Genomic DNA, 277938 nt, shown 5'->3' on the forward strand with positions numbered 1-277938 from the left:
AAATGGTATGGCATTTCTGTCCTTTTGGCTGGACTTATGTCCGTTCAATAGGGTAGCAGAGATTATCTGATACCAGAATATTTAATTGACAAAGCATTATTATTTAAGTGCAACTCGATGGAACAAACCTTTCTAAAGTTAGGTCCACAAAGAGAAACGTGGGTGTTGGTAGGTGGTTGTTGATGATGATGTTGGAAAGAACCAGCAGCGCAGCAGGCTGGGATTCCGAAAGCCAGGGCTGAGACCTTGCTTGGAAAGGCTTTGGATCAAATCACTTAAGACATCTTTGAACACAGTTTCCTCAGGAGAGAAATGAGGGCACAGCTGAAATAGTTTCTCAGGCCTCATCGGTCCCTGATCTTCTGAGAACACTAAGTATGGAAGAGTTTAAAAATTGGAACCAGTTTTTCAGTCTGGATACATTTATTTCCATAGGTAAGTAAAATTCATTTAACAAACAGGATTATACCTTTAAAAAGGAGCAGATTGAAGAAAAATACTATAACTCAAGTTTACATCCCATTTTGTACTCAACATCTGAAGTAAAACTACTTGGATTAATCTAACCTTCTCAGCTCCTTTACAAATAGCTGAAAAAAACAAGTTATGTTTGTTGTGTGCCTATTTTGGGGTCATTTAATTTTCAAATAATAGCAACAATGAGAAGAATGCATTTTTATGATTAAAACATCAAATTTTAAAATTTTTATTTAACAGTTATTAGATGAGGAGAAGGGCTGCAGGAAAGCCTCAAGGAAAGGAGGAAAAGAACTGTTTTTATAAGGAGAGAACAGAGGCCACATTGATGCTCACGAAACTGAGATGTCACCTGGCATAGTGGCGCACACCTGTAATCCCAGCATTTTGGGAGACCAAGGAGGGTGGATCACTTGTGGTCAGGAATTCGAGACCAGCCTGGCCAACATGATGAAACTCCATCTCCACTAAAAATACAAAAGTTAGCCAGGAGTGGTAGCTCACGCCTGTAATACCAGCTACTCAGGAGGCTGAGGCAAGACAATCGCTTGAACCTGGGAGGTGGAGGTTGCAGTGAGCTGAGATCACACCACCGCACTCCAGCCTGGGTGACAGAGACAGTAAAAAAAAAAAAAAAAAAGAAAGAAAGAAAAAGAAAAAAGAAACTGAGATGTCATCAGGGAAGAATCTCTGATGGCTGTCCTGTTTTGCAGTACTCGCCAGGTATTCTTTCTCCAAATCAGCCTGCTCTAAAGGGAGGGTAAAGGAGACATTAAGATGCAAAGTCACTCAAAAGTATACAAATGTGGAATTGCTATCTTGAAAAGAGAATATTGGAAGAGGCCCACGAATGAAGCTGTAGGCACTGAATTATATCTGCTAAGTTTAGAAAATAAGAGGAATAAATTATGTAAGAGAATATGTGTCTAACTAGGGTGAGGGGATGGCTCCGATGAGCGTGGCTTATTTCTGCCCTTTGTTGGTATCCTAACTCCTCATTATCCCCTCTCCCCAGCCCCTGGCAACCACCATTCTTTCTGTTTCTATGAAATTGACTAGGTACCTCATATAAGAGGAATCATACTGCATTTGTCCATTTGTGACTGTTTATTTCACTTAGTATAATGTCCTCAAGGCCCATCCATACTGTAGCATATGTCAGAATTTCATTCGCTTTTCAAATTGAATAATATTCCATTGTATATATACATCGCATATGTTTACCCATTCATTATCCATTCATCTGTCAATGAACACTGAGTTGCTTCTACCTTTTAGCTATTGTGGACAATACTACTATGAACATGGATGTGCAAATACATTGGAGTCCCTGCTTTCAATTCTTTCGTGTGTATACCCAGAAGTAGAATTGCTGGAGCATACGGTGATTCTATTTTTAATTGTTTGAGGAATCACTATACTGTTTTACACAGGGGCTGCCCATTACATTCCCATCAGCAATTCACAAGGGTTCCAATTGCTCCACATGCTTGCCAATACTCTTTGTTTTTGTTTTTTATCGTAGTCATCAAATCGGTGTGAGGTGGTATCTCATTGTGGTTTTCATTTGCATTTCCCTAGTGATTAGAAATCTTGAACATCTTTTCATGTGTTTATTGGCCATTTTTATATCTTCTTTGCAGAAATGTCTCTCCAGTTCCTTTGCCCATTTCTAATCAGGTTGTTTGTTGTTGTCACTGCTGCTGTTTCTAAGTAACACCTTTTTTTTTTTTTTTTTTTTTTTTTGAGATGAAGTTTCGCTCTGTTGCCCAGGCTGGAGTGTAGTGGCATGATCTCAACTCACTGCAACCTCCGCCTCCTAGGTTCAAGCGATTCCCCTGCCTCAGCTTCCTGAGTAGCTGGGATTACAGGCATGCACCAACACGCCCAGCTAATTTTTGTGTTTTTAGTAGAGATGGAATTTCGCCATGTTGGCCAGGCTGATCTCGAACCCCTGACCTCAGGTAATCCACCTGCCGCGATCTCCCAAAGTGCTAGGAATACAGGCATGAGCCACCGCACCCGGCCTAAGCAACATGTCTAACAACAGATTTGATTTTGGTAAGGACTGCTGAGAAAGTTCTTGGAGAGAACCATGCTAAGTAGAAAACACTACAAAGAGCCTGTGAAAAGTGGGCCCGATGCAGGACATGGGCAGGGTTTGGGCTGTTATCTTTCAGCACTGCTGTCTTTCATCTGGTCAAAGATGACTCCTGGTCGTGTGCAGTGGCTCACGCCTGTAATCCCAGCACTTTGGGAGGCTGAGGTGGGCAGATCACTTGAGGTTGGGAGTTCGAGACCAGCCTGGCCAACATGGCCAATCCCTGTCTCTACTAAAAATACAAAAATTAGCTGGGCCTGGTGTGCGCCTGTAGTCCCAGCTACTTGGGAAGATGAGGCATGAGAATCGTTTGAACCCCGAAGGCAGAGGTTGCAGTGAGCTGAGATTGTGCCACTGCTCTTCAGCCTGGGCAACAGAGTGAGACTCTGATGCTCAAAAAACAAAAAAAAAAAACAAAACAAACAAACAAAAGAAAATGAAGATGACTCCTGTACATTACTTTACACTTCCTCAAAGCAGCAAGAGGAGGCGGGCACACAGGGCACAGGAAATGAACAGCCTTTATTCAAAGAGGGCTGCAGGGAAATACTGCCTCTCAGAGGAGGCAAGTTAAGACTGGGAGGTGGAAGGGAAGTCCTGTGCAGAGATGAGGTGGTGAGTGCTCCTTTGGAGTGGGTTTCCAGAGAGCTGGAGAGAGGACTGGAACAGAGTAGAGTAGTGAAAGCATGAGTCTGAGAGGGACAGAGCATCCTTGGACATGCAAAGCTGTTAATCTGGAACTTTTTAAAAAAGCTATGCTAGTTTAATTAGTTTAATATTATATTTCTTTAATATTTAGAGGTATTACTGAGCACTATAGCAAGGGCAGGGGAGGCCAATAAATATGTACAATGCACTTTGCCAAACCAGCTCAGTGGTTTGAACTTTCAATAAAAGTTCAAGGACTTTGGATAAAAGTAAAAGGACTTTGAATAAAAGGCAATTCCTTGAACATGTTATTTTACAAGCATGTTCCTGAGGACATCTTGTCTCTCTTCCCCCACCCTCAGCCCTTTATGAAAGTATTCTTTCCAACCACCCACTGAGACTTTTTCTAAGAGGAATTCTGGTGAATCTAGTTTTTCCATCTCCTTACATTTCAGTGTTGTCTTGGCCCCTCCTATGAACTGGAACCCTGGAAACTGCCCACCTGGCCCATCTCTTAACCTGAGTTTTTGTGACAAAGGCAAATAAATTCCCAACTGATTTTTTATTTCATTCTCTTCTCTCAAGGAAAATTATTGCCAGCTTCAGGGATAGAATATAACCATAGTTAAGAAAAAATAAAAATCCAAAAACTATAAAAGTAGTCATGTGTTTTGAAAAAAATTTACCCAAGGAATAATTATGGAAATATGTATAGATTTGATTACAAGGACATTCATGGCAAAGTTGTGATATGAAAAATTAGGAAAAAAATAAAAATGTCTGCCAAACAGGTCATTGAGTAATCTTATTACACAGAATATCATAAAACCATTAAAATATTTTATAATAGCAGAGGCTTATCGCCTTAGACTTTAGCAGAAAGCCAGAAGGGGGTAGCTGGCAAAAGCAAGCAGAATTTCACTCTTTTCTCTCCAACACACACACACACACACACACACACGCATATACGTATATATAATGTATATATATAATTTTCATATAGATATGTATGTGTGTAGTGTATGTGTGTGTGTGTGTGTATATATATATATTTTTTTCCATATATTTATTCCATGAAACAATGCATTGGGGGGAAAAAAATTCCACTTCATGCATTGGGGGAAAAAATTCCACTTCATAAAAAAAGCTTGAAGAATGTTGAAGAATATTGACATAAAGACCCAGAAAGAGGTCCATAGAGCTTAAGTGGAAAAGGTGTGTTGTAAAGCAGTGGTCAGTATGAATCTCATTTTTTGTTATTATTGAATACTGGGCATGGTGGCTCACGCCTGTAATCCCAACACATTGGAAGGCTGAGGCGGGCAGATCACTTGAGGTCAGGAGTTCGAGACCACCCTGGCCAACATGGTGAAACCCTGTCTCTGCTAAAAATACAAAAATTAGCCAGGTGTGGTGACACATGCCTGTAATCCCAGCTACTCAGGAGGCTGAGGCAGGAGAATTGCTTGAACCTGGAAGGCGGAGGTCACAGTGAGCCGAGATCGTGCCACTGCACTCCAGCCCGGGCGACAGAGTGAGACTCCATCTCAAAAAAAGTAATAATAAATAATAAATAAATTACTCTTGAATAAATGGGTTCAAGTCGGCCTCTGTGTATTGACACCCATGGTGTTTACTTCTGTACCACACCCCAGGATCATTAACTCAAGCCTGCCGGCACCAAACTCAAATTCTTGCACATCCAATTGCTGTAAATAGAGCCCAATTTTTTTTTTTTACCCTTTTAGAACCCACCTGCTTTGCATAACCTGTGAAACTACACCCAACACCTTCTTGCCATATATAAGACAAACTGTGGGGCTATGAAAGACCCCAGATGGCTGCTGTCCCTTAAGGATCTATGACCACGAGGCTCCTCACTATGCTGCTAAGTGAGATCCTCAAACCTGCAAACCCCTCTCTGATCCTCCTCTCCCCAGGGAGGTTGCTTGTCCTTTTTCCCTTATGGTGGTGGCCCTGCTGCTGTATCTGGAAGGTCTCCTGATGTGAGGACTTTCCCCTTCCATGCAATCTGTCCAAGCCTCATCCAAATAAAGCTCTTGTGTGCTACTGTCATCTCACGGGCTGGTCTTTTTCTTGATCAACCCCCAACATTCAAACTCACTACAACTGTATACAGACTTTGCCACTGAAATACACTGGAGGACATACAGCAAATTATTCACAGTGGTTTCTGGATAGTGAGGTGTTTCAGGTTTTTTTTTTTTTTTTCCCTCTTTTGGCTTACCTATATTTTCTAAATTTTCATAAAACATCTGTCATTTTTTAAAGAAGATGAATAAATGCTTTTATTTTTAAAAACAGAATAGCATATAAGGTTATTTTCATTGCCATTCTGAGTTATTTTATGACTCCTAGCTGCAAAAATAACATTCAAAGGCACTAGAACAGCTCAGAGTATGAAATTTCTTAATTTTTTAAATTGTAGAAACTAAGAGAATTCCTTCACCTCACCTTTCTAATATATTACCTCCCCCGCCCCCCAGTAGTTCACATTTGTCAGGTACTCAAAAGGGTCTTTTAGATGGAGTGGAATGATCTGGAACTATATGGAAGTTATTGCTTAGCATAGTATAATATATCATAGATGAAACTTTGGCTACATAGGCGAACGGCAATATTAGCTTGAGAAAAATGTATACATTTACATAACTTCAAATGTCCTTGAAGTGAGAGCACCTCAATCTCTGACACCAGCTTGTCAATGTCAGCCTCTCGAAATGCTCTTAAAAAGAGGATCTGGTACATCAACCTGGCCCACCCCAAGTGGCATTTTAAGTGGCTGCGATGAGCCAGGCTGTGTACTAGGAGCTGTCGTGCAATGTGTTATTGCTCTGGTTTGCTTAGTGCCAATTATTGTGTATTTGTTTCAGAATTCTCCTGGCTCACCAGATGTTACAGGAGGTCCTGTGTTGATTTTGTGGCTTTCTTCTTTATGAGTCTCAAGTCCCACTAATGTGTTTGTAAAATAAATACTTCTGGCAAACTTCAGGAAAAAAAAAGTGTGAAATTTCTGAATTGCTGTAAGTGTACTTTGAGAAACTGAGCAAAACAGAAGAGGCACCAGACACTACCAAAACAGGTAAACATCAAAGATCTAGAAAGATCTCTGAGTGGCTTAGGAACTAAGTACTGAGGAAGGAAAATGAAAGGTAATTATTAGCAATTGGCATGGATTCATTAAGAACTGCATTATACCATATAACCTTTCCCCTCCTCCTTCTCCTCTTTCCTCTTGTTGTTATTATTATTAAATGTAATGGAAAGTATGCCTAGATTTCAGCTATATATCTGGAAAAATCAAAATGGGGAAGAGCAAGTTGAATGATCATAGATTTAGTAAGACTTGTAACTGGCTGAATGAAATAAATGCAGATCAGGAAACTGTCCACACGCTTGTGTTTCACGCCCCTCCCAATGGAGGATGGAGGTGGAGGGATGGGAGTGGGGAACAGGGGTTTCCTTTGGGACTTCTTTGGTTTTCTTTGTGCTCTTGTGCCTGCTCTTGGCAATATTTAGGGCAGGCTGGCCTTGTCTTTGTTACTCCTGAAGCAGCAGTAGCATGACCAGTTTGAAGAGACAGCTTAATTTAGAGCCAGCATCCTAAGAGCTCTTTCAATCTATATTTTGATTCCTGGACATTTATTATCAATTAATCTAGACATAAAGAATAATAATCTATATAAATTACTGTTGGGGTTGAAAAAATTTTCCACTGTGGGTACAGGAATATCAAACTTCAGAGTGCCTCATGTTGAATAATTTAATTAATGATGGCATAAAGAAAAAATATTAACTCAATGTAACTCAGATTCTACTTTAATAAAATTAGCATTTTAGGAATGTATAAAGAATTCCAGTTAGATTTGTTTATATGTAAAAAGGTATGAGTTAGACATTATAAACATGTAAGAAAATTTGATTTATCATAAACATTAAGGAGGAGGGGTTTTGTTGTTTTACTTGCTTTACTACTTTGACGGCCCCACCTATGTTAAAATACAACTTACTTAGAGATAAACTAAGACTAAAACTAAGAAATGCCAGCTTTTTTCAAAGTAAAAAGTTACAGTAATACAAAGTAAAAAGTAATACTTTTTCAAAGTCTTTGATTTTCAAAGTAAATATCACTAATTTTTTGAATTACTTTTTCCTTAGAAAAATAAAGATCAAGATTGAAGTATCATTTCCCCACACCTTGTCTGTATTTCAAATGTATTAGCACCAAACCACTGAGTATAGCAGCAATTATTAGGAAATGTTACAGAACATGTCTATTTGCAATGATCATACAGTAGAGCTTTTGTTAAGTAGATAGAAATTTTAAAAATATTGATGACTTTTAAAAGATGATGTTTCTTATATGTAACACTCCATATCTACATATGGGTTTTTGTACTTATTGCCATACTATACTGTGTCCTAACAGCCTTGTAAAACAGGCTGTAATTTTTTAAAGGGGTATTTTTTTCCAGATAATTCACTTTCATCACATATCCTTCTCTTTCACAAACCTCTTGCTTTATACTCATGAAAATGTATTGTGGTGTTCTATTACACATACAGAAAATGCAGGCTGGATGCAATGGCTCACACCTGTAATCCCAGCACTTTGGGAGGCCAAGGCAAGCAGATCACAAGGTCAGGAGATCGAGACCATCCTGGCTAACATGGTGAAACCCTATCTCTACTAATAATACAAAAATTAGCCAGTTGTGGTAGTATGTGCCTGTAGTCCCATCTACTCGGGAGGCTGAGGCAGGAAAATAGCTTGAACCCGGGAGGCAGTAGTTGCAGTGAGCTGAGATCACGCCACTGCACTCCAGCCTGCACGACAGAGTGAGACTCCACCTCAAAAAACAAAACAAAACAAAACAAAAAAAAGAAAATGCAAATGCTATTACGAACCAATATGGTGAATGAAAAAAATTAACTTTTAACCATTCTGGCTTTTAAAAAAGTTCTAAGCGTTATGTAGACAAGTTTCTACATAAATGCAAAAATCTAATTTTTAGCAATAAATAATACAGTTATAATATTAATTTAGAGAATGGAAAATATTAAATTTAATACTCCCCAAATAAATAATTTATTTTTAATGTTTCCAAACCCATAGATAAAGGATATATGATTTTCACATTTGAAAACATTTATAAATTTTCTTGGTGTTCCCCCAAGTACCTATCATTGGATCATGACTATATATTCTTTATTTCAGTTACTGATCATGTCCTGAATCTACAACCATCATATCTTTATTGAGAACATCCAAATCTGCCTTTAGATCCAGCTTCCAGTTTATAGGACATTTCATTCAGAGTCCATCACCTTAGCCTGCCATATAAGTTGTTGCACTGAGCTGCAACCTATTTATTTGTTAAATAGAGGGGTAAAGCTTGATTATCTGCATGCTATGATTTAAAAATTCTAAGCCTGAAAGCAAATATTATTTTTACTTCTAAACTAGGCAACTCATGATTCTTTGATCCTTTTGCTTTTAACTTATTTGTGTCTATATTAAAAGTGGGTTTATTGTAGGCGGCATATAGTTGGTCTTGATTTTTTAATCAAATCTGCCAAGTACAGCCTTTGCATTGGGGCTTTTACACCATTTACATTTAATGTAATTTTGACATGATTGGGTTTAAGACTGCCATTTGTTGTTTGTTTTCTATTTTATCATCTATTCTTTTGTTTCCTTTGTTTCTTTTTCTGCTTTTCTTCCCCAATGCCTTCCTTTGGATTGTGTGTTTTTTTTTTTTTTTTCTGGTTCAAGTAAAACATTTTTTAACTGATAAGTTAAAATTATTATATTTGTGTTGTACGACATGTTTTTGTTTTTATTTTTGTTTTTGAGACAGGGACTCACTCTGTCACCCAGGCTGGAGTGCAGTGACATGACCTGAGCTCACTGCAGCCTCAACTCCCCAGGCCAAAGCGATCCTCCCACCTCCATCTCCCAAGTAGCTGGGACTACAGGCACACACCACCATGCCTGGGTAAACTTTTTCTATTTTTTGTAGAGACAGGGTCTCACTCTTGGTCCAGGATGGTCTTGAACTCCTGGGCTCAAGCGATTCTCCTGCCTTGACCTCCCAAAGTGCTGGGATTACAGGTGTGAGCCACTGCACCCAGCCAACATGATGTTTTTATATATGTATACATTGTGGAATGGCTAAATCAAGCTATTTAACATAGGTATTACCTCACATACATATCATATTTTGTGTGAGAACACTTAAAAATCTTCTGTCTTAGCAATTTTCAAGTATAAAACATACTATCTACAGTCACTGTGATATACAATAGATCTCTTGAATTTATTCCTTCTGTCTAATTTTGTATCCTTTGACCAATATCTCCCCAATTATCCTTTCTCCTCCGGCTTCTGGTAACTACTATTTTACTCTGCTTCTATGAGTTTGAAGATTCCACCTGTAAGTGAGATCATAGAGTATTTGTCTTTCTGTGTCTAGCTTACTGCACTTAACATAATGTCCTGCAGGTATCATTCATATCACAATTGACAGGATTTCCTTCCTTTGTTAAGGCTGAATAGTATTCCATTATGTATATATGCCACATTTTCTTTATCCATTCATCTGTTTATGGACATTTAGGTTGGCACCATATCTTGGCTATTGTTAATAATGCTGCGGTGAACACGGCAGTGCAGATTATCTCTTCAACTCGCAGATTTCATCTCCTCTGGATGTATACCCAGTAGTGGGATTGCTGTATCATGTGGTAGTTCTATTTTTAATTTTTTGAGGAACTTCTGTACTATTTTCCATAATGGCTGTACTAATTTACATTCCCACCAACAGTGTACAAAAGTTCCCTTTTCTCTACATCCCTGCCAGCATTTATTAATCATTCAGCAATTTCAGCAATTTATAACAGTCATTCTAACAGGTGTGAGGTGATATCTCATTGTGGTTTTAATTTACACTTCCCTGATGACTAGAGCTATTGAGCATTCTCCCTTCTTATGACTGTTGGCCATTAGAATGTCTTCCTTTGAGAAATATCTATTCAGGTCCTTTCCCCGTTTTTCAATCAGGTTATTTGTTTTCTTATTATTGAGTTGAGTTCATTTATATATTTTGGATATTAGCTCCTTTTCAGATGAACAGTTTGCAGATATAGTCTCCCATTCCATAAGTTGTCTTTTCACTCTTTTGATTGTTTCCTTTGTTGGGCAGAAGCTTTTCAGTTTGATGTAATTCAAAGAAAATTTTTTAAAATTCCATTTTGTCTTCTTTGCTGGCTCATTAGTTATAATTCTGTTTTGTATTTTTAGTGGTTGCTGCAAGGTTTACAGTACACATCTTTAACATACTCCATCTCCACTACATACATGCTATAAGAGCTTTGCAAAAAACCTTCAGGCCTTGGTACTATGTTGTCATAACTTTTACTTTTACATGTTATACATCTTACAATGCATTGTTAATATTTTTACTCTCAACATAGTTGTTATTTTTGGTGCTTTTTATTCCTTTTTGTAGACTCCCATCTGGTATATATTTTCTTCTGCTTGAAGAGCTTTATTTAACATTTCTTTCCCTGGCCTCTCAGCTCTAATCCAAGTCTGCCAGTGATAAATTATTCCAGCTTTTATGTGTCTGAACATCTTTATTTCACCTTTGTTTTAGAAAGATCATTTTATCTGGGTATAGAATTCTAATTTGATAGTTTATGTTTTTCCCAATACTTCTCTGGCTTGCCTCATTTCTGCAAGAAGTCAGTTGTTGTTCTTATTTTTGTTCCTTTTTCTTCCTTATGTAATATGTCTGGTTTTTTTGTGGCTGATTTTACTGTTTTTTCCCCCCTTGCTGGTTTTAAGCAACTTGTCATATGAACATTTAGTATAGTTTTCTTGATTGATATTTATGAAACATTTTAGGTCTGTTTATGGTTTCCTGAAAATTTGGAAAAATTCTGGTCATTACATCTTCAAACATTTTTTCTCTCCCCACCTCCTCCTCTTTGTTGGGACTCTACACATATACTAGATTGCTTCACGTTGTCCTACAGCTCTCTAATCTTTTTTCAGCTGCTTTTTGTTTCATTTTGGATTTCTATTGTGATATGTTCAAGTCCACTATCTTTCCTTCTGCAATGCCCAATCTACTAATTCCATTTGTGTGTTCTCCTCAGAAATCTTAACTTTTTTTTTTTTTTTGAGATGGAGTCTCGCTCTGTTCCCCAGGCTGGAGCGCAGTGGCGTGATCTCAGCTCACTGCAACCTCTGGCTCCCGGGTTCATGCCATTGTCCTGCCTCAGCCTCCCGAGTAGCTGGGACAACAGGCGCCTGCTACCACGCCTGGCTATTATTTATTTTATTTTTTTGTATTTTTAGTAGAGACAGGGTTTCACCATGTTAGCCAGGATGGTCTTGATATCCTGACCTCGTTATCTGCCCGCCTCGGCCTCCCAAAAAGCTGAGATTACAGGCGTGAGCCACTGCGCCTGGCCCCAGAAATCTTAATTTTCATTTCTAGATGTTTGAATAGTGTTTTTTTTTAATGTGAAATGTCTCTACTTAACGTAACTTTTTTCTAACTTTCTGAACATATATAGTTATAATAATTGTTTTAATGTCTTTGTCTATCAATTTGATCATCTCTGCCATTTCTGGTTCAGTGTCAATTGATATTTCTCATTATGTGTTGTATTTTCCCGCATATTTGCAGGCAGGATAACCTTGAATTAATGCGAGCTATGATGACTATTACCTTGTTAGAGTGATGCACATTTTCTGTTTTCTTTTTCTTTTTTTTTTTTTTGAGATGGTGTTTTGCTCTTTTTGCCCAGGCTGGAGTGCAATGGCGCGATCTCGTCTCACTGCAACCTTCGCCTCCTGGGTTCAAGCAATTCTCCTGCCTCAACCTCCCAAGTAGCTGGGATTACAGGCATGCACCACTATACCCAGCTAATTTTTTTCTTTTTCTTTTTTTTTTTTTGAGACAGAGTCTCACTCTGTCAGCCAGGCTGGAGTGCAGTGGCACAATCTTGGCTCACTGCAACCTCCGTCTCCCAGGTTCAAGCAATTCTCCTGCCTCAGCCTCCCCAGTAGCTGGGATTACAGGTGTGTGCCACAACACCTGGCTTATTTTTGTATTTTTAGTAGAGATGGGGTTTCACTATGTTGGCCAGGCTGGTCTCGAACTCCTGACCTCAGGCGATCCACCCACCTCAGCCTTCCAAAGTGCTGGGATTACAGGCGTAAGCCACCGTGCCTGGCACATTTTCTATTACTATATTCTTGAGCTTTGTTCTGGGACATAGTTGTTACTCAGAAACCCTTATCCTTCTGGATATGGCTTGTGTTAAGCAGTACCAAGGCAGTATTTAGAGCTAAGTAGTTCCTGCTACTGAGGCAAAACTCTTCTGAGTACTATGCCCACTGCTCCATGAATTGTTTTCTACAAATGACTGGGTGGAACAGGCATTACCCTTGCATGAGGTTCGATGAATTATTCCCTCTAATACTTTCAGGTGGTTCTTTCACTGGCCTCATTTAGTTTTCTTACATTCATGTGCTGATTTCTGCAGATCTCCAGAGCTGTTTCTTTGGTATCCCCCCACCCCGCTCTTCCCTACAGACTCTAGCTGTCTTGGCCTCCCTGGCCTCTCAGTTCTGACTTCTTAACCAGAGAATGCCAAGCTCCAACTTGAGTTTCCTCTCCCTGTGCCACACAAGCTGGGCCAATCATAGAGGTCATTTTGTTTGTTTTCCTCTCAAGGATCATTGTTCTTCATTGACTAATAGCCAATGTATCAAAAATTGTTTTTATTCTGATGAAAACATTGTGTGAATTTATTATTTCATATAGCTCATCTTGTTTCTTCATTGTCTTAGGTGGGAGAGTAAATCTGGTACTTGTTACTCCATGTTAAGTGAAAGTGGAAGTCTTAAAATGCAAGCTGAAAACTTGAATCCTATGCCAGGAAGCTCTGCTCCCACCCAATCATCTTTCTTACAGTCTGTGAATCCGATTCATGACACCTTGTTTTTCTGGAGAGGGAGGGGGAACAGGGACCACTCTGTCACCCAGGCTGGAGTGCAGTGGCATGATCTCAGCTCACTGCAACCTCTGCCTCCTAGGCTCAAGCGATCCTCCCACCTCAGCCTCCCAAGTAGCTGGGACTATAGGTGCATGCCACCATGCCCGGCTAATTTTTGTATTTTTTGTAGAGACAGGGTTTCACCATGTTGCCCAGGCTGTTCTTGAACTCCTGAGTTCAAGTGATCCACCCACCTCGGCCTCCCAAAGTGCTGGGATTACAAGCATGAGCCATTGCACTTGGCCCATGATACCTTGTTGATACATTTTTTGAAATGTCTCTTTCCTTTTACCTTTTTCCACCCTGTGTTAACCACCCCACATCTATGCTATCTCATTCATGCTTTATTGTTTTAACCTCTGAAAAGATCTTCCTGCCTCTAGTCTTTAATCGAGTTCATACATTTCTATGATACATTTTTTTTACTGCTGTTTCCTAGAACCTAGACTCTAATGTACCCTGGCACTCAACAAACTTGCTGAATTAATAAGCCATTCTTTAACAACCAGTTAGGTACTTCTTTGGCTTAAAAAACCTCCTAATTTCTCCCCTCTATCCATAGATGAAGTCCAAGCTGAGACTGCCAATTGATGCTTTACATAATCAGCTATTAATCAAGCTATGTGAACCCTGCCACTTCCTAGAATATGTGGCTTATTTTTTAACATGACTTAGAGCTATTACTAACTTGTAGCTTTTTTTCCATCTGTAGGATCTTTTCTATTGTCTCTTAAATTTTACCCACTCTTCAAATCCCTTAAAAGACCTGCCTTTCCAATGTCCATACAGAATTCACTCTTTTCTGAATTTCTATAGCATCTATTATCTGTGCTTGTTTGAGTGCTTTCAGTTTCCTCTGTGTGTGTGTGTGTGTGTGTATCTTTTAGTTGTGCATATATTTACATTTATTTTTTCAAATGGACCAAAATCTCAGAGAGGTAGGAACCATCTTTTATAGTTTTTTTTTATGTATCTTAAGACACAGTAGGTATTTCAACAGGTATTTCGAAAATGAAGGCAGAGGTCATCTTGATTAATTTGCACAGGCTAATGGAATCACTAGTTTACAGTAAATTGGTGCCTTGCTGCTCACCGTATGCTTTTTTTCCCCCTATGGTGCGAAATGACACTGTTGGTGAAAATCACCTCAAAATAAGAGCTTTTAGGTTTTAAATCAAATTCTATCTTAGAGAATATTATTGGATCAAGGTTCTGGAGTATATTTCATCTTATTCTTTTCATTTAACAAATAAAATGCTGTGCCCCAGTTTCTACAAAATAATTAATTTAATATAAGGGATGTCATATCAAATAATATTTCAACAGAAGCCAAGGAAATCCTGGTATCACATAGCCAGTGAACATAAACTGGTATTTATTTATGCAAACATATTGCAAAATTCCTCTAAATCTTTGAAAAATATTTATGTTGTCATGAACACATAAAATGAAAAATCTAAAGTGAGTATCAAGATTTCATTTTTAGTTCATAAAAGATATTGAAGTCAAATTCCTTTCTACAAACACAGAAGAGTTGGCCACAGTGAGAAAATGTAAAAAAACATCAGTTTCTACCGTGGAAAACACATGAATCTATTTTTTTAAAAAAGTATTTCAGTGACAGGAATTCCTATAAAAAGATTAAACTTTCTTGTCATAATGACAAGAAACCTTCATAGTTTCAATAATCTTGAAAACCTTCACAGCTTCACCCTTTGCCAACTAAATTTAGAACACATACAATAAACTCCTCATACAGAATACTTTTGTACCGGAAAACAGGTAATTCACATTCTGATAAAGAGCAAAAGACAAGTGCTTTATTATGAGAACTGTTCAAGTAAAATTTCAGTGTGCACCAGTGAAAGTGAATGAAGATTTGCATCAATTTTTTTTTTGAATGAACACTAGGTTAAAAAGGGGCTACACATTTTTTTTTCAAACACCACCCTTTGCTAAGGCAAAAAAAAAAAAACTCACTTAATTTTAGAACATAACTGTTACAGAAGAAAGCTACATCACAGTACAGTACAGAACGTAAAATTCACCCTAGTCTGGAAGCCATTATGGAATGGCACATCACCTACACTTAGACCTTCTAATGTAGGTTGGAATTACAGTATTTATCACAGCTTTATTTTCTTTAAACTGATAAAATTTGAATACACTTTCTATTTTTCTGGAGTGTGCAGATGGGGCCCATATGTTGGTATTACAGTAATTACAACAGTAAATAACATTGCACAGTCAACCTCCAAGGCTAATTCAGTATAAAATAACAAGTATTAAAATGTACCTTTACTAGTGGTTTTACATCGCATATATCACTAATTATGAAAGAAAAGTAGGCAAATGCCCAATCACAAAGCGGCACATTATAGGCATAATGATGTGGAATAAATACAAATCTGGCAAAATATTTAAAACAAACGAGTTACATGGGAACAAACTGAACAACCACATAAGCATAAATCAATAATATACTGTTATAAATAGTATGTTTTGCTCACAAGTCTCTTAAGTACTTATAGATATTACAGTGGCAGGGGTGAATGAAGAGGATAGCAGGAGAATGAGGCAAATGTTCCCAATGCCAGTTAATTCCTGAGGTGGCATTACTTCTTAACTGATGCATTGATCAACACTGTAAAGATGAGTTTGTGCTGTGAAACAGTCCCAATATTATTATATTCCCGCAATTAAATTGCGGTATTCTGAAGGCAGCAAACCTATGTGACAGTTTATGTTATAACAGCCAGATAAAGTATGGTTTTTTTCTTTTAAATTTTGTTGCTACAATTAGCAGTGGGTCAGAAAACACTTCAAAGTTCAAAAGAAACTTGATGTAGATTTAACTTTTTTCCCAGTACTTCTTAGTTAGCTCAAGGCAATGCTATTATTGAATTTCATGTACTTGAATTTAAAAACTCTAAGTGCCAACACTGTAAACATTTTGTATCTTCTCAACTAAACCTTGTGGGATAACAAGGAAAAGAGCAAAGATAAGCAGTAATAATTTTGTGTATAATGAAGCTGATCTATTTTTCAGCTTCTGGTTTAAATTTAAATAAGATTTTAAAACAATTTTTAAAGGTCCATGCTACAATTGTAAGACTATTTCTATGCACTTTTAATTCTGGACACAATTTTCAAAATTGCATGATGGAGGTAAGAATTTTAAAAACTCACCAGAATGTAAATAACAGGGAAGAACATTTTCAAATCAAAGCATCAAACATACATTCATGTGCAGAAATCTAGACAACTATACAAGTTTTTAAGCAATCATGTTTTATTATACAACTCTATGAACAGAAAATGAACAGAAATACACAATATACTTACCTGTACATGTGAACCTACTTTTTAAGCTACAGATATTTATTATAGTTCATACTGACTTTAATTTTACAGTTCATAACTATGTATAACCTTATTGCATTAAGGGCAAATTCTACATGGGGAGATTCACAGGCAGACCACATTAGGCATTACCAGTACATTCAAAAACTGTACCTCATATATTTATGTATCTTCCCTGAACCTGTAAATCTGGACTTCTTTACAGCTTAAGCTCATTTGCTATTTTTGATGCAATGTTTTTAAAGGCAATAGATGTCCCAGATATTCGCTTGAAGCGAACCCCATTAAGTGACAGTCGTGGCAACTTGCAGACTTCCATCTCCCACTGCACGAGGCTATCCTGTCTAGCATCTCCATGGACACAGAAAAGCAAAAATCTCTCTTTTTGCTCATAATCACAGTTATTTGCATCTAACACTTTTCGGATTTCTCTCATCATGTCATTAGGGTCCATTGAACTAGTGGTCTTCATACTCCATGTGAACCGCAAAGAACGCGGCTTAGAATCTTTACCCTCTTCCTTGTCTCTTTCTTTTGGTTCCCCTGATGTACTTCTGGAAGAAGAGGGCAAAGGGAAAGAATGAAAACAAATATTTCATTCAGCAAAGAGATCAAAATACACATAAAATCTAAGTGGTCATAATCCAGTGCCTAATAAAACTACCTAATGTGCAGACTACCCTCAGATGGACGCAAAGATTTATGTTATCTTGCTGTTACAGAAACACACCCCAAGATGCCATCTGTTTTGACTTTTAATATTGTCAATCTAAAATAGCATTTTTCTTAAATATAAGTGGTTTGAGGGAAACAAGTCTGCAAATGAAAGTGAAGAACTTAATACCTTCTTCAGTTCCATATTTCTCTGTTCAAGCACACACACAAAATAGGGACCACTAATATTCTATTTGTAAATATACATTTTTGAAATATAAAAAATTTCTTTTTTCTGCCTTTTTGCATAGGAGGAATGTAGTAACTTCAGAGGGAAAGATAATTCGTTTACCTGGTAAGGTTGAGAAAGAATGTTGTACTGCAATTAGGTAAAGACGTTAGATTATACCAAACATCTCAATGTCCTCCAGTGACTTCTCATTTCACTAAAGACATCCTTAAAACAGTCTACAACGTTCCCCATGACTTGCACTCCAACTCCTACTACCCCCAATCCCATTTCCTAGAATTTTTCTCCTTCCTCACTCCTATCAGAACACAATGGCCTCCATGCTGTTCCTTGAACACACGGGTTATGTTCTTGCCACAAGGCTGTTGCACAGACTGTTCCCTCTGTCATGAATGCTTCTCCCCAGATGGCTGCGACGCTAACTCCTTTACTTTTTTCAAATCTTTGCTCATATTGTACCCTAACTCCTATCCTAGCATGGCCAAGCCCCCTTAGCCTGCTTTATTTTTCTCTATAGCACTTACACATTCTAACATATTATTTAACCCATTTGTTAGGGTGTTGTCTGAATCTACCATTAGATTGTAAACTCCAGGAGGGCAAGGAATTTTGTCTGTTTCATTCACTGATATATCTCGGGCATCTAGAACTGTGCTGGGTACATAGTAATAATTAACATATTTGTTAAATGACTAAATCTCACTGAATTTTACTTATTGCAGGCATCCACCAAGTAATATGGAAACAAAAAACCCATTTCAAACAGTCATAGAAAGAAACCTTCATAGCTTCATCAAAGTTAATAGATTATTCGTGATACAGAAAATCCTGTAATTAAATTTCTTGAACAATTATCCAAATAGAGATGTTACAATTGCAACTTGTTAACCCATCTCACTTATGTGATTTAAAAAAAAAAAAAGTACCTTGAAAGGAGTTTATAATCTACTGCATACATCTTTTAAATTAATATATATACATTTTATATCAATAGTATGATATATATTCATGTATAATTTTATATATATTATCTACTTCATTTCCAGGTGTCTGAGCCTAGGTATCTGAGTCCCCAAAGCTCTTCAAACTATGCAATCTTGAGAAAATAAGGAAAGGAATACGTAGAGAAAATAAATTTCCAAAGTCTATTAATAAGTATGGAAAGTGTTTACTTCATCGTGTTCTCTATTTTTCTCTTTTTGCCCACTGAATCTAAGCCATTGCATCACAGGCCTCTTAGGGCTTGCAAGCCAACCAGAGTCATTTACCAAGGTCACATGTATAATTCTGGTGGAATCGGCATGCTGGAAGGGACCTGAGAGATCAGCTGACTGAGCACTCATTTTAAAGACGGAACTGATGGCTGGAAAACTTAAAATTAGTTTTCTGTGGCTCACACCTGTGACCTCAGCACTTTGGGAGGCCAAGGTGGGAGGACCACGAGCTCAGGAATTTGAGACCAGCCTGGCCAACATGGTGAAACCTCGTCTCTACCAAAAATACAAAAATTAGCCCGGTGTGGTGGCACGCGCCTGTAATCCCAGCTACTTGGGAGGCTGAGGCAGGAGAACTGCTTGAACCCGGGAGGCGGAGGTTGCAGTGAGCTGAGATCATGCCACTGCACTCCAGCCTAGGCAACAGAGCAAAACTTCGTCTCAGAAAAAAAAAAAAAAAAAAAAAAAATTAGTTTTCTGAAGTTATAGAGCTAATGAGTTGAAAAGTGAAGACTAGAATTCAGGGGTATTATTCTAAGTCTAGTTTCCTTGTATTCTACCTTAAGATGAACTTAAGACAATAAAATATTTTTCTGCACGGTCTCACAGACATTGCCACTGATAAGTCAATTGTAGAAAGCTCCTGGAAATGTGGATATTAATATAATAACAGCTAACATTTATTGAGTACTTACTAGGTGCAGGAATTGTCCTAAGTGCCTAAAATGTATTAATTACTCATTTACCCCTCAGAACAACCCTAGGAGGCAGTTAGAGTGAGGAAATGGAGGCACGCAGAGTTGAAGTAACTTCCCCAAAGCCACAGAGTAAGGTAAGTGGTAGAACATAGCTGAAACCCATGCACTCCGGCTGAGAACCTATACTTCTAAGCACGGTATCACCTCATTTCCCTGAAATGACAGAACCTTATTATAACTGGCTTGATCCCACCTATGTTCCTTGCTGGTTTTTTTCATCTGTAAAATAGGCATTTTCACCTAGTTGTTGTGAAAATTAAATGATCAGAAAGTACTTTATAGTTAGTATTCAATAAGTCAGTTCAAAAGCAAAAACAGAACCAAACCCAACAACAACCAAACAAAAGGGAATGTGAAAAGTATTGCGTAAACATTTATAAAAGATCAGTTACTAATCAGTTACATTATTACATAATGTAATAAAATTACGTAGTTATATTAAAAGGACAAAAATGCAACTATTAATGGCCACTTGCAATGCCACACACTACTAAATGTCTCAGACGGAAATTTAGTGGAAATATAGGATGAAATGCAAGGAGGGGCTCAAAAGTGAAGACTAAGTGAGGGAGAAGCTAAGAACAAGTCCTCCATGTTTCTATAAAAGGCAGAAGAAAGTGAAGAATATTTGTCTCGCTCCCCTGTGGCTCCCTATCATGGTGACTCAGGTACCTAACTCTATGAAGAAACATTTCAGCTATTATTACTAAATATAAATATAGCACAGTTTGTTAAAAAGACTACATGGGACTGCTATAGTTTTCCAAAGTTAATTATGTTTTATATTTTAAGTAACTTGAAAAGTAGAAATCAAATTGGAGGCTTGTGTTCAGCTGGTCACAATCGTTCCTGAATGAAGCCAGAGCCTTTCATACTGTGGAATACTTGTTGGTTGTAAAATTTACATTGCATCCCTTAAGGCTTGGGTACACTCAAAATAAATTAATGCCTTCATTTCTTAAATTTCCCATTTGGAAAATGTGAACAGAAGTACTAACATGTCCATAATGTGGTCCCTAGAACAGCAGCATAAGCATCTCCTTGGGGACTTGTTAGAAATGCAAATGCACAGGCACCTGCCTCGGCCCCTGAATCAGAAACCCTGGGTGTGGGGTCCAGCAATCTTTTTATCAAGTCTTGCCTGTAATTCTGATTGTGCTCAAGTATGAAACCCATTGCCAGAATGAATATACAACTAGCATGGAATGTCAAAAAAAGAAATCCCCAAAAGTATGCCTGGATAGAATTTTTAAATGTGGTCAAACACTGAATTACCACCTAAAATATATTACTAATATCAAATCTTCCTACATGTAATTATCTCCCTGTTCTGTGTTATTTGTGCTATTTGACTCAGACTAATTTTAATTACATTAGTGAGAAAAATATCAGTATATTTAATCTATTAATTCTTCAGCTTGACATACTTTATAGAACAGAAAGCCTATTTCTATACCAAGTACACAATTCAAATGCATGTTTGGAAAACAAACTTAAAGTTGACTGACTTGAATGCTAGGTAACATTATGAAAACCCACCCCAATATAAAAATCTAAAATATGCATGCTATCTAGTTATTAGATCTATTCATGATCATTAAGTGCTGTAAGTATTTCAAAAGTACGTTTTCATACACAGGGACCTAGCAGCGAAGTATTAATAGTGGCTCCTCACCTTGAGGTGTCGGTTCTGCCACTGGCTTCGCCTTCACTTGGATCCCTCAAAACAAAGTGAAGGTTGAGATTTAATGATAAAAGTAAAAAATATATCAAGAAAACCTATATCTAAAATTATTTTAAAATCAGCTTGTTGAGCAAACTTCTATCATGACAGTTTTCTATTACTAGTCAGTCTGAGACTATTTCTCATGTTTTTCATCATAACCACATGTAATTTATCATTTATTGAGCGTCTACTCATTTTTGTCAAGAGGCAATATGAGGTGAAAGTTTGAAATTTTTTTTTCATAATCTTCCAATTCCCAGCCATGATTCATTTGAAGTCATAATTTACCTTTTGGTTTAATTTAATCTAAAGTTAAAACTATTTAATAATTATCAATAGCAAGATTCAACTTCAAATTTGTAATTATGTATAATTCTAGTAGTCGCTCAATTTAGAAAATATATACATTAACCTTGTAGTTAACAAATAAATACCAATTTCTAAATAAGCAATTTCTTTTAGAAGTTATGCTAACAATTCATGCACATGATAAAATATCACAGCAAATTAACAGCCTACCCATGTAGGCGAGTCTAAAAACACGGATTCAATCTTAAATAAAAACACTGACCTTACCTGGATATCCACCTGCGAAATAAAACCAGGAAAACACTACTAATTGTTCTGTGTTGCATGTAATTAATATTTTTGAAGTCTACCAGAATTTTAATGCTTTGTTATTTTTAAAGGTAATTAAATATCTTGTGATAAAGGGTAAAATACTATTAAATAGTGGGAAAAATCACCAACTTGAATCCTTAAGTCAATACTGTCTTAATGTTTTAGCCATTCCAGAAACATTTCTATTATTTATGTAAAACGAATGCAATAAGAATAAAATCAGTGGTACTCTCCCATCCCCCAAATTCATAAAACACACCCACATACCAAGCCCTAAAATTTTAAATTGTTCTTAAGAATATGAATGCCTTATGCCTCTCAGGGTCTTTAACTAATACACGCCTTTCTTAACAAACATATTATGAAAAAAAAAATTTTTCTATCTGAATTTAAAAGAATACTAAAATGTATTCTCATATTCAAATGTAATTTCTTAAATTTCTATTTTTAATAACTGGCATTTTCATTGGGAAGTATAATAAAAATTCAATGCCATCTATACAAATCCATTTTTATTATAGCACATTGAAATAAATAAAACATTTTTGAGCAGGCTCAAAGTGAAATGTACATTTTCAGTTACATGTAGATGAACTGATATACACAGATGGGCAGTGTACCAATTTGGCAAGCAAGACAGTAATGCTGTTGACTCCCACTGCTAAGACAAAATTCCTTTAGGAAGGGACAAAAATCTCACTGGACTTTTCTGTCCTATTTATATTATGCTTTATTATTCACTATTAGCAAACACCTATTCCACAGCTGCCAAACTTAAAGCATTAGGAGTGAAATGTCCCTTAGACCCTATCTCCTCTGCTATAATTGACTGAAATAGCAATTGACCCATACCCTGTTCCTGCCTACCTGGATGCCAGTAGGAACATTGCGAGAATTTCTGCTACTTGGCAATTGTTTCAAAGAGCCCAGGAAGTCTGCTTTAAGTAGCTATGGTGGGACGCAGATGGAGCTACAGAAGGTGCAGCTGGCTCTAACAGCATATGCAGCACAGCATGCTCTCCAACACTTAACACTTAAAAAACAATTACCTACACATGGCAATATATACTCAACTGAACAAATTGGGTTATTCCCTATATAAGAATGAGCGATGGTTAGAAAATCATAAGGTTTGGTGTAGAAGTGAGCCATGCAGGTATTTAGGGCAGAGAATTCCAGGCAGAAGGAACAGCAGGTACACAATGCCAAAGCAGTGCTTAATGTACTTGAGGACAGGCTGGTGCCTGTGTGGCTGGTGTGGAAGCAGCAAGGGGAAGAGTGGGAGAAGAGGTCAGAGCAGAAATGGATGGCCAGGTTACACAAGGCCCCACAGGCCACAGTGAGGGCACAGAATTGTATTCTGAGCAAGGTGAAAGCTAATCAGGGGCTTTAAATTTAAGAGTGACATGATCAGACTTGACATGACACTGCTGAAACAGAAGAGGAGGACAAGGACAGAAACTAGGAGACCTATGAGGAAGTGAAAGATGAATAGTGGTTCAGAGTATGAAGGCAGTGGCGGGAGTGATGGAAGCAGTTAAATCCTGGAAATGCTGTGAAGGTAAAGCCAACACAAATTGCCAATGGATCTGATGTGGTATGAGGAAAAGAAGTGCCAAGGATAACTCCAAGGCTTATGGTCTGAGCACCTGTAAGGACAAGGCTGCCAATTTCTAACACGGTGAAGAATGAGGGAGGGATAGGTTTGGGAAGAGGAACGAGAGTTTACTTTTGAACATGTTCTGTTTCAGAGTCTATAACGTATCTAAGTGGAGAGGCTGAGCAGCAGTTGGATGTAAGAGTCTGCAGTTCAGGAGAGAGATGTGGGCTAGAGATATAGTTGGGAGTTGTTCATACAGGATGGAATCTAATGTCATGAGCCCAACTGAGATCACCAAGAGTGTAAGGAAAATCAGAGAAAAAAATGTGTCCAAAGACTGAGCTCTGGGGCATTCTAATATTTAGAGGTTGGGGGAAAGGCAAGGGAATCTGAAAAAAGCCAGCAAAGGAGCCTGAGAAGGGATAGCTAGTCTGTGAGGTAGGAGAAAACCAGAGCCAAGCAAGGGAAATGCTTTAACTGTGTGGAATGTTTCAAGATAGTAAGTTGCTCACAGGAAGGCAGGAGCCCCATCAGTCTCACTCACTGCCGTAGCAATAGCTCCTACAAAAGGGCCTTGCGTGTAGTAGGTTTCCACATATGTGTTCAAAGACTATATGGCAATCTTTATCAGAACCTCCCAACAGACCAGCTCTAAGGCACTTTCTTGCTTTGGCATTCTGTCTTCTGACTTCCTTTCCACAGTACTCTGTTTCCCCTAGAGTCTAAATTTTTGTTGCAGTTAAGAGAAATATTTTGCACAATGCTTAATGCAAAATTAGTAATCAAGCACTAAACTACAAACCTATTTTTCTTCACTTTAAAATTAATTCTGGCTTAACCATGAGAAAGTCCTGGCTTTTTGAAATAGACAAATTCCAAAAGCAGAAACTACTGATAATCTGACTAGTACCCTGCAGATGGCTGGCTAACACTATGCTCTAACTTCCATGCTGACTCTGTTGGTGAACTTTTAGTTCTTTCTCTAGCAAGTTGTCATGCTGCATAGTAATTGCCCCAATGGTACAAAGTCACTGACTGATATGGTTAGAAATTTATGTTACATTTGAGGCTTTAAAGTTTTTAATTCAGCTATGTGATACTGGGCAAATCGATGTATGAACCAAGTCTATAAACAGCTCCATGACAAGGCAAGGAAGACTGAAGCTGCTTCTTCTCTTTTCCACATCCACTCTTTGAAATCCTAGAAACACTAATAACACTGGAAACTAAGTATTTAATTAGTATTTCTTAAAGCAAGTATAATTATTTCTTACCCATCATTGAAGGCTCAGCTGAAATGATTATATGATAGGGCGCCTTCACTGTCTCCCTAGATAGAAACAATTGTGTCTTCCTCTGGAATCCAGCATGTTGCACACACTTTTTAGCACATGTTCTGCTTTATATCATGGCTAGTTGTTTGTCTGCTTCTTACAAGACTATAAGAATCTGGAGGGCACAGACGTCATCTTACCTATCTTTAGATTCTGTTCTGCACCTAACACAGTGCTTTGTCTGTCGCAGGGCTTAAGTAGGCATTTAGTGGGACACAGGAATAGATCAAATCCACATCAGCCTGCATTGTAGTAGCAACTTGTATCATCAATGTGCAATGTACATGTATGCATAGTAAGCATAGTAAGTATGCTTACTTTTTAGAAAGTGTAATTGTATTGTTTAAGTAGATTAGACCTTTACTATACATGTATTCATTTTGTGTTTACTATGTTTTGATGATAAGGTTTTATGATGTAAAATTGCATAAGTGATCTGTGACTCTGGTGTGTAGGCTTTTTATGCAAGAAGAAAAAAATGTAAATTATATATTATTAGTAAGCAATTTAAAAGTATTGTCAAGATAAATTTGAAGGAAACATGTAAACTCATTTCTTTTCCTCAATCAAGGCTTTTAAATATAAAATAATCTTTTGTTAAAACACACATTTTTGAAGTCAAGTTTTTGTTCTTTCCATTTTATTTTACAGATTTTTAAAATCTCATTTTGTCCATTTTTTCCTTTCTCTCTCTTAAGGAAAAATACTTTGTCTTCCTAGATTTTTTTCTTCCAACTCTGTAAAAGAGCAGCTCTAATGAAATGTTATGAAACCATTTTAGAAAATTATTATAAAGATTTTTTTAAAAAGTCTAGTTTCCTTTGTAATTTCTAGAGGAAACAAACACGACAGTACATTGGTACTGACCTGCGAACAAATTTGGATGTGATTTTGCTTATTATACCAGTTGACGTTCCCCTTCTGGCATGTGCAAATGCACCCGTTTCATGGGATGGTGAAGCAGGTGGCCCATTATAAGCAGCGCTGCGTCGCTCCCGGAGCTGTTCACCATGGAAAGTGCTTCGGCTTGAGCTCCCTCGGGGAAAACGGGTCCGGTCTGGAGTCGCAGTACTAATACTGTGAGCAGATGGGGAAGCAGCAGGCACTCTCTGGGTTGTACTGCTGGGACAAATTAAGATATATCATTTAGAATAATGACAAGAAAACCTTTCACTCAAGCTAAAAACTTGAAACAAATAGCTATGGCTACTTCTTTTGGCCCTACTTTATTTGTTAACATTAGAGATGTGAGACATGGGTTTGGAGTAAAATTTCAGTTTGAAACTAGGTACCTTTTGTTTGGTCACTAAAAATTAAGAAATGACTGAAACAGGGACACAAAGATAAATACTTTTCAGTATCAGGAATGCCAAACCAGGAGTACTGCAGATATTTTTTTAATATTCTCCTGAAACCACTTAGCAATGTTGAACACAAATTTTATTGTTTATTAAAAAGGCTTTGAATAAAATAATTTCCTATTTCTAATTTAGGCCTCAGTGATGGTACAATACCACATGGCACCACCAATACGCCTAACAAATCTAACAGAGGGTTAAAATGTTCAGATGTACTGAATTTGGGAAATCTTAAAATAGAAAAATACTAGAAAAACAACTATACAATTTTATATCTGAACAGGCTCTTTTGAGTTCATCAGTTTCATTGACAGGAAAACTGAAGCCCAGTTTTATTAAGAACAAGGAATTGAGCCTGATCATTATCTGCGGGTCTCAACTCCCAGTCTAGTGTTTGTTTGCAGGGTTTAAATAATAAAAAAATCAATTTACCTAAATGACAAATTAAACAGCAATTCTTAACTTTATAGACGGATGTAAAATCAAATCCTTAAAAAAATTCCTCTAGAAAATGATTTAAGTTATATGCAACATTTCCAATAACAGCCAAAGTACATAGAAAGTTTATGTTGCAATTCAATTTTTCCTCTATTACAAACACTGAATCTTATTAGAAAGGTCTTAATGTGATGGTGACTATCATGTATTTTCACACGGTGCTATATTTTTAGAAACTCTTAACGAACAAAATGAGATGTAACCAGCACATTACCCAGGCCGGTAAGCTTCAGAGCCGTCTTTAATGGTTGGCAGTGTGACTTTAATAGGATGACCAGAAGTGGACATGGACTTCTGGTGGCGGGGTCGTGCTGAGGGGACAGCAGAGGCCACCGAAGAGCCTGCAGAAGATATGCTACTCACAGACATCTCCGTAAGGCTTTCGCCATAAAGCAGTTGAGAAGACCATGGAAATGTAAAAAAGAAGAAAAACTGTGGTTTACTAAAATTTAAGAACTATATTTTAAAAAATCTAAACTGACTAACACCTTTCATGACTGAAATATTTGAAAGAAACTAACATTAGTGGCATTATTAATGACTAACAAAACAATTAATATTCTTATGAAAAGTACACAGGGTGAATTTATCACTATCGTCTATGAAAAAAATCTCACACACACTATGTATGTAAATGTGAGAAAGTACAAAATTATTTTTGTGGATATACAATAGTTTCAGATAAAATTATTATGACTGGAGCCATTTTTTACTTCCCCAAAGTCACAGTTTGGTGTGATATGTTGCTGTAGTTCATTGTCCATTATTCATACAATCAGAATTGATAATTATACCAAAAATATTATCTCTGGATTCATCAAAACACTTTTAGATCATATTATGAGTCAATAAGTTAACTGTTGCAGATTAAAGGAGCTGCAGCTTAAAATTTAGTATAGGAAAAATCATAAGTCTGAAATCAATTTCCAATTATCTTATGTACAAAGAAGATACATTTTTCTTTGTATGCCTTACAATAGCACTTACTTTACATTCTTATTAAGTGAGAAGAAACAAATGTGAGAATGGTTTGTACACACTACTGAAATGACTGAAGGTGGTACTAAGAAAATAATTTCATTAGAATAGGCTCCATGTCTTTGTACTATATTGATGAGTAGTCCTTGTGACTCATGATAGAAAGAAGATATGTCTTTTAAGTAATGAAAATAATATGATTTATTATTATTTGAAATAAAACACTAATAAAGCCTTTATTGAGATACAGTAATGACTTGATGGGAGGTGAAAGGGAAGGAGGCAGCAGGTGCATAAGAGAATAAGATTCAAATTATGAAGATGAAATTAGGATGGTATGATCTGCTTTGTTATAGAAAAATATTTACTATCAAATTTTACTCAGAAACTGGCAGGTAAAGAGATTTATTTCTTTTTTTCTCTAAATGTTTTCCCATCCTTCTATCCTGGTACAGGAGAGATGTCTTAGTAAGAACGGTTGGTTGCAATCTTACTATTTCATGTAATAACTCCTTTTCTCCTGACCCATTCGGCTGCAGGCATTTCAGCAAGGGCACTAACACAGAACAATAGCAAAGGTATTACTACTTGGCACTGTGGCATTTACCTGCTGTCTTTTCCATTCTGCAATGCTGCGTATCGATCTGTGGTCCTTTCACAGACATATGTATTCCTTCTTGCCATGCTACCTCCAGAATACACATTGTTCTTCAAGAGTAAAAAAAAGGCAATTAAAAAATTATAAATATATTTGTGGAAAGCCAAAGCAATGTATTTAAGCTGACTTTGAGAAAAATCCACAGAATTTTAATTGATCAGAATCTTATATTAACAAGATTATCCCCTGCCTCTCTCTCATTTAGACTTCAGAAGTAAAAGACAAAGCATCAAAAATGAACTCATTACAGTTTTAGCTTATCCTCCTACAACAGCAGCCAGCAGTTTGGAAGCAATAGGAGAGCTGGGTTTCTATTCACTCCCTCGTTTGTGAGCTGGTGGTAGAGAAAGGGCAGGAGCAGGGGTGTGAGCAGCTCTAAGTAACTAGGAGTGCAAGCCAACTCCATACTAAGTATCATCACCAACAGGAGCCTGGGGCAGTGAAGATGGCATGCCCACTCAGAAGCCTGTGGGCTGCCTTTCTTCACATGCTTGGGAAACTCTCTCAACCACTGGGAATATTAAGCAGACTAAATGCCCCAGGATCAAAGGCATGTCCAGCTGAGGCCACCAACAGTGGTGTGTGCAGTGCCAGCCTGAAGATATTTCCTCGAGTCTCAGGTTTGAGCTAGAAGGCAGGCCAAGTCTGAGGAGCCTTGGAGAGAAGAGAGAAAATAAGCAAAAAGGGATAGGCAGGTAATTCTCCTTACCACGCACACAACCTTTGACCTGTAACCCACTGTTGTGCCTGCCAAATCCTTGACTACTCACCAGTAATAAAATATACAGAAATGATTTTCAATGTGGATATAATACTCTTCTGTTTAATCCTTACTCCAACAGAACAAAAAAATTTGCTACTTTTGACTAACCCAGCATTTAAAATATATAAGCAACCTAAACACTGTTGAACCATGAGGGCTACAAACTTAATAGATATTTGCTTGAATTCACTTTGAAGAAGGGAAAAAACTCATATAAACAAAACTGAATACAGATTTAACATTTTTCAGTAGTGCAGGTTCCTAGATAGAAGGAATTTTGTCACCAGTTATATAAAAAGCATATGCTAAAAACTATAAAAGTATGGTAGCAAAACAGGCTAAGATTATTAAAATGTTTAGGTAAGACTTGGAACATGTAGGCCAATTGTGATGGCTCATGCCTGTAATCCCAACACTTTGGGAGGCCTAGGAGGGCAGATCGTTTGAGGCTAGGAGTTCAAGACCAGCCTAGGCAACATGGCGAAACCCCATCTCCACAAAAAATACAAAAAAATTAGCTGGGTGTGATGGCACACACCTGTAGTCCCAGCTACTTGAGAGGCTTAAGTGGGAGGATCACCTGAGCCCAAGAAGTTGAGAAGAATACAGTGAGCTGTGATTGCACCACTGCACTCTAGCCTGGGCAACAGAGCGAAACCCTGTCCCAAAAAAAGAAAAAAAAAGACTTGGTCCATGTTATTAAGTCAAACAAAAATTGATTCGATTATGCAGACGCATTATGAAACTAATTTACACAAAAGTTCTCAAAAAACTAGAAATGTCATCCGTATTTCATAGTTTGAAAGAAATTGTTTCATTACCTGCTTTCCCACTTAACATGTCATTAACATCTATCCACATCAAGTGATACTAAAGTTTTATGGCTGTAGCCTATGCAACTGTACAGACATACCATATTTTATTTTAATCAATAAATTCCTAATTTTTGAACACTTAAATTATTTCCTACTTTACTCTTAGAAGCTACTAATATTTAATTCCCTAGAAATTAACTGGAAATTTGAAATCTAGAGGACAAATCTTAGAAATACGTAATAGGAAATAGGAAAAACACCTTGGGCAATTATTAAAACTGCACAGTATTACTGAAAAGCTGTAAAATCACCCCATGGGCACCAAATGTACCAATATAAAAATATTTGCTTTTGATAATCTCATAATTTTGGCCAAATTGTCATACGAATAACTTAATTTCTTGTCAAATCATGCTACCATACATCTTCTAGAAGCCTCTAAAATGTTTCTGGCTATTCTCAATGACATTTCTTTCCTTTTCAAAGGCTGATGGTGAATGGGATCTCTCCTTCCAAGCTGTGCCTCTGAATTCGTGCTCCTCCCACCCTACCTCCCTTGCTTTGAGCCTTCAATGCCAGTGACATTCAGTTATGGGAACCATCAGTTGTATTCCCCCAAGGAAATTTAAGATACAATTATGCAAAAGTTATGGAAACACAGTGTCACTGCTTCCATTTGTCATACATTCATATAAAACTAACTTTTATAGCTGACCTTCCTAGTTCAAATAAAAAAGATCTAGTGATCACTAAGCAGGTAAGGTTCTTTCTGCTGAGGATTTGGGAACTAGGTGGAAAACTACCCTTGCGGACTCTTGAACTGCAGTTTGGTAACTTCCCCAGTGTGGAAACCAACCATGTAAACAACTTTTTGGGGGTTCTTTCACAGTAAAGTGATTATATTTTATGTAATTATACCATAAGTTTATATACAGTATTTTATACTTACTATAGCATTCTTAATCTTTTTGAGTCTTCCTAAAAGAAATCTCTTCTTCCCCTTATTTTTTAAAATGCTGTTTCTTTTTTTTTTTTAATTTTTTAATCTTATTTTATAAGTTCCAGGGTACATGTGCAGGATGTGCAGGTTTGTTACACAGGTAAATGTGTGCCATGGTGGTTTGCTGCACCTATCAACCCGTCACCTAGGTATTAAGCCCAGCACGCAATAGCTATTTTTCCTAATGCTCTCCCCCGACCTCTGCCCTCCTCTGAAAGGCCCCAGTGTGTGTTGTTCCCCTCTCTGTGTCCATGTGTTCTCATTATTCGGCTCCCACTTATAAGTGAGAACATGTGGTGTTTGGTTTTCTGTTCCTGCATTAGTTTGCTGAGGATAATGGCTTCTGGCTTCATCCATGTTCCTGCAAAGGACATGAACTCATTCCTTTTTATGGCTGCATGGTAGTCTGTGGTGTATATGTACCACATTTTCTTTACCCAGTCTATCACTGATGGGCATTTGGGTTGATTCCATGTCTTTGCTATTGTTAATAGTGCTGCAATGAACTTAAGTGTGCATGAACCTTTATAACAGAATGATTTACATTCCTTTCGGTATATACCTAGTAATGGGATTGCTGGGTCAAATGATATTTCCAGTTCTAAATCTTTGAGGAATCACCACCCTTTCTTCCACAATGGTTGAACTAATTTACATTCCCACCAACAGTGTAAAAGTGTTTCTCTGCAACCTCGCCAGCATCTGTTGTTTCTTGACTTTTTAATAATCACCATTCTGACTGGCATGAGATGGTATCTCATTATGGTTTTGATTTGCATTTCTCTAATGATTAGTGATGTTGAGCTTTTTTTCTTGTTTGTTGGCCATGTGTATGTCTTCTTTTGAGAAATGTCTGTTTATGTCCTTTGCCCACTTTTTAATGGGGTTCTTTTTTTCTTGTAAATTTGCTTAAGTTCCTTGTAGATTCTCGATGTTAGACCTTTGTCAGATGGGTAGATTGCAAAAATTTTCTTCCATTCTGTAGGTTGTCTGTTCACTCTGATGACAGTTTATTTTGCTATGCAGAGGGTCTTTAGTTTAATTAGATCCCATTTGTCAATTTTTGCTTTTGTTGCAATTCCTTTTGGCAATTTCATCATACAATCTTTGCCCATGCCTGTGTCCTGAGTGGTATTGCCTAGATTTTCTTTTAGGGTTTTTATAGTTTTGGATTTTACATTCAAGTCTTTACTCCATTTTGAGTTAATTTTTGTATAAGGTATAAGGAAAGGGTCCAGTTTCAATTTTCTGCACATGGCTAGCTAGTTCTCCCAGCACCATTTGTTAAAATAGGGATTCCTTTCCCCATTGCTTGTTTTTGTAAAGTTTGTTGAAGATGAGATGGTTGTAGACGCAAGTTTTATTTCTGAGTTCTCTATTCTGTTCCATTGGTCTACGTGCCTGTTTTTGTACCAATACCATACTGTTTTGGTTACCGTAGCCTTGTAGTACAGTTTTATGTCAGATAGCGTGATGCCTCTGGCTTTGTTCTTTTTGCTTAGGATTATCTTGGCTATACAAGCCCTTTTTTGGTTCCATATGAATTTTAAAATAGTTTTTTTCTAATTCTGTGAAGAATGTCAATGGTGGTTTAACGGGAATAGCATTGAATTTATAAGTTGCTTTGGCAGTATGGTCATTTTGACAATATTGATTCTTCCTATACATGAACACGGAATGTTTTTCCATCTTCTTTGGTCCTCTGATTTTCTTGAGCAGTGGTTGTAGTTCTCCTTGAAGAGGTTCCTCACTTCCCTTGCTAGCTGTATTCCTAGGTATTTTATTTTCTTCGTGGCAATTGTAAATGGGAGTTCATTCATGATTTGGCTCTCTGCTTGCCTGTTGTTGGTATAAAGGAATGCTTGCGATTTCTGCACATTGATTTCGTATCCTGAGACTTTGCTATAGTTGCTTATCAGCTTAAGAAGCTTTTGGGTTGAGATGATAGGGTTTTCTAGATACAGGATCATGTCATTTGCAAACAAAGACAATTTGACTTCCTCTCTTCCTATCTAAATGCCCTTTCTTTCTTTTTCTTGCCTGACTGCCCTGGCCAGAACTTCCAATACTATGTTGTATAAGAGTGGTGAGGGAAGGCATCCTTGTCTTGTGCCAGTTTTCAAGGGGGAATGCTTCCAGCTTGTGCCCATTCAGTATGATATTGGCTGTGGGTTTGTCATATATGCCTCTTACTATTTTTAAGAACTCAAAATATGTTCCTTCAATACCTAGTTTATTGAGAATTTTTAACATGAAGGGATGTTGTATTTTATCAAAGCCTTTTTCTGTGTCTATTGAGATAATCATGTGGTTTTTGTCTTTAGTTCTGTTTATGTGACTGATTACATTTATTGATTCATGTATGTTGAACCAGCCTTGCATCCTTGGGATGAAGCCAATTTGATCGCGGTGGATAAGCTTTTTGATGTGCTGCTGGATTCAGTTTGCCAGTATTTTATTGAGGATTTTTGCATCAATGTTCATCAGGGACGTTGACCTGAAGTTTTCTTTTTTTGTTGTATCTCTGCTAGATTTTGGTATCAGGATGATGTTGGCCTCATAGAATGAGTCAGGGAGGAGTCCGTCCTTTTCAATTGTTTGGAATAGTTTCAGAAGAAATGGTTTCAGCTCCTCTTTGTATCTCTATTAGAATTCAGCTGTAAATCCATCTGGTCCTGGGCCATTTTTGGTTGGTAGACAATTTATTACTGCCTCAATTTAAGAACTTGTTATTGGTCTATTCAGGTATTCAAGCTATTCCTTTCAGTCTTGGGAGGGTGTATGTGTCCAGAAATTTATCCATTTTTTCTACATTTTCCAGTTTATTTGCATAGAGGTGTTTTTAGTATTCTCTGATGGTTGTTTGTACTTCTGTGGGGTCAGTGGTGGCATCCTCCTTATCATTTGATTGTGTTTATTTAAATCTTCTCTCTTTTCTTCTTTATTAGTCTACCTAGTGGTCTGTTTTATTTATATTTTCAAAAACCAGCTTCTGGATTATTGATTTTTTGAAGAGTTTTTCATGTCTCTATCTCCTTCAGTTCTGCTCTGAGCTTGGTTATTTCTTGTCTGCTAGCTCAAGGGTTTGTTTGCTCTTGGTTCTCTAGTTCTTTTAGTTGTGATGTTAGGGTGTTGATTTGAAATCTTTCTAGCTTTTTGATGCGGTATTTAGTGCTATAAATTTTCCTCTTACCACTACTTTAGCTGTGTCCCAGAAATTCTGGTACGTTGCCTTTTTGGTCTCATTAGTTTCAAATAATTTCTTGATTTCTGCCTTAATTTCATTATTTACCCAGAAGTCATTCAGGAGCAGGTCGTTCAATTTCCATGTAATTATGTGGTTTTGAGTGTGTTTCTTAATCTTGAGTTCTAATTTGATTGTGCTGTGGTCTGGGAGACTGTTATGATTTCAGTTCTTTTGCCTTTGCTGAGGAGTGTTTTACTTCCAATTATGTGATCAATTTTAGAGTAAATGCCACGTGGCACCAAGAAAAATGTATATTCTGTTGTTCTGGGGTAGAGAGTTCTGCAGATATCTATCAGGTCCACTTGGTCCAGAGCTGAGTTCAAGTCCTGAGTATCTTGTTAATTTTCTGTCTCGATGATCTGTCTAATACTGACAGTGGGGTATTAAGGTCTTCCACTATTACTGTGTGTGGGGGGGTCTAAGCCTCTTTGTAGGTCTTTAATAACTTGTTTTATGAATCTGGGTCCTCCTATATTGGGTGCATGTATATTTAGGATAGTTAGCTCTTCATGTTGAATTGAACCTTTTACCATTATGTAATGCCCTTCTTGGTCTTTCTTGACCTTTGTTGGTTTAAAGCCTATTTTGTCAGAAACTAGGATTGCAACCCCTGCTTTTTTCTGCTTTCCATTTGCTTGGTAAAGTTTCCTCCATCCTTTTATTTTGAGCCTAAGTGCGTCTCTGCACGTGAGATGTGTCTCTTGAATACAGCACACTGATGGATCTTGTCTTTACCCAGCTTGCCATTCTGTGTCTTTTAATTGGGGTATTCAGCCCACTTACATTTAAGGTTAATATTGTTATGTGTTAATTTGATCCTGTCATCATAATGCTGGGTGGCCAATTTTGCAGACTTGTTAACATAGTTGCTTCATAGTGTCATTGGTCTGGGTACTTCAGTGTTGTTTTTTTGTAATGGCTGGTAACAAATTTTCCTATCCATGTTTAGTACTTCCTTCAGGAGCTCTTGCAAGGCAGGTCTGGTGGTGGCAAAATCCCTCAGCATTTGCTTGTCTGAAAAGGATTTTACTTCTTCATTTTTGAAGCTTAGTTTGACCGGATATGAAATTCTGGGTTGAAAATTCTTTTCTTTAAGAATGTAGAATATTGGCCCCCAATCTCTTTTGGCTTGCAGGGTTTACACTGAGAGGTCCACTGTTAGTCTAATGGACTTCCCTTTGTAGGTGACCTGGCCTTTCTCTCTGGTTGCCCTTAACATTTTTTCCTTCATTTTGACCTTGGAGAATCTGATGATTATGTGTCTTGGGGTTGATCTTGTGGAGTATCTTATTGGGGTTCTCCGTATTTTCTGAATCTGAATGTTGGCCTGCCTTGCTAGATTGGGGAAGTTCTCCTGGATGATATCCTGAAGTGTGTTTTCCAACTTGGTTCCATTCTCCCTGTCTCTTTTAAGTACTCCAATCAGTCCTTTTACATAGTCCCACCTTTCTTGGAGGTTTTGTTCATTCATTTTCATCCTTTTTTCTCTAATCTTGACTGCCTGCCTCATTTCACCAAGATAGTCTTCAAACTGATAGTCTCTCTTCCACTTGGTCTATTCGGCTATTGCTACTTGTGTTTGCATCGTGCTGTGTTTTTCGGCTCCATCAGGTCATTAAGTTCCTCTCTAAACTGGTTATTCTAGTTAACAACTCCTGTAATCTTTCGTCACGGTTCTTAGCTTCTTTGCATTGGGTTTGAACATAATCTTTTAGCTCAGCAAAGTTCATTATTACCAAGCCTACTTCTGTCAGTTCATCCATCTCAGCTTCAGCCAGTTCTGTTCCCTTGCTGGAGAGGTGTTGCAATTATTTGGAGGAGAAGAGGCATTCTTCTTTTGGGATTTTCAGCATTTTCGAGTTGGTTTTTCCTCATCTCCGTGGATTTATGTACCTTTGATCTTTGAGGCTGTTGACCTTTGGATGGGGTTTTTGTGGGGTCTTTTTTGATGTACTTGTCGTTGCTTTCTGTTTGTTTTTCTTCTAACACTCAGGCCCCTCTTCCGCAGGTCTGCTGCAGTTTTCCGGGGGTCCACTCCAGACCCTGTTTGCCTGGGTATCACCAGTGGAGGCTGCAGAACAGCAGATTGCTGTCTGCTCTTTCCTCTGGAAGCTTCGTCCCAGAGGGGCGGCAACCTGATGCCAGCTGGGACTCTCCCGTATGAGTTGTCTGCTAAACCCACTTGGGAGGTCTCACCCAGACAAAAAGCACAGTATCATGGACTTCCTTAAGGAAGCAGTCTGGCTGCCCCTTGGTGGAGCTGGTGCTCTGTGCTCGGGGAATCCCCCTCATTCTGAATGCCCAGACTCTTCAGAGTCAGCAGGTAGGACTGCTTAACCTGAGACCACAGCTGTCCCTCCCCGCAGGTGCTCTGTCTCAGGGAGATGAGAGTTCTGTCTGTAAGACCCTGGCTGGAGTTGCTGGGATTCCTGCAGGGAGGCCCTGCCTGGTGACAAGGGATGGATCCAGGTCCCACCTAAAGAAGCAGTCTGGCTATGATCTGCCACAGCTGCTATGCTGTGCTGTGGGGAATACAGCCCAGTCCAAACCATGCATCCTCCCTAACACTAGCAGGGGAAAATCACTGACTAGAGCTGCAGTTATGGCGGTTGCCCCCCACGCTGGGAACTTGGTCATCTTAGGCAGACTTCAGGCTGCTGTGCTGGCCAGCAGGGATTCCAAGTCAGTGGCTCTTAGCTTGTGGGGATCCATGGGAGTGGGACCCACTGAGTGAGGCTGCTTGGCTCCCTGGCTTCAGCCCCCTTTCCACGGGAGTGGACGGATCTCTTGCCTTTCTGGAGTTTCAGGAGCCACCAGATTATGTAAAAACTCCTGCAGCTCAGTGCCTGTCCAAACGGCTGCTGACAGGCGCAGCTGCCATGGGTCTGCCCAGTTTTGTGCTTGGGACCCAGGGCCCTGGTGGTGTAGACTCATAGGGAATCTCCCAATCCATGAGTTGCAAAAATCCATGGGAAAAGCGTAGTGCCCCAGGCAGGCAGCACACTCCCTCACTGCCTCTCTTGGCTCGGGTAGGGAGGTCCCTTTGCCCATTGCAGCTCCTGGGTGAACCGCCCGCCCCCATCCCTGCTGCTTTTCTTTGCTTTTCTTGGGTTACACCAACCACCTAGTCAGTTCTAATGAAAGAACCTGGGTACTTCAGTTGGAAGGGCAGAAATCACTCGCCTTTTGCGTTCCTCTCAGTGGGAGCTGCAGACAGGCATTGTTTCTACTCAGCCATCTTTGGCCCTTCCTCCTTCCCCTTATTTTGTAAAAAAATTGATTAATACTTTTCTTAGCGTTCATGTCTTAGTCTATTTGGGCTGCTATAAAAAAATCATAAACTGGCTGGCTTATAAACAACAGAAATTTATTTCTCACAGTTCTAGAGGCTGTGAGATCAAGATCAAGGTGCAGAGATACTCGGCATGTGAAGGCCCGCTTCCTAGATGGCCACCTTTTTGTTGTGATTTCACATGGTAGAAGGGTAGAACAAGCTCCCTGGGGCCTCTTTTGTAAGGGCACTAATCCCATTCGTGAGGGCCCTCATGACCTAATCACCTCCTAAAGGCCCTGCCTTCTAATACTACCACCTTTAGGGTTAGAATTTTAACACATGAATTTTGGCAGAGGGTGCGGGGGGCACTAAGATTCATACCACAGTGGTTTACAACATTTTATATTTTGTACTGCTTACACATGTGACAGATAATATGGAAAATACCTTTACAAGTTTTATTGTTTTCTTGATTCAAAAACAGCACAACATATTTGTGTCTTCAAAACTCAACACTTAGCTCCCAAGTTTCTAGGCTAGTCAAGGGTTTTCCCTGAACTCCCACATATAATTTTTGGATGGGAATTTCTAGAAGGAAAATATTAAGTTTATTTTTCCTGCACCTTACTTACAAATAGTAATACTCTGCTACAGTTTGAATGTGTCTCCTGAAGTTCCTGTGTTAGAAGCTTGATCCCCAATGCAAAAGTGTTGGGAGGTGTGGCTGATAAGAGGTGATTAGGCTCTGGTCTCACAAAGGAATTCTTGTGAAAGTGCGTTAGTTATCTGAGAGTGGCTTTGTTATAAAAAGCATTTTTGGCCCCCTCTTGTCTTCTTGCATGTGCCCTCTTGACCTCACTTTATGCCATGGGATGATGCAGCAAGAATGCCCTCACCAGAAGTTGGCATCTTGATATTGAACTACCCAGCCTCCAGAGCTGTGAGAAATAAATTTCTTTTCTTTATGAAGTATCCATTATGTGGTATTCTGTTACAGCAACACAAAATGAACTAAGAAAGACTCCTTTCATTTCTAGTCTGTGATGGTTGTGGGTAATGAACAAAACAGATGACTCAGATAACTAACCAAAACATTTATCCAACCATTATTCTATTTAACTATTTAACTCAAAACTCCCCCCATGCTGTCTATCAACTGGCCAGTTTTAAAGATCATCTGCCAGTATCATCCTTCAGTCAAGATACTAAACTAATATTAAATAATACTGTCAATAGAATCATACTTATAAGCAAGAGCTTTTACTATTGACTAAGACAATTCTGATTTTATAAACGTTAAATGTACTATCACCTATTAATTACCTATGGATGTTATGGGCATTATTTCTTTTTCCATCAGAAAGGAAGGGAACATTTCATGCCATTTGAATGGATTTAATGTTTTCCATTATATTCTACTGACACTGGTAGAAATGTTCATTTGTTCAGGCAATATTTTACACTATTACAGGGCTTGAATTGTAAATGCTCAAGTACTTTCTAAAAATTACCTCAAAGAAAAGGTATTAAAGCTGTGTATTTTGGCTTTAAAGCAGTGATTAGCAAACTTTTTCTGTAAAGAGTCATAGAGTCAACATTTTAGGTTTTGTGGGCCACACCATCAATGTCACCAATAGACAAGAAAATGCAAATTGAAAACAAATGGATGCCTTTTTTTTTCTTTTTGCCCTTCAGATTGGCAAAAATGTTAAAGATTGATAATATCCTGTTGATGAGTTTGTGGAGAAATAACTACTCTCTAAATTATCCCAACCATTTGGAAAATTACTTTGGTAGCATTTATTAAAAATTTAAATGTATATATTCCAAGGATATACACATAGTCAAGTATACCAAGACACATCAGAGCTGAGGTTTTAGGTGAGGTGAGTGCGAGTGGGGATGGGGCTGCACAGACCAAGGGTGACTGTGTCATGGACTGAGGAGCATGAGGAGCCTGCCTCTTTGCGGCTGAGGTTAAAAAGAAGTGTTGCCACATAGACCCAGAGATGGAACTTTAAAGAATGCTTCTAATAGAAGTATACCAATAACATAAATGTATAAGGATGTGCACTCTGGAGAATGAAAAACTGAACACTTCACCAGAAGAAAGGTTGAATAAATTATGATATATCTGTCAATATCAATGAAATAATATGCATCTATTAAAAAGATCTTGATGTTCTGATCTAGAAGGACCCCCAAACTATTATAAGTGAAAAAAATTAAAATGTTACATAGTATGATCTCATTTTTATAAAAAAGTAAAATAAAATAATGCTCTGTGTACATATACATTCACTTATTTATTTTTATTTTTATTTTTTTGACAGGGTCTCTCACTCTGTCACCCAGGCTGGAGCACAGTGGTACAACCATAGCTCATAGCTCACTGCAGCCTCAAACTCCAGGGCTCAAGTCATCCTCCCTCCTCAGCCTTCCAGGTAGCTGGAACTACAGGCATGCACTACTACACCAGGCTAATTTTAAAATATTTTGTAGAAATCAAGTCGCACTAGGTTGCCCAGGCTGGTCTCAAACTCCTGGCCTCAAGCAAGCCTTCCTCCATGGCCTGCCAAAGTGCTGGGATTACAGTCATGAGCCACTGCACCCGGCCTATGTTTTCTTTAATGAAGGAAAACCTATAGAAGAATTCATCCTAAATGATTAGCACTAGTTATATTAGGAGTTCATACTAAAAGGAAATGGATAGGGAAGAAGAGATGATTAATTTTACTTTAGAAACTCCTATAGTGCTAAAATTAAACAAAATATATTACTTTGGTTTCTCAAACTACCAAAATTAAAACAGTAAATAACAATATATTATAGTATTATGTGGCTAAGAACAGAATTTCTCTATCAAAATCTTTTCGCTTATGTTGTTTTAAAAAAATGATAAGTGTGGCATAATTAATTTGAATTTAAACTAATTCCTTAATTTTTATGCCTTCTTTAATAAATATGCTTCGAATACACACTATATGCTTCAGCACTAATGACTCTGAGAAAGCTACTGTGTCAATATACAACAGATTATAAATTTGGGGAGATAAGGTTTACATGGGAAAACAACAGTGAATGAAACAAGACAGCTTATAAACAGCTAAGAGCTAAATGACAGGATAAGCAATTGAAAAAGCTGATGGGTTTTGGAGTATTCGGCCGTAAAAGATTCTGTCCAGGAGACAAGACTTGAAATGATCTATGGAAATGGAATTTTCATAATGTAAGGGGAATGTTTAGGCAAGGGCACTACATAAAGACAGGCATGGAGATAGACAAAGCTGAGTATGTTCATGGGAAAATAAGACTCAGTTCAGTCAAATGACAGGTTAATATTAAATGGTAGAAAGTACAGGACCAATTATTTCTTTCTGCTATGTGGGGTGATTACACTGGAAACTGTCCTCTAAGGCAAATAGTGGCTTCTCTAGCAAAAAAAAAAAAAAAAATTTTAAGCCCCGTTATAGTTCAATCATTTCTAAACAGATCAAGTAGAAGCTAAGTGGTTTTATCCATCAATTCTTGAAGTGGTTATGCACATCTGTTCCACAGACTAAAAGGTGATAATCTAATCATATCATACATGCATATTCAAATATACATAACCATATTCAAAAGAGGTAAGGCTCCAGTGGACTACATAAAATAATGGATATTAGGGAGTTGAAGCCACTTGGAATTTTGCACATTTTGGTATCTTATCTTGCATTTGCTATTTAAAGTAATTTTTTTCTCTCCTGTCCACAGGCTAAGGTTTTTTTTTCTTCCTTCTGTTGGTTTAAAGGTTTTAATTCTTTGTTCTTACATTGTTCACCCTTAAGTTCCTGAACTCATGTTTGCTGCTTACTGCTAATGATTTCTTTCTTTCTTTTTTTTTTTTTTTTGAGATGGAGTTTCACTCTTGTTGCCCAGGCTGCAGTGCAATGGCGTGATCTTGGCTCACTGCAACCTCTGCCTCCCAGGTTCCAGAGATTCTCCTGCCTCAGCCTCCCAAGTAGCTGGGATTACAGGTGTGCACCACCATGCCCAGCTAATTTTATATTTTTAGTAGAGACAGGGTTTTATCATGTTAGCCAGGCTGGTCTCAAACCCCTGACCTCAAGTGACCCAGTCACCTCGTCCTCCCAAAGTGCTGGGATTACAGGTGTGAGCCACTGCACCTGGCCTCTTAACTGCTAATGATTTCTTAAACTTACTCCTATCATCTGCCTAACACGGCATGTGTTTGTTTATATTTCTTTAATCTCCACCTCTATCCTTATGCCCTGGATACTATTCAGAGTTTTGATTCTGAATTTTCATTATTTTCCTCTTTTTGCTTATGTTACTACACACAATACTTTAGTAAGTTGATTACTTTCAACTCCTATATATTTTACAGCAACATTCTAGATTCATTTCTTTTCCTGTAAGAATACTTCCTCCAACTAAGGTGTTTTCAAATGGTCACCGTGTAGTCAAATAGTTGAGACATTTTATGCCAAAGAACGTGGTTTTTGTACCTTCATATTTAAATGACAACATGGCTAGATAAAATTTCTGGGCTCAATAAGCTTTTCTTTCAATACTTTAAAAATATTTTTCCCTTTATCTTACTGTATCCATGTTGCTATTGATAAACCTAAGGTCAATCTGAATCTTGTTCCTCTTTTTTTTTTTTGAAACGGAATCTCGCTCTGTTGCCCAGGCTGGAGTGCAGTGGTGCGATCTTGGTTCACTGCAAGCTCCACCTCCTGGGTTCAAGCTATTCTCCTGCCTCAGCCTCCCGAGTACCTGGGACTACAGAATCTTGTTCCTTTTAAGGTCGTCTGCGCTCTGACTCTGGAATCTTTAAAATATTCTTCATCTTTTTTTTGGTATCTATAAATTCTATTTTAAGAGTCCAGGAATAGGTTTTCTTTCTGGCTTCTATTTGCCACTCTGGGTCTTTTCAAAATGAAATCTTCCCTCTTTATTTTTTGTTATTATTTCTTTAACTATTTCTTCTCCTTCATTTTGCTCCCTTTCCTTTCAAAACACCTATTATCTGAATGTTACCAGCTCTATTTCTACATTTCATATATCTTAGTTTTCTTTTGTATTTTCTTATCTCTATTCTTTCCTGCTGCCTTATGGGAGAGCATCTCAAACCCTCTTCTAGTTCCCATTATATAGTTTCTATAGTTTGCTGTTTTAAGTGAATAATGTGAGGCAACTTTATAACTTAATTATTTAACTGAGTCTGCCTTCATTAAACAGCTTATTTGTAAATAAAAATGAAATGTGCCAATGTAATATTAAATAAACATTATAAAAAGGAAAATGAAGCTGGAAAGTTTAATGTACCATTTTGTGTTGAGGTTAAGTGTTACACATGCAAAAAAGAATTCTTTTTTGTTGTTTTTAACTTGCATTTATGAGAAGTGTGGTCCCTTTTGCATGTTCTTTAAATTATAATTCCCTTTAAAATTTTCAATCATTTAAAAAAAGAAAGATAAAAATTTTACACATAACTCTAAAACAAGTTATTACAATAAATTGCAATATACCAGAGTATTTACTCACACTTGGAATAGTTGAAGATTTTTTCCTCTCTGGCCCTACAAGAGGGCTTGCAGTCATCTCGCTTTTTGATCCAACTGTTGTGCTGCCAAGTTTTCGAGCCACATCTTTGTCCCACTCCTCTTTCTGTTCACTTTCCACGCTGTTAGCCTGAGGTCTTTTGGTATATGATACAGCAGGAGGAATGGATGGACCAGCTATAATTTTTTTAAAAATAGCATAATGAGCTGAAAAACAACTGATCTATTTTCTGCTCACAAACAAAAACTCTGTATTAAAATTATCCATATTTGCATGCTTTAAACTCTGAACAAAGATTAAATTTCGATTTCAAAAATCAGGTCAGTCCCTGCAAAAGGGATTACATTTATAATTCAGTAATATAAGTCTGTGAGAACTAGATAACACAAGCACATAGAGACGTGAATGTACAATGCTTTAAGACCACAAGTTTGGGAAGAACCCGTGTGTTGTTTCACTTATTTGACTTTTTCTCCTACCATGATCACTGAAACGCCGCTGCTTCTGATTTGCTGAGATACTTCTCTGGACCTTCAGGTGAGCAGGGGACTGAAGAGTGCTGTTATTTAAGTCACTACTGGGCCGGGACCTCTGACACAAGTTTCCACTGGATAACGATTCACCACCTTCAAACTATAAGAAGAAAAACCACAAGGATTTTAAAGCAAAAAAAAAAAAAAAAAAAAAGTTTGCACAAACACTGCACTCTTGATTTTCTAAATGACTTAAAGCTATACAAGAAGTAATCCAAAATGAAAAAACAGTGTAGTATTGGGCCTAGAACTTTAGGTTGGCAAGCAGGAAAAGGGGTGAACTGGATAGAATATGCTTTACTGACTACTCATAATCTTCTATTATCTTGTACAAATCCTTAGTTTAGTCAAAATACCAAATAACAGCTACCAATTATTGAATGGGTTATTATAGACTAGGCACTGTGCTAAATAAGCTCTTTCTATATGTTACTTTATTTAATCATCACAACAAACCTATGATGTATTAACCTATACTTTATAGATGGAAAAACTGAGGTTAAAAAAGTTAAGGGACATCATTGAAATTCAAACTTACAATAAAATCTAAAATTTTAAATATACACAAATGTATATACACATACGTATGCATATAAACATACATATAGATTTGTTTGGTTTTCTCCACATTTGCAAAAAAAATCTGGTTTACTGTTTCTGATCAGGAAATTATATCTATTTAGAACTCAGCATGGTAAACTGCGGGTTGACACACTATCCCTCTCTCTGTAACATACAAGTTGTTTGCTGTCAGCAAACTTTTGTTGGAATCACTGGCATCCCAATAGGAAATCTAAATTCATACATAGATAATACTAATGATAAACCATAGAGCAATACTGATGATAATAAACAGCTAATGCAGAGCACATAATAATCCACTAGAAACTGTTCCGAGTTTATAAGTACTCATTCAACACTTTCAATGATCCTAAAAGATAAGCACATTATTGCCCTCATTTTATAGATAAGAAAACTGAGGCACAGAAAATTAATTGCCTTAGTTGCATAGTTAGTGGTTGTGCTGGGGTAGGGCAGGGGTGGGGGTGCTTAGATCCAGTGAAGCTGGCTCCAAAGTTCAGGCTCTTACTACTTACCAGTAGCCTCATTCATTTATATTTGATACAATTCATACTTCATTTAAATTCATGCGTGGTATGGTTATATACTTATAAAATTAGTGCTTCTTTTATATTTAAATTAACAGGAAAATTAAAGACTTCAGGAGTATACTTTAAAATCTAAGTGGAAACAGTTCAAAGCCTTTAGAAATAACCATTTGTACTATTTCCCACTTAAAATTCTCTTGACTTGGCTTCTTTGATACCACATCTCTAGCTATTAATGTCTCCACTAAAGATTCTCTTCCATTATAATAGTACCTACCTGGTAGGTTCACTGGGAGGATTAGATTAATTAATATTTGTAAAGTCCTTAGAACAGTTCCTGGCACACAACTGTGTGCAATGTGTTCCCCTCTAATGAAGACTCCAAATCTATTAATTGTTCAAATCTCTCCCTCCAATTCAGATCTTTATATCCAAATGCCTAATAGACAGCTCCATCCAACAGGAATCTCAAATTCAACCATCTCAAATTGAACTTCCCCTCTTCCCCGTGAAATCTGTACCTTTCCTATCTTGGCAAATGTGCTTACACAGTCATCCATATTGGAAATCTCATGGGCTCTGATCTCTTATTTCCAACTGGTCCCCAAGTACTACTGTTAATTCTACTTCTTACATGTCACACAGACCTGCCTTGGTGGGTCTGACCTTAGCCTGTTGTAGGTACATGTCCACCTATATGCTCCGAGAGTATGCTGTGCATCCCCCAAATCAGAACACATACTGTACCATACTATTAACTGCTCACCTCGCCTCTAGACTAAGGGCTCCTTGAGAGCAGAGACTTTCTCGTCCTTCTATTCACAGTACCCAGCATCGTTTCTGGTACAATAAAGGTTCAAAATATGTCAGCTGGAATGCACTGCTCCATTAACAGTTACTACGGAATTATAAATAATTTCAGCTTTTTGTCTCTAAAATACCTCCCACAGATGTCTAACTTCCAATAAATTGTTAATGCTCTATGATCTGTTCTTGACTCTCGATGTATAGCCTTTATATTTGTTTTCCTAAAGAATCATTTGCTTTTATGCTTCATGATATGGTTTGGATGCTCTGTCCCCTCCAAATCTCATGTTGAAGTGTGACCTCCAATGTTGGAGTGGGCCTAGAGGGAGGTATTTGAGTCATGAAGGTGGACCCTTCATGAATGGCCTGGTGCTGTCCTCATGGTAACAAGTTCTCCCTCTACGGGTTCACACTAGATCTGGTTATTTAAAAGAGCGTGGCACCTCCCCCACCTCTCACCTGTTCCCTTTTGCCATGTGACATGCTGGCTCCCCCTCACCTTCCATCATGTCTGTAAGCTTCCTGAGGCCCTTACCAGAAGCAGATGCCAACACTATGGCTTTGTATGCAGCCTGCAGTACTGTGAGTCAAATAAACTTCTTTATAAATTACCCAGTCGCAGGTACTTCTTTATAGCAATGCAAAACTGACTGACATGGTTCACCATTTGTATACAGTTATTTCCTGAATCTATCTTCTTATTATAGTTCTCCTGGCCTTGAGAATTCCCAATTGAAAGCATCAGTCACTTGACACTTTATAAGGCGAAATATCATCAAATAACCTTTCCTGGAGTTACCTCTTTTAAAAATCCTTTAAGACATACATTTTATTTTAAATGCTATCACTTCCTCATGTTTCACTCACTGTCTTTTCTGCACACCTGGAATAACCATATTACCTTTGGTGGGACTGTTACATTTGGATGCACAAGCTGTGGGGGCCATTCTCAAAGGCCAGGCTGTGAATGGTGGCTCTTGGAGCTAAGAAAGACAGTAGACCTATTCTTTCATAAAATCTCTCTTGGTACCCAGAAATAAAACCAGTTCATAATTTAACATCTTGATTTTTGAATTCCAATAAATAAGAATGTTAGGGTAGGATGTTTACATTATTTTTGATTCCACAAGAATATATTTACTAATATATTAGCTCAAGAAATAATTCGCAGTAATTTGAAAAGGTGAAAAACTTACTTCAGGTGGTTTTCTACCTAGAAGAATATAAGTAGCCATAACTTCATCATACTTCTGATTTATTAAGGCATCATTTATTTCATCTCGTGCAAAGCCCATGGTGACCATAATGTCTAGAAATTTAAAAAAGAGAAATTTTCTGAAAATGGTTTTATTTTCATAAACAAATCAACAAAAACGGGCAAGTTTGCCAACTTTGAATACGAAAACTTAGTCATGAAAATTTAAAGTGTAGTTTTAAAAACTTCTGGACTATTCACCTACGGATACCATATGTTCACAGATATTGTACAATGATAATTTTACATGCAGAAATTACCTACATCATTGTTAATATATTAATGGGCCCACTTAATTTCTCATTGCCTAATACATTCCTGAGCTAACTTTCTTTGTCCAGTCTAAGACATGTCAGTCTTTGTTACACACAAAATTCTCTGTCTTTCTCTCATCCTCAGCTACTAGTGAAGTGGTTTCTTTCATCTCTTAACAATTTCTGCTCTCTGATTTGCAGTAGGTTGACTCTTCTTTGGGAGATCTGAATTTCCATGGTTTTTCTGATCAGGTTCCTAACACCCTAAAATGCTCTCCCCTGCCACTCTGCCCTCAAGCCAGATAGGAACACAGCTGAGATGACTCAGTTGAGACTAAATGATGGCTTTGGGAAGGGATTGTGAAATGAAGAGAACAAGTTAGGAGAGCTCTGGCTGGGTATGGGCAGTAGCAGGACGAGTGAGGAGGGAGAATAAACATTGCTAAGACAATGGAAAAAGAAAGGGAGAGCCAAAGTGTTCAACTCTTAATTCGGTGCCTCTACATCTTTGGTTAAAATACATGCTATGTTCACTGATACTTATCAGTCTGATCAGTGCTGATAGTTACATCAGCGATTCCTCCTGCTGGGCACCACTGAAAGGAAAGAATTCGATTTATTTACATTAAGTTTTATATCACTGTTGTCAAACATTGAATGAGACCATAATATATATGAGAACAAATTAGGGAACTTGAAATATATAATTTTCAGTGTATTATCATAAAATGATAATGCAAGTATTTTTCAAATAAAAATTGCTTCCTATTTATACCCTTAAACACTATTTTGGCACACTAAAGGACTCTTACTTGTTGCCTAGGGACAGCACTTCTTACCATGTTTAAATACTTACCTATTCTTTTTGTGTCATTGAAATCTGGATCAGGCTCAGTATATGGCTTTAGTTCTTCTTCTTCATGACCAACATTCATCCATCGATCTTTCATTATTTGCTAGGAAATAAACTCTACATTATGTGTGGTCAATCAGAACATTCAGCCACTTATTATAGCTCTATTTTAGCAAATGTAAAATTATTAGTTCACTCAAGAAGTTTCACGTGACATTTCTAGTTTGATTAGTGGGCCAAAAAGAGGTGTAAGACTTTGGGACACACACACAACAACTATGACTATCTTCCTACACACTCACCAAATGCATTGATTCAAAATAGCATGCCTCTCTTATTCCTTCAAAGGGAATATTTTCAAATTTGGATATTTTAACATAAGAACTTAACTTCTTATAAAGCAGATTTTAACTTCTGCTTTAGATTTTTACATTTAAGATTAATACAGAGATTATAATTTTTTCCTGGTTTATGCCAAATGTATGTCTTATTTTAAAATCATCATTTACTAAAATATTAGTAAAGAAGAGGTCATGGGGAATGAAAATCAGGGTTAGCAGTAAAGCTATCAATAAAGATAGCTAAGATAATGTGGGAAGGGAAGGCAGTCAAAATTTAAAATCTAGAGTTAGGAATTAGGTAAGAATCAAGCTGGGGTTGATGTGAATTACCAGAGTCAGATTAAGCTAAGGCTGTGAAATAACAGACAGTTCTGGGCTGTTAAAAGGCAACCTTGTGGGGGCCAGCTACAGAATGGGAAAAATATTTGCAAAACATATACTGGATAAGGAGTAAATATTCAGAATATGTAAAGAATGCCTGCAATTCAATAACATCAAAACAAATAACCTGAATAAAAAATGGGCAAAGTAATTAATAGATATTTCTCCGAAAAAGATACGTAAGTGGCCAACAAGCAGGCTTGCTGTGTGAAAAGATGCTCAACATCACTAGTCATCAGGGAACTCAAAACCATAGTGAGCTATCACCTTATACTCATTAGGATGGCCACTATACTCATTAGGATGGCCACTCATTAGGATGGCCACTATCAAAAAACAGGAAACAAGTGTTGGTGAGCATGTGGAGAAATTGAAACCCCTGTGAACTGCTGGCAGGAATCTAAAATGGTGCAGCTGCTATGGAAAACAGTACAGAGGTTCCTCAAAAAATTAAAAATAGAACTACCATATGATCCAGTAATCCCACTTCTGGGTATTTATCCAAAAAAACTGAAAGCAGAATATCAAAGAGATATTCAGAAACTTATATTCACTGCAGCATTAGTCACAAAAGCCAAGATGTGGAAGGAACCTAAATGTCCATTGACAAATGAATTGATAAAGAAAATGTGGTACATAAATACAAATAAATATTATTCAGCCTTAAAAGAAATCCTGTTATATGTTACAACATGGATGAACCTTGCGGACATTATGCTAAGTGAAATAAGCCAATCACAGAAAGACAAATACTGCATGATTCTACCTATACAGATTATCTAAAGTAGTTAAACTCACAGGAACATAAAGTATAATAGAATGGTGATTGCTGGGGCTGATGAGGGGGAAATGGGGATTTGTTCAATGAGTACAGAGTGTTAGTCACACAAGATGAATGGTGATTGCTGGGGCTGATGAGGGAGAAATGAGGATTTGTTCAATGAGTACAGAGTTTTAGTCACACAAGATGAAAAAGTTCTGGAGATCTGTTGTACAACAATGTACACATAGTTAACGACACTGTGATACACACTTAGAAGTTGTTGAGGGTAAATATATGTTATGTGTTTTTTACCACCACCACCAAAAAAAAAAGGCAATCTAGTAGAGAATTTACTATACTCATGGTCAGGCAATGGGAAACTGGAAGAAACTTATTTGAATAATTCTGTATTAATTTAGAAAGATTGTTCACTTTTTATTACTACAGAATTTTAGGTTTTCATTTTAGGTGCTGATATATTAATTGCTTTTTCCAGGTCCTGTAAAGTACATTCTCCATCTTCAAACTTTACTTGCTAATATTCCACTAATTAGAAAAATAACTTCCCATATATATATCTTTTGAAGGCTAATTTCTTGACTGCCCAGGTACCTTCCCCTCATTTATTAATATCTACCTAAAGCTAATCACCAGAAAATAAGAAATCCAGGGCAGATCTCTAACAACTGGAATCTCTTAAGAATACTGCTGTGCTGGATTGGAGGCTTTTCCAGAGGTCATCGTCACATGATTTTTTTTTTTTTTTTTTTTAAAGACAGGGTCTCACTATGTTGCCCAGGCTGGAACTCTTGGGTTCAAGCGATCTGCTTGCCTCGGCTTCCCAAAGTGCTGGGATTATAGGCATGAGTCACCATGTCCGGCCACATGATACATTTTTAAATTAAACTTTCTAGAGAATTCATATTCTCTTGGAAGGCTAGGGATTGAGACTCAGGAATCCTTAGCCTACAGAGGATGCTGTACAAAAGTTGTGGGCTGGGTGGGATTCTCCAGGAAGAATGAATAGTGTAAGAATGAATAGAAGAGGGCTCAGAGTACAGCCTCAAGGAACACTAGTATTTCGAGGTTAGAAAGAAAAGAAATCCAAAAAGAAAAACCCACACAGCATGACATGGAAGGCAAGGAAAGAGTTCTTCGAAGAGGAGAGAGTGCTGTCCTGTCAAATATAGCCAAATGGTCAAATAAGGTGACGCCTAAATAAGTAGCCCCTTGTGTTTAGCAACAGAGATGGGGGACTTTGCTGGGGGAAGTTTCAGTGGAGTGGTGGCATTAGGAACCAGAAAGTAAATGGATTGATGAGGAATGGGTGATGGTTTAAGTGTCGATACTCTTCAAAAGGGCTCACTACAAAGGAGGAGCAAGATGGCAGCACTGAAAGGGGATTGCCGGGTTGAAGGATGCCTTTTTTAGTGGAAGAGATTCACGTATGTATAAAAGCTGAGGAAAAGGAGTCGATAGAGACAAGGTTCAGTTGGTTACAGAAAAGAGAGCCTTTTTGAAGGGGTGAGACACTGAGAAGGAAGGTAGATAGTCACCAAATCCAGCAAACAGATGAGTGAGTGATGTCTTCCAAAAAAGACATCTTTCCACTGTGACAAGCCGTGGGGAGAGATGGGGTCTGAACAGTTAATTTAATTTTTTTTTGTATAGAAATGTACCATTTTATTACAAAGAGTCTCAAAAATGAAAACGGTATCTCAAAAAGGAAACTAGACCACCAACCTCCACCTGCAGAATTAGGGGAAGACAAAGGGCAGGCAGTGTGAGTTTCTTGGCTCACCTGAGGCCACTGGGAAGGTATGAGAACAGAGCCAATCTAAAAATGGCTGATGTTACATTAGGAGCCTGAAAAGAACAGGAGACCCTTGAAGACCTGGCCACCCCTTCTAGAATGTTCAATAAGGGTACCTTTCCAAAGCTACTAAACAGGCATTTGGCATTTCAGGATTTTGTCTTATGGTTGCATGAAAGTATCCCTTTCACCCAAACCTGGTACTCTTTATGGTTCAAAGTTAAGAACTGGGGAAGGATGGAAGGATGGGTGGCAAGGCAGCTCCTAGAAGAGTTCACCCAGCATAGCTGCCCTGGGCTCAGGGCCTTGGTTTCTGTCTAGTCCCTGGGGATATTTATATTTAATAAACTTTCCTATAAATACACAGAGAAATACAAAGTATAAAATCTGAGGTGTTGGTGGAGAAAGGCAGGGGACTTGGCAAGAAGCCAGAGCTGGAGAGGTCTGCTCAGGCCAACCTGACCTCCTCCTTGACCCTTTTGGCTTCTGGCTTCTCCTCCTTGGTTTTCTCCTCTTCTGTGACTTCGCTCTTCTCATCTAGGTCCTTCTCTTTTCCATCCTGTTTTGACTCTCTTGGCTTTTTTGAAGTTGGAAGAGTTCTTGCGGCCACCCTCTCTCACCTCATCAGAGTCAGAGAACTCTTCCTCATAGGCAATTCGTTTGTCAGAGGAACAGATCGAGATCCATTTGTCAGGGTCTTCTTCGCTCTCATCGCCACTCTCCTCAGGGACGGATCCTCTGGAATCACCTGCATTTGGGCCCAGGTGTGTGGGGCAGCATTCTCAGGTTCTCAAACAGTCGCTGTTTATCTTCTCCAAGTACTATTCGTGTACTGGTTAGTCATACTGGAAGGACTGATGCGGAGCTTGAAATCTGGTCCAAACTATTCCAAGTAGTCGCCGTATGGAAGCTCATTAGGGATCTCTGTATCCAGGGCCACACCTGTCTCATATGTCCAGCACTAGGCAACATTACAAATGATGGAACCACTTCCTCCCAGCATTAGCATAGGCAGGTTAAAGCTCTTGACAAATTCCATACACTTGGCATACGCCCCCCCACCCCTTTTTTTTTTGAGATGGAGTCTCACTCAATTCTCCAGGCTGGAGTGCCCTGGTGCAATCAGCTCACTGCAACCTCCGCCTCTAGGGTGCAAGCGATTCTCATGACTCAGCCTCCCGAATAGCTGGGATTACAGAAGTGCACCACCACGTCTGACTAATTTTTGTATTTTTAGTAGATGCAGGGTTCCACCATGTTTGCCAGGCTGGTGTCAAACTTCTGACCTCAAGTGATCCTCCTGCCTGGGCCTCCCAAAATGCTGAGAACAGGCAAGAGCCACCACAACAGGCCGGCATGTGCTTTGATGATCAGATTGAAGCAACCTAACCAGTCCCCAGACAAGGAGTCTGAGCCACACTGTAAGAGCACTGCACTAGGCTGGAACATCTCTATTACTTTGAATGTGACCAGCTTGAAAATGGCCTCATAGGACTTGTCGTCAATCCCATCTCAGAGCAGGTAGTTAATAGCATAATACTTGCCTTTGCCAGCCCCAGTATCCTGTAGGTCCCTAGTTCCTGAAAAGTTCTCTCCATACTTAGGAGAAGATATAGTCATGACCCAGTCTGTGGTATAGAAGGCCTCCTCCATCCCATCGCCGTGGTGAATATCAATGTCAATATACAGCACCCTCTGGTGATAGGTTAGCAGTTCCAGGATGGCCAAGACAATGTCATTGATGTAATAGAAGCCAGATGTCATTGATGTAATAGAAGCCAGAGGCTTCTTGGCATGGTTCAGGCCCCCAGCCCAATTCACAGCGATGTCTATCTGCTGCTTATTAAGTTTCACAGCACTTGCCACAGAGCCACCAGTAGACAACTGTAAGAATTCAAACAGGCCAACTAATACTGGACAGTCCTTGCCGACGCTGAATCTGCATCTGCTTGCTGTGCTCGAACATGTAATCTGAACGGATGGAGCGCAAGAATTTAATGTAGTCATCCCTGTGGTACTTGGTCATCTCCTCAGTACTGGGTTTGTGAGGGTGACAGATTTCTATTTTTCAGTGGAGACCATAGCTGGGCAGCAAATTGTGAGTAGTAGATTTGGTGAGGCTTCATTGGATGGTCTTGTCTATAATAGTAATTTCCAACATCCCTGTCGTAATAGTAACAGACTTTCCTCCTGGTGCCCTGTGTCTGCGTCATCTTACTTGCCTCCCATCCCTCCCATCAGCTGGTCTCAACAGTAATGTTTAAGGTATGGGAATGGGAAGTGAAGAGTACTCATGACTTTTGGTTTCTATTTTCTCAGTGGAATAAAAGACAAGGATATTTGCCTAGAATGTTTTCCCCTATCTTCCCACCTAAGTTCCTTTTTATTTCAAAATGACCACATAAAGTCTGGGACCTTTCTGTTACTCTCTCCGTTACTCTCTTTCATGGCACCCTGATCTTTGCCTACAATTGAATGTAGCTTGTTGTTATGTAATATTTTGGTTTACCTGTTAATCATGTATCTCCACCACTGGACCATAAACCCAATCAAAGAATGATCCATGTCTGGTTTGTTCAATATTGCATATCCAGCACCTAAAAGTACCCAGCACTAAATGGTCAGTACATATTTGTAAATTGAATGAATAAAACCTCGTCTTAATCACTCATCTGTCCTTCTCCTGTGTTCCCATGGAACTCTGCTTATATCCTAGTGTTACTGTTATTAAACTCTACCTTTGATTACAGTTAGTTATGTAGAGGTTTATCTCCTTCATGTTATTTAAAGTCCTTGAGGACAAAGGCTGTGCCTTATATGCTGTTTTTCTCACTACAGATGCCTGTTTTTGAACAAGGTAGTGTTTTAAAATAATGTTGCTACAAGATCCCTGGATAAGACAGAATCCAGAGATTAGCAACAAGAAGACACCTTACGAAGTTGTTATAATGTCCAGGAAAGAGAACAGAGGATTGAACTAGACATGAGGAAATGGAAGAAAGAAACCAGAAATAGAATCTATTGCACTTGATGACAAGATTCATTTTGGTTCTGAGGGAATGGATGGAATACAAGAGAGTTCTGAGAATTTTAAACCAGGTGCCTGGTAGAATATGGTTTCTACAAATTAAGCAAGAAATATAGGAGCAACAGCAGATTTGATAGCTGAGAGATAAGCAATTAGAAGGAAAATGAAAATAACTTTCTGATGTTTCTCAGTTAAGTTGTATTTATTTGGTGCTCACTTCATATCCACATGTTCCTGTCAGAAAAAATATATACATGGATCAAACCCCTAAGTGATTTGTTTGTTATCTGGGGAAATGAGATTTACTTATGAAATCTAAAACTTTTTAAATTTTTTTTTTTGAGACAGAGTTTTGCTCTGTCACCCAGGCTGGAGTGCAGTGGCACAATCTCGCCTCACTGCTACCTCCGCCCTCCCAGGTTCAAGCGATTCTCCTGCCTCAGCCTCCGGAGTAGCTGGGATTACAGGCATGGGGACCATGCCTGGTTGATTTTGTATCTTTAATAGATATGGGGTTTCTCCATGTTGGTCAGGCTCTCGAACTCCCGACCTCAGGTGATCCACCCACCTTGGCCTCCCAAAGTGCTGGGATTACAGGCGTGAGCCACCGTGCCCAACCTATTTTTTTTTTTTTTTTTGAGATGGAATCTCATTCTGTTTCCCAGGCTGGAGTGCAGTGGCGCGATCTCAGTTCACTGCAACCTCCACTTCCCAGGTTCAAGTGATTCTCCTGCCTCAGCCTCCCGAGTAGCTGGGATTACAGGCGCTCACCACCATGGCCAGCTAATTTTTGTATTTTTAGTAGAGACAGGGTTTCATCATGTTGGCCAGGCTGGTCTTAAACTCCTGACCTCAGGTGATCTGCCCGCTTGGGCCTCCCAAAGTGCTAGGATTACAGGTGTCAGCCAAAACTATTTGAATACACAACAGAATTAACTATTTAAAGTTGTGCTATTAGCAGTGAGTTTTAATAAAGACCAAAAGAACAACTCGAAGTGTGGGCTGGGATTTTCAGGGAAGGAACTGTAAGGGGGCAGGATGTAAACTGATTTGAAATACAAGCAGTATTTGGAATGGTGCAAAGTCATGGCAGAAGGATGTGAGGAACAGTGAGGAGGCACCCTTCTTTTACTAAGCACACAGACTGTATACAATGAAAGAATACATTTTATACATTTTATAATTGGCATGGGAAAAAAAACAATAGCTGGACGCAGAAGGACTGACTGCTAATCCTCACGTAAAACTAGATTTGAGGCTAGGCTGAGTCAGAAAAAGTAGAAAATGCAGTGATAAGGAAAGAGAATTGGGCAGCAATGAGAGAATCAACAGAATTGGGCAGCAATGAGAGAATCAACAGTTTTGTTTCCCTTTATTATTATTATTCTAGTCACTGGAAATCACCAAGAGTCTACTTAGCAGTTTGTCTCACAACAACAGTTGTATTTCAAAGCAGAATAAAAGTAATCTTCTCAGAATGGAAGATAAAGGTTGGAAAGAAGATCTCCTTAAGAAAGGGAAGATGTGGGGGTTTAACTCTGTTAACTCAAAATCTGAGGGTCTTTTTCCAAAAGTAAAGCATAGAAAGCAACAAAGTATGGATACATGAAAGGGAAGAGAGATATGGACTACCTGCCCTTAGTTGTGTGAACCTCATGGGTATGTAAAATTCTTTCATGGTAACCAAAAGAGTTAACATTAAAAGTTGAGGGAGAAACGTTCCCAGAAAATGGAGGTACTGGGTGACAGGAGAGAGCTCATGTAACCCGAGTCTGGGTGGTTTCAGGCATGGTATAAAGAATTAGGCCAACAAACTGCACTAGACATAGGAACTAGCTGAATAAACTCATCCACTCCGATTTCATTTCAGGTATCTCATGAGAAACTAGAGGACAAAAACAATTCCAAAATTAACAAAACAAAGTTTACTCTAGCCATCAGTGCCAATGAACATAAATGACTGCCTGAGAGTTATATTAACAAAATAATTGATTAGACGAATTAAAGAATTAAACTAGCTATGGGAAATATACACTCTATACTTAGGTGTACATTTATTTTATCTTATTTGGAGACAGGGTCTTGTTCTGTCATCCTGGCTGCAGTCCAGTGGCGCAATCATGGCTTACAGCATCCTCAACCTCCTGGGCTCAAGCAATCCTCGTGCTTCAGCCTCCCGAGTAGCTAGGACTACAGATGTGTGACACCACACCCGGCTAATGTAGAGACAGGGTTTTTCCATGTTGCCCAGGTTGGTCTCGATCTCCTGGACTTGGGTGATCTGCCCGCCTTGGCCTCCCAAAGTATTTGGATTACAGTCATGAGCCATCAAGCCTGGCCTGAGGTGCACATTTTAAAAATATGGAATTTAGAACGGCCAGACAGAAATAATTTTACTTAAATGATTTCAACCTTTGTAAAATATACTATATGCTTCTGAATTTGTACACAGAAATCTTTCATTAAAAAATTATGAATTTTTTTTTTTGCTTTACTGTCATTTGGCAGACATAAACAAGACTAAAGATTATTTTAGTTAACAGCTGAAAAATTAAGTATCAAAAGTCAAAATAAACACTTTTATGGGAGGACCAACAATGACAAAGAGAGGGCAATAAGAGGAGCTTTGCTTCAGGCTCAAATTTTGCATTGTTTTGAAAGGTAATATAGTCCATCTTGGTTAAAGACTGGAAAAATGAACGAACACATACAAAACAGGGAAAGCAGAAAAGTTTTTCAGTTTCTTTCTAATAAAAAAATCTAGACATACTAATATTCCAATAAATGGGTTAAAAAAACCCTAGTGTACAACATAAAGCACAAATCCTTTTAAAATCATAATGTCTTCATTATGAGAGAACAGTATAACACATGGAAGTTCCAGACTAGTACAATTAGAAAGAGCTGACAGCATTCACATATATAACCTGAAAAAATTATATAACTGCTTGCTTATGCCTAGAAACAAACTATAGGCCTAGTAGAATGTGAAACTAATTTCATTAATTTTTATTTTCACAGATGATAAATAAGGCATTTAACTTATGAATCTTTAAGAAACACTTTGATAAAATATACAGTTATGTCTGGTAGCAACAGAAAGGTAAGTTAAATAAGTTTGAAACAATATGCAACCATGTAAAATTCTCTAAGTCAAATTTCAATATTAGCAAAATATATAGTGAAGAAAGACTAGAGGATACTCTAATCAATAATTCATGACACTAAAGTAACACTGAAAAAACATTCATGATGTTCCATTTTTTTTAAATGTGGAAATTAGCAGAAAAATATTTTATATTAAAATATGCAAAGTTGGTACAAATCTATGAGGCTTATTAACCAGACTCCTTAAGACAAGTAGTTAAAAGACACTGAGAGCTTATACATGAAGAAGCACAAACTATTCATTAAAAATATTCCATTTTGTTGCTAATAAAAGAAATACAAATTAAAGCAAGGCATCAAATACTAGAATTTGTAACCATTATTGAATCAGGCTATGGAGAATAGGTACATTCAAAATCCTTGGGTCACACACATCTTTTGGCAATGATAAAAAGAGCTATCCAATCACTTACACCCTTTGACCCAGTAATTCCACTCTGAAGAATTTATCTAAGCATATATCCCAAAGGGGAAAAATGTATACCACATTGTTTATTATCAAAAACAATGGAAACAACTCAGATGTGCAATAAGCAGGGAATAGTGAAATAAATTCTGATATGTAACCCAAGGAGAATAACATAGCTATTAAAAAGGAAGGAGTGCATTCTTATGACAAAGCAAGAAGTGCATATCAAAAGCTTCTAAGGTTAAAAAAAGGAATGGAACATAATATAAAACATTACTAACACATAAAATGTTATGTTTACATAATAAAGATGAGTATTTTGAAAATACCTTTAAAAAAGTTTACAGATTTTTTACTGTAAAGCTAATAAAATTGGTATAAAAAATAAAAGTGAAGACTAACAATTTTTGAAGTCACCAATATTTCTAGGAGAGTTTCTTAAGTTATGGTATAAGAAATACTTCTTTTTTAAAAAATGGTGTCAAGTTTCCCTGGAAAGTCATTTCTGGGAACTGTGAAGCAAATCAGCCTTTGTATAGTAATATCTATAATATTATGATAATATTTCCAGTGGGGACTCATGGTTTCATAGCTGAAAAACTTTGTTTTGGTAAGCTGGAACAGAAAGTTGCAGACTTTACTGAAATATATTAGAGTGGGCTTCTGATGATCAAATATTTTAGTAATAAAAATTTGGCTTTTAAATTCAACTCAAAGCACTCTAATATTTTAATCCTCAACATGTTACTAATGATAAAAGACTAAAGTGTTTGGCTACTATAAATTAATCATCTTTAAGACATAAGCACATCTTACCTACTGTCCACAGAGATCTGTAATATCTATTCCCCCAAAATAATTTTTGTATGTTCTTTATGCTCTGCTCATTAGCTAAGCTGCTGCTTCAACTCTGGGCATTTTATTGTGTCACTCAGGTAAAGTGGGGTTCTTATGATAAAAGTTAGTCACAAAACAGGATTACAAAACATGTTTTCTAAAGTTCATTATTTTAGAACTGATATGAGAGTCAACAATTTTAGCTTTTTAAATATTTCACCTAATTTTTTTATGAATAATGATGGAAAGCTTTCAAAATAAGTGATATAAAAGTGGGCATTATATAGTACATGTTCTCTATTAAAGCATTACCTCATATTTTTTTACCCCAAAAAGGGGGGAAAAGCCCACAAAACTCATAAGCTATAACTAATCACATTTAAACAAATAATTCAGTAAAAAAACATGATCATTAATGAACTGACACAAAGCATTTAAAATAATTTCCCAATGGAAGTCGCCATCCCTTAACTTCCAACAAAACATGCTGTATCTTCTACTGAAAAATATTTGTGGAAATAAAATTACAAAGCCCACACTAACCTGAGAGCTCTGTACACAGGGATGGCTCACTATAAGGCTGCCTCCTAAGCAGCATGAAGTCCGTGCCAGAAAGCCCCATTGCTACACTAAAAAAGTACAGTTTATATGAGGTTAATTCTCTGAATTCTCTACCCTTTCTATTAAGGCAAATAAAAGAAGACAGAAAGTACTAGTGAATAATGCATGCTGAATCTCTGAAATTATCTTAGTAAAGGCTAAAATATCATTCTTAAAAACAGATGGGCAAAATACTTAAGAAATAAATTATTCTAATTGCAGTGCCAGAAGAAAAAAAATAGTAGACATTTTGGCTATGTGAACTTGCCTGGCTGTAACATACTTAGTCCATTTATAATAGTGTCTATTATTATAAATAACCTCACATATGGAATGTATGTAGGCAACACAACAGTGTGTTAAGAAATGAAATGCCCGTTTCCAATATGTTGTACTTAAATATTTGTAAATTTTCTTTACTAAAGTTGAGAGGTTTCTATTACATTTTTATTTTATTTTATTTTATTTTTTTGTGATAGAGTCTCGCCCTGTCGCCCAGGCTGGAGTGCAGTGGTGCGATCTTGGCTCACTGCAAGCTCCGCCTCCCAGGTTCACGCCATTCTCCTGCCTCAGCCACCCCAGTAGCTGGGACTACAGGCGTGCGCCACCTCGTCTGGCTAATTTTTTGTATTTTTAGTACAGACGGGGGTTCACCATGTTAGCCAGGATGGTCTCGATCTCCTGACCTCGTAGTCTGCCGACCTCGGCCTCCCAAAGTGCTGGGATTACAGGCGTGAGCCACCGCACCCGGCCCTACATTTTTAAATGCTAGATATCAATGTCAGATATAGCTGTGAAATATTCACTAGATTAGAATTTTCACTATTTTCTTTTATCCTTGAAATATTTATTGAGTACTTACTAAAAACAAGGTTTCTGTTTTCGACAAAGCAATTTCTGACAGCGGCTACGTCTTCCTCCTTCTCTAACTAAAAGTCAACTTAACCTCTATTTTTGTGTTGTTTTTATTTAATATGGCACTGCAGAACAAAGAGGAAATAATAGTTTTTAGAGACAGCTACTGTGGCAACTTTTGAAAGTGAAAAAAATAGTGAAAAAAAGTCATGTAATTTTCCCTACCTATAAACAAAAGGCAGATTAGATAATTTGGCAATTTTCCTAAGAAAACATAGGAGAAAAATGCTTTTCAGTTCCTGGAATATTTTAATTGTTAAAATTTAAATTTGGAGTACAAAAATTTACTTACTTCCAAGCTGCCTCTCTTTATTGGATTCAGGACTAATAATTTCTTCAGAAGATTTTCACAGTCTGTGGACATATAGAAGGGAATACGGTACTTCCCTCGTAAAACTCGCTCTCGCAGTTCCTTAATAAAAGTGAAAGAAAGCACTTATAACTGGTTTTTGAAATAATCATACTTGGGGATAAAACATTAATAAAGAATTTAGCTGATACCTTTAAATTCTGGCCATCGAAAGGCAAGGAGCCACTGACTAATGTATAGAGAATGACGCCCAGACTCCACACATCCACTTCAGGCCCGTCATACTTCTTTCCTTGGAAAAGCTCGGGAGCAGCATAGGGTGGGCTTCCACAAAATGTGTCCAATTTGTTCCCAACTGTAAATTCATTACTAAAACCAAAGTCAGCAATTTTAATATTCATATCACCATCAAGGAGAAGGTTTTCAGCCTAAGAGGAAAATAATAAAAAGAACAATGTAAAAAGCCTACATAAAATAAAAATATTCGTAAAAGTGTTTTAGCTTCCGAACTTACATATCTCTTGCCTCTCATTTCTAAATGTAATATCAAATTTAGAAGCCCAGTATGGTACTTCAATGCATAACTGTTCTGAATTACATCTATATAAGACTAAATTTTAACACTACATAAGGAAAGCTCTCTTTATATGCATATATGCAACTACTTAAGAAAGGTTATTTAAAACCCATTTTCTTTCATAGGTTATTTTAAACTCATTTTTTTCCTCACAGTCAGAAACATCCTGGAAGCGTACCTTAATATGACCTACGCTAAAGAACATAATACTAATCCATCTTGGACTTAAACCAACATGATTACCCAAAGGAGCTCTATTTTAATAGAGTATTGTTGGTTAATGCAAGGCTCAAAGGTATATCTATAGTAACTGCCTGTCAGGGGTTCTGTGACTACTAATTCATTCCTTTGTCCTCTCTTATAGAATGTTCCCTCAACAAAGTACTGTTTCAGTAAAACATGACCAAAAAATACAGCCTCCATTATATCTTGTCTGTTTTAAGCTTCGTTTTGCTGTTCTAAAACTAGATTCTCTTCTTGAGGTATATTTTACATAGAAAACAATGACTTTTCCACGTTTTGAGATGGTTTTCCAAAATTCTAAAGCAGAATCACTCAAAGACAATATTTTACATGTCCGTATTGTAAACAGAAGCAACTCAATAAAGGACTTGCTTTTGTACATGTTTTATTTTAAACTTTATTACAACGGATGGATAGACTAACAAAGTTATAGGTTACTTTGTAGATGTGTTTTATCAGGTTCCAAAAAGAAATAAAATTTGACTAAAACAAAAATCAGATTTCTCTATATTACTGGAAGGTCCAACAATTATAAGAGTCAAGCACTCTGCCCATCATATATCTCTTCCCTCCCTACCCACCACAACCTTTCTTTTCTTCTTTTTTGTGGTATACTAGCTTGGGATATTTGTTTTCATTTTATTTTGGAAAATGCAGATACACCTAGAACCCAAAATATACAATAAAAACAGGGTATCATTTATTACATAAATACTATAAAAGCACATATATTTGGAAAAATTTATATTAAATTGTAACATTTTTGAACTGTGACAAAACCAGGTTATTTTTATGTTCTGATGTAAGGGCCTGGTCATTGTAAATTTCTGCAGCTGTTTGTGAGCAAGCTGGACTTTTTTCAGTCTCTCTAAAAATGTCTGGATGGATATCAAAGTATCCAAGCTGCCTCAGAAGAGAAGAGCTGCAAGGGGTTCCGAGGTCTCCTTCCAGGAATGTACAGGAAAACTCTCTCTACTGGACTGGAGGGAAAACACAAGGTTTTGAACATGATTATTTTTTGCAGATTTTTTTCATATAAGAAATGAGATGATAAACTGGGAGTTAAACACAGAAGCAGGGGAACAGTTCTTTTCTTTCTCATTCATCATGGAAGTGATTCCCCTTAAAATAGCCAAGGAAGGAAACCAAGAAATAGAAAAATTTGGAGCAATAGAAAATTCATAAGCTCTGAAAAATGAAGCTAAAATACAGAATTAGACTTGACTTTTGACAACTGTTTGGGATAATATATTCAAATATAACCTAAACTGGTGCTAGTGGTTGATAAAGGTGATGAGGAAAAAAGTAAAAAAGAAAAATAAGACTCCTATGTAAGGGACAATGCAAATTAAATTTGGAAGATTAGAGAAAAAAGGAAAAAAAGGTATAAACACTTTAGTCCAGGGTGTTTCCACTTTCAACAAAATCTATGTGGCACAACCATTTATTGACTAACTACACATTTCTTATTCCAAAGTATGCTCATTTATACTATTATACGCATTTAGTGTTCATAAAAATGTTTTCCAACTTTCCTTAGTTCTTTGAGCTTTAAGGTAGAGTGTGAATACTGTCTCTTATGTAAGGGAAACACGGGTCTGTGCTCTGACTGTGCTTCTGTCTGAGGTCCCACACTTTTGGCTGGGAACAAAGTTCCATATCTATGCATTTAAAACAAACTAATTAATAGTGAATCAAATCGTCTAACCTCTAAAGCTAGAAAACTTCTCACTCATATTTTCTTCATTTGCTCAGTGAAAATATTACCTTTCATAAAGTTGTTGTGAGAATCAAAAACTAACTACTTGTATAGTGTCTAGCAGCACAGTTAGGCAATAAAATAGACAGCTCTAATATTATTATTAAATATATGTTAATAATAAAGATTTTTTTTAAAAAAATTACACTCAGAAGCTTACCTTAAGATCACGGTGAACAATGTACTTTTGATGACAGTACTGTACAGCAGATACAATCTGGAATAAATATTTGGATAAAAGAGTCAAATTATTAAAAAAAACACAATTTTCCCCAATAATCACCTCCAATTTAGATAAATTACTAACTCGGATTTCAAGGTAATATTTCATAAATATTCAATGCCTTTAGTTCAGAAAACTATACACATTAAAGTGATGAAACTTTCACTGTTAAATGCAGAAAATATGGAAAAGTAATATTCTCTTGCTAAAATACAATAAAATATTTCTTTGTCAGAGGCTGTGAAGATTTCATAGGGATCGTTTATAGTTCTCTGTTTATGTGACTGAATGTGTACAATTTACAGTTTTGGTCAAATGGTTTATTACAGTGTTGAAATAAAAGCTTTGACACACATGAATTAGTATTTTAAGATAATTGTCTCAAGTTAAAAAAGCAAAACTCTATTCTAGGAATTACATCAAATGTGTTCAAGGCATGTTTCTTTAGTGAGGCCAAATCACTAAGAACTTATCAATGAGGTATTTAGCAATATCTATATTTATCTGTTCATATATAAAGAGAAAGGAAAATTTTTGAGCCTTAAAAAGAAACTTGATCAGCAACAGAAAAGAGGGAAAAATGAAATTCAATCTTAAACCTGTCACTAATTCAGTTAGGTGAAGTATTCTAGGCCTGTTACTTGATTTTGTATGCAGCCATAATTTTTAACCATCACACAGGGCTCTTTGGAGAAAAGGACTAAACAAGGAGGAACCCAACAGTTTAAAGGCCAAAAATATGAGAGAAATAGATTATAAACAATTCTATGATAGTTGTTTATTACATAAAATACAGAAATAGAAAGCATCTGATAGCAATCAATTGAGAACTATTTTGTACATATAATTACATCTGATGAATAGAAGGACGGTCATTTTAATGTACATAAGAACATTCAATTCTGTGGATTCAGTTAAATATAAAAACAGTTTGAATGTTAGGCATTTACAAATAGAGACAAAAATGAGATTTTTTTAAAAGTCTAAAGGTGATGTGAAGTATGACCATGCTAATAGGAATATGGGTGGAAAAAAAAACTTCAAAGTAGAAGTAAACTGATATTTCAGTGTTATAAAATTATTCTAATGTATATTAAAATGGTTCGAAGACAGAGAAAACATGAATTCAAAACAAAATCATCAACACACAATGAGTAATATACAATTCCATTTAATTCATTTTGATTCAACAGTTTATTGAGTACCTGCTATGTGCAAGGAAATGTGCTGGTTGCTAGGCAAATACAAAAATGAATACTAAGTGGACTCTGTCCTTAAGGCGCTTACAATCTGATTAAGAAGAGAAAATAAGGTATATATTCTTTATATACCTTGTATTATGGAGGTATATATTATTATATATAGAGGTATATATTATTACCTTTCTATATATTGTATATAGAGAGGTATATATTACTCCCCTATAATACAAGGTAGAATCATAGAACTCTACCTTTTATGAGAGAATCGTAAAAAATAAAGAATAATTTCAGTTGGAAATGCTTCCTGAAGGAGGTGATATTTGGTCTAAGCCATCCTTGAAGGACAGAAATATTTTAAAATGTGGAGATCTGGGGATGGGGAGGTGATGAAATGCACTAATGACAAGGGAACTGTGTATTTGAAAAGCAGGTAGGACTCATGCCTATAATCTCAGCACTTTGGGAGGCTGAAGTGGGAGGATGATCGCTTGAGGCCAGAAGTTCAAGACCAGGCCTTGGCAACACAGTGAGACCCCGTCTCTACAAAAAATAAAAATATTAGCTAGTGTGGTGATGTGCACCTGTGGTCCCAGCTACACAGGAGGCTGAGGCAGGAGGATTTCTTGAGCCTAGGAGGTCAAGGCTGCAGTATGCCATGTTCACACCACTGCACACCAACCTGGATGACAGAGTGAGACTGTCTCAAAAACAAGAAACAAACAAACAAACAAACAAAACGACCAACCAACCAAACAAACAAAATAAACCCCACAAAACCAAACCAAACCAAAAATCATTTAAAGAAAAGCAGGTGGAAAAATGGTGACAGTGGGAGTCAAATCTTGACAAATAGGTTGGTAAAAGTCATGAATTCAAAACCAGCAGGTACTGCAGAACCACTAGATGTTCTTGGGCAGGGTGACTGGGAGTGATTATAATCAATTTGAAGTATGATTCCCAAAAATACTGAAGGTTCTAATGATGAAAATTTGTAGTATTAGTTTTCTTAAGCAATATACTTCAAAATTCTAATACCCAATTTTCACTAAATTATGTTCATTAGCCAAAAGATATATACATTTATATGTATATTTTATTAGACATACTATATAGGTTATAGTATGTTCATATTACAAGATTATTTTGTATCATGGGTGACAGAAATTTGCTGATAATGACATTATCTTTTATTAGTCACATGTTTGTATGAGCCACTGAAGGTATGCAACAGATAATAATTTGGTTACCAAACATGATCAGAGGCCATGCAACTCATGTCAGACAGAATGGTCTCTATGAAAACAGTTCTGTAAGTACTTCTGGAATCAAACATTTCCTGAGCCTCAAAGCATAAAGAATGGAAAGATAATTACAAAGAATCCTCTGCATTAAGCATGTGTTCTCCCCAAACTCTATGAACTCTGAGCTATCAGTCAAATGTGGTAGTTTATTATAGTATTACCACATTTGCTTAGCAGGGAACAATTTCTGCCATGAAAGAAGTTCTGCCTTCTGACTCACTGCAAGAGTCCCCCTCCACAAGCCCAATTTTTACTGCATTATTTTACAGCTAGACCTTCCCATCTCAAACCATTCTGTACTTCCATAAATAGGATATAGGAACTTCCCTATGAGCCTTCCATTAATGGATCCTGAAAACATGATTTACTGTCAGCTGGGTACTGACGGTAAGACCACACACATCAGTGTTTTCCATTGAGGTGGAGTTATCAGCGTTACTTTGCAATTATTAATACTTATAATACTGATAAGTGGTAGACTTGATATTGCAAGAATTAAATCAATATTACAATTTTTTTTTTTTGTAGGCTCAAGTCTTAAGGAATGTAAAAGCATTGTATGGGCAATGGCCGCTAAGTGGTCTTAAACTGCCCAAGTGTCTTCGGTATTTCTAAGAGCAAGGTCAAGGACGTATATACATTTATCCTTGTTGACACAGTATTAATACATACATTCTTTCACTGTTAAAATAAAAAAAGCAAATAAAAGTGAATGTATATTCATTAAGTCCATAAGAGTTTAAATCAAATCCATAAATAAAAATAAGCTCCTCAAAAATAAATTTAAGTATAAATTTATCTTTAGCCAGGTAACTACAAAATAATGTACGTGTGTGCATGTGTGTATGTATGTTTACATATCTCTGGTTTCTAAAAATGTGAGTTAGTAACTTTTTTAGTTTTGGGAAAACATATATAGATACTAAATACATTTAAAATTTACAGTAAATAAATTATAAAGAAAATATTTGCCATTGTTTTACAATTTAAATAGCATTCATTTGGAACACAGTCTCTGCAATGTAAAGAATATGAACATGATTTCAAAATATTACAGACTTTATTTAGAAAACCAAGCCAATTTTAGTAATTATTTGTATCTCTATAAAAATACCTATGTCCCAACCTCTTATCCTGCTCTTGCTCACCAGCAAAGATGGAAAGCTCTTTAAAATAGCAGGCATTTCCAACTTCTCTAATTCCATATAGTACCCAGTACAATTTTCTACATCTATCAAAAACTAAGTAAAACTAGCTGCCTTAAAAAATAAGTAGCAATAATCTTTAAAATATACATTAGGATTCCAATGGGAATATTTAACGCAAATTGTAACTTTCTTGCTGGTCTGCTACTAACAAAAGCTACTGTGACTGATATTAAATGAATAATATTTAAAACAATGTGTGTGGCTGGGCGCCGGCTCACGCCTATAATCCCAGCACTTTGGGAGGCTGAGGTGGGCAGATCACCTGAGGTCAGGAGTTCAAGACCAGCTTGGCCAACATGCTGAAACCCCGTCTCTACTAAAAATACAAAAATTAGCTGGGCGTGGTGGTGTGTGCCTGTAATCCCAGCTACTTGGGAGGCTGAGGTAGGAGAATTGCTTGAACCCAGGAGGCGAAGGTTGCAGTGAGACAAGATAACGCCACTGCACTCTAGCCTGGGTGACAGAGCAAGAGTCCGTCTCAAAAAAAATAAAAATAAAAAATAAATAAATAAAATAAATACATGTCAAGGGGCATTCCAAGATGGCCAAACAGGAAGACCTCCGGTCTGCAGCTCCCAGCATGATCAACACAGAAGACAGGTGATTTCTATATTTCCAACTGAGGTACCTGGTTCATCTCACTGGGAATGGCTGGACAGTGAGTGCAGCCCATGAACGGCGAGCTGAAGCAGGGCAGGGAAGCACAAGGGGTTGGGGTATTTCCCTTTCCTAGCCAAAGGAAGCCGTGACAGACTACCTGGAAAAACAGGACACTCCTCGCCCAAATACTGCGCTTTTCCCAAGGTCTTAGCAACCAGCAGACAAGGTGATTCTCTCCCATGCCTGGCTTGGCGGGTCCTATGCCCACGGAGCCTTGCTCACTGCTAGCACAGCAGTCTGAGATCGATCTGCGAGGCGGCAGCCTGGCTGGGGGAAGCGAATTCGCCAATGCTGAGGCTTGAGTAGGTAAACAAAGCAGCCAGGAAGCTTGAACTGGGTGGAGCCCACCGCAGCTCAACAAGGCCTACTGCCTCTAGACTCCATCTCTGTGGGCAGGGCATGGTTGAACAAAAGGCAGTAGGCAACTTCTGCAGACTTAAACGACCCTGTCTGACAGCTCCAAAGAGAGCAGTGGTTCTCCCAGCATGGTGTTTGAGCTCTGAGAATGGACAGACTGCCTCCTCAAGTGGGTCCCTGACCCCCATGTAGCCTAATTGGGAGACACCTCCCAGTAGAGGCTGACAGACACCTCATACAGGTGGCTGCCCCTCTGGGACGAAGCTTACAGAGGAAAGATCAGGCAGCAATATTCTCTGTTCTGCAATATTTGCTGTTCTGCAGCCTCCGCTGGTGATACCCAGGCAAACAGGGTCTGGAGTGGAACTCCAGCAAACTCCAACAGACCTGCAGCTGAGGAACCCGACTGTTAGAAGGAAAACTAACAAACAGAAAGGAATAGCATCAACATCAACCAAAAGGTCATCTACATAAAAACCCCATCTGTAGGTCACCAACATCAAAGACCAAAGGTAGATAAAACCACAAAGATGGGGAGAAACCAGAGCAGAAAAGCTGAAAATTCTAAAAATCAGAACACCTCTTCGCCTCCAAAGGATCGCAGCTCCTCGCCACCAACAGAACAAAGCTGGATGGAGAATGACTTTGACAAGCTGACAAAAGTAGGCTTCAGAAGGTCTGTAATAACAAACTTCTCCAAACTAAAGGAGGATGTTTGAACCCATCGCAAGGAAGCTAAAAACCTTGAAAAAATATTAGACGAATGGCTAACTAGAATAAACAGTGTAGAGAAGACCGTAAATGACCTGATGGAGCTGAAAACCATGATGCGAGAACTTCGCGATGCATCACAAGCTTCAATAGCCAAATCGATCAAGTGGAAGAAAGGCTATCAGTAACTGAAGATCAAATTAATGAAATAAAGCGAGAAGATAAGGTTAGAGAAAAACGAGTAGAAAGAAATGAACAAAGCCTCCAAGAAATATGGGACTGTGTGAAAACACCAAATCTACATTTCATTGGTGTACCTGAAAGTGATGGGGAGAATGGAACCAAGTTGGAAAACACTCTGCAGGATATTATCCAGGAGAACTTCCCCAACCTAGCAAGGCAGGCCAACATTCAAATTCAGGAAATACAGAGAACACCCAAAGATACTTCTTGAGAAGAACAACCCCAAGACACATAATTGTCAGATTCACCAAGGTTGAAATGAAGGAAAAAGTGTTAAGGGCAGCCAGAGAGAAAGGTTGAGTTACCTACAAAGGGAAGCCCATCAGACTAACAGCGGATCTCTTGGCACAAACCCTACAAGCTAGAAGAAAGTGGGGGCCAATATTCAACATTCTTAAAGCATTTTCAACCCAGAATTTCATATCCAGCCAAACTAAGCTTCATAAGTGAAGGAGAAATAAAATACTTTACAAAAAAGCAAATGCTGAGAGATTTTGTCACCACCAGGCCTGCCTTACAAGAGCTCCTGAAGGAAGCACTAAACATGGAAAGAAACAACTGGCACCAGCCACTACAAAAACATGTCAAATTGTAAAGACCATTGATGCTATGAAGAAACTGCCATCAACTGTTGGGCAAAATAACCAGCAAACATTGTAATGACAGGATCAAATTCACACCTAACAATATTAACCTGAAACGTCAATGGTCTAAATGCCCCAATTAAAAGACACAGACTGGCAAATTGGACAAAGAGTCAAGACCCACCAGTGTGCTGTATTCAGGAGACCCATCTCATGTGCAGAGACACACACAGGCTCAAAATAAAGGGATGGAGGAAGATCTACCAAGAAAATGGAAAACAAAAAAAAGCAGGGGTTGCAATCCTAGTCTCTGATAAAACAAACTTTAAACTGACAAAGATCAAAAGAGACAAAGAAGGCCATTACATAATGGTAAAGGGATCAATTCAACAAGAAGAGCTAACTATCCTAAATATATATGCATCCAATAGAGGAGCACCCAGATTCATAAAGCAAGTCCTTACAGACCTACAAAGAGACTTAAGACTCCCACACAATAATAATGGGAGACTTTAACACCCCACTGTCAATATTAGACAGATCAATGAGACAGAAGTTTAACAAGGATATCCAGGACTTGAACTCAGCTATGCATCAAGCAGACCTAACAGACATCTACAGAACTCTTCACCCCAAATCAACAGAATATACATTCTTCTCAGCACCACTTTGCACTTATTCCAAAACCATCCACATAGTTGGAAGTAAAGCACTCCTCAGCAAATGTAAAAGAACAGAAATCACAACAAACTAACTCTCAGACCACAGTGCAATCAAATTAGAACTCAGGATTAAGAAACTCACTCAAAACTGCACAACTACATGGAAACTGAACAACCTGCTCCTGAATGACTACTAGGTAAATAACAAAATGAAGGCAGAAATAAAGATGTTCTTTGAAACCAATGAGAACAAAGACACAACATACCAGAATCTCTGGGACACATTTAAAGCAGTGTGTAGAGGGAAATGTGTAGCACTAAATGCCCACAAAAGAAAGCATGAAAGATCTAAAATCGACACCCTAACCTCACAATTAAAAGAACTAGAGAAGCAAGAAGAAACACTTTCAAAAGCTAGCAGAAGGCAAGAAATAACTAAAATCAGAGCAGAATTGAAGGAGACTGAGACACAAAAAACCCTTCCAAAAAATCAATGAATCCAGGAGCTGGTTTTTTGAAAAGATCAACAAAATTGATAGACCACTAGCAAGACTAATAAAGAAGAAAAGAGAGAAGAATCAAATAGATGCCATAAAAAATGATACAGGGGATATCACCATTGATCTCACAGAAATGCAAACTACCATCAGAGAATACTACAAACACCTCCATGCAAATAAACTAGAAAATCTAGAAGAAATGGATAAATTCCTGGACACATACACTCTTCCAAGACTAAACAAGGAGGAAGTTGAATCTCTGAATAGACCAATAACAGGCTCTGAAACTGAGGCAATAATTAATAGCCTAGCAACCAAATAAAGTGCAGGACCAGATGGATTAACAGCCAAATTCTACCAGAGGTACAAAGAGGAGCTGGTACCATTCCTTCTGAAACTATTCCAATCAATAGAAAAAGAGGGAATCCTCCCTAACTCATTTTATGAGGCCAACATCATCCTGATACCAAAGCCTGGCAGAGACACAACAAAGAAAGAGAATTTTAGACCAATATCCCTGAAGAACATCGATGCAAAAATCCTCAATAAAATACTGGCAAACCAAATCCAGCAGCACATCAAAAGGCTTATCCACCACGATGAAGTCAGCTTCATCCCTGGGATGCAAGGCCCGTTCAATATACGCAAATCAATAAACGTAATCCATCACATAAACAACCAACAACGAAAACCACGATTATCTCAATAGATGCAGAAAAGGCCTCTGACAAAATTCAACAGCCCTTCATGCTAAAAACTCTCAATAAACTAGGTACTGATGGAACGTATCTCAAAATATTAAGAGCTATTTATCACAAACCCACAGCCAATATCATACTGAATGGGCAAAAACTGGAAGCATTCCCCATACTGAATGGGCAAAAACTGGAAGCATTCCCTTTGAAAACCAGCACAAGACAGGGATGTCCTCTCTCACCACTCCTATTCAACACAGTGTTGGAAGTTCTGGCCAGAGCAATCAGGCAAGAGAAAGAAATAAAGGGTATTCAATTAGGAAATAAGGAAGTCAACAGGTCCCTGTTTGCAGATGACATGATTGTATATTTAGAAAATCCCATCATCTCAGCCCAAAATCTCATTAAGCTCATAAGCAACTTCAGCAAAGTCTCAGGATACAAAATCAATGTGCAAAAAATCACAAGCATTCCTATACACCAATAACAGACAAACAGAGAGCCAAATCATGAATGAACTCCCATTCGCAATTGCTATAAAGAGAATAAAATACCTAGGAATCCAGCTTACAAGGGACGTGAAGGACCTCTTCAAGGAGAACAACAAACCACTGCTCAACGAAATAAAAGAGGACACAAACAAATGGAAGAATATTCCATGCTCATGGATAGGAAGAATCAATATCACGAAAATGGCTATGCTACCCAAGGTAATTTATAGATTCAATGCCATCCCCATCAAGCTACCAATGACTTTCTTCACAGAATTGGAAAAAACTACTTTAAAATTCATCTGGAACCAAAAAAGAGCCTGCATTGTGAAGACAATCCTAAGCAAAAAGAACAAAGCTGGAGGCATCATGCTACCTGACTTCAGACTATACTACAAGGCTACAGTAACTGAAAGAGCATGGTACTGGTACCAAAACAGACATACAGACCAATGGAACAGAACAGAGGCCTCAGAAATAATGCCACACATCTACAACCATCTGTCTGATCTTTGACAAACCTGACAAAAACAAGAAATGGGGAAAGGATTCCCTATTTAATAAATGGTGCTGGGAAAACTGGCCAGCCATATGTAGAAAGCTGAAACTGGATCCCTTCCTTACACCTTATACAAAAATTGAAGATGGATTAAAGACTTAAATGTTAGACCTAAAACCATAAAAGCCCCAGAAGAAACTCTAGGCAATACCATTCAGGACACAGGCATGGGCAAGGACTTCATGACTAAAACACCAAAAGCAATGGCAACAAAAGCCAAAATAGACAAATTAGGATCTAATTAAACTAAAAAGCTTCTTCACGGCAAAAGAAACTACCATCAGAGTGAACAGGCAACCTACAGAATGGGAGAAAAGTTTTGCAATCTACCCATCTGACAAAGGGCTAATATCCAGAATCTACAAAGAACTCAAAGAAATTTACAAGAAAAAAACAAACAACCCCATCAAAAAGTGGGCAAAGGATATGAACAGACACTTCTCAAAACAAGACATCTATGCAGCCAACAGACACATGAAAAAATGCTCATCATCACTGGTCATCACAGAAATGCAAATCAAAAAACCACAATGAGATACCATCTCATGCCAGTTAGAATGGTTAAAATGGCAATCATTAAAAAGCAGGAAACAACAGATGCTGGAGAGGATGTGGAGAAATAGGAACGCTTTTACACTGTGGGTGGGAGTGTAAATTAGTTCAATCATTGTGGAAGACAGTGTGGCAATTCCTCAAGGATCTAGAACTAGAACTACCATTTGACCCAGCAATCCCATTACTGGGTATATATCCAAAGGATTATAAATCATGCTACTATAAAGACACATGCACACATATGTTTATTGTGGTACTATTCACAACAGCAAAGACTTGGAATCAACCCAAATGTCCATCAATGATAGACTGGATTAAGAAAATGTGGCACATATACACCATGGAATACTATGCAGCCATAAAAAAGGATGAGTTCCTGTCCTTTGCAGGGACGTGGATGAAGCTGGGAACCATCATTCTCAGCAAACTATCATAAGGACAGAAAACCAAACACCACATGTTCTCGCTCATAAGTGGGAATTGAACAATGAAATCACTTGGACACAGGGCAGGGAACATCACACATTGGGGCCTGTCGTGGGGTGGGGGCCTGGGGGAGGGATAGCATTAGAGAAATACCTAATGTAAATGATGAGTTGATGGGTGCAGCAAACCAATATGGCACATGTATACCTATGTATCAAACCTGCACGTTGTGCACATGTACCCTGAAACTTAAAGTATAATTTAAAAAAGGAAGAAAAATAAAATAAAATAAAATAAATAAAAATTTTAAAAAATGATGTGTGTAATACTTTATTTAAGGGTAAGCTTGAATTTCCATCCCAGGATAGAAAATAATTTAACAGTACATGGTTGAATGCCATTCAGTTTCTTAAAGTTGTTTTCCTTATTACCAGTTGTCTTTACATTCAGCTATTTTAACACGAATATTTCTAGGAATCTATCCCAAATAAAAGTGCTATGCATATCTTTGGTATAAAGCATTTCACAAATTGTGTTCCAAAAAGCAATAATTCTGTGAAACATTAATATCAGAGGTTTCACAAAACAAACACACTCATTTCATGGTCAATTTGGAGAATGCCATGTTACAACAAGTTAAACAGGCTTTTTCCTCCCCTCCCTTTCAGGACTTCTCTATTTGTTTCACATGTTAACACACATGTATGTATCTTAGAGAAAGATCTTATATCAGTATTTGGTCTTTTCTGAACATAGTGATTACAGAACCTCTTTAATTGTAGAATTAAAGTGTTCATGCAGGCAGAAGAGGTAGCAAGCCATTTTTAAAATTCTAAATTTAATAAAAGTTTAGGATATAGTAAATTATCCACTTAAACTTTAGTAAATTTTATGAACAATTTACAATTCACTAATTTGCTATTTCTATGGTAACTTATGCTTACAATTTACAATTCACTAATTTGCTATTTATATGGTAACTTATATGTATGCTTATTTCAATCACTTCAGTTCTAAAAATTAAAAATAAAATTCTAGATAAATTTATTTTTTCTTATTTTATCACTTCTGTAGTAAGTCATATTCAAGTTGAACTGGAAATATGAGTATCTTACCATATTCCTCTGCCAGAATTTGGAGTTTCTTGCCTACTTGGTTAAATAAAATTGACCATATTCTTTAAATCTACAAAAATGAGTTTAAACACCAAAACATCTTTAATTAAAAGAATATAATACAATAACCTCTTTAAACAGTACACATGTATGCTGTATATATAAAGCCAGTAATAATTTATAATAATTATTGGATAAAGACTTCAAAGGGTTAACTGATTTTTTTCTATCTCAGTCTATGTTTCCAGGACTCTCAGAGAGTCTTAATAAGATGAGTCTCATCTATAAATATTTATTCTTTATGACAATCTGAAAATAACCATCTGCAACTATTTAAATTTAAATTCAGAAAGGTTTATTTTTTAGTTTTCCATCCTTAAAAATATAAGAAAGCAGGAATTCTTCTTTTTAAAATACCATGTGCTGTGAAGTCCAGTTTGTAATACTGTCCATTGTACATCGCTACAAATATCAGCAAAACAAAGTTGAAAACTACTTTCCATACCTGCCTAAATTTTGCACGGGCCTCTTTCTCTTTCATTCTTCCATGGGCAACTAAGTAATCAAATACTTCACCTGAATCAGAAAGGTAAAGCAGGTAGTAAAATATACATAGATTTTTGGTTAACAATATATGCAATGTCAAGTTTTTTCCTTGTTTATAAAGAAACTTTTGGCCCACAATTTTCTGCTGGTTTATGTAAGTTACAAACTAACACATGAATAGAAAAAAGGAAAAAATTACATATAAAACTGAGTATCTGTAGTAGTTTGTGATTTAGCAAAACTCAAAAAATAAGTCATAAAAACACAACCAAGAAAACTTGCTTTCTGCTTTCAAGTATTATGTAAAAATACAGTCAACTCTTTATTATCCATTCTAGTAAAGGGAAGCCACAGCCTAGGCAATCAAAAATTACATTTGGCTTTGTATTTGGGGCCTACGTTTCAAACAAAATGATGAAGTGTGTTTTGTTGGATTGCTCTTTTAAATTCTCCCTGTCATGTAGTCTGGATAAAATTCCATCTCACTATTTCCATCCACATTGATTTATTTCTTTCCTTTACTATACTCTGTGTTTATTCTCGCTCTACTCATTTCATACATTTTAGTAGTTAGCCACAAATTATACAGAATTAAATCATTTGTGTATGTATCTCTATTACCCCAGATGAACTGTAAATTACTTGAAAATCATCATAATATCTGTACTTAATTTGCATCTTCATCTTCATGGCAGAACACAAAGTGGATAGATAAATGTTTGGTGAAATAATTAAAAAAGAACTACAAGCTGTATAAATTTTCTACTGGATCCATTACTTCACATGTCTGTAAGTTTTTCTCCTTTTTCTCTAGTTAGTAATAGCTTAAAACTAAATTAAACTTGAGTTACAATTTTAAAAATAAAATATTATCTTAGTATAAGGATTAAATTTATTTTTGTGTCCTTATAATTTGTACCAGATAGATACACATGTATATTAAAAACTCACAAAATGGCTTAAAGTGTTCTTGTAAAGTATAGCAAAGTGGTAAAAACAAAAAAACTCAGACTTTAGAATCAGACCAATTTTGGTATGAATTTTGTTTTAGCCCTAAATACTACGGAAAGACATTATTAGGAAGATTTCTTAACTTCATTAAGACTCAGTTTCTACCTACTGCCTACTCACATGGTTGTTGTAAGGATTAAATGAAATAATGCATGTGCTTAGCACAGCGACTGGCATATAGTAAGCACTCAATAAATGGCATTTTTGTACCTAGGTATACAGATATATTACATATTTATGCAATATCAATCCTAGGATATAAATAAAATATTAAAAATCAAATATGTAATGAATGTATGTCACATGAAACTAATACATCTACAATGTTAGACAGCATTTTATATAATACTAAGCATACTTAAGTGATTAAATGGGATGATGAGAACAGAGAAATGAATGGATGCTCTAGTTGACTCATCATAGTAGTTAATTCTAGATATGTGGTAATAGTTGTTAATTCTAGTTAACCCATCATAGCAGTTAATTCTAGATATGTGAATTTAGGCTAGGAAAGATATATACAAGAGTTTGAAAAATCTGGATCTACTCTTAAGTACTGCCTAGAATACACTTACCCCAGGTATTTACATGACATAGTCCTGTACTTATCATATATTGTTTGTGTATGATTTACTTCCCCAACTAGAATGTAAGTGTCTTGAGGGCAGGGACTTTGTCTTTGCTCACTTACGTATTCTCAGCACCTAGAACATTACCTGACACATGGTAAGCATTTTATAAATGTTGTTTGAATGAAAAGAAAGAATAAACACATCATTCCACAGTAGTCCTGAAACCTACTTTTAATAGGCTCCTTTGGATTAAACATGGTTCAAAATAAAAAAAAGATTTCTTTGATTTTCTAATCACTGAAAATTTTCATTCCATTAGTGAACCAGAATCAACTCTTGGCAAAGAGGCAGTTGTCTGACTTACTTCTTATTCACATTACCTTTCTAGTGTACATGTCAGATTTGATGCTAAACTAACTAGAAATTTCAGAGGAAAAATATTCAGTGTTTTATTTTCCAGAGTCACCTTGCCATTTATGGATTAAAAAGGCAAGAAAATGATTCTAGATTTACTGCCACAGAACCGTGATGGTTTTTGTTACAGAATCACTAACTTGCAAAACTCAAAGAAAACCTATAGCGGGAATCAGGATTTAATGAGACTGGCTGGTGTGGTCTGAATTCCTGTACCCATTTCTCTACACTACTCCTCACTGTGCCTCCCAAATATGCTACTGAAGGAGAGCAGTGAAGGCCTTACATACTCTTACTCTAGCCATTACTCCCCTTCATTAGCACCAATAGAGAGTTGACTGTACTTACCATTAACCATTAAGTCAGCACATATAGTAATATTAACACAGCCTTGCAGTGGGCCTTTATAAAAAGAGAAGGGTGTCTACAGAATTTTAGCAGTCCATGATTTCCCAAATCAAAGTGGGTATAGCCCCTTTCTCTAAATTTTATATCACTAAAAGGAAGAAAAGAGCCTAACTAAACTAAAAATAATATTTGGGGTTCCCATGAGACAGATTATTACAGCAATCTAACTGAAGGACATACAAATAGAGAAATAGTTCATTATGTGGTATTTGTAGATTCATTAGTTTTGTTATAGATCCACATTTTATGGAAATTTACATGGCTGTTTTAATATAATTTTTAAAATCCTATCATAATAAACATTAATGATAGATTTTCAAGTTAAGTAAAAGAACCTACACTGAAATATTTTTTTCAGGTGACAAAAGTTTTGCAAAAAAAAAAAAAAAAAGGACTAAAATATTCAATCTGTATAAACAACTGCAAAAGCAATTAAATATATTAACATCTATAGTAGTTTTTTAGAAATATGAGGCCAGGTGCGGTGGCTAATGCCTGCAATCCCAGCACTTTGGGAGGCCGAGGCGGGCAGATCACAAGGTCAGGAGATCGAGACCATCCTGGCTAACACGGTGAAAACCCATCTCTACTAAAAATACAAAAAAAAATTAGCTGGGCACGGTGGCAGACACCTGTAGCCCCAGCTACTCGGGAGGCTGAGGCAGCAGAATGGAGTGAACCTGGGAGGCGGAGCTTGCAGTGAACCGAGATCTCACCACTGCACTCCAGCCTGGGCGACAGAGCAAGACTCCGTCTCAAAAAAAAAAAAAAAGAAAAAGAAAAAGAAAAAAGAAAAGAAATACGAGACAGTATAAATATAGTTTAGTTGCTACAGACTAGATAAATCCTTTTTATTCTAGTTCACATAAAATCTGAATCACCATAAAAATTATAAATTTCATTAACTAAAAGAACTCAATAGTAAGTTCAACATCAATCAGTCAAATAATTTCAGCTGCCTTCTTTCTTCTTCAGTTGCTTAAATCCTGAGCCCTTAAAACCTCCCTTTAAGTATTCTTTATTTTTACTTGTTAAATGATTAATTCCATAAATTTTCAACCCATTTCTGAGAAAGTGAAGTCCTAAGTCTAAAAGAAAAGTGATTCTGAGCTGACACATTTCTCATTTAAGGGAAAGTGCAGGAGATGAAGGTGATTTTCTATCACATACCAGTGTTTAAAAATCATTCCTATTTTTGACACCATGATAGTTAAAATATATGTGATATTCTACTACAAATGCATCTTGCTATCTCCCTGTCAACTCAGTCCTCTAACATATAAAATGTACAGATCAATATTTGTTTAAATTGAAATATTTAATTCATTTTATGAATTATCTTGGAAATGTATGTATATTGAGAATCTGTCATATGTGAACAGTGAAATAAACACCTGACCTAGAACAAGCTTTTATTATAGATTTTATTAAATACATTCTGTACTTGAGATTCCCTGCTGATAGCCAAGAGTTTCTAATTATGATATGATATAGTAAAATTTAGATAAGAGAATCAATACATTTATAAGATGAAAATACAAATTTAATGTTTCAAAAAATGTCCCTAAGTAAAATGTAAATAAGCCAAAAATTCCATTTATAATGTTGGATCGAAAGGTCTTAAAAGTAAACACTGAATTTTCCTTAAGATATAATTTAAAGGTATTTAAATAAAACAATAGATTCATTAACACTGAAGACATAAATGTCATAATGAACTCTTAGGTGTTAACATTTCTGTATGTCTCAGCAAAGAGAACTTTTCAATCACCCTCATTCTTACCCCCACTCGCGTATTCCATGACTAAATAGAGAGTCTTCTCTGTTTCAATAACTTCAAACAATTTTACTGAAAAAAAATTAGAGATATAACTCTATAACTGTTAGCACAGATTGAATATGCTTTAAGAAAATCTAAGGTAACACTAAACTAGTAGAAAATTTGACTATTTACTAAACATTATTAATCACAATTTTAAGTTCAAAAAGTCTCTCAAAGATTGTTACTCCTATGACAGAAAACTACTTACCACAAAGTGATTTAGAACCAACTTCTTGAGTTGAAAAAGTTAAGTTTCTAGGATTAAAAGGCCATTACTTTTTTAAATTAGAATAAGGAAATAAAAGGAACTCTTAAAATCAGAAAAATAGAATTTAAACTGAAGTTTAAAAAGAGACTATGTTACATTACCGTGAGCCACCAAAAAATGCTAAATAATCTTTGGTACAGAAACAAAAGAATTTCTGTATTTCTGTGATATTATGAAAGTTTCTGGTTAGAAAAACTATCAAATTATCAAATTTATGTAGTTCAAATATTCACCACAAATAAGCACTTTAACAATTATATACAGATAAGATTTTTAAATGTGCAAAAAAACAAGTGTTTTAAAAAACAGATTTTAAAAAGAATTTTACTTCTCACAATCAAATGATTTCATATAATAATATATCTAATCAATACGTTTATTTGTAAACAAGGGGAGAAATCAGAACTTACTGAAAAATTTTACTAAAATTGAAATCAACTTTTTATTTTCTTTAAAATGCAAAGTTATTTTGCCTGTAAACCTATGATCAAACCCAAGTGCACAGTATCAAAATATCTGAAAGCCATTTTTTTTTTTATAAATACCTAAATGACCTGCAATCTCTATTTAGAGACTTTTTTTTGAGACAGGGTCTCACTCTGTTGCCTAGGCTGGAGTGCAGTGTTGCGATCTTGGCTCGCTGCAACCTCCACCTCCCAGGCTCAAGCAATCCTCCCACCTCATCCTCCTGAGTAGCTGGGCCTACAGGTGCGCACCATCACTCCTGGCTAATTTTTGTATTTTTTTTTTTGTAGAGACAGGGTTTTGCCATGTTGCCCAGGGTGGTCTCAAACTCCTGAACTTGGGCAATCTACCTGCCTCAGCCTCCCAAAGTGCTGGGATTACAGGCATAAGCCACCACGCCCGGCCAGAAAGACATTTTTTTTTTTTAATTTAGAAACATTTAATTAGGAAATTTAAAAAAATTGTATGCATTAATTCCGAATGATATCAATTATTTTAGTGGAGAGGAGAAGATAGCAAGGTAGCAGAAAACAGCAATCTGTAGCCTCCAGTTAGCTTCCTTGTAATCTATTTTTACCCAAAGTATCACTTTCCAGGGTTATCACTCAGGTTATCACTTTTCTTCTGCTTAAATAAACTATCCTTAAACATTGTGTCTTTTCAAATACCCTCAAATTAAGGAAAACACTTCATCACTAATTATATATATATATATATATACACACACATATATATATTTCATACCTATATTAGGATGATTCAGTATCTTCATTATTCGTACTTCTCGAAATAACTGTTAAAGAAAACAGGTAGATATATTTCTGTTAAAAAAAACAAGCAAGCAGAGAGCCAATTAAAATATTTATTTGAAGAAATTAATCTGCTTACAAAATGCTACAGGATTCTGGCAATGAATTGAAACAAGATATTTTCTCAGTCCTAACTGTACAAACAAACTATGTTAACTTAGACTGTGACATTAACTTCGCTGTGACTTGGTTTCTTAAAGAATTTTAAGTAGATGATCTCAAATGGTCTGTGTGTGTCTGTGGTGTGAATACACTATACACAATAAAACTTACAATTATTTAACCATTCCTTATGAAAAGCTACAGAAGAAAAACACTGAAAATGAAACTAAATGCTCCTTCATATGATTTTTATCCAGAAACCACCTTCCTTAGGGGTTTGACTCTTTAAAGTCATCTCTTCTGACTGATCAGACATTTTAATGAAAGATTCAGTAAGGTTTTTAGGTAGATTTGTAGAATAACATTAAAGAACAATAAAAATACATTTACTAATTTATATAAAAACAAAATGACAAGAAGCGACTTGAAACACAAATGTTAAAATTTCCCTCCTTTTCATTTTACTTTTTAAACAATATAGGGCACATTTTTCAAAAGCATAATTTGGTATTATTTTCTCTATGTCTTTGAGTATGTGTTAGATTCCAAATAAAGCAATTTGTTCAAGAAAATAGGAGAACCAAAAATTGGTGATATTCTGAAAGTGTATTAAGACATATGCATTTTATCAGAATAAAATCTAAAGTTACTGCTTTCAGAGGTGACATTTCTGCAGCAAAGATACACAATAGTCAAAAGAACACAAAAAGATGTTGAACATTATCAATCATTATGGAAATTTAAATCAAAGCCACAAAGAGGTACCACCTCACACCTGTTAGGATGACTGCTATTAAAAAACAACCCCCAACTCTGCCCAGAAAATAGCAAATGTTGGCGGGGATGTGGAGAGACTGGAACAGTTCTGCAGTGTTGATGGGAATGACAAACGATAAAGCCACCATGAAAAAAAATACATAGCAGTTCCTAAAGAAATTAAAAACAGAATTACCATATGATTTAGCAATTCTACTTCTGGGTATGTGTCATATACCCAAAGAATTGAAAGCAGAGACTCAAGCAGATACTAGTACACCCATGTTCATAGTAGCATTATTCACAATAGCCCCGCAACCAGAGTCTATCGACAGATGAAGAGATAAACAAAATGTGGTCTATACAAACAATGGAATATTATTCAGCCTTAAAAAGGAAGGAAATTCTGACACATGATAGATACAACATGGATAAACCTTAAGAACATTATCCTAACTGAAATAAGCCAGTCACAAAAGGGCAAACACTGTATGATTATGCTTGTATAAGGTACCTAGAGTGGAGTCGTCAAATTCATAGAGATGTAAAGTAGAATGATGGTTGCCAGGGGCTGGAAAGATGGGGCACTGGGCGGGTTACTGTTTAATGAGTACAGAGTTTCTGTTTTGGAAGACGAAAAACATTCTGGAGATTGATGGTGATGTTTGAACAACAATGTAAATGCACCTTAATGCCACTGAATTGTATTCTTAAAATGGTTAAAATGGTAAGTTTTGTTAGGTATATTTTACCACAATTTAAGGAAAGAAATAAAATGTGCAAAAATGCATCAATAAATGTTCACCCCAATTAAAACAAAATGACTTAAGGCTTACCTCCTACAAAAAAGCTTGCTTTCCCTAGCTATTCTCAATAATTCCTACATAAACCCAGGGAGTCTGTATGTGTGCATATGTATATTCATATAAATAAATTTTTATAAAGTCCATGATACTTACAACTTTAATAATTAAAAATTACCTATCAGTAAATAAAATATAAAGGTAGATTCATTCATGTTCAAGACAAGTACTTTCTGTAACTGTGAAACACATTTTCATTTCAAATTTGAGACAAAGAGCGTGCGGGTTAACCTCTCAGTACACATGGTCTTCAGTACACCTGAGATCATCTCTTGCTCTGGCTCTGACAGCACATCTTCCTGACCATCCTCCTGCCTAAATGGCCCCTCTCAGTCTTCCACTAAACCTCTCCCCTTCTACTCAACCTTTAAACATGGAGGTCCTCAGGGTTCAGCCCTTAGCCCCCTTTATCTTCTCACTCTACATGTTTCTCCTAATGATTTATCATGGCTTCAAATATCATTGATTTGTTGCTGACTACTAAATTTAACTTTTTATCATCCCAACATTTATATCCAATCCATATATAACCTACTCAATATTTTCACTTGGCTGTCTCACAGAAATTCAAACCCAATACTTGATTTCTCACACCAAATTTGATACTGGTTTTCCCCAGCTCCATATATCTGTCAAGCACCCTAATGACTGAAACTTTAGGATCATCCTTAACAACACCATCTCTTAAAATTTCTACATCAGATGCATCACTAAGACATTTTTACTCACCTCCACAATTTATCTCAAATCCATCAACATCTACCCATCCATATTGACACCATTGTCACACTGAATCTCACTGGTCTTGGTACAACCATTCTGACTCTCTTTTCTACCTTCCCATCCTCCAATCTGTTATCCACACATCTTTTCTATCCTCCCATCCTCCAATCCGTTATCCACTACTTAACATCCACTAGTGGTTTCTCAATGCCATTAGAACAAAACCCCTAATCTTGAACACTGGCTACCAGACTCTGGAAAAAATAAAGATCCTATTTACCTCTCTAGCCTTATCTCATGACTCTCAAGTGCCTACTCTGAGCCTCGTCTGCTCTACCTTTGTGCTCCACAGTCCTAATGGCCCCTTTGAGCTCCAAGTCACTGTAACTGATGATTTTGCTATTGCAGCCTTGGACAACGGGAGTCAGCCTTCACCCAGAAGCGTTCCTCAGAGTTTTGAACTCTTCACCTCCCAAACAGGGCTAACAGGTTTTAAAAAGCTATTAGCTATTAGCATGCTACTGACTGCTTGTCAAAACTGAGCATCTGACCCACAGAGGGACAGCTGCATTCATTGACCAAATTGCCTTACTCAGGTAAGTGAACCAGGAACAGTCAAACAAAGCAGCATCAGAAGTCATTTTATATATATATACATACATACATACACATATCTATGACACACGTACACATAATAGACTTTATTTTTATAGCAGTTTTAGGTTCACAGCAAAATTGAGCAGGAAGTACAAACAGTTTCCATATACTCCCTGTCCCCACATATGCAGAGCCTCCCCCACCATCAACATCCCAAACCAGAGAGGTACATTTGTTATAATCAATGGACCTACACATCATTATCACTGGAAGTTCACATTTACATTACAGTTCACTCTTGCTACTACTATACATTCTATGGGTTTAGACATGTACCCATCATTTTAGTATTACATAGACTAATACTAACACTGCTCTGAAAATCATGTGTTCCACCTATTCATCCCTCCCTTTTCCCTAACCTCTGGCAACCATTGATCTTTTTAATGTCACCAGTTTTGCCTTTTCCAGAATGTCACATACTTGAAATCATACAGCATGTAGCCTTTTCAGATTGGCTTTTACATAGTAATATGCATTTAAGGTTCCTCCAAGTTTTTTCATAGCTTGATAGCTCATTTCCCTTTAGTGCTAAATTATATTCTGCTGTCTGGATGTACCATTGGTTATTCATCCATTCACCTACTGAAGGACATCTTGGTTGCTTCCAAGTTATGACCATTATGACTAAAGCTGCTATAAACATCCATGTGCAAGTTTCTGTGTGGACATAAGTTTTCAGCTTCCTTGCGTAAATACCAAGGAGTGCAACTGCTGGATCATATAGTAAGATATGTGTAGTTTTGTAAGAAACTGCCAAACTCTCTTCTAAAGTGGCTGTACCATTTGCATTTCCACCAGCAACAAATGAGAGTTCCTGTTGCTCCACACCCTTGCCAGCATTTGGTGCTGTGTTTTGGACTTTCGCTATTCTAATAGGTATGTAGCAGTATCTCATTATTGTTTTAATTATCATTTCTCTGACGACATACGATGTGGAGTATCTTTTCATATGCTTATTTGCCATCTGTATAATTTCTTTAATGAGGTGTCTGTTCAGATCCTTCACCTATGTGTTAATCAAGTTGTTCATTTTCAAGCCTTTTCAAGCCAATTTTTGAGAAGCCTGCTCCAATCCTCAACAATACCAGATGCCTGTGGACAGTAGGAAATGTAGAATGTTCATTAAATATCTTGTTGATTCTAATTTGTCACATCAGAGAAAGGGTCCTTACCGTGGGCAGTCCTGGAGGTCCTGGGCAGAGGGAGCCAGAAGTCATATTCCCTCAATTCCTCCTCAGGGGTCTCAGGGAGGTGTGGGCCTTGGTCTGAGTGGCGTGCCCTCAGGTCAGCAGAGGAGAATGTGCCTGGAATCTGGGTGATTATCCAGAGTGAGGGCTGAGGGGGCCTCTCACTCTGACACAGAAAGGATGCCACCCCTGCCTGGGCCTACCCAGGACTGACAACAGAAATGGAGCTCCATGGGGTCCCTTGGTCTGAGCAGGTAGTCCCCTCAGAACACATTCAGGGTTTTTACCTTGGCTTCTGACTGCACCTGAGCCTCGTCTCTGCCTACCTAACCCGCCCCAGACTCACCTCCCTGAGAACCCTAAAGAGAAACAAGGGGGCACCTCGTCAGGTGACCACTGCCCAGAGACTCCCAGACTGACAGTAGGGGTGGGGCTCTGTGGGTTAGATTTGCAGAGGATCTAGGCTTCTTATTTCAACCTATTGTTTTTCTTACTGTGGCACATGAGCAGATAAAATTCACACGTAATATGAGCAGACAAGATTCACATATAGCTATAAAACCAAAATTCACAAATCTGATGATTCTAGGTTTTAATGTAACCAAGTAATTTTTTCCAGAAAGTCAAGTCAAATATGGTAGCTTATTATTTGATGACTTTCATAAAATCATTTTATAAGCACTGAGTAGTAAAATCAGCCATTTAAACATTTAAAAGTCATTTTATAAGAAAAAAATGCTTAAGTGTAACTGAGGTAATTTAAAAAATTGAACATTATTTTTTAAAAATATTGTTTTCCCCAAGCCGCCGAGAACATATTATAAAGAATAAACACAAACAGTACTTATTTTGGTTTTGCCATAAGATATAGATTTTAAAGTTTATGAACTTGTTATTAATATAAGTAGCATTATTATGTTTCATTTGTAATTTATTTGTATTATTGCTATTATATATCTCTAACAGAAAAGTCCCTGGCATCAGTCTTGCTCTCCTACACTCATATATAATATCTAAATGAATTACCACTTCTACTTTCTTCATCTATTCTTGCTTTCTTGTTAAAATTTTATTTATTTGTTAAGCTGTAGGAAATGACTTAAAAAATCACAACTCAGCACTTCAGTGTATCAGACATCTTTGTAACTGGCCTCTACTAACTAACCTGCCAACCTTTGCTCTACATTCCCTCTGCAACACACAGTGAGTGACATCTGTGCACCCGTAATGCTCTTGGCTAGTGGTGCTCCCTGCAGCCTTACACTCCAAGCAGTTGAGAATCATGCTTATCAGAGGTTATCTAGGTCCCAAACATGTTTGCCAGTTGCAGTTACTACTGGAAATAGTTTAATATATTGATTTCCTATTGATGAGTAACAAAGTACCATAACCTAGCAATTTACAACACACATTTGTCGCCTTGCAGTTTCTGTGGCTCAATATTCCACGCCTGACTTAACTGGGTCTTCTGCTCAGGTCTCGTAAGGCTGCAATCAACGTGTTGTCCAGGGTGGTTCTCATCTGGATACTTGACTAGGGAGGAATCTACTTCTGAGCTAACCCAGGTTACTGGCAGAATTCATTTCTTTTTAGCTGTTAGTACTGAGGACCCTGGCTTCTTGGTGGCTGTCAGCTAGGGGCCACCCTTACCTCTTAGAGACTGTACATAGGTCCTTGCCAAGTGGACTTCTCCAACATGGCTATTTACTTTCTTAAGCCAGCAAATATAGTCTCTAGAGCAAGTCTGCTAGCAAGATAGTATAATATAATATAATATAATATAATATAATATAATATAATCATGAGAGTGAAATTCCATCACCTTTTCCCTATTGCATTGGTTAGAAGCAAGTCATAGGTCCTGTTCACAATCAAGGGGAAGGGATTATGCAAAAGTGTGAACACCAGAAGGCAAGAATCATGGGGGTTGCCTCAAAGTCTGTCCAATACAAATTTTACATAAACCAATGAAGTACATGTTTGTTGTTTGACAAAACAAACCAAATTGAATACTTTGGAAATACTAGATAAAAGTTGCTAGACTGCTGTCCAACTAGGTGTGAGCAAGATAAATGCAAAAGATTGGAATAAAATCTAGGCTTCTGCTCTGATTGCTGCCCGAGTGTCATTCAATTCTCTCACTAATTAAAACAAAACAAAACTGGAAATAGTAGGAAGTGTATTATGAGCTTATGAGTGTGATCTGTACAAGGTAAATAAAGCAGAATGACAACTGGCAGAGCCAAACTCAAAAAATAAATAAATAAAAAGCTTTGGCCCTACACGAAAAGATTCATCAATGCATATACATTTGTGTGTACAACTGAAGTGTTAAATGTTTATATAAGTTTTAATAATTCCTCACTTTAACCTGCTTTTTTCAATTAACAGCTCCTTACTGCACTATGAAAGACGGCTTTTACTTGTACTCTCTAATTGGCACAGGCATTTCCTGTGTACTAGGAAGTGTGGCCCATTAAGCTACAACATGAATAAGCCATGCTGGTTTCTGGGTTCTAACTCCTCTTCTTTCTCTTGTCTTGACAAAGCACATCAAATTACGGAATACTGAAGACATCGCTGTCATATGAATAATCTTGAATTTAGTTACTTTTTATGAAATTACTGGCAAATTTGGTAGTTTTCTCTTAGAATCGGCTGGGACATATCTCAAAACTAACAGAAACACACTGATGTTTCCTGGCAGCTCCATGTTTCAGAACAACTAATCTAAAGAAATAGACTGGCAGCAAATTCTTCAGGAATTCCCCCAAAAGTATTGGGGTGTTTTTTTGTTTGTTTATTTCATAAGTTGGGCTTTTGACTGCAATTAGTTCATAAATTTAATCCCTGACTGGTACCTGGAATGCAGTTATTCCATTCTACAAAGAACAGACATGAGCTGAGGGACAGGATTAAAATCATTTTGTGAAAACTGGGGCATCCATAACAAAAACAACACCTAAACAGAAGGTCACTCCACTTCCATCTGAAGGAGCAAGAAAAAGAGGTGTAGGCAGGGCCGAAGTTCTAATCAGAACTTTAACTGGAATTTTTAATTCCAATAAAACAATACACAGCCACTGGGTTCCTATATCTCAAAGATGTCTTGAGTATATTGTTTAATCCTTAGTTTCCTCTCCTTCAGCAGTTTTGGACAAGGAGAGAGAAAAAAACATAAGCGATAACAATAAGATGTGTGTGGGTTTGGGTGTGTGTTGACTAAAAATGATAGGCAGTTGTCAAAGAATGGTTGCTGTTAGAAGGAGCATTAGGATGTTTTACATGGTATATTGAGTAAGGATAATGGAATACCAGATTTCTATCCCATCAAGCATCTCTCCTCCCAAAGAAACACTTGAATTGTCAGCTGGATTTGGATCCCTGTTATGAAATGAACTGTGCCCCCCTAAATTCATATGGTGAATCCCTAATGCCCAGTGTGACTACACTTGGAGACAGAGAATTCAAGGAGCTAATGAAGGCTAAATAAGGTCAGAAGGGTGGGGTTCCAATCCAATGACTGGTGTCCTAAAAAAAAGGGAGAAATGTCAGGGATGAACTGGTCATGTGCAGGCCAAGGAGAGAGACCTCAGGAGAAACCAAACCTGCCTACACACCTTCATCTTGAATTTCCAGACTCTAGAAAGGTGAGAAAATTTCTGTTAAGTCCCCAGTCTGTGGTATTTTGTGATGGCCCGACTAGCAGACTAATATGATAACCCTCCAAATCTAGAGAATTTTGGCCAATTGAAAAGTACCATGTCTTAAGCAAATGTCTAAGATATCTCTTCCTCTCCAAGACTCCCCTCAACCCCTGCCTAACTCTTTATTTTCCAGCTAGCTGCATGAAAGAAAGAGACTGAAGCTAATGGCAGAGTTTTCTGAATGAGCTGCATGAGGCAAAAGGAAGCAGGGAGAGGGAGAGGAAGAGCCACATATACATATGTGATCTTTTAACCCAGAGCAGATCCTCATCAGCAAGGTGCCAATCTTCACACTTCTTTGGGTCAGTGGAGAGAGCTGAGTAGGCATTTAGACTATGAAAAGAAGTTTACTTTGAAACAGAGTTATTCTTTAAAAAGTTAATTATTGTATGTGTCATATGCTCCAGGTACAAGTACAAAAAATCGAGGTAATTTTAAGAATAGCAGTGCCATGCTACTATTTGAGTTTCTGATGTTAATTTTCAGTTCTTTTTCTTTCTCATTTTCAAACTGTGATGTCACACAATGTTGCTAGCAAATGTAAATTTAGTAAAAGAGCTCTGAATTTACTATTCCCCTTCAAATTTACTGTTTCAGGTTTGCTGTAGGCTGGTAATTAAGGCCAGAGTTTGCTAGAATTGCGTGTTAAGTTAGGAAAATAAGTCAGGAGTGAACGCCTGAGATACGTCTTCTATATCAACAGCTATTCTAGTTGTTCAGAGGCCTTTATTGTTTTCCTTCTTGGTTCTTGGCTTTGTTCCAGATAACTAGAGTTAGTAAACAATCTTCAATTCTTTGGAGATATTTACTTTTCAATTGGGTCTTTCCTGGCTAGAGCTTAGGTTAGGGTTAGCCAAACTCCATTAGTGTCAATCAATATTTCCCTCAATTATGTGCATTTTCCTTTTCTCTTCTCAACTGCTCTTTGTTCCTTCCTATCTCTTCCATTCCTCTGCTAGTACTCTTTTTGTGATGATGAAAAAGTCTGTCATTTTTAGAACTAGCCAACTGGACATGGCTTAGACAATCGTCATTCTAGTTACACCCAAAGTGTCACAGTCAGGGGCCAAATGCATGTGGTTTTCTCTCCATCAGACCCGCTCACCGGTCTAATGAAGTTGCCCTTGGTCTCATCAATGTCACAGGACTTCGGCATCGCTTGCTTGATCTTGAGGCAGAAGGAGCACATTGTGGTCATTGGGAGCTTGACAAAGGCAGTGGTTCAGCTTGTTCCTCCTGAGAGAGCTCTTCCAGGCTGTCTTCACCGTCACAGTAAACTGGGCTAGTAGAAGGCTGGCATACAGTTCTGGTGCCTTACAACACAGCCTTCTTCGCCTTTCAAGGATTTTGCTCTGATTTGGGTTTTAGGAGGGATAGGAACCCTTCTTTGTCTTCACTGCAATCTTTATAAAACTTCTATCTGTATCTTTGACAGTTTACTGGCCTATTAATATGAAGTGTAGGTGTGGTTTTACCCTGAAGGTGACATGCAGTTCCAAGAGACTGCTAGGTCCTTGTCTAGACTATCTCATAAGTGCCATTTATTGAGGGATTATGTATATATATATTTTATCTAAGTTAACAGGATCCTACAGATTAAACTTTCAGCTTTTTAAATTCTAGGATCATCATGTCATTTCCTTTTTAGCTTTTAGACATCTCATTGGGATGTCAAGTATTTTGTAAAATTATTGCTAGCAGCACTATAACAATTTAAGCTAACTTCTTAAGGTCTTCCTATGAAATCGTAGCACAGAAAGAGACCTGAATATAATTAAATGAATATATATTAGATGATTTATAACTTCAACAGTAAAATAATTATTCAGTATTTCTTTATAAACTTGATAACTTGCAGCCAATTATTCATTGCAAAGTAATAGAAGGAAATATTCTACAAATGATAGCCCGTGTCAGTTTCCCAAAGTTTTGTCTTCACATAGGTAGATTATAAGATTCTTATAAGAAGATTATAAGTCTTATAATTTCTTATGAACTAGTACCAATTTCACATTACTTGAATCTCTCCTAAGATCCTGCACAGCTTTGGGTATAAGCTGGTGCTCAGTAAAAGTAATTGTTGGAGATATGAAGTTAAATAATTTCAGAAAGAAGATATTAAACTTAAAAGTAGCCTAAATTTGAAAAGATGGCCAATCTCATTAGAAATCATGGAAATTAAAATTAAAACTAGATACAACTTCACAACCATAAGGTTGGCAAAAATTTTAAAACATGGTAATATAAAGTGTTGGCAAGAATGTGGAGCAACAGTAAATCTCATACAGTGTTGGCTTAAGTAAAAATCAGTACAACTACCCTGGAGAGCAATTTGACATTATCTAGTAAAGTTGAGGCTATGCGTGCCCTTCAATCCAGGAATTCTACTTGAAGACAGACATCCCTCTATACATCTCAAAAAGATATACACAATAATGGTCATTCATTATCTTTATAGTAAAAACAAATAGTTAACTAGAAAAACAAAATAAAATACATAGAACAATAAAATCCACTAACAGGAAAATAAATCTATGTAGTATATTAAGGAGAAAATGGATAAACCATGCATGGCATATTCATACAATGGGATCTAACAACAGCAATAAAAAATAAATGAACAGGGCCAGGCACGGTGGCTCATGCCTGTAATCCCAGCACTTTGGGAGGCTGAGGCAGGTGGATCACCTGAAGTCAGGAGTTCAAGACCAGCCTGGCCAACATGGTGAAACCCTGTCTCTACTAAAAATACAAAAATTTAGCTGTGCTTGGTGGCGGGCGCCTGTAATCCCAGCTACTTGGGAGGCTAAGGCAGGAGAATCACCTGAACCCAGGAGGTGGAGGTTGCAGTGAGCAGAGATCACACCATTGCACTCCAGTCTGGGCAACAAGAGTGAAACTGTGTCCAAAAAAAGAAAGGAGAGAGAGAGAGAAACAGAAGGAAAGAAAGAAAGAAGGAAGGAGGGAGGGAGGGAGGAAGGAAGGAAGGAAGGAAGGAAGGAAGGAAAGGAGAGACTATATAGTTAGCACGAATAAACTATAAGACAATGTTAAATGAAAAAATCTGATTACAGAAAGATAGGAAATTTTAAAATAACCAATATACTGTATTTTAAGTACAATCATATGTAAAAAACTTTTTAAAAATTTGAGTGGGAATAAGAAAAACCAAATTCAGAATAGTAGTTATTTCTAGGTAGGAAAGACAAGACTGGAACCAAGAAATGACACGTGGGTCTTCAACTATAGCTGTGATGTTTTATTTCTTTAAAAACAAGATTAGAACAAAACATTTTAGTGCAATAAATAAATATCATGAGAAAGCAACTTTTTTAAAATGGGAAAGACATTTTGAAGTCCCCATCCAAAAATTAAAAATAGACTAGTTTATTATATTAACAGACTGCCAAGCTTAGAAAAACATGAAAATATGATGCTTAAAATAACTAAATAAGAAAATACGACTGCGACTTTTAAAGCAGCCAGATAGTTAGTCTAAACTTCATAGGTGACTTAAAGACTCTAAGCCTCCTTCATTTCCCTCAAGAGAAAATTCTTCCACATTGACTTCAGTATATCTTAAGCAGCTTCTTGAGAACATAGAAACGGATGCTTTGCGGCTATTAAAAACCAAGCAATTAGGATAGAGGTTTTCGGAGTTAGAGGCAGAATACAGGCATTAAAACAAAAACATCAGAAACAAAAAGTGTCAACAAACAAATCAACAAACGACTACCAAAACCAAAACAAATAAAAATGAAAGTGGTTATTTATAAATAATCCTTGGTTATGAGTGCTTGATTTTATGGAGGTTAAGTGGATTTAACACTGTTAGGGGAATAGGAAAGGTTTCCCTGAAGAAATGACTCTAGGCTGAAATGGGAGGAATGAGTAAGGACTAATTAAGGGAAGAGGGGAGATAAGCCTTACCCAGAAGGTGGGAGAAAGTTGCAAAGGCCTGGTAACTGGAATAGAGTATGAATAGGAGCAGATGAAAATCACTATAGCTGCAGGAGTCGGGGAAGAGGAGAGGGAAGAGAAGCTATGGCAAGTTCATGGTCCATGAGGTGGAAAAGGAAGGTAGGACCTTTATACCATGTTAATGAATTTGATTTTTGGACTACAAACAATAAAATGCCATCTGAAAGTTTAAACAAAGGGATAGCATATTCACAGATGTATTTTGCATCCTTGACGACTTTTAAACTCTATGTATTACATTTTAAACTCTCCCTCTCTCTCTCTCTCTCTCTGTGTGTGTGTGTGTGTGTGTGTGTGTGTATGTATGTAAAGTGAATGCAGTTGGAAGCTACAAGAAGATAACAGTGACTTTGTCTAAGCTGGTCATGATGGAGAAAGATAAAAGCAGACATTTTCAAAAGAGATACAAGAAATAAAATCAGCAAGACTGAAAACTCCCAAGTCACAATCATAGATTGACTGGGAAAATGAATAAGCATTAGGTAATGTTTCAGGTAATTCTCAAGACATTCAGAGTGATTACTGAATCTAACCTTACAAAGAGATATTTCTCCCCGAAGATTATGTATGGCTGTGAAATTCTAGGTTGTTGAGCTTACTAAACTCAAAATATGAAAGACTGGAAGTTTTAATTTGAGGGATATTAGCAAATAGATTTTTGACATACTCTTTGGATATGCTTACTCTGGAAGATATTTTTCATATTTGGATGCACATCTGTATGTTAAAAATGCCCAATTATATGTCATTGAGCCCTTTCTCCAGTAATTAAAGAGGGCTAACAAGGTTTAGAAAAGTCAGATTTTTGGTCACTAAACTGCACAGTTTGTTTTTCTCAGCAAATCTGATGATCACATCCTCAACATTTAAACTGTTGATATTTTAGCCAGATATTAATATTATTGGTATCACCTTTAAAACACTTGTTTAAATACCTTTCCCTCAAAATCCTCATATTTCAGTGTGGAAAGTATACTTCCCACCAATTCTTCATATGATTTTATGTTAAACTCTGTTTTCAGTATTTTGTCCAAAACCAAATCAAAATTAAAAGCATTTTGCTGACCACTAATTTCATGGAGAGTGAAACAGTGGGTAACTGGCTATTAGGCATAATCTTATTTATTCACATGGCAGAATTATTCCTTGCAGAATATCCCCACCTTTAACCCTCAAAAAAGCTCTAGGGGTATTTCATCATTATTGATTAAAAGATAACTTGTGCAGTCTACATACCATTTCACAAAATAATAATTCTCTTATCACTTATGTTTTTGTTGGCCCACGTAAGAACTGGCCAAATTTTTCCTTCAAATGATCCACACATGTGACAAGAACTGTATGAAAGAAGTACTCAGCAAATAAGTGGTTTTGTTCAGCTATAAAGTGAAATATGCTATATAGCATGTATATGTGAGAGTAGCTAATATTTCAATATATGTCCAATAGTGACATTTGTTAAGGAGTATTTCCAAAGAGCTTCTTGTGCTCTCTCCTTGATAAAAATATTTGTCAATAATTTTGTGATTGGTTTTGCAAGTTTGGTTTCTGATAATTTGCTAAAACATATTGAATTCTGAATATTGCTCCCATGGTTCTGTTCTCCTCTCTACCTTTAGTTACCAAATTCTTCAACATGACAAAAGATTATTTTGCAGATATTCTGGAAAACTTAATTAGCTTACCAGAGAGGTCTCTGGGCTTTATTCAAAAACTCACAAAAGTTTAAATGGCTTAGGCCACCATTTGACAACATTTTATATAACAGGTAACATACCAGACATGAGTGGTAAATTGATTATTCATTTAATAAAGCCTAATTTTCAGAATTCAGTAATTTAAATGTTTTACCCTTTTCCTGTTTGTGTAAAATCACTGTCCTAGCAAAGCGATTCACATTCTATAAAACTTTAATGCAGTAGTCATCTATTATATAATGACATAATTCTGAGTTGTAGTAAGCCTTGTTTTTATTTTCATTACAGATTTTACTACTTAGGAAATCACTTCTGAACCACTTAGCCACTTTTGTGAATTTGGAACATACTATAACACAGTAAAACAATAGAAAATGTAAATTAATAAGTAATACACAGAAGATACAAAAACGTTAGCAGAGATAAACTGCACCCTGGTGACTGTAAGCTGAGACAGACTGACACAAACTTTGTCATCTTTGCATAAATTGATGTGTCCAAGTTTCAAACCTAGTGATATCTCTGAGAAAATGATCTTAAAACATTTCAAATTTATGAACTATGAAAAATATTATTTTATTGTCTTGCTTTTCCTTCAACATTAGTAGGCTGCTTAAAAGAACCCCAGGAGGCAGGGTGCAGTGGCTCACGCCTGTAATCCCAACACTTTGGGAGGCCGAGGTGGGTAGATCACAAGGTCAGGAGATCGAGACCAGCCTGGCCAACATGGTGATCCCTCGTCTCTACTAAAAATACAAAAAAAAAAAAAAAAAAATTAGCCAGGCATGGTGCATGCGCCTGTAGTCCCATCTACTCAGGAGGCTGAGGCAGGAGAATCGCTTCAGCCTGTGAGGTGGAGGTTGCAGTGAGCCAAGATCGCACCACTGCACTCCAGCCTGGGTGACAGGCAAGACTCTGTCTCAATAAAAAAAAAAAAAAAAAAAAAAAAAAAGAACCCCAGGAATCACTAGTATGGTTCCTGGGTTCACGGACCCTCTTCTAAAATACATTATTATATGAGGTAGAACTAATGCTTTGAAGAGGAAGAACTAAAAATGGCATCTACCTAAAATACTTTTTAACTATGAAAACTCATTAAATTGGATTCCATTAATTCAAAATATGTAATACAAATAATATGAGCATATTATGGGAACAATATTGAAGCCAAAGATACTTAACAATTCCAAAAACCAAACAAGTTTAAGAACTTTGTATTTTGGCAGTATTAAGCAGTTGGTGTATCAACTTTAGATTCTTTTATCTATCATTGATGTTTGCAAAGGCAGGCAATAATTCCTATAAATATCTGATACACAGAAGAGGATAAAGGAGAGGGATCAGCTTAAATTCAGATCAAACCAAACACTTCTAGAAGTGAGATTACAATGAATCCTTATTTCATATAAATGTGCGGTAATTACCTGCCTTTTAATGAGTATACCTAAGACATGGAAGCAAATTTTACTGTCTTTTTCAATGCTAGGGAAAAATGGATTGTTTTACATTCCATTACTTTTTAAGTATGACTGACTGGGAGATGCTACTGCCTAAATGGGAAAGGTCAAATGCTGAATGTTCTAAACACATGAGAATTAATGAAGACTTGATCTGCTTTTTCTTCAGAACTTCTAAAAGAAAGCAAATCTATGAACATACATGTAAATCACTCAAAAAACAATCACACACACACAGTATAGTGGCTACATTTAGTGAGTCTTCATCTTTATTTTTATTTTCATGGGTTAAAGAAAACAAAATTGTATCATTTTTTATATGCCTATTTGGAAAAGCAATACTTTATCAACAAGATTAGTAGATTTTATGACAGAAATTACTTATCATCAACAAGTACACGTTTTAGTTATTCAGATAAAGAAAGCAACATTCAGTTTCATGTTCACATGTTTCAATAAGTACAACTTTGTTTATACAACCTTGGGAAAGACAGAGTAGGAGTCGCATTGCTGTGTATTCCAGCTAGCACAACAGGCCTGAGTAGTTCTAGATGCCACTTAAAAATCACTCAATTTGCCAGAGTAACCCACAACTAAATCCAGGAAAAGTAGAAAAGCTAGGTGGGCCATGGACACGGACACTGTGTACAATTACCCAGTTTGTGCATTTTAAGTGGGTTCCCAGCACAGGGGTAGGCAAAGATATGTCCTACTGTGGTTCCAGCCCAGTAAAAAACAGCATCTTTGCGTAGTTAATTGGTCCAAGAAGGATGTCTTTTTGTCACTTACACAAAGGCATCATGGTTAGCAAAAAGACTGGTGCTAGAAGAAGAGACTTTCTCCAAGAAGAGACCCATAATACGTTATCTCACATTCACAGAAAAAGAAGAACCCAGCGAAGTTTTCATGTTCTTACTGGGCAGAAATATCAGTGTTATGAAAAGTTATACTGGTTGTCAAATTTTCAAAAGAATCTCTGATAAGTACAAAAGCAGAGGTCTAAGAAGAAATCTGGGACTGAGCCAAATGAGAAGAAAGTTTGAATATCACAAACCTAAATTTTTAATCTAATGCTATAATCATAGCAGATGTAAGCACAGCATACTAACAATTTCTTATTAGATTCTTTCTGTTTTAGGAATTCAAAGTCATTTGTGTTAAAATTACATATGTGACAATGGTCCCATTATATTCTAATAAAAGTCACGATGTGTATTTTCTCACTCTATACAAATCTATCACATATGGCATAAATGTTAAAACATTTGCTTCATTTTTAAAGTACTAAAATGTGCATCTGAGAAATTTTTCCCATTTAAGTAATTAATGAAGTAACGTGAAACAGTTTTGGTTTGCTAAGGCAATCCCCTTCCTAACTGCTTTCTTTTCTCTCTATGTTGTTTCATATTTTCAATCCTTTAAAGAAACATTCTTATTTTGTACTGTGAGTTATCTGAAAGACTAGTAGTTCTTGTGGAAGAAGGAAGAAGAGCAAATGAAGCAATAAAAGGAAACTCATCTGTGAACAATATTAACTTCTAACTAGATTTTTAATTAAGAAGGTTACCAGCAAGGTCTCTGGACTTTATCTGAAAACTCACAAAAGTTTAAATGGCTTAGGCCACCACCGTTTGTCATTTTATATAACAGCTAAGACATCAGATACTATCAGTAAATGGATTATTCATTTAATATAAGTCTAATTTTCAGAGGTCAATTCTGAATACTTGAAAATACTTCAAAATATTTGAATATTTCAAATCCTGAATACTTCAAAATGTATGATACAAGATTTTATTCTATTGAATAGAAGAGATAAATTTCTTTCATATAGTACACGTATTTAAGTAGTAGATAGTTTTCAAGCAACTACTTGGTAAGTCATAAACATTACATTTTATATCATGTCTTTTCTTCATATATTGATGAAATGTAGAATTGTACCTAATAGAAAATTTAGAATGACTGATTTTACAGAACATCACATATTAATGATAAACTCACATTCTAATTACTTATTAAATTAATTAAATTTACCTTTTGTAGACTGGTAGGATTTAGCTGAGTTTTGTCTATTATTTTCACAGCAACCTAAAAAAGAAGAATCATTAAACTTTATTTGAAAAATGCATATTTTAATGAATAAAACTTACAAAAAATCCAACTTTTGTTTCATTCCTAACTAGATATAATTTAGCTCTTTTTAGGTGTTCACATAATCAGATAGTAACATTTTGATAATTTGGCAGCTCAGATCTTTTGATCCTGAGCCAATGAAATGAAAGCTTTGTTATTTCTTCTAAGTTTCCTTCTTTAAAGTAAAAATCATCCTGTATCTTAACCTTTTACTCATGATCTTGATAAGCAACAATTATAGGGGGAAGTGGCTTGTGAACTTGCAGTAAGTTAAATATTATGTGAATAAAACCATTATGTTGGTAGACAGATTGGATATCTAAGTTTACTTAGAGCAAACTGACAAAATGGACTTGAATATCTAAGGCTCTGCCCAGTATTCCCTGTCTCTGAATGGCTCCTGGGGTCAGAATAGACAGAAGGAACCAAATTCAATGGGAAACGACAATAATATTATACATAGAGCAAAGTGAAAATTTATTAAAAATATTTTCATTGAGGTTTTGTTTTTTTTGAGACAGGATCTCACTCTGTTGCTGAGGCTGAAGTGCAGTGGTGCTATCACAGTTCACTGCAGCCTTGACCTCCCAGGCTCAAGTGATCCTCACCTCAAGCTCCCAAGTAGCTACAGTTGCATACCACCATGCCCAGCTAATTTTTGTATTTTTTGTAGAGCTGGGGTTTTGCCATGTTGCCTAGGCTGGTCTTGAACTCCTGGCCTCAAGCAATTATGCCCACTTCAGCCTCCCAAGGTGCTGGGATTGCAGGCATGAGCCACTGCATTGGGTCTGATTGAGATTTTTTTTTATAATGTCCTAATCAGATCTAGTAAATGTTATATAATACAAAATGTTACACGTTTATTCAAATAAAGTCTTTAACCCTAGCATACAGGTATATATACACAATATACATATGTGCAAATATATAAATTCTTACTATATAAATACATGTAACTTAAAACACATGAGATTTTAGAAATCCAATTATCTTATTACCTGAGAAAACCACCCATATAGAAGTACTTGTTCAATGTAGTCTCTAAACAGATACAAATTAGCAGGTGACTTTCTACATATTTATACCTAACTTATATCAAGCAGCAAGGACTTTTGTTCCTGAGGGCTGGGCAGCAATGGCAATCAGAAAGGTTCACAGAAATCATATAATGAAAGTCAGAATCTGAGGAAAGCTCATCTGCAGCACACCTGATTTATGAGATGCTAATATACAGGAATGATCCTTTTCTAAATATTAAAAGGTCAACTTTTATGCCATGATAAACCTCTGTCTACTAATGTTCTGTTCACACATACCCCAGTGTTTACCATATTGAAACTGTCATTTTACTCCCAAACATGGGCTATAGGGAAGCTTTAACAAGACTCCAGAGAGGTCCAGACAGATATTAAAAGGCATTGTGCAAACTTACCTCTCTACCAGTTAGAACGTGTCTTGCCAATTTGACTTTGGCAAAATTTCCCTTCCCTATTGTTTTTTGTAAACGGTAATTTCCAATGTGAGGCTGTTCATCTGTTGCTGACGTAATGGAGTTTCTACACCGGGGGATGTTCTGTCTGCTACTTGACTTGGTAGGCTGGATGTGTGGTTCAGTATATCCATCCACAGATGTATGCTAAGAAAAAGTTTACAAGATTTCATTGTTAATTAAATTATATTATAAAAGGACAAGTAAAAAGAGTACAAATAATTATTATTACCAATTCTTCAATAAAAACATATTGCACTACATCCTTTTAAAGTTTGAGCATTCTATTTATAATTTCTTCTGGACTTCAGCTCCCTTTACCAGGTAGAGTATAATTGTTTAAAATGAAATATTCAGGCCAGGCATGGTGGCTCATGCCTGTAATCCCAGCACTTAAGGAGGCCAAGGCAGGCAGATCACTTGAGGTCAGGAGTTCATGACCAGCCTGGCCAAAACAGTGAAACCCCATCTCTACTAAAAACACAAAAACTAGCCGGTTGTGGTGGCACATGCCTGTAATCCCAGCTACTCAGGAGGCTGAGGGAGGAGAATCGCTTGAACCTGGGAGGCGGAAGTTGCAGTGAGCCAAGATCACTTCAGCCTGGGTGACAGAGTGGGACTCCATCTCAAAAAAATAAAATAAAGTGAAATATTCTACATGGCTTTAGGGACATGCTTTTAATTTAAAATTGTAAATAAATATACAGCCAGAAGCCTCACAAACCATTATTCCTATAAAGGTGTTATCGCTTTAGGTTGTGATGACAGTATAGATCAGGGCTGCTTCATTAAAAAGGCAGAACGTCTTTATTGCCAAGACAACCTCATGGGTGTAAATCTCTTTCTCAAAACTAGCCCAGCCATTTGTCATGTTCTTGCTTCCATTTTCTGGGCATATAACTCAAAGAACTGACCAATCAGCAGCCTGCCTCAAGTATACCTCTAATTCATTTCTGCCCAACCCCCTCACCTAGTTTATCATGTCCAAGTGAAAGCTATCGATAGTCCTGCCCAGGTCCATAATCTATCCATTGCATCAGTGCTGTTCTGGAGGCAAAGATGTCACTTTGTCTCATGGTCTCACGCTAACCTACAATTGCAATGGAGAGCTGATCCTGTTCACCTATGGACTCAGCACCTAAATTCCCAGGTCAAGCTGCCTAACCAGCTCTGTTTCACTAGCTGTGATTGTTCCTGCTCTTGTCTAGCTTTGTCTGCACTTTGACATACATAAAATTTCTAGCAGTTTTTGTGAAAATGTTGAATCACACATAATAAACACAACATCTTTCTCTGGCTTCTTAAAAAATTGCTGAAGAAGAGTAAAACAAAATAACAAAGGAAAGGATATCTTTTGTTTGCAAAATAACTAATGCAGAGTTATATTGCCCCACCTATACAAGCAACAGCTTCCTAAAGAATTTTGATCTAAAGGCAACATTAAAGAGGAATCCATTTACCAATCTCATGCAAAGCATGATTCAAAGTCATTTTTCTATTTGTTACTACTTTTTGTTTTATTTTATGATAATTTTTAAAAACTCAGCTCAGGATTAAGGGTTTTTGCTGGGTCTTATATACACATCTGCAGCCTCTGGCCTCATTCTGTGTTAGATGCGCTTTGGTGTATTCTCGCCACAACTTGTACTTCCACGTATCACAGCACGCTTTCCATTGTGCTATCATTATACATTTACTCGTCTGTCTCCCACCACCCTATTATAAACAATTTTAGGGCACAGATGTTTTCTTTTCATCTTTATATACTCAGCACCTTACAGGCTGCCAGACACACAGGAAGGATTCAATAAAGCAATAGTTTTCACAGTGTTATCCCTGGACCAGCACCATCAGAATCATCTGAGAACTTGTTCAAAATGCAAATTCTCTGGTCTTATTCCAGACCTACTGAATATGAAACTCTGGGGGTAGGGTCCAGCAATCTGTGTTTCAACAAGTTCTCCAGGTGATTCTGATGCATGCCAACATTTGAGAACTGCAATGAAAATAATGTAAGGAGTAAAATATAAAGTTATTCACTGGCTCTTGGAGACTCTTCTATTATCTGGGTAGAAACAAGAGATTTTAATTATAGTACTTAATTTCTAAGAGTTAACAGACTGCCATTATATTTCCTACAACTAGTACTTCTCTACCTGAACTTGTTCTGCAGGGAATGCTGACTTCTCCAGCCTTCAAGATGTATCTTTTTTTTTTTTTTTCCCTGAGACAGGGTCTTGCTCTGTCACCCAGGCTGGAGTGCAGGGGCACGATCACTGCTCACTGCAGCCTCAAGTGATCCTCCCACTTCAGCCTCTTGAGTAGCTGGGACTACAAGTGTGCACTGCTGCCCCTGGCTACTTTTTTAACTGTTTTTTTTTTTTGTTTTGTTTTGTTTTGTTTGTAGAGATGGAGTCTCATCATGTTGGCCAGGCTGTTCTCAAACTCCTGGGCTCAAGCAATCCTCCCACCTCAGCCTCCCAAAGTGCTGAGATATAGGCATAAGCCACTACATCTGGCCATTCATCTTTCAAGATTTAATATGAGTATCTCCTCCACACAGCTTTCTATGTCTTTTCACAGAGATGATTATTCCTCTTTTCTGTTGCTATCTATATACCCAATACATACTTCAACTATTAGAACTCTCACACCATCTTCTAAGTACTTGTCCATGGTCTGTGTTTACCGTTGACTTAAAGCTCCTAAAGCCCCATAACTTAATATAGTGTTAGGCACAAATAAGGCATTAGACACATACTAACTAAATTGAAGGGATTTAGTAACCTCATACTCCTGATACCCTTATAGAATGTCTTCTGAGGAATAAGTCCATGCTGTCCAGATCTTTGACGCATATAAAAGCAATATACATTAAAATACTTGAGATGTAACTCAGCTCCTAATGCTGGTTGTAGGCTGTATATTAATACTATACCACATTTTGATGGACCGTATTATTAATCCCAAATTTTTACACCCTTTGCCATGTAACTTTTCCAGGACCCTCCCACTGAGGGTGGGGGCATACTTTCCCACTCTTTGGGTTCAGTCACGTGATTTTGTTTTTTTTTTTTAGCCAATAAAATGAGTTAGAAATGATGGTATGCGAGTCCCGAGCTAGACTTCAAGAGGCCTTGTTGTGTCTCAACTTGCTGTCTGCCATCACCATGAGAAGGACTTATCCACGCTGACAGCAGGACGATGAGAAATACATGGAGCAGAGTCACTCCCAGTTAAGCCAAGATTTAATCAACTGATCCCCAGCTGACTCTGACTCATGAGAAATCATAAATGGTTCTTGGTTTAAGCCACTTAGGTTGGGATGATTTAGGTTGGGATGATTTGTTACACGGCAATGTCAGTAGATACACAATGCTATCATTATTTTAAAATTAAAAAGTAAACATAAGAGAAAAGGGAAAAACTTATGAACAATTAGAAGATTCTTATCAGACATGTTTACATTTTAGCAGAGTCTGAAAAGAAAGGATGAGGGAGGGAGGGAGGGAGGAAGGAAGGAAAGAAGGAAGGAAGGAGGGAAGGAAGGAAAGAAGGAAGGAAGGAGGGAAGGAAGGAAAGAAGGAAGGAAGGAAGGAGGGAAGGAGAGAAGGAGGAGGGAAGGAGGAAAGGAGAGAAAGAGGAGGGAAGGAGTGAGGGAAGGAGGGAGAAAGGACAGAAGGAAGGAAGAAGGAAGGAAAGACAGGAAGGGGAGAAGGAGGAGGGAAGGAAGAAAGGAGGTGCGAAGGAGGGAAGGAGGGAAGGAGGGAAGGAAGAGGGAAGGGGGGAAAGGGGGGAGGGAGGGAGAGGGAGGGAGGGAGAGAAGAAAAAAAAAAGGAGCTATATACGGTCAATTCCCTAAGGAGAAACCCTTGATTGTAAGCTATATGGGAGCAGAATCCTTGATTATTTTGCATCCCCATCACTAAGTATGGTGTAACACAGAGATCGACAAACGATTCTGAAGAAATAATACCCATGGGCCTATAGGCTGTAGTTGGCCAATCCTTGGTGTAACATGTCACATTTTGGGATACAGGTTTAAATTGTTCTCAATGATTTTTTTAAAAGATCTCCTAGCTCTCAACATTAAACATGATCGTTTATACACAATACATTTATATGTCTTAAATAAAAAATCAGAATATACAGCATATATTTTATATTATATATATTATACATTCTGAATATATTATATATTCTGATTATAAGATACTTACCAAAACAAATATTTTCAAAAATTACATCTTTCCTTAGGATTGCTACAGCATCACTTAGGAGACAACCTTTCCTTGGAAGGACTCTTTGAAGTACAGTTTGGGATAGCTGATCTCACTTTCCTGATCAATAGCTTAATTCTCAAATAGAAAATGTGGCAAGAATATCAATTCAGCTCATGCTAGATTAAACAGTGAATTTAATTTAGAACTACCTCAATCCTAAGGCTGTTAGATAGAAGAAATTATGTTAGCTCAATTACAGCATGTTTATGAATTTTAATTTCTACCTTTATCTGAAAACACAAGTTCCAATCCTGTCATTCTTTCTTCAAGTTTTCCACTTAATCCAGTAAACTGTGAATTCCTTCATTCTTTCTGCAGCAGTGGTAATGTGACCCTAAAGCTTGCCCTGAGTGTGCAGTGTAGTCAAAGTAATCAGAGATAATGATTTCATTAGCTCTTCAGTGCTGCATCCCATGGAGCACCAGACTCAAATTCCTGAGTAATAAGAGAATTTTCCCTGCCTTTAATACTGACTGAAATGAAGTTCTTCTACTCACTGGCTATACATCCTTGGAAATATTTTAAAAAAATTGCAATGTTTTATGACAGTCACTAAATCTGCTTGGTGACTGAATATTCAAATGCTCCTAAAAAGTCAGATCACATATTAGACCTGAAGGTAGGGCTGCCACAGCTCTGCTCTCAGGACTTTGGAATATGCTATTTTTGCATACCACAACCACCCTCTGGCCAAGTGATATTAGCACCAATACAGGTCATTGCAATTTAGAAACAATAACCAAACTTTCATTTCTCAAAGTCATTTTATTAAAGGAGTAAGGAAGTTCTGCTTCCAACAAAGAATAGTTTGTAACTAACTAAACCTATCAGCAGACAAAAATATAATCTGTAGACAAAATATTAAAAACAACTGTTTGAAGGCTCTGAAGAGCCACAAAAAAGCAGGCAAAGTCTTAAGGGAAGTTGATCATTGAATGAAGAAAAATTTCACAACGTAGAATCTGGGTTGTTATAGTTTCGAGCTGGGGGCAAACTCTGGCCCACCTCGCTCCATGTGACTTAAACTCAAGCAGGCAGCAACAGTTTTATTGGCTAAAAAGGAGTCTGAGGATAGGTTTGGGAGCTCACAAAATGGCTGGAAAGCGAGAGAGAAAACCTTGGGAAAAATGAAGTCATGGAGGGGAAAAATGAAGTCATGGAGAAGAAAAATGAAATTTGTATATTAATTGCAGGTGCTTTGCTAAGTCCCAAACAATGTATAAGCAAGACAACCTCTAAGGAACACATGAGAACAAGGCAGTTAGAAGTGTAAGACAATAAAGTAGATATTTGGCCTGTTGGCCACCACAAGGGAGGCTGAATTTGAAGTTTGAGTGAAGCCAAATTAACTGTCTGCTAAAGCAAAAATCAACACTTCAGAAGATAATTAAATTCAGAGTCTCCGTAGAGTATCAATAAAAATGTCCAGTATGTAAGTAAAACTTACTAGACACATGAAGGAACAAATATGATTCATTGTCAAGAGAAATAATAGTCAAAAGAAACAGATCCCAAGATGACCCAGAAGTTGGAATCGGCAGGCAAGAACTTTAAAGCAGATATTATAAATACATTTTTTAAAGTAAGGGAAAATATGGCCAGAAGGAACAAGTATATGGGAAATGTTAGCAGAAAAATGAAAACTATAATAAAGAGACAAATGGCAGTTCTACAATATACTACATAAACAATATACACTACATACATACTACAATATATACTACATATACTACAATATACTACAGTACTGCAACATTAAAAAAGAAAAATTCATTGGATAGGATTACAGTAGACTGCAAAGAAGAAAGGGTCAATGAACTTGAAGACAGATTAATAAAATTTAGCCAATCTTAACAACTGGGACACAGGAAGACTGAATAAAAATAAAGCCTCGGCCAGGCGCAGTGGCTCATGCCTGTAATCCCAGCACTTCGGGAGGCTGAGGCGGGTGGCACGAGGTCAGGAGATGGAGACCATCCTGGCTAACACAGTGAAACCCCATCTCTACTAAAAATACAAAAAATTAGCCGGGCGTGGTGGCAGGTGCCTGTAGTCCCAGCTACTCAGGAGGCTGAGGCAGGAGAACAGTGTGAACCCAGGAGGCAGAGCTTGCAGTGAGCCGAGATCGCACCACTGCACTCCAGCCTGGGCGACAGAGCGAGACTCCATCTCAAAAAAAAAAATAAAAGAAATAAACAAAGCCTCTATGATCTGTGGTGGGTCAATATCACATAAACTGTCACATGTATAAATGGGGCCCAGAGAAGGAATAAAAGAAAATAGGGTAGAAAAAATTACTTGAAGTAATAATGGCCATACAATTCCTCCAAACTGTAAATTCTAAGAAGGATAAATACCAAAAGAAAAAAAAAAAAACCCGGTGTAGAAGATCACTGTCAAATTTCTGAAACCATGCATAGAGGAAAACAAAAACCTTAAAAGGAGTCAGGGAAAAATGACACATTTACACATAGGGATAACAATACAAATGGCAACTCACTTCTCATTAATCAACAACGGAAGTCAGATGACAACATTTTTAAAGTGCTACAGAAAAATCAAATGCAAGCCAAAATTCATTATCCAGTGAAAACATTCCTCAAAAAAGGCAAAAAAGACATTTTTAGATTAACAAAAACTGAAAGAATTTGTTGCCAACAGACATACACTATAAAAAATGCTAAAGAAATGAAAGTAACAATAGCGGGTAAAATGAATCTATATAAATGAATAAAGAGCTCTGGAACTAGAAAATATGTGAGTAAATACAAAACAGTACACATTTTTCCATCTCTTCATTTATTTAAAAGACATATGACTGTTTAAAGCAAAGCATAATACTGTACGTGGAACTTATAAGCAGAAGTAAGTATATGTGAAAACAAACCACAATCAGAGATTTCAACATTACTCTCTCAATAGCTGAAAGAACAACTATACATAAAAAAACAACCACCGGGCACGGTGGCTCACTCCTGTAATCCCAGCACCTCAGGAGGCTGAGGAGGGCAGATCACCTGAGGTCAGGAGTTCAAGACCAGCCTGACCAACACGGAGAAACCCCGTCTCTACTAAAAATACAAAAAATTAGCCGGGCGTGGTGGCACATGCCTGTAATCCCAGCTACTTGGGAGGCTGAGGCAGGAGAATCGCTTGAACCCGGGAGGCAGAGGTTGTGGTGAACAGAGATCGCACCATTGTACTTCAGCCTGAGCAAAAAGACCGAAACTCTGTCTCCAAAAAAAAAAAAGAAAAAAAAAGAAAAGAAAAAACAGTAAGGATACACAAAATCTGAACAACAGTATCAAGTTATGGAAGGTTACAGATTTCTTAAAGCACATAGTTCTTAAACTCTAAGTCAAGAACCCTTCTCTAGCTCCCTTAAGCTCTTCCCATAGATATTTTAGTTGTCTTTAGAGTGACAACCTTGTCTTGTTATCAAAGGATAACTTAAAGAACAGCTACTTTGCCGGCTGCAGTGGTGTTTGCCTGTGGTCCCAGCTACTCAGGAGGCTGGTGGGAGGATCGCTTGAGCCCAAGAGTTCTGGGCTGTAGTACACTATGTTGACCTGGTGTTTGCACTAAGTTCAGCATCAATATGGTGACCTCCTGGGAGTGGGGGACCACCAGGTTGCCTAAGGAGGGGTGAACCAGCCCTGGTCAGAAACAGAGCAGGTAAAAACACCCGTGCTGATCAATAGCAGGACTGCACCTGTGAACAGCTGCCGCATTCCAGCCTGGGCAACATAGTGAGACCCTGTCTCTAAAGAAATAAAAATAAATAAATAAAAAAGAACAGTTACATCTGTATAGGAACATGGCTGAAGATACATTAATAATAATTAATACCTACTTCATAAGGATCCAAGCAATGAATCTGCCTGAGTTTAGTTGTCAGAAATATTTCTCTGACCTGGTACGCTTCCTTTATTATGTTACTATACAATAATCTCTCCCTTTTTCCCCTGTTTTGGCATTTGAAGGTGAATTTTCATATTAAATAGTACAATGGTGGATGCTGTCAGTGACGGTACTTTTATGAGTGACAGAAAATGTTTTAACAGCTGGAAAAGAATGCTTATGAAGCACAGAAGACCTGTGATTCTCCTCCTCCATGTTCATACTGCACTTGAAACACTCTTTTACATAATACTTACAACCTTACAATGAAACTATCTTATTTTTTTAAACCATGTTCTATGAAACTGTGAGCTTTTATGTTGTCAAGCACTACGTCTTTCACATGCATTATCATTCAGTATAGTGACTAGTACATGAATGGACCCACTAAATATGTTATCTTCTATTGTTAAATACTCAACTTAAATCCTTCTGCAAATTGGCCAATAATTATTTTATCTGGTTCTTTAAAATCAACAAAACTAAAAGTCCTCAACAAAATGTAACTTAATTACAAACAAAAAAATCAATTTTATTTGATATATCAGAGCTTATTTCAATGAGATGTCAATAAATTTGATAAGACAGTCACATACCTATTTCCAAAAACATAAAACACAAAAATACGAGGTCTAATAATGGAAAAGGAAAAAGCTATTGAAATAAATTGCCACTAAAACCTTCTGACAGCTACTATGCAATGCACAGCATAAATCCAAAGGGAGAAATTGTACAATATGTTCCTGCCTGCCCTTATTGAGCAAGTGCACACTTTTCCAAATGTTCATATTACAAGTAGTCTTTTACCTGGTTTGTTTTTAGGTACTAGAAAAGGGTTCAGTTTTAAAACCTAAACAGTAAGATAATAATGAAGAAAAGTAGCCAATACAGTTTATTAATAGAGATCCAAGGAACCTAAATGAAATATTAGCTGATATCACCAATAACATATTCAACAATTAGCACTTCAATCAATTAGCTGTATGATCAGAAGGCAAAGTTAACTCTATACAAGAAAAATATTACAATTTACTGCTTCAACTTGAAAAACATAGAGTAGTACTGAGATAAACCATAAAAACAGAAACAAGAATATCCCATCAAACACCCTCATTCAACAAAGCAGTAGTACTAGATATATCAGCAATACTTCTTAAGAAGATATATATATGGAAAAGATTTATTTGTATTATCTTTCTGCAGCTGGTATAAATATAAATCTAGAAAATCCAAGTAAATCAATAAAGTATCTTTTGGAGGTTCAAAAAGTTGTAAGAGACAGGAAACATCCTTAATAATCATTACATTCTGAGAAAAATCACTGGGTTAACTCTTCACTCATCCTTTCGTATTTAGCCTAGATATCACTTCCCAGGAAACACCACACATCATATTGGAGTTGCTACTCCTTCTTCAACTAAGCCAGGTTCAGTGTCATATTTGGTCTTTCTATTACTATTTCTAGCACTGCACTGTTCCAAATTTGTAAATTAATTTTTATGAAATGATATACTATTCACCATTGTTTCTTACATCCTTGCACTTCTCTTAGATTTACTTTTTCTAGTTTGTAAAATTTTTTTCAGGTAGGTGTGTAGGTGCTATACTTTCTGAATCTTTACAGCTACTAATTTTTCTTATTTCAACTTCACATGTAAACAATAATTCCATTAGATACAGAACAGGTACAAAGGAACATTTTCCCACTTACTTCTGGACTTATTCCAGAAGGTTGAACCTTTTAGAAACATGACTTACTGATATCTATAAACATATCACAAACTGTGACCTCTGAATGACAAAACAACAAAAGACAGAAGAAATCCTACAGAAGTTCCAGGTGAAAAAAAATTTTTACAAAACCTTTGTCTAACGAATAGATCTAAATGCAAACATATGTGATATGTTAGTGTGAAATTTAGCACTTCATATCAATGAAGAAGTAATAAATTATTCAACAAATGGTATTGGAACAGTTAGAAAAAATAAAGCTGAATCTCTAGGAGTGAGGTATCACTCTTTACTCCAAAATAAATTTACAATTGATTAAGGATATAAATGTAAAAACAAACAGAAAAAAACACAAAGACGAAGAAACCACAAAAGTACTAGAAGAAAGAATCGACAGTCCAGCAAGTGTTTTTTAGTCTCAGCATGGGAAATGGCTCTCTAGGTATAACATAAAATAAAAGTCACTATAAAAAAGTTTAATAAATGTGACATCACAAATTTAAAAGACAGTAGGTTTTTTAAAAAACTCTCCTTATATCAAAGTAAAGAGGCAGATAATAAATTGAGAAAAAATATTTGTAACATATGGCAGGCAAATGGTTAATTTTAAAATACTAAACCTTCCACAAGTCAATTTTTAAAATGGGCAAATATGAATGGGCACAGGATGTATACAGATATTTCACAGAAACAGACATGTATGTGACTTTTAAACATATGAAGTAAATCATAAGTGAAATATAAATTAAAGCTACAATAAAATCTATTTTTCATCTATCAGATTACAATGATTAGAGTTTGATAGCATTTGATGGTGATGGTATAGAACTAGGCATACTTATATATCATTGGTCACAGTGAAAATTGACACAAATTCTATGTATAGGAGGAGCTGGGAGACAACTATCAAGTAAATTCCCACAATCCTTGGGCTAGAAATTTTACTTCTAGTAATTAGTTTTGCAGACATAGTCACAAATGAGTGTAAAGATGAACACATACAATATTTATTGTAGCACTGTTTGTAACAGCAAAAAACAGAAGCAAGCACAAAGTCCTCCAATAGGCAGAGCTGGTTATGTATGTATGGTATGTTCTTTGTAAATGTGTATATGTGCACATGTGCCTCCATGCACATGCTTCAATAAGCACAGACTATCTCCAGAAGGTTACACAAGTCACAGAAGAGAAAGTAGTTACCTCTAGAAAAGGGAGCTAGGGGACTGGGAAACGGAGTATAGGGAACATTTTCTTTTTCATATCATATCATCACACTCTTTGTTAAATATCCTGCAACAGATCCCCATTTTATTCAGAGTAAAATCAAAGCCCTTATATGGCCAATAAGGTTAAGACTAACAAAGTCTGACCCCCTATTACCTCTCTGCCCTCATTTACTACTATACCCCTTCTCACTCACCTTGCTCCAGCCAAATTGGTTTCATAGCCGTTCTTCAGGAATGTCTGGCACACTCATACAACAGGTCGTTTGCTCTAGCTGTTCCTTCTGCCTAGAACATTCTTCTCTCAGGTATCAGTTTGTCCAATTCCTTCAGGTCCCTCAAGTCTTTGCTTAAATCTCATCTTTGCAGTGAGGTTTACTTTGACCTATTTCATACCACACATCTCCTTTGCCTTACTGATTGATTGTTTATTAGTGTTGTCTCACCCTCATAAGAACAAAGATATTTATTGCATTTACTTTTATATCCCAAGTGTCTGAGAAAGTACAAATATCAAGAAGTACTAAAAAGGTTTAAATATAATAATTTAACAATATTTTAACAAACATATCTATTATATTACTGAACATAAGTGGGTTGCATTAACCTATTCAAAAGAAAAAGACTTTTTATACCATGAGAGGGGCGTACCTAAATTCAACTATATGCTGCCCATAAGAGACACATCTAAAACAACTGAAGTAAAAAAAGGTAAAAGTAAAATATACTAGACAAATACAAATGGATAGAAAGCAGGTGCCATGTGGTAATTAAGAGGATAAGCTTTAAAGCTAGACAGACTTAATATCAAATAGTGCCTATGCCACTAAGTAATGTGACCTTCGGGAAGTTACCTCTCTGAGCCTCAGTTTACTATTCTATAAAATGTTGTTATTACTTATAATTCAAGGATTTTTAAATTAGAATTATACAAAAGAGAGCATTTAACACAGTGCTTGGCACATGCTCAATACCGGAACCTACTGTGATTACTGTCCTCGTCACAATTCAAAGTGGAACAAATGCCTTTCAATATTTTTGATATCAGAAAAACAGTCCTAATCCGAGTTGTTTTAAAATAAAGGGAAAGTCCAGAGTAGCAATTCTAGCTTTCGGATATCTCTTCAGGAATCGGAAGAGGCCTGAATAGCCTTTAATGTGAAAAGGCTTACCACACAACTGGTAGCTCTCCTGTGTTTTTCCATCCCTCTTAGGTAAAACACAAGTACTAATTTTGTCCTATCAGAAGCTTCTTTAGTATTTACTCCATGAGCAAGCAATTCCACTTCTAAGATTTTAGCCTACAAATAAATTCCCACACATATGAAAGTGAAATTACACAAGTACAGGTCAGACATTCGCTGCAATAAAATATTTGTAATAACAAAAGGTCAGAAACAACCTAAATAGCCATCAGTAGCAAACTTGGTTAAATATGTCCATACAGTCGAGTATTAAGCAATTTTTAGAAATAAAATCTTTATATAGTGATAGCAATCATTTCTAAGACATACTATTACATTTAAAGTGTCATATGCTGCCATTTGTGTAAGGGAGAAATCTGTATTTGCTTATATATACATAAAATGTATCTGAAAACAAACTCAAGATACTAAGGACTAGGTGGGGAAGAAAACTTCACTGGCATACCCTTTTGAACTTTTAAAATTTTCATGTATTTGAATATATTACCTATCAACAAAAATATTTAAACAAAAGACTATTAAGTAGTTAGTTTCTAAGTAGTTACTTAGCAGATGTTACCAGTTTCTCAAGCTTACAGTAAGGATTAAATAAAATAATGTCTAAAAAAGCATTCAACACAGAAGATGTTGTCAGTGTTGAGTAAATGATGGCTGCTATTAAGTAGTTACTAAGTAGATATAAACTACTTATCTACTTTCTAAGCAAATTAGTAGATTATACCTGAATTTGTTCACCAAAGGCTAACTAAATATCTACTATGTATTGACATTTTTGTCTTCAATTTCATTATTTGTTTAGTTAATACTGCTGTCATTAGGGAACTATATGCCCACACAGATTACATTTACTGATCCTGGCAAGCACAGTGTATTTACATCCACTCACATCACCTCCTTTTAGAAATGAACAAATAAACCAAAAAACCCCAGCAATGGTTTGCTCTCAGTAAACTGCTTGACCAATAATAGTTTCAAGTACAAATGTTTTCTCGTCTGCCGATGGAGATCCAAACTAGAAAATTCTAGCAGATAGCTGTATGGTGAAATGGTGTGACTCAGTATTATTCTTCATTAATAGATCATTCAAGACTAAATAGCATATGACTCAGTATTATTCTTCATTAATAGATCATTCAAGACTAAATAGCATAGGTTTATGTCTTAAATGGTGGTTCCTTCATCTGGTCGCTTCTCTTCCATTTTGTCCTAGCTTCTACTATGAGCAGAATACGTTGGCAACTACTTGTAATCCCTGAAAACAGGAATAATGTTACTACCAGTCCGATAATAGTAATAGCAGCCATCATTTACTCAACACTGACAATGTCTTCTGTGTTGAATGCTTTTTTAGACATTATATTATTTAATCCTAATTGTAAGCTTGAGAAACTGATAACATTACCCAATTTAAAGATGAGACATCAGAAGCTTGGAAAGCAAAACAAATTGCCAGTGGTCACACAGCTAGTAAATGTCAGTTCCAGAGGTAAAACCTAGATCCATCTTACTATAAGACCTATGCTTTTCACTAGAGCTACCTCCCGAAACCTTCCTCCTATCCCAACATTAACAGTCTCTGAAGACACCAAAGGATTCCTCTTGGGGCTGAGTGTTTACAGAGTGTTATCAGCTTTCATCTACATGGAAAGCTTTGTAAGTCAGGCTCTGCCCCTTGTGCCAGAGGCTTGTGACTGTCCAGCCTTACCAATAACTAAAAACAGTAAGTGAGAGAAAAACATCAAAAATCTGATGAGAATTCTTACAGGCACAGACAAGGAAAAATCCCATTGATATCTCTCACTGGCTACTACAACAAGGCCAGTTTCCTCCTACAGAGTCTTTAGCCTGAGCTTTTGGGCTAGGGAAGCCTTTGTTTCCTTCCCACTCCCAGTTATATTTTGTTGCTCCAACCCCCCCCCCCCACCGACACCCGCTCTTCATAGGCAATCCAAGACCAGAGGCTTGCCATGTAGCCAACCCTCACAGAACACTGCATATACAAGTACACACTCACATTTCAGCATTTCCTTCTGTTCCTCCAAAACAATGACGACAACTTCAACAAATCGAGATTATGGGCCACTTTACAAAACCAAGAGTCAAGGTAGTATTCTCTGGATATTACCATAGGGATACTGGTGGCTCCCAGAAGGACCTCAATATTGTGGCACCATCTGAAATAGGTTGTTAGCTGATGAAAGACATCCACAGGCTCTAAATGATGGTCACAGCTGAGAAAACTGATCATTCACGTTATAGCTTAAATGCTCAGTGAGAAACAAATGGGAATATATTTGATGGATATAATTAAAATATAGTTATTTTCCCCTAAATTTCTGCTCATTTTTCACATCTACTGTTCTATTCTTAATGGAAAAGTTACCGCAAACAATACCTTACTGAAATATAAAGGCAGAATTATACACATTTGGGATTTTACATGCTTTTGCATAAAATAGGTAGTTCTGTAGTGTTTTAAATTACAATATAAGCAAGTTTATTCTCTGAAAAAATAGAAGGGGAAGAAAGGAGAAAATGTAATCTAAAGAAAAAAATGAGAATAATGATAATAAAGAGGAAATTATATTGGATATTTCTTCTTTGGTATTTGAATAAACAGCCTTAAAGAAGAAAAAAGACAGTATTACTTCAGGAATAAGATGAAGTCCCTACACTTCAACATCACATTGTCTAGTTGAATTTAACCAATACTAATTGACAACCTACAGTTGCTGAAGAAATAAACATGATTACAAGAAATGGCCCAAAATATTAAAGGTTAGTAGGAAAAACTAACAGTTTCCACATGATATGGTACTTTATAAGAAAGGTAAACAGAGGATGCTATGTTTCTGTTAGCTATAATTGTTGCCCAACATTAAACAGCAATTCTCAGGCCACCTGAGTTGTAATTCAGTAGATCTTCTCTTATCTACCTTGTACCATCCGAGACCTAATTGGATAATATATAGACAGAACAATTTGCATATACATCTGGTTTTTACCTTCTTAACAATTGTCACTATAATTAAATAATTGTATGTCTCCAAAGGGCAGAAAAAGTGCTGACTCATTTGTCTCATACCAAGCAAAACACTTTGTACCAGATACTCAGCCCACAACAGATTTTCATGTATGAAACAAAGGATTAAACATCCAAATACATACAGTCCTACGACTGGGCTTCCCCAGTGCAGTACCTCATACTCATTAGATACCACACAGACTTTAGTTAATGAATACTGTTTCAATCCAAGCCACAAAAAGAAGTTACAGACTAAAAACACATAAAACAAAAAACCCTCAATTATTTGTATTAAATTAAGAGCACAGAGAACACAGAGAAATTAAATCCACAGGCTATTTAAAGGCCATTTAATGCAATGATTTCTACTTTGTCTCTCACTAAACTAATGTTTTCAATAAATAAGCATGTAATCCATTTTAACTTGGCAACTCTTCTCTTTTCCACTGCTATCCTCTAATGGAAGTACTGATTTACAATGAAATAACCAAAAGGAAGACAGCACAATAAAGAAGGAAGGCTCTCTCTATATAAACTGGATTATCAGTTTTTTAAAGCAAAAAAAGATGGGGTTTCAAATTAAAAATATTTCCATTAAAAATATGTTTTGATTATTCGTTCATTCCTACAGACTTTACCACAATGATTAAAAGAAATGAACAGGTCTGGAATCAGGCCACCTGGTTTGAATCCAGGCATTGTAAGCTATGTGACCTCGTGCACGTTTTATAACTTGGGTATTCCTAGGTTACCACAAGTAGGAAAATGAATGATAGTATCTTCTTCAAAGAGCTAGTCTCAATTTTCACCCAACTACACAGAGGGGTCTTCTCTGATCACTGTTTTTAAAAATGCCTCCTGCCAGTTTCTCTCCATCTTTTAACTTTCCTTTATTTTCTTCACATAACTTACTACTATCTAAAATGATACAGACAGTTATCATTTACTTGTTTTCATCTGATTTGTAAGAATAAGAATCTTGTCTGTCTTATTTACTTCTATAGTCCTGATTCCTAGGAACAGTCCCCAGTACTCACAAGTAGGAACTCAGTAACGCTGAGTAAATGGAATGAATAACATACAATACAGTAAGAGGTATACTAAGCATTCAATAAATGTTGGCCATTATTTTTCAGGTAATTGGTAATTTTTTTTGGCTTTTCTTTTACCTTCTTTTAAGGAAAATTATTTATAATTTTCCTCACTGTCTTTGCAGGTTGTATTTCTGATTTACCAAAATCAAGAATTACATTAATTTACTGCTTGAAAGGATTTTCCCTTCCAGTGTTAGGAATTGCCTTTGGGATACATTATTTCATTTACCTTGATCTCAGACATTTATTGAGCACCATACTAAGAACCACATTTTGTAGACACAGCAATAAAGACAGCCCTGGCCTGCCAAGAGACTGTATCTTAGTTCAGCACCTGCTACTGGCCAAGCTACCTACTTAAATGCAGGAAGAGGACTGATATCAATATGTACAGTTGGCCCTCTACATCTGTAGTGTTCCACATCCATGGATTCAACCAACTATGGATTGAAAATATTCAGAAAAAAAAATTCCACAAAGTTCCAAAAAGCAAAACCTGAATTTGCTCTGCCAAATACTACATTGAATCCACATGAATGAACTGGTGTGAAGGCACTGTATTTGGTATTATAAGTAATCTAAAGATGCTTTAGAGTATATAGGAGGATATACATAAGTTATATGCAAATATTATACTATGCTATATCATATAAAGGGACTTAAGCATCTGTCAATTTTTTTTTTGAGGGAGGTCCTGGAACCAATCCCCCACAGACATGGAGTGACAACTATACAAAATGTTACTGGGTTGAGGGAGGTGGGAGTTTGTAAATGGTCCTGAGCATTTAATGGAAATCCTCATCAATTACACAGTTCTTTGGGGACCTTCAAATTCCTTTACTCATTATGGCTGAAGTTTTATCTTAGCTACTGTTTTTGTTTTTGCTTCTTTTTGAGACAGAGTTCTCGCTCTGTCACCTAGGCTGGAGTGCAGTGGCGCTATCTTGGCTCACTGCAACCTCCACGTCCCAGGCTCAAGTGATTCTCGTGACTCAACCGTCCAAGTAGCTGGGATTACAGGTGTGTGCCACCACACTCAGGTAAATTTTTTTTTGTATTTTTAGTGTAGATGGGGTTTCACCATGTTGGCCAGGCCGGTCTCAAACTCCTGGCCTCAAGTGATCCGCCTGCCTCTGCCTCCCAAAGTGCTGGGATTACAGGCGTGAATCACCATGACCGGCCTGTTTTTGTTAACAGTAATAGTATCATCAAAAGGCCAACTAGCTATACCAAGATTCTCAAATAAGCAAGTTAAGTGTTTCCAAAATATTTCCAACCAGATAAAAGTTTACACAGGTCTTCAGCAAATAAAAAATATATATTTGTATGCATATACAAATGCATATACATATATTAGTGTAAGACTGCCAAATGTTCTCTCTTAAAAGGACCATCCCTCTGAAATCATGGCCTTCTTCTCATGGTAAGTTTTCCCCCACATACTTGACAAACAAAAAGCTGGCAATGTCATCCATTGCCAATAGGTTTTTATTTTTATTAATTTTCTAAGTCCATGAAACTCTGAAATCTAGAATATCTAGAACTAAACAGAACACAACAGCTCCCTAGCCAAATTCCAAATACAAAATAGTTGATCTTTTATTCACTAACATACTGTCTCTTCATTCACCCAAGTCCAATTTTCATTAACCATTGTCTATACTATTCTAGTAGATCTTAATAATCACTCAGACAATATTAACAATATTTATCTGATCATGTGTCTCAAAATGGCATGGATCTTCTCAGGAAGTGCTTAAATCCTGTCGCATTGCTTAGAAACACTATTATCAAACTCTGTTTGACCTTGTTCTTTGTAACTTTTTAACTTTTCATGTATCCCTCTAAGTAAATCTTGTCACAGAGAAGCAAAGAACATTTAGAGCAGAGGTGTCCAATCTTTTGGCTTCCCTGGGTCACACTGGAAGAAGAAGAATTGTCTTGGGCCATACATAAAATAACACTAATGACAGCTGATGAACTTAAAAAAAAATCACAAAAATTCTCATAATGTTTTAAGAAAGTTTACAAATTTGTGTTGGGCTGTATTCAAAGCTGTCCTGGACTGCATGCAGCCCAGGGACCACAGGTTGGACAAGCTTGATATAGAGCATTTATTTCATGTGTTTAAACTCCTGTCCCAAATACCTTTCCTGGAATATTCAAAGCTTTCTTTAACCTCAAAGCCTCTAATTCACTGGCCCTTCCCATTCTCACTACCATTCATCCCTGTAATGCCCTTACCTACACCTCCTTACTCAGGTTATATGCCAGGGTCCTTCGGTATAACCACTCCTTTGCAAACATCCCTAACTTCCCTGCTTTCCACACTCTCTTCCATATTTGCTTGGCAAACCCACCACTCCCTATTCCAAACCCCAACCACTCCCTACTCTACATCGGCACCTGAAAGCTCAACATTGTTACATACATATACAAATGAGCTCCCTGATTTCACTTAAATTTTTGGTCACAGATCCCAATGAGGACTCAACATCACCTGACAGTCCTCTGGACTTTGAGTACAGTATTCCCCGCTTATCTGCGATTTCACTTTCTCTGGTTTTAGTTACCTAAGGTCAACCATGACCTGAAAATATTAAATTGAAAATTCCAGAAACAGGCAATTCATACATTTTAAATTGTGCATCATTCTGAATAGTATGATGAGGACTTACTTTGTCCATTCTGTCCTGCTTAGGACCTGAATCATGCCTTTGTGCAGCATACACATGCTGTATAGGCTCTCCAACCATTAGTCACTTAGTAGCCATCTCACTTATCAGATCGGCTGTCTCGGCATCACAGTGCTTTTATGTTTGAGTAACTCTTATTTTACTTCGTAATGGTCCAAGTGCAAGGGCAGTGATGCTGGCAATTCAGGTATGCCAAAGAGAAGCCATAATGTACTTAATTTAAGTGAGAAGGTGCAAGTTCTCAACAATAAGGAAAAAATAATAATCCCATGCTGAGGCAATTAAGATCCATGGGAAAAACAAATCTAACCATGAAGTTGCAAAGGAGGAAAAAGAAATTCATGCACAGTATATGTGTATCTGCAGTTTCAGCCATCCACTGGGGGGATCTTTCATATGGTTTAGCTATGGCCCCACCCAAATTTCATGTTGAAGTGGAGCTCCCATAACTCTTATGTGTTGTGGGAAGGACCTGGTGGGAGATAACCGAATCGTGGCGGCGGGGAGCAGTTTCCCCCATACTGTTCTCATGGTAGTGAATAAGTCTCATGAGCCTGATGGCTTTATAAGGGGTTTCCCCTTTCGCTTGGCTCTCATTCTCTCTTGCCTGCCGCCATGTAAGAGGTATCTTTTGCCTTCTGCCATGATTGTGAGGCCTCCCCAGCCATATGGAACTGTGAATCCATTAAACCTCTTTCTCCTTATAAATCACCCAGTCTTGGGTATGTCTTTATCAGCAGTGTGAAAACGGACTAACACAGTCTTAGAACATATACCCCAAATATAAGGGGGGACTACTGTACACTCACTTTTCTCTAAAACTTCCACTTCATTCTTCCTCCTCTGTCTTCTTACATCCCCATTTGCCAGTGATGTCTTTGCTTTATGGTTCATTCATCCAGAAACAAGTGGAGATCCACTCAGTTGTCAATCTGTATCAAAACTGCAGCCTACCCACTGCCTCTATATTCTCTGCCTACGTGAAATCTCCCTGCCAAAACCACTTCCCATGCTATGGATTCTGTTCAGTTCCATCTTTTCAAGAGCTTTTGCTCCCGCACTTAGTCTCACTTACCTGAATCATCAATTACTCCCTCTCAAACAGACTTTGTTCAATAGCATATAAACATGCTCCTGTATCTCATGGTAAAGAGAAAATTCTCCCATGACCACATGTCCCTTTCCAACTATGGGCCTATTGCTCCGCTTTCCTATATATAAAAAGTTCTTAAAAGAAGTTTTTGTAGTTGTATCACTTCTCAGTGTTTACTTCAACCCACTCCAATCAGGTTTGCCTCCATCATTCCACTGGGACTAGCTTTGTCAAGATCATCAGTTACCTGCTGATTGACAACAGCTGCATTTCACACAGATGACCTATCCCTCTTTATTCTCTTGGCTTCCACAACACCACAATCTCCAGATTTTTCTTCTAACCTACTAACAGATACTTCACTGCCCTTTGCTGCTCTTCTCTAGCACCAAATGTTGACATGCACAAGAGCTCTGTCCCAAAGCCCCTTCTGTTTTATTCATCTTTTCAAAGAACCAGCTTTTTAGGTTTCTGATTTCTGTAATTTTTCTTTATTTTGCTATTTCATTAATGACTGCTCTAATTTTCATTACTTCCTCCTTCTACTTACCTTATCTGTTTAACCTAATTTAGGCTGCAAAACTGACCTCTTGAACCTATTTAGTTCTCTAACAACAGCTGATTAATTTTCAATTCCTTATTTTCTAATATGTGTGTGTAAGGTAATAAATTTTCACCCTAGTTGCATTTTAGCTGAAATGTTCTATAAATGTTTCAAGAGAAGAGTATATTCTGTTTTGAGAGTATACAACTCTATACATTTCCATTGAGTAATACTTATTTTGCTTGTTCAAGTTTTGCTTATTCTTATTTCTATAGTTTTATCATTAGAGATGCTTCTTAAAAATCATCTATTTGCCCATTTCTTTTATTAATATATCAATTTTTTGTTTTATATATTTTGGACCATGTTGTTATGTATGTATAGTTACAGTAATATATCTCCTTGTTAATAATATCGTTGATTATTTAGAGTAATGGCCTTTATTTCTAATAATGCTCTTTATCTTATTAGTCTGATATTAATATTGATGTGTCAGATTCTTAATCATCTTTTTTTCAACGTTTCATTGTCAGCAAGCTTTAGTCACTTTAAAATAGCTAGAGTTATGTTTTACTAGTTTTTACACAAGCTGAGAAACTATTTTTTTAAATAAGAGAGTTTAATCCTTTTATATTTATTTTCTGATTATCTTACCTGTTTTTTTCTTTTTCTTCTATCCACTGGATTTACTTTTCTTCAATCTTCCTCCCTACTGCAAGCTGCTATAAAGTTATACATTCAGTTTTTATTCTTTTAAATTTTTAAATGCATAATGCATAAAATAGTCCATTTCCATCCTCCTCCCCAATAAATGAAGACCTCAGAATTTTTAGCTCCAATGTTTCCCCTGCCATTTCCCATATTATTATTATTATTATTTGAGACAGGGTCTCACTCTGTTGCCCAGGCTGAAGTGTGGTGATGTGATCATGACTCACTGCTGCAACCTTGACCTCCCAGGCTCAGGTGATCCTATCACTTCAGCCCCCTGAGCAGCTGGGAGTACAGGTGCATGCCACCATGCCCAGCTAATTTTTTGTAATTTTTGTAGAGACGGGTTTCACCATGTTGCCCAGGCAGGTCTTGAACTCCTGGGCTCAAGTGATCCACCTGCCTCAGCTTTCCAAAGTCCCGGGATTATAGGTGTGAGCCATAGTGCCCAGGCATTTTCCATATTATTCTTATCTAGCATTTTTGTCTCACCTGATTTTTCCAATACCCTAAAAATAAGCAATTGCTCTTTTTTGGCAGTTTTACAGTCAGTTCTTGTTTATAGTTACCAACCTGCAACCTCTTTTGCATATTATCACTTCTTGCATCCAACTTCTTTCCTCTAAATTCTGTTTCCTTCTCCCTGAACTACATTTTTTTGTAATTCAAACATAAGAGTACATAGGTAGAAAAATCTTAGTTTTCATTTGTCTGAAAAAAACTTTTATTTGTCCTTTTTTTTGAGACAGAGTCTCTCTCTGTCACCCAGGTTGGAGTGCGGTGGTGTAATCTTGGCTCACTGCAACCTCCACCTCCTGGGCTCAAGCAATTCTCATGCCTCAGCCTCCCAAGTAGCTAGGACTACAGGCACGTACCACTGGGTCCAGCTCTATTTTAATAGAGACAGGGTTTCACCATGTTTGGTCTGAAACTCCTGACCTTAAGTGATCCACCCGCCTTGGCCTCCCAAAGTGCTAGGATTACAGGCGTGAGCCACCGCACCCAGCTTAATTTGTCCTCATTCTTGAAGGATCACTTAGTTAAGAAGATAACGTGAGACTGATATTTTCTCTCATATTCTTTAAAAAATATTATTTCATTTTAAAAATGTTTGTTATTGCTGATGAGAACTCTAACTTTTGTTACTTTGGAAATCATGTTTTCTCTTTGTTATTAAAATTTTCTTTCTATTCTGAGTTTGCCATTCGATAGGTATGAACCTCCTTTTATTTATTCTGCTGGTACTTGCTGTGCATCAATCTGAAGACATGTATCTCTCCACTTCTGGATAATCCCTAGCCACAATCTTTCAAATACTGCCTCTCAAAAATTTCCTCTATTATCTCCTCCTGGATGTCTAGTAGATGAATGCTGCACTTTCTCATTCTGTATTCCATATTTATTAACCAGTCTTTAATATCCTCAGTCCCTATTTCTCTATGATTCATTCCAAGTCATTTCCTCAGATCTATACCAGTCCATCAAGTCTATCTTTGGCTGGGAATAATCTGCTGCTTAATCATTCTACTGAGTTTTTAATTTCAGCGACAACATACTTCATTCCTATAATTTCTATTTAGTTCTTTTTCTAATCAGCTTAATTCTCTTCATTTCTTATTCTTTTATTATGGTATTTATTACTGCCTTTAAAACTTTTTAAACAAATTTATATTCTGCTTTATTTCAGATTGTTCAGATAGGTGCATTATTTCCAGTTCTTAAGGTGGTATTACTACTTTTTGTATTTGTTAACTCTCTCCACAAGTGGTTAGTTTCCTCATGAAATCTGTAATTTGGTTGTTTTTTTTTTTTTTTTTTGTGACAGTCCCATGGGTCCTAGATTTTGAAAGTAATCCTACCAAGCACTTTTTCACTTGTTTCTAGCAGAAACAAGTCGTGAAATTTTTTTCAAGTTAATTTCATAGTTTGGGGTTTCTACTGGACATATAGCATGGAGCTGATGTTTTCATTTATTTAGAATAACCATTTAAGTTTAAGTGTCTCCCCATTAAACTTAAGGCCTCCGGTACTGACGACAAGCTTCCTTGTCAACTCCCTCAACTAAGGGGCAGAGTTTTTTCTAACTTTCTTTGCAGGGAGACAGAGCTATCGAGGCTTTAAGCTTCATATAGGAGGTTCATTTCCAGTTTTTCTAGCACAGATGGTGCTGATACCAAATTTCCTGTCCCTAAGACAGTGTTAGAGCTACATGTCCCAACTCTTATGCTGGATCAAAAAGCCCCGAGGAATGCCGTCATGTCACCTTGTGCTCACCATTCTGGCTTTGATTTCTCTTCATTCCTTTGTCCTTTAAAGTTCAGTTATGTAGTTAATAAACTTTCAGAAATTATTATTTTAAGTCTATCTACATATTAGCAGCAAGAAGAAAGGGAACCATGTCAATTCAGTCCACTATGCTTTTGGTACTCTCCCCTTTTTCCTGGCTATATATTCTCCCTAGGTAAATTTACTCAGTCATGTGACTTTCAATATTATCTGTACCATACCACACCCAAACTTTCTCTCTACCTATGACCCTTCCTTGAATTTTAGACTTGTGTGTCAACTATATGACATCTCCATATGGATGTCGAATAGGCACTTCAGACTTCTCATAGCCAAACATAACTTAATTTCCAAATATCAAATTTGCTCCTCTCACAGAATAGTTCATCTCATTAAATGGTTCTACATCTAAAAATCAATTAGTTATTTTTGGTTTTCTTCTTCCTCACCCTAACTCCTCATATCAAGTCCCATAAGCAAATGCAATCAACCTCAGCTCCAAAACACATCACGAATCCATTCACTTCTCTACACCTTTACCTTTACCACTTAGACCAAGTTGTCATCATCTCTTACTTCAATACATCAACAACCTCCCAACAATTTTCTCTGCTTCTCATTATTTTGCATCCTCCTTACCCCTAAGAATTCTGCCCACAGCAGCCAGAATAAACTGAGACATAAATTAGGTTATATGTGATTATTTTCATTACAATTAAATATATCTAATACAGTCTTTCTACCACACTTAGAAAAAAAGGCTTAAACTCTTTACCTTGGCCTTCAAAAACCCCTATAGGATCTGACCCCTTCCCTTCCTTCCTGTCTGCCATCATTTCATACTACTCTCCATTTTGTTTAGTGTAGTACAGACAACAAAGCTTTTTTTTCTGTTCCTCAACTACACAAAGTTTGGGCCCACCTGATGTACTAGTTGTTCTCTGCTTGGGAAATGTAAATTGAAAACCACAAAGAGATAGCAACAGGTACCCACTAGAATACCTAAAGTAAAAAGGATTGACAACACCAAATGTTGATGAAGAGGTAGGCCAGTCTGGCCAGGCGCAATGGCTCACACTTGTAATTCCAGTACTTTGGGAGGCCGAGGCAGGTGGATCAACTGAGGTCAGGAGTTCGAGACCAGCCTGGCCAACATGGTGAAACCCAGTCTCTACTAAACATACAAAAATTAGGTGGGCGTGGTGGCAGGCACCTGTAATCCCAGCTACTTGGGAGGCTGAGACAGGAGAATCGCTTGAACCTGGGAGGTGGAGGTTGCAGTGAGCTGAGATTGCACCACTGCACTCTAGCCTAGGCAATAAAGAGTGAAATTCTGTCTCAAAAAAAAAAAAAAAAAGAAAGAGGCTAGTCAAGACTCTCATGTATTTCTGGTGGGAGTGTAAAATGGTACAACCACTGTGCAAAATATGAGGGGTCTTCAAAATATTCACAAAAAATACATATTATAAAAAACTATGAATGAATTTCAATTTTGGTACCAAAATAAACTTGTACTAACTTGTTATAACATGCGTGAACAGGATCTAGTTTGAGGCACTAATATGGATAAGACGTCAGTCTGAAAAGAGTCTCTATCAGAGCAACATGAATTCTACTAAAATTGAAGCAAGAACATCAAATTATGATTATGCTTGGGTGGAAAAATGCTGAAATCACTGATCCTTTACAAAAAAAAATTGTAGTGACAATATCCCAAAGAAATCAACAGTTTACAAATGGATAACTTGTTTTAAGAAGAACTGAGACAATGTTGAAGATGAAGCCTGCAGCAGCAGACCTTTGACATCAATTTGCAAGAAAAAAATTAATTTTGTTTGTGCCCTAATTGAAGAAGACTGGCAATTAACAGCAGAAATAAGAGCGAACACTATAGACATCTCAGCTGGTTCAGCTTACACAGGTCTGACTGAAAAATTAAAGTTGAGCAAACTTTCCAGTAATGGGTGCCAAAGCCAATGCACCCAGACCAGCTACAGACAAGAGCAGAACTTTTGATAGAAATTTTAAACAAGCGGGATCAAGATCCTAAGGCATTTCTTGGAAGAACTGTAACAGGAGATGAAACATGGCTTTATCAGTATTATCCTGAAGACAAAGCACAATCAAAGCAATGGTTTCCAAGAGGTGGAAGTAGTCCAGTCAAAAGCTGACCAGTCAAGAGCAAAGGTTATATCAACAGTTTTTTTGGGATGCTCAAGGCAGTTTCTTGTTGACTTTCTGGAGGGCCAAAGAACAATCACATCTGCTTAGTATGAGAGTGTTTTCATAAAGTTAGCCAAAGTGTTAACAGAAAAACATCCAGGAAAGCTTTATTAGAGAGTTCTCCACAACAATGCTTTTGCTCATTCGTCTTACCAAACAAGAGTAATTTTGTGAGGTTCAATGGCAAATCATTAGGCATCTACCTCATAGTCCTGATTTGCCTACTTCAGACGTCTTTTTGTTTCCTAATCTTAAAAAAATTGTTAGAGGGCACTCATTTTTCTTTCATTAATAACGTAAATAATACTGTATTGACATGGGTAAATTCCCAGGACCTCAGTTCTTTTGAGATGCACTAAATGGCTGGTATCATCACTTACAAAAGTGTCTTGAACTTGATACAGCTTATGCTGAAAAAATAAAGGTTTTTTTAATCTTTTAATTCAATTTTTCCACAAACTTTCTGAAGTCCTCTCATATTTTGTCAGTTTCTTATACATTTTAAAATATGTCTTTGCTACAACCCAACATCCTACTCCTACATATTTTGCCAAAAGAAATAAAAATTTAAGTCTAAAAGACTTGCAGAAAAATGTTCATAACAGCTTTATTCCTAATAGTCCCAAACTGGAAACAATGCAAATGTTCATCAACAGGATAACTATATTAAATTTTGGTATATTCATACAATAGAATATTACTCACAGAAATGAATAAATTATGGATACATGTAACATGGATGAACCTCACAGACAAGATAAGTGAAAAAAGTAGAGAAAATACACTGCTTGATTTCACTTATATGAAGTTGTGGAACAGGTAAATCTAATCTACTGTAACAGAAATAAGAAGAGTTGCCTTTGGGAGGGTGCTAATTTAAACAAAGGCAGAAGGAAACTTTCTGAGATAATGATGGAAACGTTCTTTATCTTGATCAGAGATGCTATATACTTTTATCAAAATTAATTGAATTGTATTATTAAAAAAACTGTGCATTTCCCTGTATGTAAATGATATTAACCTCAATTTAAAATACCTACCCATCAAGCTTCTACCTGGCAATATCAACATCTGTAATTTAAATGCCTGGTTTTTATGTGATCACTGGATGCTTGCACACTAAAGAGAGTGAAAAATCACACTACAAAGCTGAATACTGAATATGTAAACTCAATTGTTCTAACTATACCTGTAATACAAATATACAGATCTTTAGCTGTTTTTAAGGAGAGGGGATACTATGTTCAGTGGCATTTAATTTGCCAAAACTGCTTTTTTGAACACTGTCCAAAACTGACAGAGAAAAACATCTCCTATGTGTTATCTAAGCAATAAAAACTGCACAATATCACTTCCTCAATGAGTAGTTATCCAGAGCCACATCCTTCTAAAGGTATATCATCCATAACATTTTGATCAAAAAAAATCACACACCCTAAGAAGCCAGAAATATCCTGACCATGTGTTGGTCACAGAAAGTTGCATATTAACCACAGTCAGGCTGCTGTGCTGCACAAACTTCAGTGCACACCTGTCACATTCTAATCCATGTGAGTGGCACCCCGCGGACTTGTACACAGCCTATGTAGCCACTCAGTGGCCCTGACCCTAGCTGTTCCACATAGGTAATTAAACTGAGGCAATAACTATTATAACTATACATAAGCAGCATAAATCAGCTTGAAAAATTAAACTACTCAGGGTCAACATGAGTAATAATAACAACTTCTTTGTACTCAACCTAACTATGGTGGTTTTGTACTGTCAACTTGGCTAAGCTGCAACTATGTTTCCCCAGATTCCCTTCCGGTCCATGGTCCACAGGTGAAATGCAAGATTTGGGAAGCAGAATGTTATATTCTAGGTCTAAGTCAGGTACTTTTGCTGCTCACACTGTGACTTAAATAAAAATTCAGAGTCACAGCCCTCACACAACTCCCAGACTTCAATTACTTCAAAAACCCATCCCTTGAAAAAAGGGGAAGCTAGGTGTCCTTGAAGAAGGACACTACCATATACCCCAAAATGCATACTAAAAACCTTCCTTTCCTAGGAAAATCTTCCCTTTCCCTAAATGGAACTACAGCAACTTACAGGGTGATTATGTAATAGATTTCCATGCCCTCAACCCCCTGCCACATCTCCAAACTATCTCCAAAGTAATAATTCCTAGAGACCCCAAATTCCACTGTGATCCACCAATCAACGCAGGAGTTTATAGAAATCAGATGATCAATGAGCTTTTGGACTGGGTCCAGTTCACAATGGAATCAGTGGGTCCCCAAACCCATTCTGTGGTTACTTGCCCAGTTCTGGAATACAGTTGGAAGACATGTACTCAGCATCTGCTACAGCCTACACATTCATCCCTTGGCCTGCGAATTAAGGACTATTACACTGGGAAAGGACAAGTGGAAGCCATTAGAACTGCTTGGGCTTACCAAAATAGTAAACCAAAAACAATATTGCTTCCTGGGGGAACTGTAGGTTTAGTGCCACCATAAAAAGTTTAAAATTTTCAGGGATGGCAATTCCCACTACATCTCCACTCAGCTCACCTATTTGGCCTGTGCAGAAGACAGATGAATCTTGTAAAATGACAGTAAGTTATCAAAGTTTTATAAGTTGGCTATGCCAATTACAGCACTATTCTAGATGTGGTTTCCTTGCTGAATCAAATCAACACACTCCCAGTACTGGGTGTGTGACTACTGAACTGCAAATGCTTTTTTCTTTATAATTGTTAGTAAAGAAACATCTGAACCAGCTTGCTGCTTCATTTACTATCCTACCTGGGGGCTATTTCAAACCTCTACTCTTATGTCATAATTTAGTTCAGGGTCTCTCAAACTCAGTACTACAGACATTTGGGGCCACATAATTCTTTGTTATAGGACACTATCCTACACATTATAAGAAGTGTAATAGCATCCCTGGCCTCTACTCAGCAGATGCCAGTAGTACTCCCCAACCTCCACTTGTGATAACCAAAAATGTCTCGAAACATTGGGAAATGTCCCCTGGGAGGTAAAATTGCCCCCAGCTGAGAAGCACTGATCTAGTGCACAGGGACCTTAATCACCTTTCCTTCTATAGGAAATCACACTGGTCCATTATGTTGATGACATTACACTGACTAGATCTGGTGAGCAGGAAGTAATGACTACTTTAGACACCATGATAAGACACAAGCATGCCAGAGGGTGAGATATACATCCCACATAAATTCAGACACCTGCCTCCTCAGTGAAATTCCCAGGAGTCTAGTGGTCTGGGACATGTTGAGATAGTTCTCTTAGGATAAAAAGAAATTGCTGCATCTGGGCCCTTCTACCCTTAAGAAAGGGTACCATGTATGTTAGTAGTGAAAGTAATATATACTTCATTATCATTACAGCTAATCTGAAAGCCTGCCAGTTTTGAATGGACGCCAGAACATCAGAGGTCTGCAACAGACCTAGGCTGTCATGCAAGCTGCTTAGCAACTTGAACCCAGAAGACTCACTGGTGCTTGAACTAACTGTCTGTGGCAGATAGAAATCCAGTATGGATGGTGGGCCCCTTATGAACCACAGTGTAGATCTTCAGGATTTTGGAGCAAAGGTATGCCATTCTCTGCAGACAACTATTCTCTTTTGAGGAAGCAGCTAGTAGCTTACTATTGAACTCTAGTAAACACTGAGCAATTGACCATAGGCCACCAAGTTACCATTCAACATAAGCTTCCCATTATGAGCTGGGTGTTGTCTGATTCATCAAGCCAAAAAGTTGGGCATGCGCAGCAACATTCCACTATAAATGCAAATGGTTTGTATTAGATAAGGCTTGAGCAGGTCTTGAAGGAACAAATTACATTGCATGAGACGCTCCTGACCCATACTCTTGCTCCCCTGCTACATTGATGTCTAAACCAACAAGTATGGCCTCATGGGGAGTTCTCTAGGACCTGGTGACGAAGAAAGAAAACAATACAAGTCTTAGTTACAGTTGGTTCTGCACAATATGCTGGTACCACCCATAAGTAGATGGAGCACTAGAGTCCCACTCTAGGGTGGCACCAAAGGAAGAGTATAGGCGGAACTTTGAGCAGTGTACCTGGTTGTTTATTTTGCCTAGAAAGAGAGAGTATATAGTATAAATCTATAGAGATTCACAGACTGGTGCTAATGGCTTGGCTGAATGATCAAGGACTTAGAAAGAGTATGACTTGAAAATTAATAACAAGGAGGAAATCTGTGAATAGATCTTCCTGAATGAGCACAGCATATGGAGATCACTGTTTCCCATGTAAATACTCAGAAAAGATGACTCATGCTGTATACATCAGTTAGTCTCTTTCTCCAGCCACCCATTCTTGCCCAATGGCCTCATGAACAAAGTAGCCATGATGGCAGGGATGAAGGTTATGCATGGGCCCAGCAACATAGATGAACATTCACTAAGGCTAATCTGTCAGCTTCATGGAACAACACTGAGCTCCCAAAATAGCACCACTCCTGGGGGTGGCAGGCGGCAGGGGGTGGAGTGGGCAGGGGGGTAAGAGAAGGTTACCCAGTTACCCAGTGACAGGTTGATTATTTTAGACTACTTTCATAATAGAAGGGAAGGTGTTTTGTCTATTCTCATTGGAACAGATACTTGCTACAGACATATATTTGTCTTCTCTGTCCACAATGCTATGCCAAAACCTTCACTGGTGGACTTACAGAATACATTTTCGCCACTATAGTATTTCTTTAGCATCATGGTATTCCACATAGCATTGCTTCTAGGCAACAAACTCATTTTATAGCAAATAAAGAATGAAAACAGTCTCATGCTTCGAGAAATCACCAGTCTCACTATATTCCCCCAATACTCTGAAGCAGCTGTCTTGATAAAACAATCTTTTGAAGATTGTTTTGATGCCAGCTGGGTGACAACACCTTGCAGAGCTGGGGTAATATAGTCCAGGATACAATATGTACTCTAAATTTGTGACTAAGATATGGTGCTATTTCTCCTGTAACCAGAATTCACAGGTTCAGGAATCAAGAAATAGAAATGGGAATAGCTGTTCTCACTATTATCCTTAGTGATCCACTAGTGAAAAAATTTTTTTCTAGTCCCTACAACTTTGAGTTCTGCTGGTCTAGAAGTCTTAGTGCCTAGGGAGAAAATGCTTCCACCAGATGTCATAGTAATGGTCCATTAAATGGCAAGTTGAGACTGCTTCACGGCAGTGAATCAATAGGCAAAAAAAGAGGTTACCATACTGGCTGGGGTGACTGATCCTGACTATCAAGGGAAAATTAGGTTGCTACTACATAATGTCTGTAAGGAGGACTATATCTAAAATGCAGGGGATCCTCTGGGGCACCTCTTCTTACTCCCATGTCCTATGGGATAAGGCAATAAGGCAATGGAAAACTGCAATAACCCAGTACAGGCAAGACTTCTGATGGCCCAGACTCCTCAGGAATGAAGGCTTGGGTTACCTCACCAGGCAAAGAACAAAACTCAGCTGAAGTGTTTGCCGAGAGCAAAGGAAATATGGAATCAGTAGTTGAAGGAGGTAATTATAAATACCACCTACAACCACATGACCAGTTACAGAAGCAAGCCCTGTAATACTTATAAATATTTCTTCCTTATTTTGCTGTAAATATACTTGCATATATATTAACCAATTCTTTTTTTTTTCTTTTTGATTCCCCTTCCCATTTCTCCATCATTCAACATCAAAGTGTTAATGTTAGCTAACTCTTTATGTTAATACTGAAGTTGCAGGGAATAAAGAGAGACTGAAAAGAGAAATGAGCATCACCTAAAGATAGATAAAGAGACTTTTGTATCATGTTAGGCTAAAGATTAATTCTGCTATTATCTTTATCTTAAGTATGGTTAAGAGAAGTGTGGCTAAATCTCATACTTAAAATGATGGCCAAGCTGACAAGGAGTGGGTTTTAATGACTTCCAATGTGTTAACTTAGCTAAACTGGAACTCCGTTTCCCAGAATTCCCTTCTCTCTATGGTCCTAGGCTAACATCAGCCACAAGAGAAATTTACACAAGATTAAGAAGGCAGAAATGAAAACAGTAACCATTTATATGCTCTGAAGGTCAGTGCAGGGCCAGACACAGCAGCACTCACGCTTGACATAGCTGATGTGCTGGCATGTCTCATGGAACTCCTTCAGCTCCCGCTGGACCACTTGCTTCAGCTGCTCTGAATTCTGGTCCAGATGCGTGGGCAACTCTCCAATGAAGGGCACCAGCTTATCCTCCAGGTCACCCATCTTAGAAGACAGAAGGCAGTGAGAGACACAAGTTCCAGTTTGTCCTCACAGGTTCTAATTTGTTTTACTCCCCCATGTCACATTCATCTTTCCCTCCTGACTGCTGGCCCTGAGGATTTCAGCCTCTTAATACCAGACTCTGAAGCAGCAACTATACACAGAATGCTTAACCAGCTTCCACAATTGTGTAAGTATAATCCCTTAGTAAAAGCTTTATTCTGTATCACTTAACAGAATTCTGCTTCCCTGACTGAACTCTGATGTGATAAATTAAATTGCAATGTTCTTACTTCTAAAAGGTAATTGAACATGAGATTGTATTTCTAATTTAAGTCACTATTATGTAAACCTGACCAAGGTGAAGTTAATTCCTTTGAATAACAAAATACCAAGCATTACTTTAAGAAAGATGACAATATCTTTCCTTAAAGGGACGCAGGACAAACAGAATTAGAAGAACTTCTCAGCTCTCATCTGTAATCCTGACATTTTGGGAGGCCAAGGCATGCAGATTGCTTGAGCCCCAGGAGTTTGATACTAGCCTGGGGAACATGGCAAAACTCTGTCTCTACAAAAAAATACAAAAATTAGCCAGGTGTGGTGGCGCACGCCTGTAGTCCCAGCTACTTGAAGGACTGAGGTGGGAGGAGCACTTGAACATGGGAGGTCTAGGCTGCAGTGAGCCATTTTCCCGCCACTGCAGTCGAGCTTAGGCAACGGAGCAAGACCTTGTCTCAAGAAAAAAAAAGAGCTTCTCCTGACTCTGCTTCTAGCTCATCAAACTATTATCTATCATTTCTAAGGGGCAAAAATATAAGCATTATGATTTAGAAAAGACAACAGAAGAATACTATATTCCAGCATATACAATGACATTATGAAAATTATCTTCAAGCTGTAAATCCCTGACTTAAGACTTGCCTTTATATTTGGGTTCAGTAAAATCAATGCAGTCTCAAGAGAGAGATTCCATTAGCATGTTTAAAGCAGTAATCATTTCAAGTATATTTGTACTCAGTCTCAAGAATGAATGTATTAAAATGAAGAAACTGGTAAGCATGGAGAAAAAGCAAGCCCAAAGAACATGAATTTAGTTGTATCACGACTGTGGGGTAAGAGAAATACATCCTGATCAACAACTGTGAATTTTCTCATCATTTTGGTTTGATTCCTTGCTTCTCTGATACCATTACTACATCTATTATTACAAAAGTATATTATATAAACCTACTAATGAAAACCCAACAACCATCCAACCAGGTGTGTATTATCTTTGTTTTACAGATAAGGAGACACGCCCAATGTAATACACCTTGTAAAAGGCTGAGCCTGGGATAAACCCCAGGAATGTCCTGTCTACAAAGTTTGTGCTCTTAAACATTATGTAACACCACATATATGTCCATTCCCACTGAGGACATCTATGTCACTAAACAACTCTCCTCTTCTGTACTCTGCTCTAATTCCCTGCTTACCAAGCCGCCTGCAGATAATTCAGCTTCACAGTGGCCCTCTTACACTTAATACAAGCATTCTAGTAAAACAGAAAGACCTCATGTTGTAAATGTAATACTTTTTCTTGGTATAAAAAGGAAGAAATCCATGATGTAAAATACAGAAATTTAAAAAATGAAAACCATGTAATTCAGGAATCCTGAGATGCACTTAAAACTGGCAAATTTACTTCTTCCAAGCTTTAATTAAATGGAATAATAACAGCAGCATCAGCAGCTAGCACTTCTACTAGGTGTCAGGTACTGTTCTAAAGGCACTATATGTGTTCATTTAGTTAAACAAAACAACAACGAATAAGGTAGACACTTTTATTCCATTTTACATATAAAGAAATTGAGGTATAAGGAAGTTAAGTGGCTTCCCAAGGTCACATCTAATAAATGCTAGAGCTAGGATTTGAACCCAAGGACTTGAGCTTCAAAGCTTGTGCTCTTAACCAAGAAATTACACTGCCTCTACATCTGAATTGTGGTATACAAAGGGCAATTACCCCTATTTCCCCTGCACAAATACAGCCTGAGGGCTGAGATAGAGGAGGCGGACAGGGAGTGGCTGAGCCTGTATTTTAATTTTAGAGGCACTTCTCCCTAAGATACTCCCCTACACCCCAAGAAGCTACTTTGGGAGGGCTTTCACTACCGCTTGCCAGAATTTATTACAAGCTGGTAATAAAAGAAAACACTTACCTAAATTATCTAAAAATATCGTGTTAAATTCTTTTCCAAACTTCCTAGTTCTTTCACTCTCACAAGAACAAAAACGTTACAGCAAACTCATGCCAGAAATTACAATAGGTGTTTGTTCTTTATTTATTAATTATTATTATTGTTATTATTATTATTTTCTGAGATGGGAGTCTCACTGTCACCCAGGCTGGAGTGCAGTGGCACGATCTCGGCTCACTGCAGCCTCCGGCTCACCGCAGTCTCTGCCTCCCAGGTTCAAGCAGTTCTCCTGCCTCAGCCTCCCAAGTAGCTGGGACTACAGGTGCCCACCACCACGCCTGCTAATTTTTGTATTTTTAGTAGAGATGGAGTTTCGCCATGTTGGCCGGACTGGTCTCAAACCCCTGACCTCAAGTGATCCGCCAGTCTCAGCCTCCTGAAGTGCTGGGATTACAGGTGTGAGCCACCGTGCCCAACCAGATGTTTGTTCTCTAAATCATTACATTTGATTTAATTTAATACTTTAGTAGTAGAGCTTTATTCTACGACCTTCAGTTTAGTTATATTTAGTAAATCTAACAAAATCCAGTAATTATTTCCTAATATAAGCTAATAATCATATCCATTTAAATTAATTTTTTGAAGTACATTGAAATTTTATGATAACTTTAACTTATGATCATGAATATAAAGAGGAACCTCTCTCCAATATACTTCAGATGTTCACCAAAAAATGACCAGAATTTAAACAGCAAATACTGTATCTACATAGCATCACCTCATATTCTTAAAGTACTCCAATATTTCCAGGGAATGAATGAATCTTAATTGTATACATTTACTAAACATCCAATGAGTTGCTATTATGTGCACAGCACTGTGCTAAAGTATTGTAGGAAGAGGAATGTATTTTATTGACATATTTTTGCTGTTTTTAATCCAGCAAGGCAAGCAATTCTGCAAGTGCAGGTATCACTGTTTGCTTGATACAGGAGTCAGTAATAGTGTTCTTGGTCTCAAGGAGTTTGCAGCATTATGTGTGTGACAGGCTTAAGAAAATCACAGTACAGAGGCTGGGCGCGGTGGCTCATGCCTGTAATCTCAGCACTTTGGGAGGCCGAGGTGGGCAGATCACGAGGTCAGCAGATCCAGACCATCCTGGCTAACACAGTGAAACACCGTCTCTACTAAAAATACAAAAAATTTTAGCTGGGTGTGGTGGCGGGCACCTGTAGTCCCAGCTACTTGGGGGGCTGAGCCAGGAGAATGGTGTGAACCCAGGAGGTGGAGCTTGCAGTGAGCCAAGATCGCATCACTGCACTCCAGCCTCGGTGGCAGAGTGAGACTCCACCTCAAAAAAAAAAAGCAAATCACAGTACAGTTTGACACTACTGTCAGAAAGTACATACGAAGCAGAATTAGCAACTGATAAATACTCAGTTCTGGCAGAAAGGGGAGTAGAGTCTCCTCACTGACCATACTCTTACCTCTCCTTGTTTTTCTCCCATCCTGGAGAGGAAGGTAGAAGGCAAAGGTGGAAGTGATCAACCAACCTGGTTCCAACCTTTTCTGTTCAGACTTTCTTCCTTAGGATGTTCTTTGGGCACTGGTAGTTAACAATTCACTAGTAAGCCAATTCCACTGGTTTAAACAGTGGCTACTAGTAAATACTTTATTTCCTTCTAGTTCTTGGTATTTAGGCAATACAGAAAGAATCTAGAGTGGCCAGAAGGATCAATGGCATGATTTAGTAGTGCTATTCATTTAATAAATAATTTCTGTAGAAAAAAGTACCCAAGACAGTTTATAGGTAAGTAGGTACCAAAATGAGATGTACCAGTAAGAGCCATAAGAAAGAAAGGTTAGTGATTTGATCCAAGATAAACTAGCTTATCCATAGCTTTTTGCTTTCTATTCCTATAGTTGCTTTTCTTTTCTTTTGTTTTTTCTTTTTTTTTTGGAGACGGAGTCTCACTGTTGCCCAGGCTGGAGTGCAGTGGTGCGATCTTGGCTCACTGCAACCTCCACCTCCAGGGTTCAAGCGATTCTCCTGCCTCAGCCTCCCGAGTAGCTGGGACTACAGGTGCACGCCGCCATGCCCAGCTAATTTTTTGTATTGGTAGAGACAGGGTTTCACCATTGTTGCCCAGGCTGGTCTCGAACTCCTGAACTCAGGCAATCCACCTGCCTCAGCCTCCCAAAGTGCCAGGATTATAGGCGTGAGCCACCGCACCCGGCCAATTAGTTGCTTTTCATTACTAAAAGCAGGCTGGACACTATCTTTACAAAGCAATAATATCCTTCCTTAAGTAACTGAAGAGGCAGTAATAGAAAGTTAAATCTAACCCAGAACAGAGCAGTAGCTAAATAATCTTTCCCTTTAGTTCAACTACATTCATCACTGATTAAAATCACAAAGACCAATCACCATTAAAGGACAATGATATACCAATCCTAATATTTGCTAAATCCTTCTCCTTGCCCCTTTTTATCATCCTATTCTTCTGCCCTAAATCTAGAGAAACTCTACTTTCTAGTCTACTAAGTGATTGTTTTATGGTTACCATGGACATCTGTAACCACACCCCCAATACATACCACCACAGTGAAAAATGTGTGGGATTTCATTATGAAATGTGAACCTTTTCTTAACTGGTGTTAAATAAGAAATTATTCTGATGTTTGTTAAAACTATAAGGAAAACTTTACTCAAGACTATTGTAATAGGGGTATTACCATAGGGAAGAGAGACAGGCTCAACTCTGAATATTGCAAAGATGGCTAGGGATTTACAGACAAGGAGCAGAGTGAGAGGGTCACTAGATGGAAAAGTACTAAAGGAGACATCAAGGGTAAGGGGGTTCTTGCAAATGACAGGCCAAGGACTCAGACATCAAAGGTGGGGGGTGAAGAACTCAATCAGCTATCGGGGTGGTTAGATATCAAGGGTGGTATCTCACCAAACTGACTTAGCAAGATTCTTTGCTAATTCGGAGTTGTGAAGGCCCAGTAAGGGCAGGAAGGAAATAGAGGGCCAAAGTCAAGGCCTAGTTGAGAACAGGACTCTGAGCAGCCTAACTAAAGTTTGTCAAGAGTCTTTGTCACTAGCACTGGCATCTCCCCTTTACCAAACCTTTCTCTCATATGCCAAATAAAATGTATATAAATACTGTATTAAAAGTGCTTTCAGGCTGGGTGTGGTGGCTCATCCCGTAATTTCAGCAATTTGGGAGGCAGAGATAGGGTGGCTCGCTTGAGCCCAAGAGTTCGAAACCAGCCTGGGCAACATGTCGAAACTCCCATTTCTACGAAAAAATACAAAAATTAGCCAGGCATGGTGGCGAGCACCTATAGTCCCAGCTACTCAGGAGGCTGAGGCGGATGGATTGATTGAACCCGGAAGGCCAAGACTGCAGTGAGCTGTGATCACGCTACTGCACTCTAGCCTGAACAAACCCTATCTCAAAAAACAAAACAAAACAAAACAAAAAAACATGAGAAAGCAGCCCACTGAATTTAAAAACCAGAGTGTTTCTAAAGCATGCAGGCACACAGAAAATATTTAATACAAATCTCATCAAGTTGACTCTCCACCTAAATCCTCCAAGAGCTTCTACGGCCTCCAGGACTGGTTCTTGCTACGGCATGTAAGGCCCTGCCTAATCTCAAGCCAGGCCCTCTCACTAAATGCTGCCCTCTTCAGGGCGATGCTCTCCTCTTCTCCACTTCACACTCAGGGCCTTTGTGCAAATGCATCTTCCACCCAGAATGCCCTCTTCTTCCCACCAACTCAACTTTCCACAGAGCCACTTGGTGAAGGAGTACTTATCTTTCAAGCCTCGTTTCAAAGGCTTTCTTGAGCACCTGGCCCGCCTCTCCTTCCTTCTTTACTCTGTGTTCTAATCAGCTGGATGACAAGGAACTGCAACTTTCTACTATACTTGTTTGTCTCTATGTCTGTCTCCCACTTCAGGCTCTGAGTCACTCCAGAGCAGGGAACAGGTTTCATTTGTCTTTGTATCCTTATCATCCTCAATTGTGATGAAGCGAATAGAAAAGGAAATAAAAGCAAACCCTCTTTTCAAATTGTGAAAGCAGCACTGCTGATCCCAAAAGGAAAGGTAGTCTTGTTAAACCTGTTACCATATACTTTACAGGTAGTTCACTATAATTTAGTACTGTGGCTCAGCTTCTAATTTGTTTACCACCTGGACTAACCTGATATAGTGGTCAAAACAGTATTAAATAACACTTTCTCAGGAGAAAGATTCAGCCTATAACTAAAGGCACTGTCTTAGTCTCTTTTCTGTTGCTATAACAGAATACAGCAGACTGAGTAATTTATAATGAACAGAAATTTATTTAGCTCATATTCTGTAGGCTGGGAAGTCCAATATCAAGGGGCTGGCATCTCGTGACGGCCTTCAGCCTGCATCATCCCATGGTGGAAAGGCAAAAGGGCAGAAGGGTAAGCAAGTGTGCAGAAGAGAAAAGCGCTATGGGCAGGGCTTGCTTTATAAAAACCCACTATCGAGATAACTAACCTGCTACTGAGAAAACATTAAGCCATTCATGAGGGTTCTGACCTTATGACCCAATCATCTCTTATTAGGCCCCATCTCCCACCTCCCACCACTGTTGCATTGGGTATTAAGTTTCCAACACACAAACTTTTGGGAGGCACATTCACACCACAGCAGGCACCATATGGTAAACTCCTTTTTCGGTTGCCATCTCCCTTCCCACTTTATTGTTAACCACATAAATTTGAGGGAAGGGAAGGGAAGAACATGAAATTCCTCTTTCACCCCTTTCTTATATCTCACACCTATAACAACCACATGCATGTACCTTATTACTTACAGAAAATTCCCTGATATTTTCTACTGTTGTCATCACCTACAAAAGGACTGACTTATCATTTTTTCCATCCTACTTTCTAAAATATAGCCATCAACTATAATTGTCTTTTCATTTTCATCATAATATGAGGTTAATTACAATGTAATCATCATCATCACATAAATCAGTGTTTTCCAAAACCTAGCTGGTGGGTGTCTGTGTAAGAATTCCCTAAGGGTTTGGAGAAATTCCTAGACCCCACCCTAGAAAAACTGAGCAAGAACAAAAAAAGGGAGAGAGCAGGAGTTAGGAAATGCAAATTTGAAACAATCTCCTCAGGTGGTTCATAAACTCACTGTATTTGAGAATAAATAAATAAAATAGACCTTGGCTTATTGAATTGTTGAGTACCAAAAAATATGCCAAACACTATGCTAGGTAATAAAGGATATACAGAAATAATGTTGAAAGTGGTCCATGGCCTCAAAATATTTTCAATTTAGCTAGAAAGCAGAAGTTTATAAGCAGAAGAATTAGAGAACAATGCTAAACTCTGTGGCATAGAATGGCCTCTAAACTACAGTCCAAGGTATTTTTAGCTTCAAAATGTGTAAGTATGCACTCCCATAGGAATGCTAATAAATTACATATGAATTACTTTATAAATAGATTATGCATATTAAAAAGTATAGTATAAAAAATTTTGGAAATATATTGAATTCTGATGGTACAAACTTTTCAGTGATTAGCAAAATATTATGAATGTTATACAATACAAATGAATGTTTCTTGAGTTTGTAAATGTTGGCTTAACAATTTGTGATAAAGAACTGAAGGACTGATTATAAGTCCAGTTTATGTTGCTACTTAATTTCAATGACTGTCATGGCTAATGAGAGCATCTCACACAAATGGAAGTAGTGGACAACTGCTTGCACTTATTTAATTATGATGCTTATATTTCGATCTATTCACCAATTATGCAAAAGTTCTGTTAGATTTCCACTTTGCCTGAGCCATTCTTGAAAATTAATCATTCTAACAATTGTAACAAATGATTTCAAAAATCTAGTAAATTTTCAAATGAAAGATTTATAAACAGAAAATTATGTACATTTTAAAGTAAACAGATATGAGAATTTCAGAAATGATACATGGTTTAGGAACATAAGTATGGAAATTTACATAAGTATGGGACATAAATATGGAAATCCCATAAGTATGTAAACTTCTGAAGACCCATTTACAAAAAACTTATTCCAGAATTTCTACAGTGCAGTAGGCATGATATTATAAGGGGTATTCCAAAATAGTACCTATTTTTTAAATGAATTACTGAACTATAAGAGAGTAAGAGAGACCTCCAAGGGCAAAACAAAAACAAGTAAACAAACATAAAAAAACAAATCAACAAACAACAGCTAAAAGTTACCACAAAAGCGTTAGTTACCCTGGAGTCAAATACTAAGCCTTGGACTCACTACAGGGTTAGAGAGCTGAACCTACAACTCCCAGGAATCCCTACAGGAGACTAAAGTGCCCCAGGTCAGTAGGGGTTCCCAGCAGAAGCAAACCCAATCCCTTTCTGAAGGAAGCTTCTCAATTTAGGCCCCCAAGTTTCACACAAATAACAATCAGGCAAAGAGGAGTTCACCATCAAATACCAGCACATTCAATAAGAAACAACCATAGTGAATGAGAATTAGCAGATATCAACAATAAATCTAACCTCCTAGGGACTTCAGATAATGGAATTACCAGAAACAGGATGCAAACTACTATATATTAAATGTTCAAGGAAATGAAGATGAAATCATAAAATAAGCAAAGTCCAAGAATCTACTTAAAAAGGCAGACAAGCTTAAGAGAAAAATCTTAAAACTTTTAGAAATTAAAAATATGATAAATGAAATTAAAAATTCAACAGATGGGGAAAAAGAAGAGTGGAGCATGGATCCAATGCCCTGATTTTTAGGGGACTGCCAGAGGGACTGGTTTTAGATGCTGATAGAACCCAGCTTACACTAGATGTCACTACAAAAAAAAATCAATGAAACACATAGGAATACAGCAAGAGACGATAAGAGGGACAAAAACCTACAAGACACAAAATAGTTAACAAAATGGCAATAGTAAGTTCTTCCCTATCACTAATTGCACCAAATGAAGACGGATTAAACACCGTAATCAAAAGACAGAGTTGTTGAATGGATTAAAAATATAAGATCCAACTATATGTTGTGTACAAGAGATTCACTTTAGATTTAAGGACACCCACAGGCTAAAAACTAAAGGATGAAATAACCAAAAGAGAGCAGAGGTAGCCAAACTTATATCAGATAAAACAGACCTTATGTCAAAAACTGTCACAAGAGACAAAGAAGAATATTACGTAATGATAAAAGGATCAATTCATGAGGAAGCTATAACAATTATAAATACATATGTACCCAACATCAGAGCAGAAGCAAACATGACAGAACTGAAGGCAGGAATAGACGGCAACACAACAATAAAAGATTTCAATACCCTACATTCAATAATGATAGAGTATCTAGAGAGAAGATCAACAAGGAAACAGAGGACCTGAAGAACACTATAGAACAAATTGACCTAATGGACACATACACATACAGAGCATTCCACCCAATAGCAGCACAATATAAATTCTTCTCAAGCACACACAGAACATTCTCCAGGACAGATAACAAAAACACAACAGCAAAACTTATGGGATGCAGCAAAAGCAGTACTAAGAGGGAAGTTTATCGTGACTTCATTAAAAAACACCTACGTTAAAGAATAAGAGGCTGGGTGTGGTGGCTCTTGCCTGTAATCCCAGCACTTTGGGAGGCCAAGGTGGGCAGATCACTTGAGGTTGGGAGTTTTAGACCAGGCTGGCCAACATGGTGAAACCCCGTCTCTTCTAAAAATACAAAAATTAGCCAGGTACGGTGGCAGGCACCTGTAATCCCAGCTACTCAGGAGGCTGAGGCAGAGAATCACTTGAACCCAGGAAGCAGAGGCTGCAGTGAGCTGAGATTGCACCACAGCTCTCCAGCCTGAGGACAAAGCAAGACTCTATCTCAAACAAAAAAAAAAAGAGAAAGACCTCAAATAAATAATCTAACTCAACACCTCAAGGACTAGAGAAAGAAGAGCAAACTAAGCCAAAATTTAGCAGAAGAAAGGAAATAAAAAAGATTAGAGCAGAAATAACACATTAGTGAATACAAAAACAACAGAAAAAAATCAACGTAAGACTTGGTTTTTTGAAATGATCAACAAATTTGACAAACCTTCGACTAAGAAAAAAAGATAGGACTCAAATAAATAAAATCAGAAATGAAAGAGGAAATATTACAACTGATGCCACAGAAATAAAAAGGATATAAGATACTACCATGAATAATCATACTCCAACAAATCAGATAACACAGAAGAAATGTATAAATTCCTAGAAACATATAACTTACCGTGATAGTTAATTTTATATGTCAACTTGACTGGGCTGAGGAATGCTCAGATAGCTGGCAAAGTATTATTTTGGGGTATATCCAAGAGAGTTTTTCCAGAAGAGGTTAGCATTTTGATCAGCAACTGAACAAAGCATATACCTTCATCAATGTGGGCAAGCATCATTCAATCCATTGAGAGAGCCCGATTGGAATATAAAGAAAAAAAAACGGAAAATTTATTTCTCTCTTCTTCAGCTGGGATATCCATCTTATCCTGCTTGCAGGCATTAGAGCTACTGGTTCTTGGGCTTTCAGACACAGACTGAATTATATCACTGGTTTTCCTGGTTCTCCCACTTTCAGATGAAATACCGTGAGACTTCATGGCCTCCATAATCACACGGACCAGTTCCCATAATAAATCTTCTCATATATCTATATATAGCCTATTGGATTTGTTTCTCTGGAGAACCCTAATAAACCTACAAAAACTAAGTTATGAAAAAATAGAACATCTAAACAAAGCTATAACTAGTAAGGAGATTGAATCAGGAATCAAAAACCTTCCAACAACAATAAGCCAAAGACCAGATGGCTTCACTAGTGAATTATACTAAACATTTAAAGAAGAATTAAAACCAACCCTTTTCAAACTCTCCCCCAAAAAGAAGAGAAGAGAATACTTCTTAACTCATTTTATAAAGCCAGCATTACCATGATACAAAAACCAGAAAAAGTCACTATAGGAAAAGAAAACTACAAGTCAATATCCCTAATGCATATCAATATAAAAATTCTCAGGAAAAAAAAAAAAAACCTAGCAATTCAAATTCAACGGCACATTAGAAGGATCACATACCATGCCCAAGAGGGAATTGTCCCTAGGATACAACGATGGCTCAACACACAAAAATCAATGTGATATACACCACATTCATAGAAGGAAAATTAAAATTGCCTGATCATCTCAATAGATGCAGAAAAAGCATTGACACAATTCAATACCCTTTCATGATTAAAAACACCACTCAACAAAATAAGAATGGAAAAAAAATTACATCAACATAAAAAAGACCATATATAAAAAGTCCACAACTAATATAACACTCAGTGGTAGAAAACAAAGGTTTCCCTTTAAGACCAAGAACAAGACAAGGATGCCCATTCTTGCCACTTCTATTTAACATAGTATTAGAAGTCCTAGGCAGAGCAGTTAGACAAGAAAAAAACAAATAAATAAAAGGTATTCAAATCAGAAAGAAGTAAAATTATCACTGTTTGTAGATGAGATTAACTTATATGCAGAAAACCCTAAGGATTCCAAATACCAAAAAAAGAACTGCTAGAAATAATAAATAAATTCAACAGTTTCAGGCTACAAAATCAATGTGCAAAAGTCAGTTACATTTCTACGCACTAACAAAGAACTATCCTAATGGCATTTTTTACAGAAACAAAAAAAAATTATAAAATTCATATGGAACCAAAAAGGACCCTGAATGGCCTAAACAATCTTCAGAAAGAACAAAGTTAGAAGCCTCACACTTACTGGCTTCAAAACATATTACAAAGCTATGGTAATCAAAATAGTATAGTAGTAGCTTAAAGACAGAGATATACACTAAGAACAGAATAGAGAGCTCAGAAATGAACCCACGCATACACAGTCAAATGATTTTCAACATGATGCCAAAAATTCACAATGGGTAAAGGACAGTCTTTTCAACAAATGGTGCTGGGAAAATGGATATATATATGCAAAAGAATGACACTGGACCCTCATTTTATATCATACACAAAAACTATCTCAAAAGGGATTAAAGATTTAAATTTAAGACCTGAATTATAAAACCCCTAGAAGAAAACATAGGAGAAGGGCTTCATGATATTGGTCTTGACAAAGATTTCTTGTATATGATATCAAAAGCACAGCCAACAAAAGCAAAAATAGACAATCAGGACTAAATCAAACTAAAAAGCTTCTGCACATCAAAGAAAACAACAGTGAAAAAGCACACTACAGTATGAGCAAAACTATACGCAAACTTGATTAAAAAAAACTTGATTTTTAAATGTGCAAAGGAGTTGAATAGACATTTCTCTAAAGAAGACATACAAATGGCCAACAGGTATATAAAAAGATGGTGAACATCACAAATCATCTGGGAAATGCAAATCAAAACCACAGTAAGATATTTACTTTACAACTGTTAGGATAGTTATAATTTTAAAAACCATAAAACAAAAATAAAACAAAAATAGAAAATAAACATTGGTGAGGATGTAGAGAAATTGCAACCCTTGTGCACTGTTGGTGGAAATGTAAAATGCTGCAGCTGCTATGAAAAACAATATGAAATCTCCTCAAAAAATTAAAAACAGACTTAGCATTTGACCCAGTAGAACTACCATATGACCCAACAATAGAACTAACATACAATCCATTTCTGGGTATTTATCCAAAAAACTAAAATCAGGATCTCGAAGAGATCTTTGCACTCCCATATTTACTGAGGTATTATTTATAAGAGGCAAGAAGTAGAAGCAACCCAAATGTCCATCAGCAGATAAATGGATAAATAAAACAAGGTACATAATACAATGGAATATTATTCAGCTATAAAAAAGAAGGAAATCCTGACATATGCTACAACATGGATGAACCTTAAGAGCACTGTGCTAAAATGAAATAAGCCAGTTACAGAGGATAAATGCTACATGATCCCATTTTTGTGAGGTATCAAAAGTAATCAAGCTCATCAAAGCAGAAAATAAGAATGGTGGTTGCCAGGGTCTGGAAAGAAAGGGAAATAGGGAGTTGCTGTTCAATATGTACACAATTCAGTCACACAAGATGAAAAATTTCTAGAGATGTGCTGTACAATATTGTGCCTATGGATGAAATTGGAGGTCATTATGTTAAGTGAAATAAGCCAAGTACAGAGAGACAAATATGTTCTCACTCATATGTGGGAGCTAAAAAAGCAATCTCATGAAGATAGAGAGTAGATTGGTGGTTAACAAAGGCTAGAAAGGGTTAGTAGGAAGGGGAGGATGAAGAGAGATTGATTAATGAGTATAAACACACACTTAGAAGGAAAAAGACCTCGTGTTCAATAGATCACTCAGGTGACTATAGTTAACATTAATCGATTGTACATTTCAAAATGGCTAGAATAATTTTAATGTTGCTAGTATAATGAAAAGATCAATATGTAAAGTGACAGATATCCCAATTGCCTTAATTTGATTATATGAATGTATCAAATTAACACATATACCCCCAAAATATGCACTAATAGATCTAATACATATCATAAAATTAAATAAAAAATAAGACGTGAAAAAATAAAAAAATAAAATTGCCACCTTACCACCACTAAAATCTACTCCCTCCCCACCAAAAATACTGTACTGTACACTTAAAAATTTGTTAAAAGGGTGTATCTGATGTGTGCTTTTTACCACAATGAAAAAAAATTCAACAGATAGGTTAACAGGGTTATATACAGCTGAAGAAAGATCTAAACATATATGGTAACTATAGTATAGGTTATACTACAGATTGGAGTACAGAGAAACAGTGAAATAGGAGGAAAAAAATGAATGACAGGTTAAACATGAAGGATAGAATGATAAATTTTAGCACATCTAACCAGAGTGCCAGAAATACTATGCAGAACAGAGGTAAGGTAACATTCAAAGACATAATGGCTGGTACATTTCCATAACTGATGAGACATATGAATCCCCACAAGATAGAGACAGACAGAAAGGATCACACACCAAATAGCAGATGACTCCTGAATAGAAACAATGTAAATCAATAGACAATGGAATACTACCTTCTGAGTGGTGAAAGAAATCAAACTATCAACCTAGAGTTACAGACTAAGCAAAGCTATCCTTTAATAATTAGGGCAAACTATGTCTTCAGATCTAAAAAAGTTCATGACTAACAACCCTTCACCAAAAGAACTTCCACAGATATTCATCAGGAAAAGAGAAAATGACACCCAAAGGAAACAATGAGATGGAAGAAGAAAAATAATAATAACAACAATAATAACAACTTTAAAATCATGTGTCTAATTCTATATGACCTGGATTTTTATTAAAAGAAAAGACGTAATAATAGCATGTAGGTCAAAAGTGAAGTGACAGACATTAAATACATTTCTTCTTCCAATGTATTGCCCTGCACACCCACTTTAGAGACCATTGATGTGGACTATATACATCCACCACTGTTCAGCTACAACAAACAACAATATTAGCTGCAATCATTTCAGAAGTCCTGTTAAAACAATGAGACAAGCCATAAAGGATTTGTAAATTTGATATGAAGGGACAAGTGCAAGGCACTCCACAAAGGAAACAGTAAAGGTTCAGAAGTAGGGATAGGGATGGCATACCCTGTTCTTCTTCTAATAAAGTATCTTATACCATTTCATACGCTCTTCTAAAATCTTTTTTTTTTTTTTTTTTTAACAGGGTTCACACTCTGTCACCCGGGCTGGAGTGCAGCGGTGTGATGTTGGCTCACTGCAGCCTTTATCTCCTGGGCTCAAGCAACCCTACCTCAGACTCTGTAGTAGCTGTGAATGACTACAGGCACACACAACCATGCCCAGCTTATTTTTGTATTTTTAGTGGAGACAGGGTTTCTCCATGTTGCCCATGCTGGTCTCGAATTCCTGGATTCAAGCAATCCTCCCACCTCGGCCCCACAAACTGCTGGGATTAGAGGTGTGAGCCACTCTTCTAAAATCTTTAAGACACAAACAAAACAAAAGAAAACAAAAAAACACTTTCTAAAAGTAACAGCATGAGTACAGTAATAGTGGAAGGTGTCAGATTTTCATTATTAACCTTGAAGGATAGAATTATTAACCTTGGGTAGGTCACTAAATTTTCTCTCTGAAGGCTTCATTCAGCCTCTCAGGTTGTAATACGTAATGTCTACCCTCACCAATGTCACCAATATATTTTGATGATAAATGAAAAAATTCAAAGGGGGTGTTACAGCACTGATTTCTTATACACTAGTACTAGTCACTGTGCTGGGCACTGGCAATACAGACTAAGGGAGACAAAGTCAGGCAATTAGATGCTATGTGATAGGTACTGTGACATGTGAAGGATGCACAGAAAATCCAAGGGTAGTGACAAAGGTATGCTTTCCTCTTGCTTCTTCATGCCATTAACAATGATTCTCACAAGACAAACTACTGATGGCAACCTTAGTTACAATAGGTAATCACTATAATCACCGCCATGAATTTCAGTATGTCACAAGACTCAACATCGAGTCTTTTTTTATTAAAGACTTTTTAATCGAACCGAATTCAATTTTAAAACATCCCAAGAAGTAGTCAAAAGAGTTTTCTTCATACTGATCAAAATTTCATAACAGAAAGCTAGGCTGAGCATTTTTGACCCATTAATAATTAGCATAATCAAGAGTTTTTCCCAAATACTAAAAATTTTTTTGTTTCATTAAAAAACATGTAAGAGTAATGATAATATATTATCTATATCCATGGTGGAATTATCCAAATAAAATCTAACAAAAGAAAAAAAGAGAAATCTTTTTTACTCTTTTTCTGGACTTACTGTTTATAATCTAAAATCAAACATATTTTGCATAGATTCTATTATCTGCAACACATATTTTTTTACTTTACTACAAAGTGTTTATTGCCTTAAAAGTTAATCATTGGTTGTCCTGTGGTATTTAGCCCGTTGAGGCCTATTAACAAGGCACACACAAATCTTTCATCAAAGAAAATACTCCTGAAAAAGTACACATAGACTGTTCTTAGAGAAAAGCAATTCTTTCTCATTCTACTATATATAGTAGTAGTATGTAAGAGATCAGTGCTATAATATTCCTCTTTTGGGATTTTTAATTTATCCTGAATATATATTAGCGACACTGAGAAGGGTAGATATTATATATTCCCAAGGAGACAAAATCCAAATATGTTATATGGATGACCAAAGAAATGTTTATATTAACTGCAAACGACAATGAAATATCAAGATGGTGTTTCAAATTACTGTATTTATGATTTTGATTTCCAAGGAAAATAAAATGTTTTTAGTTAGTGTCCTTGATATACCAAAGGACTTAGAACGCTTTAATAGTCATATGAATATAAAAGTTTCGTAACTATTTTTAAAAATACGTCATGTAATTGAAAATGACTACAAACAAAAATACATTTTGGCTGCCATACTGGCATTAATATATTAGCTAACAAGCAGGTTTGTTACTTTATTTCATCGATGAGAAGTAAAAATGGATGATGCCATTTACTACCAACTAGAGAATAAAGAGAGTCACCAATGGTGATTTAGTAGCCATCAGTGGTGGCCTCTTTGATAAAAACCTATAACACCTATAAACCAATTTAGCCCTATTTACACAATGTCTTCTACTATACATTACTTGTTCAGGATTATTATCTCTTCTGTAAGCTCCTTGCAGGGAGAGACCTTATCTTAAACACTACTTCTATATCCCCTTCCCAACCCTTTACCTAAAAAATGAACACGCTGAGTGCATACTTATTGATTAATTGACAGGTGTCGTATAACAGATATTTTCCACAGTAATTAGGAGAAAATAAGGATGTGGGTAAAGTAAGCTAAATGGAGATATCATTATGTACAACACAATAAGGCACAAGACCATAAAAGTGACTTTGAAATAACATGTTCAGAAACAGCAAATCAGTTTATACAGCATAATCATTTTCAGAAGGTACTCACAACAAAATTTATCATACTATTATTGCTTAGCTTTAAAATCCTTTTTTGTGTGTCCTTACATGAGAAGCTGCATTTTGTACTATTCCTTAATGCATATTTCTATAATTATATCTCATGTCTTTATGAAGTACCTTATTCATACAAGTATGAGAAAAGCTATACTATTCAAAATCTAAAAGAAAATAAAAACAACGTATTTTTCCACTCCTCCTGGGTTAACACATACAGTAATTTGCTAATAAAAACAAAGGTTATCATCTGTCATAATTTCATTCACACTCTTGAATGACAGGCATTTTTTTAGTGTTCCTGTTAGAAAAATTCTTTGCCAACTCGGCTTCGAAACCAACTTAAACCAAAATATCCATCTTTTTCTCTAAACTTGTTCAATCTCTCAATCAAAATCATGTATCAATTATATTTTCTAAAATCGTTATGATGCAAATGAAGTTCTAATTTATGATAGCAGCAGCCTTACACTATCTTTCCTATTTTAAATGCACGGCGCTAGAGAAGACAAAAGCATACTCTGAAACATCTTCACAGGTCATCTAACAATGGTCTCTTACTAGAATTTCTTTTCTCTTTGTATAATTATATTAAATTTCTGTGCTTCCCTCCTAAGATGAAATCATCTGTTTATATGCCCTCCAACAACTCATAAGTGAGCTTGTATCCTTTCTCTCATGCCTTTTGTCTAAGAACACCAAAGCGCTTCGTTATTTTATTTTACCAACCCCATGAAGTCAGTGGTACATCAAAAGCTGGACGGCTGATGAGATAACTAGACAGAGAGCTCTGGACAGCTGACCAAAACTTAGTACCCCTCTAGGTCCTTAAAATTAGTCGGAAAATCAGCCAAGCCCTATTTACAGGTCTTGAGTGTTTTAAACAAAAACAAAAACAAGAAAACCTTCCCACAAAGGAACTTACACACACACACACACAACTGTACTTTTCAGAAGATGGAAATACAAGGGATCTCGTTCTTTTCGTTTTTCAAGAGTTTAAAAGCCAGGCACATCTGCATCTTGATAACAGCTCCAGAGGGCAATCTGATCAGACACAGAAAATCCCTCCTTCAAAGATGTGCACCTTGTGACACTCCAAGAAGGGGAAGAGATATTTAAAGTAAAACTTGCCCTGCATCATTATCACTGACTTAAGGAAGAGATTAAAAAGCCCTTGGCTTCATGTGGCTTTTCAACATTTTGCTGTAACCCCAGGGCCATAGATGCTGTTCGTGAAATTCTTCTACTCATCCCTACTAAGAGTGTCACAGCAGTATAAACTCATACACAAACACGCACACATCTCCACTTCCATTCCCATCCTTCTCCCTTTGGTGCCCATGACCCAAAACGTGGACACAATGTTACAAAAAGCAAAGTCATGGGGCAATGCGGGGGGAGGAGGGGAGGGTGCAAAGGATTGAAAGATCCAGAAAAGCAAGAGTGTGAGAGGTAGCCGGCTCGTCTGCTATTGTAAAGCAAGCATTCATTCGGGTGGGGGCACAGAATGCAGAGGTAGAAATAAAGCAATCCTGACTGCCCACTCTGCCATCCTATTCTGCCTCTCTACCCTCCATCACCCCATCCGCCCCTGGAGGACCACCTCCGAGCGAGAGGGCGCCACTTACGGTTCCCCACCCTCACCCTTGAGGAGAAACAAGCGAAATGGGGTTGGAATGAAGAATAGGGCTGAGCAGTGGGTGAGGGTCATGCCGGGCTCCAGGTGAAGACCCTGCCGCGGGTGGCCGCGCCGAGGCACGGGGGACGGCCCAAGCGCGGGTGAAGTGGGGATCAGAGGAGGGTCTCGCCCCCACTGCTCCCGAGGGAGGCTCCGGTTACTCACATTTTCCGTGTCCCGCTCGTTCACCGTCGGCAATGGCGTCCGGGCCGACATTTTGTGCGGGCAGCGGGGTCTGGCAGGGGTCTCGCCGGCCGGGCTGGGGTGCGGGCCCCGGGGGCGACAGAAAGGGGTGCGGACGCGAGCACAAGGCCGGTGCGAGCGGCTCCCGCAGGCCGCGGGGCGGTGCAACAAGCGGCCCCGGCGGGGGAAAGAGGGAAGAGGACGCGGAGGAAGAGGAGGGGGAGCCGCTTCCCGCGGCGGCGCCGCCGGGGTATGCGGCCAGTAACGAGGCAGGGCTTCGGGCGAGGCGGTTGCCCGGCGCTGGCGGGGCGGCGAGGCTGGCAGGATGCGGCGCCGAGGGGTGGGAGGCGTGGAAGGGGAGCCGGGAGGCGGCGGCGAGCCCCGCTAGGCTCTCCGGACCATGGGTGAAGGTGAACCCGGTGCCTCAAATCACTGCCTGGCTCGTCCTGGCGAGCGCCTGGGCGTCAGGAACCGCGGCCCTGACAGCGTCGCCCGCGCCGCGCCCCGTTCTCCGCCTCAGGTGTGCGGCACCGCCCGACCCAGCCGCATCCACGCGCCCGGGGCCCAGCGGCGGCGGCGCCCGAGCCCCCGGCGCGAATGTCTCGGCTCGGTCCGCGCGGTCACAGCCACCGCCGCCGCCGCGCCTCAGTCAGGAGGAGCGGCCCGAGCCGGCTGCGCGCGGAGCAGCGGGCGCGGCACGCAGCGCCCAGAGGCACTTGGCGGCCGCCGCCGGGTGGGCGGGCGCCAGCCGAGGGGGCCTCTCCATTCATTCCCTCATTAGGGATGCGGGGCCGCCTCCTCCTCCTCCTCCTCGTCTTTCTCCTCCTCCTCCTCCCGCGCTCTCTTGCCCGCCTGTCCCTGTGTTTATTTTTGTTTCGTGCCCCTCCCGCAGGGTTTACGGTTGTCTAAGAGCCTCTGGTGGTTTTATTTTTATTCGTGTTTGGTTTTTGCCGGGTTGAGGGTGAGAGAGAGCTGATGTGAATAAGTGGCTTTTTTTTTTCTTTTTCTTTCTTTCTTTCTTTTTTTTGTCCGTTTCATTGGAGAAGAATTGGATTCAATCCTGCCCTGGATCCTACCCCTCCTTTTCTCCTACCTCGGGACTTTTACCATTCTTAAATTCTACTCCTCCTGCCCCGTTTCCACGCTTTCTCAATCCCTGTCCTAGCCTGAGCCCTCTATCAGTCCCCTTCTCTAGGGAGCCGTTAGGTTCAGGGTCACCCTCAGAGTTTGGCAAAGAGCACAAAAGCCCCTAGAAGCGCCAGCAGCCTAGGGGGGCGGCTGGAGACTCAGTACAAGTGGGTCTCACCCCCGACGGCGCGGCCTCTTCGGCAATGGGGCCGGCGGAAGACGTCTCGCTCTGGGCGCCCTGCAGCACCCTCGGAGTGGGTGAGACCCGCGAGTCACAACATCTACACTGGCTGATCGTCACTTCCTGGGACACAAGGAAGTGTCACTTAGGCGAGCCTGTTTAGGGAGGATGGAGAGCAGTGTCTGATTTGGGCCCTGTCCTCCCTCTTCCAGGTGGCCGCCTCACACTTCCACCCACCTGCCTCAAGACATCCTGCAGGCACCCGCGTCTGTAGTGCATTGTCCGGGACCCATTCGCCTTTTATAAGCAAGGCTGCATTTTTTTTTTTGTAATCTCATTTGGGAGCTTACATTTTGCACATTCAGCCTCTAGAACGAAAACCTTATCATCTCTCTATTCTTCTTTGCAACATTTCTTTTTCACTTCCTTTCATGGATGGGCAGAAAGACAAAAGGAATGAAAGATAGGAGCGGATACATTGATTTTCTGAGCTGCTTCAGTATGCCTCCAATGGAATTCTTATAATGGTGGGAAATTTCTCGTCTCTCCTGAATTTCCTCCATTTGAAAGAAGAATCCCTGCACCAGATGGTTTTTATCCTGATTCATTAAAGGTTGTTTCTGAAAAGTTAACACTTGACCCTTAAAGCATGGGTCCAAAAGACCTAAAAATAGCAAACATAAAAATCCTTTGAGGAAAGAAGCAATTCTCACCCAGTCTATATTCACTTCTAGAACACCATCTATGTACGTATTTCGTTAGCATTTTCTCTTGTAACCACTTCCCAATTTCACAAAGCAAATGAAAAAAAAAAAAAACAAGATCCCTTTGGTGGTCATACCACTTCTCAAACAGAATTTAGGCAGCGGAACTGCAACGCTGCCTCCTGAACTGTGATGTGTTATTGAGAATGTCAAGCATTTACATGCCCTCTGCAGAAAATCCTGAATCACCAAGATGTATTGAAGTTGCAAGGGCATAATCCTGTATTTTTCTGGTTATTTTCTGGTTAACTATTGCGACGGCTGCCTGTAGGGGCTGCCACCACAGTGTCAGCGGCACCACTGACTGCTGCAGCCACACAAGGGTACCTAGTGTTGCAATAGTACCTGAGTTAACCTAGCAATAAACAAGTATCTGTGAAAAGGTGTTCAGCCCCATTGGACTATGAATCATTCCTTCAGCTGGTAGTTTGGATTTTGCTCTTTAAAGTATACTCACATATTTTTCTATGTTTATAATCGTGGTGACCCTGACAGGCATATTTATTTCCATTTTACAAAATTCCACTAAGTTAACTTGTTCAAGATCACATATGCATCAGACTAATAAGATACAGAAGAACATAACTGAAATATGTGGTGCTGTTCAATCTTGCACCAGTCACAAAAACCGTAGGTTCACCCCATAAGATATAATGGCTACTTCGAGACAGAGCTCAAAGGTGAGCCCCAGATTCTGGCACAGTGGCTTCCACAGATTTTAAAGTGTCTGTTAAAAGCCATGGACAAATCCCTTAGCTATATTTGCTACACAATGCTCACTATTTCACATATTGAAATTTACGGAATATCATATAATAATAGGAAGGGATATTTATTGTTTAAGTCAATCCCCAAAGAACATTTCTAACAGTGAAACTACATTCAAAGAGAGTCATTACTAGGTAGCTCAAATCCATAATTCTAGCTAACCAAATTCTAGCTAACCAAATTGTTTTTTTGGATAGAACAACTCTATCCAAAAAAAAATGCCATTCAAATAATCCTTATTAATACCTAATAATTTTAAGCTTCGTATGTAGTGAAAACTAAGTGAAAATGCATTTTGCCCAGGTTAAAAAGAAAGTCACTATGTTTTTCAAAAGGAATTACTGTCTGTCCCTATATGAGCTCTTCTCCCCTTAAAATGGCATTAGTAGATCCTTAAACATGGGAGAGGAAAAAAAAAATGACATGAGGCATTATTGTGATGTAGTCAATACTGTTTAACCCTAGTCCTTAGAAATGAAAATGCTCATGAGCAAAATTTTTTTGTGTTAACTATATATAGCTTCTGTGCCTGTGACTATGGAGAAATGACAAAAGGAATATTTTAAGGCTTTGAGTAATTTTCTTTTGGGTTATTAACCAAATGTGGCATGTTCAATTCACAGGTTCCTAACTTAATGTGTTAGGGTAATGAAAGTTTCGGAAGAAAATTGAAGTACTGACAAAACAAAAGGGAACTAAAGATCTAAAAGGTGCTAAACCTACAGTGAAAATGGGAAAAGAGCATTGCCTACCGTCAGCCCTATGGAGTAGAATTTTTTAGAACTACCGGGTCCAGTACCAGTTACATGTGACTACTGAGCTCTTAACATGTTGCTTGAATTTTTAATTTGACTCAATTTCAAATAATTTACACTTAAAAACCGATTTGATTCAGTGACTGAAAAATTGTGTTATGTTTGAAAGTATGTAAAGTATATGAATCTACTTTTTCAACTGTAAATTTTCTGAAATCTATATACTGATCAAATATTTCTGATGGAAATTTATTACCTGAATTGGGATGTGCTATAAATATAAAATGCACACCACATTTTCAAATAGTAGGAAAAAAAAAGAGAGTAAGATGTCTCTTTATAAATATTATAACCATTTCATATTGAAATGCCAATATTTTAATATATTAGGTTAAATAAAATATATTATTAAATCAATTTCAACTTTTTCTTTTTTACTTTTTCAAATGCGGATCCTAAAAAATACAAACTTACATATGTGGTTTACATTACATTATATCTCTGTTGGACAGTACTTCTCCATATGGTCAAAGCTGAGAATAAAAAGGCTTAGTTGCTTAAGAATCAAAGGCCTTGATTATAAGCTATTAATAATTCATTCTGTGGTAGAGTGGTGCAACTGGGCACCACTCTACCACATGCCATGCTGTGCTGTTCTAGGGGAATATTCTTCACCTAATAGTTAGCGGCAGTCAGTCTTACAGCATTCTTTTTAAAGAGTGAAGTAGGAAACATGTTGAATTCATACAAATGAGCATTAACAGATTGTAGTCATTTGTAAACAAAGAATTTATCAAATGTGACAGATTCAGCAGATTAATAGTAAACTCTTAAAACTGCACATGTCTTTATATCATGTGCTTTAGATGTAGCCAGTGTCTGATAGACTTGGCCAGTCAATAATTATTTGCGTACTTTGTTTTAGGTACTACAAGGCTATTTACAATCTTTCATTTAGCCACACAGGAAAACTACAGGATAGACAGTTCGGTAAGTTAACGAAGAGCAGTCTCAGCTAAAGAGAAACAAGGTTAATGTCCATCAGGAAAGAATAATCAGTCCTTGTCACAAATAAACTGGGTCCTGATTGCCTGCCTGTCTGGCAAGGTGAATTTTTATTGTGTCAACATTCACTACTTAAAATGTAGAATCACTGAAATGGACAAGAGCCTCAAAAGAAATGATGTATTGTATTTTTAAAACTGCTTAAAACTGTTGCCTTTTACATTGTATATATTGTCATAGAAGGACTGAAAAGTCCTTGTGATAATTTAACTTATACTTGTCTTCATAGCCATCAGCATATACATAAACTGTCAGACCAAGCAAGGGTCAGCTCAATGCTTTTTTTGGTTTTGCCACTCCACACCTCACAAACATAACCTCCAAGAGTTGTTTACTCTTCTGTTTCCCACAAGCACTCTAGGTTCAGCAATGTTGGTTTGCTTGGAATTCCCTGAACACACCATATTGCTTGACTCCTCTGTGCATTTGTGTCATCTGTTCTGTCTTCCTGGAATGTCCTCTCCTCTTTTCTGCCTGATGGCGTCAGAGTTGATCTTTAAAAACCTTCCTTTAGAAACCTATCCTGACACCGCTATTTCTCCCCACACCCACAGTTAATTAATCACTCCCTGTGCACTACCTCTGTACCTTGGACATACCTCTACTGTTGCTCTCCTTGCACTGTGTACCTGGCTGGTCCCCTATCCAACTGTGCACTAGGAAAAGGAAGGGAGTATGTCTTACTTATTTTTGCCTAGAACCTAGCACAGTGCTTAGCAATTAGTAGATGCCCAATTTCCTAAATGACTTTTATTGACTTGTATGTTCTCCTGAACTTCCACATTCTTTTAAATTTCTAAGAAGCATCATTGAAAATACAGGAGAATTGAAAATATAAGAGGATAATTAAAGTCTACAACTGGGGGATATAAGAGCTTACATAGTATGCAAAGTATCTTCCCAATAAATGTTATTGACTGGGTAGCAAAGTGACTCTGTTCTGTCTCCTACAGATTACCATAGTTCCACTAATTTTACTGCTCTGTGATTTTACTGCAATTATTCATTTTTATCCATACATAGGAATTGCTGATCATTGATATTTCAATAAGTCTTTTAAATGAATATCTGCATAAACCAAGGTGTACTGTACTTGGTCAGGAGGAAACACTTCAAAAGTAGGTTGAAAAATTAAAAATGGAATGACATGACAATGAAGTGCTAGAGGCAATAGAGCTGGCAGTCAACCCCAGGGAACAGTCATCAGAAATTGGGTGACTCTTCCTAAGTGAAAGCCTTTCAGCAGACTGAGCGTCACAGTGTCACTTGGCCATGCAAACTGGCACAGCAAAACAAAGAACAAGACACATGGAAGTTACTATTGCAGTGAGTTATGCACTGGTCTTTAGCAATGCTGGAAAAGTGCAGGTGAAAATCAACATTCATAGCGTGATCTCAAAGGAACAATGGTTGCATATGAGTTCATAAATGTATCAGTATAGATATACCCACATTATGTTACCTTCCATACTGTAGTTTTGTAAAGTCACATAGAAAGCAAAACAATCTCTTGAAAGTCTTATGGTAGCCTCCCTAAAGTAGGAGTTTGGTTGTCTTTTACTTGGCATTTGTGACTACAAATTACACATAATGTAGTTCAATGCCCTTTTAAACAGGCTTGCAATTTGAGCATTTGATTTCCTAGATGACACACTAAGTGTATTGTTTCCTCATGTTTTTATACTTACCTTATTAATATAAAAATATTATTTTTGTAGGTTATTTTTATAAACTCAATTTATTCAATGCCTTCAATTTTTTTTCTGTTAAATGTGACATCACTTACATTTTGTTGATTTCTTCCTTTTCTACGTAAATATTGACACCATTTTTTACTTTGCTTTTCATTCATTCATTAATTTAAGAATATATAGCTCTGTTAATGTAAGGGACTATTCTAAGCTCTTCAGAAACAGCAGTAGACGAAATAGACAAAAATCCCCACCCACATGAAGTTCACATTTTTATAGGTACTTTCAGTGTCTAGACAGTTCAAAACCAGGGACTCCCATTATACAAATAACATTTTGTTATGTCTTGATTATATTACTCTTTTAACAAACACAAGCACCCAGGTTTAACTTTTCTAAAAAAATTAATGAATTACAGCAGCTAGATCTATTCTCCAATCCAATAGTAATTTGCTTTCTGCCTTAATATTTTGGACTTTCTCCAATAAGCTTTTGTATAAACAGCTTCAACTGGTTCCACAACTTGCTTAGGTACTTGAAAACCATAATAAAGATGCCTTCCTGAGCAGGCGACTTATATTTGATCTACATTTTGTAATATTACACCAGCTTTATTATATTGACACCAGTACACTTACTACATTTCAACATTATGAACTGCTTTATCTTCAATAACTGATAGTTTTCTATTTCTGTTAGTGCTAAATAATATTTTTGTAGTTCAGCAAAAAATCATATAGTAAATAGGAGTCTACATTATAACCTAAGCAAAAGCCTTTCAGCAGACTGAAACCATTTAATCAAATGTGAGATTATCCAATTTAATTATCAATGCAGTTCATCAAAGTTGATATGTAAGCTTTGTAACTCTATAATAATAGAAACAGCTTAATTATAACCACTTTAGCAGTACTTTTTTCTTCAGATAAAGAAACGATTTTGGAATACTCTTGCCTGTCCATTTCATAAAAACCAAGCCCCCTGTTACTTTAGTAGTATATTCTACTTTTTCCTTAATAGCTTTTATAGTAATGACTAAAATAAAGCAATTGTGAATGTTTGGTCCAATACTATGTCTCTAATGCCTAGCACAGTGCCTAGCATATGGGAGTTGCTCAATTAATTAAGCAGATGAATGAATAGTAGATTTAATCGTTTGTCTGAATTTGAACATATGTTTTCAGATCCTGGATTTCTTTCAGATGATTTTAGTATATTGCCACTCATAAGTAAAGAATCCAGGTTAAGTGTCCCTTAATCTTTCCAAATTGACCCTCTATAGTCACCCATTGGGCACTTGCCATCCAATGCTTAAGAACTCAATTGCCAAGACTCCCATATGAACTTTTTCCACTATTTACTAGTATCTTCCTTTTCTAGTACTCAAACAAGTATCTAAATTTCTAAAGTTATAAATGTGTCCTTTTAAAAGCATTACAATCATGGAATATGCATCTCAGAAGATTACTATGGCTAGAATCCAGGTTTGCTTACATATGAAAAATATATTTCATTTGTAATATTTTTAACCATTTTTTGTTATCTACTTCTGTCATATCAAACTCTTAATAAGCCACAATCAATTGCATACTACTAAGCATGTACTATGAGTTCTGTTCTATTCTAAGAGGCGCTAGGTATGAGGTATGATGCTAACATGTTGCAATTAATTTTTTTTTTTTTTTTTTGAGATGGAATCTTGCTCTGTCGCCAAGCTGGAGTGCAGTGGTTCAATCTCGGCTCACTGCAATCTCTGCCTCCCAGGTTCAAGCAATTCTCCTGCCTCAGCCACCCCAGTAGCTGGAATTACAGGCATGCACCACCACAGCCAGCTAATTTTTGTATTTTTAGTAGAGACGGGGTTTCGCCATGTTGGCCAGGATGTTCTTGATCTCCTGACCTCGTGATCCGCCCGCCTCGGCCTCCCAAAATTTTTACATAAATACAACAAGAGTTGTATGCAAAATTTGAGCTGAACTTTCAAAGTAGTCACTGAGGAAGTATATATTTAATACAATGGTGTGATGGTACACTTTATGAATTTATTTTGCAAGAGCTCTGGAACCTGTAGTTTGATGTTTTGTATATTCTCAGGGGTGGTAAATCTTTGTCTTTTGATGATTTATTTTTAATGAAGTATCTGTTTGGAAATAACTTTGATGAACTGCATGGATGATTAAATTGGATAATCCCACATTTGATCAAACAACAGAAATGTAATAGTAAAAGCAGCAGTATTTTCTTATGTTCATCAAACTGGATCGTTCCTCAAAGGAGCATTTAAAACAGTGAATGATGACAGCCTCTTTTCAAGCATAAAATCTTGAAAAGTAACTATTTTAGGATATGTACTAATTATTTTACAATCATTTCTACAGGTGGTCATATGGTGCATGCAGTTGAGGAACTTGCAGTTTTAATAGAGTAACATGAAAAGTTAAGGAACAAAATACAGTGTTAATTGGTAACTGTTCAAAGGGCACTAGCAGCAAAGGAAGATAAAGAAAAGGCTTCATACAGAAACATCAATGTATATCATCATCATCTTTATTAAGAGCTAAAGTTTATGTGGGTTTTCTAAAGCCTTCTGTTTATATCATCTCCAGTAATTCAGCCTAAAATTCTTATAAACCGACAAATATTCTTAGTCCATTCCCCAAAGAAGAAACCAAGGCACAAAAGGTAAAAAGGTTTATCTTGTAGCATATATTCCATGACAAATGGATCTGGAAATCCAGGCCCTCCAGCCCTGAACCCAGGCCTCTTTTCATTCATTTCTGGGTCACAGGCACCTGTATAATGATTGCTGACTCCCACATCCATATCTCCCTTTTCTTTTCGTTTTTACTTTTAAAAACCACTGTAGTCTTCTGAGTATGAGAACATTAGTGCAACAGAGACATGGAGGAGAGTGTTAAGGACATAAAAATATATGAATAAATGTTGTGAACTTATTCTGCTATAAATGTGAAATAAAATCAGGTCTGGCCATAAAGGCAGGATTCAGGACAAACTGCATTGTGTAGCTTGCCTGATGTTTTTATATGGATGAAATCAGATTAGAATTAAGACAAACAGCAAACTAGAAATAGGAAAAAAATAGTAAAACTATGTAACGTACAGCCTAGAGGGTGTGCGTTGGAGGGACTGGTAAGAGGGAAAGGCACCTATATGCCGAAGTGGAGAGAAATTTTGCCATGTTGATGGTTGGGAGAGAGCTTGTGGACTACAGACACACTTCAGAGATATTGCAGATTCAGTTCCAGACCACTGCAATAAAGCAAGTATCACAATAAAGCAAATTACACAAATTTTTTGGTCTCCTGGTATATATTAAATTTATCTTTACACTATACTTATCTATTAGGTGTTCAATAACATTATGAATAAACAAATAAGGTACTTAACTTAAAAATACTTTGTTGCTTAAAAAAAAAAAACCACTAGATTCTTCAGCAAGTTGTAATTGGAGCCTTCAGCAAGTTGTACTCCTTTTGCTGGTGGAGAGTTTTGCCTCCATGTTGATGGCGCTGACTGATCATGGCAGTGGTTGCTGAAGACTGGGGTGGCTGTGGCAATTTCTTAAAATAAGCTAACAATGAACTTTGCCACATTCGTTGACTCTTCCTTTCACAAAAGACTTCTCTTTAACAGATGATCCTGTTTTATAGCACTTTACCCACAGTAGGACTTTAAAAACTGGAGTTAATCCTCTCAAACCCTGCTGCTGCTTTATCAACTATGTGTATGTAATATTCTAAATCCACTGTTGTCAGTTCAGCAACGTTCATAGCATCTTCACCAGTAGATTTCATCTAAGAAACCACTTTCTTTGCTCATCCATAAGAAGCAACTCCTTATGCCTTCAGCTTTTATGATGAGGTTGTAGTAATTCAGTCACATCTTCAGGCTCCACTTCTAATTCTAGTTTTCTTGCTATTTACACCACATCTGCAGTTACTTTCTCCACTGAAGTCTTGAACCCCTAAATTCATCCATGAGAACTACAACCAGCTTCTTCCAAACTCCCCTTAATGTTGATATTTTGACCTGCTCCTGTGAATCATGAATATTTTTAATGGAATCTAGAAGGATACATTCTTTCCAGAGCTCTTCAATTTACTTTACTTGGATTCATCAGAACAATCACAATCTGTGGTAGCTATAGCCTTACAAAATATTAATATACCTCTAGGCTTGAAAGCCAAAATTACTCCTTGATCATGGGCTGCAGAATGGATGTTATGTGAGCAGGCATGAAAAAAAATTAATCTACTTGTACATCTCCAGCAGAATTCTTGGGTGACAAGATACCTTCTCAGTGAGCAGTAATATTTTGAAAGGAATCTTCTTTTCTAAGGAGTAGGTCTCAACAGTGGGCTTAAAATAGTCTGGAAATCATGCTATAAACTGATGTGCTGTCATCCAGGCCTTGTTGTTCCATTTATAGAACACAGGCAGAGTAGATTTAGCATAACTCTTAAGGGCCCTAACTGGTATTGGCTTCAATGTAAAGTCACCACCTGCATGGGCCCTTAACAAGAGAGTCATCCAATCCTTTGAAGTTGTAAAGCCAGGCATTGCCTTCTTCTCTCTAGCTGTAAAAGCCCTGGATGACATCTTCCTCCCATAGGAGGCTATATTTTCCGCATTGAAAATCTGTTGTTTCATCAGTGATCCTAGCTAGACCTTCTGGATAACTTGCTGCAGCTTCTACATCAGCACTTGCTGCTTCACCTTGCGCTTTCACGTTATGGAGACAGCTTCTTTTCTTAAACTTCATGAACCCACCTCTGCTAGCTTCAACTTTTCTTCTGCAGCTTCTTCACCCTTCTCAGCCTTCATAAGAATTAAAGAAAGTTACTCTGAATTAGGTTTTGGCTTAAGAGAATGTTGTGGCTGGTTTGATCTTCCATTCAGTCACTAAAACTTTCTCCATATCAGCAATAATGCTGTTTTGTTTATCGTTCATGTGTTCACTGGAGTAGTACTTTTAATTTCCTTCAAGAACTTTTTCATTGCATTTACAACTTAGCTAACTGTTTGGTGCAAGAAGCCTCACTTTTGGCCTACCTGGTCTTTCGACATGCCTTCCTAAGCTTAATCATTTCTAGCTTCTGATTTAAAGTGGGAGACATGTGACTCTTCCTTTCACTTGAACACTTAGAGGTCATTGTGGGGTTATTAATTGGCCTAATTTCAATATTGTTGTGTCTCAGGGAATAGGAGGGATGGAGGGGAGGAAAAGACATGAGGAGATGGCCAGTAGGTAGAGAAGTCAAAACACACACAACATTTACAGATTAAGTTTGCCGACTTATGTGGGCACAGTTTGTAGCTCCCCAAAACAATTACAATAGTAACATCAAAGATTGCTGATCATAGATCACCATAGCAGATACTACAATAAGAAACAAGTTTGAAATATTGTGAGAGTTACCCAAATGTGACACAGAGACATGAAGTGAGCATGTGCTGTTGGAAAAATGGTGCTGATAGACTTGCCTGGTGCAGGGTTGCCACAAACCTTCAATTTGTAAAAAAATGCAATATCTGTGGAGTGCGATAAAGAGAAGTGCAATAAAATGAGGTGTACCTGTAGCAACCTGCCCAAAGAGGTTAAGTAGTTAGTGAAAGACAAGGTGTTTCCTAAATGCCAGCATTAGTTTCAATGACCATCTAACTCTCCCAGAAGAATAAACGTAGGTTATTTTTATTAAGCAACCACAACAGCAATAGCCACAAAAACTAGCAATCTGGAGTGAAGAGCTCCCATACTGAGCCTTGTACTAGAATCACAAAAAGATAGAGCTCTTCTGTTATTGAACACCTACCGGGTGCCCTGCAGGTCACGTTTGTCATGCTGTTTAATCCCCACAGCAATCCTATGGGAGTTGCCTAAAGTCACACACACTTATGAAATATGTCTGACTCCACCACAGCCTGAGGGAATTGTCCCTGCTTTCGAGGGTCTCACAATCTAAGTAGATCAGACGCCTACCCGCCACATCTTGCCACTTTACCACCAAGACCTGAACACACATACACACACACACACCCCACACAGGGCGAAAAGCACCTATAAAGCAAAATGCCTGCATAGAAATATAGTATAAAATGTATAGATTGGGGCCACAAAAGAATGACTGAGTCAGTTACATGAGTTAATTAGAAAAGACTTTCTGGAGGAGCAGAGCTGTAAGCTGTGTTTTAAAAGACAAAAAGGACAAATATAAGTAAAGTGAATCAGGCATTCTCCAAGAAGAATGTAATGAGTAAAGGCCTGGAAGCAAGAATGAGCATGCTGTGGATGGGCGATGACAAGTAGCTTTGTTTGACTGAAACAAAGTTTTCCGCAGTCCTGAAGAATCATTCACCTGAAAAAATGTTTAAGGACTCAGCTATGTGTGCTCATAGATGAACGTTGTCTTTCTCTGAATAGAAATTTGCTACTCGCTATAGAACCATCAGCATCTACTGAGATGGCTTTAAAATAATGCTGGGAACCATTACTTGCCTTTTTCAATTCCTTAGTAGTTTTCTCCCTGTGGGACCATTCAATTCTCATCTTTGGGCTCCTCTGAGTTCTAGCAGCACTCACTCCCTTAGGTCTATAAATACTAGTATTAAACACATACATGCACACAAACTTTCTATCTCCTTAAGAGGGGAATACAATCTTTATTTTTAGTTGAAATGTGTTATTGTGCATTTTCTGAGATTCTTTCCCAACAGAAGACCACAACTATTTGTAGTGAAAGAATATTTTGCAGTTCAGCATGTGGAAACTTGTTTTTGTAAGATACTTTAATGCATTGCTAAAGAAATATGTTTGCTTTGCTTTGCTGCCTGTTATTTTTATAGACCATTTATTCGTGATACTAAGAGCTTTAAACAATAAATGAACACAACCCCAACCCCCCATAATCTCCTCTGGGGAGGAAGTGGGGTCTGGATGTTAAGCCATACCAGATGATGGAACAACAGGAACTCTGGGCCTGCTTCCTGGTTTCAACACATGTCAAATTATGGCAATTCCCTGTGCCTCAGTTTCTTCATTAAAATGGAGATAGCCATTCTCACCTCATAGTAAATGCTTATAAAATATGTTCAAAGGCCCAGCGAACTATAAATATAGGTTTGAAAGTACTCACTTTCTCCTATTTCTGATAAAACCACAATATCTACGTGACATAATAAGAAAAGTCGCCAGAATAGAGAATTGATCATTCCTGACAGACCTCTTAGATGGTGACAAAAATGCCACTTAAAATTACATTAATTTGTATGTGGCCCAATTCTGAGGGAAAGGTTCATAGTTCTGATCTTTGAATGCCTTTCTTAGGCTTCTGAATATATGTGTGTTGCTTTAGAATACTGCTTTTAACATTATCTATGCTGAGGGACCAGGTGTTTTCCTCCCAAATTTCAAACCTGTCAAATAATTATACCTTTGTAAAGTGCAATAAGAATGAATTCATTAAAAAACCATTAAAAAATGTAGACATACACAATAAAAGCTTAAATGTATTACTAGATTCAACAGACCTAAAATTACTCTGTCAAGTTCTATACATTTCTTTTTCTCTTTTTCCTATTTTTTCCCCAGGAGTTGAAAGGAAGGAAGGGAGGGAGGAGGTTGGCGAGTGCGCCAGGGAGTCTCAAAATTCTGTACATTTCTAAACACTCAATGGGTACTCAACTCATCATTGAACAAAAATGAACAATTCCGAGTTTGCCACCAGCATGTGGACTGACCATACTTTGAGTAGCTCTGCTCAAATGTACTCTCCCTGAACTCTCTTTCCATCATTTCTTCCTGTACTTTACCCCAAAATGTTCTTAATACTGATCGCATAGTTCATTGACTATGCATAGAGGAGTATGCAAGACCGGAGCATGGTTAGTGCTAGCAATTTAGAAATGTCGTCTTATCTTTGAGCATCCAGAGCATCTTCTCAGCTTTGTGTCTTCATCTCAAGTCCGGAAATGATCTGAGTAGTTATTTAATCACTGGGAATGGGAATAGTCTTCTGGTAAAGAAAGCTAAATAGTCTAGGCTTGTCCAAACAACTCCACAGTTGCACACCACTCCTAGGCTAAGTAGGGGAGATTCCTGAGATTTGCCATGGAATGCCAGGTCCTCCATGCCCCAATCCCTGGTCCAGAGACAGGGGAGCCCAAAAGAGTTGGGAACTCTAGAAGTGCATTTGTCCTCCTTCCTAGCCTTTGTTTTGGTGGCCTCTGCCACCAAATGACATTAGCTGCCTCCAAAAATGCTTCCAAGCAGCCATCCTTATCCTTTGGCAACATTTTTCTCTAATGACTGCATTCCTGTGATATCAGATAAATAGAAAATAAAGAAGAATGGCCAAAGGGCATCAGTCTTTATGACTTTAAAGGTAAAAGAAAATAACCTCCTGAAACTTCAAGCCCTCCCCCGCCATGATGTAATGAGGATGCAATGAGGTCATCCACTTTGGACTTCTGCCTCTGTATAGAGCTATAATTAAATTAAGGATCATTTGTCTAGAGTCTGAAAAAGAAGGAGATCTAGGCCAGGCATGGTGGCTCATGCCTGTAATCCCAAGACTTTGGGAGGCTGAGGCGGGTGGATCATCTGAGGTCAGGCATTCAAGACCAGCCTGGTCAACATGGTGAAACTCCATCTACTAAAAATTCACAAATTAGCCGGGCGAGGTGGCACCTGACTATAATCCCAGCTACTCAGGGGGCTGAGGCAGGAGAATCGCTTGAACCTGGGAGGTGGAGGTTTTGCAGTGAGCCAAGATAGCGCTGCTGCACTATAGCCTGGGTGACAAAGCAAGACTCCGTCCCCACCCCACCCCAAAAAAGGGAGATCTAGAGACCCCCCGAAAGATATAAGAAATCATGAGTATATGTGAAGTTGTCTATAAAATGGGGCCCTAGTTTTAGTCAGATTTTTTAAAGAGTTCTGTTTCAAAAAAAAAGTTTAACACTTCTCATTTAAACAATCTTAAATGGAAGAGTAGCTTTCTTTCTGTGTTTTTGACTTAGATTCTTTATAGTGCCAGACTCAAACCTTATTTAATATTTCCTCTTCATCTAGCCACTGTGTTCTTCAAATTACCTTTGTGATCTGTACTATGAAGCACTGTAGGCATTTACAAGAGAATTAGAATAGAGTAAAATAATCATTAGTGTCTTGTGCATAATAAGGGTAAGTACTATCTTTTTTTTTTTTTTTTTTTTTTTTTGAAATGGAGTCTTGCTGTGTCATCCAGGCTGGAGTGCAGTGGCATGATCTCGGCTCACTGCACCCTCTGCCTCCCAGGTTCCAGTGATTCTCCTGTCTCAGCCTCCTGAGTAGCTGGGATTACAGGTCCATGCCACCAGGCCTGGCTAATTTTTGTATTTTTAGTAGAGACGGGGTTTTGCCATGTTGGCCAGGATGGTCTCGATCTTCTGACCTCAGGTGATCTGCCTACCTCAGCCTCCCAAAGTTCTGGCATTACAGGCATGAGGCATCATGCCCAGCTGGTAAGTACTATCTTATGACACTTTTGTCATGTGTGTATACTGCATCTTGATGTAAAATGAATTTTTTACGTGGGTTGGCGCCAAACACAGTTGAAAGCTATTGATGTGGGGCTTTAGTTCTCAGACTTGAATGGTGTGCAAGAGTCACCTGGGCAATGAACTAAAATACAGATTCCCTGGCCCTATCTGTAGAGCCTGCTTATGAGAAATCTGCATGTTTACAAGCTTCTTGGATGAAGCTGACACAGGTAAGCTGTGAACACACCAGGATAAACATTCACCTGGAAGCACCGATTGAGAGCATAGGATTGGGAATTGCACAGACCAGAACCAAAAGACCAATTCTGGTGAGTTAAAGATCTTGGCAAATTACTCTGTGAGCCCACTTTCTTATCTGTGAAATGGCATCGTATGTCCTATGCATAGAGTAGTTGTACATATTACAGGAAATAGCCCATGTACGGGGCCAGCTACATGTTACAGAGACTCAGTGCAAAATGAAAATGCAGGGATCCCTTTTCAAAAATTATCCAGAATTTCAAGATGGCAACAGCAGAGCATTAAATCAAATGCAGGCCTTTCTGAGGCCAGCATCTTGTGCCACTGCGCAGGTGCACACTCATAATGCCAGATCTGTGAGCGCAAAGCATCTAATTCAGTGCTTAATGTGTAGAAAGCCCTCAAGAAAAGCGCAGCGTTATCCAGCTAGACCATATATCAGTATAAATACGAGACAATCTATATAAAAGCATTCCAAACAAAAGCACACAACTATAAATAGGCCAAGGTATTACTAACAGGATGTAAGATAACTATGATGATGCTGATAGGAGCTGATCTAAACTTTCTTAATTAGGATCAGGGATGCTTTGTTCTACAGTTTTGTTGTTTGAAGGAAGAAGAGCCATTGTGCAAGTCCAAGTACTGAATTGTTTCTGGCAGGTCCAAAATGTGCCATGTCCTCCTGTGCCCTCCAAGGGCGGTCACAGTGGGATAAGCAGCCACTCCCTTTCAGCAGCAGTACCCTGAGTGTGAGGCAATAGCAACCTCCTGCCCCCTTCCATCTCCGAAAGCCTCCCAGGAATTTCTCAGCAGCCTCATGAAAGCCCAGTCTCTTTATCAATCAGTACAGGTTAAATAAAGCACTTTCAAGATCTAAGAATAATTCTCAGAACTTCATGTCAGGTGGAAATCAAGTAATATTAACATCAGTTCAGAGATGGAAAAACAACATGTAGGAAAACTCATTCACTCTCTGGGCAACTTATCTATGTATCTTGTTCGTTATTTCTATGCCCTCAACTCCCCAAATTACATTCCCATCAAGGCCATTCATTCTTTACTTACCCTTAACAAAATTAAGCACACTTCTAATTTAACCTCAAATGGGCTCAAAACCAAATTTAGCATCGTTGTCTCTCACATTGGCTTCTCTTCGTGACATTCCATTTTGTTACAGTATCCCAGACCAAGACCTTGGAGTTTTCTGTAGTTTATCCCTATATACATATACCTCCCATATCTAAGATACACTGTTTCAGATTAGAGTTATTTATGTGCTCCTCAGTTGCCCCTACTGTATTCAAGTGTCTAGAGGGCAGGAACAGGGACTCAGTCTTTTATGCATGCTGTGTCAGCAACCAGACCTGTCTGATCCTCCATTTGCTTAGCAATAGAGAGTAGAGAGGGCTTGCAGCAGGCCTTAGTATGTATCAGCATCGGTTCGAATGCTGATTGGGCTACCAACTATAGCTCCAGTCATCTGGTAACTGCTCTGTCCAATGCTTCCCAAGACTTAGGGCCCATGACAAATATTACAATTTGCAATTATTGTGTTCCCATTAAAAAATATTTGTCTGGGATAGGGTTGAGGTGTATAGGACTTCCTCTTATTCCATGAAGTAATAAGGTAACACTTAACTTGAAGGTACGTAGATTTAAGTATCTTGAATCATTTTTATATGACTTTTCTTGATATCTTAATACCTTAGATGACTCTGGAATGTCAGTCAATCAACAGGCTTAAGAATAGTGTATCAATTAATCTAACATGCTAGGTCAGGTTCTGATACGCTAGGCATTACAAGGTATAATTCTTGACATCAAGCATCTTAAAATTGAGTTGAAGATATTGTCTATGAAATTAGATACAAAGAGTACTAATGTACAACTGGCTAGAAATTTCAGAGATGGATATAAAATTATAAGATTAATGTGTGCATGAATGACTGAAAGAAGGCTTCAAGCTCCCTGGCTTGAGCGTTGAGGGATAAGAAGGGTTTGGATGGATAGAAGGGGGACATAAAGAGATAGTTGGGGGAAAGAGCAAGTAGTAAGCTAGGTAAGCCTGATCTAAGCATGGATGGGAGAATAGGAAGGAAATCAGCTTGTCTATAGATAGGAGTTATATTTGGTAATAGCAACTACCTGAGTTTGTATATTTAGGTAAGCCAGGAACATTAATCTTGAAGTGATAAAAGGACTTTGAACTTAATCTGATAGGCAATAGAAAACAATTGCAAACTATTTCCAAGAAAGTGACAGAAAAGGTTTGGGCGTATGAATCTATCATTGGTGCATAAAGTTATTTGGAAGGATGAGGATTATGGGGTAGTCAGGCGGATGGAGGTTCTGCTATAATTCATATGTTACATTATGAGAAGCCAGACAGCCATAGAAGTAGTAGAGTAGGGGAGAAACAGAGGAAGGAATCTAGGAATTGCTGAAAAGTCTTAATTCAGTTCACACTCACTCACTGAGTGCTTGCTAAACGCAAGAGCTTCTGCTATGTTTAGGGGAATCAGTGGAGAACAAGACACACAAATCCCTGACATGCCAGCATTTGCCTTCTAGTAAGGGGGCCAGACAATGAAAGAAGCAGGCAGTTACAGCACAGAGTCATAGGTATTCTGATGGACAAGTGGGTGTATTCTCCATGGACACATACAAAATGATTCCCAGACCTACAGGGACAAGGGGAGTGGTGGAGAGTCTGGGAAGATAGTTAAATAAAATGACATGTAATTTAAGAAGATGGGGTTGGAGAAAGAAAAGTATTCTGGGCATGCTATAAAATGGGGAAAAAGTGTCACATACCCAACAAAGTACACACAGAAAACACACATACCTTAGAGGCAGCTCTCAATCTTCAAATCATTTCTGCTTGACAAATGGCAGAGCCTTGGATTTAAGACTTCCTTTTGGACTTGAAGATAATGGAAGCTGATCAGGTTTGTATCCTGTTTTGTTTTGTTTTGTTTTTTCCTGGAAATACATAGTCTTAAAGCATAGGAGGAAGGTGTCAGGATCCTTGCTCTAGGCAGCTGCTGGCTGAAACAAGAGCATGATATACTTCAAAGTATGTAGAGAGACAAATAAGGCTTTGGAGAACAAGACGTGCCTGTTTTTAAAAAATATATGCGGTGATACTGTATTATCAGCTTACATCTGGATACCAAGGTTATTGCTCTAGTTACAAAGACTCACTTGGAATAGCAAAGGGCAGGATGGATGCACCATCCTGTGCACTCATGAGCTTAATGATGGAGGAGCAGGTAGAGTACACAAAGCAAGCTTATGGACCACTAGAACTGATGATGGCTTCCTTCTTTAATAAGGGAAATACTGGAAGAGAAACAGGTTTGGAGCAGGTTGGGGGGTGGGGGGAAATTATTGTTCACTTAACACAATGAGTCTGAAGTACCTATGGGACATGCAGATGGAGATATTCAATTTGCAGGTGAATCTGAGCTCGGAGGAGAGGTCAAGACGCCCTGTATAATGAATACTTTCCTTTAAAAGAAGAAAAGATCTGAAGGGAATTTCGGAAAATTTTAACATCTATTAAGTCTTTTCAGTGGAGATTAGAAGGAGTTTGAATCACCCAAGAACCATCTTCTTGAGCTGATATTTTTGCGTAATTATATTTTTATTAAATGAAGTATTTCAAGCAGAAATAAATGTTTGGGGAATCACTTAACAAACACAACTATCAACCAACAGCAGCCCTAAGAATTTAAATCAATTTACCCAGAAACAACAAAGCCCAGCAGACAAAAAATTCCACTCGTCCACTTCTCTTCCACCTTGTGTCCCATCCTCTGTTCCTCAGCCCCTTTCTCCTTCCCCTTCCATTTTTGTCATGCCCTTCCCTCTATCCTACTTTTGCTTTTTTCTTGACCATTCTTCATCATCTCCGGCTGGTATAGACCTTGCAAGATATGACCTTGTCCTTCCACGTGATTCAGTTCATTACATCTTCCTGTGTATCACCGCAGCTTTCCACAGCTCATGATGGACCCTGGGAAAAGGATGGTGACTGCTCTCCGCAGGACTCATATACCCAGATGCTTCCTCCTTTTCACCCTTAAGAATATCTGGCCTCCAAAAACAATTTATAGATACCAACAGCACTCCCAACAGAAAGCACTGCACTCCTAACCACGTATCATTCTGTAGCTCTCTCACACGGCTCTCCATACTCAGCTTGCTCTTAAAATTTTACTCATCTCCTGTTTTCCTCCTTACTTTCAAACCCGAGATGAAGTCATTCACTGTGGTCATAAGAGAACAAACATTTTTGTCGATATCAAACCCCTCAACATAGAAAAATCTGGGATAAATAGTTTAATCCCCCATGGCCAGGAACAGTGCGACCTAGCAATTGAATATTCAATTTAGAAGTCTACATTTTAATCCCTGTTCAACTTTAAGATAACTTTTCTCGACTTTCCATCCTAACCAACCTTAAATATACAACTCCTTCCTGAAATCTTCTCTGACTATTCTAGTTCACTTTATTATTTCCCTTTTCCCAATGACCACAGTACAGTCATCTCTCAGTATACTAGGGGGATTGATTCTAGCACCCCTATGAATATCAAAATCCGCAGATGCTCTTTTGTATAAAACGGCATAGTATTTTCATATAACCTATACACAACTTCCTGTATACTTTAAATCATCTCTAGATTAGTTATAATACCTAATACTATGTAAATGCTATGTAAATAGTTACTATACTGTATTGTTTTTATTTGTATTCTTTTTATTGTTGTATAGTTACTTTTTAATTTTTTTCCAAATATTTTTGATCTGCAGTTGTTTAAATCTGCAGATGTGGAAACTGCAGATATGGAGGGTCTACTGTATTCACATCAAACCAAAACAATAGAAATTAATCTAATCATGTACTTGCATATGTCGCAGTTAAGTGACTTCACCAAGACTTCTGCATCCCTTCCATGTACTAGCATAATGTGAACCAAATCGTAGTTTGGTTGGAGTAAATATTAATCCATGCTCATACACATGTTGGGAGTGGAAAGAAGAAAAGTCGGGTCTGATAAAGGCCAGCTACAAAGCCAGCATTTCTGTTTTTGAGACAGAGTTTCACCTTTGTTGCTCAGGCTGGAGTGCAACGGCGTGATCTCGGCTCACTGCAACATCCACCTCTGGGCTTCAAGCGATTCTCCTGCCTCAGCCTCCCAAGTAGCTGGGATTTCAGGCATGCACCACCATGCCTGGCTAATTTTGTATTTTTAGTAGAGACAGGGTTTCAGGAGTTCGAGACCAGCCTGGCCAGTATGCTTTTATGTGGGATCTAGGGAGTGACTAGACAGCTGCTGTGTCCCCACCAACCTGCCCATGCATCTCACTGCCACAATATAGCTTGGAGTGTCACTATATTATGTATGTATCCTGAGTCATCTGTTCCTCAGGAAAAAGCACAGACAGGAACACGAAAAGGGAAGGGTAGCACTCTCTACATACATTCACCGACTAGTTTCCTCAGAGATGTAACATACTACAAAACATCTCCAAAGGGTTCTCATTTCTCACAGCATAAACTGTCATAAAACATGCAAGTAGCTGTATCTGTTTCCTAATGAAATTTATTTTTATCCCTTCCCTGAAGCCTCACGATAACTTCAGTAAGAGGAAATGTGAATTCAAGTGGAAGCAGGGGGACTGCAGATGGACCATCTGCCTGTTAGGATGGGGTGAGGAGTGGGATTTATATCAGTAGGATGGATAGTAGATAAATAGATAGACTGATAGATAGATGGACAGACACATAATTTATTGAGCATGTACTCTGTACCAGGTACTGTGTTAAATCCATTACAAAGATTATCCCATGAGGTGGTTAGACTATTACTCTCTCTATTTTAGAGAGGATGAAACTGAGGATCATAGAATTTAAGTAATTTGCCCAAGGTCAACACCTAGAAAGTTGTAGTGTCAGGGTTTGCTGCCGGTCTGGTTCTAGAACCCAAATTCTTAACCCTTAATGCTTAATGTTCTGAATATAAAAAGGAAGTTTAAGCCTACCGAACCCTTTCTGTATCTTTACTTTACCATTAGCAAAATGCCTACGAACGCCCGAAAAGTTTCTTCTCAAGAATGTTTCTGCATAGAAAATTTGGGCACTGGAGAGGGCTGTGCAGAAATGATCTCTAACATCTTCTCCAACTGCAAGTTTATCCTAAAAATTTACTGTGTGTGTAGAGCAAGTTTTATTTTATTGCTCTTTAAAACTGAAGGTTCAAACTTGTAATCCCAGCACTTTGGGAGGCCGAGGCAGGCAGATCACTCAAGGCCAGGAGTTCAAGACCAGTCTGGCCAACATGGCAAAAGCCCATCTCTACTAAAAATACAAAAATTAGCCAGGTGTGGTGGCCTTTGCCTGTAGTCCCAGCTACTCGGGAGGCTGAGGTGGGAGAATCACTTGAACCCAGAGGCAAAAGCTTCAGTGAGCCAAGATCATGCCACTGCACTCTAGCCTAGGCAAAAGAAAGAGATGCTGTCTAAAAAAATACAATAAAATAAAAACTGAGGGGAAGATAGATATCATCCCTCTGGGATTAATTTTTGAGTGCTAAGTAGTTAGAAGTTTATTCAAAGCATTTGAAGAAAGGACATGGCCAAATTGTTGTGTTCGGAAGGCTATTTTTACCATATCCCTTTCCACCCATCCCTAACACCCAAACACGCATATTCGTCCAGTTAGTTGCACTTTCTCCTTCAAAATCTCTGCTCACGGTTTTCCTCCTCGAAGAATCCCTCGCTGCCTGCGCCCCTCAGCAGGATCTCATCCACGTCCATTGGGTCCCTGCCTTGTTATAGGTTTTATTACATTGTCCTGTCATCATGGATTTTCGTGTTAGTCTGTCCTGCTGAACTAAATGTGTCTTAGGGATTGTGAGCATGCCATCTGTGTATAGCAGTTTCCAGTCTAGTGCATGACACTGAAAAGACACTTAATATATGCTAGTAATAAAGTAATATACCATAACAATATAGAGCCTCTAAGTCTGAGGAAAGGACCCTCATCTTTACTGTGGGGAGCTACTGGCTGAAGCCAGCTCAAGACACCTTTCCAACCAATGTGCAAACAGTGACAGCCTGTGTGAGAGCCCAGGGCAATCAGATGAATCCCTGGTTGCAAACCTTTATGGTTTTCAGGGTAAAATACCTCAGAGACAATTGTTCTCACTTGTCATTTCAAATATTTAAAGTCACCATTCCCTAGAGCTGCTGCTGTTGACAAGCACCATGGTGAACGTCTCTGGGTCTTTTCACCTGTCGGAGAGATCTGAGGACAGAGGGTTTAAGAAAGGAGCATGGCCTTTTTTTTTTTTTCAAGCATGGCCTTGTTTTTCTTTACACTCCTGCATAAGGTTTTTTTGCCATATTTTTTTAATGTATAGATTTTTGTCCATGGTCATATGAGTGGCTTTGCTGGATGCAGAATTCAGGTTTCCTGATCCTCAGGCAGCTATATTTCTACCAGTTGATTTCAACTCTTTCATCAGAATGAAGTCAAGCCTCACCTCCTCCAAGAAGCCTTCAGTGACCTGCTCCCCAAGTCACATTTAAATGCCCTCCTCCGTGCTCTCAGTGCCCTGTGTGTGCTTCTAGTGCGGCACTTATTACCTTGGTCAGAAGACGAGCTGATTAACTTGTCTGTTTTCTACCAGGCTGTTCGCTGTAGAGAACCAAAAGCATGTCTCATATCCCATTGCCTCAAACCATGCCACACAAACAGACTTTTACATTAATTCTCTCCTTGTTTCTTCCTGGTTGGGGAGGGGGAGGAGTAAATATTTTTTGACAGTTTGTGCTTTTCATGAGGTCCATTTTTGCACGTCCCGCTGCTACAGGGAGCAGGGAGAAAGATTTTAGTGTGGTTAACCATGTTAAGATCCAGGCTAATGATAAAGGTTGCCTACATAAACTCTAGGAGCCCTTCCAGCTCCCAAAATCTACAATGTAATTTTATTCGATGCCATCTTCTTTTCTCCCTCCTGCAAAGCTCTGCTTCCTGCTCAACCAACATTAGAGAAAATAGGATTGCACTGAACTGAGCAGCCATCTGAAGGCTGATGTTATAAACACTCCCTGGGACTTCATAGCAGTCGGGAGGGCTGAACTGCGTGTCGATTCAAAGACCAGTCCAGCTGCTATCCTGGGATGAGGGATCACAGGGAGAAGATGCTGAAACAACTGTTATAGATTTTACCAGCAGTGGCTTTCGACAGACTAGAATGGAAACGATAATTGGTGAAGACGTCTTAGAGGTCACTAGTGAGTAGGAGAAAGCTCTCTGGCTTTCATTAATAGCAGCATCTGCCTGAACTGGATAATAACCTTGAAGATGGTAGCTTGAAAAATGAATTCACGTTGGGAGAAAGTCTGGGACCACTTCTAAATAGCAGCTTATAGCCTTTCAAAAACAAGTGCTATAATGAGAGTCAAGTATTTCTCTTTAAAAGATTCTTTGCTACCAATTCAGGTAGCCAAATAACTGTACCCCAGTTTTATCAGAAAACAAACCTTCTAAATTAACAAATAAGCTAAAGTCATTAGTGAGCATTTTCAGTAACAAATATATGTTTCTTAGTGGAATAAAGAGAAGATAAAGAAGTTAGCTTTTTCGTTCCTGGTTGCAAATGACCTTAAAAGATACTGTTAAATAATAAATGTCCATTAACTAGTCTTGAAATAATTGCATTTAAACCAATTTTATGATCATTTAGAACCACGTTTTACATCATACTGAAGCAAGATAAAAGTGCTCTATATTGCAGCTATTGGGCAGTAATAGAAGGCTGTCTTGTGAGAGGATTAATATTCAGGGCATCAGAAGACTACAGGTGTCCCCCAGATGTGGTATCACCAGCTTGTGGTATCGGTCTCCTTTTCTCCCATCAAAAGATGAACAAAGAACCAGATCATAAAGAGAAAAAGTTTCTTGAAATGTCATTCTTTTTAAAGACAAATAAGTATACAAAAATCAGCCAGGTGTGGTGGCACACACCTAGTAGTCCCAGCTGTTTTGAGGGGCTGGGGCAGGAAGATTCCTTGAACCCAGGAGGTCAAGGCTGTAGTGAGCTGAAATTGCACCACCGCACTCCAGCCTGAGTGACAAAGTGAGACCCTGTCTCAAAAAAAAAAAAAAAAAAAAAAAAAAAGGCAAATAAGTGACTTAACAGAGTGGGAGGGTTCTTTCTGTAGCCTCCACCACAAATGCAGGTTAGTTTCTCCAACTTACTAATTGTCACCTGAGAAGGTAGAGGAAACCTGCTAATATTCACCAACATTGTAGCGTGACTAAGGAAATGAGCTGCAGAAATGCAGGACATCATTTTATCATTAGTTGGTTAGTTAGCATCCTCTATTTGCACGTGATCTACAATGTAATTCATCATCATTATTATCTGGGTTTTTCTGTTCATATCAAAGTTTTCTAATAGGATGGTGTTGCTTAGGAGGGAGAACTACATAGAGAAGCCTGCCTTTCTCCTTCACTTCTGCACTTTGTAAAGTGAGAGAGGGAAGGAGGGAAAAAGTGAGGAGATTTTCTTCTCAGAATAAAAAATTTGCATTACTGGTATTCAGTAAGAGAGTTCTTATGCTCTTGGGAGAAACAGAAAAAAAATCTTTAGAGAGAAACCTCATATATTGTGATATTGTGATACCACAGGCAAAAAAGAGTTCAAAGTGAAGAATTTATGGCAGGTATAGCCAAAGAAGAAAACAATTTTAAATATATCACATGCCTAGGTAATAGCTCAGGTGGGTACAGAGTCTGCCTGCCTGTTAATGGATTAGCATTAGGCCTAATGTTTCCTGTGTGCATTCTCTTATGCCACACAGGATAAAGGTACACTCTACACAAACAGTACAAATCCTTTGGAAGGAAAAATGCTCCTTGCTTTAATGAGGATGGCCTTCCCACCTTGGTCAGTAATTCTAAACCGTCTAATGTGGCCAGGGAATGTGGATGATCAGCCAGGGGTCAAGCCAAAAAGATCAAATTCATCAGTAGCTTTCCCTTTTGGATTTTTAAACTGCCCCCACCCCATCCCTACAGACTTATAGGAGTCCAGAACAAGTCATGGAGTTGTACTTCTTAATACTTATTATAATTTCAAGGATGGGCCTTTCAAAAATGACAATAAAACACTGATAAACTGATAAACAGTTTGTTTGGCATTACTTTAGGGCAGCACCACGAATGAGTGGCATTTGGCCCTCTGTGTATTAGGGCCTGGGTTGATGAGGGCAAAGAACAGAAACACCCCCACCCCACCCTCAGCCTGTACCTCTGCCACCTACCACCAGGATGGATATAAAGGGAAGGGAAGGGGTAAGATGCACCTGCCCCGAAACTACTCTCTCCAAATCAGCACGAGTACCCATGCTGGCCTTCATCTATGCTGGAAGTAGCTAAAATGGTTGTAACCACACAGCAGATCCACACTGTATTAGGCCATTCTTGCATTGCTATAAAAGAATACGTGAGACTGGGTAATGTATAAAGAAAAGAGGTTTAATTGATTCATGGTTCTGCAGGCTGTACAGAAAGCATAGCACCAAGATTTCCTTCTGCAGAGGCCTCTGGAAGCTAACAGTCATGGCAGAAAGTGAAGGAGGAGCAGGTGTCTTAAATGGCAGGAACAAGAGCAAGAGGCAGGGGAAGGTGCTACACACTTTTAAACAACTAGATCTCGCAAGAACTCACTCACTATTGTAAGGATAGCACCAAGAGGATGGCACTAAACCATTCATGAGAAATCTACCCCATGATCAAATCATCTCCCACCAGGCCACCTCTAATATTGGGGATTACAATTCAACATGAGATTTAGAGGGGACATGTATTCAAACTATATCAAGCACATTCTTTTTACACAGTAGCATAATTTGAGAAGTCTGTGAAGTATCCTCATTCTCATCCTGAGAACTGCAGCTGATGACTGGTTGAAATTCATGCGGTCATCGTTGCTGCATGTGTAGAAAGCCTTGGACTTCTGACTCGCAGTGCATCTCCTACATCTACTGGACAAGAGATGCTTAGGATGATTATTTTATTTCACTGGGGAGATTTGTCAAAATATAATTTCCTGGGCCTCCCAATGCATAGATCTGATTCAATGTACTTTGAAAACCCTAAGGGACTATGGCATACACCCCAGGTTAGGAACAGTCTACTATCCAGGAAGACATTATCAGTCTTGAGTAAGAGTGACCCAGGACAGAGCCAACAAGAACCACAAGTGAGTCAACATCTGCTGGAGCTGCCAGGGTGCTGGAGCAGTGGACAGGAGGAGGAGCAGGAGTAACAGTTATCTAACTTGTGTACCTCAGTCTTCACATCTGTATAATGGAGATAGTAATATTACCTGTCTCATGCAATTGCCATGAATGTTAAATCAATCAGTCAATGTAAAGTACATAGTACAGTGCCTGGCACTTATATCTTAATAAATATTAGATGCTGTTGTCTTTATTTGGATCCAAAGCTGCCTGAGTAGAAGTTGGAGAATGAGGCAAGGTTGTTTAATGGGACAAGTCTAAAAGGAGCAAGGTGAAGTACAAAGGAAACTAGGTTTCTAGCTCCTTTAAATGTCCAGAGAAGAGCTGGAAATTCTGCTAGTGTCAATCTTTAAGGATTAGTAGTTTGCTAATTCACATTAAAAGGATCAACGTAAGGCAAGATTATTTAACATCCATAACATACATTTATGTCATCCAAAAAACCTCCAGCGTTTGCCAAAAGGAAAAAAAGAGAAAAGGAAAATATTTTACCAGTAATTCAGATTTTACTTGGAAGCCCCTGGCTTCATAAACATTCTTTATAAAAACTGCATATTTCTCAGGATTAATACTTACATTCTGACTTACAATTCAGGTTAGGGAGGTATATTTGTTACCTATTACTGTGTAACAAATAACCATAAGGCTAGTGGCTTTTAACAACACACAGTTCTTATCTCACAGTTTCTGTGGACTGAGATCCAAGCACAGCCTGTCTGGGTCCTCCGCTTCAGGATGTCTCCTAAGGCTGTAATCAAAGTGTCTGCCAGATCTGGGGTCTTGTATGAAGGCTCAACTGGGGAGGAATCTGCTTCCAAGCTGATGAGGTTGTTGGCAGGATTCGTTTCCTTGTTGGCTCTCCTTACCATTCCTCACCATGCAGGCCTCTTTGACATGACAGTTTTCTGATTAAAGCCAGCAAATGAGAGAGTCTGCTAGCAGGTCAGAAGTTACTATGTTATGTAACCTAATCATAAAAGTGACATCCCATCCTCTTTGCTTTCTCTGCTCATTAGAAGTAGTCACAAGTTCCATGCACACTCAAGGAAAAGGGATTAAACAAGGGCACGAATACCAGGAAGCAGGGCTCATTGAGGTCCCTCTTAGAGTTGGTCTGCCACAGGCTGAATTTCCCAAATGGGGTTCCCTGAAGCACTACTGTGCCTCAAGACATTAACTGACACTTTAGAAAACAAATTGACACAATGCTAGTAATTGTTTTTCATCTCAATATTCTCAGACAAGGAAATCCAAAATATGCTCTTATATAATGACCCCAAATATGCAATAATCTGCCATATCCAAGAACACTTTCCTTGAAAGATTGTTACTTAATATGAGCATGCAAAATGTTCACCATCTATAGTGATGCATAAGTAGCATTGATTACAGGTTGATCTATGTCATTTATTCAGTGTCCGCTGCTGTGTGTTATCTATCTTGTCTTACAATTTCAACATAAATGAATATTTAACGTTTCTTTTATATTAAACATTTACGCTACACAAATTTATGCACCACAGATCTGTGACTCAAAAAAGGACCTTTTCAAACAACAAAAAAGAGTGTTGAGATTCTCAAACGGTGTCACAATCAAGCAAAAGTTGGAATACATCAAAATGAAGGTTAAAGCTTTGCTTTCTAAATATGCCTGGGAGTAAGATGCCCAAAATGAAACACTGAATTATTCCAGAATAATCTAAGTCAATGGTACCAAGATTTTGCAAAATATATTATTTGGGCTCTTTCTTTCCCTGTAACACTCATCACCTCTATGACATGGGATTTTTTTGGCTGGGCACAGGGGCTCACGCCTGTAATCCCAGCACTTTGGGAGGCAGAGGCGAGTGGATCACCTGAGGTCAGGAGTTCGAGACCAGCCTGGCCAACATGGCAAAATCCCATCTCTACTAAAAATACAAAAATTAGTCGGGAGTGGTGGCAAGCGCTTGTAGTCCCTGCTACTTGGGAGGCTGAGGCAGGAGAATCATTTGAACCATGGAGGCAGAGGTAGCAGTGAGCCGAGATCATGCCACTGCACTCCAGCCTGGGCGATAGAGCAAAACAGTCTCAAAAACAAAACAAAACAAAAAAACCATGGAATTTTTTATTTTTCTTTGAAATGAAAGGAAAATGTGGAATAGATTAGATGCTGCACTTCAAATTTGGATTTTAATTCAGCAATGTATCATTTCCAAAATTAGACACAAAACATTGTTTTTGTCGAAAGGGTTTTTTTTTTTTTTTTGATGTCACATTTTACATTAACATGTAAAATAAGATTTTTATGTTTTCTCTTAAAATATTCCACTTTTCTAATTTTTGTGTGACAATTTTAGAAGGAAGACAACAACTGTGAAACCTTAAATATTATATCCTTTCTCTTGTCACTCCTTCTAAAGAATATCCTATGTTTTATATTTAGCTCCTTGTACCTTTGTGGTGCTGATGGGATAAAAAGGCAAATTAAAGGTTGAGAGAAACCACGCAAACATCAATGAGCTCATAGAAAAAGATCACAAAGAATGACACAAACTTAAAGACAGGGAGAGGTCATCAAAGTTCTGGAAAGACAGGCAGAGAAAGGAACTGGAAGCAGCATCCGTCAATAATGTTGTTCCGTACTGAGAAGGATGGGGAAAAACTGCTTGGTTTTTCTCTGTGCTTTGCAGTATAATTCTCTCTTTTTCTGCTCACAGAAAAGCAGTAGCACCAAAATAGTCTTCAATAATACTCATTATTAGTCTTTAAGACTTTCAAAGCCAGACTTGTGTTTCTTTTAGATGTGCCACGATGCTGAGGTGGGCCTTCCTTGGGGCACTCAGAAAGTTGTCTCTCTCCACAGCATCCTGTGTTTGCCCTGTGCTAATACTGACAGTTCTTCTCCCGATTTCCGTAATATAAAATCCACTCCACAGGGTATTAGTGTGCAAGGTAGATTTCACCAAAGATTTCATGATGCATCGTGGATGACTTCATTAAAAAATTTCCCTTGGGTAATTGCTCTCCAAGACTGTTCTAGTCTGCCAGCTGCCAGGTCTGTGTGTCCCTGTTTCCCCATCTGCCTTTCACTCCTTCCCTTGCTGGTATTGCCTTCCAGTCCTCCAGCTCCTTGAGATCTACTTCAGTATATTCAACCCCCACCCCCACCTACCCCATTCCCCACTTGGCAAACAAAATACTCTCCCTAGAAATCCATGCAGGACTATGTAAAAATGTTTTTTCACTGTCACATAATGTTCAAAAAAAGAAAACTGATAAAATTTTAATCATTTATGATAGCAATTGTTTTGTCTGTCACTTTTCTGGCATAAATAGAAACCAAGCCTCTATTACATCTCCTGACCTTTTGTCAATGCTCTGTCAGTACATTCTAATTTTAAAGGAGTTTTGATGTCAAAATGGTTTGGGAAATTTTGCAGTGGAATGTATGGCAGGGAGTGGCATCTCTAAATCCAAATTAGGCAGGAGGATTCAAGCAAAACTTGGGTAAAGTGGTCACTTCAAAAGGATGAAGGGTATGCCATATGTAGAGGGAGAGGCTGAATATTCATTCATTCACTGAGGATTTGCTGTACACCTACTATGAGACAGACATGAAGCTGAGGGCCAGGCCTACGATAGGAAACAAATTGGACATGGTTTCCACCCTCATGAAGTCAGTGGTCTGGTGGGAGAACAAGTAAACGATTAAACAAGCAACTTGAATAGAATGTGCATAAATTGCAAGGGAAGTACAGAGCGAAATGGGACAATATTCCCAAATCCCCTAGCACATTTATTTGTTTATCTAAGATAACTAGGGAAGAGGTGGGAAGGTGAGAGTGGGGATCTTTTGAGCAGGGTTAACAACAGATTCAAAGGTAAGGAAGTAGAGGAAGCACAGGCAGCTTGAGGAGTGTTGAGAAAGGAGCTTATTTTGTCTGGGTGTGGGAGGGGAAGGGCAGGTTTAGCCAAGAAAAGGCTGGAAAGGAAAGTCCCACATCCTCAGGTTTCTACCCTTCGGCAACAAATTCCGGTTTCCTTATGCTCAGCTGAAACCTAATCTCAATCTAAGCCTGTAATTTGACTGCATCTCTTTTGCTCTGGAGGAGCCCAGAGTTTCTGAGTCAGGGGGCTGCCCTGCAGCATCTCAATGGCACCCCTCAGCCTCGACATCAACTCTCTAAAGTTGGGACATGCAATCAAAGTGTGGTTAACTTTATATCCCTCACCTTAGTTATGCTGCCTATCAGAAAAAATGGGGAATTTAACAAAATATGTTTTTTATTCATATCAAATAAATTAATTTTACTTTAAGATCTTTTCTGAGAATTTCTTGACCAATCTTCAAAATAATAGTAACATGCTGGCGTATTACATATTGGATTTGAAATTCTTTTCCTCGATCTGAATATTATACATTGTGGAGACGAAAAAAATTAATTAACCCAGAAATCATTGGATAAGTAGTAATAGCCATGTCCTAGGAGTTACATAAATAAGAAAATGTCTCTCCAAAATGTTCACAGTCTAGGAAACATACAAGGAAACTCTATAAATTCCTGTGATAAAGAATGATGTAAAGGGCATTATTACAACCCAGACCCAAAGGCATAGAGTTAAAACAGTGAGTGGCAGCTGTTCGCGGTGGCTCACGCCTGCAATGCCAGCACTTTGGGAGGCCGAGGTGGGTGGATCCACTCTCCTGACTCGAGGTCAGGACTTCGAGACCAGCCTGGTCAATATGGTGAAACCCTATCTCTACTAAAAAAATACAAAAATTCGCCAGGCGTGGTAGCGTGCGCCTGTAGTCCCAGCTACTCAGGAGGCTGAGGCAGGAGAACTGCTTGTACCCGGGAGGCAGATGTTGCAGTGAGCTGAGATGGCACCACTGCACTCCAGCCTGGGTGACAGAATGAGACTTTGTCTCAAAACAAACAAACAAACAAACAACAAAAACCAATGAGTGGCTGGGTAATACTCACCAAGGAGGTGCATATCAAGGGTGATATAGTTTGTCCCCTCCATATGTTATGTTGAAATGTGACCCCCAGTGTCGGAAGTAGGGTCTAGTGGGAGATGTCTGGGTCATGGGGGCGGATCTGTTATGAATGGCATGATGCCCTTCCTGCAGTAATGAATTCACATGAGAGCTGGTTGTCTGAGGGAGCCTGGCATCCCTCTCTCTTGCTCCCTCTCTTGCCATGTGATGCCTGCTCCTGCTTTGCCTTCCTCCATGCATGAGTATAAGCTTCCTAAGGCCCTCACCAGAAGTAGATGCTGGTGCCATGCTTCCTGTTCGGCCTACAGAACTGTGAGTCAAATATGCCTCTTTTCTTTGTAAATTACCCAGTCTCAGCTATTCCTTTATAGCAATGCAAAATGGACTAATACAAGGAGAGGCTGTTTCTCTTTGCCTTTTCCTTCTTTTCCTTTATTGCATGATTACTGCTATTCACCCAAGCTTTCTAGGACCATATCCCCAATTACCACACCAATGTAGTAATTAGGTAAAAAGAATCCATTATGAAAGCATTCTGGACATATTAGGCTGGGGTTTGAAGGAAGGGATCTTGCTCCTTCTCTGTCTCAGGCCTCTCCTCACATTCATGCCTTTCCCATGACTTGTTGGCCCATTTGGCCAAAGAGGTCTTCTCTGATAAATAGGCAGCTGGATGCTAACCTGTGTTCCTAGACACCCCAGTACTCACTGCCCCAACCCAGCGATTAATGTTGAGAGCAGACAGAGCACCTAACTAGAAAAGACCTGCAGAAACACATTGAGGCGGAGACCAAAAGATACAGAACTTAGCGTACATGGGAAGGGAAGCCCACACAAATTATATGAGGGAAAATGTACAATGTCAAGAATCATTTGTTCTAAACCTCTTCACTAATTTTTTTCAAAACTTGGCATCTTAATGGAAAATGACAGTAAACACGTGGGGTAGTGAAGTCAAATCAAATGCATTGTTTTTCTTCTCATGCACCCTGCAGTCAGTACCTGAGGGCCCACATTGAGAACAGATTACCCTTTGAGTGTTGAATAGGAATGTTTGAATATTAGAGGTATGCTTATTTATCAGCAGTAGTTATCTTTTTCACTCATTTGTTCACTTATACAACAAAAATAGAACCCCTACTACATGCCATATACTTTGGATCCAAAATATAAAAAAGACAAAGTCAGTCTAATAATGAGAACAGACAAGCATAGTACAATGACTAGAGTGCAGTATATCAGAGAACAATGTAGGCCTCCCAAAGAACAGGGACATATTTCCATATTTGCCATTCAGAATTTCACCCTGAACACTTAATGCAACACCTGACATATAATAGGTGCTCATTAAATGAGTGCTAAATGATGTGTCTATGTGTCCAATGCACAGTGTGCTATATAGCAAGGAAGCAGGACACATAATCAGACAGGGTTGGTGGGTGAGGAAGGTTCAGCTGAGTTTTGTGTTCATACATAGAGTGACAGCATCTGCCTGATAATGTGATTTTCTGCAGCAGTGCTCATCTGCTTGATTATAAGTGGAATCATTGGATGATTTGGATGATAAAAAATAAGTTTCAGAAGGCAAAATATACAGGCGTAGGGAGGCAAGAGCCTTTCTGGAAAGTGACTGAAATAAATAACCATAAAGTCTAGGAAGGCGAGCTGGGAGCTGTGGCTCATACCTATAATCAATCCCAGCACTTTGGGAGGCTGAGGCAGGCAGATTGTTTCAGCCCAGTAGTTCAAGACCAGCCTGGGGAACATAGGGAGACCCCATCTCTACAACAAATACAAAATTTACTTGGGCATGGTGGTGTGTACCTGTAGTCCCAGCTACTCAGGACGCTGAGATGGAAGGATTGCTTGAGCCCATGAGGTTGAGGTTGCAGTGAGCTGTGATCATGCCACTGCACTCCAGTCTGGGTAACAGAGCGAGACTCTGTCTTAAGAAAGAAAGAAAAAATCTAGGTGGGTAGGGAAGAGAATAAAGAAGCTCCAAGGGAGTGAAAATAGAGTGCTCAAAGCACCAGAGGTCTCAGTGAAATTCAAAGACTAGAGAGTAGGAATAAGAATGAGGAAATAGGACCCATAGGTGAATATTGATGTACAAAGCTAAGATATTGATGTTTAAGATTTCAGAAATAGACCTGTTCAGGGTAATGTTTATTTCCAGTGGGGATGCTGAAGTGGGGTGGAGGCCATTTAATTAGAGAAGATCAAAGCAGTCTGTAATGCTTGGGTGGCCGATGGGGTCATCCTTGCTGTGTAGGACAATGGCAACAGGAGTAGCAGTGGAGGAGAAGAGCCAGAGGCCAGAGACCTCAATGGAGCAGTGGCAGGGGCCATCAGTGAACGACAGCATTAGAGAGGGGTAAGCTTCACTAGGGTTCCTCCAGAAAGCAGAGCCTGAGGCGATGGATTGCATGCAGTTAGTGGATTTGAGGAAAAGATCCTAGTGAGTAGGAGTGGGGAAATGGGGAGATTGAAACAAGGAAGGCAAAAAAGTTAATGCACAGGTATGCTCTTGAGTGATCTCTACTGTGATTGAATAGGGTTCTATCTTGCCTTCAGAAACTTCTGAAATGCCATGTAAAATGAACCTCAGAATTTGTCCACCTTCTTCTTCCACTTAAGGGGGAAGTCAAGGATTGTCTTAGTGGGGCTTGAACTCTTTCTTGTGAGGCTGCAGCAGTGTGAGTGCCAGGCAGCTTTCCACAGGTGTCCCACCCTACGGCCTCTGAGAAGCCCCAGGTAAAAATCAGATGATAACAAGGTGCAGCTGAAGCAACATGCTGTCAGGTTTACACCTGCCTGGAGCTGGTTGTCACTACAGTGGCTGGAGTAAAAGCTAGGCAGAGATAATGTAAGATGGGGCACCAGAAGAGTCTGTTACAATGGGTAAAGGAGTCATTGTAAGCAGCAGGTAGGAGCAAATAGAAAGCCAGTGTAGGCACAGGCATGAAGTTACTGTAGATGGTTGGCATTAATGACCAGAGTCCAGTTGGAGCCTTGTCCTAGAACTCCAAAAGAGTGTGGATGAAAAGTCATCTTGCAGCTGAGAAGGACCCAGTTCCAAGGAAGGGGGCTAGACAGGAAGATCGATGCTCACTTGGGCTTCCAGGTGTCTACCCCGAGTGTGTTTAACCAGATATAGAGCATGGCTGCTTGGAAAAGCAAGCTGTGGCCTACTCAATGGCATCAATATATCAGGAGATACAATATTTGAGTGCGTAGAAGTCTGTTCTGAATATGGAAGGAGAGAGAGAGAGTGTGTGTGTGTGTGTGTGTGTGTGTGCGCGTGAGAGAGAGAGAGACTAGAAAAAGAAATAAGGTGGCACTTTACTCAGCCTTGAAGAACTAACATACAAAGATATAACTTATCTGACCCACTTGGAAGTTTTATTTATAAAAGTAAATTAACAAATTGGCATTCTGATTTAGATATAGCTCTCTTGGGAGTTTGTTTAGCTGGTTAAGCTCCCCTGAGCCTGAACAACCCTGGGCTTGCTAATAAATCAAGTCTAAGGATCTCCAAAGCAGAGGATCACACCCTGGGATTCAGTGACCACAGCAAAGAACTGAGGCCCTATGCAGTATGCAGTCCTAAGTTAGTGTCAAGCTCATTCCCTTCTCTAATATTTTAAAATTCACTTTCTGACTTCAACACACTATTTCTGTTACATATCACTGTATGAAAATAAAATAATGTCTCTGTGGCTTTGGCTGCATAACAACTTACCCCCAAACTTAAAACAACCCACATGTATTGTCTCACAGTTTCCATGGGTCAAGGGTCTGGGCAGGTTTAGCAAGTTCCTGCACTTCAGGGTCTCTTACAGACTTACAGTCAAGGTGTCAGCTGGGATGTAGTGATCTTAAGGTTCAGCTGGGCAAGGATCTATTTCCAGGCTTATATGGTGGTTGGCAAGATTGAGATCCCTGTGGACTGTTGGACTGAGGGTCTCAGTTTCTTGCTGGCTGTTGGCTGGAAGTCTGCTTCAGTTTCATGCCACATAGGCAGCTCCAACATGGCAACTTGCATCATCAAAGCCAGCAAGGGAGAGAGTCTGTTAGCAAGAGGAGATTGCAACGTTTTGGCACTTAATCAGTGAAGTGACATCCCATCATCCATCTTTGCCACAATCTGTTGGTAGAAGAGAGTCACCAGACAAACCCACATTCAAGAGAATGGGATTATACAAAGGTCCATATACCACGAAGCAGGATCATTGGGGACCATCTGAGAGGCTATCCACACCACTGTGTATCATCATAATGGAGACTGTGGCTCATTGAGGATACAAGCTAAGCTGCTTGGATATAGAAGTCCAAAAGCAGTGGCTTAAATGGGATAGAAGTTTCGTTGTCTCTCTTTAATAACAGGCCAGAGATCTGCAAACAGTGCAGGGTGGAGGGGTAGCTGTAGTTCCTTTTATCCTGTGGCTTATCCCTTCCTCAGAATGCTGTTTAAATCCCCATGAAGCAAACTGATTTACCATCTCATTTTCATTCTAATCCCCGGGAATTAAAAAGAGGAAAATAAGAACTTAATCAAATTTATTTTAAGGATGTAATGCAACAGGGAAGTTTTGCAGGTCACTTCTACTTGCATCGCGTTGGTGAGAACTTGGGCACATGATCACCTATAACTAAAAGGAGGCTCTTGCTGGTCATCCATGGGCCCTGTCAAAACTTGACAGAAGGGGTCCTATTAAAGGAAGATAATGGGGAACAATCAGCAGACTCCACCACTGTGGCTAAGGATGAAGGGAGAGTTAAACATTTAATTTGTTACTTTCAGGTCATGCAACAGATGTTTCTTTGTCCCAACTCTGACACTCTCTTCTTATCTATCATGGCCACCTAGAAAATACTATATGCTGGCAGGCACAGCTGCCAATCTGAGATGAGCAATTTTCTGCTTGGTTAAAATATTAATTCCAGTCCTGATGAGGGTCAAATAAGTGAGGTATTTTCCCAAACTAGAAAGAAAAAGTGCATTACAGATGACCGACCTCAAGCTCTGTTACAAGCTGGACCTTGTATAGCTATACTTTGCTATTTAAACATCTTAAATGCTAAAATTCAAACTTATAAATAAAATATTCAAATTAGTGGACAATTCCTAAGAGAACTCTTCACTTTTTATACATTTCAACACCGTAGTTGTCAAATCATGAGAACCCCTTGTGCATTTGTTTTAAAAGATTAATTTATTGAAAAAGAAAAACTCTGCATCCCTGTATTGATATAAAACAAACTGGTGCCTGGTAAATTCTGTTAGAAATACAAGCACTGATAAGGCTGTGATTGCCATGTTGTCAGTGTCTAAGAGGCATTTCCAACCGCTAGTCGTAGACTAATCCCAGCTAACAGGAGAAGACTGGGGATAATGCCCAGTTTTTTTTTGAGTTTTTCTAACAAATGTGTTAACTCTCAGAAACACACTTACTTTACAGTGTGTAACTTCTTCTTTGTGTAAGAAAGAAAGTCTCTAGGATTTTCTAGGAGGTTTCGGGGTATACGTATATTAAAAATCTTCCTATGCTGTGTCTTTCAATAGTGCCAGCACAGGTCACTCTACAGTTAAAGAATTTCCAAGGACATTATCCATCCCAAAATTTGTCACTAGAACCACTGGCCAGGGTGCAACTGTTGGGCAAATTGGATCCACCAGAAAGTTAGGATAAATAAGTTATTGGGCTAAATTTTTCAAACCTCTCAACTTTCTTATTTAAATAGGTATTTTGGTTTGATGGCATTTTGCCAGAGTTATTAAGAAATTCAGATGCACCTGTGATCTTTCACCTAGTGATTGACAATTTATAATTATATTTCAGATTTTTTTTTCCAAAAAGCAAAATATAGTTTGAATGATATGTCTTCCTTTCTTCTTCTGCTTCCTAGTGTGAAGATTCTCAACATGGAGTCCATGAAATTGCTTTGGGAGTTCTGTAAAACTCTTGCAATTGTTTGTAAAATTTGTATATATGTGTACAGACTCTTAAAAGGGTGTTTGACACTAAGAAGTTTCCAGTGATTGGATGACACAATAGTGAAATAAAACCTAAAAACAAATGACGACAATTGTCATTTATTGGGTAGTTCCTATGTGCGGGGTATTATGCTAAATACTTCACCTAAAATACATCATTCCATCCTCATAACAACCCTATTAAGTATGTAGTAATAGGCCTCATGTGGCGGCTCACGCCTGTAATCCCGGCACTTTGGGAGGCCAAGGTGGGTGGATTGCCTGAGCTCAGGAGTTCAACACCAGCCTGGGCAACATGGCAAAACCCTGTCTCTAATAAAAGTACAAAAAATTAGCCAGGCGTGGTGGTGCACACCTGTCATCCCAGCTACTCGGGAGGCTGAGGCATGAGAATCGCTTGAACTGGAGAAGTGGAGGTTGCAGTGAGCCGAGATCATGCCACTGAATTCCAGCCTGGGTGACAGAGGGAGATTCTGTTTCCAGAAAAAAAGTGGGGGAGAAGGCAAGGCATGTTTTAGCAGTGTCATATGAATAAGGAGTTGGGTTGTACAGATGCACCAAAGAGGAATAAGATCACAAAGCCAAACTTAAGTTTGTACAAAACAGAAGCTCAAGAAGATTCACTGTCATGTGGCTAATAAATAGCACAAGCCAGATTTTAACTCACGGTGTTCTCATGCCAAAGCCAGTGCTCTAATTCTGTGATTCTGTGAGTTCTCGCCTCCTCTGTATTGAGAGGCGCAGGAAGAATTTGCCTTATGTTGATGAGCAGTATCTACACTAAGGGCAAGGGAAAAGTTTTGATTTTTATTTTAGGTTTGGGGGTTGGAGTTTGTCTGTCATTTGTTATTGATTGATTCATTCATTCATTCACACACATATCAAATATTTACTGAGCACCTAGCATATGCTAAGCATAATACCAAGTATTGGGGAACGCAAGATGAAAAGACATGTCCCTGTTCTCAAGAGGTCTAACAGGTTAATGGGGACATAGTCCCACTAATATATAGCGACACCAGAATGCGAAGGAACTAAAGTGAATTTGTGAGGATGCTACAATAAAAACATAGGAAAAGGGGTAATCCCCAGGGGAGTCTGAGATGGTTTAAAGGATAAGAAACCCTTTAAATAAACATTTCAAAAAGAGTAGTGTTTAGGAAGATAAGTAGGGGAAGCTGCAAATGAGAGAGGGGGAGGAGAAAAAAGAGAAAACATGGCATATTTAGGCAGTGTCACATGGCTTGACATTATACAAGCATGAAGAATGAGGAGGATACAGAGGTGTGTTGAGATAGAGTTATAAGGCTGCACTGCAAGACATGCCTATGAAAAGCCAGGCAACATGGATGATAAAGCCGCTGACATCATTTGAGCAGCAGTGACCTGCTTTCATTATTGTGTTAGAAGGATTACTTCAGCAGCACTGGGGAGGAAGGACTGAGGAGGGCTCAGACTGAAGGCTGGTCTACTTACTAGGAAGCTATGGAATGATGTAGGTGACTAGATGGTGTTGCCTTAGACTAGGACAGCGGCAGTGGGGATAGATTTAAAAGAAAATTGGAGTGTAGACTCAGTAGGCCCTGATGGTCAATGCGATATGGAGGATGGGAGGAGGAGGAAAAAGGCTAGGATGACTCCCAGGTGTGTGGCTTATACAGCTGGTAGGTGATGGTGATAATCATGGTCAGGAGCACAGCCAGAGGAACAGATATGGCAAGAAGAGTATCTGAGTTAAGTTTTGGATCTGCTAAATATGAAGTGCCTGTAAGACATCCCATTGGAGAAATCCAAAAGGCAAATCCCTCCCATGCCCCTGAGACTTCAGGCTGCCTCAGCTCCATGGTGGTTTGTGGTGGACTCACAGGAAAAGTCCTCCCCTCAGTTCTGTGTATTCTTTTACCCATAGGCTACTAGAGCAAGGCTGCTTTTGCCCTGAGTCTTAGAGTATCGTGAAAATTGGCTCCTTTGGCATCTGATTCTTTCTAACTCCTTTTTTTCCACAGTGGTTCAGAACCATTCAATGGGACCCAGCAGAGCATTCCCCATGCCACATTCTCTATTGTCCTTTTCTCTTACCCCTGGATTTCCATGTATATTCTCTTCTTTCTTCCTTCACCCAGAACGCCAAAGTCTCTGTGCACATGGATAACAAAACACAAATATATGTCTGGCTGAGTGTAAGGAGATGTTCACATACCCAATATTCATTAAGGAATTCCCCATCTCTGCTACACATATGTATGGAATAAAGCGTAGGAAATGAGTGAAGATGCTGACAGTGGTTATCTCTATGTGGTGCGATGATAAGTAGTTTTTGATGTATTTGTACTTCCCTTTGTTTTTAAAGTCTGCTATTTGTTTAACAACAAAAAACATCAAAAACATTAAAAAAATAGAGTTTGTAATTTCCTCCCATTTGTCCTCAATGCCTGTACCTGAGGTTGTCTCTGTGATAATGAACCGAACCTGCCCCTGGATGCCAACCACTGATCCTGCACACTCCAGTTTTTATTTCTGTTCAGTGCCTGTTCTATGATCAACTGGAAACCACATGTTCAGTGAAAGGCAGAACCCATATGAAAGAGAGCTGATTACTGTGAGCATTCACTGTATTATAGTGAGTGTGAAAAGAGAAGTGTAGCAGGCTGTAATCAGAGTGAAAAGGAAGTTCCATTCCTCATCAGCTGTGACGTCATCGCACATCAAATGGAAACCATGGCAATGAGTCAGTAATGTGAAACCATAGTTGCCAGAATGCTGCAACTAAGAGAGGGTGGAACAATGGAAAGGTAGCAGGAAGGAACAGTGCCACCCAGTACAAATGTCAAACACTGGATCCTGGTGTAATTAAAGCTGGGGCCTCAGGAGATGTGGCAGAGGCTTACAATGGTGCCAGCACCCTGTGCATTACTCACCTGGTGCCTGTCGGGTGACACCTCAGCGTGAACAGGAATATCGCCTGACACCATAGAAACACTGTCTTCTGATTCAGGACTCACCAATGGGGAAGTTAAAAATTAACCATGGCATTTATGCTACCCCTACGCACACCTTCAGACTTCAGAAATGTCTCCCGGCAGAGGCCTCTTTGGCCTGATGGTACTGTACCCTTCATAGAGTTATTATTTTATGGTTTTATTTTTTCACAGCAAACAGCAACACTATTTCTGAACTGTGGCTGTTTCTACAGAAAGGCTGAGTAGTAGGGCCAAGGCTATCTTTTGCCCACTGTCCTGGGACTCTAGGGTATTGTGATAGCCCCAGAAAGTGAGCAGCCCTTCAGTGACTGGACTTCTAGAATCTGCCTTGCCTGCCCTCCAGCTTCCCTGAGCCCCTTCTGACCAGGGTATGTTTACTTCCTCACAGCCACTTCTAGCTGAGTGTTCTATATGCCTAGATTTGGGAACACCAGGAAAGTTTCTCTAATTCTCCAAACAGTTTGACCATGAACTAATTCAGACTTAAAATTCCATAATTAGAGTCACCACTGTCTTTTGACCATAGTTAAAATTCAATCAACTCTACAAGCATATTAATTTTGAACTGATTCTCTAGTTGGGACAATTTTGACCTCCAGGAGATATTTGGAAGTGTCTGGAGACAGCTTGGGAAGGTGCTACTAGCATCTAGTAGGTAGAAAGAAGGACAACCCTTGCAACAAAGAATTAACCAGCCCGGCTGAGGTTGAGAAACCCTGCTCTAGTCAATGGATGTCGCCTCTGCATTTTCAGTCACATTAATATTATTTCAAAGAAAAAAATGCAATTAACCCTAAAATGAAAGTATTAAGCCTTGTCAGTTATCTATAGTGTGGTATGAATACGTTTAACAGATCCTTTGGGAGAACAGTTTTAATAAGTGGAGGAATACTATTTGGATGCTGGTGAGGAGTGAGGAGTGAGAGTGGGTGGAAACCATTCAAAATTGAAACTTACAGGTGAAATATCACTTTCCCGGAGATAGATGCCAAAGGATTACTCTCTGATTATTTGGTTTCTTCTTCTAATGCAGTTGGTTAGTTTAGCAGCGTACACATCAAAATCCCCTTAGAAGCTATTTAAAAATTAATATGCTTAGTCCCCATCCCCAAAATATGTTTAGGGCTTGGGTGTGTGCTTTTAAGGCACTCTGCAGGTGACGATGATGTACACTCTTGGTTTCCAGACACTGTGCTAAACACAATTAGCTGGTTAGGCCACCATGCTACATTTTCCCATTTTCCTTTGGAAACATGGAAGCCCCATTTTAAAAGAACGACCCATGATTATTCTGCTGCATGGCCCTGTAAATTAAGATGGAAAGGCCCTTCCTGTCCCGGCTTGAATCCTCTTGTCTTGAGAAATAATAACCCCCCAGGGCCATCTCCATTAAGTTTCCATTACCAGGCCCTGCAGCAGAGGCAGTGTTACCAGAAATACAACTTCTACTCAGAACAATTTCTGAATCCTGAAGATTGAACATGGCTGAGAGGAGGAGCACCTCTCTGGGCTCTCAGTAGCTTGTTCATTACACAGGGTTTCAGAATTTCAAAACGACTCACTTGCCCTTTAAAAAATGTCCTCTTTTATGTATGCGCTCACTCATTCCATCAGTCAGCCAACAGCTGTATTTTAGACTCCTTGTCCATAAAATTATGCCATGTGTATTTGAGATCATGATATTACAAAAATAGTTTCCTAGGAGGAACTCACAGTCTATTGGGGCAAGAAATGAAACAAAAACCATGTAAAGCTGAAAAAACAAATAGAATAAAAGAGAAAACACTTAGACTCTGTTCAACAAGTCATTTATCTTTTGGTCCCAATTTCCTCGTCTGTATGACAATGAGGTTGGATTAAATGGTCTTTAAAACCCCTTCCAGCTTTCAAATTCTCTAAATCTACAATGCTGTGTGTTTGACCTAGTGTGTGTGTATTTATTGATAGAGTTGTAGCCCCAAGAAGGATGTCAAATAAGGGAACGAAACACCCTCAAGAGAGATACCTCCAAAGCTCACCTATAGATGTCAACCTCTGCCAGTCCTTTGGGATGAGGTCATGAATGCCTTTCTCTAATGGAAAGCTTTGCCTTCTGTAGTTCGTGAGTCAGTTGTGACATGGACAGCATATAGTCCTTCAACCTCAGCCCGCTCACTGGTGGGATATGACCTATTCGATTCCGCTGCCTCAGATATATGGGCTATCACGATCCTAAGTGCCTGCACACCTACCCACCCCTGACCTGCCTGCCCTGCTTAGGATTAACTCAGTCTGGAAGGCTTAGCTTTGCTTTCGCTTTGTTTTCTTCCATTTGTTCATCCACTAACCATTAGGTGCATGCATGTTCATATCAGGCACTACCCTTGGCACCCAGATACAGACATAGACATAAGGAGCAGGCCCTGCCTCGCAGAGCCCACAGTCCAGCTCTGCCTACCCCTGGGCTTTGGGCAGGGCTCAAAGCCCACTTTGTTGGCTGGGATTCTGCTGTGGAGGAATGAATGCCCAGAACCTCACGGTCAAGGCTTTGGCTGACTCTCCTAATTTGCCAATTAGACCCCTGCCGATATGGACGCCTGTCTATATCTCACACTAGTGCGCCTTTCTCTTTTCTTCTGGACCCTCTGCATGGGTCTCCCCAAATCCATGTGGTCGACTGACATCTCCCCGCACTGGACCCTGTCTGGTCCTGGTTTCTTCCACTAGTACGCTACTCTGTTCTTGAAATGTCAGCTGTAGCCAATTCCACCTGAGTAATGACAGGATGGAAGAATCAAGTCACCCTCACTGCCCCAGGCCTTCATAACTGGGAACATTTTTATTCAATATGTTCTTAAAGCATCTTGTTTGAAAGGTGTCACAATTAAAAACAGGAGCCTTTTAAACAGATGTAGTAATGGAGCATTAATGGCATCTAAGTGATTGCTCAGAGAGTTTCCCCCACATACAAATGTCTAGAGCCATATTTTGCAAAAACTGAGTAATGGGAAATGTTCTGCCAAGACTCATCAGTTTGCTCTTTCTCTGCAGTCATGCTGCCAGTGCAAGGATGATGCTGGAGCCAGACAAACCCAGCTTCCCTTGGAAATATCAATTCAAAGTTTCTGTTATCTGTCCCTCTGCATTCCTCTCTCCCACATCACCCCCATCCTAGTAGGAGTTTAATATGCAGTACATATGTGTTTCTCTTTTGCTGGGGTTGGGGCTTTGCTCTGGAGCTTGTAAGTCTGCCTTGCAAACATATGGGCAAATCCTCCCTTTCCAGCCTCCTCTATGCCCAGAATCCCCTCCAGCATGGAGAGGGAAGGCAACACAAGCTCACACCACAATATGGAGATGTTTATCCAGAGTCACTGGCTTAGTCTCCACTCCAAACCCCTAAACACACTGTCAGCGAAAGGTCAGTCTCAGTTTTCTTTAAGCAAGGAGACTTTGAAGCTGCTATTTCCCAATCCAAGGAATTCCAGAGGAAAGTTGCAATGGAAATTGCTGTGACCAACGCAGCAGGCTATTAATAACATTTTAAAGTCAACGAGCATGTCGTCATTGGCTCTCATATCATTTCTTTCAATCCCCACGGTCCCACCCACTACCAGATGGGTAGAATCTCAAGTCCTGGGCTGGTAACCCATGGTTCCCTCCTCACCACTGAAAGTTACAACAAAGACACAAGGAACTGTTAAAGAACCTCTACATAATAACCTCCCTCAAACTCCCAAAGTATATGCTAAATTCCAAGTCATCACTAGCCAACCTAGAGAAGGAGGAAAGCCAACTGTTAACTGGAGCTCAATAGCTAGATTTCCAAAAAGTCTTTAGCCAATTCTGTCTGTCTTTCCTCTCTCATTTTCCCCCATGGGCAAAATGAGAATAATACTTTACCTGCCTAGTACATATAACTAAGATTTGAGAAGTGCTTTGAGATCCACAGATGGGCAAAAGCTAACACTCTGGAGCCCTCCCATGGGCTGGGTCTTCACTGGCATTCCTCATACCTGCCTTGTAAATTAGACGTCATCTCCAGTTTTCAAATGAGGAAATCCCATTCCCAAGACCCCAAGAATTTGACCCAAGTCACACAATTGGTAAACTGAGCTGGGAATCTAATCTAGAATCTTGTAACTCCAAAGGCTAATAGCTGAAATAATTTAATTTCCCCTAAAAGTGGCATATGTACTTTTATAAATTTATTTATTCAATAAAATAATTCTTAAGCACCTACTACATGCCAAATATTTGTGATAAACCAATGAAGAAATTAAACAAAATTCTTGGCCTCATAGAGGTTATCCTCTAGGGAGCAGAAACGAAGGAAGATATTTCAGGGTTCTTTTTGCTTAAAACTCCAAAATGTGTATTGCTATTGAAAACACAAATAGACACTATAAAAAGTGCTGCATGAAGAATGCGATATTCCTAAATGAAGCTGAATTGGTTACAATGATCAAATCCAGGAAATTTGGCCATTAAAATAAGAAACCATAATAGTGAAGAAATGGATTTCCATTCCTATAGTAGATGGCTGACAATTGTTGAAATTCTGTATCATCAGTCAGCTTTGTAAACCAAAACAATTTAAAGGATGAAGTGTCTGTCAGTTGATGATTTCTTGCCATAACATTCAAAGGTTTGTATTTCTACACATATTTCATAAATAAAGACAAAAGTTTTCCAGGGGATGAATTGCTCAAAGTCACTCAGAGATCATTTCTATAATGGCAAAGTGCAGTCCTGAGTGGAAAATTAAATGACAGATTTACCAGCGGAGATGTGAGAAAAATTTGATGAATGCTACAAGACATGCTCTTTTTAAAAAAATTTCATTTTAAGTTTCTGGGTACATGTGCAGGATGGGCAGTTTGTTACATAGGTAAACATGTGCCATGGTGGTTTGCTGCACCTATCAACCCATCACCCAAGTATTAAGCCCAGCATGCATTAGCTATTTATCCTGATGCTCTCCCTCTCCCTGACCCCCAACAGACCCCAGGGCCTTGTTCTCCTCCATGTGTCTATGTGTTCACATTGTTCACCTCCCTCTTATAAGTGAGAACATGTGGTGTTTGGCTTTCTGTTCCTGCATTAGTTTGCTGAGGATAATGGTTTCCAGCTCCAACCATGTCCCTGCAAAGGACATGATCTCATTCCTTTTTATGGCTACATAGTACTCCATGGTATATATGTACCACATTTTCTTTATGTAGTCTAACATTGATGGGTATTTGGGTTGATTCCATGTCTTTGCTATTGTGAATAGTGCTGCAATGAACATATGCATGCATGTGTCCTTATAATAGAATGATTTCTATTCCTTTGGGTCCATACCCACTAATGGGATTGCTGTGTCAAATGGTATTTCTGGCTCTAGGTCTTTGAGGAACGGCCACACTGTCTTTCACAATGGCTGAACTAATTTATATTTCCACCAACAGTGTAAAAGCGTTCCTATTTCTCTGCAGTCTCGCCAGCATCTGTTGTTTCTTGACTTTTTAATAATTGCCATCCTGACTGGCATGAGATGATATCTCATTGTGGTTTTGATTTGAATTTCTCTAATGACCAGTGATGTTGAGCTTTTTTTCATATGTTTGTTGGCCACATATATGTCTTCTTTGGAGAAGTGTCTGCTCATGTCCTTTGCCCAATTTTTAATAGGGTTGTTTGTTTTTTTCTTGTAAATTTGTTTAAGTTTCTTGTAGATTCTGGATATTAGACCTTTGTCAGATGGATAGATTGCAAACATTTTCTCTCATTCTGTAGGTTGTCTGTTCGCTCTGATGATAGTTTCTTTTGCTATGCAGAAGCTCTTCAGTTTAATTAGATTCCATTTGTCAATCTTTGCTTTGTTGCAATTACTTTTGACGTTTTCATCATGAAATCTTTGCCCGTGCCTATACAACACATGCTTTTAACTTTCTCTGCTTCAAGCAATAGGAGTGAGCATTAAGTAACACCTATGTGATGATCCTACAGAAGTCAGACTTTCCCTCTTAAAAGCTCTGGTTTCTCCTCTAGAATGGATAGTTCTGATAATAGGAGTCCTAGAAGGTGGGCCACCTAGTTTTTCTTTACTGCTCAGCAAAGAAATGACAAATGACTCAGTATCCAGAACGTGAAGTTGTGGCCCACATTCTAGGACTCCTATTATTGCAACTTTTCATTCTAGAGGAGAAGCCATAGCTTTAACAGGGAAAGTCTGACTTCTATAGGATCTTCATCTAGGCATCACTTATCCTCACTCCTATTGCTTGAAGCAGACAAAGTTAAGAGCATGTCTTATAACATTCATTAAATTTTTCTCACACCTCTGCTGGACCATGTAACTTTACTTCACCAGAGCATGTAAAGATCCAAAAAATGTTAGGCAATTGTTTTGATGATCATTTTACTTTTGGCTGTTGTAATGAGTGTTTACCTGCAAGTGGTACCACTAGTGGTTCAAATTCTGACTCTGTCACTTAGCAGTTGTGTCATTTTGGATAAATTACTTAACTTCTATATGTCTCGGTTTCTTCATCTAAAAAGTAGGGATAAAAATAGTACCTAGCAGCCAGGCATGGTAGCTCGCGCCTGTAATCCCAGCACTTTGGGAGGCCCAGGCAGGCGGATCATGAGGTCAGGAGTTCGAGACCAGCCTAGCCAATATGGTGAAACACCATCTGTAATAAAAATACAAAAATTAACTGGGCATGGTGGCATGCACCTGTAGTCTCATCTACTCAGGAGGCTAAGGCAGGAGAATCACTTGAACCTGGGAGGCGGAGGTTGCAGTGAGCTGAGATCACACCACTGCACTCCAGCCTGGGCAACAGAGTGAGAACCCGTCTCAAAAAAAAAAAAGTATTTACCTCATAGGGCATTGTAAGGGTTCACTGAGTTCATGTGAAAGCACTGAGTTAATTCAAGTCTGGCACCAGAGTAAGTATTCCATAATGAAAGAAGTTATTATTATTTAGGATTGTGCATCTAAGTGGAGTAACGGGGAAACGTTCCAGCGTAGCCCGTTTGCTCTAATAGCATTTGAAATTTCCTTTTCTTCAATGGTGGCTGAAGACATGCAGAAACAACTTCCTGGCATGTCTGAAAGATCGTGAGATAACTAACAGAGCTTTTTTGTCTATCTCAACAAAAAAAATCGGAATAAACTATCACGTAGCCCTTCAGGTTACCAGGTACAGAGTCATCCACACAGATGACTGAATACTGAATTTCCTTTGGGTGGTTTGATTGCCCTGTCTAGACCTGACCTGAGAGTGCTGACATCCATCAAGGCGCAGACCAGGCAGTCATGATGCTTCAAAAGGAGCAAAAGAACTAAGTGCTGCTGAGCAGAACTCTATGCCAACATGAAAATAACAGTTAAGAATCCTTTTCTGTTCATATATGGGGTAAATTTCAGAGGCTAAGTTAAGAAAGGACATTACACCAAATGCAACGATCCAGTTTCAGCTTGAGAAGAAAGCACTGAGATGAAATATTTGTTTCCTCATGAGAGGTTATTATCTCTGGCAGCCTTCTGAGTGATTTGTTAAAATGGAACACAAACCAAAAGATGAATCCGATGAGACTTCCTAGTTGTTACAAATGGGGCAAGGTATAAATTGTGAGGCTGACTGGTTCTTTTCACATGTACTTGGGCAACAGCACAGGTGTCCTATGGGCAAAGAAGGAAATAGATTGCTGTTGAAGGAATATATATATTTTTTAAATGTCACAGCCTGAGTCCCAAATAATGACCTTGATGTGCCCCTGCCAAAAAAAAAAAAAAAAAAAAAATAGAGGAAGAAGAAAAATTTCCTGAGCACCTTCACCTTTAGCTTTCGGCTCTGAAACAAAACCTTCACTTGCTTCTGAGAAAGAGCTTCCCTTTCCAGATGGAAATCTGTGCAGACACCTAGTTGGCCAAGATGCTTTCTTGTAGCTCCAAAAAATGATCAGGCACAGAAAGACAAACTTCGCATGTTCTCACTCATTTGTGGGAGCTGAAAATTAAAACAATGGAACTCATGGAGATAGTAGAATGATGGCTACCAGAGGCTGGGAAGGGTAGTGGAGAGGGGAAATGGGAAGTGGGGGTAGTTAATGGGTGTAAAAATAGAATTCGATACAATGAGTAAGATCTAGTGTTTGATAGCACAACAGAGTGACAACAGCCAGCAATAATTTGTTGGACATTTTAGAATAACCAAGGGAGTACAATTGGAATGTTTGCAACACAAAGAAATGATGAATTCTTGAGGTGATGGAAACCCCATTTACCTTTTTTCAATGTCACAGCCTGAGCTCCAAATAATGACCTTGAAGTGCCCCTGCCAAAAAAAAAGGAGAAAATTTCTTGATGTGATTTGATACAGACATTGTAGGTCTGTATCAAAATATCCCAGGTACCCCATAAATATAGATACCTACTATGTATCCATTAAAATTAAAAAGTAAAAAGAAAAGATAAAAACATGCTGGGAAGAAGAGTTGGCAGCCCCACTACCTCCACAGAAAAAAGGAAAACAAACTTTTATTCCCTCAGCTCACAACAGAATGAGTCTTTCCAAGAGTTTATGATAGTCAGTATCTCATTGAAAGATTCATTAACTGAGTAAATGTCCAGCAGTAAAATTGAGTAGACAATAAAAGGTATGTACATGCTATTGCATAAATTAAAAATCAAAACAACCTATTAATTTCAGCAAAATGAATATGTTTCCTTGGGCATCAGTGTATTTCAATTCAAAATATTTGGGGGCCTGCGATGTCTATAAAGCATCCTCAACTAGCATCTTCAATTTGCTAAGATAAAGCCTGGTTTTAAAATATATATAAAACTTTCTTTTTTCTTTCTTTCTTTTTTTTTTTTTTTTGAGACAGAGTCTCTCGCTCTGTCACCCAGGCTGGAGTGCAATGGCGTGATCTTGGCTCACTGCAACCTCCACCTCCTGGGTTCAAGCAATTCTCCTGCCTCAGCCTCCCGAGTAGCTGGGACTACAGGCTCCTGCCACCACACCTGGCTAATTTTTTGTATTTTTAGTAGAGACAGGGTTTCACCATGTTGGCCAGGCTGGTCTCAAACTCCTGGCCTCGTGATCCGCCTGCCTCAGCCTCCCAAAGTTCTGGGATTACGGGTGTGAGTCACCGCACCTGGCCAAAATAATATAAAACTTTCTAGATTTATTTCCATTTTTTTGCTCTATATTTACTCAACTTGCTTGGTGGCTAAAGAAACTTAAAAATCCCTTGTGAGCTTTGGATTAATTTAATAATCAAAAGACAACTCCTGGTTTTATTAAATGTCTCACTGTATACTATTTGGCTATAGTTTTTTTTTTTTTTAAGTACAAGGACTGAGCCTGAGAGTAATAATGAAAATTATGATTATTACTACTAATAATAATATTATCAGTAGAAAAAGTCTTTATATGTATTTAATCAAATATATTTTCAGGGGGTAAATTTAACCCTAGAAAATAGCTGAATATTATGCAGAATGGTGTGCTCCCACTATAAGGCATGAATGGAGTTCATCACTATCATTGGTAAATGGAAATGAGAGAGGCATGGCAGGACTCAAGCTGGGATTATCATCCAGAAAAGTAGGAGTATAGCAGATCTAGAAGCAAAAGGACACAAAGAGTAGGCATCGAGAAAGATGGAAACCTAATCACAGGTTCTAGAGAGTTCCCCAACACAGTGTCAGGCCCTGCCCTCAGTGCTTCATAGAACATGTAGGATGAGACTTGTACCAGCACAGATACATCTTCTGGACTTGGCTGTCAGAGATGCAGGGGCTGGGCATGGCTGACGCAAGGCACAGACTGATGGACACTGATTCAGGAAATATCTGCTTGTCACCAGGATGGCAGGTCAAGTGAATTGGTTTGACCAAATAACCAGTTAATTTGATATAAAAGGGTCAGATTGGTGGTTTGAAATTCATAAGTCGGTATTCAAAGCGAAGAAAACTGTAGCCTGTACAAACTTATAAATAGGTTTTTGGTCTAGCTATCAGGGTAAAAGAGCTGCAAAATTCATCTGAAAAGTAATAAAGCATATACAAATGTCAAATATTATCACTATGCTATTATTTTCCTGCACCTCCATTATTGGATTCATTTATTCTAAGTATCACACTTCCAGTCTGGGCATGAAAGCTAAATTACTGTATTGCAGAAAATGTGCATTTTGGGACCTACCCTGGATTGTTTTAGCATGCAAATAAAACCATATTAATTGCCATTGATGGCAGTCATGGATCTCTTAGGACTTTTTATCTGCAACCAAACTAATTGGCCTTGAATCCATTCTGACAATATTTTAATTATTCACTAGTTAATAATTCTTAAAAGCAACTTCAACATTAAAATGTCTCTTAGAGCATCTACAGAGCTATTCAATCCCAAATAATAATTTTATACAATATTCATATCAACCTAAATATTCTCTGCGATCTTTATCAATTTATGTAACACATTTTTGTATTCAGAAAATAACCTTAAAATTCTATGGCTGTGTATAGCACCCTTTGCATGATATGTATGCATATTCCCCAAATGCCTGTTTATTCACATAGTTTGAGTTTCTCTGATGTCAGTTTAAAAACAAAATCAATTGAGAAAGCAATTTTTTTTAAAAAAAAAGCCTAGTTTCTACTGTTTGTACAACTATACGATGGAGAATATGAAGAAACACAAGTACTACACTCTGTCGGAGGTCTGCTCATATCCCCCAAAGAAACCTTTACAACAATTCAACATAGGAAAACAACTGAAAGTAAAAAATATACATAAATACCACTAGAAAATAATAGATTTGTTTCCTGACTTAAGCTGGGATCCCCAGATAAGGATTTGTGTGAAAGTGATTTAGGGAGTAGGAAAGTGGGACCAGGAAGGGAAATCCCATAAAGGGTAACTTTGGCTCAGTCTTTCAGTCTTTGGAGACCATGTTCTGGTCGGGGGCCAGGGAGCTGGGGTAATTATTCCTCCTGTCCATCAGCCCCTAAGATGAGGCACCCTGGGTCAGGACTGTGGTGGCCACTTATAGTAAATAAATTTCCAGGCACTTCCTGCTGTCTGCACTAGCAGGAAAAGTGGGTCATCGCTGCTTAAAAGCAGCCTTACAACAGAGAGATGTGGGTGCTTGCTCTAAGGGGTGGAAGCTCACATCAGTGTGATCACTGTGCCTGGAAATGGCCAAGTGTGCTAATGGGATATGAGTAGAGCTCTGACAGCATCTGATCACCTCCACTATGGTGGCATTAGGCTGGACATGATCGATTGCCAAATTAACTATATAGGCAATTATTGCTGTAACAGATCAGAGAAAGAAGAAATCCGATCACAGAAGCATGTGCTCAGGTCCCATTACTATACATTTCACAGGGACAGATTTGCCCCAGTTCGTTGTCACCTGTGATTGGGTAAGTCCACCTACTTCTGGGGTTCGGTGTAAAGAAGACACTTGCCCAGAGATATAAGTCACATTCTACAATAATGCATTATCAGTGTAAAAAAAGGTGAATTTTGAACTCCATCTACTTTTCTCTCTCTATATTTCTTAATTACGTGAGTACTCAGGTGAGGAAATGGAGTGTTATTTATTGGGCCTTCATGAACCTCAATAAACAATAATAATTAACATTTATTGAGTGCTATGTGCCAGGAACAAGTCTAAGCACTTTACAAAAATGGTCTTACTGCATCTTTACAACAGCCCTATGACATAGGTCCTTTTTGCACTTTTTAAATTGTGGAGGCTGAGGTACAGAGAGGTTAACTATCTTGTCCAAGACCACAATGCCGTAATATGAAATGAGGATTTTAACACAAAGTCAATCTAGTTATGAAGTCTATGCCTTTAACCACTAGATTAAAGACAACTGAAGTGAGAGCAAGAAGATTTCCAAAGGCTTCTGTAGCCAGAGGATAATGACTGTACCACAGAAGCCACAGGATAGGTTTTTTAGTGAAGATTATGATGGAGAATTAGAACTTACAGGATCAGTGAGACCCAAGGTAGGCTGAGATCACAATGAGAACCACAGGATTTTAACCCAGCTGAAAGAACAAACCAGAAGTTCGCTAGCCACACCTCAGTGGACACTGGTGTAAAGAGACTGACAGACCCGACCAGACCAGAAATCTATTACCTGGGACCAGAGAACTCTGAGAGGTGAGTTACAAGGATAATCAAAAGGTACCAACTTCTCTGCCTCCAATGCCACAAGGTCACGTAGGGACTCAACATTCCAAATAAACCCAGATTTCACATTGATTGGTTTACATTGTGTCTCAGGTGTAACTATTTATTCTGCTTTGGATTCATAGGGCTTCTCAAATCTGTGGATTGATGCCTTTCATCAGTTTTGGAATACATTCTTGCAACAGTGAATGATGGGGATACATTCTGAGAAACATGACCTTAGAAAACATTGTCATTGTGTGAACAGCATAGAGCATACTTACACAAAACTAGATGGTATAATGTACTACACACCTAGGCTATATGGTATAGTCTATTGCTGCTGGCTACAAACCTGTGCAGCACCTTATTGCACTGAATACTGCAGGCAGCTGTAACAAAATGGTAAGTATGGTAAGTATTTGTGTATCTAAATATAGAAAAGGTACAGTAAGAATATGGTATTATAATCTTTTTGGACCACCTTTGTATTTGCAGTCTGTTGTTTACTGAAACATTTTTATGTGGTACATGACTGTATTCTCAGCCATTATCTCCTCAAATGTTGTTTATTCCTCATTGTCCCTCTCCTGCCCTTCTGGGACTCAAATTAAAATGTTTTAAGCTTTCCATCATATAAATATTATCATTTATTGTTAATTACTTTTTAAAAATATTGTAATATTGGGGGATTTTCTTCCATTATAGCTTCTAGGTGATTGTGGTTTCTGTATCTGATATGTATTGGTTTCTTTATATTAATTTTGTGCCCTTCCTCCTTGCTGAATTATTTTATTGTTTGTAATAATTTTGCAGTTGATTCACCTAGGTCTTCATGTTATCTGAAAACAGTAATAGCTCCATCAATATATAAATGGATTCAGAAAATATGGTATATATACACAATGGATACAATTCAGTCATAAAAAATAATGAAATCATGTCATTTGCAGCACATGGATGGAACTGGAGGTTATGTTAGTGAAATAAGTCAGGCACAGAAAGACAGATGCCACATGTCCTCACTCATACATAAGAACTAAAAAATAATTGGCCTTATGGAGATAGAGAATAGAATGATAGATACTAGAGGCTGGTAAGAGTGATTGGGTGGGAGGAAGAATAAAGAGAGGTTGATTAGTGGGTATAAACATACAGTTAAATAGAACAAATAAGCCCTGATATTCAATAGCAGAGTAGGGTGACTATAGTTAGCAACATTGCATAGTATTTTTCAAAGTAGCTAGAAAAGAGGACTTGAAATGTTACCAACATACAGAAATGATCCTCAGGGTGATACATACCCCAAACACCCTGACTTAATCATTACACATTCTATGCATGTAACAAGTACTAATGTGTATCCCATAAATATGTAAAATATTTTGTATCAATAAAAAAATAGTAATAGCATTACCTCTTCCTTTCCAATTTCATACTTCCGATTTTTTCCTTTTTGCTAATTGCATCGACTACTACCTCCTGCACAGTATGAAATGATGATAGTGGGTATCCCTGTCATGTTTCTGACATCAAAGGTAATAATCTCAGTTTTGGGGCAAAAAACCGAAAAAGCTTTATCTCATCATTTTAAGGATCTGTCTTTTCCTATCATACTGAGTTTTGTTTTGTTTTAAGTCAATAATGGTTGTTGACTTTTGCCAATTGCTTTTCAGCATTTTTGGGAGGATCAATAGTTTATCTTCTAAAAACTATTAATTCGATGAATTATATTAATAGATTTCCTAGGGCCAGGCATGGTGGCTCAAGCCTGTAATCCCAGCACCTTGGGAGGCTGAGGCGGGCAGATCACCTGAGGTCAGGAGTTTGAGACCAGCCTGGCCAACATGGTGAAACCCTATCTCTACTAAAAATAACAAAATTAGCCAAGTGTGGTGGCACATGCCTGTAATCCCAGCTACTCGGGAGGCTGAGACAGGAGAATCACTTGAACCCAGAGGTGGAGGTTGCAGCAAGCCGAGACTGTGCCATTGCACTCCAGCCTGGGCAAAAAAGACCATCCCCCCATCAGAAAAAAAAAAAGATTTCCTAAACCATTTTTGCCCTCCTGAACTAAATCTTGCTTGTCCATAATATTAATTTAATATTTTTATGGATTATATTCTCCAATATTTTATTCAGGATTATTGCATTGACATTTATAAATGGATTTGATTTTTAGTTATACTTGTTTCTTTTTTTAAAAGAAGAAAGTTTTTATTAACACAAGTTTTTCTTAATTCACATTTCAATTTTAATATTAAATAGTCCAAGATTTTCATTTATTAACACTTTATTCCAGTTTTGTCCTTTTAAATTCATTTGCTTGTTATGCATTTATATTTAACAGGTAAAAGCTATGAATTGCCAGCTATTTTTTTAAAAAGGTAACTAACTTTGGGAGGCCGAGGTGGGTGGATCACGAGGTCAAGAGATCAAGACCATCCTGGCTAACATGGTGAAACCCCGTCTCTACTAAAAATAAAAAAAATTAGCCGGGTGTGGTGGTGGGCACCTGTAGTCCCAGCTACTTGGGAGGCTGAGGCAGAAAAATGGTGTGAACCGGGGAGGCAGAGCTTGCAGTGAGCTGAGATGGCGCCACTGGACTCCAGCCTGGGCAACAGACAAAGACTCTGTTTCAAAAAAAAAAAAAAAAAAGAAAAGAAAAGAAAAAGTAACTAACTGCACTGGAAAATGAAAATTTATAAAATTGTATCATTAGATCAGAGTTTAAAAAATCAAAAGATAAGAATTTGTTTAAAAATCTTTTATTATTAGGGCATTACACCTTTTCAGAACAAGGATAATTTGTAGAAATTATACAAGGTAACTTTTTATCAAATATCAATATTTAGCAAAGTTTTATTTAGCTGAAATGTTATTTTACTGGTAAAAACTATCTCCAGTTACAAAAAAAAATCAGAAATCTTATTAAATTTAACCTGCTTTTATAAAGTCTTAAGAAGTCTTAAGCTAAACATATTTGAGGTAGAAAAATGATAATTTTGAAATAGTTTGTTATACTGTTTCTGTGGTTTATGTACATATATTAACTGATCTCTTTGATAGGAAACATGACTAGAAGTTTATCACATTAAGCACTGTAAAATAAAAGCGAGAGCTAGTCATCTTCTAGCAAAAATACTTTGTATGCAACAGTTGCAAATGTCATAGCTATTATTAAGTGGTTGATTACTGCCTGCTATGAAATATTAAACAAAGCATATTTACTGGATTGTTTTTCAGTTTGCAGCTGCCCTCTGAGATCCCAAACAAGGGGTTCCCACAAATAAAAGCTGCAGTGCAGTTCACTTAGTGGTTAGTTTCAGGCCAATCCTCCCCCCATCATTATTCTTCTTCTTCCCCACTGCCCCCAAACTCTGCAGTGGCACCATATTATTAAATACATTAAGTACCTGGGATTCATGCTTCAGAACAAAACATCATTTGAGTAATTTCAAATGATTTACAGTTCCTTCATGTGAAAAACGTGTTTTGTGGTCACAACTACTTCAAAAAGTAATTATATTCAAATGACCTGACATATCATGCCTTAGCAATTACAAACCATGATTTTGACACATGGCAATTTTTAAGCTAGGCAAATGTGAAGTGCTAAAAGATGTGAACAGCTGTTCTGTTTAAGTTAGAGTGCTGCAAAACTCAGGTAATGACTTTATGTTTTCAGTTAACATAACCAGCCCATGGTACAGCATACTAAATCACAAAGTACAAATCCAAGGAAGATAATACCTTTACTAAGTTACAAACTTTGGCAAATCAATACAGTTTTTTTTTTTTTTTTTGAGACGGAGTCTCGCTCTATCACCCAGGCTGGAGGGCAGTGGTGCAATCTCGGCTCACTGCAAGCTCCGCCTCCCGGGTTCACGCCATTCTCCTGCCTCAGCCTCCCGAGTAGCTGGGACTACAGGCGCCCGCCACCACACCTGGCTAATTTTTTGTATTTTTAGTGGAGAAGGGGTTTCACCATGTTAGCCAGGATGGTCTCGATCTCCTGACCTCGTGATCCCCCTGCCTCAGCCTTCTGAAGTGCTGGGATTACAGGCGTGAGCCACCGTGCCTGGCCTACTGTACTTTTTAATATAATGAAACCATATTCTGGCTTGGCGCAGTGGCTCATGCCTGTAATCCTAGCACTTTGGGAGGCCAATGTGGACAGATCACCTGAGGCCAGGAGTTCGAGAGCAGCCTGGCCACCATGGTGAAACTTCATGTCTACTGAAAATACAAGAATTAGCCAGGAGTGGTGGTGCATGCCTGTAGTCCCAGCTACTCGGGAGGCTGAGGCACAAGAATCGCTTGAACCTGGGATGGGGAGGTTGCAGTGAGCTGAGATTGCTCCACTGCATTCCAGCTTGGGTGACAGAGCGAGACATTGTTTCAAAACTAAACAAAACATAACACAAAACCATACTTTTGTTGGAGTCATATGTTACTTTAGTGACAATTTTCACTCCCAAAATATTTAAGTACCAAATCAAAACACTGGTTTTTAATGGTGGTTTATAGCAGAGCAAGTTATTTTACACAAAATATAGTTTAAAACTACGCAATTTCTCCTTTTGAGTGAGTTCCCTTGTGCAAGCTATTGAAGCGTATACAGCAGCAGGGCAATAGGAAGTGGCTCTGTTCTGTTCTGGGGTCGGTCCAAAGGCAGGTGGAGTTCCAATGTATGGAAAGCTTTAAAATTCTACCTTAAAGAGATTTAATGTCAATACCAATTTCCAAGGACTTCTTGTTAATTTTTCACATAAATACTGGAACCCTCAAAATCAGACAGTAATTTCAAACATTAATTTCAGATGATCCCTTTTATTTAGAAGCCTTTCTGTTTTGATCAAAAGTCACATAGCCTTATATCAGCTTAACAAAAAAAAACTACCTAAAGTATAGTTGTAATTTTTAAATGACAAATAAATATATGGTCAGCTTGGAGAGACCTGGGGTACCCAAAGTTGTCTGTTAACTTTCAGGATCCCCTTTCTGCAAATGCTGCTGCTGCCATTGCTTCCTCTTGCCAAGGCTGTCAATTCTTCAATCTCTGCTTTTTTTTTTTTTTTTTTTTGAGACGGAGTTTTGCTCTTGTTGCCCAGGCTGGAGTGCAATGGCAAGATCTCAGCTCACTGCAAGCTCCGCCTCTTGGATTCAAGCAATTCTCCTGCCTCAGCCTCCTGAGTAGCTGGGATTACAGGCACCCACCACCATGCTTGGCTAATTTTTGTATTTTTTAGTAGAGACGGGGTTTCACCATGTTGGCCACGCTGGTCTCAAACTCCTGACCTCAGGTGATCTACCTGCCTTGGCCTCCCAAAGTGCTGGGATTACAGGCATGAGTCACCACGCCCAGCCCACTCTCAGCATTTAATTTGTGTATTACCCATTCCACTGCTTCTTCACCTTCACTAGCACTTGAGGATATCGTACTTACCATCAGTCCTTCAAGGTAACCACTGAGGCTAACTCCTTTCATGGTGATTACGGCTTTTTGAGTCAAAATGGTTCCTTCTGGGTCCTGAGGATGTGGTTTTTATATGTCTCTCATCTACTGAAACCATATTTGAAATGAAATATTGGTAGATTTAAGTTCCATTGCTTTCTCTACAGGATCAACAGAATGTTCTTGCACACATGTTTTGGTTCTTGCTGCACCAATAACAGACTTCACAATGGACAGCAGTCCCTACTCTGTGCTGGGAAGTCTGTGGCTGTGCAACTTTCCAGACGGATCTATATGTCTGTCCAACATATTAACTCCAACCACACTTGGGCTCATAGGGTTTGGGTATTTCTGCATTGAAGCTGTTGTAACAGTTTCCTATGGGTGGTCAAAGACGTGCTCCAAAGTCCAGATCTTCATGGTGCTGGTGGCCTGAACAATGTCTGGTGGTGCCAGGGAACAATGAGGTGCAGAGTTTACACCTGCCCCGGCCCACCCCCAGCACCCCAGCCAGCCCGCAGAACACAGAGAGGAGCTACCCACTCTTCTGAGCTGTTCTCAGGCTTAACATGAGGAACCTTCTGATGCGCAGCCCAGTTATATCTGTCTCATAAAGAGAATATGGAGGTTTTGATATAGGAGTGCTGAGAAGGGAACAGTGTGGTCCCTTTAAATGATAGGGAAGCGGGGAAGGGAAGTCGTGGGTAGAGAAAGGCGGGTCCCTGGCTAGGGCTCCACCCCCACTGCACTCCAGCCTGGGCAACAGAGAAAGACTCCATCTCAAAAAAAAAAAAAAAAAAAAAAAAAAGCCATTGGAATTATATGCCCTTTAATGCCTTTATCAAATTCATCTGTAACACTATTGGTCTTGTTGCCTTGACGGGGGTGTAACTCTTTGAAAGTTTTCTTGATTTCTTCTATAAAAATCAGACTGTTTAGATTTTCCGTCTCTCCTGGAGTCACTTTTGATAAATGTGGTGAATTTCTAGAAAGTTATTCATTTCTATCCAGGTTTTAAAATTCATCTGCATAGATTTCAGCCATCTTAAATGGTTCTTCTAATGTGGTTATTTCCCCTTTATCATTTTGTATTTTGTGTATCTCTACTTTCTGTGTTTTTTTCTTCAAGTTTCCTAGGCTATTTCTCAATGTTGAATGTTATGTGCCAAATTTTCTGGAAATTGGAATTCTAAGCCAATGTCTAGGTACAGACCTAGGTATATTTTAAAAGTTAGTTTATGATAAAAGTGACATTTTAAGTCAGCTGAAGAAATTTACCAAATTGTGTTAAGAGAAATAACCATTAATATATATTTGGGGAAAAAATTGACTCCATACCTAATGGCACTCACTGAAATAAACTCCAAATAAATTTAAAAGTTATTCCTGAAATGTATGTGAGAAGAAAATATAGTAGGGTATTTTTCTAACTTTGGAACAAGGAAATCATTTCTAAACAAGGCAAAAAAAGCCATAAAAATAATCGTAGATTAGATCAATTAAAACTTCAATGCAGTAAGAGACATCATATGTAAAATTAAATTACATTACAGGGAGAAAACTTTGCAAGATATTTAAAGGGCTAATAGTTCATAATCTAGCATACATTGAATTCTTACAAATTAATAAGGAAATGCCAAAAAGCCTATTTAAAAAATGGACAAAGGATGGAAAGGAAAATTTACAGAAAAAAGTTAATAATCTAGCATGCATTGAATTCTTACAAATTAATAAGGAAATTCCAAATAGCCTATTTAAAAAATGGACAAAGGATGGAAAGGAAATTTTACAGAAAAAAGTATAAAGAGAATAAAAGGATATCCAATTTACTGTCTCATCTGAAAAGTGCAAATTAGAACAAGTGTACCAATTTTGCCTATCAGAATGGTATCAACTAAAATAATTGAAAATATTAAATGTTGTAGCAGAAATGGATAGGAAATATAAAATATAGAAGGGAGTGAATCTGAAAGATCACTTTAGAAAAATGTATATACCCTTTCATTCAGCAATTACTCTATTCTAAAGAAATACTTACATAGCTTCACGAAGATGTATACAAGAACATTCATTATTGGTTACATAGAGAAATGATCAGACAATACATATTATATGCATAATATGAAATACTGGTTGTCATTATAAGAAGGAGCTAGAGCTAGCTGACTGCAGTGATGTGCAAAGCTCTAAAGACCTATTGTTAAATGAAAAAAAAAACAGGTTGAATAACGATCCATGTATTATTATCATGTGTGTAAAACAAATAGCAAAACTGTGTGGTATATAGTGCATATGTATAAATGCATTTTTTAAAAAGACCAAAGACCAAAAGATGTTGTCTTAATCCACTTAGGCTGCTATAACAAAATACCTCGGGCTAGGTAATTTAAAAGCAGCAGAAATTTGTTGCTCACAGTTCTAGGCTGGGAACTCCAAGATCAAGGAACCAAAATGTTACGGGATCTCTGGAGTGTTGATTTCTCTGACAGGAAACCTCTGTGGCCATGGTGCCTTTGCCCAAGTTCTTGTCCTGCATCCAGACAAGTGAAGGGTGAAGAAGAGTTTTATTTAGTGATAGAACAGCTCAGAAGAGTGGGTAGCTCCTCTCTGTAGGCAGGTCATCCTGTCGAATGTTCAGCTCCCAGCAGAGAGGAGGTTCTGGAGAGGGTGGCTCCTCCATGCAGGCAAGTCATTCAGATGTCTTTGTAGGTCTCTGAAACTCTCAGCAGACAGAGCAGCTCCTCTCTGCTAGCAGGTCATCTCTGCAACTGTCAGTGGAAAGGGTACTCCTGTCTGCAGCTGATTGGCCTGTCTGTCTGCACCCTTCGTCCTCCAGCCATCCTCTGCCCTACTCTGGCTGAGCCCAGGGCTTTTATGGACCTCAGAGGGGAGGAAGTGTGTGCTGACTGGTCCATGGGCGGCCATGAGCAGGCTGGAAGAGGCACCCCGAGTTCCCACTCTGGTGGGAGAAACTGGCAGCCCAGTCCCCAGCCTTCAGGCCCTCCACTGCCTGAGGGTGGGGCCTTATTGGGGACCCCACCCCTTCTGTCTAGGGCTCTTGTCTGCCTCCTGCTGCCATTCATGGCCCTGGGGCTTGGCTCCAACCCCACTCTGAGATTGGAGAGGGTGCTGGGAGCCGAGAGAAGCCAGACAGTGGGAGCAGACACCCCTGAGCCTGCAGGGACGGGGGGTGAGGGGGGACCCTCCTGGGGTGCCCAAGGGCTCCCAAGGGTGCAGGCTGCAGAGATCTCCAGGTCCTGTACTTGGGAGGGCAGCAGCAGCTGCACCTGGGAGCTCCCGCCCCACCAACATGGAAGGGACAAGTTTCCTGCTTGTTCCCTGCTTCTACCGACTTCCTGAAGCCGGAGGCCCAAGTCTGCAGCCACAGGTGCTGCAGCTGCAGCTACACCTGGGAGGGCAGATCCTACTTGTTCCCAGCTCCCCCAAGAGCACAGGGAGGCTCGGATCCACAGTTGCAGTTTGTGCTGCTGCAGCCCCTGTCGGGGCTCCTGTCTGCAGCTGTGGTTTGGGCAGCTGCGGCAGCACGGGGAGCTCCCATCCCAACTCAGAAGGGGCGGGGCTCCCACTTGCTTCCTGGAGCTTGCAGCCCCAGCTGCACTTCCCTGCTGCAGCCGGCATGATGGCAGCAGCCACTGCCATCGAAAGGATTCAGTGTCTGTGAGTGCCTGTTCCTCATGAGTAGCGCCTTCTTCCTGTGTCTTCACAAAAGGGGCAAACAGGTTCCCTCAAGTCTTTTTTATAAGGGCACTAGTCCCATCTCCCAAAGATCTTACCTTCTAATACCATTACCTTGGTGATTAGGTTTCAACATGTGAAGTTTGGGGTATACAAACATTTAGACCATAGCAGAGATTTGGCAAAACGTTGACATTCTCCCCTCTAGGTAGATAAGGCAGTGTGGGAGGAATGAAGATATTCACATTTCTGTCTATATATTTCTTGTACTTGATATTATTTGAATAATTTATAGTAAGAATGTATTAAATATTACTAGTATCAATTTTAAAGGCATTAATATAAACAAAAAATACAACTGATGGTATGAACCTGCCAACAGGGTTGCTGAGCCTGTGATTCCAGCTCTTCTTCCATGCTACTAGACAGAAGACAACTAGAGAGGATATAAATATATATACAGGGCAGGTTTGGTGAGGACAAATTACATATGACCCATTGTCATTCGACCAGGAGACACTTCCATGTCTCAGTGAAACACTATGTAGTACAAAACAGGTCCTTCAGCAAGAAACAAATATATTTAAATCCTCTCTGTATCTCACATACATATGCACACAAAGACACATATTCATTTATTCCCCAGGTGTTTGTTGATTATAGACCTAATTATAATGCTGCCATGTGAAGTGGTAACATTTTCTCATCACCCTGTATAGGTAAAAATATGCATTTTATCAAACTTGCTGGGTCACCATGCCAGCTGTTAATACCGCATGGATCTGCTTCTATTGGTGATGATGGATGATTTTAGAAAATTTTAGATGAGCTGTTCTTCTTCACCCCACACCCACCTCAGGCTCCAACTGGTTATGCAGAGCTGAAGGGAGCAGGTGTTAGGGTGAGAGAGAGTTTAGGAAGGATCTATGCAAAGATATGTGTAGTATAGCCATCCCACTTTAGCTGTAGAAAAGAACTAGTCTAGATCAATGTTTATGAATTCATTTGTTTGGGAGGTAATGGGTTGTCACAAGAAGGAAATAGAACATAGGGTCAACAGATTTTATAGGGGTGTTTGTAGCTTCTATAGATAGGGCAGTGGAACTGACATCAAAAAGAGGCAAAAATTGAGAGCAGTGAGAAAAGCAGGATCTGAGAAAACGGCAGCAGAGGTTGGGTCAGTTGCCTCAAGTTAAAAGAACGCAGACTAGTTTAAGAAAATATAGGTGCATGATCCAGAGAAAAGATAATAAAGAACTTTAGGGGTGGGGTAGGAGCCAAACAAAGACTTTTGCAGGCCTTAAGCACCAAAAAAGATTAAGAGGTGCTCCAACATTCTTCCCATACGAAATTCCTAATAAAAAATAATACTAATGCAAAGCCAAGTAAAATATAGAAATTAGCAAAGTTTTAACAAATATTTTGAAAAATATATTGCCTTACTTTTTCTGGTATATCAAGCATATTCTTAGGCTACCTACTGGGTCGTCTGTAAGATTAGCTTCAACTGTGAGGCTGAGGCTGTGTACCAGCCTGAGAAGATTCTTGTCCTCAGGAACAAGAACACTGAGAGTCCACCTAGCTGGCTTGAGGCCTAAAGAAAGGAACTTATCTTAAAGGATGGTAAAACTACACTGGGCCACTTAAGGTAGGGGTGGGATAGGTATTGGGTAATTTTGGAGAACAAACATGAAGAAGCCGAGAGAACAGTTGGTGGGAACTATTCTATTCACTAGTGGAAATATGAGGTGGCCATAACCAAAGGGAATCTCAAATCTGCCATGAGAGGTGCTGAGATTGCCTCTCCATAACTATGAAAGAGGTTAAATAAGTCATCTCTAATGAGGGATGTCATCTGGTTTCAAAATCTGTGCTTTATATCTCCACTGCCTACCTTTAATTGCTTTCTTCTGCAGGTCTTCAGGAGGCCCCAAGACCAGCAGGCATATAAGCAAAATGGAACATAGACCCTGGAAGCAACTTTCCTGTGTTAGCAAGCTCAGCAGTATCCTCATACCATGCGACTTTCCAACAGCTGCTGCCCTATCCTCAAAGCCTCTGCCCGGCATGGACTGGGGCACTCAGAATGGTATCCCTTGATATAATGCATATACGATGGCACTGTCGACCACCTCCTCATGCCTAAACATTTCTCAGTTTTCAGATTTAGAGTCTCAAAACTGTTTCCACAGTATTGAACTCCCAGTTTTCTAAACCCCAACATGTTTCTTTCTTGATCACAGGTCGTCTTTTCGGATGACAGCATCCTGGTTTGAATCCAGGGCTAAAAACCATTGAAGTCAAATTAAAACATACTTTTATGATGATAAATTTATTAAAGTTAATAATTCAACTCACTGTTTGCTTGTATTTGTAACTTCAAAAAATTATTTTTGGGGCTTTAAAATTCATTACTCTCACATAAGTTCTATTTTAATGGGATCAATCTGATGAATTTTAGCTCTGAAGCAAGCCACATCTTTGCACTGGGACAGTCCTATTCCCTAAACACAAATGGATTATTCCATTCTCAAGTGGGTTCTATTTGTGAAAATAGTGGGTTCTCTTTGTGGGATGGTCATGCATTGCTTGAACTTCAGAGAGTAAAAGCCATTGTACCATCACTTTCATTCAACTATATTGGATATTCAAAAAGAACATTTAATTAACAGAAAAAGACTTAATAATCCCGTATCTTTTAGGTCAAAATTTCAAGGTAGTCCTATCAAAGAAATATACTTTTGAAGTAATCTGCCTTTGCACTCTAACTAGGTAAGATAAACTAACTCAATTCTGGCAAATAAGGTGGAAATATTGAAGTATTTCCATTTATCAGTTACGCATTTTTAGAAGAAGTCTGTTGTTTTTCTGTGGTATTAGACATGCAAATGAAGCAAGCCTCCCTCTGCCTCTAACTTGGTTTGGTTTATATGTACCAGATCATCTCAAAGGAGTTATAGTGGATCCATGTGATATGAAATGAACCATATCTAACCGGCCTAAGATACACATGGTGAAATGGGCCTGATCAGAGAAGTCTGAACTAGAAAACTAAGATGACATACTATTAGGAAAAACTCCAAGTTCAGGAGCTATTGGTGGGTCATTCTATGGGAAGACAAATGGTGAGCTTCCTAACATACTGTAATTTATTTAGTGGGTGCAGGTAATTGCGTTATTTATACTCTTCCATTCATAGCACATCATCATCAATGGTCTGTGGAACTGGTCTTCCTTTATCTTTTATTTCATTCATTCGACACACATTTATGAAATATTAATATACGCCACATGACAAGTATTTTTTAGGAAGGAGGGATACAACATTGAGAAAAACAAAGATCTTTGTTGTTACAGAGTTTACATTCCAGCAAGGTCATAAAGACAATAAATAATATAATGAATAAGTAAATTACATAGCATGTTAGAAAATGATGTGTGCTATGGAAGATCTGATAAATTCCTTCCCAAATAAGATACAAACAAATGCAGATTTTAAAAATCAGAATGTTGGGGAATCAGGAATCATACCTTTCAACTGGAATCACATTTAAAAAGTTACTTCATTCTTAACTCACATTAAAAAAGTTACTTCATTCTTAAGCCCCAGGGCAAACATACATAGAAGAGAACACATGAGGACAAAGATAGAAACTTGGAAAGACATGCTCTGTTTCAGCAATTCTTAGAGTTCCAAAATATTTTAACAGTACACTTAAATAAGCCCTTGGATAATTTTAGAGGGACATTGCTTAATCATTGACTGCAGTTATTGTCTTTTATACCATAATGTAATTTTTTATCTTCAAATTGAAGTCAGACAATTTTAACCAGATCTTAAGTTTAAATTGTAGACCACTCCAAGCACAAAAAGGCCCATTTCAACTGCTGTTAAATGCAACATTGACAGAAATGCAGACAGGAAAGCCCTATAGTCTATTTAATAAAGTGCACTCCATGACCCTAGCAAACCCAGTAAGCAGCATTCATGCCACAGTCCTATCTTATCTGTTTTCCCCATTAGCTGCAAAGCCCTTAAAAGCAGGAACTATGTTTTATTTTTTGAATTCTTGGACTCTAGCTCAGTGCCTAGCATATAATAATTAATTTAGAAATATTTAAAGAATGAATAAATGACTGTTCTGTAATTCTATGAGTGATAGAATTGAAGGGGTTGATAAGGAGTTGGAATTTCTTATTTAAATAGAAACATAATTTATATGGCCTCCACATTTCAGATCTATAAATCTCTGGTTTTTAATGGTAATATTTTTGCTCTCTGGAGTCCATGACTGCCTTGTCTCTTCTGCTCAGCTGCAGATAGTGATGCAGAACTTTGCTCCTTAGTGCAGCTAAAACTGGGTTCTTGTCACATGACCAGGAAGAATTAAGAACACGGACACATTGAAGGGTGAAGGGAATGAAATTTATTGGGTGAAAAAGGAAGAAAAAAACTTCCAGCAAAGCGAGAGGGGATCCTGCTAACAAGGACTCCCACTTCACCAACTGATTCCAGGCCACACACAGAACTGCAGAGGCTAGGCTCCTCACCCCTGTACACAGCATGAACTTGCCCTGGCTCCACCCCATTCTCCCAGTGTGCAGGCAGGTCAGAGATTCCCTGGGGACCCTCTCCCTTATCTGCCTCCTGCATCTATCAACAGGAAAGACCTGCATCCTCAACATTTAACCCTGACTAGTTACTGACTCAAACTGAACTCATACTGGAATCCCATTTTCATCAGCATGTGTGTTTGTTTTGTAAACAAAAAATAAAATCTTAATTCCTCCAACCAACTGAACAAACCCGCTCTTGGCCAGTGAGATCCCATAGAAACCTGAAAAACTGCATCCCAGGCCATGACTGGAAGGGAGGCTGGACAAACCTCATTATACACAACTGACCAGCACTAACATTAAAATAGAAATCAAAAGACTGACGAAGCAGACTGTACCAAATTCCATCCTGTCTTTAGTATAGCACACATGAAAGCAGATCTTGAAGGAAATCAAAATATTTTACCCCAAAATATATTTGACGTATTTTGTTATGGCCCTGCAAAGCCATCTTTTGTGGGGGAAATTTGCATTTATAGAGAGCCTCCATTAATGCCGCCAGGCATTTCCCAGATCTAGCAGAGATTAAGAGTTTGACACCTTTTTTTTTTTTTTTTTTTTTTTTTTTGAGACAGAGTCGTGCTCTGTCACCCAGGCTGGAGTGCAGTGGCGTGATCTCAGCTCACTGCAACCTCCACCTCCTGGGTTCAAGCAATTCCCTGCCTCAACCTCCTGAGTCACTGGGATTACAGGCATGTGCCACCATGCCTGGCTAATTTTTGCATTTCATTAGAAATGGGGTTTCACCATGTTGGCCCAGCTGGTCTTGAACTCCTGACTTTGTAATCTGCCTGCCTCAGCCTCCCAAAGTGCTGGGATTACAGGTGTAAGCCACCATGTCTGGCCGAGTTTGACAACTTTTAAGGTCCAAAAAGAAACATTTACCATTTATTCTGTCTGAGGACTGCTACCTGAAGGCTTCAGCTACATAACAAGAACCTTGGTTTCCACAACCCCTCTCATCTTAAGCATTTCTTTCTACTGACTGAAAGTCTTTAGACAAAGCGTAACTCTCTCAATCGACTGCTACTCAGAAAAATCTTTGAATCCACTTATGATCTGTAAGCATACCCCCAACCCACCTTCAAGATGTTCCACCTTTCTGGGCCAAACCAATGTATACCTGAGGTGTGTTGATTTATGTCTTTGCTCGTAACTTTTGTCTCCCTAAAATAGGTAAAATCAAACTGTAAGTCAATCACCTCAGGCACACTTGAGACTGTTCCCCGGGCCATGGTCACTCAAATTGGCTCAGAGTAAGCCTCTTTAAATACTTCAGAGTTTGGGTTTTTTTCACCAACAGTATGTTGAAGTGGAATGGAATGGAGTGAAGTGAGGGTGTTAAGGGAAGATGTAAAGTAGCCTAGATGCTCTCATCTGATACTATTAGAGTGAACTATGGTTATCTATTCAAGATATTGTCTGCTTGATTCATATAGCTGAACTTCTGCCTTATAGTCTATAGAAGGTGCTATGGTGTGCCACCCAGATCCTCCATTCAGGAAGGCCATCAACCAAAGGGAGCTGCCTTGCCCAAGATTACAGCCTTTCTTTGGGGGGTAGCCCATATCTAAGAGCTGATCAGCATGGTAGCAAAAGCCCAAGTCTTATTGCCTTATTGGGACATCTTTGAACAACCATTCAAGTTTCAGGGCTCTATGAATTGAATGAGATTTCAATTATGGTATTGAGTGAGACCTCTGTTACAAAGGCACTACAACTTCACTTTTCCTTCTGCTGAATCATCCTTCCCTCATATCCTTGTAAGCATTGTTCCCAAGAGCACTCTCCAATAAACTACCTCCATTCAAAATTTCAAACCAGTTTGTTTTCCTGGAAACTTGTCCTATAGTAAAACAGTGCTACCCACACTCCAATGATCCACCTGAATCTAGAGTTTGTTTCAAATCTTAGCCAACATGGCTGGTGATAATAATCTCTGTGAAGACCATCCCTGTCCTCTCCCACAAATAGTTCGCTCTGTTACAGGAGGTAGCTAGTCAGACATGAGCAGGGCAGGAAAGCCTTCCCCACCTACCCCCAACCACCAGTAGGAATGTCAGCCAACAATTACATGATGGTCAGGCAGTTGTAAAACTGTCTCTCTAAAATAGTAATTGAATGCAGCCAGTGCCAGGGAAAGGCAGTCTCCCATTAGATAGAAAAAAACCCTGAAACTGTTGATCAGCAGCTTTCCAATAAGATCTCAGGAGTTGGGTGGGTGGGCTTAAGCATGTGTACTAAGAGGCAAAATGGTGGAGTTTAACTGGTGTATGACCTTATAGGAACACTCGACTGGAAAGGGAAAAACGCATTAAGCGAGCATGTGTACAACTTCAGTAAACATGCTCCCAATGCAGCCCTCCCAGTGGCTGTCAAGCCACTGCGCATGCAGACAGCCCACCCCAAGGGAAGCATCAAGGGAGAAGGGATTCAATCCCCTGGAAGCATGCCAACGTATAAAACCCCCAAGTCAAAGTCAAACGGTGCACTTCTTGGTCCTCTTCCAAGTGTACTTTACTTCCTTTTATTCCTGCTCTAAACTTTTTAATAAACTCATTCCTGCTCTAAAACTTGCCTCAGTGTCTCATTCTGCCATATTCCCCTTTGTTGAATTCTTTCTTCTGAAGAGGCAAGGATTGAGGTTGCTGCAGACCTGTATGGATTCACCACTGCTAACAGATCCTATATCCCATACCCTTAGTAAATGGGATGATAAACCATTACCTGTAAGGTTTAGAAGATTCTACTTGCCTAGAAACTCCACCACTGCACCCCATTTAGTAAGAGAACTGGCCAAAAAAACCATTTAGACACTGATTTGAGCTTCTGGCTACCAATTTTGGATTTGACCTGCATTCTGGATTAACACAAATTATTGGACTTCACGTTATTATTGGATCAACATTTCTCACTATCTGCCTCCTCTGCCAATTAAAATTCCACTTTACATCCAACCACTACTTTGGCTTTGAAGCTGCCAAGCTATAAGTGAATTTATAGCCATTATTTGGCTCATTTCAAAATTGTTTTTCCTTTCCTAATGACTATACATACATTGCTTGACTGAACCGACAAGGATAGTAAATCCAACTTTCTCTACTACTTTGCACTGACATGCATTCATATACGATGTAATATTTTGATATAACTCAGTGTCTCTAATCTTCTTCACATAGAACATTCCCCAGAAAAGCTCTAGAGAGCTCTCACTCTGTCCTTTATGATGTGAAATATGTATTTTGGCATAGATAAATATATAAGAATAAGAGATCTAAGATATTAGGATTTTCACACGTATGAATTACGCTTGGTAAATAAAATGTCAAGTTAAATCCTGTGACTCACTTCCAGTTTTAGAGGCTTAGGAAACAAGAGCACAAAGATAACATGTAAAATAACAATTGTCACCACACTGTTTTATGTTAATAACTTTTTTAAAAAACAAAGAGAATAATTTGTAGAGACTCCATCAATAGAGGATTGGATAAATAGATTATGATACATTGACAAAAGTATGATAATTTGTAGAGACTCCATCAATAGAAGATTGGATAAATTATGATACATTGATAAAAGTATGCAACCATGAAAATGATGGTATAAAATACATTTATTTATATGGAAAGAGGTTCGTATAATAAAGCTGAATTTAAAAATCAGTTTATTAAACAATATGAAAGATAGGATTCATTTATATAAGATATATTTGGCACGGACATATAAAGAGATAGCTAGAAAGAAGATCATCACCATATTACCAGTGATTTTCTCCTAGTGGTAGAATTTAGAATGACATTTTCAGAGTTGCTTGAATTTTTATGATACATATTCAAAAACAAAATTACTTTATTGTGAACTTTTCCTCCCAACAATCCTTCTATCCTTCTGCCATTTTCCCATTCTCCCATCCCTTTTTTATATATTCTCCAAAGAAGAGGATCCAAGCTCCTGTTGATAGAAGTATTATTCATAATAGCCAAAAGGTGGAAGGAACCCAAGTGTTGATCAATCAATCAATAGAAATATGAAATATGCACACAATAGAATATTATTCAGCCTTAAAAAGGAAGGAAATTCTGACTTATGCTACAACATGAATAAACCTTGAGGATAGCATGCTAAGTGAAATAAGCCAGTCACAAGTAGACAAAAACTGTACGATTACTTATATGAAGTACATAGAGTTGTCAGAAAGTAAAGAGACGAAAAGTAAAAAGATTCCTTGTGGCTTGGTTGTGGGGTTATTATTTAACTGGTACAGACTTTCTGTTTTGCAAGATAGAAAGAGTTCTGGAGGTAGATGGCGGTGATGGTTGCACAATGTGAAAGTATTTAATGCCACTGAACTGTGCACTTAAAAATGGTTAAAATGGTAAATTTTATGTTATGTGAATTTTATCACAATTAAAAAATAATGAAAGAATTTTAACAGAAAAAGGAGATTTGACTTTTCTCATGCGGTCTCACTGGAATATCCAAACACTCTTCTTCCAGGGGAGTGGAGGACAGAGGATGGTAACCTGATGTGTGCCTCACAGAGGAAACATTTATGGTATTCTTTTCAGCTCCCAGAGGAGGTAGGAACAATGGTAGCTTTGTTAAGCATGCGAAGGGCAGAAGAACCACAGGGAAGAAGGAGAAAAGGCAAAAATTAATGCAGAAAAATAAAAGGGTATGTTAATTCAAGCACACAGGATACCTGCCTCCAATGTTTCTCTTGTACCAGTAAGGAAGTATAAACACCTCTCATCCACAAAAGACAGAAGATGATGCTAGCTCAGAGAAATACTCCCTGATAAATCCTGTTATAATGATCATTTCCCAGTTCGAATTAACACACGATGATGACCAAACCCAACAGATCTACAGCTACTCTGTAAAGATTTTGTGATGGTGATGTCCTTGGAGTTTATGACAAATGGAGCAAGTTTTATGTTTAAGGAGACTGGTTGAAAAATGGAGCATAAACAGGGTTCATTGTGGTAAAAGAAGGGGAACCAAACACTGGACTTAACTGTTAGAAAAATTCACTTGGCTTCCAATGCTGAGATGCTGGTGGGATGCCCTGGCAGCAAAGGAGGTGGCATAAACTAAACCTGGTCTACTAGTGAGGAGCCCTGCTTGCCAAGCAGATCCCAACTCATGAAAATGCCACCTTTTACCCATGCTTCTGTGAGAATCATCCAAATGATTCTTCTAGGTCTTCTTCCCTTCTGCTGCTTCCAAAGCAAAAATCTGTTTTGACCCTCAAGTACAATTTGAACCTGCTGACCCTGAGTGATTCTAATTTCCCTGAACGGTTGGTGCTTCTTTTGGGCTGGACCAGCAGAGAGAACCATTATACAATTTTGCCTTTCTTTAGTATTCCAGTGTGATAGGCATACTGGGCTGGGATATATCATGTCTTTAGAGCAAAGGAGACTCTAATGGCTAATGAAGAGGTTTGAGAGATAAATACAACCGTTTTTATGGAAAGGGATGTCATCTGCCTAGGTGGTGTTGAAAGGCAAGAAGTTTGGGGTGTGAATGGCCAAAAGTTCCTTTCTTTGGATTCTAAGTAGGAGTAAGAGAAAGCTAAAGAGGAATTTGGGGCTAGGTCAACTAGAAAGCCTCTGACATAATATCTTAGTATTTTGAAGATTTGAGAGAATGCTGACTGGTTGGTGAAACTCAGCTAATGTTTTTCACTACAGATCTCATGCTTTGCTAACAACAGGTTCTAGACAGGTCCAGATATTTAAGAGCCACAGCCAAACAAACTGGAATATTCAGAATTAAACTTAAACTAACTCACTATCTAAGTTACTCACTGAGAATACGAAGTGCAGGAAGCTAACAAATTAATGATATAAATTTGTTAAACTTCTGTTTTATTCTCTTAATTCTACTACATTTTTTGTACCCTTTCTGTAAAACTTCAACTCGGTCTCTGCTTCAGATTCTAGCACTCACGGCTTGTGCAAGAATCCAGCAGTTAGTTCAGTTGCTACTTCTCTTTTTAACAAACATTAAAGTCATTGCTTGCCTTTTCCAAATCAAAGGGATTCTCTGCCATATCTGGCTGAGGAGTATTTCTCTCGTAAAAAATACTTTATGTATAGATATTTATTAGCTCTATAACCTTAATTCACATCTGAAGGGATTTGGCCAATTCGTCTTATTCCTTATATTTGGTTTGGAATGTTTTATTCCAACTGATTGTCAACCCTGTCTTTTGTTAACTGTTCCTATCAACATCTATTTTTTTCAGATACAATTTCCCATCAGCATACAGAGAGTGGTTAGATAACATTTAAATAGATTCACATACTTCGAGAGAAGAGTCTGCTAGACCCAGGCACTGCTAGAGAGATCAAAGGCAAAGTTTCTTGTCCTTGCTCAATGTGTATCCAGACACGCAAACAGCAACAACAGCCCAAGGCAGAGGGTGATAAAGGTCACTGGGCTAAGTGAAGGATGGGATCACAATTACTGCAGGAATCAGAAAAAGCTTAAGGCAAGACGTGAACTGGAGCTACACTCTGGAGGATGGAGAGCAGAGATGGAGAGAAGGGAATTCTGACCGCAGAAAAGCATAAGCCAAAGACAGCAGGTAGAAACCAGGGAGTGTCCAGGTACAAGAAACAGTCCAGTCTGGCCAGAATGCAGAATATTTGAGGGGAAAATGTCAGGAAAGGAAGGAAAGAAAGGTTAAGGCTGCAGATTAACTATAAATGGGTTCTGAAGAGACCGTCAGTGAACTCTCAAGTGAAGTGATTTTAGGAACGGAATACTGAAATGTAAATGTGACAATCACTTGCTTCATACCATGTTAGGTGATTGGCAACTTAGGGTCAGAAATTAGCAGCTCCTATTCAAGCACTGAGCAGAGAAGAAAGCGGTTCTTCACACTGGTGCAAGGATCTATTGCCCTGAGGTTCATGCCTCTCTGGTGCAGACAAAGCCCCAGGCTCCTAATCGCCTCTGATCATAAAACCATTGCCCCTTGTTCTAACTCGGTGGTCACCAAACAATCTTACCATGTCGCTTTTACAATGTTTATTCATTGTAAACTCTACAGCAAGGTATATGAGGCCACACACACAGATCCAAATGCAGCCTCCTTGACCATTCTTACCTCTTTAATCCCTACCCGTAATTAACTGCAGCGGAGATGAAGGAGGCTAATCTTAGAATTGATCTGGCTCTGGGCTTGGGGCTGAGATACTCCCACTGAAATGGGGTTGACTTGGGAGTTACAGAGCACAGAGCCAAGGGAATGCCAAACACAGCACTGGAAGTAAACTCAGAATCTAAATGCAACCAATGTGTCTAGCCACAAGGCTGCACAGCGAAACAGAAGCCAAACATGGAAACTAGAGTTACTCAGGCAGACAAGCTTACTTCATATTGTGTGTAGGAGGCAGACCCTGGAGAAATTTCAAGGTTTTGGAGCATTTTCCCAGAGACTTCTTTACATGGTTATCTAAGGTTTGGGGATAATAATATATCAAAACAGCTCATAGAGATGTGAGGTTCCAATGAATTAATGTCTGACATCACTTACGAATGAGGAGAAAACTACTAACGGAAAGTGACGACCTTCCAGGAATCTTTATCTTTGTATTTCCCTCTCTCTATCATGCACATCTTCTCCCCTCAGCCCCTTGTCAAGCTCCTCTTTCACCCTTCCAAACCAGACTTAAATACAATGTTCTCTTTGAAGCTTTGCCTGGTTCTCCCTGGCAGAAAGATGTTTCCTCCTCTGAGTTCACAAAGTGCTTTGTACATAATCTTACAGCCAAAGAGACCATCTTTTCCAAGCCAGAAGTTAGTGCATATATTTTGGAACATATGAGGGACAGTATTGTAAACGGATACTGTTTAGGAAAATCAGGTTGATGAGCTTACCATATTTATTGCATTCTATCATAGCCTATAGTGTCTTGGTTTCATGTGTTTCTGCCTGACTTAGTTTCATGTTTCTGAAGAAAAGGAATTATATTCATTTACCTTTGTAGCTGTTCTCACATTAGCAACATGCTTGACAGATGATAGTTTCTTGGCTTGTCGGTCAATAAATATTTATGGAACAAATAATCTGTTTTTAAAATATATACAATAATATTACAGTATTCCATGTCTTAGTTTGTGTTTAATACTATATCTAGTCTATAAAACTTCTTTTTAACTAAAAATAATAACTTTTAAAATCTATTTTATCGCACACGTGTTTTAAGCCATTTTGTTTTCAAACTCCAATCACGAAGCGTGAATTATTTTATTTTTTCCTTAATAAGAATCAAAGCATGCAAACAATCACATCCTTGTATCCACCTCTGCCTTTAAAAAAAAATGTTAACCTCTGCAAATCAGCAAAGTTACCTTTCAGGAGGCAGAGCTGGGATGGGAGAAGAAACTAAGATAAATTGGCCAAATTATGTTGGAGGTGAACCAAGGTCAGAGCTCTAGAAATGGATCTCAGTGTGAACTGCAACTCCAAGAAGCAAGAGAAGAAAACAAACAGTAGGGGTTGCCAGCAGGATGAGGGTAAGAAGCAGGATCTGGTTGGATGAGAGAACCTGGCTGAGGGAGATGATTCAGAAATTAATGCCATGCCCCCAACGGTGTGCTGAATGACCCCGCTTTTGAGGCGCTTAGTGTGTGGTGAGGGAAAGGGAGTGAGTGACATAAAGCAGCTCTGCAGGGCGGGACCCAGTGAACCTGGCATCATTTTTAGGGTGTTCCTCTCCTTCATAGAGCCTAAAGGATGCACCAAGCTGTGCATCAGTAATTATTGCTCTGCTGTCTCCATTGTTAGAGGCCATTTTGGGCTACTATCCTTTTGGCGTTTCTTTAATGATATCGGGAATCAAGTTCTGGGATACCATTGTATTAGTTTGAATACTAGTTCAGCAGCTGAAACAAAGGACAGAAAAAAAAAGTAGTTAAAATAAGAGAGAGGTTTCTTTCTCTCTCAGGAACAGTCTGAGAGTAAGCAGCCCAGTCTGGACATGGAGGTCCTGTGGTGGCAAGCACCCAGGCTATTTTGATCTTTGTTGCTCTTCCTCCTCAACATACAGCTTCTATCTCATGGTCAAAGGTGGCTGCTCTAGTTCCCTGCCCTGAATTCACATTTGACCTTCAGGAACATGAGAAGGAAAAGAGAGTGTATGCCTCTCTCTCTTTTCTTTTCTTTTTCTTCCTTCCTTCCTTCTTTCTTTCTTTTGAAGGAGAATGTGTATTATTTTAACTATTTTTATGTACAGAAAACTCAACAGTGTACATTTTACCCAGTTTGGTAGCAAGTTCTTCAGCCTTTGCCTTTTCAAGCTTGGCAATGCAAGCCACAGACCAGGGACCCAGAATATTGCCTCCCCAGTGACAGCGGATCTCATCGTATCAGTCATTGTAATTGGTCTTGATAGCTTCCACCAGTTTAACCAAAGATCATTTGTCTCCTGAGTTAACCTGTGTGAAGGCGACAGTGGTGCAGGTCTTCCTGTGGACTACGTGTCTCAGTTTTGCCTTCCCCTTGATAATGCAGTAAGGAATCCCCATTTTGTGACACAGGGCAGGCAGAAAGACAACCAGCTTGATGGGATACACATTGTCTGCAGTCACCACGTGATTATGCTCCTTTCATTTGAAGGGCAAAACCTAGAGGTTGCACACATGACTTCTACTGACCCATTGGTCAGAATCCAGTCACATGCTCTGCCCACTTTCAGAAAGACTGGGAAATGTGGTCTTAAGCAGAGTGGCCACAGAAAGTGAGAACAGATAACAGAGGGACTTTTCTCTGTCACAGAGGCATTCAGGCTCTCTGCTGTGTATACTGTTGCCCTTTTCTACCCAGAGCTAAAGGCGTTTTAGAGAATGAGGAAAGAAACCAGAACGTTGCAGAGGTCTGGCCTAGGGAGGGCTGAGCATTTCCCAAAGTGTATACCATAGACCAGTAATAAAGAGAGGTTAATGAACTTGGCAGAAGCCTGGATTAGACAAAATAAGAAATATTGGTTCACCACATAGATTCTTAAGCTCAAAAACTGCTTTTAAATTTTACAAACATCTAATAGGGATAGTATATAACCTTAGAATCATCTTTTCTATAGTCCATATTTTGCTGGAGATCATCTCATGAGAGTGATCCATCTCTACAGAACATAAACAGATAGGTACTACTCTAATTATTTAACTGCAGTCCTTTGTTCTGTCTTCTTTTTTTCTGGGGTCCAGGCCTTATTTCTGCTTTTTCCAATATCTGCATTCAGAACTGTGTACCTGTTCCCTGTGTACCTGTTCTGCTTCACATACTCAGAAGCTCTGCTTTATTTTCTGACCAACTCACCCTCACCCTTCTCATCTCCAACCCACTCCCTCCTCCATCACCTCCTTGGAATTCTTAAAATTTCCTGGACCAAGAATTTTTTTTATGCCCTTGTGTGAATTTGGTCAGTGGCTACTGGCCCTCTCTCTCAGGCCACTGCTCCTGTTCACTTTTGCCCACCCTCCTTAAGGTAGAACTCAGAAATACAGATGTGGGCTTCTAATGCAAAAATATATATACATTTTTTATATATTTATATATATATACTTTATATATAGTTTATCTATATACTTTATATATACTTTATCTATATATATTTTATATATAAAGCATATATTTATATAAATATATAAAGTATATTTATATATAAAATATATATATATACACACACACACATACATATTAGGCCAGTTCTGCACCTGAAAAAGTGAGCAAGCAATTGGAGTGGGAGGGGAGCTGCCAAACTTCGTGTTTTGAGAAAACAAAACAATTGTTTGACTAATTGAAGTTCCCACTGTTTCTGTTACTGCAGCATCAGATCAATAAACAGTCATCATTTATTGAAACATAATAGGATTTGAAAGGAATAAAAAAATTGTAAAATAAGATCTCTAGAATTCAGGAAGTTGTGGTCTGGATAAGGAGAAAGAATAAAAAGACCTCATACTGATTCCTGAGATCCCACAACAAAGAAGCCAGCTTACCTGATCATCCTCTAACAAAGCCCACCAAAAGACAAGCCCTGCCCCCGCCATTTTGCTTTCAATCAATATTTTAGTACCTTACTTGTAAATACCAACAATCACAAGCCATTCAACGACAATTTCTAACATCAAAGAAAGAACCCAAGATAAACAAATAGGTAGAACAAACATATAGAAATTGTGAAGAACACAGAAGGAAATGTCAAAAACCATTTAAAAGGTAAGAGTATATTGCTTTCCTAAAACAAGAATATAATGTTATGAAAAGAAACAATCAGAACACTATCAAAAGTTCTTGAAAAGTAAATTGTGAGCCTAATTTTTCTGAAACCCAATAGAAGGGTTCTATGATATAAATCAAATAAGTTTTCCATAAAGTAGACCAGAAAAGAGAAAAACTTAAAAAACAGGAGAAAAAAGAAACCTAACACCATAAGTCAGAGGACGAGAAAAGAGAAAAATGAAAGAAAGGAAATTATCTAAGAAATAGCTCAAGAAAAATTTCCCCAAACAAGCCCTAGCAAATGCCCATCAAAATGAAAGAAAAAAAAAGAGACATATAAAGACATGTTATCACAAGATTTCCCACCACTAGGTTAAAATCTTCCAAAAAAGTTTAATAGATAGATCACTTCTAAATTAGCAGGAATCGGAATGTCAGCAAGTTTCACAATGGCAACACTGGTAGTTAAAAGACAGTAGAGTATATACGATAATTTTTTTTTCTTTATTTTGAGATGGGCTCTCTATATGTTACCCAAGCTGGCCTTGAACTCCTGGGCTCATGTGATCCTCCTGCCTCAGCCTCCTGTGTAGCTGGGATTATAGGCATGTGCCACCATGCCAGGCTTGATCAATTGATTTTTGACAAGGATGTCAGGACCATTCAATGAGAAAATGATGATGACGTATTTTCAATAAATTGTACTGAGAAAACAGTACAGTACAGTATCAAGATGATAAGGGTCTATGCACTTATCATCTTGATAAACACTTAAACAACAGAAAACAGGGTTCGAGAGCAGAGAACCCGGTCTGACCACAAACTTACCAGGGTGGAGTTTTTCCCCACCCTAGTAAGCCTGAGGGTACTGCAGGAGACCAGCACGTATCTCAGTCCTTATCTCAACCGCATAAGACAGACACTCGCAGAGCGGCTGTTTATAGACTTCCCCCCAGGAATGCATTCCTTTCCCAGGGTATTAATATTAATATTCCTGGCTAGGAAAATAATTTAGTAATATCTCTCCTACTTGCGTGTCCATTTATAGGCTCTCTGCAAGAAGAAAAATATGGCTCTTTTTGCCTGACCCTGCAGGCAGTCAGACCTTACGGTTGTCTTCCCTTGTTCCCTAAAAATCGCTGTTATTCTGTTCTTTTTCAAGGTGCACTGATTTCATATTATTCAAACACACATGTTTTACAATCAATTTGTACAGTTAACATAATTATCACAGTGGTCCTGAGGTGACGTACATCCTCAGCTTACATAGATAACAGGATTAAGAGATTAAAGACAGGTGTAAGAAATTATAAAAGTATTATTTGGGAACTGATAAATGTCCATATTAAAATGAAATCTTCACAATTTATGGTCCTCTGCCGCAGCTCCAGCCAGTCCCTCCATTCGGGGTCCCTGACTTCTGGCAACATGAGGTATCTAGAATAAGTAAATGCATAGGGACACAGTGGAATGGTGGTTACCACAGGACAAAGGGAGAGAGGAAGTGGAGAGATATTATATAATAGGGACAGACTTTCTGTTTGGGATGATGAAAATGTTCTGGAAATGGATAGTGGTAATGGTTGCACGGCAATGTGAATGTACTTAGTGACAGTGCATTGTACATTTTTGTTAAAATGGTGGATTTCATGTTATGTTTATTTTAACACAATGAACAAAATTTTCAATGAGAAAATACCTTCAAATTTCTAAAAACTAATGACTGTCAAAATAACATTTTATCATTCAAATCAAACTAACATTCAAAGATGAATGTAGAATAAAGACATCACTAGTCATGCCAACATTTGAAAAATGTATGTTCCATAAACTCTTTCCTGGGAAGCTTCTGAAAGGTGTTTTGGCACAGATCAGCTCTGGTCCTTCTTTCCTAAATAGAAGGAAACAAAGACAAGTAGCTTGATCAGGTATGTGATATGAAAAGCAGCCTGGATGCAGATAGCCAAAAGAAACATGACGTAGACTCTAGAGATAGCATGGATAATTCATGAAACACAAAAGAACTAGAAACAAAAAACCTTTCTGCTTAATATATTCAGAAGATTTGAAATGATATTATATAATATTTATAAAATAAACAAAATAAAAAGAAGACTATATAATTTTTTCAATATAACGACTACAAATAAAATCAAGAAGATCTCCTTAGAAGAATAGAAGGACAATCTAAAAGATCTGGTCAGATGAATATGAATCTTAGGAAGAAACCGACAGAGAAAATAAAAGGAAGGAAATCTTTAAAGAAGCAATAAATTTAAATTTTCCAAAGGTAAAGAAAGACATAATTTTTTTTTTTGAGATGGAGTTTCACTCTTATCCCCCTGGCTGGAGTGCAATGGCGTGATCTTGGCTCACTGCAATCTCTGCCTCCCAGGTTCAAATGATTCTCCTGCCTCAGCCTCCCAAGTAGCTGGGATTACAGGTGCCCATCACCACACCTGGCTAACTTTTGTATTTTTAGTAGAGACGGGGTTTCACAATGTTAGCCAGGCTGGTCTTGAACTCCTGACCCCAGGTGATCCGGCTGCCTTGGCCTCCTAAAGTGCTAGGATTACAGGTGTGAGCCACCATGCCCAGCCGAAAGGTATAATTTTTTAGAGGGAAAGTGCCCACTGAGCATCAACATAATTAATGAAAACAATAAAAATCCTCATGCTTCAACATTTTTATATGAAGTTTCCAGACACCAAAGACAAAAGAGAGATATTAAAGCTTTCAAAGAAAATAAAACAAGTCACCTGGAAAAGAATAAGAATTGGTTTGCCATCAAGTTTCTCCAGCAACACTGGATGTCCAAATATTTGTCTTTAAAATAGTTTTTAACCTAGAGTTCTATATACAGCACATTATCAGGCAAGTGTGAGGGGAGAAAAAAGTATTTTCAACAAAAAATCTTTCACTAGGAAATTACTTGGTGACAAACACAGCAAATAAAAGGTAAACTGAGAAAGACATGACATGGAATCCAGAGGACCCAACTCAGGAAAGCAAAGAGGAGAATTCTCAGACACTGGCTGTGAAGCTAGCTTAAGTTGGATCAAGGACTCCAAGAGGAGTCCTGGTCTCTAGGAAAGATACTATAGAGGAGATAAAATGAGTTAAAGATTGGAAACACTTGAAGATATGATAAATTGTAAGAAAATGAAGCAGAAAATTATCAACTCCAGGAAAAACAGAAAGTTATCCAAGAAACACATAGATCAAGTACTAAGCAAACAAAAACATCTTGAGATTTTAAGCAACTGATGCAACCTAAAAGAGAATAGCCATTTGCAACCTAAAAGAGAATAGCCATTTGACCTTGAAGCTAAGAACATTCTATTTAGCCTGTGGATGTTTCCACTGGACTCCCAGAAAAGAATGTAATCCCAGTCCTCAGCATAGCGTAGAACAATCAAAGTCATGTAAAACATGTATTGATTTTTACCTTTTAGAGCCAACTATGGACTCAACACAGAAGACTTGATTTTTGTTGCAGAAGCAAATGTAAATGTTAACAATTTCAACACAATGTAAAAGTAGAAAGATTTGCCTGGAATGTAGGATGAAATAAGCAGAGAGAAAAAAATAACAGAAAAAAATGAAGATGGCTGGGTGCGGTGTTCACGCCTGTAATCCCAGCATTTTGGAAGGCCCATATGGGCGGATCACCTGAGGTCGGGAGCTCAAGATCAGCCTGGCCAACATGGAGAAACCCCGTCTCTACTAAAAATACAAAAATTAGCTGGGCGTCGTGGCAGGTGCCTGTAATCCCAGCTACTCGGGAAGCTGAGGCAGAGAGAATTGCTTGAACCTGGGAGGCGGAGGTTGCAGTGAGCCAAGATCATACCACTGCACTCCAGCCTGGGTGACAAAGTGAGACTCCATCTCAAAAAAAAAAAAAAAAAAAGAGAAAGGCTGCCTTTTGCAAATAGGTGTTGAATGGCCGAAAAGGAGGAGTATAGCAATTGTAAACAAAAAACTGACCACCCCATCTCAAGAACCTAATTCTGTTTCTCTTAAACCAACCCACACTCTGTGTTTTCCTTTGATTGAGGCACTAGCTCCATTCCTCTTTGTTTACTGTCTTTAAAATAGCCTACTTTCCCAAGAATTTGGCCCTGATCCATTTTCCTGGAACTTACCCACCCAAATTGCTTGGGTCTCCTAGTAGGAAGCAATGCTGCTCCACCCTCCTCATTCTCAAACAACACACATCAGCACCTTCCTCACCACCACAGTTTCCTTTCTTCTGCAGAGGATAAAGGAAAATGCCACACAAAATTTGGGTTCCTTCTTCAGGGGATATCACAGTGCCCATGAACCCCTTCTCCCTTAATCTCTCTTGGCAGCTGGGTCATTTATCTGTGAGGTTAGCCTATGGCTTCTCTGGTGCCTGCCTGTCATTTCCATACTGTACCTTCCAAAACTGCATGAATTTTCTTCCTTGCTTTCTTCCTCCTGTATTAAGAGTAGCTCCAACTCCACTTTCCCACAGGCAGATCCTCTGTCTGCTCAATTATCCCTTTCCTGCTCCCTCCTGGGCCTGAATTCCTCTCCTCTTTATCCCACTGGTTGTCCATTGCTGGCTTCTCTTCCTGCCTGGATCTTAAGCATAGACCCAACAAAAAGATGTAAATAGCATTCAGGCAAAGAGAATAACTGTGAAAAGGCAAGACATGATTAATTGCCAGATGTATTGTGCAGACAATAATTGCCATAGGATGTCAGGGAAGACACATTGTGATCATGCTAATGAACCATTTCTTCTTCTCACCAGCAACCCTCATACTTACCTGTTGTCTCCTTAATCATTACATTGGTTCTCAAAGTGTGGTCCCTGGACCAGCATCAGCTTCTCCTTGTTAGAAATGCAAATGCTTGGGTCCCACCCCAGATCTGCTGGGAAGTAAGCTCTGGAGTAAGGTCCAGTAGTTTGCTTTAACAAGCTCTCCAGGTCATTCTAATAAACCTTAAGTTTGAAAGCTATTGTCTAAGTGTGCAAAATCTAGTCCAAACTCTTATTGCAAATAGTGGTCTCAGTTTAAAAAAAAGTTGCAATGATTTCTGTGAGCTTAAAGAGGTAATACATTATTTAATACTTCACAGCTTAGGGATCTGTATCTCATATCTGCCACAAAACCTACCACTTTCCAGAGGCCTCAAGATATCCATCTCCCTTTCTCTCCTCATACTTTCAGAGGGGAATTTCTTTTTTCTAGCTCTAAATGTTTGAAGACAAAAATCAAACGACCATGTCATATCTTTAAAGACAATAAAGATCAGAGATTGAGCTAGGATTTCTCTTCCTCATAAAAACTTTCTATTATTTAAATCTTCATGGAGGATATCAACGGTAAGAAGCAATTAGAGGCAGCTTAGCCCAACAGGTACTGTGCTGAGGGCTTTACATGGATTTGTACTTAATCTCCATTACAACCCTCTCAGGTAGGTAGTGGTATCCTTCACCATTCAGAGGAAGAAACAGACTCAATAGTTGAGCAGTTTTCCCTCAAGGTCACATAGCTTGGAAGTGGCATATTGAAGATCAGCTTGATACCATAGCTAATGGACTCAACTTATAAACTGAGAGTTTGTTATCATCCATTTAGTTACATGTTGCTATTTAGCTACAGGTTGCTAAATGGAACTGTTGACTCCTTCTAATATATGCAGAGCTTGGTCTCTCTTCAAATAGCTTTTAGGCAAATCAAGAGCAGGCTGGGCATGGTGGCTCACACCTGTAATATCAGCACTTTGGGAGGCCTACGTGGGTGATCACCTGAGGTCAAGAGTTCTAGACCAGCCTGGCCAACATGGTGAAACCCTGTGTCTACTAAAAATACAAAAATTAGCCAGATGTGGTGGCAGGCGCAGGTAATCCCAGCTACTCGGGAGGCTAAGGCAGGAGAATCACTTGAACCCAGGAGGCAGAGGTTGCAGTGAGTGAAGATCATGCCACTGCACTTCAGCCTGGGTGACAGAGCAAGACTCCATCTCAAAAAAAAAAAAAAAAAAAAAAAAAAGAGCAAAGCATGCATCACTCTCCAGTTTTGGTTCTCCCCATCCCCACAGTACTTGTGTTTTCCAGTAAATATTTGAAGAATGAGTACATGGAGGAGGTAGGACAGGATTCCCTCCACCACCCTCTTGCTATGCCATGGGATTGGAGTGGTGTCATTGAGGGTCAACTGTGCTTCCTGAGGTAATCAATGAGTGGCAAGACTCTGGTGGAGCACTAGGCCTTCTGTAGTTATCCAGCCCTATTACAGAGTCAGGTTCACTGTCTCCCTACTGCTTACTCCTCTAATGCTCTGTGTATTCAGCTTGGGGGTTCCCAAGGGAAGAACAGAAGATGCATTTATTCACCTATCGCAGCTCACCCTGGTACCCTGATTCCTTGATCCTGTCCTATGTCCATATTTCCTTCACAGCCATCCTAGTTAAGCAAGTAACTGCTATGGAGAATGTAAAAGAGCATTTTTGGATGTTACTGGATCTAGTGACTGCATTGGGGATCTGTATTAGTCAGGGTTTTCCAGAGAAAAAGAACTGAGATAGAAAGAGATGAGTTATAAGGAGTTGGCTAACATGATTATAGTGACTGCCAAGTCCAAATCTGCAGGGTGGGCCAGCAGGCTGGAGACCCAGGAGAGCTGCGATTCTAGTTCCAGTCCAAAGGCAGACATCTTTTGAACCAGAAAGAGCTGATGCTGCAGATGAACTCTGAAGGCAGTCTGCTGAAGAATTCTCTCTCGCTTGGGGGAAGCCGGTCTTTTTTGTTGTCATTCATGCCTTCAACTGATTGGATAAGGTCCACTCACACCCTGGAGGACAACCTGCTTTACTCAAAGTCCGTCAATTTAAATGTTAGCATCATTTAAAACACTCTCATTGAAACACTCAGAATAATGTTTGAACAAATATCTGGGCACTGCATGCCCTGCCAAGCTGACACATGAAATTAACCATCACAGGAACATCCAAGATCAATCTGGAATAAGAAAGTGAGTCTGAAAAGTAGATCAATAGCTGCCTTATCCTGAAAGGCTGTGTTTGTCTTGTTCATCAACTTTTTCTCATTGTCTAGTAGGGTCCACAGCATAAAACAAGTGAGAAATAAATACTGGTTGAAGGAATAAAATAAATATTTGTCCAAAATGATCAAAACCTTTTTGACATCTAAGATGTGAGAAGTGCTTTCATTGCTGTCTCTTTCATTGAATCAGACCTTGTCTAAGGAACAGTCAGTTTCTGGACCTGAAATTCACGCTATCTCTTTAAGCTCCAGGAAAACCTAGAGAAATAGATGGTAAATTCCAAATGGCTGGTTTTGGGTTTCTCTTGGCAAATTGAGGCAAGAAATTTTTCCATCCTTCTATTTCTCTGTGACCAATTAAGTGCCATGATCCACAGTTGGCTTCACTCAGGTAATTCGAAGAAGATACGTAAACACATCACACCACATACAGCAGTTACCTGGTCCACCTGTTGGAGAATTTAGCTTCAGAGAGGTATTGATAGATTGATAGATTGGCTAGTTTCTCCTCCTGAGTCAAACTGCATAGTATTTGGTAACCAATTAGCCTCCAAGCCACAGGAAGCTGATTCTTAAAGCCCCATTGCTCAAAGCAGTTAATTTCAGAAAATGGTGCATAAGAATCACCTGGGAAGCCTGTTAAAGCTACAAACTTTTGGGCCTCAACAGCAGAGATCCAGCAAACCTGAAATGAATCTGCATTTTTAGCATGCAGCCCCAGGAGATGCTGATATATGAGATGTAGGGGACACACACAAGTGTGCACATGCACAGGCACACACACACCCGACTTACATAAGGGAGAACACTAGCTCACTTAAGAACTTACTCAATTCATGAAGAAAATGTTAACACACGCTGGGAAACTTGCTATTACCTGATACTATTTGTTATGCTTTATTGTTAATGTCACTAACAGTAATATCTTTCCTTTCAAAATACTTTGCTATTTCAGAAGCACTACTATTAGGTTGGTGCAAAAGTAATTGCAGTTTTTGCCATTACTTTCCATAGTAAAACCACAATTACTTTTGCACCAACCTAATACTTACATATCATCTTGCCTGATCCAGTTACCCATTATGAGGTAGGCTGAGAGAGGTATAAGTCTCCCCACTGGGGTGGTGAGAAACAGAGGGATTAAGGTGGTACTGATCAGCTAATAAGTGGCTGACTGATGACAAATTACTTGAGAACAGCAATATTATTTTTGTGTGGTCCCAAGAGTAGATATTAGCCAAACTCTGGAACTTCCTTTTGTCATGCCAAACCCCTATTAACTCCAATCAGGATGGCAACAGGATCAAGAGGCCAAAGAAGAGACCCAGAGCCAGCAAACGAGACATGGGGCTTTACTGGGGGCTTAATACAGGGGAGATTGTCCAGTGGCAGTGGGCTGGACAAGATAACTGCACGGCCCAGGGGTGGAGGGCTGGGCAGGAAAACTGCAACAACTTGCAAACAACCTGCAGTTTATACAGCATTTTCACTTAACACCCTCCTCTTAATGACCTCCCTGTGGCAAACTTCATTTAACCTAAAACTCAGGGCCTTTATCCCCTGTACAACCATGTTACCTGGGATGGGATGGGAGTTTAGTTGTTCCTCATAGACAAGGTATGAATCTCCAGGTTGGCCACTCCCAGATTCCCTAGCTCAACACACATTCAGGTGCATCTGCTTAGGATGTGCTTAAGTTATTGCTGTCAGCTGCCTTTACCTTACACCTTTCCAGGCCCAAATTCAGCTTCATTTGTGCCAGGTGCTACCTGTTTCCAGCGCCTTCAAAAGGAGAGCACAAAATCTTTTCTTGGAAAATCTATCAAGACAATTCCTCTCCCATCCTAGTCTGAACCCTGGCTCTGTACTTTGCCTGTTTCTAAGCTTCTGTTGGTTTCAATGAGGATTGTTCCCATCCTTTTCTATGCTTGTGCTTGCTCTTTAAGCCTTTGGTGGTCCCTGGGTCTGTGTGAGCTTTTGCCAATACTCAGGTATCATTTCTCCAACTCCATAAGACAGTTTCGTTTTGTTACTCCAAGCCTCTGAGGGAACCCCTCAAAACTTCTCTCCAGAATGCAGCTTTGCCTCTAGCTTGAAGGCCAGTTTTATCCTACCCAGATGGCAGATAGCACTCTCTAGAAAAACTGAAAATTCTCTTAATGGGAAATAATACTTTTTATTAGCAGAGAACACAGCTGTCCCATCTTTTGCTGTCATACACAGAGGCTTTTACATGCCACTTTGCCTGGGAAAGTCCTATTTTATGCCTGGTGCTCAAGTGTGATTATTAATAGCTCCCTCTTTCACTCTTGGAAGTGTCTTAGATTGGACAATAAATTAGATGACCAGCTACTCATTTGACATCTCTCCCCAGGAACTCAGCTTCTATGTTTTAGAATAACTGATGGCATTTGGTGCCTCTTAACACTGGTTTAGGCAGCAGAATTATCCAGAGAGCTTGTTAAAAACAGATTTAAAGCCTCTGTCACTCCCCTCCCCCCAAAAAACTACAACAGCAGCATTTTTGGAGTAGAACTAAAGAATCTGTATTTTGAGAAAGTTCCTAAGTGATTCTCATTGTGTTCTTCTACAGATCCAAGTTTGGGACCTACTCCTCACTTGCATTTCTGCTCTACCCCTCCATAGCTGTGTGACCTGGGCAGATTACTTAAATGCTCTAAATCTATTTACATTGGTGAGAGTAGGCAAACTGCTGTAAAAAGCACTCTGAGAATCTTGATGGCTTAACATGATATAGATTTATTTCTCAGTCATATCACAAAACAGTGCAGGCTGGAAGGGGGTTCCATCTCAGATGGATACGCAGGTCCAGACTCCTTCCATCGGGCTTCATACTCTCCTCAGAGTTCTCTGCTGGATTTTCTAAGCCAAGCTGGAAAAGACAGAGCATGGAGGATTGTGCAGTTTTTATGAGTCAGGCCTAGAATGGCATGCATTACATCCAGCCATAGTCCACCGGACAAAATTCAGTGACATGGTTGCCCATAACCACAAGGAAGGATAGAAAATTGTCATCTGATTATATGCTTAGGAGGAAAATGAGTGATCAAATAAACAATTATTCAGTCTCTGCCATAGACCCCCAATCTGGTCATCAAATATTTGTGTAACCTTCCTCTTGTAGGCAATCCAAAGGAGACAACCCCAAAGTCCCTCAAAGCCCCACTCAGTCTCTGCACCCAGATTAAGTCTAGGATCTCCAAGGGCTGCATGGTCCTCTCCATCAAGTCTAGATGTGACCTCTTCTAGTCTAGAGATCTGTCACTTTGGATTAAAAAAACAATTTATCTGCTTCCCATTCCCCCTCCTCCATATAAACCCAATATACTATGATGGGTTAGGGGCAGGGTATTCTCAATAGAAACTCTCATTTAGAAAGGGATAGAAGAGAGATGTAGCAACATTGGCCCTTATCTAGACAGTCAGTAAGAAGGCTCCCTCCCCTGGGGTAGAAGAAGTACTTTAGTTACACCCTAATTCTGCACTCTGGGAAGAACTCCTTTGTCCTTCATTCTCTAGGGCCCCTGGTTTGGCCCTTTGTGGTATTTTTTCTAGTTGATAATTTCTCTGTCCCTGTCTGAAGTCTGGAGAGCTGGAGTATATGTGCTTATGGAGTTTATGTGCTTGGAGCTTTTATAGGAGTGAGGCAAATCTGGAAGTCCAGGTGTTGTTTTGCACCTTGGAAAGTCCAGGCTCATGATTTCCTTGGCAATACAGTGCTTTCAAACACTTCCTAGGCTTCCAGTGTACTTTCCACCAGTCAGTCCCACGGGCCAGTAACAACACCCAAAGTTCTTTCCTAGATGTACTCCTCAAGCCTGGTTTCTTCCTTTCCTTCTTCACCTCCATGATTTATTCTCTCTCTCTCTCCTTAACAGTGGCCACCTTGAAGTTGTCCAAAACAAGAAGAAGGAAGGAGACACACCTAAACTGACTTTTTTGTCAAAGGGCTAAGTCACTCTGTTCAGTTGAGGAATGTTACTAGATCTTTGTCACTCAAGGTCTGTATACATTTTACCTTTTAGGATCAAGAAGCAGTTAATTCTTTCACACCTGATGTCCAAAATTTCTGGACTCCTTCTACACTCTTCCACTGTGGCTCGTAAACTGGCCAGTTTGTTTAGCTTACCTTTTTTTCTTTTTTCTTTTTTAGGTAGTACCTTGTCAAGGAGAGCTAATAATAGTCACACTCTCACTAACACTCTGTTATTTTCCAACTATTTCCCCTGGAGCTACAGCTTCAGTGCACATGTAAACTGTGCAAATTAAGCGAGGTGACAGTTTTACCAAATGTTTCACCACTGCATAATGTAAGTTGCCATCTTTCCAGCCTTTGATGTCAGTTTTCTTGGTGTCCATTACTCAACTGCTAAGCCAATGTCACATGTTTTGGAGTTTTGTTTTGAAAGACCCCCATACTTCAAGGCATCGATATAAGTGTGCTATCTAATATAACAACCAGAATAAATATTTATTTCTTGCTTATATTGCCAGGGTGTGTTCTATTTCACACATTCATCCTGAGACTCAAGCTCCTTCTATCTAGTGGTTCTAAGTTTCCCATGGAGTTCCCAGGCCTTGGAGTTTTCTACTGGAGTCTGCCTTCATTTAGTAGGTAAGGAAACAGACATAGGTTGGAGGATTGGGTGAGAGGTTTTTATGGGCCAATGGAGTATACCACTTATCCTCTAGCCTTATCTAACTGCAAGACAGCCTAGGTTGTGAAATTTGTCTGTATCCCAGGGAGAAAAGAGAAGTAGTTTGATAAATAACTGATAATGAAGCAGTCTTTGCATACTTTATCTGTGAAATGGGAATAATAATAATATCTACCTCAATGGATGTTGTGTGAATTACATGAAATAACTAATGTATGTAAAAAACTTAGTCCAACATCAGGCTCACAGTAAATGCAGAATATATATTCTTATTTTAAATTATTATCATGCACATTTTCAATGCTGGCTGAAATTAAACATTCTGCATAAGACGTCTCTATCTAACTTGAAATTGTTGAGCTCTCAACTACTCAGCTGCTCCATGATGAAAGAAAATCTACCAAAGGTGAATTCCTGCCTCAGAGACAGGGCTATTCTAGGGAGTTTACAAGTCACAGACATTAAACTCTTTCAATAGAGAGAGTCACACCAGTGAGAACTACCAACAGAAAGTCATTCTACAGGAAGAGCCAGTACAGCAGGCTTCACTGTGGTCCAGAGTAAGAGGATAGATGTCAAGAGAAAAGGTACACGCTGCTGAAATTCTGAGCTAGAAATTCCACTCAGAGAAGAGATTAATCTTGAGCCCCCAGCTGTGTGCCCAGAATGTGAGTAGAGAGCATGAGAGAACAGGCACACCACCATTGCTATGTACAAAGAGCCTGGGACCTGGACCATTCATTTGTAATGTATTTGGAAGACAATGGTTTGTTTCCCTAGGTCCATCCATGAAAGGCTATTTTGCCCAGTAGTTAGTTAATTTAGAAGGATTCAAATAGATGTAATGATAAGAGTTGATAGCCCTGGTTCTCCATTTTAGTTCTTCTACCAGCCAACTGCGTGGCATTTTAAAAAAATCATTTTAACCTTCAGATTCTAAGCTTATACCTATTAAATGAAATAATGCCGTAGTGGATTTGTATTGTGTCAATTTAGCTAAATTAGAGCTATGTTTCCCAGAACTTCTTTCTCTGCACAGTTCTAGGTTAGCTTGGCCATAAGAGATATTCTGTGCACAATTTGCAAGGCAGAAGTGAAGCAGAAGCCATATTCATCTCAGGCTCAGATTTGGTGCAAGGCACCAGGCGCTGTTGTAGCTCATGCACTTTGTGACAGCTGATCTGATGACTCACCTTGATGGTACAGTGTGGCAGCCAGGCCTGTAGCCACTCTAGCTCCTGCTGAATCTTCCTTCAGCCTCTCCAGCAACTGAGTCATGTGCTTGTTTAGCTTTGTGATGAAAGGTCCCAGTTTCTCCTGCAGATCATGCATCATCAAAGATGAAGGCTTAGAAGGAGCATAAGACCCATGCAGGTTCCAGTCTGTCCTTTGGTTCCAGCTTATCCTTAAGGGTTTCAGATTGTCTTTGTTCTCCTCCACTTCATGTCTCACTTTTCTTCTTATATTAGCTGTCTGTTGCTGGACAACAAAGGACCCCAGATAAGAAGTTTGAGACAACAAAATTTATAATTTCACATGGTTTCTTAGGGCCAGAAATCTGAGAGAGGCTTAGTGGGTGATTATGGCTCAAGGTCTCTCATGGGGTCTCGGTCAAATTCTTGGACAGGGCTGTGGACTTACTTGGGCCTGGAGAACCCACTTCCAATCTGTGTGACTGACAGATCACACAAGAGAGGGGACACACAAGGGTGTAAATACCAGGAAGCAGGAATCACTGGGGCCATCATAAAGGCTGACAGCCACAGTTCCCTCACCCTTGCCCTACTCACTTCAGGACCCAGCACCAGATGCAAAACAAAAAAAACAAAACAAAAACAAACAAAAAACAGTCACACATACATTGTTTAACAAGATCCTACAATTGCATAAGGCTAAATCCCCATAAAAATTCCTTATTCTGTATGGTTCCTAGTGGTCCTGCCTCTCTGACTTAACACAAGTATCAAGTATCTCTGACTTAATACAAGTATCCCTAACTGATACAAGTATCTACTTCACAAGATTCTTGTGAAAATGAATTAATAGGCTGGGCACAGTGGCTCATGCCTGTAATCCCAGCACTTTGAGAGGCTGAAGCAGGCAGATCACTTGAGGTCAGGAGTTCGAGACCAGCCTGGCCAACATGGTGAAACCCCATCTTTACCAAAAATAAAAAATAAAAAATTATCTGGGTGTGGTGGTGGGCACCTGTAATCCCAGCTACTCAGGAGGCTGAGGCAGGAGAATTGCTTGAACCCAGGAGATGGAGGTTGCAGTGAGCTGAGAGATCGTGCCACTGCATCCCAGCCTGGGCAACAGAGCAAGACTCTGTCTCCAAAAAAAAAAAAGAAAGAAAGAAAGAAAATGTGTTAATAATGTATATTCTTGTATTCCAGAAATATAAATTGTTACTATTATTAGACTCTAGCCACCACATATAACCATATCTGTGGAAAAATACATCGAAGTTTCCAACTTGGGATGCTAGGAACACATGTCCTCCCCTTCCTATTAAAGGATCTATTTCCCAAACTAGAGTGGCTGACAGTGGAGGAAACTCAGGGCCAGAACTTTATGTGATATGAGTTATGGGGTCCATGGCTTCTTTCAGTAGAATCCACAGAAATACTTCCTTGGCCAGGCTGATTCCCAGGCACCTGCTTGATTTTCTTTTATTTTCACCAGTTGAAAAACAGGACATGAGAACCCTAGAAGCTCAGAGCCTGGAGAGGTCTGTGATCATCTAGTTCCACTCTGGTTTTCCTGTTGACGAGTCTCAGGCTAGCCAGGGGGCAGACCATCTCTGATGATAGTGCTCAATAGAGAAAACAGTATGGCACTTCCTCAAAAAATTAAACATACGACTACCATGTTATCCAGCCACTACTGGGTATTTGTCCAAGAAAACTGAAAGCAGGATCTTGAAGGGATATTAGCACTCCCATGTTCACTTCAGCACTATTATTACTATTACACTTAAAAATTTGTAACCATTCCTTTGTTTAAAAAAATCTATTAAATAATATAGGATATGAATGAGTCTACCTCATTCACCCAAAAATAACACTGTAATAATAAAATTTAATATTTTCTGAGTACTTACTAAGTCCTACTCCCTATGCTACATGCTTTACATATATTATCTTAACTACCCTTTATAACAATCCAATTAAATAGTAACTGTTCTTGACTTTATTTTACAGCTAAGGAATCTGAGACTTGCCCAAAGTCACTTAGCTAAAATGCTAGGGCCTGGGTCAAGCCTGGCTGTTGGCTCCCTCAGAGATCTGTTCTAACCATGTACATTCCTGCCTCATAGTGGAATGCCTGAGGAATGGGAAACAAGCAACCCCCACCCAGGCCAGGAGAAGAACCTGCCTTCTATTGACCAATGGACAATCCAATCCCAGGGACCAGTCCTTCCCAATAACCACACTCAACCAGTCCACTGTGGTTCACTTCTCTACCTTTTTGGCTGTAATCACTGAGGACCATGCCTTAACCACCTCAGTGTCTAAAAGGCTGTGACCCAGAACCTCACCCATTAACCTGTATAAACACGCCATTGTTTTTCAGGAAATCATTTGACCTTTAGGTCATCACCAGGTGAGGTTTTCTCTCTCTGTCTCTCTCTGTCTCTCTCTCACACACACACACACACACACACACACTCACACACACACCCCTGCAGTGTTTTTTCTGACCTTTTTGTCATCATAATTACTAATTTCAATTCTTAATACAACTTGATATCCTCCAACAATCTCTGAGAAGTTGCTGTTGTTTTGTTGTTTTATTTTATAACCCCTCCTCAAAAATCTTTAGACTTTGAACCTCATACTACTTTCTTTTTAAAAATATTCTTGATTAATTTATTAAAATTATCATTTGCAATACATCTTCAAAGCATTTCCTTTTCAACAGGAAACTTTACTAAGCAAATATTAAATAAAAGACATTATTATATGAAGAATAAATTGATGTATGTATCCAGATCTCTGCCATGTATAGTCATTAATATCTGGAAAATCTTAAATAAATTGACAATTCTCTCTCCATCTGGGATCAATTAAAACCCAGTGACATCTTCAACTTCCTAGTTGACAAAAATCACCGCATCCTAAGAGGACAGCCTTCCCCACTCTCTTCCCCACAAGATTGCCGACTGTCATTGTTATTCTGCCTCTCCAAAATTTCCACTTTCGTTGTATGGCAATACATTACTAATAGACAGGATCTGATGAACTTTAAGTTAATGGGATTGACAGCTTAAAGAAGGCCTTACTTGGGTCTTAAACTTAGAAGACCAAGACTCCACTGTTTTTAGTCTGTGGATAGAATCCGTTTTCTGTAGTTTCCTCATCATCAACACTGGGACTTATCCAATTAGATTTATATCTATGTAACCCATGGTACATTTTGAATCTTTTGTTTTCTTTTTCTGCAGACTGGGTCCACAGGTGAGCTTTTATAGGAAGAGGAGCCATCTCTTCAGGAATGAGATGCATCTCTTTCATTCATGATCCCAGGAGCAAAGGTGGGACTAGGTGCCCAAACAGGAGTTGGTAGAGTTGATCTGGAAAGACACAACAGCATTATAAAAAGCAGATTTATTGTGAAGCGAATCAAACTTGAGCTTCAGGGCCTCTCACTTGCTTTGGCTGCTTTCAAGTTTCTGAGAGGGACCCTAGCATTTTTTATTTGTCCACTTGTACCATTTTTCTTAAAGATTAACCCCCTCTCCAACGTTATAAGATTTAGCCCCCCAAATCTGTATGCATTCTTAGGTATTGCACTCCACACTAAAAAGAAAAAGAAACCCCTTGCAAGGGGAAGTAGTTCCCTTGCATAATGAGAATTGGACTCAGAATATGTGATCAGAGCCCTGGATGAATGAGGTGGGAGGAAGGTCAGGGGATGCCATCCTGAGAAATCAACAGCCTGTCATGGGAGGTCCCCCATATGGATGATAGCCATGACAGAGGACATACTCACAAAGGAGCACCTTATTAAGGCCCTTCATGGAGGACAGTCCCAAGCTGACCTGAGGCAGGAAAAAAAGAGCAGGAGAGCAGGGGCTCTGGCAGTCAGGAGAGAGCCCTGTGGGCCCAGTGGTCATCTCTTGACTCAAAGTCATCTTGTTTCGTGGAGTTTCAAAATTTCCAGTAGGTGCCCAGGTGGAGGAGGCTGCATGGCAGGTGCTCTGCCCCCCAATTTTCACCTGAAAAGCATAGCTCATATCTGTCCTGTATATTGGCGTTCTGAATAAAATTTACGTATGGGAAGAAAATAATTTCATTTCTTTAAAACTCCAAATAAAACAATGATGTCAGAGTAATACTTCTGAGAGACTGGGAAACACAGAGGCATATTGTAGAACTCAGGTCTGTTGATGCAATTTCCCATTCATCAAATCTTTCTCTAACATTAAAAGTCCTTGTAGGAAAATACTTGATTGTTCTGTAGAGTGTATTTGCCCAGATTTTTGGCTCTAGCTATTGTGAAAACCTACAGAATATAACTAGGGAACTCTTTCACAAATAGATTATACACAATTAATAAAAATGTGTGGCAATAAGGAAGAAGATGATATTAAGAGCATCCAAAATCAAGATCATGGGCACATTTTCTATATATATCCTCCCTTTTCTTCTCCCCAGCATACCTGAAGAAGAATTTGGGCCACTTGTTTTCCATTTTCCTTCTTGCCTGTAATCTCCACAGATTTGCAACACTGACAATTGACAATTCTACAGTAATCACTGCAAGGTTATCCTACTGTAATAATATTTCTTTGAAATGACTGCCAATACGTTATTATTTGAGTCTCTGTCAAAGCGACTGGGATTTTTTTTTTCCAACATGTTTCTAGCCATGCTTCATTTTCTTTGCCTTCTAGTCTCTGGAAACAATTCCTAAGAAATAAACAATAGAACACACTGAGAAGTAATGAGGAAAATATGTTAAGAAAAATGTGAATGCATCTTAGAAGTCGAGTCTATAATTAAATATAGCCCGCTGGTTAAGGTTTAGTTTTTTCAGCAGTTTGGAAAGACATTTGCTAGTAACACAGATGTGCCAAAAGGTTTCTCAAGTAAATACTGACTTCAGTCGATAAAGCCTGACATTTCCTCCAGCTTTTCTGACACTAGTAAGACACTGCCTTCATAGTACATGCGTGAAGATGGAAGGGTAAACAAGCTAGCAGATGGCTAATGTCTGTGCAGGATAAAAGCAGGGAATAGTCCACAGAGGATAGGACTTTCCGCAAGGCAGTGGTTCTCAAACCTGGGGTGGCATTTGGAAAGTAGAGATTCCTGGCCAGGTTCTGACTCAGAAAGTTTGGTAGATTTCCCAGAAATCTGTATACCTTTAAAGTCCCCAGGTACTTTTGATATACAAGCAGATTTGGTGAATCCCAGCCCAAAAACTCCTACTACAATTACAACTGTTGGCCCAACACTTATGTCAGTAGAGCTCATGGGGGCCGAGATGGAATAAGACGTGAAGGGCGCATTAACCTTGTGTTCTGCAAAGGAGGTCCTTCAAGGATAGGGTGGAAGCACAAGGCCACTGTGTCCATCTCTTGCATAAATAGTGGAATGTATCCTACAGGCTGCCAATTTGGCACCCATTTGGAGCATTAAATTCACTTAGCAAGTCAGAAAGGGAGGCTTTTAAAATAACACCATTTTAGTTAGGGTAAATTTCAACTGACGGTGCCCACAGCTCTTTATTGTAAACAGCTGTGGTCGCTCAAACACTAACCAGAGCACATAACTACACCTTGTATTTTCAATATCAAGGATCTAAAAGTTCTTTTGAAAATCAATCAACTGACCATCCTTAGGAAATGCCAGCTATAGTCAGAGTAACAGATAAACCGCTGTAGTTGCTCAAACACTAACCACAACACATAACTACACCCTGTATTTTCAATATCAAGGATCTAAAAGTTCTTTTGAAAATCAATCAATCAACCATCCTTAGGAAAGGCCAGCTATAGTCAGAGTCACAGATAAACCACTGGAGTTAATCAGACGTGGGTTTGAACACAGGTTCAACCTCTTGTTGGCCATGACCATGGACACAACCCCTCAGTCCCTGTGCTCCAGTGCTCTGCTCTGTGAAGTGGTGGTAACAATAGTACTTACCATACAGGGTTATCATGAATTATAGTAGCATATGGCAAAAGATAAAATTACAACAAATTTAGTTGAAAGATCTCAACTGGCTTTATTTGCAATTCTAGAATCAGGTGACACTTCATCCCATAAAATAGAAAAAGTGTTCCAATGAGCTGAACAAAGAAGTTGGCTTACAGACACAGAAGGACTGAAGAAAGCAGAAACAAAGAACTAAAAGTGGATTGGTTATTTCAAAGTGACTTTCCATGTAAGGTGGGCACAGAGCAACAGGACAACAAAAAGATGATGACTGGCTTGTTAACATTAGGTTACTTCAGGTTAAAACAGAAGGAACTTCCTTATGCTGATTGAAGGTGGAAACTGGCCTGTTTGGGAAACTGGCTGTTATCTCTTTCCTGATTTCTCCCAAGGTCAGATAACAACTTAGTTTAGGTTTGATGACATGAAACTTTAGCATGAGTGACTCCATTTTCACTTTTAGTCTGGTTCATGTTGAGGGCTAGTGCAGGAGCTTAGTCCAAAACAATGGCCTTCTATACTTTTTACTTAACACATAATACAAGTAGAGCTCCTAGATCACTGCCTGGCACATAGTAAGCAATCAAAAGTGACAGCTATTAGAATAAAATAAAAATGATCATTATTATATTTGACACATAGCCACATGATAATGATAACTATGGTGGGGCCAATGGAGATTGTTCTTACAACCCACCAAATCCACCTCTGAGGCTGTTTTTGTTTGTTTGTCTGAAAAAAAATTTTATTTCACCCTTATTTATTTTTAATTTTGGGGGGTATATACTAGGTGTTTACATTTATGGGGTACATGAGATGTTTTGATACAGGCATGCAATGTGTAATCATCACATCATGGAGAATGAGGTATTCATCTCCTCAAGCATTTATCCTTTGTGTTACAAACAATCCAGGTATACTCTTTTAGTTACTTTTAAATGTACAATTAAATTATTATTGACTATAGTCACCCTGTTGTGCTATCAAATACTAGGTCTTATTCATTCTTTCTATTTTTGGGTACCCATTGACCTTTCCCACCCCCCAACACTCCCACTATGCTTCACAGCTTCTGGTAACCATCCTTCTACTCTCTAGATCCATGAGTTCAATTGTTGTGATTTTTAGATGCCACAAATAAGTGAGAACATGTGAGGTTTGTCTTTCTGTGCCTGGCTTATTTCATTTAACATAATGATCTCCAGTTCCACCCATGCTGTTGTAAATGACGGGATCTCATTCTTTTTAGCGGCTGAATAGAGCTCCATTTGTATATATATCACATTTTCTTTATCCATTCATCTGTTGATGGACACTTAGGTTGTTTTCAAATTTTGGCTATTGTGATCAGTGCTGCAACAAACACAGGAGTGCAGGTATCTCACCAATACACTGATTTCCTTTCTTTTGGGTATATACCCAGTAGTGGGATTGCTGGATCATATGATAGCTCTATTTTTAGTTTTTTGACTCCTCTGAGGATTGAAGAAGTAATTAGACATGGTGCTCTTCAGTGTTAAGTTTATTTAAGACTGTTTGTGAAATAACTTAGGGCAGAGAGGGAGCTATCAGCTCTCCCTCAACATAATAAAGCTGACAGAAGTATTTCACAAGAAAGAGAGTCAAAGCTACAACAATAGGAGGAATAACAACTTCCCCTGCAGACTAAAAGGAGGGAAGTTGGGAAAGAAATTGATCTTCATGGTGGTGTTTGATTTGCAATACATTCAAGGAAACTAGCCAGTCTGGAGAAGAAGTCCACTAGTTTCCACCTCTCCATTCATGGGTCAGATCATAAGGGACAGGCAGACATAGGGATGGTGCCCCACCATGCCACCATTAACATTCAGTGATAAAGATCGTGAAATGTACAATACCTGAGAGAAGACCTGGAATTTATTTTCCATAAGGAAGGCATCCTGAGGGCAGGTGGGGAGGAGTGAAAGGGCAAGGACCTTTAGAAGTAGGAGGTAAATAGAGATTTTAGGAACAAGAGAAATCTGCAAGGTACCCTCAAATTGCCTGGTAAACATGAAGGTAAAGTAGGCCTAGGCAGATGAGACCTGGCACCTTGTGTGATCCAGAGGGGCCATAGAAATAACCTGGGGGAAATGCCAATTCTTCCTCCATCCTCTTTCCCACTCTATGCAACTTTGGAATGACCATTTAAAGACCTTCATTAAAAAGGTCTTGCATCTTATTGAGGTCCAGTGTGGGGCTACCCCAGGGAAAGTCAGGTGTTCCCTGTCACTGTTCCATGGGTACAACCCCTATGGTGGACCATGGGGCAGCAAGAAGTGACCATCAATAGCCTGTCATCTGGCACTGCACCTTCCCCCTTACCACAGGACTGCCCTGGCCCCTCCAAAGGGATAGCTAGAGACACACCCTTTTGGACCAAAAAGGGAGAGGCTTCTTTACATTAGGAGTTAATTGGTAGTTTTTTGATAGATTCTATAGGACCTAAAGGCAGAACAAACTATGTTACAGGCAAAGCCTTTCCAAAATTCAAGTAACTAAACCTCTGAACACATTACCAAAGATATTTGTGAATTTTCCACTTATGTAAACTTTCAAATACAGTTGTCCCTGTATTTGATACAGGGATACCAATCCATGGGGGATTGATTGGTTCCAGGAATCCTGCATATACCAAAATCCATAATGCTCAAGTCCCTGATAAAAAATGGTATATTATTTGCACATAACCTACACACATCCTCCTGTATATTTTAAATCATCCCTAGATTACTTATAAGACCTGATACAATGTAAATGCTATGTGAATAGTTGTTTTACTATATTGTTTAGGGAATGATGACAAGAAAAAAGCCTGTACATGGTCAGTACAGATGTAACCACCCATTATTTTTTTCCAGCCACAGTAGGTTGAATCCAGGGATGCAGAACACATGGATTCAGAGGGCCATCATCTTGAACAGTTTAGATTTTAGTCTTGCCTGACATAAGAACTTACACCCTTTGACCCCTCAGATGTCCATAGCTTCAGCTCTTTGTGCTTATGAATTACCAGCAGAAAAAAAAAATCATGCAGAAAGTGACAATGTCCAAAGCCAATTCACGTAGTTATCTCCTTTTATCCTCAAAATCGTGTTATGAGCAAATGAAGCAATTGAGATTCACAGAATTTAACTTGACCCAGGTCACAAAGCTTCCACTGAGTGTTAGACCCACACCCAAAGCTCCTGACCCTAATCTCACACCCATTGACTTTGCCAGGGAGGCAAAGGAGGAGTCAGCAGAGGCCAAAAATCACTTCATCTCTTCAACATGCTTCTGGGAGGTGGGAACACGGAACACAGATGCAGCCCAGACCACCGGTCTGTGTGGCTTTAACATATTTGAATTAAAATATAAAAATTCACTCATCAAATAGGTTTTTTGTTTTCTTTGAGACAGGGTCTCGCTCTGTCGCCCAGGCTGGTGTACAGTGGCAGTCATGGCTAACTGTAGCCCCAAACTCTTGGGCTTCAGCGATCCTCCCATCCCAGCCTCCCAAGTAGCTGGGACTACAGGTGTGCATCACCATGCCCAACTAATTTTTTAAACTTTTTTTTTTTTTTGTAGTTATGGGGTCTCACTATCTTGTCCAGGCTGGTCTCGAACTCCTAGGCTCAAGCAATCCTCCCACCTCAGTTTCCCAAAGTGCTGGAATTACAGGCATGAGCTGCCGTGCCTGGCCATAGATAATTTTTTACAATACTTTTTTGTTTTGTTTCTTCACTCAAATAATTACTGGCCACTTTATTTACCTCAGTATTCCCTGACTCCCTTCTATGAAGAGTATCATGCTAGATGTTGTAATCCAGGGTAGAGGTGGTTGTTTCACAGAAGGATGGCTGGATATTGGGATTTTGAACAGGAACATGGGAATTCAGTCAGTAAGGCAGAGTTTGTTTCAGTGGAGATGCGCTGCCCCAGGACAAAGGTGTGGTTGGACAGGTAGAATGAGCTTGCGTCATGGTCAAACATAGAATTCAAGCTACGATCTTCAAGATAGCTTGAAAGGTAGTGTGGGCACCATGCAGATCAGCAAACAAAGGGGATCCTAAACAGAAGACTGGGCAGGCTTCAACCACCGAGGTAGACAGAAACCGTGTTGCTGCCACCCTAACACAAGACCCAAGCCAATGACCCCTGAGATCTGCTTGGTTAAAACATCTTTTAAAGTAGGACCTGCATATGACATCTGTTCTAGTTCCCCAGCATCAGATTAGGTGGGGTTCTTCCCTTGTTACCAGTACCCAGTGGTACTGATATGTTCTGCAAATGTATAGGAATCTCTGCTGGTGTTTGTGTGTGTGTGTGTGTGTGTCTGTGTGATACAGAGACAGAGACAGAGAGAAAAGAAGAAATGGTCTCTCATGGGGGCCCTCAATTTCTGCAGTTTCTCCAACCCCACAGCCTCAGAACCGCAGAGAATCGTTAGGTTCAGTCCTTGACTCCTCGGTCTTTGTAAATGTCTTGTGCACCTTGAAATGCTCAGCCATTTCGCTTGTAAGAAACAGAAATAGAAAACTGGTGGAGAGGAATGAGAAATAAGGTTTGAAAGGTAAGATTTGGGCCAAATTATGGACACCCAGGATGACGGGCCAAGGGGCTGTTTGGAGAAACATTGTTTTTTCTTTTAGAAATACATTTTGGAAACCATTAGGGATGTTTAGCTTCTTGTAAACCAAAGATATATGTGGCTAACTGCTCGTCAGCCAAAGATTTTGATATCATTTAAACATCATCTTTGTACATTTGCCACAATTTATGCAAAGAATGCATTCCCCAAAGATTATGATCAGTCACATGTTGTAAATCAAATCATATTTTAAATGTACTCAGGGACTTTTCTATTTAAAGAACCCCTTATTAAACATTTTATCCACTGAATGCACACACATATATAGTGTATTAATATATGTGTCTGTGAGAGTGTGGGTATGTGTGTAAATAGTAAATTTGTCTGGGCTTAAAATTGGATACAACTGTGGTTTACTCACTCACTAAATTTGCCATTTACTAAACTCTTGCTTTGCTGTCCTCTCCAAGGGTTTAATGCCGAAGACAGTAAAAACCACTGCCCGAAATATCTGACATATTTTCAGACAGGAAGACACCAGTTCATTGTCATCTACTTCATGCCCACATAAGCTACTGTCAGCAAGATACCTGATGTGTAAAATGTCTAGTGAAAGTGTGTTTTATTTTTAAGGGTATAAGAGGGAGGAGAGGAAGAACCGCCTGGATGTTCTCTGGAGGTCTATGTGCAGTATTGTTTGTCTGTTTTGAAGGACTCAGTGAGCGGGTGAAATGGGGAGGGGAGGGAGAGGCTGTTCAAGGTAATGACCTGCTGGTGGGAGGAAGAGATTGCTAAATCCAGCTCAGAGGACCTCCACAGATCACAGAACTGTTTTACTTCTAGACCTTTCTGAATTGCTCAGCTAAACCAGACAAAAATGGGTCTCTTGTTTTAATTACCCAGCTCATTGCTCCAGTTTCCCATTTTGCTTTGTCAGCAAGAACCTTTCCCATATACATACAAGCACCGCCCACATTCACATGCAAGAGCCATCTGTTTCTTCTGCATCTGGCACAGCTGGCCCTTCTATGAATATTTTTCTGGTCATCTTGAACCTGAACAAGTCCTTTAACTGTTCGAGCTCAAGGCTCTTTCCCACAAGACTTTCTATTCTGGAATAACTTTTCCCAGAGCTCAGATGAGCACTTTGCAAGGGAAATAAAAATGCTGCCAGAGCAGAAGTGGGGCCACAGCCCATCCCACCTGTGCTGATTCTGCACGTTCACAAGCTCCAAGTTCATCTCCACCACTTCCCTCTCCATGCATATTCATTGTCCATCACAAACTATGAACTGCAGGGAAAAAGATGTTTTGCTGGTAATAATTATGCAACTGGAGACTGTTTACCAACCCTGAAACAAATTAATGCCAAATCCGAGGTTATGTTGACATGATGTTTAAAAAATACATTTAATTCAGTCCAATGACTAAAAAAAATCCATTGATTAACTAAAATTCTGTCTCCAGGGTTGACTGTTTTTTTCACAAATTGACTGGCTCTTTAGTGCCTTATTGACACTTCCTGTGAGTAGTTTATCCTCACAGTGAGGATTTACTCCTCCTTCCCAAACCAAACATGAGACCTTGAAGAGTTCAGGAAAACTAAGAAAAGAACATCAAGATCTATGGAAAGAGTAACTGGAGAGGGAGGTAATTTAAAAGAATGCTTTATTTTTGATGTTTTCATTTTTTGCAAATTTGTGTTTGGAATCAGAGAGTTTAAGAATATGAGGCCAGGCGCGGTGTCTCACGCCTGTAATCACAGCACTTTGGGAGGCCAAGGTGGGCTGATCACAAGGCCAGGAGTTTGAGACCAGCCTGGCCAATATGGTGAAACCCCATCTCTACTAAAAATACAAAAATTAGCCAGGCATAGTGACAGGCACCTATAGTCCTAGCTACTTGGGAGGCTGAGGCAGGAGAATTGCTTGAACCCGGGAGGCGGAGGTTGCAGTGAACTGAGATTGTGCCACCACACTCCAGTCTGGGTGACAGAGTGAGACGCCATCTCAAAAATAAATAAATACATAAAATAATAAGAATGTGAAGAAGAGTGGGTCTCCATGCACCAAGCAGGGATAAAAATAATCTAAATTTCTAATTGAATTAATTGTGTTATCACATTCCTTTCCAAATATTCATTCCATTATTGGCTTTCAATCAAAAGATCCCTATAGAAAATTTCCATACTTAAAGCCACTTCCACATAAGAATGAGAGCCTGATATTTTAATAATAACATGTTATCTGATATAATTCATAACACTAGCTACCATTATAGAATACTTAATCAGTGGCAGGCCTTGTATCAAGCACTTTTGCAAACATTATCTTGTTCAATTACTCTTCACAACAACCCTATGATATCTGAATTTTTAATCCCATTTTCCTAATGAGGGTAAGTAAAGTGCAATATAGTACAGGCATACTTCAGAGATATTGCAGGTTCAGTTCCAGACCACTGCAAATATCAAATAGCACAATAAAGCAAGTCATACAAATGTTTTTTGGTTTCCTGGTACATACTAAAGTTATGTTTACACTATACTTGTCTATTAAGTGTGCAATAAAATTATGTCTAAACCAATAATGTACATACCTTCATTTAAAAATAATTCATTGCTAAAAATGCTAACAATCCTCTGAGTCTTCAGTGAGTTGTAATCTCTTTGCTGGTGAGGAGTTTTGCCTCCATGTTGATGGCTGTTGATGGATCAGGGTAGTGGTTGCAGAAGGCTGGGGTGGCTGTGGCAATTTCTTACAATAAGATAACAGTGAACTTTGCCACGTTGATTGACTCTTCCTTTCATGAAAGACTTTTTTGTAGCAGAAGATGCTGTTTGATAGCATTTTACCCACAGTAGAGCTTTAAAAACTGGAGTCAATCCTCTCAAACTCTGCTGCTGCTTTACCAACTATGTGTATGTAATATTCTAAATCCATTGTTTTAATTCAGCAACATTCATAGCGTCTTCATCAGGAGTAGATTTCATCTAAGACACCACTTTCTTTGCTCATCCATAAGAAGCAACTAATAACATGCTCAAGCTTTGCCATGAAATTGCAGCAATTCAGTCACATCTTCAAGCTCCACTTCTAATTCTAGTTTCCTTGCTATTTCTACTACATTTGCAATTACCTCCTCCATTGATGAATTGAAACCCTCAAAGTCATCATCCATAATGTTGGAATCAATTTCTTCCAAAGTGTTGTTAATGTTGATATTTTGACCTGCTCCCATGAATCATGAATATTCTTAATGGTATCTAGAACAGTGAATTCTTTCCAGAAGCTTTTCTATTTACTTTGTGCAGATCCATCAGAGGAATTACAATCTATGGCAGCTACAGCCTTATGAAATGTATTTCTTTAATAATAAGACTTGAAAGTCAAAATTATTCCTTGATTATGAACTACAGAATGGATGTTGTGTTAGCAGGCATGAAAATAACATTCATCTCATTGTACTTTTCCATCAGAGCTCTTGGGTGACCAGGTACATTATCAATAAGCAGTAATGTTTTGAAACGAATCTTTTTGTTCTGAGCAGTAGGTCTCAACAGTGAGCTTAAAATATACAGTAAGCCATGCTATAAGCAGCTATTCTGTCATCTAGGCTTTGTTGTTCCATTTATAGAATACAGGTGGAGTAGATTTAGCATAACTCTTAAGAGCCCTAGAATTTTCAGAACAGTAAGTGAGCACTGGCTTCAACTTCAAGTCAACAACTGAATGAGCCCCTAACAAGTATGTCTGCCTGTTTTTTGAAGCTTTGAAACCAGACATTGATTTCTTCTCTGCAGCTATGAAAGTGCCAGATGGCATCTTCTTCCAGTAGAAGGCTTTGTCTATGTTGAAAATCTGTTGTTTAGTATAGTCACCTTCATCAGTGATCTTAGCTGGATCTCCTGGATAATGTGTTGTAGCTTCTACATCAGCACTTGCTGCTTCACCTTTCACTTTTACGGTATGAAGGCAGCTTCATTCCCTAAACCTCATAAGCCAAGCGCTGCTGCCTTTCAACCTTTCTTCTGCAGCTTCCTTGCCTCCCTTAGCCTTTATAGAATTAAAGAGAGTGAGGGCCTTGCTCTGGATTAGGCTTTCGCTTAAGAGAATGTTGTGGCTAGTTTGATTTTCTATCCAGACCACTAAAACATTCTCTATATCAGCAATAGTGCTGTTTCACTTATTATTCATGTGTTCTGAAGTAGCATTTTTAATAATTATTATTATTTTTAAGACACAGTCTTGCTCTGTCACCCAGGCTGGAGTACAGTGGCATGATCTCAGATCACTGCAACCTCCACCTCCTGGATTCAAGTGATTCTCCCATCTCAGCCTCCTGAGTAGCTGGGATTACAGGCACACGCCACCATGCCCGGCTAATTTTTGTATTTTTAGTAGAGATGAGTTTCACAATGTTGGCCAGGCTGCTCTCAAACTTCTGGACTCGAGTGATCCGTCACCCTCAGCTTCCCAAAGTACTGGGATTACAGGCATGAACCACTGCACCTGGCCTTAATTTTCTTCAAGAATTTTTCCTTTGCATTCACAACTTGGCTGTTTGGTGCACAAGGCCTAGGTTTCACTAATTCAGCTTTTATTATTATTATTATTATTATTATTATACTTTAGGTTTTATGGTACATGTGTGCAATGTGCAGGTAAGTTACATATGTATACATGTGCCATGCTGGTGCACTGCACCCACTAACTCGTCATCTAGCATTAGGTATATCTCCCAATGCTATCCCTCCCCCCTCCCCCCACCCCACAACAGTCCCCGAAGTGTGATGATCCCCTTCCTGTGTCCATGTGTTCTCATTGTTCAATTCCCACCTATGAGTGAGAATATGCAGTGTTCGGTTTTTTGTTCTTGCGATAGTTTACTGAGAATGATGATTTCCAATTTCATCCATGTCCCTACAAAGGACATGAACTCATCATTTTTTATGGCTGCATTGTATCCCATGGTGTATATGTGCCACATTTTCTTAATCCAGTCTATCATTGTTGGACATTTGGGTTGGTTCCAAGTCTTTGCTACTGTGAATAATGTCACAATAAACATACGTGTGCATGTGTCTTTATAGCAGCATGATTTATAGTCCTTTGGGTATATACCCAGTAATGGGATGGCTGGGTCGAATGGAATTTCTAGTTCTAGATCCCTGAGGAATCGCCACACTGACTTCCACAAGGGTTGAACTAGTTTACAGTGCCACCAACAGTGTAAAAGTGTTCCTATTTCTCCACATCCTCTCCAGCACCTGTTGTTTCCTGACTTTTTAATGATCACCATTCTAACTGGTGTGAGATGGTATCTCATTGTGGTTTTGATTTGCATTTCTCTGATGGCCAGTGATGGTGAGCATTTTTTCATGTGTTTTTTGGCTGCATAAATGTCTTCTTTTGAGAAGTGTCTGTTCATGTCTTTCGCCCACTTTTTGATGGGGTTGTTTGTTTTTTTCTTGTAAATTTGTTGGAGTTCATTGTAGATTCTGGATATTAGCCCTTTGTCAGATGAGTAGGTTGCGAAAATTTTCTCCCATTTTGTAGGTTGCCTGTTCACTCTGATGGTAGTTTCCTTTGCTGTGCAGAAGCTCTTTAGTTTAATTAGATCCCATTTGTCAATTTTGGCTTTTGTTGCCATTGCTTTTGGTGTTTTAGACATGAAGTCCTTGCCCATGCCTATGTCCTGAATGGTAATGCCTAGGTTTTCTTCTAGGGTTTTTATGGTTTTAGGTCTAACATTTAAGTCTTTAATCCATCTTGAATTAATTTTTGTATAAGGTGTAAGGAAGGGATCCAGTTTCAGCTTTCTCCATATGGCTAGCCAGTTTTCCAAGCACCATTTATTAAATAGGGAATCCTTTCCCCATTTCTTGTTTTTCTCAGGTTTGTCAAAGATCAGATAGTTGTAGATATGTGGCATTATTTCTGATGGCTCTGTTCGGTTCCATTGATCTATATCTCTGTTTTGGTACCAGTACCATGCTGTTTTGGTTATTGTAGCCTTGTAGTATAGTTTGAAGTCAGGTAGTGTGATGCCTCCAGCTTTGTTCTTTTGGCTTAGGATTGACTTGGCGATGTGGGCTCTTTTTTGGTTCCATATGAACTTGAAAGTAGTTTTTTCCAATTCTGTGAAGAAAGTAATTGGTAGCTTGATGGAGATGGCATTGAATCTGTAAATTACCTTGGGAAGGATGGCCATTTTCACGATATTGATTCTTCCTACCCATGAGCATGGAATGTTTTTCCATTTGTTTGTATCCTCTTTTATTTCATTGAGCAGTGGTTTGTAGTTCTCCTTGAAGAGGTCCTTCACATCCCTTGTAAGTTGGATTCCTAGGTATTTTATTCTCTTTGAAGCAATTGTGAATGGGAGTTCACTCATGATTTGGCTCCCTGTTTGTCTGTTATTGATGTAAAAGAATGCTTGTGATTTTTGTACATTGATTTTGTATCCTGAGACTTTACTGAAGTTGCTTATCAGCTTAAGGAGATTTTGGGCTGAGACAATGGGGTTTTCTAGATATACAATCGTGTCATCTGCAAACAGGGACAATTTGACTTCCTCTTTTCCTAATTGAATACCCTTTATTTCCTTCTCCTGCCTAATTGCCCTGGCCAGAACTTCCAACACTATGTTGAATAGAAGTGGTGAGAGAGGGCATCCCTGTCTTGTGCCAGTGTTCAAAGGGAATGCTTCCAGTTTTTGCCCATTCAGTATGATATTGGCTGTGGGTTTGTCATAGACAGCTCTTATTATTTTGAGATACGTCCCATCAATACCTAATTTATTGGGAGTTTTTAGCATGAAGGGTTGTTGGATTTTGTCAAAGGCCTTTTCTGCATCTATTGAGATAATCATATGGTTTTTGTCTTTGGTTCTGTTTATGTGCTGGATTACATTTATTGATTTGCGTATATTGAACCAGCCTTGCATCCCAGGGATGAAGCCCACTTGATCATGGTGGATAAGCTTTTTGATGTGCTGCTGGATTCTGTTTGCCAGTATTTTATTGAGGATTTTTGCATCAATGTTCATCAAGGATATTGGTCTAAAATTCTCTTTTTTTTTGTTGTGTCTCTGCCAGGCTTTGGTATCAGGATGATGCTGGCCTCATAAAATGAGTTAGGGAGGATTCCCTCTTTTTCTATTGATTGGAATAGTTTCAGAAGGAATGGTACCAGTTCCTCCTTGTACCTCTGGTAGAATTCGGCTGTGAACCCATCTGGTCCTGGACTTTTTTTGGTTGGTAAGCTATTGATTATTGCCACAATTTCAGCTCCTGTTACGGGTCTATTCAGAGACTCAACTTCTTCCTGGTTTAGTCTTGGGAGGGTGTATGTGTTGAGGAATTTATCCATTTCTTCTAGATTTTCTAGTTTATTTGCATAGAGGTGTTTGTAGTATTCTCTGATGGTAGTTTGTATTTCTGTGGGATCGGTGGTGATATCCCCTTTATCATTTTTTATTGCATCTATTTGATTCTTCTCTCTTTTTTCTTTATTAATCTTGCTAGCAGTCTATCAATTTTGTTGATCCTTTCAAAAAACCAGCTCCTGGATTCATTAATTTTTTGAAGGGTTTTTTGTGTCTCTATTTCCTTCAGTTCTGCTCTGATTTTAGTTATTTCTTGCCTTCTGCTATCTTTTGAATGTGTTTGCTCTTGCTTTTCTAGTTCTTTTAATTGTGATATTAGGGTGTCAATTTTGGATCTTTCCTGCTTTCTCTTGTGGGCATTTAGTGCTATAAATTTCCCTCTACACACTGCTTTGAATGCATCCCAGAGATTCTGGTATGTTGTGTCTTGGTTCTCGTTGGTTTCAAAGAACATCTTTATTTCTGCCTTCATTTCGTTATGTACCCAGTAGTCATTCAGGAGCAGGTTGTTCAGTTTCCATGTAGTTGAGTGGTTTTGAGTGAGATTCTTAATCCTGATTTCTAGTTTGATTGCACTGTGATCTGAGAGATAGTTTGTTATAATTTCTGTTCTTTTACATTTATTGAGGAGAGCTTTACTTCCAAGTATGTGGTCAATTTTGGAATAGGTGTGGTGTGGTGCTGAAAAAAATGTATATTCTGTTGATTTGGGGTGGAGAGTTCTGTGGATGTCTATTAGGTCCGCTTGGTGCAGAGCTGAGTTCAATTCCTGGGTATCCTTGTTGACTTTCTGTCTCGTTGATCTGTCTAATGTTGACAGTGAGGTGTTAAAGTCTCCCATTATTAATGTGTGGGAGTCTAAGTCTCTTTGTAGGTTACTCAGGACCTGCTTTATGAATCTGGGTGCTCCTGTATTGGGTGCATATATATTTAGGATAGTTAGCTCTTCTTGTTGAATTAATCCCTTTACCATTATATAATGGCCTTCTTTGTCTCTTTTGATCTTTGTTGGTTTAAAGTCTGTTTTATCAGAGAGTAGGATTGCAACCCCTGCCTTTTTTTGTTTTCCATTTGCTTGGTAGATCTTCCTCCATCCTTTTATTTTGAGCCTATGTGTGTCTCTGCACATGAGATGGGTTTCCTGAATACAGCACACTGATGGGTCTTGGGTCTTTATCCAATTTGCCAGTCTGTGTCTTTTAATTGGAGCATTTAGTCCATTTACATTTAAAGTTAATATTGGTATGTGTGAATTTGATCCTGTCATTATGATGTTAGCTGGTTATTTTGCTCGTTAGTTGATGCAGTCTCTTCCTAGTCTTGATGGTCTTTACATTTTGGCATGATTTTGCAGCGGCTGGTACCGGTTGTGCCTTTCCATGTTTAGCGCTTCCTTCAGGAGCTCTTTTAGGGCAGGCCTGGTGGTGACAAAATCTCTCAGCATTTGCTTGTCTGTAAAGTATTTTATTTCTCCTTCGCTTATGAAGCTTAGTTTGGCTGGATATGAAATTCTGGGTTGAAAATTCTTTTCTTTAAGAATGTTGAATATTGGCCCCCACTCTCTTCTGGCTCGTAGGGTTTCTGCCGAGAGATCCGCTGTTAGTCTGATGGGCTTCCCTTTGATGGTAACCTGACCTTTCTCTCTGGCTGCCCTTAACATTTTTTCCTTCATTTCAACTTTGGTGAATCTGACAATTATGTGTCTTGGAGTTGCTCTTCTCGAGGAGTATCTTTGTGGCGTTCTCTGTATTTCCTGAATCTGAATGTTGGCCTGCCTTGCTAGGTTGGGGAAGTTCTCCTGGATAATATCCTGCAGAGTGTTTTCCAACTTGGTTCCATTCTCCCCTTCACTTTCAGGTACACCAATCAGACGTAGATTTGGTCTTTTCACATAGTCCCATATTTCTTGGAGGCTTTGCTCGTTTCTTTTTATTCTTTTTTCTCTAAACTTCCCTTCTCACTTCATTTCATTCATTTCATCTTCCAGGGCTGATACCCTTTCTTCCATTTGATCGCATCGGCTGCTGAGGCTTCTGCATTCTTCACGTAGTTCTCGAGCCTTGGTTTTCAGCTCCATCAGCTCCTTTAAGCATTTCTCTGTATTGGTTATTCTAGTTATACATTCTTCTAAATTTTTTTCAAAGTTTTCAACTTCTTTGCCTTTGGTTTGAATATCCTCTCATAGCTCGGAGTAATTTGATTGTCTGAAGCCTTCTTCTCTCAGCTCGTCAAAGTCATTCTCCGTCCAGCTTTGTTCCGTTGCTGGTGAGGAACTGCGTTCCTTTGGAGGAGGAGATGTACTCTGCTTTTTAGAGTTTCAAGTTTTTCTGCTCTGTTTTTTCCCCATCTTTGTGGTTTTATCTACTTTTGGTCTTTGATGATGGTGATGTACAGATGGGTTTTTGGTGTGGATGTCCTTTCTGTTAGTTTTCCTTCTAACAGACAGGACCCTCAGCTGCAGGTCTGTTGGAGTACCTGGCCGGCCGTGTGAGGTGTCAGTCTGCCCCTCCTGGGGGGTGCCTCCCAGTTAGGCTGCTCGGGGGTCAGGGGTCAGGGACCCACTTGAGGAGGCAGTCTGCCTGTTCTCAGATCTCCAGCTGCGTGCTGGGAGAACCACTGCTCTCCTCAAAGCTGTCAGACAGGGACATATAAGCCTGCAGAGGTTACTGCTGTCTTTTTGTTTGTCTGTGCCCTGCCCTCAGAGGTGGAGCCTACAGAGGCAGGCAGGCCTCCTTGAGCTGTGGTGGGCTCCACCCAGTTGAAGCTTCCCGGCTGCTTTGTTCACCTAAGCGAGCCTGGGCAATGGCGGGCGCCCCTCCCCCAGCCTCACTGCTGACTTGCTGTTTGATCTCAGACTGCTGTGCTAGCAATCAGTGAGACTCCGTGGGCGTAGGACCCTCTGAGCCAGGTGCGGGCTATAATCTCCTGGGGCACCGTTTCCTAAGCCCGTCGGAAAAGCACAGTATTCGGGTGGGAGTGGCCCGATTTTCCAGGTGCCGTCTGTCACCCCTGGAAAGGGAACTCCCTGACCCCTTGCGCTTCCCGAGTGAGGCAATGCCTCGCCCCTGCTTCGGCTGGCACACGGTGCGCTCACCCACTGACCTGCGCCCACTGTCTGGCACTCCCTAGTGAGATGAACACGGTACCTCAGATGGAAATGCAGAAATCACCCGTCTTCTGCGTCGCTTACGCTGGGAGCTGTAGACCGGAGCTGTTCCTATTCGGCCATCTTGGCTCCTCCTCCCTAATTCAGCTTTTGACATACCGTCTTTACAATCCTTAATCATTTCTAGCTTTTGATTTAAAGTGAAATACATGTGACTCTTCCTTTCCCTTGAACACATTGAGGCCATTGTAGGATTATTAATTGACTTAATTTCAATATTGTTGGGTCTTAGGGAACAAGGAGGCCCAAGGAAAGGGAAAGAGGTAAAGAAACAGCCAGTTGGTGGAGAAGTCAGAACACACACATTTATGGATTAAATTTGCCATCTTATATAAACGTGGTTTGTGGCACACCAAAAAGATTACAATGCAACATCAAAAATCACTGATCGCAGATTACCATAACAGAGATAATAATAAAATTTGAAATATTGCTAGAATTACCAAAATGTGGCACAGAGGCTGGTTGTGGTGGCTCATTCCTATAATCCCAGTGCTTTGGGAGGCAAAAGTGGGAGGATAGCTTGAGGCCAGGAGTTCAAGACCAGCCTGGGCAACATAGCAAGACCCCATCTCTACAAAAATAAAAATAAAAATTAATTAGCTGGGCATGGTGGTGCACACTTGTAGTCCTAGCTACTTGGGAGGCTGAGATGGGAGGATCACTTGAGCCTAGCAATTCAAGGCTTCAGTGAGCTATGATAGTGCCACTGCACCTCAGCCTGGCTGACAGAGTGACACCCTGTCTCTAAAATAATACAAATAAGTAAAATAAACAAACACAAATTTTTTTACATCACATGAAGACACAAAGTGAGCATGTGCTGTTGGAAAATGGCACCAATAGAACTTGCTCAACACAGGATTGCCACAAATCTTCAATTTGTAAAGGATGCAATATCTGCAAAGCACTGCAAAGCAAAGTGCGGTAAAACAACTACACCTGTAGACAGGACTTATTTTGGTCTGCTTAGCTTTCCTTCCCTTGAGAACCAGCCTTTCCCCTAATCTGTAAACCACTAGGGTTTCCATCTCAGCTTTATCAAAACACAGGACCATGGGAATAAGCACATGATCAGAATAGGCCAAGTAGAATCCCTATCCTGAGAACTTAAATTTGAATGAAGATGTATCCCAGGACTCAAAAGCGGCTACAGTGGAGTTGTCAGAGCTGAGTATCCTAAAGATATAAGAGGCTTAATGTCACTGTCAAGATCCTTGGAATTTTCCTAGACTCTGTCTCTTTACACAGCTTGAGTTTCAGCTCTTCCTTTTATTCTGTGAATGACCCTGTTCCCTCCCAACAAATTCCTTTTGGAGGTGTTTATGTTAGCCAGAGCTAGTTTCTATTCGTTGCAATTCAAGAACAGCACCAGATATGCTTAAACAGTTTTTGTAACTGCTTAGGTCTGAGAGCTATGGAGTGGCAAGGTCAGGATTTTTTTTTTTCTTTTTCTTTTTCAGACAGGGTCTTCTTCTCCTGCCCAGGCTGTAGTGCATGGACATGATCATTGCTCACTGAAATTTTGAACTCCTAGGCTCAAGCCAACCCCCACCTCAGACTCCCAAGTACCTGGGACTACAGGCCCACACCACTATGCCCAGCTACATTTTTTTAATTTTTTGTAGCGATGGGGTCTTCCTATGTATCCCAGGATGGCCTCAAGCTCCTGGCCTCAAGCATTCCTCTCACCTTGGCCTACCAAACTGCAGGGACCACAGGTATGAGCCACCATGCCTGGTCCCAGGTCAGGATTTTAACTAGGGCCTACATGACTACAAAATTCCATGAGTAGTCATTGGTTACGCTGATCCATTTACCCTGTTATGTGTATCTCATGGCTTTAATTATTCTTGTAACAACGGATTTTGTCCATTTTTGCTTTTCCACTAAAAACTTTGGCCAGTTTCTTACTAGTAAAACACATCAGCCAATATCATGGTTGTTTTGTTTTGTTTTATTTCTTAAAGCACATTAGTAATACTAGTCTTATAATGTTGGACAAATTACTTCACCTATGTGTCTGCCTCCTCATCCATCTGTGACATAAAAGGGGGAAAAATGTCATATAATTGCAGGCTACCTTTTAAGAAGGAAGGATGCAGGTCATTTGAGGGTCCTCTCTTTGCTGAACAGGGATGAGGAGTGAGACAGCTGGGTGAGCTTAGAGTTGCTGAGACATATCTAAACTGCCCAAAGTTGGAACAAAGACCATCCAGGAGCCTGGGCCTAGAGATGGGGGATAAATGAACTCCACAGTTTTCAAACTTTTTTTCACATCCATGTGTTAAAACTTCTTGAGCATGCACCCCCAATAAAATACATTATTTTTGTAAATATAAACATTTACTATGGAATCATTGTCATATGTGATAAAATATATGCAAAAATAAAATGTAAAAGGATAAATTAAAAATATAAACTTGTTATAATATTTTATTTCTGCATCAGCATGATTACTTTGTGCACCTGCTAGAGTATTATCCTAGGCTGTTTTGCATTGCTATAAAGAAATAACTGAGACTGGGTAATTTATAAAGAAAAGAGGTGTGATTGGCTAATGCTTCTGCAGGCTGTACAAGCATGGTGCCGGCATCTGCTTGGCTTCTGGGAAGGCCTCAGGGAAATTTTACTCATGGTGGAAGGTGAAGAGGGAGCAGGCACCTCACATGGTGAAAGCAGGAGTAAGAGAGAGAGTGTGAGGGAAGTGCCACGCACTTAAAAAAACAGATCTCACGAGAACTCAAGTCACTATTGCCAGGACAGCACCAAGCCCATGAGGGATCTGCCGCCATGATCCAAACACCTCCTACCAGCCTCCACCTCCAACATTGAGGATTACAACTTAACATGAGATCTGGAGGGGACATCCAAACGATATCAGGTACCCATACTTACTTTGGACACCACTGACTTAGGGATCAAGAGAGAACATCCCTATAATAACTCCATGGGCCAGGCACAGTGGCTCATGCCTGTAATCCCAGGACTTTCGGAGGCAGAGGCAGACGGTTCACTTGAGGCCAGGAGTTTGAGGCCAGGAGTTCAAGACCAGCCTGTCCAACATGGTGAAACCCTGTCTCTACTAAAAACACAAAAATTAGCTGGGCATGGTGGTGCATGCCTGTAGTCCCAACAACTTGGGAGGCGGAGGTGGGAGGATCTCTTGAGCCCAGAGGTTCAGTGGGCTGAGGTTGCAGTGAGCCGAGATCACACCGCTGCACTCCAGCCTGGGTGACACAGTAAGACCCTGTCTCAAAAAGAAAAAAAAAAGACATATTTAAAAAAAAGAAATAACTCCTGATAAATTTCTTTTGGACCATGATTTTTGCTGAAGGACTTTTAAAGGACTTTTTCTATCTCTGAGTTTGCAAGTAAAAGTGGTGTTCATATTACTAATTTTAAAAGTGGTGTTTATGTTACTAATTTAGCATGTAGCATATACTATTTTAGGTATATTTTCCTATTAGATTGTAACATTCTTATGGGCAAGGGCTGTGTCCTGTTGCGGGAAGTCAGGGACCCCAAACGGAGGGACCGGCTGAAGCCATGGCAGAAGAACATGGATTGTGAAGATTTTATGGACATTTATTAGTTCCCCAAATTAATACTTTTATAATTTCTTATGCCTGTCTTTACTGCAATCTCTAAACATAAATTGTAAAGATTTCATGGACACTTATCACTTCCCCAATCAATACCCTTGTGATTTCCTATGCCTGTCTTTACTTTAATCTCTTAATCCTGTCAGCTGAGAAGGATGTATATCGCCTTAGGACCCTGTAATAATTGCATTAACTGCACAAATTATACAGCATGTGTGTTTGAGCAATATGAAATCTGGGCATCTTGAAAAAAGAACAAGATAACAACAATGTTTAGGAAACAAGAGAGATAACCTTAAACTCTGACCGCCAGTGAATCGGGCGGAACAGAGCCATATTTCTCGTCTTGCAAAAGCAAATGGGAGAAATATCACTGAATTATTTTTCTCAGCATGGAACATCCCTGAGAAAGAGAATGCTCACCTTCGGGTAGGTCTCTAAACTGGCTCCCCTGGGCGTAGCCGTCGAGGAGAGATCGAGGCTGCAGAGACGAAATAGACTCCAGTCTCCCATAGCGCTCCCAGGCTTATTAGGAAGAGGAAATTCCCACCTAATAAATTTTGGTCAGACCAGTTGATTTCAAAACCCTGTCTCCTGATAAGATGTTATCAATGACAGTGGGGCCCGAAACTTCATTAGCAATTTTAATTTCGCCTCGGTCCTGTGGTCCTGTGATCTCGCCCTGCCTCCACTTGCCTTGTGATATTCTATTACCCTGTTAAGTACTTGATGTCTGTCACCCACACGTATTCGCACACTCCCTCCCCTTTGGAAAATCCCTAATAAAAACTTGCTGGTTTTTGCGGCTTGTGGGGCATCATGGAACCTACTGACATGTGATGTCTCCCCCGGATGCCCAGCTTTAAAATTTCTCTCTTTTGTACTCTGTCCCTTTATTTCTCAAGCCGGCCGACACTTAGGAAAAATAAAAAAGAACCTACGTGAATATCGGGGCAGATTCCCCGATACTGTCCTATTTATTTTTGCATTCCCAGTGTATAGCTCTCGCACAGTACATAGCACAAGTGGGTGCCCAATAAACAATTGCTTCATTTAATGGAACCCTGCTTCCTCTGCATCTTTCTTTCCAGAGTTGCCAGCCCAGATACTCAGTCTTCTTTCCTTTGGTAGGGCCTAGGCCACCACTAGGACAGTGTAACTGAGACCTTCAGAGCCTCAGTTGCCTAGTGTCACAAGCCCAGCAGTTCTGCTCTTAGCCCAGGCTCACTGAGCATCTTGCCGTAGAGCAAGTGATCAATCCATTTTAAGCACAAACAGATGCATATAGTTGAATATCAAGAAGTTAGCCTTAGGCCTGGAAGAAGGAAATTATTAAATAGCAATATCTTAAAATCTATCTTTGCCTTTGGGTAAAATCTCTATTGCAGGAATGGGCAAGGTTTCCAATATAGAGTTTCTGAATTTATTGTGCAATGCAACAAATACTAAAGTGTTACCTCCAGGTTCTCCCCGAGAGAACTATTTTAAAAGAAACCCCTGTGGCAGGAGGATTCCTCCGTGGTGAATTACACTTCCTGTGTCTGTAGTTCTTTGGTTTTGAGGCACTTAACATTTTACAATCGAGATCTTTAACTGTGTTCAGGTCAGGAAATAGTGCATATGTTTCTTAGTTTCTCTAATCCCTTGACTATTTATTATTAGAGTTCATGGAGGCAGAGGTCGCATCTCACATTTTTGTGAAATTATGCAATTCAGTCTTCCTTGGCGTCCCACAAGAAGCCTGGGAAAACTCGAATTTCAATCCTTTCTTGTTCCCCTAGAAGAAAGTGGAATTCTATTCTTTTGTCCCTGAGGTTTTCCCCCGACAGAGGAAAGAGTGTCGTACAAGAATAATTTGGAGAACTCAGATAATAATTTGGACACTACATTTATATCCTCAGGGAGCGAAAAAAATTAATCAGATTCCCAGGACCAGAGACATTTAATCTGTCTAATTTCAAGGACTATTCTCTCCTCACATATTTTCAAATGTTGAAACAAAGGAATGTCAGACCACATCCCCTGTCTAGTGAATGAGGTGGAACAAACCGAGCAGGAAAGAAGAGAGAAGGACAATGTACACGGAGAGGATGGAGGAATGGAAAATGTGGATACTGCAATCCCATGAATACATGATTTAACCTGTGATAGGGGCTATTTCCTTTGACATGAGATGTTAGTTCTAAATCCAGAAGGCTCGCTCATTGAGGCTAGAGTCCTCGGGCAGGCAGCACTCAAGGATTTGTTCAAACCTCCTCTCCTGCACAAATGCTGCCTCAGCTGTTTGTGGTGGGCACTTTCAGATGCAAATGTAATGTTGGTCACTCATTGCTAATCTCAGTTGCTATTCTAGTTGCTCCTCTGTCCAGGAGAGAATTGGCTGGAACACCAATACTACCCCCACAACATGCAGCGTCACGTCTCTGCTCCTACTGCACTTAAAAAAAATAAAGAAAAGAAAAAAGTCTTGATAGCATTTCCCCCTCCCACAGGGCCAATTAGTTATGGACTTTCTTTTGGCTTGATGCTATTCAGTGAAAACCAACCACATGGAACCCCCAACCCCTCCCCTCCCTGAAGTTTTCTAAGAAATTCACAATGCACAAACCAAGGGAGTGTCTTTCCTAGGGTGAGTTTTTCTCTCTCAATCTGTGGACGAAAATATTACTGCAGCATTTATGCTTCTGAGCCTTAGCTTTTCCCTCCCTCTTGCACAGAAGACAATTGCATTCATCCTCCTGAGCTTGGAGGAGAAGAAAATGTTCGCCCTAGTTACGTTTTGAAATTCTCTCCTTGAGTCCTTGAGCTGGATTTGGTTCTGATCATGGACAGATTTGCAATGTGAGATTGAGTGGTCTTCAGGGCTGTCAGCAAAATAATATCACTCCTTTGTGAAGGGGTGACAGGCTATACAAAGAGTGTGGCCTATTTTATCTCCTCATGCTGGCTGCCAACTTTCTAAAAAAAATTTAAATATTTTCCCACAGAATATATGCTAATTGAAAAAATACATGTAACATAAATAAGCCAAATAAAGGAGCAGAAAGGATCAAACCTAATTCCCCTACTTAACTTAACCACTATTCACATTTGATGTGTCTATCTCGTCTCTTATTTATATGTGATTTTTCTTTTTTAAAAAATACTGTTTCATATAGTACTTTTTAAAGCAAAATATTCTGCATGTTTCTCATGTCAGATATTTTTCTGAAAATTCACTTATAAAGCATTGTTTTTGTTTGGCCTTATGAATAGACCCTAATTTACTTAACCAATCTCCTATTTTGAGGACATTAAATTTTTTGTTGTTGGAAAAACTTCTTTGGATAGAATCTGAATTTTTAACACATTTATGATAATTTTCTGAAAATCAATTACTAGCAGTAGAATTTGCTATTCAAAAGTAAACAAAATGTTTTTTACTCATCCCCAAATTGCTTTTCAAAAAGAAGGCCACCAGCTATATATGAAATTATTTTTAATCTCTGGCATTTTGACAGGCATCCACTAGAATGCATCCTAGTGCTTTAATTTGCATTTATTTAAATAGATAACACACTAAGCATTATTCCTTTTGAATGCCCATTTGTAGTGCCTCTTTTGGGAATACTCTATTTTGTGAATATTTTTACCCAGAATCCTCAGATGAACAACATGTGAGGAACTGACTATTGAGAACTTAGTGTTTTTCATATTGATGTGTCAGAACTCTTTACATATTATATGCTGAAAGGTAATCTATATGTTGCAATTATTTTTCCTCAGTTTGATGTTTGACTTTCAATATTGTTTTATTGTGTGGAACATATAAAATAATTTTTATATGTTTACTTAAAAAATGTAAAATACAGAGAAGCAATAGATAAGTGAACTACAATCACCTAAATATCACCACCCAGAGATAACTAAGACTTGCAGACATTTTTATGATTAATGTAGTTCAAATCATTTCAATATTTTCTTTTATGGTTTTTATCTTTCTTGTTATTCTTAGAAATATTTCTTACAATCACCTGCATTTTTAAATTCACTTTTTATTAATATGTAAATGTTTAATTTATCTGGAATAGTTTTGGTGTATGGTATAAGGTAAGAGTATAACTTGGTATGTTTTTAATTCTCTTTCTTCTACCCAATATATTTCTGTCTAAAAAGTTTATAAATGAGCCCTGGCAACATAGTGAAACCCCATCTCTACAAAACAATTGAAAATTAACCAGGCCGGGCGTGGTGGCTCACAGCTGTAATCCCAGCGCTTTGGGAGGCCAAGGTGGATGGATCACAAGGTCAGGAAATCAAGACCATCCTGGCTAAGATGGTGAAATCCCGTCTCTACTAAAAATACAAAAAATTAGCCAGGCGTGGCGGCGTGTGCCTGTAGTCCCAGCTACTCGGGAGGCTGAGGCAGGAGAGTGGCGTGAACCCGGGAGGTGGAGCTTGCAGTGAGTCGAGATCGCACCACTGCACTCCAGCCTGGGCGACAGAGTGAGACTCTGCCTCAAAAAAAAAAAAAAAAGAAAATTAGCCAGATGCTGTGTCATATGCCTATAGTCCCAGCTACTCAGGAGGCTAAGGTAGGAGGATCATTAGAGCCTGGGAGGTCAAGGCTTCAGTGAGCTATGATAATACCACTGCACTCCAGACCCTGTCTCAAAAACAAACAAACAAACAAACAAACAAACAAAAAGCTTACCTGTGTAGCTCTTTCTTGCTGTATAAGTGTGGAAGAATCAATAGAAGCAACTGTGAATACACCAAATAATTCTGCAAAAGCAAGAAACTGTACCAACAACAATGAAGACAGATCGGCATGAGTGGTCATATATAATAACCCTGTCAAAGGGGGCCCAACAATGTGTGGTGCAATGATGGAACAGCCACAGGCACCAGGAGGTGAGCTGCCTGTTCAGTCCATCACTGGCCCTGTGCCTTTTCCTCTACCACCACCACCTACTACCCCCTTCTAGGAGGTAAAAACACAAGCCATTAAGGGAAAATGGCATTAAGACATAATGAAATATGTGAAGCAAAGAGGAAATTTTCATGCCCAGGACTTAATGGGCATGGTATTAGATAGTTGAGACACCAGGAGAGGTATCAGACTTTGTCCTCTGCCACCTCTGGATGACAGAGTAAAAAACTATGGTTTTATGTATAAGGAAGATTATTAGTGGCTTTCTCATTAAATAACTTCCCTTTGCCTACTCCCAGTTGCATAAGAGTTACATGGTTTTATGAATTAGTTCAGATTAACTGCTTCACCCTCCCTGGCTCTGCCCATGTCTCTGTTTTAGGAAACACTCCCAGCACTGCTCCATCTAGAATCCCCTCCTATTTGGTTGGCTACCTTGAACACTAGCCCCAGGCTGTTCAATTAGAGGCCATGTCCATTCCACTATCCCTCAGATGAACATAACTCTCCAACTCTGTTTTTGTCTTCCCTTCCGGACTTTGATACTAACACAGCACTACCTACTCTTGACCTGTCAAGCTCTCACCACATCACCTGCTGGGCCTGATGCACACCTCAGTCTCTCTCCCTCTTGGCCACATGAGCCTTCCGGGAGCCAAGACTGGATGCTGACTGACCACTCCTCTTTACTCTCAACTTGTCTGTTAGTGATGGGGAGATTTCCAAGAAAGTTAGAATAAAACCTTGAGCTTATTGTCACCTCTGTAGAAATTCACAACAATTTTTAAAAATGCTTTCTTAATAAAGTTTTCTACCCAAGACTTTTTGGGGCTAACTCCTTTTTTTTTTTTTTTGGTTTCAAGTGTGTTCATGATTGCTCACTGAAGCATTTTTACAATGGTTGCTTTAAAATCTTTGTCAAGTAATTCTAACATCTTTGTCATCTCTCCATTGGCACCTACTAATTGCCTTTTTTCAATCAGTTTGAGATCTTCTAAGTTCTTGATATGACAGGAGATTTTTGGTTGAAACCTGGACATCTCAGTTATTATGTTATGAGACTCCAGATCTTACTTAAACCTTCTGGTCTAGTGGGCTTTCTTTGATCCTGCTCCAACAGGGAAGTGGGGATACCACCTTGTTACTGCCAGGTAGGGATAGAAGTCCAGGTTCTCCCTCTGGCCTTTGCTGGCACTTGAGGGGTTGCTCCTAGTTACTGATGGGGAGGGATGGAGGCACTGGAGTGCTTCCTTCCTACTCTCCATGTGAACTCCACTGGTGGAGGGTGAGAGGAACCTCTTTAAAATGAGGCAGTGGTAAAAGCCTGGACTGTCCCCTAGGCCTCTTCTGACACTTTCCCAAGGGAGGGGGAAGGATGCATTTTGTAACACCAAGCAGAAATCAAGATTTCAGTTCCCTACTACACCTTCTCAGGCAGCATCCCCATTATGGAGGAGAAGCTAGGGCACCTCATTATAGCCTGCTGGGGGTGGAAATCTGGGCTCCCTACTTGGCCTTTGATGGCATAAGCAGAGTGGGGCCACAGTGTTTTCTCAGGTGGAGTACAGCGATTCTTGTCTAAAAGTCTGTCTTGCCAGGCTGTCCTTTTCCTAGTCCTTTGGTTAGGGAAAGTAGGCTTTTGTTAGAGCTTTTGGTTTTTATCTGTGCCTGTTGGCATTTCTGGGTTGCCAGCTTCTTCAGATTCAAAAAGAAAACACGGTCATTCCTTGGGTCCTGAGGTCCTTAGCCAGTCTGCCTTCTGCATACCTTTCAGAGCCATCTGATGTTTGTTTTATATATAATGTTCAGGATTTTTAGTTGCACTTAGTGTAAGACATACCAAAAAATATGTTCATTCCATTTTTCTGATCACCTTTTGTCTTAAAAAAAAACAGATAGATGCATACACAGACACACACACACACAAACACACACACATGCACACATATATATATGTATAATTCTTAGCATGGAAACAACAAAGCCCATGCTTTTTTGGTCCAGTTTAATTTTCCCTGATATTTAAGTAAATATGAATAGTTTGTGTTCAGAAAAATTCTCATTCAAGAAGAGTCAAAATCAGCTAAAATGGATCATCACTCTGTTTCAATGCCTAATTAGACTTGTCACTGTCAGTCCTTTCTTGGTTACAAATCATCAGTAGTTCTTATAATTATATCTTTGTAATGAAAGACAGAGTGCTTCTCCCTGATGCCAGCAATTCCAAGCAATATGAAAGCAACTAAGTACTCACATGGAACTTATAAAATATCAAGGGGTGTGTGTGTGTGTTTGTACACACATACATACACATCTTACATATATGTATATACTTACTGATACCAAATGTTTAAAGTCATGACAAATTTTTTTGAGTATCATTTTAGAAAGAAGCATAGTTTGTGCCTTTATAGAAACAAAATCGAGAAATAAAATGTAAAGATGTTTCCACCAAAGCATATTTGATCAGGGTAGAGCTTACCTGAAAAGCAGGCTGAGTAGTGAAATAAGTACCCCATTGAGGTTGGAGGCCTCGATTTGCTATTAGAATCTCAGCCAAATGTATTTGAATTAACCAGTTGTTGGACTGAACTGAATTAGTTCCTCAGCTTAGTTCCATATCCTAGACCTAACTTTTATGTCTCCCAGGACTTTGGTGGTGGTGGAGGTGGAGGGCCATTAAGCAATGACAGAGCTGCAAAGAAAAAGATGAGAGGAAAAAAGAAAGAGCCTCCAAAACCGAACCTGGGTGTCATCAATACTGAGTCACCAGACCTGCATTACAATGGTCATTGGCCTTCAAGTTGCAGTAGGAGCATTTCCTATCATCTGTCCACTCACTTGGGAGGCCTAGCGCTAGAAGAAAATGAGGAAGCAGAGAAGTCTTCTGTAGCAGTATATCTCTGATTGTGGCAAAGACAGCATCATCAACCTTGTAGAGAGCTTTGTGAGCATTAAGGAGACCAGACTTTCCCCATATGGCAGCTGCATCCTGTTTCAGGCCCTGAAAAATCTAAATCGAACTTCACACAGGATATGTAGAATAAATAAAGAGACATTTGTGAGAGGCCCTGTTTCATGTCTGCCTTGATGCAGATCCTTCAGTTCATCCTCACTTACTCGTGCATTCACTAGCCCATACAACTAGCCCAACAAAGTCACACAATTAGCCCAGGAAACCCTATCTCCATCCCAATTCCAATACTACCACCCTGTTTATCCCCCAAATACTATTGTTTAGGTCCCAAGACAGCCAATATTGCTTGGCCCTGTGGACTTGCATTTTGCACATGGCTGCTAGGGTTTAAAATGCAGCTCTTTCGGAAACACTCTGACCAAGTTTGCGTTCCTGGCTCTCTACCTCCTTGCTGCACTTCCACCACACAATTGTACTTCAGGTAGGACCTCACTCCAGCTCCTTGCCCATAGAAGCCAATCCTTAGCCTGAGCTACCTGCCCCACAGCTGACTACATGTGGCCCTGAGCAAAAGATATACCCTTTCTGAATCTCAACTTCTTCATTTATAAATGGTCATGATGCCACTTCAAAGACTTCTTTAATGTTTTGATAAGATATTGCATGCAAAGTATTTAGCACAGTTCTTTGTGCATAACAAGCCTGTGTGTGTGTCTGTGTGTTTATCCATATTTGAGATGGTATCAGAATTCTGTTTCATTCTAGGCTTTACTCACTTTCAGAAGGGCATTGATAAAGTAGAGTATCCAAAAGAAAATCAGCCTCAAGATGGAGAAAATACTAAGAACCATTATTGAATACCTGTATGCCAAATATTATACTAGCAAACTTGGCAATTTTGTCATTTATTCTTGACAAAAGCCCTAAAATGTAGCTATTTTTCTTTATTTTCCTAATAATGTATCTTATTACATTAAATGTACATTAATGTAATGTATCTTATTACATTAAAGCTACATAGATAAGCTATGTATCTTTATTTTCCTAATAAAGAAACTGAGACAGAAATGGGCAACTTGCCCAATATTATGGAGTTCAGAATAGCAGAAATGGAATTCAATCCCAGATCAATTTGATTCTAAAGCCCATAGTCTTTCTACTACATCACTCTGCTTCCTGCCATATGATGTAAGAGGAAAGTGAGGGGATTAGAAATATTTACCAGGTCATCAGGGTGTGAGAGGGAAGGGTGCAACATTGAGAAATCTTCAATAGCTCATCCTACTCTGAGGTTCTGTGATCTAATGAACACCAGGACATGGAACCAAACTAGAGGAAGCTGTAATGTGTGGCCCTGATGTAGATGAGGTTCTAGTTTCAGCATCTTGACTTTTGGTATTTTCTTTTCCCACAAACTTTACTTTTTTCTCCCTGCCATAAAAAAGTTTCCTTTTTCTTCTGACACAAGCTCAGTACATTAATAAAGTGCTGATTTTCAAAGGAAATAGTCTCTATTGTTTAGAACGGCTGGGAAGCCCCGCAAGTAGACATGCTGACCAGACAAACAGGCTGAAGAAATAGTACCTGAGATGGCTCCTAAGTAGTGATGATGGAAATAAAAGATAAAGAATTCAAAGCATGGATTTCAAGGAAGCTCAATGAGATCCAAGACAACACAAAGAAACTTCTAAAGCAATTCAGGAAATGAAGGAAGAAATAAACATCTTAAAAAGAAATCAATCAGAGCTTCTGGAATTGAAATACTCATTTAAGGAATTTCAAAATACAATTGAAAGTTTTACCAATAGACTGAACCAAGCAGAAGAAAGAATTTCAGATCTGAAAACTTGGTTTTTGAACTATTCCAGTCAGACAAAAATAAAGCAAAAAGAATTTTAAACAATGAACAAAGTCTTCCAGAAATATGGGATTATGTAAAGTGACCAAACCTATGAATTATTGGCATTCCTTAGAGAGGAGGAGAAAAAGTAAACAAATGGGAAAACATATTTGAGGGAATAATTCAAGAAAATTTCCCTAATCTTGTTAGAGAGGTAGACATCCAGATACAAGAAATCCAGAGAACACCTGCAAGATACAGTGCAAAGCAAATATCGCCAAGGTATACATTCACCAGGCTGTCTAAGGTCAATGCTAAAGAAAAAGTCTTAAATGCAGCTAGACAAAAAGGTCAGATCACATACGAAGGAAACTCCATCAGGTAAACTGTGGACATCTCAGCAGAAACCTTACAAGCAGAAGAGATTGGGGACCTATTTTCAGCAGTCTCAAAGAAAAGAAGTTCCAAACAAGAATTTCATATCCCACCAAACTAAACTTCATAAACAGAGGGGAAATAAAATTTTTGCCAGACAAGGAAGGGCTAAGGAAATTTGTTACCACTAGGGCAGCCTTACAAGAGATCCTTAAGGGAGTTCTAAACATAGAAATGAAAGAATGATACCTGCTACTACAAAAACACACTTATGTTCATAGCCTACAGATCCAGTAAGCCAATCACACAATAGAAACTACAACACAACCAGCCAACAACTTCATAATAGGATCAAAACCTCACATGCCAATATTAACCTTGAATATAAATGATCTAAATGCCCCACTTAAAAGGCACTGAGTGGCAAGCTGGATTGAAAAAAAAAAAAAACTCATTAATCTGCTGTCTTCAAGAGACTCATCTCATATGTAATGGACACCCATTGGCTGAAAGTAAAGAATTGGAGAAAGATCTATTGTGCAAACAGAAAACAAAAAAGATCAGGTATTACTATTCTTACATCAGATAAAAAGATTTTAAAACAAAAAACAGTACCAAAAAAGAGGAGGGGGACAAAGAAGGGCATTGCATAATGATAAAGGGTTCAATTCAACAGGAAGACTTAACTATCCTAAA

At 38.7% G+C, this 277938-nt stretch overlaps 1 protein-coding gene, 1 long non-coding RNA gene and 2 pseudogenes across 14 annotated transcripts; all 4 read right to left on the reverse strand.

Moving 5' to 3' along the window:
* Positions 1-16592: 16592 nt before the first annotated feature.
* Positions 16593-151712, reverse strand: MARK1 (microtubule affinity regulating kinase 1). 13 transcript variants are annotated; one of them, XM_063671909.1, is made up of 19 exons: positions 150924-151705; positions 131668-131812; positions 99464-99667; positions 97933-97986; positions 80698-80746; positions 79182-79247; positions 74953-75023; positions 63116-63172; positions 60568-60804; positions 60359-60478; positions 47815-47914; positions 46646-46758; positions 43480-43633; positions 42983-43176; positions 28283-28383; positions 26912-27076; positions 25709-25963; positions 21236-21280; positions 16593-17238 (listed from the first exon to the last, which is right to left on the reverse strand). In XM_063671909.1, the coding sequence occupies exons 2-19, from the start codon at positions 131698-131700 to the stop codon at positions 16884-16886; spliced, it is 2373 nt and encodes a 790-aa protein (XP_063527979.1). In that variant the 5' UTR covers positions 131701-131812; positions 150924-151705; the 3' UTR covers positions 16593-16883. The 13 variants fall into 13 exon arrangements, 11 of the variants coding, with proteins under 11 accessions (XP_063527979.1, XP_063527984.1, XP_054305903.1 ...); XM_063671914.1 differs by having other exon boundaries at positions 25709-25960; positions 150924-151704; XM_054449928.2 differs by lacking the exon at positions 131668-131812.
* Positions 51558-53836, reverse strand: LOC129013527 (histone deacetylase 1-like; annotated as a pseudogene).
* A 36235-nt stretch (positions 151713-187947) lies between the features above and the next one.
* Positions 187948-192082, reverse strand: LOC129013540 (uncharacterized). The gene is made up of 4 exons (XR_008493975.1): positions 191840-192082; positions 191481-191537; positions 190069-190181; positions 187948-188114 (listed from the first exon to the last, which is right to left on the reverse strand). It is a non-coding gene; the product is annotated as an uncharacterized LOC129013540 (long non-coding RNA).
* A 17417-nt stretch (positions 192083-209499) lies between these two features.
* On the reverse strand, positions 209500-210431 carry LOC129013541 (PRELI domain containing protein 3B-like; annotated as a pseudogene).
* Between the last annotated feature and the right edge of the window lie 67507 nt (positions 210432-277938).

The sequence above is a fragment of the Pongo pygmaeus genome, chromosome 1 (genome assembly GCF_028885625.2).
Source record: "Pongo pygmaeus isolate AG05252 chromosome 1, NHGRI_mPonPyg2-v2.0_pri, whole genome shotgun sequence".
In the NCBI taxonomy this organism is placed as follows: domain Eukaryota; kingdom Metazoa; phylum Chordata; class Mammalia; order Primates; family Hominidae; genus Pongo; species Pongo pygmaeus.

Excerpts from the sequence above, each read along its gene's own strand:
- MARK1 (XM_054449928.2), bottom strand. The coding sequence starts at position 150,974 with ATGTCGGCCCGGACGCCATTGCCGACGGTGAACGAGCGGGACACGGAA. Across the intron at positions 43,177-43,479 it reads GCGGCGTTTCAGTGATCATG|CTGGTCCATCCATTCCTCCT; the intron begins GTAGGAGAAAAA and ends AAAAAATTATAG. Across the intron at positions 17,239-21,235 it reads GGCAGAACCGACACCTCAAG|AAGTACATCAGGGGAACCAA; the intron begins GTGAGGAGCCAC and ends CTCTTCTTCCAG.